Below are 288,358 nucleotides of genomic sequence, written 5' to 3'. Positions count from 1 at the left end.
AGAATAGCTGCCAGTTAATTTTTGTTGCTTAAGTAATCGAATAATGCACTTCCAGCTCTAGCTCTCAAGAAATGATGAAAGAGTTATAGAAGATACAGATGGAGGAAAGGAAGGAAGACAGAGTGAGGCAGGAAGGAAGGGAGAAGGAAAAAGAAATAAAACAAGAACACCAAGAAAGAAAGAGAGAAAGTGATGCTGGCACATGTCAGGATGAGAAGTGAATCTAGTCAATGGTATAGTAGACACAGAGAAAGAGAGAGAGGATGACAGAAGGTGTCCCTCTCCCCAGCGTCCAGCCCCCAACTTTGACGTCAGAGGCTGAGAGATACAAAACAAGCCGCTCTCAGCTGAGCTCCTCACACGATTTTCACTCTCACACTCTCGCACACACACCCTCCAATGCACGCTTGCTACCTGCTCAGTTCTCAGCCGCCGTGCGTGGGCGTGTAGTCCTCTCCGTACCAAATCACCGGCACTCTGGCAACAAGAAAACCAGTTGGTCTCTCACCCCTCAGGACTGAAATGTGCTTCGTCTCCTGTGATTGATGCCTAATTCTGTGTGAAGCTGCCGACGGGAGCACGCGGGGGGAAAAAGGAGTGCTCTGACTCCCAACCCCGACCCAGACCCCCCGTCCCAAAAAGCAGCAGATGTGAAAGGAGAGGAGAGGCGGAGAAAGAGAAACAAAATCTCCCCAGCCCCTCCTTCCCTCATCTGGGAGAACAATACCCAGCCTCCAGTTGGAGAGGGTCAGCTTTTGTCCCTCTCCCCACGCTCCCGCTCAAGAGCAGGAGCAGACAGACGCGCTGACACATTGACCTGCTGCTGTGAGAGGAGACGGTGTACAACAGACGCTGCACACTGCATGGTTTGATTCAGTACTTGGACAGCTCCTGAGTAACAACCAGTGGGACCCGTGTATTTCCATGAGTGAGTAGAGACTGCTGCCTATTTTGGTTTGGAGACCAAGAGCTACACATGCAGCCCCCGTGTTCGCTCCAGCTCGGCCCCTGTGGCCCCTCTCCCTCCCTGGGATCGCAGGGAAACACAGGCAGCCTCCAGCAGCTGGAAGAAAAGCAGCTCTTTGAGAAGTTTTGGAAGGGCACTTTCAAGGCTGTGGCCACCCCAAGACCAGAGAGCGTCATTGTGGCCAGCATCACCGCCCGCAGGAGGGTGACTGAGTGAGTCTCTACTTTACAATCACAATCAAAGAACAACCACTTATTGTTCTTATTCTTGTCCCTGATCTGAAACATATTTGCTATCTAGCTTCCTCAGTGAGTGTTGTCAAGGATTGTCAAGTTTTTGTTTTTGAGTAAGAAACAGCTGACACAAAGCATCAGCAAGTGGTTGCAAAGTGATTGCTGAGAATGATAGCTGTTTTTCTAGAAGCTGGAACCAGTAAAATTATCCCGTCCATCAGATATTGTTGTCGGTCCTCATGCTAAGACATTAGCATACAGGACATTCAATCCCCAAATATTCTAGCATTTAATCTAACACTTTGACAAAAACCTGATTTGGTCTTGGATTTCTATGCCAATCTTCTCATCACCATAAGAGCAAACTGAAAAAAATCATCAACATTCTAGTCCCAATGAACCTGCTTTTGGTAATTTGCTGGTCAAAATAAATTGTGTGTTGAAAACTGCGATAAGTTTGACTGAATAATATATGTAAATATTAAATTTAAAGGAAGCCATTGCTTCAGCACCTCAGTGACCTGTATTTCAGTGTGTAGTTAGGACCTGTCTTTTAAAAATATAGACAGTGAAATGCTGTAAATACAGATGCCTAGACATTTGTATGATCATGTGACATACAGCCAAACACAGCCGGCACGAAGATTGTGACGTTGTTAATTGTTCCTTTTAAAGGTCATACCTCTAATGTCAGACTTGTCCCCTCTTCTCCCTGTGACATGGCTTTGTGCCAGTGTCTCTGTTGAAGGAGCAACATGTCACGTGTTTGTTCCCCCCTACTTTTCATCCACCCGACCAAAGGTTAGCTGTAGCACTTACAGCCTCAAAGAGGAGGAGAGAGAAGGATGAGCGTTTGTTGCCCTTTACCTTCCTCATCCCTCTTCGCTTCTTCTCATCCCATCTTTGCTCCTGGCTTCATGATCAGCTGTTGTTCGTTGGCTTTGACAACTTTATCTGTCTGCTGTGTGTGATGTCAAACGCTACACATCAGCAACAGTGACTCTGCTTTGTCTCTGAGAAAGGCTCAGAGTATGTGTAACAGCAGATAACTAATGCTGAAACAGGTTGAAGACTTACACAACCTCACTTAGAGGCATACGCACTTGCGCAGGCATACTTACATATCAAATGATGTGACTTGCTTGGGTGACCTTTGAATGGTTTTGACACTCACTATCAACTTTCTCATGTGAAATTAGCTATGCTAATGAGGATTAGAATGGCCCATTTCATCCTACATTGGCACAGGCAGCGGAAAGACACACTGAACCAGATAATGTGTCTTTAATGGCTTCTATTACAGCAGAACCATAATGCTGCACATGGCCTGGTTATAAAGGATTTTATTAGCTTGTAGGGTATGATTTAAAAAAAACATTTTATTGCAAGAATATGACCAAATATGTCTTTATTTTATAGTGTCCCAGCTCAGTGATCTAACCAAATAACTACAGCCCTAATTTCTCCGTCAGTCGACCATTCCAATCAGTTTGGAGAAACTGGCACCAAAAAAAAAAAAAAAAAATTAGAAGCAAAGCAAATGGACCCACGAAAAAATGAAATGTAATGTGGCCTGCTGCCATGAACTGAGCAGCCTTTTTCAAATAGCCGGAGACTCTGGAGCAGGGCCCAGCTGTCTCTTCAGCTTTAGCTTCTCTGGGAGGGAGGCTCTCCTCAAGTGGCTTTGCCCCTCCATGGGCTCTGTCCGGGTGACAGTGACGATGATGACGGCAGCGTGGCAGGGCCAGGCGAGAACGAACGTCCCCAGAAAGCAGATGTAATGTTGCTAATTCGCCCGAGTCTGTTTGTGAGAGACGACAGCAGCCCCCCCCCCAGCTGTCCACGATTCCTCTCTCGTCCCGCCTCTGTGTATATTTGCACAAGGGAGAAATGCAGAGAGACTTTTGGGTGATAAAGATTGTAAATAATGAGTAAAACACAACAAACAAACATAACACCCAGAGAATATGGATGCAGGAGAGGACTCCGGCGTCCTCCCTCCCTCCTCGCTCCGCTGTTGATTTTTTCCTGAGCAGAATGTGACTGGGGAATGCTTAGAACATCAGAATGCATGGCCTTAGGCTTGCTCCTTTGCCTCTTTCTCTCCAAGAGGAAACATCGTTATTCACTGTGGATAACTGAGGGGTGATGAACAATTGCAATGAAAGTGAGGGGGGCATTATGTCCAACAAGAAGAGAGGGAGAGAAGAGAGGAGACAGAGGGAGAGCCACAGGGAGATGTTTCATGTTCAATCAGCATGGGTCTTTTTTCTGTTTGCACCGTCCTGGCCTTTCCTTTCCGTTCTCCTCCCTCCGTCTCTCTCCTCTGCTCCTGAAATAAAAATGCTGGAGGGGCCCGAGAGCCACAGAGGAGTAATTAGAGTTTGTTGTTCTCCCTCTGTCCTCCCCTCTCTGTCCTCCCTGTCTCCTCCTCTTCAGGCCAGTCACACAGAGGAGGGGAGGAGTTCACTGGCTCTGTGCAGCGTGGTGGGGCTTCATTTGGAACCATTATAACCCTGCAAGCTGTTTTGTTCATGGGGGGCTCCTCATTAAAAATGCGGCTTTGGGTTGTGTGTGTGAGTGAGTGTGTGTGTGTATTTGTGTGCATTCATGTGCATCTGTATGGGAGATGTTTTCCAGCAATTGCAAGGGTTTTGAAATGAGGGTGTGTGTGTGTGTGTGTGTGTGTGTGTGTGTTGCTGCCGTGTTAGTGGGGTCTTGTCCAACTCTGTGGCAGATGGCAGGCTCCAGAGAGTGCAATACAAGGGAGGGGTGTGTGTGTGTGTGTGTGTGTGTGTGTGTGTGTATGGGGGGGAGGGGGTTTCAGGCCTCTTACCTCAGCAGATGCTGGTTTAAGGAGGAAGGAAGGAGGAGAGGGAAAGAGTTTGGAGGGGCTTCTGCCGTGACAGCACCAGTGGGAATATACAGCAGGGTGGACAAAATAACAGAAACACTTTAGAGTAGAATTTCATAAAATCCAACTACATCCTCAGTACTGACTATAAAGTCTAATAGAGCGGATATGATTATTCGATTAGTGGATCGACCACAAAAATAAGCAGCAGCTGTTTTAATATTTGATTAATTGTTGCAGTCACTTTCAAGCATAAATAGTTAAAAAATGCTGCATATTCTCAGGCTCCAGCCTCAACTGAATCGATTTCAGCTTTTCCTCTCTTTTTAATGTCCTTTTTTTCTTAGTTGGACTAAACAAGACATTTGAAGGCACCAAGTTGTGATTTGCATTTTCACTATGTTTTGACATTTAATCAGCAGATTAATCAATACTAAAAAAAGGCTAAAGTTTTGGTTCTATTATAAAAAAAAATTAGAGGTACAAACACAATATCAGAAGTTAACCATGAATCCCACAGTGCATTTCTGTAATAAACATCCAACTGTGAAGCTTAAACTTCTGTGACCTGCACTGCCAGCGGTGGATGGAAGTTTACAATGCTGAGAAAACTGACAGAGAACGGTCTGCAGCTTAAATTTATTTACTTTTGGATTCTGGTTCAACTTTGGATAAATTCACCAAATATGGTGCTGTATTTGTTCACAACAACAAAAGCATTTTGAATTTGCTGCCACTGTGATTTGTGCCTTTGACTGGCTTGTTCTCCTCATGGGTATTTTAGCATTTACCCTTTCACACCTCCATGGTCTCCCGCTACGCAGGAAAACATGACTCATCAGGAAAGGTTTTAGTGATATCGCCAAGTGTTTCCAAGTAATAAGCAGGAATTATCCTTTTTGTTTTTCTATCCACCCTTTGAGGCTGGGAATAAATGAATACAGGATATAGAGTCTCAAAAACATAGCAGTAGCAGTCAGAGCTCCCCCTGGGACAATGCATCCCGCTCTCTTTCTCTCTCCCTGCTAGAATGACAAACATCATTTAGTGATGGACGAGGGGTTTGTCTGCCATTGTACATCTCTCTGTCTGTGCCTCTGCTCTCTTCGTCGCTGAGTATCTTTGTCTGACTTCTCTCCCTCTGCTAACATCGGTATCTCTCTCCTTCCCTCTCTCAGTATCTTTTCAGTGTGTGTTAACTTGCCTCCTCTGTGTCTGTGTCATATTACTGAGAGCGTGCAGGATGCAGCTGCTGAGGCACGCTGACAAGAGAGTAGGAGATGATGCCAACTCCCCAGGCAGGAATCGGACTTATTACCGAAATGGATTCACTTTTGATATTGATTTGCACACAACCAATCCATTTGAATCAAACCAGCAACTGAGGCTTAACACTTGATGCATTATTCCAGTGTGTTTTACAGCAGGATGCATTTTGTATGTCACAGGAATTGGAGCTGTAGCAGAGATGTTAATTGGTGGACTGGATTTGTATTTGATATTGTTTTCTGCACAGTTAATCCATTTGAATCAAACCAGTGTCTCATGATTAACATCTGATACACTGACACAGCATGTCAAAGTCAAACACATCGTACAAACTGGTCGCTCATATAAATACATTAAAGACGGGTTATGAGGTTCACTTTTGCTTGGTTTTGTGTGTTGGCTAGTTGCTGCATTCTGTACAATTTGTGAACTGTTTTCTAATTTATGCCTATTAGGAGACCATTACAATAATAATAACTGTGAGAAAATAATAGTTGATGAAATGAGTGAGTCTGAAGTATTGAGCAGGTTGGCAATATTGCTTAAATGCTAAAAACAAGGTTGGACGACCTTGCTAATATGCAATTCAAAATTAAGTTGGAATCAAACAACACACATAGACTTTTGGCAGAAGGGCTTAGTGTTGTTGGAAACGGGACAGTGTCAGTTTCAGTCGTAAAGTACAATAATGTTTTAGGGAGCAGCAATGATAAGGGTCTCTTTGGGTCTGATACATTTAGACCTTTTTGCAATGCATTTGCTATTGCTGGACTAGTGGGGGATTTTTGCAGAGTAGTTGGCTTTTTATGAGACCTAATAAACTTTGAAACTTTTGCTTAACAGCATTCACTGCACGCGCAAATGACAATTATCTAATGATACTAAATGCAAAATCCTGTGCTGAAAGTAGAAAAGATTCATAAAGCCAGAGAACTGATTATACAGCAGCATTTACCTAATATTTGTTAACATAAACTAACATTAGCCACCAAGCTCAGACACTACTGGTCATACTAGTCAGGCTGTAGCAGCAAGACTACTGAGTGTCACTCACATGGTTTAATGAATACAAGGGGAAAAAAATCTCTCCATCACCATCTTTAACTCACAACTCAGGCTGTCATCAGTGCTTTGAGCTGTTTTCAGTGGAAATTATGTGATGCCGTCACATAGTCTATGAAGGCAACCTGCAGTCTAGACCAGTCACTCAGACTCTTCCACTTAGCAACACTGAATGTCCATATTTCTGTTTACCTGCAGGGTACTATTGCACCAGGTTTAATCCCATCAAGGTCCTGCTGCAGTATAGACTGGAGTTAAATTGTAAATTTCTCCATGCTGTGATAAATGTGGAAGATTTAGTAGAAGATTCAGTGAAAAGATTTATTCACTTTATCAACTGGCTCAAAAAACTGACAGCCAGAAAGGCAGCACATTAAAGGTAGAATAAGAAAGACATTCACTGGGCCGTAGCACAAAACGACCGTAATATATCAGCGAATGGGGGTGGTTAAGGTGTTATTGATAAATGCCAATGACTCAACAATTACTTCAAAAGGTGATATTTCTTGCTTTTAAAACTCACTTTGACATTTCCAAGTTTCACTCTCATCTCTGTGACACAAAGGCACAAGCTGGCACTGTGAGAAATGGGTATAGCTTTAATGACACAACGTATTGATTCTAGGGGACGATATGCTGCACTTGAGTGCTAACTTGTGATAGATGTTTAATAGAGCCCTAAGCTTGATGGGTAACAGTGGCTGCGCCTGAAAACAGCAAGTCCCTGTGAATGGAGAGCTCAAAAGAGTCCTTGATATTTGAATCCAGCTGGCCTCTCTTTCTTATTCTTATGCACACGCTGGTGAAAAGATGTGAAATTGTGTGTTCGTTTGGGGTTATAAATCAGAGGATGGAACTGCCCTGAATCCCTCTGTGTACACCCACATACACACACACATATATACATTATAGAAGTACTGTGTTCAGTGGTTGAGTGCATCAGAACCCCTAAAGGCATCAACATGCTAACAAATAGAAATATGCCTAAATAGAATCACATCATACAAAGCTATGTGCAGTCATTGCAGTTTCATACTGCTTATTGTTTTACTCTTTATGCCAGGCAGCCTGCATGAAGACAACATAAAGAAGTGACTGTAACACATAAATAGAAATGACATAAACAACAGGCTGTGGAGAAAGAGTGACAAAGATAGCTTAGGTAAATGTGACAGATTAAAAGCTGTTTGAGTCCATCATCAAGACAAAGACAACATTTACTACAATTTGTTCAGAAAGACATTTTGAAGAGTTGATAATGAAATGTTAGCACAGCAGAAAAAACCAGGGGACTAAAAAGTAAATAGAGATGCTGTGTCACAAGAAAACATTTCGTATTTATGCTGAAAAGACTTTGGAGTCATTGCAGCAAATATGCCCCTTAGTCTGTATAAGTCTGCCAATATTTATTTATCTTGGTTTTGGCAGCAAGTATACTGTCACCTTAACCCGAACCTGAACCCACATCCTAATATATTCTAATATAGTAAGCATAATAATAACAAACTTTGAGAGTGTGAGGAGGATTTTCCTCTATATTTGGTCCTTTATAGAAACAAATAGGAGGAATACATGTGCAGAAACTGCTTGCATATGCAGGTGTCCACCTATATTCACATGAAGGCAAACACATGGCCGTATATGGGCATGCACACACAGTACATATGGAGACTGACACACATTACACCACAGGGGGGTTCAACATGATAATTCCTCCAGAGCTGAACAGCAGCAGCAGCATTTTCAAAGATGAAAGCAAAGAGCTGAGAGTTAACCCTTTCCTCCAAACCCCAGCTCAAAGCTGCTGTGAAATTCCCCTTCAGGGATCACAGCTTCCAGCCTGTGGTCCACCTCTGTGAGGAAAATGCTGCACACTGGCTTCTTCCTGCAGCTGCCGGCCACTGTGAAGTCTCATATCCTGAGTAGCACATTTTTCACGTGCATGATTTTATCTAGTCCAGAAATTTTGTCATGTTGGTGGGGGAGCTTGGTTGCGAATTTGAAGGTCAAGTGTGATGGCAGTCTGACAGGGGCAGGACCATTTTGTAACCCCAGGCCAGACATCCGCTGCTGACCCAGTGATCTTTTTCTAGCAAAAGAACTTGTGATATTTTATTTGAACTTTATTAAACTTTACTCACAGCAGCATTCCTGTTACTGATGTTATCTTGGTTCATATTTAGGATATGATGTTGCCATGGAACATAGTATCTGATCATCTGTAGCTTTGAGTCCTTCACATCCACATAATATCAATTTACCATTGCTGTTGTTCATTTCCTTCTTAATAACAGAGCTCAGAGTGCACACTTATTTAATATTTGACACTGTACAGCTCTGCATTAAATAATAAAATGTAAAATAGAATATAAAAAATAACTTGCTTTACAATTCCCTTTTAATAGTTCCATGCTATATAATATTTATTAGTTGTGTCTTGATGTATTTTATGTAATATAATTTACAGCTCTACATCAAATCTACAAAGTCTACATTAATCTTCTAAAGTTCTGTGTTCAGAATTTTACTAAAGCAAACACCAAAGTATTAAAAGTATATTAGTATTCACTGAGAAGAACAGTTCTTCACAGTGTAATATAATGTAATATGGACGTATTTCAAAGAGAAAAATAAAGCGATTGAAACAAGCACTCCAGATCAAGCACAGAAATAGACTTTGATTTTAGATATTGTATGAAAGATTGTTTTAGTGAGAAAATATCTTATTCTGATTTATACTAATGACTACATATTGACCTTATGTGGCTGAGAGACTGAAATTTGAAGAAAAAGATGCCTAACATTTCTGTCACCAATTTAAACCTTTAACTATGCATTATATTTTATGAGCTTGTCAAACATTATGCATATAAGACACCAAATGTGAAAAATAAACACTCAGAGGATCAGTAGGTCTAAATTGTACCAACGTAATCTCCAGCTCTTGAGCACTGAAAATGACACTAAGACAGAGAAAATCATATATTTTATTAAAGCTATGTGCAAAGCAAACATGTAGATGTTCAATCAGTATCAGTAAAACATGAGGCAAGAATGTAATCTGTCATGCTGTAAAGAGAAATTTTCTGCTCCAATGGCAGAGAAGGGGGGAAAATAATTTTGTTTGAGCCTGAGTTTTTACGCCTGAATTAACCTAATTCCATTGTCACAACAGAGTTAAGTTACTGTCTTGCTCATTGGAATTTGAAGTGTTCATGTGCACAGATCTAGACTGAACTAGAGTACTGGTCTATCCTGCACCTGGTTGCACTTACTCTGTGTTAAAAATCGAGTGCACTGACATTTAAAAAGACTCATGGCATTTAAGTCCATTAACATAGTAAATTGTGTTGCTTGTTCACAAGATGTGTGTGTGTGTGTGTGTGTGTGTATGTGTGCCTGTCATTTTCTCAGTTTTCCGGCTGCACAGTCTCCAAGGATGAATATAACAGATGGAGACACAAATCATTATCAATGCATAAACATCTCTGAAATGTAAAGACTTTGATTTCTCCTCTAAAAAGTGAAGTATTTTCTCAGTGCCTTGGTGGATTCGGACTCTGAGGCTCTGTGTTGTTTTTGCAGAAACTGTCAAGAGCCACTAGCTTTAATCTTTCAAATAGCATTAGGGGTTTCTTATCTCCATGAGCTTTGGCCCTATCACGCTCTGGCTGCTCAACTTTATTTGGAGTTGTGAGGAAAACATACACACAGATGTTGCCTCAAATACTTCAATGAACTGTTGTTTCTTGTGCCTGCTGCATTGTTTAACCTTGTTCAAAGACTTTAAAAGAAGATATTGCTAACTTTTTTTTTGACACTGAAGAACCAGTACACAACAAGGTTAAAGCTGACTCAACTGAATAGGCTCAAAAAAGACAAAGAACAAAAACTTGCTTTAGTTCCTTGCATTTTGTCTGATGCTTGCGTACAAGGTTGTGTGAGGAACACTTAGTGTGGATTGACGGGAATGCGTCCAGCAAGCAGCAAGCAGCTTTATGTAATTGGCGCGAGTGTTTTGTGAGAGAGGGAAAGGAAAATGAGAAATGAAAAGTAGAAATAGCTATTATTTTCAATAAAGAGGTAGGATGGAAATCAATATAACAGCAGCACAAAGCATGACTGTAATATCTGTCTGGAAAAGAAGAGACGAAAAGAAAGAACAAAGGAAGAGGAAAAAATGAAATAAGAAGGGAAATAAAGACATAGGAAGGGAGACTCTTGAGAGTGACATTTCAGGACAGTGGTGCAGCCAAGGTTATTACATTTTACTGAATATCATATTCCAGCCTGTGAATAGAAATCTTTTCTTGAGTCTTGACCAAAGGGAATTGAATTATATGTTGGCACATAATGTACAGTATTGAATAAACTCATAATAGATGATGAGAGGGAAGGTGAAACTCCTTTGTCCTCTACTGGCTCTACATGAAATGGACGGTAGTAAATCTTGCAGACAGTAAGAGATGACCTATTCCTTTGAGCGATTCATTACCAGCAAGTGTGGTGGCTGAGAGAGGGACGGCTCGCTCATTACGAGCTATTAGATCTTTACAAACCAGGGGTGTCTCTGGACATGAAAAAGATATCAGACAACTCTCAACTTTAACTGCTAATCGTGTGGCCTGCAGCAAAAAAGTACCACCCTGCAGGAGAAACAAAAACAGATGTTAATTGGAAGCAATCCAAAGCAGATAGACTTTGCTTTCTAATTGAAAATATGATGATATAGGTTTGTATCATTCTTTAAATCCTAATTTATAAAGTCTATTCTCATAAATGTTACAATTGAGTTTGACTTGACAGAAAAAAACAATCTCCATCTTGTGTGTTTGTGTTCTTCATAATTGGAAATGCAGGGTTGATCTCTTTGCAGTAATCACCAATTTAAACAACCCTTTAGACAACATTAAAAATGTATTCAGTGCTCTGGTCCTGCCAGAGAGCTTCTGCAAAAGGTGGTGCTAGAAGCTTGATGACCTCTCGCCAGTTGATAAGCGCTGGTAACTCCCTGGCTAACCCTTAGCACACTGTCCAGCCAGGAACATTACAATAGCTGTCCAGGCTAGCTGGCCTGCTACTGTCATTTGGCAAGCTAACTATCTATTTCTATCTAACTATTGGCCAATAAGCCTGCACAGTTTATTCAAGTATTTGTACCATCGACACCAAACTATCTGCAAACTGTGCCTGTTCTGTGGAGCACTTACTGTGGCAGAGCAGATTTATATCCAACACAGCTAATAATCTTGTTTTGAACTTTCCAACTCTCTGTTTCCTCAAAGGTCACAGACAAGATGTAAATGACACAAATATTGCACTGAAGTTGACACAACAGATGAGCACATATTACTCTGCTCACAGGAGTGAATCTACTGAAAGGAGTGTTTCCATTGAACTGAACTGACTTGCTGTGAAAGTTTGCTGTTGTAAATCCTCACTACAGTCAAAGGCTGTGACAATAGAGGCATCCTCCTGCATCTGGTCTCATACCAATAGGCAGCATTGGTTTCTTTAAACTGTAACAACAGGCTTCCCTACCCTTGACTGAAATAGTTTCAGGTGCTGGATGGATGATGAGTTTTTGAGACAGCCTTTTGTGTGGTTCTGGGAGGCACTCACAGTTACCTATTGTATCATTTTTGTACAAGAATGTTTTGGTCAGTTTTTGTGTGTTTGACTACATATATGTAGCTCTGACTTCCAGCTGTCCAAAAACCTAGTCGTTCAAGCTGTTATTTAAATTGCCTTTTCAAGTACATACAACACAAAATAACCATATACTCTTGTGTGATGAAGTTTTGTAAGCACCTCAGCATAACTGATCTAATGTGACAGGTTTTGAATATATAGTGGCTGAAAAAGTCATAATCATAATAAGATCAGTGGTGCTTTGGGGGATAGACAGATAGTTATTGCCACATCCAACTGGAATGTGCCATGAGGTACTACAATCACTCATAATGACAGGACGCTGAAATCCCTCTCAGTCTCAAATCGCACTGAGGCAAAGGCCTCATTAAATATGCATACACACCCTAGAGTTGGCATATTGGAAAATCTGAAAAATCCTACATAATAGACTGAAGCCCTTTTTCCCCTGGCAGCAAAATTAACTCTGGCATCAAGAAACTCCCAGAAGCATCTTATTTACTGTAGGTCTACACAAACACACACTCATACACATATTTTAGACAATAAACTTCAGCCTCAGTTTTGTCTCACAGTGACTGACTGTCAGCCTTGTTGGCATCAGGTTGTTTTTTTTTTTTTTTTGCAAAATATGCTACTTCTTTGTAACTGGACCCCTGAAGCGGTCATAGCATTCATTATTAAAATGCAAACTTATCAAAGTCAACTCCTCATCACTTAAATTAAATCATTTCAAGGCTGACTGGCTTCCACATCTCAGCCTCCTCCTCCATTTTTCATTTTCGCTTCTTGCCCATCCTCATCTCAGGAAGACGACCTGCCATTCATGTGAAATTGCCACCATTTGCATAACTGATGCAGGGGTAAGGGTGCAAACTGTGGCGGTGTTGATGTCACGAATGCAATCGAAGATGGGAGCGGAGAAATTAATTGGCCCGCCACATTACTTCCTTCCCTCCTTTCGCCTTGCTCTCACCTCTACTGTCGATTCTTGACACAAAATGTCACACAATGACAAGCAGTTCCAAACTATGACACCTTAAAGGTTCACTCTAGGGAAGGATGGGTTTACTTTGCATTTGGTACTTACCAAAGTTTCTGGTGAAGTTGCATCAGAGAACTGTCTGAAATGTTTGTTTTTAGCTGCTTCTGCACTTCTCAATCAATGGGAACATTTCAAACAGCCACAAAATGTCTGCATTAAGAATTTATGCCACTAAACCTCTTACAATTCCAGTTAAGTAGTCCTAACATTTGGGCTCATTAAGTTATTATTCCTGTTTTCAATATTCAGTTGTAAATAATGAATCCATTCTGTTGCCTTGTGCTTCACTGTTCTCATAAGAGCATAAAAATGGACCCACCAGCCCAGATTCATTTCTGCTGCATGCTTTTTTAAAGCTATAATATAATTTTTACTGCCTTTTAGTAGTAAAATGACTGTATTATATCAGAGGGGTTGACAGGGTTGTTGATCAATACTAGTGTCTCCCAATTTTAAGACACTCCCAGCGTATAACAGCCAGTCATTAGTGCAGTTACAGCTGCTCGAGGGAAGATTTTAATGTAACAAGGACACACAGTGTCACAGACAGTGAGGTACTTTTCACAGTTTAGCACTATCACAGAGGGAAGGTATGTGAATTATTCTGGTTCAGTGTTGTTTTCTGTCACTTCAGAAAATCAGTTACAGTAAATATAAGCCTGTTTTCTCAAATTAAAGCCAATTAGTTCAGGTAAGTGTAAATGTTGGCCAAGTGATGAAGGTGTGTGTGTGAGTTTTGTTTCAGTCATACATTTGAAATGGTGACTTGTGGCAAAATCAGTGAATTTCAATGCACTTGTCATTATTAGTGGATGTGCTCACAGGGGCAAAGTAAATGTGTACTTTTGTCTTTTGTACCAAGTTCAACTTTAGTGAACTTTAACACATGTATTTGTGCAGTTAACCATTAGGAAGCGGTGTTGACAGTGCTGACCTAGAGAGCCGGAGGGTCCAGAAAAGAGAAAGCTATCGTAGCTTATTAGCTGTGTTACACCATCCACTTTGACTTAACCTCCTCTGACGGACTACAAACTTTTGTTCCACAAAAGAGAAATGGTTTTCAGACAGTAATGAGACAGGAGTTGAGCTAATACGCTTGCTAAATGACAGCAAGCTAACTGAAACGGGAGCTTTCCCTCCCTCTTCAATGACTCTTAATGAAATCATGCACAGTCCTGACAATAAGGAGATATTAGACACTGCAGTACAGAGAAAAGCCAAAAGATGTCTGAGATCTATTGGACCTGACTAACACTAGCATGTTCCCAACTTGCTAAGGTGTCAGCCAGCTACAGTAGTTTACCAGCTTGCCACCGACCAAACTTCAAGCACTGGGTGTTTTGTGAGGGTGTGCCTCCCTCTGGTCTGACGGACCTTAAAATGAGTGCTTTTGTTTATGTCTAAATAATAAAATTGTGCTGTGATGAAGTAAACTAACCAAATTTTGGTGTTTATTCTGGTGAATACTTGTGCCACATATTTCTGGCTCAGTATAAGCCCAGCTCCTTGGTCCATGTGTGGTTCACATAAAGCATGACTGTCACATGCTACTTCCACATCAGGACCAATTCTTCAGCAAACAGAGAAAATGTTCGTAACATTGGGGGATAACAGCCAGAATCATCCCAGACATGGTAGAAGTATATAGGCCAGACTTGAGCTGAGGATTCAGGCATATGTTGGGCCAGAAGTTTTGTTTTGCTATCTGAGCAATTGCTAGCTGCTAAAAAAAGATCACAGATGCAGTTCGTTTACGACACATGATATGATTTTCTGATGTTAAAATACACATTTCAGCTTTTAGCACTCAACTGCAATTAGACTCCCCATTGTATAGAGCTAGAAGTCAAATGTAAGAGGCAAACACTATGTAACCCCACATCAGACAAACAGATAGATCAGGTATGTCAAGCAACGAGCTGATTCTGAGCAGAGGAAGATGGTCAGAAGTTGAAGGTCAATATCAAGGTCAAAGAGCGGCAGTGTAGCCGGGTAGAGAGCTGTGCAGAGGGTGCAGACTTGTTGTTCAAAGCCTCATCTTCCCAGTGTGCTACTTCCCAGTGTGAGTGTTATTCCCACTGACATTCCAGTAGCCGACACATCCCACTGAGAACTGATTAGGACAAATGGAGCTGACAGGTTTGTCGTTGTTCCCAGAGCTGAGAGGGAAGTAGAGTAGAAATCTCCTGTTCTGTCAGGCCAAATCACACAGAGAAGAGATAGGAGTTATGATCCTTTTAGCACACTCAGATCACTTCTTCTAGACTGTTTGAGAGCACTTTTTTTAGTTGTTAGAAAAACTAGCTATTGCTCAGCTATTGCTATTTTGTAACAGCCCAAAATGACAAACAATAGAACTCTTTGTCATCGATAAATGGATGATCTCCCAAGTTATAACGACTTCAGCAAATTATGCAATTTTATATTTGCAGACTAAAGAAAATCATTAAAGAAAGTTATCTCATTTTTATGTGACATCAGCATACTGGCCAAAAACAAGACTTGGTGCTGTTGCTCTGGTTTCTGGAAATGGCTCATTTCTTTCCTTAATTAAGTTTAGCAGCAGCCTTGTGAACTGCTCAGTCATTAGACATATGTTAAATGTGGTCAGTGCAAGCGATTTGGTTGCTGTGGATGTCGTGAGTGCAGAAATGACTTTGCAGATGCAGTTTTTGGCATTTCTGATTCATTCACTCAGTGACCTTTTATTGGATAGGTTTAAGAGTTTGTAGTAGTCAGCCAGGAGTATTAATGAAAGGAAGGTTATTGGAATTACTTTGTTTTCCATATAATTTATGATATTGTTGTATTCAATATTGTTAAAGTTAGTTAGTAGTAAGACGAATTGAACCTTTGTTGACTTGATATGAGAGTTTTTAAGCCATTCTAGCAGCATGACGCTGAGGATGACAAAGCCAGTTGGTGGTCCACTACTATTGTCCAGACTGAAATGTCTCTACAACTAAGGAGTGAATTGCTTGGAGATTTATGCTCTTCCTCTGGCACCACCAAAGGAAAAATGGCACCATCATGTTGTGTTTTGAGTGAAATGTCTTGACAGCTTACTAAAAGGATTGCCATGAAATTTGGTTACTGACATTCATGCCCACCTCATGAATGAAGTAAATTGTATGAATGAATTATAGTAACTTGGTAAGGTGATCAATTATCTGGTCCTCCAATATGTCATCAGGTCACAATTTTAGTTCATCCAGTGTTTAGTGTTGATCAGCATATGTAACCATGCAGCATTATCCCTGTTTAGCATTGGCGTGTTAGCTTTGTCATTGTAAACACATTAGCATGCTGATATTAGCATTTAGCTAAAAGCACAGCTGTAGTAGTTTTAGCAGACTTTTTCTTATGTAATTCTGTATTCTGTGTTACTGTGCGTGCATTTCAACAGCTTGAGACCATGTTTGTGAAGTAGCCCCCAATTTACTGTAATATGTTGTCTTGTTTGTCTTGTAAAACCATGAATAATCAGTGAATCAGTTAAGTTTTGTGTCATTAGCCAGGTAAGTCCCCCACAGTCCAACTTTAATTAACTTCAAAGTCAGCCCTATTTCTCATCCTGGAGAGGTAATCTGTTATATATTCAGTGCCAGTAATTCATTAGCTATAGGCAGCCTTCATGAAATGAATCACAAGCTCATTCAGTCGATGACAGATTTGCTCTGACAGGCACAGTTCAAGTAGAAGTCACCGGGTGTGTTGGACTGTTGTGAATATTTTGAAATGAAAACATTTTAAAAATGTGTTAGTAATCACATGCAATCATATACATATACATATACTGATATTGATGCATCTTTAATCAGGGTGGAACCCCTCAGTTTCAGTGGTCTTTCAGAAAGAAGCAGTGTGGTGAAATCTGCAATACAATGCAGCTTTATTGTGTGCTGTGGTGGAGATTTGTCTTTGACCACACCTTGACATCAAAACATTAAAAACTAAGACATCTTCCAGCCTCAGAAGGAAAAGCGTTATAAAGATACGGACACTGCATGTGCAGTTGAATTTGTCCACTAATTAAATTTATCTGTCAGGGATCTGGGTGATCTGGGGATATTCTACCTAATTATAAGAAATATAATTAATGTCTCTGGCATATGAGCTAATTTCAGGGGCTTCCTATCATTTTTGATAGAGGGTGGGAGATTTTTTTTTTTTTTTTCTGTTTTGCATCGATGAAAGAATTGGTTATCGCACTCAGCCTGATTCATTTGGAAAACATGAAAGCCTCTCTGATAGCCACGTAATTAAACGGGTATTTTGGGGCATTCAATTTAAACTTGGGCTCAGCAGTGCCCTTGTAGGAGAAATAGAATTGCTTTGTCTCAGCACTCTCTTTGACTCTGAAGACAGTTTAAGGAAATCTAGTTGCAATAAAACACCAGATCTGACTACAACGGGAGGCTCAAAATTAATGATTTGCCTTTGATCCGACCAGGGCGATGCACGAGTGCCTTTTGTCCTCATCTAAATGAGTTCCTAGTTCTGTGGAAGACTGCTAAATTATTAAGGCTGTGCTAGAAGTTTGACTTTTTGATTTTTCTTTTCTTGCAGTGCACCGAGGAAACCTTTGGCAAGGAGTTCAGAGGTTTAAAATAGAAAGAATCTGAACCATATTTGCAATAATCATGATGCCTCATAGACTGGCGTTCCAGAACATCTGCCTAATCTAATCAGCTTCCACATTAACCTACATTGTCTATATCTGGATATTATTTCAAATTTCATGCGGTAGAATACAGCATAGTGTATTATGTTGTGATGGACATCGAGCTGCCAGCTACAATTTGACCACAGGACACCCTCATCCTGTTTGATGTACTCAGCCGAGGTGGGGAGGGGGGTTGGCATATCAAGTGATGATTTGCGTAAACAAATAGATCCTGACTGGTGGCATAATCCTTCTCATGATGGCCGAAGGGCAAACTTAATGCACTGAGATATCAACGTCAAAGTCAAAGAGTGAGATAGAGTCTATTTTTAATCCACTTGAATTTCTGCACATTTGTCTCATTATTCAACCTGATGAAAAATGCTTTTGAAATGCAGTGCTTTTGAGACACAGGTGGGTGAACATGATTCAAAACCACTGTGTGCCTGTTTGTGTGTTGATAAGAAAACATTTTTACGTAAACTCATTTTGCAGAACAACTGTACATCAGACGTGTGCTCTAGTGTAGTAATACGTCTGAATGCTTTGGGTGTAGAGACACTGGAGAGGAAGAGAGGCGGTTGGCTTGTTGACTGTCCTCTCCTCCTCTTCAAGAAAACCTCTCAGCTCTCCGAGTGATTGACATATTTACTCCTTCTCCAGCAAAGTCCTCCACCATCCCTCTCTCCATCTGTCGCTGCCCTTAACAACACCTCATCCTGTTGAGAATGGGCCGAGAGAGGCAGGAGATTAGGGGCTAATATGGTATTGGAAAGGACGAATAATCTCACCAACACCCTATCTTTTCTCATAAACTCTGAGGCGAGAGGACAGTCCTCCAGCCTGGCTGCCAGACAGGCGCGCTGATTGACTGACAGCCGCCAAGGTTGGGGTTCGTCAGATTCGAGGAGTCAAGTTTAAAAACCAGTTTGCAACGTATCGTCTTAACCCTCAGGTCATCACTGTGGATGACCGCCTGTGCTATCAGCGCTAATCCTGGCCTAAAGCTCTGTTTCTCATTTCCACAGGACCAGTATTGCTTGGAGACGTGACATGGTTTTGTAGAAATTTTGTAGAAAGATTAGTGGTGATTTTAATTCAGTGCAAATCTTTAAGTTTAAGTGTCAGGAAAAGTAAATCATATTTCTCCTTTTTAAAATAGATGATTACTGTGTTCCAGCCAACTAATTTGCAACCTGCAGATAAGTTTCTGGAGACACAAAATGCAACCCATATAAACTTTTTTTAAATCAACATAATGAGGAGAAGATTTTAATGAATGGGAATCTGCCATGTTGCAAAATGTTCATACTGGTCCTGGTTAAACATTTACAAGTCAGCAGTGGTGTGAAGCACAAAACAGAGAGTGTTTACTTTAATAGCATTTAACCAAAACCAAGTCCTGCACTTTATACACTCACTACCTCCCTTCAACATCCAGATGCAGGCATTACTTTTTCCAGTAACATGACTATTTAAAGGCCATGTAAATGAGAAACCCAGGTTCTCCAATCAGGGTAAGGGTAAGATTCCTAACTGGATGTGATGCAGATGACTGTTTCAGTGTTTCCCAGTGAAGATGTCCTAACCTTATCCATGTGCTGCGTTCACCCTTTCTGTGAATGTGGTTTTGTGTGGTTGCTCCACCTCCAGCAAGATTTAAATCTGTGAATTTAAACCTGACCAGTAGCAAGGTGCTAGCCAGCTAGATTATAAGATAACTTTGCTATTCTGACAGTAGCCTAACTTAGTAGCTGACAACAACTGAGAGTTAATCAATATCATTGTATTACAGCCTAAATAATGAGCCTATATAAAATATAACAGTGTACAAATCAAAAAAAATAATCATTCTAGCTGAGGAAACTCAGTAATTTTTAGAGGGAGAAATCACGAGCAGCACAACCTCCCCCCACCCCCCACCCCACCCCATCTCATCCCCTCTTTTCACATCCTCTTCATTGTGCTACATTACTCATAGTATATCTGGAGAATTTTTCACACTCCACCCGCTAGAGTTTTTTTTTTTCGGTCTACACAACCAGGTTTCTTCTAACAGTGTTTTTCACAAGAGCATGAGTGTGAGGCAAAGACTTCAAGCAGGGAAAGTATCAAAGTGGCAGAATGAAACCTCATTAGTCACGGTGCATCCTGCTATCCAAAGTCTTGTTAAAACTGAAACTCGCTAAAATAAAAACAGTCGGAGTGAGTCATTTTCCACGTTCAGTCAACAGTCAACTGTATTTGGCACATTTGTGCAGACTTTACGCTCTCTCACTACCTCTCTTATCACTGTGCCATCAGAGTAAATGTTATACCAACTACAAACAATCTGAAAGCATTGTCTTTTATCGCTAATACGTTTAAAATATGGCTGCCTTAATTCAAAACATGGCTGTAGGTAAGGAGAAGGCTGTTTTTACAGTAACAAGGTTACAGCTATGTGGAAACACATTTGCCAAATTTCTGCTGTAACCAGATTTTAAATAACATGCTTACTTATGTACATGTGGTTATTATAGGTAATATAAAGTTTTAAATCAATTATTTTGTAGCCTGGGGTGACAGGGTTTTTTATTAATTGCATGAAGTTCACAACATACTGTAATGCAGTGGCCCCATGTGAATACAGCTTAAGTCATCCTCTTCTGTTTTTCATAATCTGCTTCTGCTCAGAGCGCTTCAGGATCAAACTCACCTTCTTTTAAGCTCGTTCTCTGCCAGTTCCCCTGAGAACACAAAGTGGACTCCCCACTCCTGAGTCCCTTTTACTGCACCCTTCCCTCTATTATTTCCCCTCTGGAAAATGTGCTTATAGGATTTCTGCGACAAAAGGGAGAGATTAAAGTTTACATCTAGACACACTTCTGAGGCACCGCTGCTCTTCAGTTCACTCAGAGAAAGGCTGCGTTCGCCAGCAAGGTGACAAAAAACATGCTGTCAAGACACTGACGACGTTTGAAGCAGCTGACAGGCTTTGCACCAGATGCCTCACACATGCCTCAAGGGATTATTTTTGAACATGTCTTACTTCCCAAAATGTCCTGCACGTTGGAGACCCATATGAAGTATGAAATTTATAATATTATGCCTGTTTACCGACGTTATGAAGAAGTGATGTTTTCAGAGAGCTCTCAAAATAGATCAGGATTCAATATACTGTTGTACATCCTGTTGCATTGATTGAATCTTTATCAGCCTTGAAAGCTACTGCATTACTCAGCTGACAGGTTTTGTAATAATTTGGTCATGATAAAGGAAAATACAAACAATGTATATCTTATATACATTGAATATGAAGAGTATAGAGAGTTTGTTTGAAGGGTGGAGAGGCTTTTTGATCCCTTAACATTTGATTTTGTATCTACAGTTTATCAGCTGTGTAAATTTTGATCTTCTTGCTGTGTTTTATTGCAGAGGTGAGCACCCCTCTTTAAACAAAGCAGAAATTTCCACTAACACAATAAAAGTGAATAGATTTTTATGAAATAAAGCATTAAACATTAGGAGGAAAGAACAGAGGTTCTGTCTCACACTGGGAATGCCACCTTTTAAATGAGTGTAGCTATTGTTTCAGCCAAAACCTGATAACTAAATTGATCACAAGGCAAGATGTGTTTAACACTTGGTGGCTTACCACCTTGCAGAAACAAATCTTGGGTGAAACCTCAAAGGGAAAGAAACACACACCAACATAAAAAGAGTGTACAGAAATAGTTGATGTAACAGTATTGTAGTGTTCAAGGACAGAAAAAAATACTATCTTTAATCATAAAACCTTCCCACAGTGGGTGACGTTAGCTCTGTAACCACCTCATGTAATGGCCAGACAGCTGTGAACACTATAGATTACATTAATTTGGGTTCTATACAAACTACAATGAAGAAGCAACATTACAAGACCATATGTGCATGTCACTTTAAAGTTTATGCCACTCATTAATACAGTACAGTACATGCAGCCTGACTACGCTGCATGGTGAATCCTTTTAAACACCACCTTTGACTTGGAGGGGGATTATCCTTTAATAAGGTTTAAGCCAAATATAAGAAGACTCTTTAATTAAGCCAGTCATTTCAAGCCATGTGGCTGTGATGCTTTTCAATTAAATGTCATTACAGTTTTCTGTTCATCTTCAACCTGGAATTAAAAGAATATCAGGGCAGAACTGTGATGCTGTTTGCATGACTGGGCAAAAATGATGACACTAGAAGTGCAAGTGTTATTTTTTTATTTTCAGCACAAGCAGGCAGAAGGAATAATTTGTACCAAAGTAGCATCAATAACAACTATAAAATAACTTATGCTAATTTGGTTGACAGCATGCAAAATAACTTAAATATTGATCAGAATTATGTGCATTAAAAAAACTACAATTAAACATATTTAAAGAGGAGTGCATTCTTAAAATCAATTAAAACAGCTATGAATAAGCATGAAGGAGCCTATTTGTCATTTTTTTATTTACTCTTATTGTTTCCTCCTGAAGAACAGAGGTTACATAGCTAAATAAATCCCCCCAGGACCTTGACAGCTTTTGCCTTCCCACACATTAAAGATAATGGAATAATTCACTTGCCCTTGAGCCTCCTCGCCATGCATTCATACAGAACTTCTTATTGGGTCACCAGCAAATTGAATGAACCTCCTTTCCATAAAAAGGTAATGGACTCCCTCGGATAGCCCTCTAAATAACACAGGCGGTAGGGGAGGTGAGATGAACCAATTTATTATCCGACTTTGAAGAAGGTGTGTACGGAGGGGAAGGTCACTCTCTCATTGATCACCAGTTCCCCCCGTAGGGAAATGATAATTATGTGTACCAACATGGACCGAGGTCACCTCCAGCCATCGCCAGGAGCAGGTTAGAAACCCTCTAGGGAGGAAGTAATGTCGAGCTGTGGTGTGGAACATTGCTGTTTTAGCATAGATTAAAACTGGCGTGTGTCATTGCATTTGTTTGGTTTTATGGTGACATGAAGACCTATTTTTGACCTAAAATATTCAGTTGTAAAAATGTAAAAAAGTCAATTGTAGAACATTCAAGATGTAGTGGCAGTATTTATTCACACTCTTTTACAAAAAAGAGTTTTATTCCTTAAGACCTCTTCCATGCAGTGCCAGAAAAACGATGAGGTTTGAGAACTCCAAGTAGAATCTTTTAATTTAAAATCTTTTAATTAAACTTTTTTCTACAGTCTAATTTTTCAGAGCTAATGGCTTCACATTTGGTCAATGTACTGTGCAATAATCATGTTTCTGTTTTTGCTCTGTGGCCTCCTATTGCACATATTTCAAATGTATTATATGTCATGGACAGCCTGCACTAAACATGCTTGTTATGCAAAGCCACTCTCACCATGATTTTGTACTCTGACACAAATCTCCCAATTAATTGAGAGGCCAGATAGGTAGTAAAAATTTCCATCTGGCATCTACCCCTGCTGGTTCAGCTCTAAAGGGGAAAAAGAAACTAAACCAGTTGTTAAAAGTGTGTGATTTGGCCTACAGCGCTTCAAATAGTGATAAATATTTTCAGAATGAATTAATCTCCAGTTCATTTCTCAATTAATCAATGGATCATTTGGTCCATAAATTGTCAGAAAATGGTAAAAAGGGTGATGCTGAGAAGTGCTGAAAAGAGATTCATCTTACTGTCACATAAGATGAAGAAAAACAGCAGATCAAATTCATTTTTGCTTAAAACATTATTTGTGTATTGATGTATTGACTAACTTAACAAAGCTATAATTAAATTAAGTTCAGTTTTAGTTCAGAATATCTGGACTTGCGTGATCTACAGCCAGACTTATTATACTATATCTTGCAGGCAAGCAGTTAAACAATCCAAAGAGGACAACCCAGCCTTCCTCTAAGAAAAGGCCAAAGGTCAGCGCCCCTGTAGCTCACAGGGAGGGTTTTTTCTCTTTTTCATAGACTGTGAAGATGAGCAGACAATCAGATAACAATATAGATGCTCTTAGATCACGTAACTGCTGTGCCTCCTCTGATTGTAGTATATTGTGTAGGCTGCTCTGCTCATCTCTGACAGGCTAACGGCATTTCTGTCTCAAAATCAGATCAAGTCTACCAGACAGCTAGCAGCACCCACTCTGATTAGCATCGAGGGGAGAGGTGGGTGGAGGAAGGGGAAGTCAGCGGGTGTCTTGATTGCTCTCTGTAGTTGTCAGATTCTTCATGCCCTGCTCTGTTTTTAAGATGGTTATTCTAGATGTGAATGCCAGGTTGCATAGCTAATATAAGCCTTCTCAAGAGCCAAAATTGATATGTAACAGACACCGGCACATACATGCAGTTATGTAGAGTGGGTAGCATGGTAATACCTGTTCAACAAATCCCTGTCAGCAGTGGAAGCGAGGATCATTCCCTGTGTGTTGAGGAATGGGAGACTGTGAGATTAAAGTTGAGATTACTGCTGCAGACGATGTCTACAATTGCGTCTCCAAGGACACTGAAGAGAGGTATGAGTGGAGATATACTACAGAGATACCATGTGAGGGACAAAGAATGTAACCCAGTGATCAGAAAAGAAAAACAGGAAAAACATCAAAGAGAGAGATGGAGAAATAGAGTTTACACAGAGGATAAGACACCCATGGCCCATATAACAGCCTGCAGGGTGTAGCAGTGGGCGTAGGAGGAGGTCCTGACTTTGATACACCACAGACGGGTGTTGTGTTGTGGGACTATGGAGCTCTACTCGCAAAATCGAGACCGAGATCTTGGACGAGATTCAAATCGACAGAGACAGAAGGTTAAAGCAGCACAGAAATGAAGACGAGCTAGCCTGGAGGTCTGATGCAAGCATATGAGGAAAGTGGGAAGTTAGTTAGTTAGTCGGCTGGAGGCCGCAAATGATGCCATCCATTGAGGCACATTTATAGAATCAAAATGGTGACAGAGCTGCTGGATATGTTCGACGCTGCGCCTCCATCTGCCTGCGCGCCACACCTGGTAGGTGGCAGAGACGGAGCGGTGACGAGAACAGGAGGAGGGATCATGAGGATAGGTTACATATTCATGTCTCCACGCCAAAACCAGCACGATAAGACAGAGTGCACAGTGTGAAAACTGTACTGAGCACAGGTGAGGGGAAAAGGGACAGATGTCAGGTATTAATTCAAGGTTTGTGATGCTATTTATGTCTACTGTCATGCGGCCTCAGTGCTAATCTCTGTGATGGTGCTGTATGTTTAACTTTCTATAGTTTGAGCTAGTTTCTTGGTTTAGAAAAGTTGTCTTCTCTGTGGCAAGCAAGCAGCTCAATTTAGGTATACTTTAGAATAAATTGAATTCCATGAATCCAATCATCAGCCTCACCATTAGAGGTAATTTATGATACACATGCCATAGAGAGAAGACACAGATAATGAAAACACACCATTATCTGGGAGTCCAGATGTGACATAATTTTTAAGCCTCATCCCACCCTGTGTTTTTACAGCATAGCACATCAATCAGAATGGATCATATTTTTGATTTTGGATCAAAAAATTCTGATCCACTTTCTGTTCTCTTGACATCGATTATCTGTTGGGGGAACAAGATCTTGTGAGACATGGTCATAAGCAGGGCTTTGTGAATAATTCACACAGCTATTTTGCATGGGAAGGGGGCGTTACAGCAAACGATGTGGTTGAGGAAAAAGGAGAGATAGGAAGTCGAAAGTAATTGAACATGTTGGTCCATCCTGAACCTGTTCTCTAATTACCAGTGTATATCTAGATCTTGTCAGGAGTTCCCTCGCTCCCTCTCCCACACCAAAATGTCGATTGGCCTGTTGAGTTTCATTCTGCCTGTCATGGCCGGCTGCAAACCTGATATGTTTACTGACACAAATTAGTGTGGAACTCTAGCAGCTCATTAAGGCAGAGGGGGGAGATTGAAATAGCAAAGTGTAGGGTCCCAGTCTGTTTGCCCATCCAGACAGGTGTGTGGAGAAACCCTCGAGTTAATGCTGGGAATTATTCCCAAAGAGCAACTACAAGGGAACGTGATGGTGGATAATTGGAGGCAGGGGTGGGAAAAGGCAGCCCAGAAAGTCCTTAATGCACAGAGCAATGGCTGCTGGTCTGTCAAAGCAGATTTTAAATTAGCTTCAGTGTCACAGAAAAAGTTATTTACAATTTTCTTTGCAGTCGCCGGTAAATATTACTTGTTTAATTGGCTGATTAAGTTTCAGCCAGATGGCTGTTGTATTTTCTGTCTGTTCTCTCTATTAATTGGGAGAGGTGTGCTGCAAAAGTTGTTTGTTTAGTTACTCACAAAAAATACAGTTCCTTCACAAAGGAAAATGGAAAAATGGAAAATGGAATAACTGAAATGTCCAATCTTGAACCCATCTGTCAGCTGCCTGTTTGAGTGAGCAAATTAGACCTCACTGGGGAAAATAAATCCCCTTTCACAGCATAGACTTGTAGGCCCATTTCCCTGATCCAACTTTTCTTGAAAGACTCGACTCTTTGTCTTCTCCTTTGGTCAAGCTCTGCAGGAACACCCTCTGCCAATCATCCAGAGGCTTTTTCCTCGGCAGCTTCCTCCTGGCGAGTTGTTCATCTCTGGTGTCATAGTTGTGCTAATTAAACACAGGGTGCACAATGATTACTGCTCGCTGCACTCCACATACATTAGCATCTGCAGAAGGCTCTTTAGTAATCTCCTTCACACAGGAAGAAGTTCAATGAGGAAGTGCGCCTCACAAGCTGCTAATTAAACCCAACTATGCCTGCGTCCCTCCCTCCGCCATCACACAAAAAACCCTCTAATCACTTCTAACTCAATTTGGAAGCAAGTAATTGATGCACACGTAAGGTTTATGATGCGTGAAAGGAGAAAACACTACGAGTTTAGATGTTAACAGGCTGGTCTAAGACAATCACATGATGCCAGAGTTTTTCTAAATGCTTCTGAAATAGCATCGTCGATTTTGACCACAGAGAGCATAACGATGATGATGACAGTAATGATGATGGCAGTGTGATGATGATGATGACAGTACCACAGTGCTGGGATTCAGATTGGGTTTCGGGCTAATCATGAGTCAGGCGAGCTTTGTCGTGCATATAGCTGTTTGCTGGGGGTGCAGATTTTATGCCCATGTGAAAATCCCTTTGTTCAGCTATTGGAACTGAACTGCTGCTGATTTCTCGGTTGGCCTTGGCTCCGTGCTCCACGCTGAAATAAACTTTGCCTAACATTATGCTTCTCAGGCCAAAGCAGCTTGTTACAGGAATGAAATGTAAAGAAGGAGCTATAGGGAATAGTGCCGCCTTTTTCAGAGCCATGGGCTTCAGTTACTCCAGTTCACAGGGAAGACCTGTTGCCTGAACTCTGACATGAACTGAGTCTGGCAAAATATTACCACGCAGACAGCAGTGACTCATACATGTGACTGGGTTTGACATGTCACCATCCAAATAAGACGTTTTCTACACAAATCCCACACACAGCAGCAGCATGTTATGCAGGCATGAAGGTGTTATTCAAATGTTAACATTCCTTCCTACAAGTCCTTGCCTCCTCTCAGGGTGTAGTGGCTCCTATAATGAACCACAACGCATACAGCTCTCCTGAATATTAGCTCTAGCACTGTGATTTGATTTTAGCTCTACAGAGAGACGACAAATAGAAAGAGCTGCCAATGAAATCCAGCAGGTTTACCCAAGTCAAATGAAGCCTTTAGGCTATGATTCACTGGCTAAAAAATGAATTTATTTTCCAAAAGGGTTCATCCTCCACTTGATATTACAGTTCTCATTTACATAACTCTGGAGAGGAACATCTAGAGATATTTTAATTTTAATGAAATGTTCCGACTTCAGTACTTGGACTCAGAGACCAGCGTTGGGGATAGAGCCCTTTGGTTTTACTGATGTGCTGATATTTTTTGTGGCAACAGTTAGTTTTTCCAATGTGAACTTGTTTCTCAAACCAGTGAAAATCTGACTACTTGTCAGTCTACCTGTTTTTATAGAGTTGGTAGTGAGGAAGTTCTGTCTATGCTAATGCTGTAGGATTTTGTTTTTAAAAACAAACTTCTAACAATGCTTTCATGTTTACTGTATTGTATGTCTACTTTTTGCTGTGTTTTTTTGTCTAGTTTTAAAGGTGCTATATGTAAGTTTTTGTTATTGCTACATAGCCATGCAAATGTTAGCATTCAGTAAACCGCTGTTTACTTACCAAGAGCTTCAGCCATCATTTTGCATTTACAAGACAAGAGGTTAGAATGTGTCCATTAGGAATCACTTCTTCATCCTTTAATGTTGGACTGTACAAGATGGGACAGGCCAGGGCTAGCTGGTTAGCATGCTGACTTCAGAAGAAGACAGGTGGTAGAAATAGAGGCAAAACAAAAATAAAATTTGCGGTTGCTTTCCGCTGCTGGAGACAGCTCTTGGCGAGTTTTATATATATATATATATATATATATATATATATAAAGTCTGATCTTCACTTACTCTGCTAACCAATGCAGCCTAATTACAACAACTTCCATTCAGGCTCTTTACACATTATAAAAGTCCTGCACTCGTGACGTGACATCAATTCAATTTCATGTAACAGTCGCTCTCAGTTATTCAGCATTGTGAGTACATCTTTGTGTGGATGTGATTGGAGGTCATGGAGTTGCTCTTATATTATTATGCATTGACATTTAATGGCAGCCTCACATTCACACAATTTTCCTGCTGGTTTGAAGTAGTTGTCAAAATTTTTGTGAGCTTTAATGACCGCTTTAGGCAAATAACTTCACCCAGGTCCTGCACAGGCTCCACTCACACTGAGGTTATAATTGTTCATACACAATTTCCATTAAGATTTCTGACATGTTCAGAGCTTTCTAATCACCCTGAGTAACCTTTGCTTGGAGTTACAGTTCTTAGGTAAACACTTTCCTGGCCGGAGGCGGAGGTCTGAGCCAATCGACTCATTTGTTCTGTTTGAAAGTGATTGCTGCCGAGTGGAGACTGCTTTAATTTGATTGATGTGTGGTTCACCAAGCGGCTGGATTTGGTTGTAATTACTCTTTGTGCTCACCGTGATAAGGAAATTAATCAAGCCATTATGTTGCTCCTATTTTATCATCAGGACACAATAATTGAATAAACCAACCTCACTTGTCTTCAAAGTCAGTCTGGCTCGCAGCGTACTCACCCGTTGGAAGGGTAAAGGGCTCGCTGTTGCTGATTGGCTGATAGTGAGGTAGGATGTTTGGCTTATTTCATATTCAAAGATAATGCACTTGTTCTGATTGGAATAATCAGGGCCAGTTGTTCTCCAAATTTAATCACAAAGCCACATTATCAACTATACATATGGTGTACACCCAAGTAATCACTTTTCTTTCAGTAAATAACATTTACCTCATGGACAGTGGACAAAGAAGTTTTTAATAATATGAAAATACTCTATTACACTTCAAAAGTTTTTCATTCAAAATCTGACTCAAGTTAAAGCATCATCTGCAAAATGGGCCTAAAGTGCCAATGACATTATTACATTGTTAATACTGATAGCATTTTAACTACTTTTTATACAGTTTGGTACTTTTAGCCCAGTGGTTCCCAACCTCTGTCTACACACTGTACTTTTGGATATCTGTCTTTATTTTTGTTTTGTTTTTTGTGAAATAGTGAATAATTTCACCTCATTTGGCCTCAAACAAGTCAGGGAGACTATCTGAGAAGTGGCAGAGGCCCACTTTGCTTTTTTCTAAGGGTTTACAAGCCGAAAATATTTGGAGGAGGTGGTTAAATGAGGGAGTAATATATTATTTAAGCTTTTTTTCTTGTTTTTATGGTGAATCCTAATAACTATAGCAATTAAATAAATGATTGCACTAAAGACAAAAACCAAATACTTTTACTTAAGTATGGAAATACTCAAGTAAAGTACCATTACCTCACAACTGTGCTTAGTTATAGTACTTAAGTAAATTTACTTCCAATAGTTACTTTCCATTATCTTATGTTAATATAATCCATCAAGCTCAACTGCTAAAAGCTGTTGTTGAATTCATCATAGATAAATCATGAACCTTGAAATTGAAATAGTAAAACAGAAAACTTTCTCCCATCATTTCATAATTACAGCCTAATGTACCATCAAAGCTTTATGCTGAAGTTGGATGTCAGATTTGGAGCAAACTAGCAATGACGGAAAATTGCCTGAAGCCACTGATACCTCCTAACTGGGGCTGAACATCCATTAAATCTTTGATGTTCACTTCTATCATTCTGCCTTCCCGTCATACATTGTGAGACAGAAGAGGCGGCCAATTTGGGGCTGATCTCAGCCGCCCGAAAGGATTTGCATCCATCCTTGCAATTTATTCTGGCAGGAGGAATGTCACCAAAAATCTATTACCCATCTGCGCACATTGGGGAGAAAAATCATCTTGGATGTGAAGTGAATACACAAGGGGATTTTCTTACCCATAATAAAAGAAACAGTACTTTAACATGAACTTGTACCAGGAGACAAGACAACCCCCCAGATCGCTCTCCACAAGAGCAGCGATGCAAACTGGATTAATCTCATGGCAACATCATCTTCCATAGTCTAATATCGTATACTATACTTGAGTATAACATGCCAGCTCAGTTAACTCTAAATACTTCCTAAATTTCCAAATGTCATTTCATGAATCTTAAGCTTTTAGCACAGAGACTTAATGACATTTTCCTCACATTTTGAAGACATCTTTGGTGATCAAGTGGTTGGATCTTATGCTCATGTGCCTAATTGACTGATACTGCTTGATTGTACGCCTGTGTTGGTGTGGGTTTGAATGATTGCCTCAAAATCAAAATCTCTTAACATTTAATCAGTAACACTTCACTTAAAAGTATCCTCTTTGCTTTGAAAAGTTTGAACAGGTTTGGAGAGTCTCTAGGAGTCGGTCTTGTGAGGAATGTGTTTGATTCACTTTGTGTGGGTTTAATTGCCCACTTGTGTCCTTTGGGTGGTGATAAAGTTGTTCTTGACTTGAGTCTGAAACTTGGATAAACACTTTCAGTGTAAATTAAAGCAAAGTGCCTTGGGACCACCTTGTTTGGGTTTTAATTGTGGTAGTAGATCATCTCTTTCCCTGGTAATTATCTCAACTATCATCACTCCTATAATAACGACAATCAATTGTTCCTGGTCGCTCTGACAGGGATAATGAAAAGTTTATTAGCCTCCCTGAACCTCATGAGAGGCAGGGGAACTCTTAAATCATCTGCAGAAATGGCACAGAAAAAAATAAAAGCGTCCCAGCTCTGCACACTTTACTGTCACTTACACAAATTTCTCCTGATTCCTGAGAGGAATGAAGGTCATGCAAGTCCTTCCTCAGTCTCCATTATCACCTCCAATAGGCTTGACGTGTTTACAAGCTTGTATCTTAGAACAGAGCTCCTTAAGTGCTAATTTGGACAATTTGGCAAACCTCCACTTTGAATAATCAGGATGTTTGGATTGTTGGACTGAGGGCCACTCCACTGTAGAGAGTAATGACACTCTGGGAAATCTTTTTCCCAGTATACTTTATGTAGAAGTAAAGTTTCTTTTGCGAGTTCTGCAGTTAATGTCAGCCATTATTAAAAGATTACTAGCATGAAAGTAGCCAAACACTGATCTGTATTTTCAACATGACTATCTATTTGAAATCATATGTGCTTTACAAATCTATCAAGAAAATATTGAATAGTAATTTTTCTTTGGCTTTAAATTCTCCATCCCCCTGTTAGGACTCCTCAGAGTGACGTACCATCCATCGATCCCCCCGTTGTTGCTGTACGGTTAGCTGTATTGATCCTTCCATGTATATCCTCTAGCTCGTTTGCCACAGTTTGTTATTCACTTGCTCTATTAGCCATGAGTCTTCTTGGCACTCAGCAGGACGCAGCACCTGTGAGGATGGCATAGCAACCAAAATGAGGAAGGGTCGACCAGTATGGATTTTGGAGGCATTTTAAAGTGAAGTTGCAGAAAATACACATATTTTGTATTGATATTTAGTGTCTTTATGTTTGAAGGATTTCACACTAGACATCAAAACTTGGTTCTGAGCACAGTCAATAAGCATCTAAAATACTGCATATCATGATTAAAACCAATCATGATATGCAGTTATTGTCTTTATTGCCGAGAACTCGATGAGATGATCAAAACCAAACATGTAAAATTAAACTAAATAAACTAAATGGACCTTGGAAGCAAAAGTTACAAGGATATATTTTACGCTGTGACGGCAAAACACAGCCAAGAGGGAGTGCATTTGTCTGTTTGTGCTTTCAGGAGTAGATGAGATCACAGAATAGTAAATGCACAAACGCCCCTCCAGTGTCTCTTAACTCTGTCTCGTACGATCTCATTCTGTCATAGTGGGGCATCTATAGACACAAGGGTTAGATGGAAAAGGTTGCATTTGAGTGCTGTGTATTTATGTTGCATCCCCACAGATCTTCTAGACTCATCCGGCTCGGCACACACTTAAACACCCCAGAAGGCCTGCCGAAGCAAACTGTCAGACAGTTTTCCTCACGCACTTCAAGTAAACACTTGATTTGAAAAAGCGGTGCGCAGATGAAAACATATCTAGCAGAAAGTAATTGGGGCAGCTGAGAATGCAATCTGCGTTAATCGCTGGTGTGATTTTGACACATTTTTAATGCAAACACCAGAGCTGTGCAGCACTGTTTTTCGCTGGTTAGTTTAATGGCTGCCTGCATGCTTCTTGCACACCTGTACAGTGTCAGCTGATGCTGTGAGTCTGAGCCCTCTGACAGTGAGCCGGTGTTCTGTAAAGCAGCTGGCAGATTACTGAGCAGCTCCTGGCAGATATTGTAGCAGTTTATCTCAATTTTACATCGTAAATGGGGTGTGGACAATGAAACTGTACACAAACTATGATGATCCTCCTGTGGCTCAGGCTGTCAATGATGTTTTATGAATATCTCAGCACAGAGCTGGAGGTCCAACAGACAGGCAGCTGGTTAGATATAAAAACATGACAAGGTTTGACATGTTCTGCCTTTTCTTTCTCTTTTATCTTCTGTTTTTTAGGATCAAATAGAGCTGTTATAATATGACACATTTGTAGTCCTGCATAAAGCCAACCCTGTCTCCTAAAAATTCTGCTCACTTACAACAAATCTAGGGCTGTAACTAGCAATTACTTTTGTTATTGATTAATTTGGCAATTATTTTTTAATTGATTAATCATCTGGTCAATAAACAGAAAATGGCAGAAAAATGCCTATCACCATTTTCTGCCCAATCAACAGACCAAAATCCAACAATTTTCAGTTCACTATGACATATGAGAAAGAAAAGCATCAAATTGTCACAATGTTTTACTTGATAAATCCCTTAAATCGATTGATCCAAGTAGACACTGATTAATGTTATGACTGCCAACCAATCATTTCATTTACTAATAGTTTCAGCTCTAAACATGGAGGAATGTTTGGCTGCATTATAATGTTTAAAAGTTGAGGAAAGATTGTGTCATGGCTAAATACAACACATTACTCATCCCTAAACCTATCTATTTGAATATTTAATCTAAACCACTTCTTAACTTTAAAGAATTAGTTGTAGTTTCTGTCAACAATTTATCAGTCCATCTCTCAATACTTTCCCACTTCCCCATTGCCTGTCTGTGGCTCCTCATGGTACCCCAGACCCATTTGTTCCTACCAAATATGTGAACAATTAAAAACAGGTCACTATACTTTTATTAGCAAAAATGTATGTGGCAAAATATCAGATGGGCACTGTAGTTTTTAGGGGTCATATGCAAACAGAAGAGCAGTAAATAGTGTATTTGTGGGGACTATTTTTAGCTGTGGATTTGGGCACCTAGATAATATATTTGGGACTGACTCAAAATAAACTATAGTGACGTTCTTACAGTAATGAAGGGAAATGTCATCCGGTGCAACAGCGTGACTCATGGCTGTGTTTTTATTAGACAGCTAGTGGAGCTTTTTGGCACAGAGGAATAAGCTATATCACAGAAAACACTCAGACATTACTTGTTAAATGGGTCACTTCATTGTTGGTTTTTGTGGTTTGCAAGTGTTTTAATAGTTTGAGATCGGAAAAGAAAAACATTGATTTGATTAATCTAAGCAGCGATGTGATTTCCTCCTATTTGTATTTGGCAAAGCAAAGTATTAGCAGGTAGACACACACACCCTGCAGAGTATCCATCTCATGTCTCCTCATTAAAAAAAAAAAAAAAAGCATTTCTTGCTCTTTGCAGTGTGTTTTTTTTTCTGTCAGTGAATGTCACCCATCCACGTGACTGTGAACAGCGGTGTATGACGGTTGAGAGGAGTGAGACGATCCCTCTGTGATAAAGACAGAAACAAGAGCTTGTCACAGCATGGTCACTTCTCTCAGCTCCCAGTGACAGTATTACTCATCACTGAGGGAGCTGCGCTGATGCATACATAGATTATGGCACATATGATGAGAGAGAGGTCAGAAATGTCTAGAGGGATGCTACTTGTATTTGCAGTGTTGCTGTACACAGACAATGATTTCAATCAGTGGCTTTGCCATCAGGACATATTTCAGTAGGGATTTTAATGCAGCTGATCCCAGCCTATGTCTTCATTTTACCTGTTTTATGGTAAACAAATCCAGTCAGGATTTTGTAGGATTAGTGTCCACGTAATTCTTCATCATCAAGTACTCTCACTTAATCCGCTCAGTATTTGCATTCATTTAAACCTTTTTGCCGGTTTGATGCTTTGAATTGTCCCTTTAAATACTTGCAACCGCTGCCTGGTTATGAATTACAACTACAAATGGATTGTCCATGCTTGAGAGTGGGAGTGCACATATGTGTACGTGTGTGTGTATGTTACTGTGTGTGTGTGTGTGTGTGTGTGTGTAAGAGAGAGTGAGCGAGGAGTGTTATTTGACATTTTACAAACAACCCACGATAAATCCAGGTGCTTATAGCTTGGAAAGTTTCGGCCAGAAATTGCAGGGCCGGATCAAGGGAATGTGCATCCGTGATAGCAAAATCGATTTCATTTAGAACTCATCAACCGCAGCTCGTAGAGTGACAGCAAATAACAAAAAGCAGAGAGGGGGCCAGTAAAAGGAGCTGTGGGCCACTTTCCACTCCAGTCCTTTTTCAGGCACACAGAGCGGAGCGTCCAACAGTGCAAATGTTTCAGCCTTTTGTTCTCCTGCATCAAATAAATTGTGTATATTGTTCCGATCTTCACAGGAAGTAAGGCACCACAGACTGGAGCATCAATATCTTTTGTTGCACTGAACATGTTCAGCAATCAAAGACTTCTGTGTACAATTAAGGTTAGATAAATTACCATTAGAGCAGGGAGGCTCAATGGCAAACTGGAAAAAGGCTATACTGTAGCCCTCTAGTTTCTTACTGTACAGGGTCTTTCATATAATGAGCTGAAAAATCTGTTTTATGACTATGAATCAACTGTGATTTTGCTAAATCATTGTGTTCTGATGATACACCACATCAGCAAAAAGTGGAATGGAAATACAAGAGTTTGTTGTGTTATTGGCTATCTACTTATAAACGTCAAATCAAATCACATCTGGTCTTCCAGGATGTCGACAGAGTGAACGACATAAATTACCTGTTCATGGCAGAATACTGTACATAGTGGACCCCATCTAATCATCTGTATTGACTTTTCATGATGTATAACAGCACTTTGTGCTTTGATTGGTCAAAGTCAGAGAACGTGTCACAGAAGCTATTGAACTAGAACAGGCACACAATCCTGTCCCACATGGGTCACTGAGACATGCTACATGAGATAAGACAGCAGTTGTTGCACCTGATGCTCATTTTGGTTCCCACCACCCGAGGTCTGTGGGGTGGGCCCATTATTGGGCTGATATTGTGTAGTCTTCTTTTTTTTTTTTTTTTTCAATTTATGTCAATTCATTTTTGTAAATCTTTTATTATTTTATTAAAATGTCCAAAACATGACTTGTTGTAGTGCTTGTCTTGTTCAACCAACAGGTCAAAACCCAAAGAGATTCATCTGAGAATACAATCTCACCATAAAGTCCATTCATTCAAATTGAATGATCTTAATTGAAGTTGGTCTAGCTTTTTAAGGGCCTTTTATCCATGTTGGCCTGATAACTTAAACTGCTGTTCTGCAGCTTTTGATCAAATCACTTAATTTTCATCAAAACAAAGAACAAATTAAAACAGCAAAGCATCACAATTAAGAGGCTCAAAGGAGGTTCAATAATTAAAATTGTTGTTGGCTAATTTTCTGTTGATTAACTAATTGTTTAACTGGATAATTATTTCACCTCTAACACCAACAGTCTTGAAATAAGATGAAATCAGACGATACAAAATATGTTCCATCAGTTTCAGAATTCAGTTTTATTGATCAAATTCAGTGATCAATGTAATCAGATAGTAAAATATCTTAGGTTGTCATCTCAAACGCTCTCCAAAACAATTCAGAAGACAGTATGAGAATTGGATCTCCAACAACACTAGAACCTCAAACAAATCACCAGGATATTCAAAGGTTCATCTCATCAGCCTCCTTGATCAGACTAATTATCCTTCCGGTGGCTGTCTTTATCTCCCCTATCACCTTTCAAACACTTGGTCATGTTGGAGCACCGAGTCTACCGTTTTACATTATTAGTTCCCTGCCGGGGGCACTCCCTCTTATGCAGAGAAGCAGAGGAAAGCGAAGGTGAGGAAGATAGAAAGCGACGGCTCCTGCCTGCTCATCGCTGGGGGAGGAGGTGGAGGAGGAAGAGGCGGCCTAATCTCTGGCTCTGATTATCTTCTCATTACAATCAGACAGGAGCCACTCGAAGAAGAGGAGAATGTGTAATTATGCTCAAATCTCCCATGACTAAAACAGAGGATAATAAGCAGAGCTAGAACTGTGTGCTCACATCCAATCATTCAGTTTATTTAGTCATTCGTTCTGCAGCCACATTTGACTATAGATGGAGATTTTTGGGAGGTTCAGGTGGAGGCAGTTGAATTAATAAACACCTGATTTACAGCAGCATTATTTGGAAGCCCCATATAATTTGCCTCAGATTTAAACTGCAGAAAATATGTTTAAACAAGAGACTGAGTACTAGCCATCTATGATTTTGCTCTTATGCCTGTGTATTAACAGACAGGTGATAAATTAAAGGAAAAACCAAGTGTCTTAAGTGTCTTAGTAAGGTGTTGGGTCAACAAATGCCACCAGAAGAGCTTCAGTGCACCTTGGCCTTTAATTCTAGTCTCTGGAGCTCTACTGGAGGGAATGGCATTGTTTTGATGGTGGTGGTGGAGAGTGCTGTCTAACACACCAGTCCACAGTCTCTCATCAAGTGACTGTGAAGGCCATAGCATGTGATTCCCATAGTTTTTCTTCTCATCAAACCACTCCGTGACCCCTTATGCCCTATGGATGGAGGCATTGTCATCCTGAAATGCATCCATCCATCCAGAAATGTTTCATCATCAGGTGAAGGTGATCACTCAGGACAACTTAGTATTGATTTGCGGTGCCCCTTTCCTCTAAGGAGAGAAGTGGACCCAAACCATGCCTGCAAGATGCCCCCAACAACATAAGAGAGCCACAATTTCTGACCCTATTTACAGATCTTATATCTAAATGGAGATGACACTTTAGTCTCTCTTCCTATTGAAACAGTAGGGCACCTAAATCTTTTTCTCTCGCCATCTTGACACAAAATCTGAATCAACTGGGCCTGCTCTGCATTTTTAAATGCGCCACAGAGTATGATCAGATGTTAACTGCTTAATTGTAACATGTAGTGCACCTACATGGAAGCATTTACTTAGGTGTTTCCTTTAATTTGTCACCCCTCTGTCTGTTGATAATGGAAAATGTATAAGCTCTGGTTTATCAGGAATAGGAAAAACTTCAGTTATTCTTATGACCATGCATCTCTTGCGGCTACATCTGCCCAACACGAGATAGAGAACACTATTTCCCAAAATGTCAGGGCAACTGAAGCATGTAAATAACTACATTTCAATTGACACCTCGATTTGAATGGTAAATGGCTGACCTCCAATTTTCCTGGAGAATGGCTGGCAGGGAGAAATGGAGGGGAATAAAACACGTACCCAGTAGACCAGAGGGAATAAGGCTAACCAAGCATGTAAGCCCCCCCAACTATAGTATGATAGAAGCGTTAACTGTGTGGCCAACTAGAAAAATCACTTGGGAAAGTTCTCTTGAGAAGGCTCAACAGCAAAACCTAAATCATTTTCTTTTCTTTCTTTTTTTTCCCTCACAGCTCAGAAACAACAGCCTGCCAGCTGCTCAAGACTGATGAGAGGAAAGTGGCAGACACCAGGGTGGACACTGCCGACAGAAATGGCTGCATCAAAGGAAAAGGACGCAAACACCACAGTCATCGCAGGGTCAGGAGGTGAGTTAGTCTTTACACTTTCACAAATGTGAAAGCAGCAACACTTGAACCATCAAGAAGGTTTTCTGAGCTCAAACATTAAGTGCTTGTAAAGAAAGTCAAGAAATCAATATCCTTTAAAGTTGCAACGTTGTAGATCAGAGTGGAAAATCTCTGATGATGAATGGTTTAGGTTTTTCTTTGTTTTTGGAGGTGCTTTTGCAGATTACATTGCTGATGATAAAGTCTTTTTAACAGTACGCTAAGACTCCTTTGGGGCTAACTCTCAGTAAGAAAACAGAGCTAATCTCTGTATTCTGGTGTGGATGTAAACAAGTCTTATCAGGTCGGGCCCAGTGGAGAAATACAAAAATGTTGTGAGGAATTCCACACTGTGTCATTCAGATCTTCTCTTTCTCCAACACCTTCAAACAGAAGTCTCTTTCTCACACCAAGAATAGTATTTTTATTCTGAGGTGAGAGAGAGAGGCAGATTTTTTTTTTTCTAAGGAAACTTTTTAATTAATCTGACACCTTCAAAGCCTTTACAGTTATACAGCAAGAAGGCAGCCAGCGATATGTAAAACACGACTGAAGCTGCGTCTGAAGTCTTAGAGAGGATCATACACATGAATCATGTCTTTTTGGATGAACTTTACCCAGCAGCAGTTTCTCTTTGTTTTTGAATTTAAAGGCGAGCTCTGAGAACACACAAGCATGCCAGCTTCTGATTATCATTTTTCTGGTTTGTACGAGCAAGAGAAGACATCAGATAGAAAAAAGGCACGGTGAGAAAGATTTATAGTGTTTGTTATCTTTGAAACTGAAAGCTTTTCTTGTGACTTGAATCTACACCAGAGGACTTTTCTGTTCAACAGCTCCAAATGGCAGCCAGATATACAAAGTCATTTTGAAACTTGGCTCTGAAGAATTACAGAAGATGTTGTCAGTAAAGTGGACACAGTGTGCCCATGTTTATTAGCTTTTATTCCAAAGGAAGGATACCACAATGGGATGACATATCTATTTGTGAAATTAGTTAGTAGTTTAGTTATCGCCATACTCATCAAATATGCTTTCTCTGCTGTCTTATCTTGCAACTCTGCTTCTTTTCTTTGAAGCTTAACATTATACCACAGGCATTCTTTACTTTAGGTGAGGTACTGAAACCTCTCTTTATTCTATCGCAGCACTTCTCTAAGGGTGTTTTCACACCGTACATCTGATTTGGTTAGTTTTGGTTTTTGTCATTGGACAAAATTAAATTCAATATTTATTTAATTGGTTATTTTTCTTTTTTTTATTAATGGGTGAGGAGCCTGCCTCAATTTCCTGTAATTTGTCCAATAGTCTGAACCATCCAAAAAATTGTTTTCACACCACAAACCAACTGAACCGTGGTCCAGTTTGATCCTGACCGAGATCAAAAGGATTTTACTAAAGGTTGATCAACTATATGTTCAATTTAGTTCCTGTAGTATCCACTCATAGAAAAAACAGCACAGTTAAGTAAAATTCAAACTTTTGGTTTACTAAACAGCAAGAGAAGCAAGAGATATGACTTTACTTTATCTATAATATTACTTTACTAGCAATGAACAAAGAACACAGTCTGTCCCTCATTTTAACCAAAATGCTTTTGTTCTCTAAATATAACTATACACCGTATTCAGAATCCACTGAAGTAGTAGGTCTCACCTGTACCTGTGAGATTGTTCACATGCAACAGACACCACCGGGCACTGGCTGATCAACACCTTTTACCACAAGGTCAGCAGAGAAGGGGCATAAGCCTGAGGAGACAGAACAGCCACATCCAACCTTGATAGAGCCACTGAGCTACCCAGCTCTACCCAGCCACTGGGTTTCACAGTTTTTTAAAAAAACAAATTCATAAAAGACAAGCAAGTAATAGAGGAAATGTGTGGGGAAAAAAATATGTTCCTGTTCATTTTCATTTAGTGGCTAATCATGTAGATTCATTTCCAAATTCTTTGTCTCTGTTACAAAGTGCTGCAAGTTGCTGCCTGAGAGAAAGCTCTGTTGAGAAAGACATTTGTTCTTCAGATTTTTATCTTGCTAATTGGCCAGCAGCCTAATTTAGCAGACCAACCAATGTTAATTATAACATGAAACTGAAACACACTGACACTGGCTTCCCTCCAGAAACAGTATATTAGCTGCGGTGAGTGACTTGTAGAAAATAGATGTTAGCAAACCTATTTAATTACCTGAATACCCGGCCTGAACCCTTCTAAATACAATAGAAATTCACCTTTTCATGACTGTTTTAAACACAATACAGCAACTACAAACACAAACCAGCACCTAACACAAAGCAAGTGATACATTTTTTATATGATGACATGTCTAGGATGTAGTTACATGCATATATTTATGGTTTTCATGCGTGATTGCGGCAGGGGAAAAGAAGCAACATGCTCTTCAGTAAAGTAGGCTGCATTCAGCATCGAGCATATTCTCATCAGATGTCCCCAAATCCCTTTTTCATACACGATTGTTCCGCACAATCACCATTCCCAGTGTAGCTGGCAATTGACTGCTCTCTTGTTCTCCTTTTCATTCTCTCCACCTCATCAAAAGAAACAGTTTCTGCTGGCAAGAAAAAATGCAAATGCTTGCCTTGTGCTCTTTTTCTACAAGGCCAGAATGGTAGAGGTGTTAATGAGTGACAAAGCGTTCTCATTACCAGGAGAGGGTACTTGGGCTTGGTCTGTCTAATCAGCCCTAATGCATTTCAGTTCCTAATGCTCCCAAACTGCCGACTACACCAAGCAGGGCCATTTATTATAGCAAGACAGTCTTCTGCATCCAAAGAAACAGGCACATAGTCTCCAGAGCTCTGTGGTCGCATATATCAAGGAGGAGTGCAGTTTGTCACTGTCCGGATCAGTTCTGATCAGTTCTGATCACACTCACCTGTGTGCATGACCTGCTGTTTGTGGAACCAGGAGGTACATTTCCTAGAATTTGACGTATAAACAGCAAATGATTACCCTCCAGTGAGCACGAAAGTGCTTAAAAATGTGTCTTATATATCTGCTATTTATTCTGTCCACAGCTCAGCTGCACCTAATTCTGTGCTGTGAAAATATTATCTGGATATTGATAATGTTATTCAGAAAATGAGCTCATCTTATATGCGTAGTTTTATTCTCGGTGAAACTGTGTAGCGTAACAAAATCTGTTATCTCTCATTCCAGTTTTAGTTTTTTTTTTTTTTTTTGTATTTTTCCAAATTTCTGCTTACTATTTTATCTCTACAGAGGCTGCTGATTTACCCATTTTTGTCACTAATGTGGAGAAAATTGAATTTTTAGATGTAAAGGACTGCATTTCAAAGCACATTTGTTGTAGCCTCACGCCTTGTTGACATACACAGATTCAGAACGGCTCTCTCATGCCTCGCATGAGCTTGCGGTTATGATTGCGTTGAGTGCGTAATTTAGTTTCCCTGCATGCTTTTTCTCAGTAACTGGTTAAGTAAATTGCATTGTAGAGAATTGGGAACTCACTGATTATAACAACGTGTTTGTTTGAAGGTCTTTTATATTGTTTGAGGGTGGAGTAGAAATTTTATGTGCTTTCGTTTCATGAGGGAATTTAAAACGAGCAAAACTGGTCGCGGTTCTGACACATTGGAAGGAATTTGCATAAACCTTTCTCAAATTCTCCACGTTTTTTGAGTCACAGTGGGGGGCACCAGATGTTTTTGGAGATTTTATAAACAGTTTTATCTAAAGTGCAGAATCACAATGCAGCATGGTCCCAATACACTTGAAAGGGAATACATACAGCAATAAAGAGTAAAACAATCACATTAAAAACATGACCAGGAAACCAGTACTGACCAGCATCGTCTCCAAAGTCTGAGTTCATGAGTCTGAGCGGAATATTAAATGGCTTTATTGCAAATTCTGTCCAGCAATTCATAAGTCTAGTAATGCTCTTGGAAGTAGCTGTTTTCCTTTCTGAAGAAATGACTGAGCCAATCAGAGCCTTTATACATGCAGGTCTGTGGTTGGGCAGATCGTCTGACTGTACCAGAGCCAGAACTGTGGATAAATCACCTAAATGATAAATCAGATATCAAAGTAGTGTCTGATTAATTTTCTGTACATCAGCTAATTGTTTCAGCTCTGTACTGAATGGGAAAAAAATCAGGACAGCACGCAGCACTGAAGTCATTTCTTCCACAGAAAGCTGCCAGAAATAAAGGATGTTTTTGCCATTTTTTCCCACTGGGTTTTGTATAAACTTTGATATGTCTGCTATGATTCACAGCTCAGTTGTTTCTCTGTTGATCGCCTTTATGGTGGATCTAGTAAAAGAAAGAGAGGTTTGGTTTGACAGCAGATTAGAGTACACAACAATAAAATAATAATACGTTAAATGAACTTTGTTTGACATTTTACAAATGACACACTGCTTTCATTGTGATAAACTCCAAGATAGCTGCCTGTCACTGTAAAGGAGGTTTCTGTGATGACTGTAAATGACATTGAGTGGATGGGTTCATCATTCACGTCATCAGCTTGCACCCATACATTCCTGTCTGTATCTGAGTACATGAGCTTGTCAGTGCGTCATGTGTCCTGCCTTCTTTACAACCCTGCCATTAATGATGTGAACACTTCATCACTCCTACATGATATTCACATCAATTCCAATTTAACCTACACCAGACAGCCTTTCCAGCTTTCACAATAAAGCGAACCTCATTACTGCAGCCAAGATGAGGCTGCTCAAGTGAATTGCCATTAAAACCATCTTCATGCACATCTCCACTTAACTCTGACTCACCCTACATACTTGCTTGCTCCTTCCTGCCTACTTCTTAAGAATTTCAGTCAGCCTGTACTTGAAAGGCCCATTCAATGAGCCTGTGGCGCATCAAAGGCCTTCATTTCCTTTTCCACATCAGTCATTTTCACAGAGCAAATGAAGTGGACCTCCGGACAGCAATCAAGCTGGTCAACAGATGGAATCTGACATGTTTCTTTTCTCTGTACTGATAAATTCCCTCTGTCAGAGAAGAATGGGTGAAAGACAAGAATATCTCAGGCCAGCATGAGCATGTGTGTCTGTGGATGTGAAAATGTGTGGAGGCACGTAGTGTCCGTGAAGTACAAGTTCTGCTAACATGTAGATCTATTTTAGAGCTGAGAGAGCCCAAGTTACACCAGTTTTTCCAGCAACAAACAACATTCTCCAAAATGATCATATAGTTGTTTCAATATCTGTCTACAACAATGTCAGCAACCTTCATGAAGGTAGGATTTATTACCAGGCTGTTGTATTAGTTTTAGTGTACCTTATAAACTGGCTGTTCAGTGTATATTTCAAACCTATTTAACATTAAAGGGATATACAGTTTTTTCACATCAAAGTCAGTTACTAGACACAAGGAGCACGACTCAGCCCACAAAATTTGCTGTGTAATGTCCTCTTTGGCTCAGAAGGAGCCTTGTCAGGTCTGATAAAATTTCCTAAGTGACATTACTTGATTGATCTTGGCTTAGACTTGGACACGTCAGTTTTTTAACAGAAAGCTTGCAATAGAAACTTGAAGCATGGAGTTTGAAAGACAGAGACATTTCCCAGCTAGGCATGGTCTAAAAAAAAAAAAAGAGGAAAAAAGGCTTGTTAGTGAATTGTTTTTTGTACTTCACCCATATTAGGGACAGAATCAGTGAGCTTTTCGTGAGCGCTTAACAAAAAGTGTCTCTTCCAAGTCTTATAAATGAATATAATACTCACATCAAGCACACGGCAGGGCAGGACTCCAAATGCAGAACTCAAACACAATCAAAGTTCAGGTTCTTTATTACAAGCAAAAGTCCAGTACACGAGTAGGCAGTCCGATAAGGCAACAGTGTCCAAAGGGAATAGGCGAAAATCCAAAATCAGGTAAACAGGCAACGGTCAGGAACACAAGAAGTCAAAAACAGGAAACAACGCTGGAAAGCTGACACGAGGGACAAGACAATCTGGCAACTGCCAAGAGGAAGAGACGCTGACTAAATACACCTAGACAAGGAGATAACGAGACACAGGTGAAACACATAAGGGCGGGGACAGTAATCAAGACAAGGAAGTAAAGAGAACTGGAGTAACCAAGGGACAGGAAACAGGAAGACAAGACAAAAATACCAAAATAAAACAGGAAACATTCAAACCCTGACAGTACCCCCCCCTCTACGGCCGGCACCTGACGGCCCAGGATCCTGAGGGTGCTGGCGGAGAAAGTCTCTAATAAGAGTGGGGTCCAGGATGTCCTTGGCTGCAACCCACGACCTCTCCTCCGGACCATAACCCTCCCAGTCCACCAAGTATTGAAGCTGGCGTCCACGGCGACGGGATGCGAGGAGTCTCCTCACAGAATATACAGGGCCACCGTCGATGAGCCGGGGGGGTGGAGGGGGTCTGGTGGCAGGGACCAGCCCACTCACCTTAACAGGTTTCACACGACTAACATGGAAGGTTGGGTGTACCCTCATGGTCCTGGGGAGCTTTAGTCTCACAGCAAGAGGATTAATAACTTTAGACACTGGGAAAGGACCCACAAAGCGAGGAGCCAACTTACGGCACTCAACTCGGAGAGGAAGATCCCTTGTGGAGAGCCAGACCCTTTGCCCAGTTCTGTAAGTGGGAGCAGGAATTCTGCGCCGATCTGCTGCCTTCTTATAGGTCAGGGAACTTTTCAACAAGGCCCGACGAGCTCGAACCCATGCAGCCCGGCAACGGCGGACCAAAGTGTGGGCGGATGGAACAGAGACTTCCTGCTCAAGGGACGGAAAGACAGGAGGCTGGTAACCATACACGCAAAAAAATGGAGACATACCAGTAGAGGAGCAGGGCAAAGAGTTGTGGGCGTACTCCACCCAGGGAAGGAACCGGCACCAGGAAGATGGGCTCTGGGAGGTCACACAACGGAGGACTGTCTCCAACTCCTGGTTTAACCTCTCTGTCTGGCCGTTGGACTCAGGGTGGTACCCAGAGGATAGGCTGGCAGAGGCCCCCACCAATTTGCAGAAGTCCCTCCAGAATCGGGCAACGAACTGTGGCCCTCGATCCGACACAATGTCCTTAGGAAAACCGTGGAGACGGACAACATTGTATAGAACGGCCTCGGCTGTCTCCTTAGCTGAGGGAAGCTTGGACATGGGCACAAAATGAACCATCTTTGAGAACCTGTCCACAATGGTTAAGATGGTGGTATTACCTTCAGAGGGGGGCAGGCCTGTGACAAAATCCATGGAGATGTCTGACCAGGGACGCTTGGGCACTGGCAAGGGGTGAAGGAGACCGTGTGGAGGTTGCCGTGAAGTCTTGTTGCTGGAACAAACAGGGCATGCTGCAACAAACTCCACAATATCGCCCTTCATACCTGGCCACCAAAAGCGTTGGGCGATAAAAAACTGAGTGCGACGAGCCCCAGGGTGGCAGGTGAGAAGCGAAGCATGTCCCCATTGGAGAACGTTGGAGCGTAGGTCTGGAGGAACAAACAGGCGATTGGGTGGCAAACCTCTGGGAGGAGCACCACCCTGGTTGGCTGCCAGCACCTTCCTTTCAATGTCCCAAGTTATGGCTCCCACCACACAGGAACGGGGCAGAACTGGCACCTCCGACTTGGGTTCTAAAGAACAGGGAAAGGCTCTCGAAAGGGCATCAGGCTTAACATTCTTGGAGCCCGGACGATATGAAACAGTGAAGTTGAAACGGGAAAAGAAGAGAGCCCACCTAGCTTGTCGGGAGTTGAGTCTTTTGGCAGCTCGAAGGTACTCCAAGTTCTTATGATCCGTCCAGACGAGGAATGGTTGTTCAGCACCCTCCAACCAGTGCCTCCATTCCTCCAGTGCAGCTTTAATGGCCAGGAGCTCTCTATCACCCACACTGTAGTTGTGTTCAGCTGAAGACAGTTTTCTAGAAAGATAGGCACAGGGATGCAACTTGTTGTCTGTTACTGACCTCTGGGAGAGAATGGCTCCTATACCCACATCGGAGGCATCCACTTCAACCACAAACTGCCGCTGGGCGTCTGGCTGGGTGAGGACTGGAGCAGTGGCAAACCTTTGCTTAAGCATCTGGAAGGCTTGCTCAGCCTGAAGGGACCAGGAGAACTTGTTCTTGGAAGAGGTCAGTTGGTGCAAAGGAGCGGCCAGGGAGCTGAAGTTCCTAATGAATTTCCTGTAGAAATTGGCGAAACCCAGGAATCTTTGAACCTCTCTCCGTGAGGTAGGTGTGACCCAGTTGACCACTGCCTTCACCTTCTCAGGATCCATCTGCATCACACCCTCAGAAATAACAAACCCCAAAAATGACACAGTAGGCACATGAAATTCACATTTTCCAGCTTTCACAAAAAGGTTGTTGTCTAGGAGTCTCTGAAGAACCTGCCTAACATGTTGGACATGGGTCTCCTCATCAGGAGAGAAGATGAGGATATCATCCAAGTACACAAACACAAAAACATTTAGCATATCTCGAAGGACATCGTTCACAAGAGCCTGGAACACGGCAGGGGCATTGGTTAAACCAAAAGGCATCACAAGGTATTCATAGTGTCCTGTAGGAGTGTTAAATGCTGTTTTCCACTCATCCCCTTCCCTGATTCTAACCAGGTGATATGCATTACGCAAGTCCAGTTTAGTGAAAACTTTTGAGCCCTGCAGCAACTCAAAAGCAGTGGAAATCAAGGGAAGGGGATACCTGTTCTTAACAGTGATTTCATTCAACCCCCGATAGTCTATGCAAGGCCGAAGAGACTTATCCTTCTTCTCCACAAAGAAGAATCCAGCCCCTGCTGGTGAAGAGGAAGGTTTAATGATTCCGGCTGCCAGTGCGGAATCGATGTACTCTTTCATAGCCTTCATTTCAGGTGTGGAGAGGGAGAAAAGACGTCCTCTAGGTGGCATGGTACCAGGTAGCAGATCAATGGCGCAGTCATAGGGGCGATGTGGTGGTAATGAAGCCGCCTTGGTCTTGCTGAAAACCTCTTGTAGATCCGCGTAACAGGAGGGAACACCAGCCAGGTCCACAGGAAGACTACCAGTTTCCTCAGTAACTGTGACAGGAACGGGCAAAGCCTGTTTCTCAGAAAGACAGTAATGTTGACAGGCATCACCCCAGGAGAGGATCTGACCAGAGGACCAGTCAATATGGGGGTTGTGAGTCTTGAGCCAAGGAAGTCCTAAAAGAAGTGGATGGTGGGGTGCATTAACCAGGTGGAAGGAGAGCTTCTCCGAGTGTACATTGCCGAAGGAGAGCGAGATCTCAGGAGTGTGGTGAGTTACTTGGAAAAGATGGCGTCCATCTAGGGCACTTGCCTCGAGGGGTTCATCTAGAGACACAGGAGATATCCTCAGTCTCTTAGCCAGTTCATAGTCCATAAAATTAGCATCAGCCCCAGAATCAATTAATACAGGTTGCAAAAGGGAAACAGAGGCAGTCTGTAGAGTGGCTGTGGGGAACAGCCGCATTGTCTTAGTAGAAGTGAGTGTGCTACTCACCAGGCTCTCACGACTTCTAGAGGCCCCACCACGACGGATGGGACAATTGGCGAGGAAGTGACCCATCTGTGCACAGTAGATGCAACAACCCTCATCCATACGACGCTGACGTTCCTCCAAGGAAAGTCGGGTGCGACCCACCTGCATGGGCTCTGCCGGGGGAACAATAGGTGCCTCTGTCGACCCAGGTGGTGTCCTGGAGGACTCAAAGTTCATCTGAGGACGACTAGGAACTTGAGGGAAGTGAGGAAATGAATGGGAAGAGAGGCGAGATCTCTGCCGTTCCCTCAGTCGTTTGTCCATCTTGGAGGCCAAGGCAATGAGAGCCTCGAGTTCTGAGGGCAAATCCAGTGGTGTGAGATAGTCCTTGAGTGTTTCAGACAGTCCATTAAAAAAGGCATCACACAGAGCAGCTTGGTTCCACCCACTGTCAGACGCTAGAGTGCGGAACTCAACGGCATAATCTAAAACTGTGCGCCTCCCTTGCCGTAATGCAGCTAAGGACCTGGCAGCCTCACGGCCCGGAGAAACAGTCTGAAAAACTTGTGTAAGAGTCCGGATGAACAAGGGAAGAGACTCACAGATTGCTGAGCGACGACTCCACTCAGCAGTAGCCCAAGCCTCGGCTCGCCCTGACATGTGGGAGATCATATAGGCAACCTTGGCTCTGTCTGTAGAAAAGGAGGCCGCCTGAAACTCAAAGTGAAGTTCACATTGAGCAAGAAACAAGCGACAATCTCCCGAATCCCCAGAGAATTTCTCCGGGCTGGAGAGATGAACGTGGGGATTCAATCCCAACCCTGGAGGCGGTGAAGATGGCTGGGGTTCTGCATCCTGAGTAGCTGGGGGCGAAGCAGAACCAGGAGAATCAGATGACTGAGGCCCACGCTGAACATGGTCGACCAGGAAATTTAGCTGAGACCCCAAGGCCGAGAGCATCTGCCCCTGGTGCTCTGTCATCTCCCTCATCTCTTGACGGAGAACATTAAGTTGTTCCTCATGATGGAGGATCCGCTGCCCCTGGGCTCTGAGGGCAGACCGGAGGTGATCTGAGTCTGCGGAGTCCATAATGTGGCCAGATTGTACTATCAAGCACACGGCAGGGCAGGACTCCAAATGCAGAACTCAAACACAATCAAAGTTCAGGTTCTTTATTACAAGCAAAAGTCCAGTACACGAGTAGGCAGTCCGATAAGGCAACAGTGTCCAAAGGGAATAGGCGAAAATCCAAAATCAGGTAAACAGGCAACGGTCAGGAACACAAGAAGTCAAAAACAGGAAACAACGCTGGAAAGCTGACACGAGGGACAAGACAATCTGGCAACTGCCAAGAGGAAGAGACGCTGACTAAATACACCTAGACAAGGAGATAACGAGACACAGGTGAAACACATAAGGGCGGGGACAGTAATCAAGACAAGGAAGTAAAGAGAACTGGAGTAACCAAGGGACAGGAAACAGGAAGACAAGACAAAAATACCAAAATAAAACAGGAAACATTCAAACCCTGACAACATTAAACTGCTGCAGTTCTCTTGGATTTGGATTAATAACTCTTATCTTCAGTGCTTTGCTGAACATACCTGGTGAGTCAAACAAAATTAACCAAATCACACATTTACGTATGAGGGCAATCAGCTGCTCACAAGCACTGCTGCTGAGGTGAGGGTTTGAGGCTTAAGGGAGAGGACTCCCTAACATGACTGCTGTAAAGTTAGCTAAGGCCATATCTGGCACTGGATGGGATGTAACACACACATCCCCCACTCTGAGTAAAGCTGTGTTGTCACCAGTCTTGACTTCCGTGAATCTGGCTGGCGTGTGATCTTGTTTTGTGCTTTATACCAGTCTGGATGGGATTTCATCATTCTGTTGTGATGGGATCATCTCATATGGGACATTTGGCTCACAGATAATCTTGCTTATGATTGCTGGGAGAGGGAATCAGGATGCATTTATGTGCAGTTATGTGCTGCCAGTGATGAGTCATGTGGATTATTTTACCCCACCCGTTCTGATAGGGTTATTTGTTTGGAAAGAATTAAGTGAAAATATATTACAGCAAACTCCAAAAGAATATTTTTGGTAGTACTTTCCAAACAAGTAGTAGTCTATCTCCAACCTAAATAAGTCCCATTTTGGACTTGTAAACATTTAAACTTCTGGATCCAAGTCCACCAGTATTTGATGTTCATTTTCAGACCCTGTCGACTTTTATAGAGGGAGTTTCACACTTGGCATGCAATGCACAGAGAAAACTGTGAGCAACACTTCTATATCAAATAAATGGAAGGAGGTGACGAAAGTGTTCCTGTGTGAGTTCTTACACTGTGGAATCACATATTAATGTAGCTATTAATACAAGCTGTGGGAGCTTTTTGAACTGCTTGATGGGTGTGCTCATTCACCTGTTAGTGCTTCAAAACTGTTAGCATGAGCAATTTATCTCATGGTAAAGGGCTGCTTTACCCAAATTACAGAAGAAAAAACATATTTTCTCACTTGAATGGAATTTTGTCAGTTGTGTTCATAACATTGGACACTGGCATTTAACCCTGTATCAGCTGTTTCCATTAGGACTGTTTCCTCAGTAGAAAGTAGTTCCATTTTTCCACCGCCAATAGGAACGCTGAACTGATATGAAAAATCATGTTATGTGTCCCCAGTGGCATATACATCAGTCCATTTGTTCATGTGTCGTTCCAGTTTTTACAAGTTACAAGCCATTACAAACTGTTGTTTACACAAATAAAGTTTTATAGGGATTTTTAAAAATGGTGGTTGTTGGTGCTGCACACTTACATCACTCCAAGTTCCTCTTGTGCTGGGAGGTAAAAAGTCTCTCAAAAGGACATGCTAAGAACTGCAACTTGATCTTGCTTCTTGCATTGAGGACATGATTAAAAAAGGCTATGGTCCTCCATAGTTGTTCATGGAGATGAACAAACACAGCTGTGGAGCCTTACATTGTTCCATGGCTCACGGTTTAGCTGTCTCCCCACAACTTTTTACCTTTTTAATTTGTTCTCGCCGCTCTGATTACGTCGTTTTTGCCCTCAGCAGGCAGCAGTTTTCAGCAAAAAAGGATCAAAGAGCGTGATTATCAGGCTCGCATTTATCAGGTGGACGGTGTATAAATCAAATTCCAATTCGTCCAGATATTGAGATTCAGAAGCTGTAATTCATAGTCATTTTTCCCTCACCCTGCTGAATTCTTGCAGCTGAAATTTCACATCTCATATCCCCTCACTAGAATTCATATAAAAGTGTCCCCTGTGCTCTGTCTCCGCTCGCAGCCCCTCCTTTGATGAGCAGCTCTCCCCTCGGCCCAAGGGGAAGAAGAAGAAGAGGAAATCCGATCGGAAGAGGAAAAGGAAAAGGTCAGTTCCCAAATTGTGATGACTCTGCAGTGAGGTGTATTGTTGAACACCTTTGTCATGTTTCCTGAAATAAATAAACTGAGAGGTGCACAGGAGAATTCTTGTTTCTCTCTAGAGTTCATGTCTATCTGTTCTCCTGCTTTAGGTCTCATTCCCACAGCCTGTCACCACTGAGGAAGAAGAAAAAGAAGAAGAAGAAGAGCTCCAAGAAAAGCAAGCGGCATAGGTAGTTCTTGTTTACTATAACGATATTCGAAAAATGGCATGACATTTATTTTTAGGTGACCCAAATTATCTTTTTTCACTATTCCAGGTATACCTCCAAGAAGTCAAAACACAGGTATGTGTATGATTATTGCGAGATTTTGTGCCCTTTAAATGTTTTGTTAAAAGAGTAAATTTAAAAACAAACAGTTCTCATCTGGAAATATCTCTGTCTTAAGTGTGGTGTAACATTTAGCTTCTGCCTTGTGTAAGATTTCTGGATCAGGCTTTGTCAGTCTTAATACTCCTCACTCACGGTTCTTTTCTCTTTCATTTCACCAGCTCCTCAAGTTTAAAACATAAGAGGAAGGATGAGCGCAAGCACAAGAAAAGGTCAGTCTGTGATTGTTGCATCAGAATCATGTACACCCTCCACCTCCTGCCTCCCCTTCCTCCCCAATGGTAAGCCCATCCACCCTTTTCAGAACACCCATTGTTGAGGAAGACAGAGAGAGGATCCTCCAGAATGCCTTCATGTACGGGGCACGATGGGTGAATTCAGACACGTGCAGCTTTTATTTTTTGGAGCAAAGCGTGAAAAAAACTCTTGCAAAGAGGAAAACAGATTGAAAGCTTGAGCCACAAAAAGAGGAAAAAGGGGGTGAAAGAGGGTAAGAGAAACCAATTTCATGCTGTGATCTTGCGACATTTTATAATTCGACTTTGGATGAGTGGGCCGTTGTTTGTAAGCACAGAGCCAAGTTCAGTCGCTGCTTACTTCAACAGAAACCGCTGCTTTCCAGCTCACTACAAGTCTCTCCTCTCTCGTCTTTTGTTCTCTTCATGCCTTTGTTGTTCCTTTATACTTTCACCTTCTCTATTTGCTTTCCTTTTTCTCCAAACATGGTTCATATATTTCAGGACCCTGTCACTTATAGTAAGAAGCTGATCGAGAAAATAGGTTTTCAGGGACTTTAACAAGAGGTGAAGATGAAGCCTTTTGGAATTATACATCCTTAAAGCAACGTTACGTAACTATGCTACCCTTACAATAACAGCCTCAGAATCATTCTGATGGTACACTGACTTGTAATAGGGAGTATAGAGCCTCTGTCATTCCCACTCCAATTCCTGAACACCTGCTCTTGCTCCATGTAACTTTTGTGACCAGTAAAATCTCCCACTAACTGAGTGATAGTCAGCGGCAGAGCAATGCCGTAGTAGATCAGACTTGGAGATCATTAAAAACCAGCGCTAATCTCTGATATCTAATGAGGAAACTTTGAAAATATAGAGATTTATAAACAGAGTTTGGCAGGTGATGTTTGTTATAGGGATAACACTTCCTGCTCTGGAAGTCAGGGATAATGAAAAATACACACCTCGACCGTGTCTCAGTTCAGTGACTGGGACTCTGACAGTTCACAGGATAATTTTGTAGTTCAACTTTGACCTACAATACTTTCTGTAGTTGTGTACGCACAGAGTTTCTAAAGGATTATTACAGACATTTTGGGCGACTGAAACCCATAGAAAATAAGAGTCAAGTTCTGATAAGCCTGTATTATTTTTTGATACAAATGGTGAAAAACCATTAGCTGCAAATGCAGTCAGTTTACAGTGGTATAAACTGATAGAAGCATGAGTCATTTGAGAAACTAGAATATGTGCTTGGACATAATGACATAAACAATTAACTGAGCACTTCATTTCTGTCAGTCGACCCATCAGAGAACTCATATCTCCTTATCCACTTGTGCTTTTTCTCCTCTGCTCTCCTCATCACCTCCTCCAGTTCCCGGACTCACTCGCGGCGGAGACGACGCTATCGGAGGTCAGAGTCGGACAGTTCTTCCTGCCAATCTTCCACAGAGGACAGGTAAGGGACCCGTCCCTCCCCCTCCTCACCCCCCATCCCTTGGTTTATCTTATCAGCCCGAGGTGTCTGCCGAGTTCTTGGTCACACCACGGCGATGACTGATAAGGCAGAGGTGACTTCCCGATCTCAGGCACGACCGGCCCTTATCTGTGCTTCACAGGAAATGGCCCTAAACTCACTCCACAGATCGATGCACTCAATTATAATGACATATAGCAAAAATTTTGGACGTGTGATAAAATGAAAGAAAGTTTTTATGGATTATACTGAACAGGGTTGATACTGTGATGATCTCAAGTAGTTACAATGACAGGATACTTCCTCTGGTGATACTTAATCCCTGAGTAATCATTTACCACAGTATTGCGTTCAGAGTCAGAATGGCAGGAACAGCTCAATTAGTGAATTTTGACACACGAGAACAGGTAAAATTGAGGTCCAATTGCCAAACTGAAATAATCTGAAAAATATTCTGAAATTATCTCTTTGAAATCTGTCAGGAGTTCTTTGTTGCTTACTAATTACATTGAATTTCATTGGGATTTTAATGACAGGAAATCACAATTAAATTCAAGTAATGATTTTAAATCATGCTTTCCCAACTGCTTTGTACAGTTAAAATCCAGTCAGCTGACCTTCACAGCTACAATACCACTAAAGAAAGTATTTCTGTACAATTTTTCAGTGGTTATACAATAGATTTTTTTTTTCAAAGATGTCAGAACACTACAGTAAGGTGGAAAATGTTGCTGATGTAAATTCAAATGCTTCACTGACATTAAAGTGCTACTCTACTCTGAAGAGCAGTAGAAAATACTGAAAGACTTTATGTCATGATGCAGTGTCAGAAAACTAAATGCAGCTTTTTCCCCACAGAAACCATCTGCAAAAATCTGTGGTACATCAGGCATTAGGAGACCTGGCAGCTGTAGGGGAGGAGACCGACGGAGTGCTCCAACACACGGACATGAAGTGGAGACCCGCAACCAAATCAGTGTGTAAAACGGCTCCAAAATATCGCTCCATCCTCTCAACCGGCACCGTAAGTACTCTTCAGGATTCTAACGATGCTGCCAGCAGTTCAGTTTGATTTCTCAGTTACGGCCATGTAAAATAGCTCATAGTCAGTTAAAATAAAATGCCTTTGGTGAGGCGGTTGGCTTTGGAAAAACACTCTCAGTAAAGAAAAAAAAAAACTTGAATTCCACATTCTGGTGTTTTGATTAAAAAAAAAAACTCTTGCCATTAATATTCACACAAAATACATAATTTTTCAGAAAATGTATGTATGTCTAAACCCGGCTAGCTATCTGCTAGGGGATGAATATTTACAAAATCAAAAAACTGTACATGGCCTGACTCTGACCTCATTTAAGAAATTCTTTATTTTGTCGATTATTTTTCTGTTTTTAAAACTAACAGCATCCAGTACTCAGTAGAGAAGATTCCCCACAATAATAATAATCATACTATAGAAATTACAGCACATTTCAGCAACATGAACAAGAAATACTTTATTTTTAAGATATAGTTTTCCTTGTTAAAGATATTAATGAAATGTTATCAATACTTCTTTCATTGCCAATGTTTTTAATCAACTGTCGTAACAAACTCTTAACAAAAAATGTGTTAATGTTCACTGGATTTGTAATTGATTCCCACAGGATGTAACAAAGCCTGTAGTTTAGTTTAGGACCGCTCTGACTTGCCTGTTTTTATCTGAGGTGTACTGGACAGTGCACAGGTGTAAAACTGTGCTGCTGCACAGGAAGTGATTCAGTTTTTGGTTTTAATGAACAGAAATGAAGAAAACAATGTTGTTACAATTCTGCATTTGTTTGTCAAACCCTGATCCGCGGGCAGCAGGCAGCAAGCGCTTGTTTATCGTCTGTCATCAAAAGTGGTTCAGGCTGCAGTTGTGCAGTCTTTTAGGTTAGGGACAGTTAGAGATGGAACATAAACCATTAGTTCAGCCACACTATATAGATGGCAAACTGTTTCCTTTATTGGCTCCCAACATTCAGTGGATACAAATCGCATACTTTTCTAACATCAGTGTAATCATTAAGTAGACTGGGTTGAACTAGGAGATAAAGATGAACAATATGAATAACTATTAGTGCTGACTTGCTCTCTTGGACCAAAACAACAATAGTAAAGCATGCCTGAAGCTTTGGGTTGTTTTTACTTACTTACTTTACTTTACTTATGGACTGACCTGATGAGACCCTCATGTTTAAAGGGGTGAATAAGACCCAGGTACATCTTGTTCTCTGCACAAAGATGATTTTTTCACCTTATTTTGTCTATGACCTCTAAATACTCACATACAAGCATTTAACCAGGACGCTGCTTTGACATGATGCAGAAGCAGGATAAAAAGAAAAAACTTCCTTTTCAATTTGGTCCTTCTCAGTCCCCTTCGGTCACTGCATCTGTTTTATGTTACACTTTCAACAAACAGACCTGAGTTGCAGACCTGAGTTGAAGCTGAAACTAAGAGAAAACAAACATCTTTAAAGTTTGATTGACACTTCTAGACGACAGACTGGATTTTAAAATTGAGCTCATTGCAGGTTGATTTTCTGTTTTCTTTTTTTAAGTGATGTTCTCCCAGAGAGCCTCATAAATACAACTATGGCCTTAAACTCATTGTCTCATGCTTATTGGAGCATAAAATATATTTAATTCTCTCCAGCAATCATTAAATTATGCTAATTGCACAGACAGATGTTTTTAATTACACACCGCAGGGTTTTAATAGAAATTCAATAAATTAATCCATATTTTGAATCATGCCTGGCATTCAATATCCCAAAGTTTTTCAAGAGGACTTCATAGTTGGTTACTGAGGGGTCAGCTTTACTCTATCAGCTGTGTTGGCATTTCTTTATGGGTTGTGATATGGTGAATAAAAGTACATAATTTAAAAAGCAATGCAGAATGATCTTTGCTTAATATTTCTTTCCTAAAAAAGCTAACCATAAAGGGAAAGGTAGGTATGACTGGACAGAAAAAACAAACAAAACATGAATAATCAACATAAATGTGGTTGATTATAAAATATGTCAACTTCTCTCAAAATAAAAACTGGTGAGCTGGTGAAAAGAAAGTAAAAAAAAAAAAAATTTGCAAAAAATACCAAGGCAGAGATGAAATGTTTATTTTAATGGCAGTCAAAATCTCTCGAGGTGACATTGAAGAATGTCTCTATTCAGAAATTTGTCTTCCTGTAGGTGAAATCTTTTACCCCTGAGTACACAGATTGTGTGTAGATGCGACTGGTAAAGAGGATGGTAGAAGTACAAAGATTTTCTTAATTTCCCTCAGGGTTGGTCTGTTGTGTTGACTGTAGACTAGATAATGGAAAATCTTCAGGAGGACAGACTCAGTGTCTCGTAATCATTAAGTAAAGAGAGATCATGATTTTATGAGATTAGCCAACTATGATCCTTAGAGAGTCACTATCTTTTTTTCCATCTGTGGACGTTTGCAGTTAAAAAAAAACTGTCCAAATTCAGTGTGCAGAAGTTGTACTCACATACGAGCACACATTTAAAGTACTCTCGCTCCCAAAAAACTCCAAAACAATTCACCATCAAGGAAAGAAAAAGGAACATGCCAATATAAGTCTAACTGGCTCTGGGTTTGAAGAGAGGGTTATTGTCTTTTTCTTGCAATTTACGACTCTAATGATGCACTTATGTTGCCCGCTCTTCCCTTTTTCTTACACCTTACCTACTTAAGGAGGAAATCTTGATTGGTAAGTCGATGCTATCCGCAGATTTAGGGATTTACTTGTAGGTCGGTGCAGGCTAATTATTTACTTTTCACAGGAGAAAGAGCACAGTCATCTGTCCTATTCTGAGGGCTTTCTTAGTTAGACTGCTGGGATCTCTCTTTGTCTGCAATCCTTTTCATTTCTACATAATACCCATTTTTGTGATGTTTGTTCAATGTTCTTTAAATGAGGCTTTTTTCAATGGGGATATTGTTTACTCTTTTTCTCTTCACTCGAGTTAGAGCCGGTAGATTTTTCCACACATAGTTTTTCTTTCTTCTCTGCTCTTTAGTTGTTCCTTTCATATGATTATTTTAGTTTAGACTTACTTTATCTAAATTTGTTTCTTGTTGATTTCTTTGACTTTAGTTGAGTTCCGACTTTCTTTTGAGGTTAATCGCATGCTTCAAATTTGCATGATGTCTTTCTCTTTCAAAGTTTTCTGTCCCAAGAAAAAAAAAAAAAAAGAAATCTCTTCTCTGTGTTTTCAAGGGAATATATGCCTTTGTACTAGAGTATTCACAGTGCATCAAAACAGGTAGCAGGTTCCATTTATTGGCACACGCTTGGTTTTAAGCTGCAGCCTGTTTGTCTGTTTGCAGATTTTGTCGTCAAAACCTGGAAGCGAGCTCTTGCACGGAAATGGGTCTCAGCATTTATCGGGCCAGACCGAAGGTCCGCACGATTACGATTCTGGGAATGACACGTCTTCACCGCCATCGAGCAAAACTGGTGTTTCTCGGGCGAGTGTCACTGACAACAAGAGGAACCACTGTCAACGTCTGGCCTCTCCTGAGAAGCTGAAGTTCACTGACAGAGACAATGCCTCAGATTCAGGAAATTCTGTCACCAGCTACGCTTCCTTATGCAAACCTTATGGGGAGGACAGCTTGTCTGCAACCCTTTTCAGTGGAAACAGCAAGAGGTAATGTTGTGTTCATTCTAAATAATCCATCTGAATGAATGCTTCCTAAGAAAATTGCTGGCTGTTTATCTTGTATTTCCACGCTCTGCTTCCTTTTTTGAAATATTCAACTTATGAGGGAGAATAAGGAAGAGCAGTTTCCTTAAAAACAACCCCAGATACAGTTTGGGCTTTATCACTCAAAGCAGTGAAGCGTCTTAATGTGTTTTCTTTGCAGAGAGCAGATAACTTTGGGGTGTCGAGTAGAGGTTGTGAAACCTCCAAAGACGTCCAGCTGTTCACAGAGGATGAGCGAGTCATCTCGAAGGCGACAGAGAACCCGTTCGTTTAGCAGCAGGAGCAGGAGCAGATCCTCAGGGAGCTCCAGATACTCCGGACGCTACTCTCGAAGCCCGTCGCTGTCGTCTTGCAGGTGGGTTAACGACTTAAAACATAACTTTATTCATGTGGCACTTTTCTCTGCATCACTAAAATCCACTTATATCTCTTGTAACACCAAATTTAGTACAGTTATTCACGGTTCCTGGATGATGAATCCTAATGACTTTGGTTGGCTTCCTCTTGCACCAGTCAGGTTCATGTTAGTGATTCTGAGTGAAATGTCTGAACTTTTGAATGGATCGTCATAAAATCCCTCAGGATAAATTAAAACAAGTTTGGTGATCCCCTTACTTTCATTTCACTGTGGTTTATCCACAAAACACGTTTCCATCAGCCTCACTAGTACTTTGTGTTTAGTGCTAATTAACAAATGTTAGCTTGTCAATACACTAAACCAAGATGCTGAACATGGTGAACTTTACACTTGCTAAACATCAGCTGTTAGTATTTTCACTGAGAGCATGTTGCCATGCTAGCATTAGCATAGCCACATCACATGGATTGCACAAACCATGAGGTATAGCAAACAATGCAACTGAAGGCTAAGCTGTGTTGAATATACCCTGTGCAATGGTGGTAATATAATATACTATAATGTACCTTAGTGCAAGTTGGGTGATTATACAGCATAGAGAGCCTTGAAAGATCTGAATAATCTGATATATAATAGATGCAATACATTAAATATAGAACAAGTCCAGGTGAGCAGTCTGTCCTGTTAAAAGGAAAAACTGTTCTGTCAGCGTAGTCTCCTCTCCTGACACAGAGCGGAATCACTGTACAGAGTGATGGCAGGAATGACTTCCTGTAGCGTTCCTTGTCACAGCAGAGCTTAAGAAGTCTCATACTAAAGGTGCTCCGCTGTTTGACCGGCAGGTTGGAGGTGGAGAGAATGCAAAATGTTCTCTTCTTCAACACACTGGTAAAAGATCTGCAGTGTCTCTCTGCACATATTAAAGGACCTAAGCTAAGTAGAGTCTGTTTTGTCCCTTCCTGTAGACAGCCTCTTTGTGTGCATTTCCAGTCCAGTCTGTTGCCTAGGTGAGAATTTGCATAAAAATTCCACAACTTTGTGGAATCATAAGTGCTGCTGCTTTGCTCACTTCCATGTCAGTAAATGTCATTTCTCTTGTTGCCAGCTCGTACTCGCGCTCTCCGAGTTATTCAGCTGACCTGAGGCGACGAGGCAGCGTGGCAAGCCTGAGCTCCAGAGGAAGCTACTCCAGATACAGTGCTGACAGGTGAACTTTAGGAAACGTTCCATCTGCTAAGACCTCCTCCTTAGCAATGCACAAGAACATATATATATATATATATTACATTGCTGGTGAGTACGTTTTCACACTGTTATGTCAACTTCCCAGACTACGAGACAGAAAGAGAGCACCTAGCTACAAAGAGACAGATGTGAAGCATGCACATAAGGTTAGTGGGAAGAGACGAAGACGCAAATCCTACTCTCCTATGAAGAAAAGGAGAAGAGACTCGCCAAGCCATCTGGAAGCACGCCGAATCACAAGGTACAGCTCTCCCAGCCTGGTTATTTATATCTCTGATATACATTTTTATACCTAAAGGCGGGGAAAAAAATGCATCACTGGTCCCACCCGCCACCCCCTCATTTGGACAGGTCCCCAACCTGAAATCTCTCCCTAGCGTTGAAGAGCTGCGTACCTTGCAATGGCATTTAGCCCGAGGATGAGATAATCATCAGCTTTAAAGCCACCACAGGTGCTGAAGAAACAGATGGCGAGTGCAGGCAATCTGAAATGTAAAAAAATAACAAGAACAGATCTTGTCTGCCACATAGTCAGCTTTACTCTTTTTTTCATTTCACACTGAAAATGAAAGAAAAAGACAAATGATATACACCAAGAAAGATGCACAAAAGGACACAGAGAGATTATAATAACAGTTTTTTTTTAAAGATATTGTTCCACTAATCTCTATTCTTTTAAAGTTGCACCATTCAATACTTGTACATTATTTGTGACTGTGGTACTCATAGTGACAAACCCACAATGAACTGATGAGTGAAACTGTGTGGAGCACTTTAGTGTCTTTCAGACATTTGTTTTGGTTTTACTACCCTCAACTGTCAGTGAGGCCTTTTCCTGGATGAAGCTCTGTACACTGCAGACAGACAGAGTGAACAGAGTGGAGCATTTAGCAGCTAAAAAGCAAGATATTTCTCTTAGGAGTCGATGGAGACCAAAAAAGAGGTTGAAGGAGAGCAAATACTGGATAAATTCACCAGGTGTCCAAATCAATCAATGGCTCCAAGTAAACACTAATGTTGCTCTGTGCCTGCTGGAAATACACATTTGTTTTGTTGGCTGTGACATCTTTGTGTAGCAGAGCTTTTTCACTGGAAACCGCTGCCTGATGATGATGACTGGTGAAAGTGAACAAAAGCAGTGAAATTGCAGCTGAAATACGTGATAATTCATTGTGATAATTACTTGTGTGTTCATCACAATGAGTGACCTCTTTCAGATCACACACAGTCTGACACACTGTCCATATAAAAATATTTATTACTGTAGCTTAAAGATTCAGTAAAATTTACACATTGTAGCTTTAACTCCCTCATACTGTTTGTCAGTTTCACACCACTCACCGTTTTGGTTCTCTGCAGTGCCAGGAAGCGACCCATCCCTTACTTCCGACCTAGTCCTTCCTCTACCAGTCGGTCCACCAGCGTGTCATCCTGGAGCAGCCTCTTCACCCGCAGCCGCAGTCGCAGCCCGATCCACAGCATCAGCCGGAGCAGGAGCCGGAGCTGGAGCCGCAGCCGCAGCCGGAGCCGGAGCCACAGTTACTCCTCCTACAGGAGCTACAGTCGCAGTTCGTCCTGGAACTCAATCTTTGGGACGCGTAGTCGCAGCAGGAGTCGCGGTTCGTTGAACAAACGCAACAAAACCAGGCATTAGGTTTCCTAGAGAACATTAAGGGACTGAAGCGCCAGTCTTGTTTTCCCACTTGAGAACGAGGACAGTGGATGTTGGAGCAATCGACTGTGTGCGTCTCCGTGCTCCACTTTGACGCTTGAGTGGAAATGTCCCAGCAGGGGTCCGACCATGAGGCAGTCCTGTTCGCTCTGCCCACAGAGACAACTGGAGACTGAATGTCCTTTTGTTTGTTTGTTTTGTTCTTGTACTGCATCCTCTTGCATCAGCACTCACTATGGCCTGCGACTGTTCATCTCTTAGATACTTACAGTAGAAACTGCACATAACAAAGACTTTTTTTAGCCTGTGCACATCCCATTAAATTATTCTTTTAAATTACTGCTTTGAAATGATAAACTTTCTATTTATTTTAATATTGATGGTTCTCTAAAATGGTACATAACAAGGTGTAATGATAATGAGACACCCCAACAAGGGTGGAAATGACTTAAATCTGACATTTAACAGGACATCAGACCTTTACTGTCTCATGTCAGGTATGTATGTCCTAGGTTTTGCACCAAGAAGTGAGGTATTGAAGTGACATTTGAGCCACTTCATCCAACTGTTTACAAATGGCTTCAGAGGGATCGTTATCAGGAATAAGAAAAAAGGTTTATTGTTCTGATGTCGCCACTTCACAAGGTGGAGAACAAACGTGTTTCCACTGAAAAATGAATCAGAGAGGTTGGCCTGACGGCGAGCAAACTGCCTGTCAGCTCAAATGTCAAATTAATTTATCCTCTGATCAAGTGGAAAACAATTGAAATGTCAGTCCATGTAATACAACAGAGAGCAATCATAACATTGTGCAGGGACAGAGGAGGTGTTTTTCACTCGACAACTTGTGGCAAACAAAACATGTAATGAATTTGTTTTGGGAAAAGGATATTTAAAGGTAAAGATAATGTACATTTTATCTATTTCAAAGCTTAAATTAACATCTTGTATCAGGTACAAGTATCAGTCTGATTTTTGTTTATTTGATTTTTGTAAAGCACAGGAAGAAAAAGCTGTACCTCATTTGGTTGCAACATGTTGAAAATAAGCTTATGAACAGCATTAATTCTCAATTTACTTGAATAATGTTTTCTTGCTACCAACTCATATATCAACTGTGTTTTTGCTCTTGATCACAATGGAAGGTCAAGTTCTGAATTGTGCAGCACCATACATATTTATTACTTATTTAATATTTATTGGTTTGTTGTCCCTCTCGGTAGTGGTCAGTCTTTCTATGCAACACTGTCAGTTTATAGTTGTTATGACACTGCTGTCGTTTATTTTTGGTTTGTTGTAAATTATTCCTTTTGGTTTTGGCTCCTAACTCACACATAAACCTCAAAGCAGATGTTCAAAAGACTGGAGTGGCAGAACAGATCCTTCCTGTCTGACTGGTGTTTTAAATGCTTTTGTGAAAAGCAAAACTTCAGTGGTTTTGGGAAATATCTTCATTTTCTTTCTTGCTGAGAGATTTAGATGAGAAGATTAATTCCACTCATGTCTGTTTTCTAAATATGAAGCTACAGAGAGCAGCCAGTTAGCTTTAAAGCTTAACACCACTGAAATCTGCTGTTACACTTAGTTTGAATCAACAAGTTGTGGTTTTGCAGGTTTTCTGTCAGACACACAAAACAACAGCTTGACATCTTTACTCCTCAGTTTTGGTTTTTCAGCAAACAACATATAATGTGTTGATTAGTGAGATGTTGCTAGGTGGATTTTGTTACTTTGTGGCAGAGCCAGGTTGCCTCTTTACCCCGTCTCCATTCTTTTTGTTAAGTCAACCAGCTGCTGATCATAACTTCACATTTATCTCACAGGCACGAGAGTGGCATCGATCTTTTCATTTAATTCTGCGAAGGAGCAAATAAGCATATTTCCCAAAATGTCAAACCACTTCTTTAAATTTAATTTCGAGGCTGCTTTGACTCCAGAGTTTTAATCTGCCAAAAGTTTGAAACTGCCTCTCCATATAATTAAGAGAGTTATATTTCTCAATCATTTCAAATCCATCATCCTGTCTGTATTAACTGCTCCAGGCCTGACAGACTGCTCTCTATGCACTCAATACTCTCAGCTTATTTCCCTGAATGTCAACTAAATTGGACGAATGAGGGAAATATGATGCCGGAAGAGGAAGAAACTTGGCACAAAAGTCCTCCATAAACTACAAACTGACGACGACTCGTGTCAAGCGGCAGTGACGAGGTGCCAGCGGATGATTTGTGCAGTCATGTTGATAATCTCCCTAGATGGGCACCCAGGCCAACCCCTCCTTTCACAATGTAAAGTTTGCATCAGTTCTTGTGCAAAGTAATTTTAAATATGTAATTACTGTGGTGTAAATATGCATCTGCATTGTATAAATCATACAAAAGGTGGTATTATATGATTTACAGAATGTGATTTGGCCTTTGTTGGATGTTAAAATGTTGGTATGGATATGATGCATTGACCAGTGAAGTAGGAAAATAAGACAAAATGCCAGGTAGGCATCAATCAGTGGACTCTAGATGTCTTTGTGTGTAAGATCCCTCTGATCGTGTCTTTTGTTATTTTTGAAAAACTCCAATAAGAAGGTCATATAGCAATAGTGATCCAGTGTTTCAGTGTTAAATTATGCCTACTCTGCCCTTTTCCCATGTGAAGGCGCATATTGCAAAAGCATATGTTTTTCATACTGTCACATTTTATCTTGTGTCAGTGTGAACTCCACATCGTAATAATGTGTCACCTGGAAATTGAATCGTCCCCGCCATAACCCCATGAAATCAACTTCCCCTTTCACTGCGTGTTCAGAATAAGCTATATAAAATCATGTTCTGAATAAAACGCCTCCGCAGTCTTTCTTTTATGTTCCGGAAACAGATGAAAAACACACTTATTTACCACAGTAAACAGAGGTCGTCTTCACAAAGCTGACTTCTTAGCTGTTTTGTTTTATCCGTACTGTGACATCAGCGTGTTTGACACGAAGCTCTGCGTTATTTTCTATTAAAAAGCCGGTGAGTCACCCAGAGGAGGGGGCCCCAACTGTGTTATGAGTGACATGTGGACAGTAACTTAATTTGGTAAAAAGGGAGGCCGGTCTTTGGTCAGCTGTTGCACCTACACTGTAAATAATATCCACATCAGCAAGTCATTTAACTGTCATTTAAACCTTATGATGTGTTTTGACCTGAATACAAAGCAGAAATGTTTCATTTAAAGTGGAGCAAGTCAGTCTACTATCACATTCCTTCCACTGTGAAGATTTGAAGGTTTACTATTGCCTCTGACGTGGGTCATTTTTTGCAGTGTGATCGTTCTCCAGATCCTCCCAGCACTTTCCCGACACTTGCTCTGTGCGACTCACCGTCTGGAAGCCGAGCGCAGTATAAAACCCACAGCCAGGAGGAATTAGACCAGTTCACTTGAGGGTCTAAGAAGCTTGATGTCCGCTCCGGAGTTTGTTGTTGGATCAACAGGTGACTGATTGCGTAACGGTGATGCGCGTAATCCAAAAGAGATAAAGTTTTACCACGCAGGCGCAGGAAACTTCTGACTTAAAAAGAAAAAAAAAAAAAACTTTTGTTTGAGGGTTGTTTTGGTACCAAAAGCTGAACTCTTTCTGGCGTTGAACTCAGCTGGATATGGCAGAGGGAGACTTCTACACCATGGGAAACCGGCAGAGGTTTCCCAGGGATCCGTTTGGTGAATCGCCGTTCAGGGATCAGTCTCCGTTCAGGGATCAGCTCGCGTCTCGGTTTATGGAAGACGAGTTTGGGATGCCGCCTTTCCCCGACGATCTGGCGATGGACTGGCCGGGCTGGGCTCGGCCTGGCCGCCTAAGCACGCGCCTCAGCCCCTCGCCTTTCGGCAGCAGTTTACGCTCAGCGGGTTTCGCCCCGCGCCAGTCCACAGGAGGCCCCGCGCTCTACACTAGCAGGTACGGGGAGCCCTCCTCCCGGAGCTCCCCGATCACCACCGGGGGGGAGCCCTGGAAAGTTTGCGTGAACGTCCACAGCTTCAAACCAGAGGAATTACACGTCAAAACGAGAGACGGATTTGTAGAAGTGTCAGGTGAGTTTGAGAAAATGTTGGAGAAGTCTGAACTAAATGTGAGCACTTTGTCAGGAGGATACAGGACTGTATAATCCAGGATTAAAGCCTCAGGGGAACGGAAACTTTACTTCTGATATTTGTGACGGCTGTGATGTCTTATGATCAATGACCGGAGGTCAAAGTGAGCGGTACCACTGACACCCATCATCAGTTCACATTGATATGAGAAATAGTCAAGTCAGTTTTATTTATAGAGCACATTAAAAACAACACCTGCTGTCCAAAGTGTATTTAAACCGCACAACTGGAGACACTGAGGTCATGTCCTTAGTATTGTTTATGAGAATTTGAAGGTTTGATTACATAGAAGTGGCACTTGGTCTCCCATATTAGAGGTGGATTCTGACATTATTTTGCTATAGTTTATTTTAAAAAAGGTAGGTATATTGTTTTCTCTATAAGAAATGGCTGTGTGTAAACAGTTTTGAATCAGCACTTAGACCTAAATTTAGTCATATAAAAGGTCACAGAAAATATAACTGAGCAGTTCTAGCACATTTTAACAAAATAAATAAATAACTGGAGAGTTTTCCATACTTTTTGGTGGCTATAGTCCAATTTATTTCTCCGCAGGGTGGGATTTCACTGAGGGAATTTGAACTCCTGACCTCAATATTTCTAAAACGTCTCTTATCCCTTCAATATCTTTTGCATTTTTATTGAACTGTTCAGCAAAAAGTCACATTAAGACAAAAATTAAACAGGCACAACAGGAGGAAAAAAAAGCAGCTTTCATCCCAAGTAAAATACATTTAGAACGTCACAGTGTTAATTATACAACAAAAAACATCTTAGCAGGTAACTATCTGGCCAAGAAATATCATCTCTCTCACTTTGGCAGCAGGTTTGAAGCAGTATAATGGAAGTCTCTGTGGTGTAACATGGTCTCAGCAATAATGATTCTTGATATGGAAGAGCTGGACAGATTTTGGGGACTGGGACTCGCACGTTGGCAGGCAGATCCTCAAGCTTAGACACCTGTTTCAGAATCATTCCCTCAGTCACCCACGAGCTCAATTTAGATTTAAGGCAAGGCCCGTGACAACAGTCTCTGTTTACAATAAGACAAGCTGCTTGCTGGAGAGAATGTTCTGGAAATAGGACCCCACTTTGACCGGGCAGCTTTTGTCTCTGCCGGTGTCACGTTCTAGCTCAGTCACTTATTGCTGGAGTAAGTTGTCTAAGAATCGTTTCCCCAAGTCGATGCTGCAAAAGAAGCAGATGAATACCAGGGATACCCAGGACTAAGGAGGGCACGGAGGACAGCAGCCCCCCCGTACTCTGAGTTTTTTATAAACACATTTTTGGTATGCCAGTTGGGTCATTCAGTCAGCGCCATGTTGGGCCAGCCTGCCACAGTGACTCGACCCTTGTTCTAAAAGTGTGACAGGGAGTGTGATACAAGCATGTTTGAGGTGTTCAGTACATGAATTCACGACTCTTTAACAAAGAAGCGCTCAACACAGCCGTGATGTACGCTGTGTTTCTATCAGGTTAAAAGCTTACTGACAGATGGATAAATCAGCCACAGTGTGACAAGAGGTATGGCTGGATTAACCCTGTGAACGACAGATCTACCTGTGGGCCCCTACTGGTCAAACACAAAGTCATTTAAAATGAAGTAGATGTACATTTTGAGAATGAACTCTGTGTTTGATTGTGGTTTCTTTTTTTTGACATCTGAGCTAAAATGGGTGTTAACTTGCTCTTCCAGGTCTAAATCACTTCAGTTAACACTCTGCTTTAGTGGTGAATATCTCAACGCAAATTTGCGGTTGGTCAAATTTACACTAACCAGCTGGCACACAATGAATATGGAGCTTTTTCCCATGTTTTTGGTGTAAATGATTGATAGACACGTCAGAGTACATCCACTAAAGTGCTTGTTTCTGTTTGTCAACATTATGAATAGGATTCCTGCAGAGACAGACCTTTTTATTAAAGAGTAAGATCCTTCTTTTTAAACTATAATCATATATCGCTACCAGACTCCACTGACAAAAACTGTAATTTTGCTGAGCCTAACATGCGAGTTGCTGCCTCGATCTGTCAGTTTGTTTGTCCTTATAAATGATTTACACCCAAAAACATGAGAAAATAAGATTAAAAAAGAATCACAGACCTGTTAGCAAGCAAGTCAGGGTTTAAAGTTGGTTCAGCAATGCATCTAATAAAGAGTCAGTGCTGTTTCCTGTTAACATAAGCAGAATCTTTCTCTACAAATCTTTGAATTTAACTGAACCCAACTCTGAATCTGATAGAGGGAAGCACAGTACATGCCTCCCCCATGTCACATTAATAAGTGTGTATCAAAAAGCTCCTCCATCTGCAAATATGAAAGCTACAGGTCTGTCCTTGACACTTGTACAGGCAGAAAATCTCATCCATAACAATAAGGCACCATCTGCCATCTCTCCTCCCAGAACATCACAGTATTACACAGAGCATCTGGAATTTTGCATCTCCGTCGTAACCGATCTGAAAACAGGGAGAGGCAGCGCACTTGTTGGACTAGTCTCTAACCAAACCTCTGTTATTCATGAAATATCACTGGGATACAGTCAAGGGACCAGTTTTACGTCTGAAGTCATGACAAGGTTTTCATAATAGTCTCATGACTTCACTGGTGGTCTTAGCTCAGTTCTCTCAGGAGTTTTAATTCCAGCTCGAACTCTGGTGGAGTCCAGCACTTTCGGAGGGCGGAGACTCACTCACTGTGGGGGTATAAGGTAGCGCATAGTCGAGTCTGGGGGTTGAAGGGTGGGGCAAGCCACGCTGCTGGCAGTGGCGTTGACATTTAGCAGCCCCCCATAGCAGCTGCTAGCAAGCCTGAGAGATAGAACGGCCATAAACAGAGCTCTGAGGAGAAGGTGAGGGAGGGGAGGGCAGGGGGGGCTTTCCAGGCCCTAGCTGTTCTCCCCAACTTCAGAACAACATGTGTGAGTGTCTTTCTCCAGAAGACCCATTCTTGGAAGCAACCAAAGGGAATGAATAAGTGTCTCATCATTTCAGCATGTTCTTTGCAACCCACCCTAGAGATCTTGATGCAAAAACACTGCTGGGATTGAGCAATGGAGAACTGTGTGTACCAAATGAAACTTTCGATCTCAGTTACATCAACACCTTTTTCATATAAGCTGTTGGATAGGTTGAGAGAGTTATAAGTGGAGGTATATGTGATCAGTGTCCTATTCAAGTGCCGATAAGGACATGCAGTTATGATCCATGACCTCGCTAATCTATCGCACAGTTACTCGCTTCTCTCACTTACTGTCTGATGTTTTTTTGTTTTTTTTCAAACAGGGAAACATGAAGAGAAGCAGGAAGAAGGAGGCATAGTGACAAAGAATTTCACAAAGAAGATACAGTGAGTATAATTTCAGTGAACACTTTCTTTTCTTTCTTGTTTTCCCCACTGGATTTCAGCAAATTGTGGACACAGAGGGTTTCACTTTTCATTTCAGTCAGAATAATGTTTACTGTTCATTGAGCTAATGTGACTCCCATGTGATTAGCTGTGGACTATTGAATTAAACTGACCGTTTTACTGTGCACCACTGTAAATAAATTGCATATCAGTCATCTTATCCTTAATCTTTATCAGCTTAAGCCATTGTATATATTATACATGAGAAAGCTATAGGGCAGTGGTTCCCAACCAGGGAGTCAAGTTAACTACATGATGTGAGTACCAGGGATAGAAAATAATTTTAAAAAAATCAGTCTCTTCTACACAAAATGACATTTCTTTTTCCTGATTGCAAATGTGACCTTGTTAGACCTCTGAAAAATATTTCAATTAAAATAGTCTTTGAGGGGACAATACTATTTTATTGAACTGCTCACGACAAGCAGACATGGCTTAAATATTAATAAGTGTAAAGTCAAAAAAAGGGAACTACTGCCATAGAAATCAAAGTCCTGTTGTCTTTTCAAGCCAGCCTCTATCGCAGTAACTTTAGCCAAACAGTGTTTTTTCCCCCAAAGGTTTTCTTTACTTAATCTCTCTGATGTGCTGGAACATTATTCCTGCTTTTTCTGTCCATATTATTTAAATGAGAGTATTTGTTAGTGTACCAGACAGGAAAACTTTAGCACCACGTCATTCTAAAGCCATTTGAAAAACTGTCCTTCCTTCCCCTACAAATCTGACACCTACTGAAAGAAACAGATTCTTTTCTTCTACAAACACTACAAAACTGTATGTTCTCTTCTTTAATAGAAGAGTACATACAGATACAACAACATACTGCACCTAACACTGATGTTTATTTATCTCTCAAGAACATAAAAGTCAGTACTACTGTATGTCCACATCTCTTACTTAAAATAGTTTTGAACAGCTGCTTCATATCAGCTCTGAGTGGACAAACAACCCTCCAAGTCAAAACCTGTCAGCTACAGACAGTTGCCACTGACAAAAACAACACTTACTAACACCAGAATACTGAAGCAGGCGCTTCATGGATAAGTACTGGTGTATGGAGCAGTATTCATGTTGTAAGTCATCCGAGCCAAACAGGCCACAGAAGTTTCCACGGCCCGCCTCCGCAAGTTTAATTGGACAGTGGGAAGACTTCAAACAGCAGCGCTAATCGCTGGTGCGAATCGCCGTCTCACTGGCGCGTCACTCCAGTTCTGCTAATTTCCTGTTGGCTAATTAGCAAGCAGTTGCGCTAGCCCCACACTGTTCATATCACAATCCCTTTAATTGGAAAGCCTTCAAATCAGGCCTGTGCTCCTCAGCAAAGCAAAACCTTAAGCCAATGACTGACTGAATATATAGAGGGAGTGGTGGTGATGGAGGGAGGGGTCATATATAAATAACTGCCCCCAATACACATATCCCCTGGCTATAAGAGAGGGAAGACGGAGAGATAGAGAGTGTGGAGTAGACGCTCTTTCGCAGGGTTACTGTGGCTGAGCTTTTAATTAAAGTGCTTCTACTTTTTTATTCATTTAAAAGGAATAAATTCACTTTTAATGTAAAAACTTAAGTTTGTCTTGATAAACCACCGGCCTTTCTACAGTTAATTTTATCATTGTTAACCTCTGTGCTCTGCATGTGTACAGATTCTGTAACAAGGTAAAGGTGGCAACAACACAATCTAAAAATATTCAGTTACAAGTAAAAGCCCTTTATTCAAAACTTCACTCCAATGAAATAGTTAGGAATAATTAGGCAATTAATTGTTTAGTTAATCAACAAAAATAATTTGGCAATTATTTTGATAATTGCTTGGTCTTCTATTTAACTTTTTAAACAAAAATATTGTCTACTTTCAACTTTTTAAAAATCATTTTTGAGGATTTGTGGCATTTCTTCTTCTTATGTGAAAACAATCCATTTGAAGATGTCACCTAGTGATTTAGGAGAATGTGATGGACATTTTTCACTATTTTCAGGTGTTTTATATTATTAGTTAAATCAGAAAATAACTGACATTATACATATTTTTAGTTATAAAAATAATCATCAGGTGCTGCCCTAAAGGGAAAATACAGAAGTAATATCAGCAATATGTACTTAAAGAATCAAAACTGAAAGTACTCAGTATGCAGACTTTCACTGTGTAATATTGTTATGTCATAGAATGTTAATTAATCATTCAACATTATTGGATTATTATCACTGATACATTAACAAGTGTGCAGCATTTTAATGCCAAAGCTGGTTAAAGTTTAACTTAAACCACCTTACATACTGTTATGGGTATTTAAATTCATAATAATTTATAATAATATACGTAGTGGCATAAAAAGGAAAAATATTTCACTCACTGTAGTAGAGAGCAAGCATAAAAGTACCTCCAATACTTTCTTAAGTACAGTTAATAATTCCTACCATAGCAACAACAGGTGAAACAGATGCTCTGCAACAAGTAGTATGTAGATGCTCCTGAAAAGTAAATGCCAACAGTCAATAACAGTAATTAAGAGATTGACAGAACATCGTCACAGATCATAGTAGACAGAGGCTGTACAGTAAGCGGTGCAACAATTTTTCTGTTGAACTCTCTGATCCAAACAAGTGAGAAATATGTAATTTATTAACCAAAGATGATAAATCAGTTCTGAGGGCAAAGGTAACTCAGCAGCAACACAACATGTCCTATCAGTTTGTATGCCTAAACATATATGTGCCCTGTATGTTCTGTGTCTGTTTCTACTCAGACTGACTCAGTCCATGTGTATACTGTGTCTGGGTGTGTGTGGGAAAGAGCATATGGGTTGTATGTTTTACACACTCCACACTCTCCATGAACACACACGCGCACACACACACACCCCCAGTCAGGCCTCACTGTCCCGTCTCTCTCTGCCTCACCATCTCTGCAGGGGAAAAGCATATTGGACAAAGCTTTGGCAGCTGTACAAAATCAATGTCTGCGATAAAATGTGCGCTTGCTAGAGGTAAATAAACTCCCCAAGCTGGACAGATAAGGTTTCTGCCAGAGTATCACATAATGGGGCAGCTGAGTGATTTGACTTTGTCAGAAGGACCAACTTTGCTTTGCGGCAGTTGGCTCCTTGAAGGAACGTGGGTACCGATACCGACAGATACCGAAACATGCAGGCGTGTTTGGCTAGACCTGGGAATTGATAGAATAAATATTAGAAAAAAAATAAAATGCTAGCTTTAAAGTGTATATTGCACTAGTATGGTCCATACTACATATACATATACTCTCATATATATGCTAAGCATCAGCATGTTAGCATTAAGACTATGAGTCTCTTCTACATCTACAGTATTCTATATACATGTTTAAACACGTCACCACCTCTCCCCCCACCTCTGAGCTGCCCCGTCCACTTACCCTCCCACCCACCCTCCACCCTCCAGTCTGCCCATGGCCTCGAAATGAAACATTTTCAGGGACATGCCTCTTGCAACTTATCACTTTGGACGTATTGTATTGGTCTTCTTCTATCTAAATTGGATTTGCTATAATCCTACTGTTGGACTGCATTTCTATTATTGTTACAATTTTTGTAATTGTCTTTTCCCCATGCCTTCTATAGCATGCCTAGCTGATAAAGGAGGGGGGGATCCCTGTTTGTTTTATCCAATTGTTGTCTTTTTTGGGGGGGGGGGGTCCCTGTCTTTGGTTGTTGTTGAAGTAGACCTTTAAAGCTCAGTGAGACTTTGTATGTGATATGTCTCCACACAAATAGACCTGACTTGACCTCTCTGTCTGTCTGCTTCTGTGAGGTGAGGTCTTTAGTCCCTTCTGACTTGTATTTCTCAGTGGAGTGGGAAGCCAGTGGAGAGTCCTCTCTAATTAAATGGAAGGTAGACCCACAGTCTCCTTCTCTGAGCAGGACAGCCTGGTGTTTATATTAACTTCCAAAGACACTTGGCTGCTCACACAGAAAATCCACAATACCCATATTTGGTCACGCTGTCTGACAAAGAACAAAGTTTGCCTGGATGTGTGTGTGTGTCTGTGTGTGTGTGTGTGTGTGTGTGTGTGTGCACCTCTACAGCAGGTTCTTTCGTTCCAAAATGTCGAATAATGTCGAAAATAAGCTTGAAATGAACTCACTAATTAAATACTAATCCGTTTTATAATATATCATTATTATCATTGTTCCTAATGCAGTATATACAGTTTAATGAAATGCAGCGCTCACACACTGCAGCTCTGGCTGATTTTCCATCAACACTTTGTATTTTCCTGCAAGTTTTTGGGATCCAATTATCCCACTCTGCTCTGTAAAATGTAACATTTTCAGCATGAGAAATGTCAAAAACAAAGTGAAGAAGCAAAAAATAAAAAATGCCTGACACAAAATTAGCTGCTGCCTGTATGACAGATGAGAACAGCAGATTAGGAGAGTGTACATCGATGGACATTTACAGGTGTTAAACTTATGCAGACAGACACTCTAATTAATTTGAATGTGTGAGGCTTCATTTTTGTAAACCTCACACCTGGATCGACTGTGTGTTCTCTCTCCCTCCTCTTTGTCACAGAGATGGAGGATTTTTTAAATGAAAACTCCTGATGGTTTTCAGTTCATCTCCTGGGTGTGACATAGTTTTTGTCTAGAGTAAGTGCTAGCCAAGAAGGACAGGGTTTTTAATAGTATACAGTCTAAATCCTGAGCCAAGACTTTTTTTTTCTCCCCCTTGACATACAGTGCTAAACTCATCTGACTGGAGGCTGTTTATGGGTATCGACAAAGTGTCAATAAAAAAAAAATCTCTGCATTTAACAGTGTTTGCACAGCAGCTCCTTTAGAGTGTAATGTCACTGGGTTTTTGCGTGACCTCCAAGAAGGAATTTAACAGTTTCTCCAGGCTGTTTCTCCTCATCGCTTTCCTTATTTTGTTCCTCCCACTCGTGCTTTTAAACATGCTGAACGCACACAGCAGTTTACAGATTTTCCACCAAGTAAACTTCTGACAGTCAGCTTCCATCCTTGCATAAAAGACACTTGAGCCACGTACTGTTTCTCACCTTCCTTCCCCTTTGTTTGATCAGGATCCCGATAGACGTGGACCCTCTGACGGTCTTTGCCTCTTTGTCCCCTGAGGGAGTCCTCATCATCGAAGCTCGGCAGACGCCTCCATATTACCTCTTCAGCAACGAGGACTCCCAGGGCGGAGAGATGCAGGAGGTGGAGGTCCCTAAGCCCCAGGAGGCACCCATGGTCTAAACCCCAACCTTCTGACTAACATTACAGATCACCCTGCACAATCAGTTACAAGTTTGATACAAAATGTGTGGCCTTCAGCTTCTTGTTGTTACAAACCTGGAATTAAAATGTGCAAAATACACCAGGAGATCAAGGTCCTAGTGTTTATGTTAAAGCTGCACCAGGCAAGACTTTTAGATAGAAGTTTCACAAAAAAGAAAATGGAACCAATCGATGTTCGGCATTTTTTCTTAAGAAAATGACTTAAACAATTAATCAACAGTTGCCAGTTAATTTTCTGTCTATTTCAATTCTATGTGTATTTCCCCCCTATTATCACAATGATTGCCTTTATTACAAAATGATATAACATCAAACAGCATTTCACTCATGTTATATTTCATGTTTTCTGGGCACTGAAGATCAAAATATTTCAAACAGCTATGGAGCCCTCAGTGTGTTAGCTTGTCTTGTACAGCTTTAATATTATATCCAGGTGTATTCTGAGGTTATGCAAGAGCTTAGTAACTTACAGGAACAGTAACTTAATATACAGTATGTGAACTCCTAAAGAATCAAATTTATATTTGTATTTATATTAACATGAAATTCATTTAGTGGAACAATCTTTGCATCAAACATATTGTATGTGATTTCTTTGGTTCAAAAAAATGACAAATGTGCCTTATTTACTTGGGTGCCTTGACTTTAGTTAATGAATGTCACTTAAACTGACAAGAAACACAAGTTTTGTAGCTTCAGTAGAGGGTGAATTGTGTGCATTAATACTGTATTCTACCAAAGTGTATTGTAAATATACTTTAATATGTACCAATTCATTATAAATATTAAACTGAAGTGTTCCAGGTTTTGCAATATGGTTTGAATTTGTCTTTTCTATTTGAGCATTCAGGAAGATGGCTGCATGATTGTTGGAGCGGACAGACTGAGTCATATGCCAAAGACGTTTGTTTCCTGCCTTCTTTTCTGTCTATGTCTTTGTATTGGCTGATGCAATAAAAATGTCCAGCCAATCTCTCAGTGTGTCTTAACATCTGTGTCTTTTATTGAGAACCGTGCCACTCAACGGGACCGGTTCCAGGGATCCAGGGAGCCTGTGGTGTTATTGTTGGATAACAGAAGGAATTGGGCAGCAGATTAGCGGAGAGCTTAGTGCTGGGTGAGAGTGGCACTGCTGCGTTCTGCAGAATGGGCCGAACACACGGAGACAGCACTGCCAGAGCTTTTGAATGCGAGCGCAAAAAATTGGGGTAGTTCCATTGCATGTTGTGTGATGCAAAATAATGTAATCTTCTCTGTGTATTGGAATCAAGAGGGATGATCAGTTTGAATTTAAAAAGTTTCCAAACTGGAACCGCACTGTGGCATCAACAAAGGGCCTTCACAGTTTTGGCTGTGCAAAGGCGCTGCTTTGTCCGATGTGCCAGCTCACATAAACTGTTGTATTTGTTGGTATTAGATGATATGTGTGGACTTGTGCTACCATGGCAACAGCATAATTGGAATCGCCAGTTTCTCCTTTAGCAAGTTACTCATGTAGAAGTGACTAATGCACAGCTGCGCAAATGTATAGTATCAGATTAATGTCAAAACCTCTTACTTGGAACATCATGATAATTAATCACTTTTTAAATTTTGCACTCACACATTTTCAGCTGTAACTATGAACATGATGCTGGTGAACGTGACCACTTATTTATAGACAGTTGCAAAGTCACATGTAGATGTAGCCTACAATTCATGTCCAAATGGAGAGAGTGTAAAAGCATGTAGATGTAATAATGACACCAACACAATATATACCATTTTCACATGCTATTGCTTTATTGGAGCTCCAAAGACAGCATAGTTAGGTGGCTGTTATATCTGTTGGCTAAAATGCATCCATAGACCTGATGCAGGGCAAGCTATGAGGGCAGTTTCAGTATTTTGTCAATATGCGGTGTGTGTAGCGTTTTGGCGATACTGTGTGTCTACTCGGTGTGTTCTTGTTTTATGTCGGGAGCCTCCAGCTCCTGGCTCGGGACCTCACTCAGTGGACTCTTGCCCAGCTCCGGCTGCTCGGGCTGGGTGATCTCTTCAGCAGCCTCCCCTGAGCCTTCCATTACCTGGACCTCTCCAGCCTCGGCCGGTTCTTTGTGTTCCGGCTGTTTAGACGTGTCTGTATCTGGGCTTTCTTGGCTTTCCAGGGCTTCATGGTGCTCAGAAGAATCTTGACTCTCTGCGCCTTTGCCATCTTCAGACGCTGAGGGGTGGGACTCTCCAGCTGGCTTTTCATGGGTCTCCTCCCCCTCTTCCCTCCTCTCTTCATGCTGCTGAAGCCCAGCTGCTGCACTGCCAGGGTGGGCCTGGTCACCATGGACCTCTGGCGGAGGCTCCTCCCCATCATTCTCTGCAGACGGAGACTCTGGGGCCTCTGGTGCTCTGCTGCTGTCTGGGTCTGTTTCAGAGGTTTCTTCTTTCTCATGTTTTTCTTCCTCTTCTCCACCAGCCTCTGTTTCCAACTACATTTGTACATAAATATGTATAAAATTACAGCAATATATTGAAATGAGTGGTTACGATTAAAGGTGAGCTAACTCTGCTTTATACTGAATCTGAATGTCAGGTTATGTCATAAGTGGAAACTCAAGAGGAACATGGAACTGGATGCAATCAGGGGATATTGTGTACAGCTTCTCTTGACAATATCCAGTTTAAAGGAATGGCTTGACATTTTTTTTAGCTTCTTGCTGAAAAAGCAGGGGTAAACAGCTAGCAAGGCTTTGTCCAAAGATACCAAAAATTTTGCTACCAGCATCTCTAAAGCTGACTGATTTACACATTATATCTCCTATGTTTAATCCTTAAAAAACACCAACGAATAAAAATGAGGAGTTGTATATATAACTGTGTATATATATATATATATATAAAAAAAAAATATATATATATATATACACAGTGTATATATATATATATATATATATATATATATATATATATATACACAGTTGTAATCACCTTTATGGGAATGATCATGGCAGCAGGAACAGAAGTTTCAGGAACTGGAGCTTCCACAGTCAGGATACCATCGACAGAAAGTGTGGACGTGATTTTGGTAGCATCAATCTCAGCTGGGATCCTGAAAGTAACAGGGTCATGTTTACAGTGCCGCTACAAACAATGAACAAATGCTGAATCTGATGTACGCTAATATCTCATTTTTCAGCTCAGTGAGCATTTTAGAAATCAGATACTGTTGAGAACAGACCCTCGGTGCTGCATTCTTGGCTGCCAACTGCTGTTTAAAATAGCTCAAACTGTGCATATTTCATCATCTGCAGGTTAATATCAGTGTTTACTTTGCATACCTGTATTTCCTTGTAAAACATCTGGCAATAAATCCATGCTCGTCTGGCCTCTCCTCATGTTTCCCTGGGGATGGATTACCGTTTATGGGGGAAGAATGTGAGGACACGCAGAGGAATCAAGCAACACAGAGAAACTACTCAACACAGAAATTAATTTCTGCCACAGAGCTGTGATTTTAATTTCCCCGGGCACATTATTTAAGCAGCTTTCTAATTTTGTTACATTCAGCTTCCTTTCCATCAGGGTTAAGTTTTAAGGGGTTTATTCTATGAACTGTGAGAGAACTCTATCTAGATAACTCTGTTACTCTTTCAGATAATAATATTAGATAGATAAGATTATTAATATTTATTAAGAGTAGAAACTGTCCTGTGTGTAAAAGTAATTAGCAATGTTAACAAAGTGAACTTTTAGAGCTGTTTAATTAGCAGAGCTGTAAGCCAATGTTCTGTACCTCCGACCTCCAGGAATCCATCTTTGACGCCGAGAGAAATCTCTGAGGGGGAGAAATGAGCCAGGTCCAGACTGACCCTCCACTTGTACTGCTCTTTACTAATCTTCTGGCTGGGATGATGCATCGACCCAGAGATGTAGGGCACAAACAGAGGAGTGGGTATGTACCCTGGCCAAGCAGAGGCTGCCAAACTCCTCTGGAGCCAGTCCACATTCATCCACCAAGGGTCCCCTGGCTCCAGGAAAGGCGGCAGGCCAACATCCTGATTGAAAAGCCGGCTGGACTGCCACCATTTTCTCAGAGGGTACCAGGGGCCACCCCTGCCATACTCCCCGCATGACAGCTCTGTTTTGGCCTGTTCGCTCATTTTTCAAGGAATAAAACCACAGAGAAAAAAATAAGTAAAGAAGAGAAGAAGATGAAAAATGGCAGCCCACCCCTTTTTTTTGATGACAGTCAGCAAGTAACTTCTGGACTCTCGGGGTTAACTCACAGAAATTTCAGCAATTAAAATCGACTTAATGAGTGAGGAAATGATAAAAGAAAGATTCGCCAAAGCTAAGTGTGGTGAGACAGAGAAACCTCTGAGGGGCTTTATATAATGCTCCTGTCTGTTTTAGCGCTTATTAAGCACTCATGCCGATCCCATGAGAAGGGTGTGTGGGCATGGGGTGATGGGTGTGGAGGGAAGGCTGCTACCTCTCGTTGGCCTGAAGAAGGCGGCAGACTAATTAGTTGTATTTATAACTTTTAAGGGCACGATGGCAAATAGCGAGCAGTTGGCCGAGGCTGGTTTGTGTTTGAACTGTTGCATCTGTTGCCTGAAGACTGTTCTTCTCACATCCCAGTGAACTCTATTCTGTCAGTGGTGACTGGGCTCCTCAGTCTTGTCATGAGCCAGTGCTAGTGTCTCCTCCTCCTGTGTTTCATCCCTCAAAGGACACAGAGTGGCAACAGTTTGTATGGAGCATGTAATACCTCTGCTAGAGGCCGAGAAGGACAGAAAATGTGTTATCTGAAACATTTCAGTGGCATGCGTGTGTATTGAGTGTACAAAGCTCCCTTCCACTCCATTTTTCTTTCACTCGGCAGTTTCAACAGGATTATTATTGTTCCCTCTTTTATCAAGTGTGACAGACTTGTCAGTGTTTCATTTTTAGGGCCGTGTGCCCTGAGATCTTGGCATACTGTCCATTGGAGCTCAAAACAGATTGAACAGATGTTTCTGACACTTTGTGTGATGCCTCACCCACAGTTTCTGTCTGTAGGATACGCTGTGAGAGGTTAAATTAGGATTCTGTGCTGCTGCTGGAGTCGCCTGAAAAATTGGTTCCCCTGTTTCAACCATCATTAGAGACTTCCATCCTGTTCACGTTAGAGACACGTATGCTCACGGTGCAGTAAGGTTTTCATGATGTTGCTTAAAACTAGTTTGAGAGGCTAAAATGAAATTTGGCAAAATTGAGAGCAGGGATGACATTTGGGAGCTACACATTCCCCAGCTTGAAGTCATTATTATAATTTTGGTCATTATTTTGAGCTTATATTTAATACTTCACAGTTTTTGATGATTCTTCACCAAAACATTCAGGCATTTTTTTTGCTGAATATTCTCTTAAGTAAATAAGAACCACAGTAAATGGTTAACCTAGCAAATTGAATTTTAAAGTCTGATTTTCACCCCCTTTGTGTAATTTCATGCTCTCTAATCCCAGCTTTTCTTCATGCTCAGTGAGGTGAAATGTGTGTGTGCAGGTTTTCCAGCTGTAAGTAACAACATTTAAACACTTGCTAGCGAATTTCCAGGCAAACACCAGCAGCTGATTTCACTGATCGGTTCTTCTTGTCTGGTTGTTAATTAGTGGCAGAGGGTCGAGTCAATCCAGCTCAAGTCAGTGTAAACTCTGGTATCTGTCTTCCTTGTTTCCCAACACTTTTCTTTGTCCACATTACAAAATAGATAATTGGTCACAAGGTGATTACAGTGTAATTTTTACAATTAGTGGGTTGAGAGCTTTCCAGGTTGCTCTCACAGCTGCGTGGACTGAAGAGATGAAGCATGAAAAGGTAGATTAATGGAGTGAGGGAAAATTGTTATTGATTCTGCAACATTATCTGGATTTATTCATTTGGATTGAGTGCATGCAGTGATTTTGACAAAGCTGAATATCACATAAGCTTTGGCTTACTCCAGTCAATACCAGTATATTCACAGTATTTTAGGCAGGATTGCTGGTTTCATGACATCTGTAATTTAAGAAGTAAGTGCTATAATCTCCGGAGGAGATAAGTTAATGTAGCCAAGCAGCAGCATTCACTGTCCATGTCACTCAGTACTCAAGCATGTTTGAGAGTGAGACAACAATTAGATGACAACAGGCAGTATCCACAACATTTTGGCATGTCAGAATATGAAAAATGGCTGAATCCAGTTTAGCTGCTTCACTTTCAGGCTCCTGGTATTATGCATGCTGGTTCACTGTCACACTGTCATGGTGGGATACTTAAATAGAAACTGTGTGTGTCATTAGTAACACCTGAGCTTGCTTTATTTTGACTTAGTCACAGTCGAAAAACAAAGGTGTAACTAAGTTATGTCACATTGTCTGCAATCTCAGTGGTGAGGTTTACTGAGGCACTTAATGGAACAGAGCCATCATAAACGTTATCCATTGCACTTGTGCTTGTTAAACAAACAAACAAAAAACAAACAAACAAAAAACCCTTACAAATCTCAACTAGAATGGATACCTCCCTTACTTCTTCATCTCCAAACAGGGGCCTCAAACATTCAGAGCAGCAAAATGGCTGACTTTTATTTATTTATTTATTTTACTGTACATAAAAGGTAGGCGACATTACATTGACAGGATTGTCCACATACTTCTGGCCACAGTGACACTTTTACTTCCTTGTGGGCTGAGCTTCATTTACGTTGCCATGGGAAACGGAGGTCGCAGGGCAAAAACGCGTGACGCCGAAGTTTGGCGACTTTGAGAAAATGTAATTTGTAACTTTAACTTTATACCGCTGTTAATTCTCTCAAAGGAAATGTCCTCTGTTCCTGCACGACCTCAGTGTGCTCGGTAGCTTACAGACTCATCATGGACTCACAGACTCATTCGGGCACAGTGAAACCTGTCTCGGTTTGTGGCCAGACTCCTCGTGCGTGGAACAGTGCAAGATGTCGGAGGAGGCGGGAGGAGGAGGCGGACTCTCGGGAGAATCATGACCGCAGAAAGTTGCACCTGCTCCGGCAGAGCAGCCGAGAAGCTCCCTGGAGATCGAGGGAAGCGCCCAGACAGGCCTCACATCTGGAAACCAAACCAGTGATCCCGAACATGGGACAACAACACGCGGGGAAGGTATCTCAGCGGCTGACTTTTGTCAAGTTCAGTGCACTTTGTTTGTTTGTGTAGGATATGTGTGTGTGTGAGAGTATAGAGAAGAGTGAGAGACTTTAGAATAGACTCTCTGATGAGTTTCCCCACCCCCTGTAAACACATCATCACCAAATCATGTTGATGTCTTGAATCAGGATTAACTTCAAAGATCGCTGACAGTTTATTCATCTCTTCCAAAAATAAAAAATGTCTCATCTGAAGGAACCCAAACTCTCTCTTTCTCTCTCTGTTATCTTCTTTTTTCGATTTCTGATTCATCCCATCCCATCTGGCAGCTGCTAAAGATCAGAAAGTCTTCATGGTCCCTCCTGCTTTTCCTCCCTTGAACTACTAATGCCCTTCTCAAATGATATTTTCATATCTTTCTGTATATGTACGTGTGATCTCTTTCATTTCATGGCAGGGTTTCTATCTTTCATTCATCAGTCACCCCAGACACCCGCCTCCCCATGGCTACACAGAGAAGTCCCTTCCAAGACTAGTCCCGTCATCTGCTTTTAATGGACACTGATCCTTCTTTGCTCTCAAGCACATCAAGTCTGTCGCAAATCAGATTTTCTAGCCCAGATGAAAACACATTTCGGACCCACATTCGAAGGATGGGAAACACACCCGTGACCCAGTTCACTTTAATAGGCCTCAGAGTGATTTGACTTGGAGAGGATCTCAGAGATAGTTTTGAAGACCCAGTGGGCTCTGCAGAGTCAGTTTTCCTAATCAGCAACACAGGTGCTGCGTCTGATCCCCCAAAGCCTGCTCCCCCTAACAAATGCATTTGAAGTAAGACATTGCCATTTGTAAGATGATTACAGTCACCTGTGCTCAGGGGAGGGCCTGCAGGGGCCAGTCACAGCAAATAACAAGGCTTCAAACAGCCCGCCATGGATCTACGGGATATTAGCAGCTAATGCATCAAGGGGGATGAAGTGTCAAATGGCTGGTTTGTTCCTGTGGACACTGCATTCATCATAGTTATTGTGAGGCTGGCTCAGTCGCTGAGGCAGGCCGGCTGGCCGGCGAATAGAGAGACGTGGTCCGTATCAAAACTGACACATCAGAATGGACTGCTTTATCTATGGAAATATATTTTTGGAGAGCCGTTTTACAAGTTATTGCAGCCAGCAATGAGTCAGAAATAATACGGAGCGACACTTGAACTTCAATCAAACATAAAACTATGCTATTGCTTGAAGAAATTCATTTGCTGAATTGGTTTAGCCATGCCTGTTGCCAGTCCATTGTCTCTATGACTACAGTGAACAAGAATAGCCCGGTATACACTGTAAATCACCAAGGAGGGAAAACAAGGCAATCTCATCTTCTTCTTCGCAGTTTCCTGCTCTATGTTATTGCATTTACAATGCTTTTGATTCAGCTCTCTGTGGTGCTGTCAAGACAAATGCAATACTAACAACATTGTTTGGTGTTTCTGCGTTACTCCTGGGAGTTGCTGGAAATACAAGAGACCTTCTAAAATAATCTTTTTTTTTTTTTTTTTTTCGATTTCATGTATGAGTGGAGCATGCATTTTCTATGTGCGTTCATATGGGCACATACAGTATTCATATGGTGAGCTCTCTATTCTCTGTGTCCACTGAAGTAGCAGAAAGGCAACAACAGTGTCCCGGTTTGACTCGAAAGAGATTTGCAGCAAATGAGCTCATCCATCAGCAGAAGCGTGTGGGGACAAGGGGATGATGAGGAGAAGGAGGGTGTGGAGGAAGATGAAGAGAGACGGCAGGGTGGAGCAGGGGCCGAGCAGAGGCAGGACTGCTCAGAGAAGCCTCACAGTAAAATATGAGGGCCGTGGCATTTTCTACGCTCTCCGACACCGTCTATTGTCCTTTGGATGATGCAGCTTGCAGACTGGAGCGCAGCTTGGCCCTTGTCCAGTCCATCTGTAGCTTTGCCATATGTCAAAAAAGCCATGACATTTAGGGGAGCAACATGTCATCTGTATTAAGCACCAATGATTCAGTATTTACTTTCTCAAACTCAATTTTCTGTTGGTGTGATGGGGTTAAACGCCCTTATCATACAGTTGTCCCCTAGCTTTAATGTCTGCATCACTTTATTCCATCTACAAGACATATCATATACTGACTGGAATATTCAAACCCAGGATTCCATGTTTTTATGGCTGCAGCACTCAATTTTATGGAAATATTCTGGTGAATCATTTTACACATATTGCCCCCAGAATTCAGCTTGGCATATTTGGTACTTTTGAAAACTTTGGGATTTCCATTCAAATTTGAAATAAATGTATGTGGATTTGAGTAGTAATCCTGTTCCTGATCCACCAGCGAGTGAGTGCAGTTTTAAGGGGTTCATTTCGCATGGCCACAAAGGCATTTGAACCAGTAATCAAAACTGTGAATGCTATTACTCAGCAACAAAGTTTGGTTTCTGAAGCTAAAAGCAAATCTGTTGAATAAAATGAAGTAGACACAAGACTGATTGGGAACAATAGATGATCTTTGGCTCACTTTTTAGTCATTGATCCATGGTCAGAGTTTGAGCTGTGGCTCAATTAAAAGTTGTGCCAGTGACGTGAGGGAAGAAAGCCTCCCCTGGGTAGACGAAACAGCGCTCTCCTTGATGATGCAGTAAATGCTGCCAAGACAGGAAGCATTTTATCTAACTTGCCGATACTTTAGATACCCTAGTAGAGCTACACAACTGTATAATTTTACTTTTATTGCAAATTAAGGTACAGTTGCCTGAGGAATTTCTGTTTGAATTGGAACCGCTGGATGTAAGGTCTAGGCCTGAAATTCTTGGTGATTTTTGAAACAGTTCTTCACTTGGAACAGAGCGTTTTCTTTCTATTCAGTTGATTTTGTCGGCGGTACTGACAAGTGTCATTCAGCTTTAGCTAGGTAGCTAATTCGGCTAACGTTAGCTTCATAAGCTGGTTGAAAACGCTGCCTCTGGCTGACTTTTTAATGTTTCTAGCTGACTCAAGGACTGACTACTAACAGATGTATTAGAAACATTTTGCTATTTCAGATAGCATTAGTTGGAGTTGCCGGATTATGAGTTTCCCCAAAATTCATTATATAATCCTTTATATGGTGTTTCATTGTTTTGAAAAAACAGTGAGAATAAAGATCTATTCTAAATGGAAAAAAAAAAAAACTGGACAGAGCTGCTAACATTAGCCTAAAGCCCAACAGCACGCAGGGCTAGCCTTACATGGTAAGGACACGTGCGCTCCTCTCAAACTGAGCTTTTCTTTAATGTAAACTGTATCCCAAAAAAATAATTTCACCTACTAAGTTAATCATTTGCTACATTTATTTTTAGCATTTAATTTTATGTTATATGTTTTTGTTTCTGTTGTTAACAGCTTGAACTCTTTAACATTGTATCTGTTGGATTGGATTTAATGTGTTTTTTTTAAGATGCCTACATGCATAAAATGAAAAATCTCAAGATGAGAAAATTCTTTAGAATGTCCAGCTAATGCCTCAGCTTTCTCTCTAATGATCTCTTCATAGGTGACTGCAGATGACCCAGCAAAGGCAGGCCACCAGTCCATTTACAGCAATCTTCCAGATTCCACAGGAGGAAGCAAGGTGTGACTGTTAATCATTAAGCCCACATTTATACTCCTCTCACACCCTGTTATCTAATTTACACTGTAGAAAACATCAGTTTATCTTGCATAAGGAGTTTTTTTTACTCATTGCAGTTAATTATGTAGAGATTAATTGCCTGATTATCTGTCATTTCCATAAGCAATGTCATATTAGAGACAATTTTTACTCTTGGCCTCCTGCCCAATTTGCCTCTGCAGAGGTCACATGGGGATGCGGCAGAGTCTTTCATGGGTGAAGAGGTGCTCTGAGCTCCAGAGCAACTTAGAAGACAAAAGGATAATAGCTGCTTGTCCTTTTGTTTTTATGCACTTTCTTTTCAGAGTTTGCCAGTTTGTCATATTCAGGCTGGAAAAAGAGAAGATATTGTTTCCTTGAGGAAGCATCTGGGCCACGCCAGGTGAGACTTACATCTGTGGGTGTTTAACAAATATGGGGGAAAAAATGAATCCCTCCTGTTTTCTTTTTGCAGGAGACAGTGTTAATATAACTATGTGGTGTCTGGCTGCTATTTCCCCTGAAACAGATAAGGACTGCAGTAGCGCCTATTTATGGAAAAAGTCACATTTAACAACAACATAGTTCATGGAAAAAAAGAGAAGACTGCAACAATTTGCTCACTGCAGGTATGCTCAGGTTTTGAGTCCTGCAGGCAGTGGAGTCCTGGCACTGAAAAAGTGGTGGCATTTGGTCTAGTGTGTGTGTGTGTGTGGTGAGTGTCTGCGTGCAACCCCCTAACCCCACCACAGGGTGTAGAGACAACATCCTCTGGGGGCAGCCAAGGGTACTTCTAACCGTCTGACATTTCTGACAGCCTCTGATAGAGCCCAGAGTGCTGAATTATTCATACAGGTGTTATGGGGAAAGGTTGCCATTTTCATAGGAGAAACTAACCCCCAGATGAATTGTGGCTGTTTATTCCTGCAAGTGAATACAGTAGTAATGATGTTGGGCTGTGATGGCTTTTAAGGCCAAATGGCAGCCCATTCTCTGTCAGTTCACATGTTGAAAGCTCATATATCTCACTGCTTCTTTGGCCAGAGCAAACCTCTTAAACTTAATCAGCCTGATTTTGTTTTTCTGCTCGGCCAGTGAGGTGGAAACATTTGACATGTAGTGGTTTGTTTTTCAGCAATACTATATTTCATAATGGATGTCTAAGTGGGAATATGAACCACCAGATTATCATCATTATCTCCTCTTACCAAAGTAATTACACCAAAGAGTCAGTTCACCAAAATCATAAACGACATATTTTGTGTAGTGTTGTCTAACCAAGCTGATGTATAGCAAACTCCATTCACTTCCATTGCATTGGGTTGGTGACACTCTCACACTCAAAAGTGAAAGTCTCTCTTCAACATCTGACTGTGTATGTGAGATCATTTTTTTTGTGTGTGATTCTGTGATACACCTCATATAGAACATATGTAAATTATCCACTGCAATACCAGCTTTCAAACCCAGAACCATCGTACTTTGATATATCTCCTGATATATAGAAAAGATTTTCACTTCTCGAGATCTTCATAAGGAGGAAGAGTGGTGCCACATGGAAATCAATTATTTGACTAAAGTTGGAATTCACAAAAAAGATAAAAACACAAAAATATCTGAAAACGGGATAATAAAATTACATAATGTCAAATAAGGTATTTGAAATGGCTCTAATCCTCCTCTGTAGGATGGGGATTTGTCACATAATTTAGGAAATCCCAAACAGCCCGACACAGCTGTAGTAATTGGCTCTTATTCTTCCATTTAAAGATGAGGTGGAAATTAGGACACAAATTTAAAGATGCTCATTTGAATTTGATCACTTCCTGCGCTGCAGTCCTCACGTTATTCACATCATGTGTACAGAACATTTTTTCTGTTACAGTTTGCATCACTTTGTAATGCTCTGTGGATTTATCTGGTGTGCAGCTACTGTGAGAGTCCACTTTGGTTTTGTATTTATTGCTGTTTCCTTCCTGTTTTGTCTCAGTAGATACTGCAAAACCTAATGAGAGTGTTTTGGCTCTTACACTTGCTTCTGGTACTCTGTCATTTATGACTGCACCAGCTTGTGTTGTTGCAGTCTGCCATTTGTCTCTGGCGATGTTGACATGAAACATCCCACGCTGTCTTGTCAACACTACTGTGAGTCCTGTTTCTCATCGCATTGTAGCCGAGAGATAACACTTCCCAAGTTACGTTCTTCTTGTAGACTTATAATTAGGATTTGATTATGAAATGTTTTTGAAGTCACTCACACAACATTGTAGTAGCTTGTGCATTCTACGCCCTGCAAAACTGACGATGCTAATGCCTTTTATTGTAACTTGGGTTTTCAAAATTCACACATGGGAATTTATGATCACATGAGAGAAGTAGCAATGAGTAGATTCAGAGCGGAGCCATAGTATCCATAGTACTTGGTCTAATCACTGTAAAGATCCTTCACCTACCACAAACCCTATCTCTTGTGTTGCCTGGCAACAAGCTGCCACCCAAGTGCTCCCATGATCTGATCTGTTAAAAACTGTCCCCCTCCACCACCAGCCTTCCCCTACGCAAAAATGTCTAAATTTTTTACACTGCAATCAATTTTTAACCACCCATCAAATCCTCCTTCCAAGCATTGTCATCTTTAATGAGCTTTTCAAGCCAGCCTCTAATTCATGGTCATGATTCACTCTCACAGAGAAGAATAACTTGTTATTGACTGGAAGGACAGACGGTGGTGATGAGGAAAGGCATAATGGGGTTTCAGTTCAGAGCTTCTTGGCTTTCGAACACAAAAGTTTCATTGTGTGTTTACGTATTGATGATACATTGCTTCTGCTCATTGCCTTTTATTTTCTTGTCACACCAAATACTGCAGCCTGTCATTGACGCAGCAGCTTTCCCCTGCCTGCCCGCCCCCCCCCCCCTCCAACTTTCACTTCAGCGTATTATTGTTCAGCTTTCATGTTACACGAAACCAGTGCTGTTGTCACATCACAAACATTTGTGCATGTGGTGCACCAAACACAAGCAGAAATACACCCACTTGCCTGCCAGTTAGAAGATATTAACCAATTAAAAAAAAAAAAGCATTAGCTTAACTAAAGCAAAAGAGTCACTTTAGCACAAAGAACTAACAAAATTAGTCATGTCTGAGGCAAGGTCACTGAGCCACCTCCCACGCTTTTGGCAGCCGGCAGCTACTCCAGGGAAAAACTTTTTGCACATTTGAAGCTACGAGTCATTAATGATGCTGATAGAAACACACTTTAATTAAGACTGCTGCATTTTGGACTTAGATGTCACATCTGAAGATTAATAAGTGATATCAGGGGTGTGGTGGTATGCAAATAGAACAGACATGCCTCCTAGCTAAACTGGTGCACTCGGTGTATCACTGAACGGAGCCAAATTAGCATGCTGGAACACAAGTGCTCGGTGCCCCCCTCCTAGGCTGAAGTGCTTGGCTCCACTTGTGGGCGAAATATTACCAGCCAGCTGCTCACTAGATAACAAATAAGAACTGGAGCAGCAGAGGGTTGGAACATATGCAGGCGTTTGTGTCTTTGCTTGTCTGTTTTCACCCTGGCAGAAAATCTAGTTTGCCTGGGAGGGAAAGGTCATGAGAATATTTGTAAGGTCACTGCAGCTCTGACCCTCACTCTTCTCATTCTTGTCTTGTAATGTTTATAATCAGGAAATTGAAGCTTCTTCTTTTTACATTCACACGTCGTTCTGGACAACCGGGGTAGCGAGATCTAATAAACCTAATGGATGCATTTCTCTCCATATAAAGCATTTGCAAAGCTGATATTTAGAAAATGTTGGAACTTGCATCACTTACATCACGATTTTATTAAGAAAACTGTATATTCTGTTACAAGATAACACCCCATTCATTCCATTCACCCCAGTTTCTCACTGAGCACATGCTCTGAGAAAGTTTGTGAGGCCTGTTTGGGTGCCTGTAGTTTTGGACTCATAGAACGTGTGCACGCATGAATGGTGTGAAATAATTTACTGGTGCTGCTCTTCTTCAAGACTCTATTCTAATAATATTAAGAATTACTGTGTGGTGTTCATGATACTCAAAGAATATATTCATCAGTTTATATTAGTTACTTTCGTAACGATTATGTTAGTAATCTGTTACAGGGGTTTCTGGGGAGTTTTACTTTAAGGAATCTAGAATCTAACGAATCTAACAAATCTAAGGAGGCAAATTTGTGATTTGCAATCTTGATAAATAAAATCTATTTGACTTGAAAATCTCAAAGCATCAAATATGAATGCTGTTGTCTGTGGCTTGGCTTCTTGTCCATTTTGCTAGCTTGATTTTGTTTCTTTTCCCCTTGCCTTTTGCTGGCGCATCACGACATTACTTGACTCATTACTGTCACCAGCTGTCGAGTCAGTGGGATAACACTGCACTGATAAAATGCCAGCAGGAATGTGTATCTCATTGCTTGCTTGAAATATACACTTACCTGGCCTCTCAATTATGTATATCAGTACAATCTAATGCAATCCAGCGCAACTGCCCAGCCACATACTCTACCTTTAAGAAGCATAAAAAGGCCAGGTTTGCCAAAAGTTTCCTGGAGGTGTTAACTCAGCTGTGTTTATTACTGAGGTCGTACTCAGTGGTGGTGTTTGCACTGGAATGCAGTTATATTGAAATATGTTTCTAATATTCATCCCCACTCGTGTCTGTAAATGGGGTGGGCAAAAAACATTAGAAACACTTCTCAGTGTAATGCAATTCAGTTCAACAACACTGAACTGCAGCCATAATAGTAAACATATGGTTAAATTAATATCTCCCTGACAGTGTCAGCCAAAACTGAACATTGTCTGCTTTTTGTAGAATTAATAGCACTGAATAAGTTTTACAGGTGTTCCTAATAATGTGAGCACTGAGTGTGTCCTTGTGTTCTCATGACTGGAGCATGATTTAGAAACAGAAAAGGGGCACAAACTTTACTCTGCACCTTTAAATGACTCATTGTTATTTTTATATTTACACTTATCTTAATTACGTCCATTTGGACGTCGGAATATTGGAAAAGATAACACACTTTTCATCTCATCTCGATACAGCTTCACTGGAAGTATATAAGCAATAATATTAAATTATTTCCCAACCGTATATACATTATTCCCGGGATATTGTCTTTGTGATTTGACGTCTGCTTATCTTAGAGCCACAGTCATATTGAAATTGCTGTTGGTTGCTAAGCTTCCTCCACCATCAACATCCGTATAAGCTGAGTGCATTCAGGGCTGTGTGTGCTTTAAAATGAAATGAAAGTTGTGATTCAGCTCTTATGGATGTTGTTGGTGGTGAAATACTCTAATATTCTTTTTTGAATCCCAGTTGATTCCAACAACAAAGGATGACACGGCCGGCGCGGTGTGCGCCGCCTTGACTCTCCACTCCAGCTCACTATAACAAGCTTCACAGCAGCCTGCACTTTGACCTTCATTTCTCTGCTTCCTCCACTCATAAGAAGGAAAACCACTCACATGAAATGATTAGGAAACACAGAGGTCTCCGGTCTGCTGACAAAGTCACCTCAATAGTTGCCTCTGTGCGTGTATCTTTTAATTTTCCAGTGCAGCATTAATGCAAAGGTAATTACGCGTGAGAAAAACAAGCAAACAGTATTTGAGGAAAGGTTATGGTTGGAAACTAAACCGCCATAATTAAGTCATTAATCTGGCCCGACGTAACACGTTTCTCCCATAATGCTCTGGTTAGGTGTTATTTGTGCTCGCCTGCTGCTTTGGTAAGCTCTGATTTGGATGATGTACAGTGCTCTTTGTGTGTGTGTGTGTGTGTGTGTGTGTGCATCATTGTGAGGGATTATTCTAATGGCACACGAGTACTTTTGACCATAACTCATCAGCTTTGATGGTATTTTTATGTCTCTGACAAAGACAGGAGATTAATGGGTAGGCTTGACATTTGTGGTTTATGTGCATTTTGTTTTTTTTCATTTCTATCATTTGGGTTGTTGGAAAGTGAACATACATCATTATTAAAACACTCTGGTGACGGCCTGTATTTATGACTCTCGCTTGTATGTCCCTGCTTTGCAGGCGTTTGGCATCAGCAATTAAGCGGGGCCAGAGCTACTTCCACCTCCTGCAGAAAGAGGAACAGGAGGAGCAGGAAGAGGAGGCGAGGCGGCAGATGAGGAGGGAGGAGCAGCTAAGAACAGAGCCACGACCTCCTAGTTTCTCCTCTGACTCAGACAGTGATGCAGAAGGGTGAGGCAACAACTCACATCTGCTCACTTTCATTTCATCTCGCAGTGTCTCCTTCAGCTTGGTTACAAAATGTGTGTCTTATATGATGTATACTGTAACTAGGATCCTCACTGCAAACACTGTTGCACTTCGCTAGTAACTCTTTTTAAACTTTTCACACTTTATGTACTTTACTTAATACTTTTTTCCTTGATATTGCTAAAGAAAGTTTAGATTCTTGCACTCTGTCAGCACTAAGCAACCTCGTGGCCTAGATGTGAAGGTGCTGACTATGAACTGTAATGTCCCTGGCTTGTGTCTAGTCATTTCCTGTCATCTCTCTGCTGTTAGCTAGTAACAACATTAAATACCCTGGAAAGATTTAAAAAGCTGTTTTAGTCATAGATCTACGTCAGTAAACTTAGTGCTGACAGTTGTACAGTGGAAAATCAAACTTTGTGCTACTGCTTCGTTAGTTCACTCTGTATTGTACCTACTGCATGTCTGTCCTGAGAGAGGGATTCTTCTTCTAGGTATAGATAGTGTTATATGTTGTACAGATTATTGTTAAGATTATATACACTCTTAAACTTTTGTTTGTTTGTTGTTTTTTTTTATTTTACATGTTAATACATTCCAGAAATCTCTCTAATATTTAATCACAGTAGCCTACAATGTATAAATGAAAATGGTGAAGATTAGATGGTAAAAATATGGACAACTATTTCAAGCTTTGTATATCAGCATTCATAAAAAGAGTATTTTGAACCTTAGTCAAACCTGCATGTAGTCTAATATAGTTATGCCCACTAATGCCTATAAATCACTACTAATGGCGACAGTCACACCATCCTTATCTTTATATGCATTCAGGTGGCCTCTGCCAGCAGGAACCAGCTGGTCAGGTGGGATTGAAGCAAGACCACGCAGGAGGAAGAGCCAGTCAGCACGACCTTTCACCCCTATCCATCACTCTCTGACCTCTTCTCTGCTGAATGAAGCACCGAGGTAAGGGTACAGTGTAGCAGAACATGGGGGCTTTTGAATGAGCCTTCATGTTGAAGTGTTATAAGGTACTGAAGGTGAGAGGCTTTCTAAGAGCTGAGCTCTGTTTGTGGTTGATCGCACTGTTAAAAAATGTTATGCCGTATACTTTAGGTTGCACAGACCCCAGAGAGGCCGAACCTGCTCTTGGACATGCATTCACATACCACAGCACATCTCAGTGATTTGTCTTGCTGTGCTGGCCTAAGATGGTGCGTGCATTCCATATTTCGCTCAGCAATTCTCCTCCATACAAAAACATTGTTCTACCAAATGATATTCCGTGTCAACAGATGGAGATGGAGTCGTGCAAAACCCACTCCGCGCTCTCCACCCGAGCAGCTAGGAAGCACAGGCGTGCTTGTTACTTTCAGTAACAAAGACGTGAGAAACACAGCTGCCTTGCTTTGTCCTTCAGCCTGTCAGATTTAGCTTATAACCTTCAAACACAGTGCTTATACAATGTTGTGTTGCTCTTCACCATATGCAATGTATCAGTAGAGTTGTTGTACTGTAGATGCAGCTGTACGCTGTGTTCCCTCTGCAAAAAGTTTTATGCAGGAAGGTCTTCAAGGTAGCCAGATAGGAAAGCTCAAGACCTTGACCTCCAGAATGAATAGCTTGTAGAGTCAGAATATAAAATGAAGACAAAGTTAGACATCAGAGCTAAGAGGGTAGTACCTCTTGTTTTAATCATTTAGTGTAGCTGGGTGTAACATCTGAATATTTGCTCCTGTTATCCTGATCAAACTATTCACTCCTTGTTTAAATGATGGCATATGTATTTTAGATTTGATTTTTAAAGAATCCCCACACCGTGTATCACAGTAACAGAAAGAGGTGATATGTTTGAAAAGCATTTGATTTTAAGGAATCACTGCACTTATTCCACCCTTTCCTGTCAGTCAGTGTTCATCTGTTTGATTCATGTCAAACAGATGTGTTACTACACCTCAGCAAACATCAAACAAAACAAACAAACAAACAAACAAACTGGCAGATTGCTGAATATTTAATGTGAAACATCTGAGAGTGACAGATACTCCTGATGCTTTCATTTTGTATTTCTTTCATACATAGGCTCCTTTGATGCTGCGTGAACTGGAGCTAACCTTTCTGAAAAATGAGTCAGAAAAAGTTTTCTCTGACAAATCTGCCTTGTTAGAAACTCAGGTGGTGGCTGACAATAAACACACTCAAAACCGAGGTTCACAAAAGCAACATTTAGGGTTTTTCTGCTCTGTGAGTGTTATGCAGTGCTTTGATCTTGTATAGAGCATTAGATTGCAGTGCTGCCTACAATCCACATGACTAGCTTTTCAACAAAAGTGCATATCACACATTATGTCGATGACGAGTGTAAAAATGATTAAATAGCAGGAGCAGGAACAATTTTTTTTTTTTTTTCACACTTCGCGGCCTCACACTTCTCTCACTCTATGAGATGCCTGTTGTATAGTCTGTCGTCCGCCCGTGCCCTGTACCTAAGCTTGTACATGTATATGTATGAAGAGTAAATGCAGAGGTTCACAGCAGGTGCTCTCAACTTCTTGGCAGCAATAGTTTAGAAAACAGTCTCACCACAAAGTCCATTTAGTAGCTTTTTTGCAAAAAAAGTGCAATACACAAACGTCTTATACCATGTACGGATAATATAAAGAAACAAATAACTATAAACAATAAAATTCTAGTAAAATTCACTCATAAGAATATCTTTCCTTTAGATATTCATGTCTAGAAACAATTCCAACCCTTAATGAGAACATTGTTATGTTTGTAAAGGTAGAATGAATGGTTGAGCTGTCCTTTCAGATTGCATTAGAGTTTACAGGTGTACCATAATAATGTGAGTACTACGTGTGTGTCCTCATGAATGTGCTAGTAGAGCATGATATACAAGCAAAATAGGGGCCTATTCTTCACATAAATGGTCAAATTTCAAGTCAACAAAAAGGAAGAAAGAAGCAAAGCCCAAGCATGAGTCTGTACTATATGATCCAACAAGCACTTAAATTGAATGTATTAATAATTTATATACTATTTACAAATGCTAAATAGGAAAGTGGGGACTCTGGTTTTCCCTCATCCTCACAGACACAGGAATCCTCCATGCGTTACATTTGTCTGGTCACTGTTCCCTAGCGACAAATTCTCACTCTACAGCCTGTGTTTATTATACATCAACTCCAACTCAACATGCATTTCCTCTGACACTATGTTATTGCCACTAGTACTAGAGCACAGCCTTGTTTTCTGGCAAGACCTATGGAAAATAACAACCCTGTTGGAAGGCTGTTACCTGACATCTGACAGATCCTAATCTTGCAGACTATCCGCCTGGCAGACAAATGGCCTCGTCGATAATGAAAAGAGCTTGGAGCGACCTGGGGCAGCAACATTTGTGCGCAGGAGGGAGCAGGGCAGGAAAAGGAGGCGGAATTCATATTGTGTTTGAGGTGTTAGGAGAGATCATGGGAATGGATGTGGTCATAAAGCCTCGAAGCGTGAAAGTGCCGGGGTGACGGACGGCATCGCTTGACTGCAGGTGACAGTCTTACAAAGCTTTTAGAGAGACGGCTGGTTTTGCATTTGTTCCTGCCATGACATCTCTTGTGTTGGAGAGTTGGGCCTCTTGCGTCATTGTTTTCATTCATTAATTTTACCAGTCAGTAGGGGTCTTTACTGGAAATGGAGGACGTTGGGTATAATGGTTTTGCAGTGGATATCTTCTGCTTCTGTCACTTTTCTTCTACTGAAGTTAGCATGCTAATCAGCTAGCCCTAGCCCATCCTGTCTAGTAATACCACTTTGTGATAGTAAGTCACCGTAGCATCCAGTCTGCCCTCAGTCCATCATAAGAGGATGAAGAAGGAGTGCTGCCCAGAGAACATATTCTAACCTCTTGTCTTGTAAACACAATGATTGCTGAAGGTCTTGGCTATGTAGTATATCGAAGTCTAACATCCAACAGTAAAACAACTCAAAGACCTGATTAAAACCACAAGTAATAAAGAAGAATCAAGTCATTGTTATAGTCTGTAATTTTAACAAAAATATTAGTTTCATATAGAACAATAATATAAGTAATAAGCCACTAAGAGCCCAGGACTTTGACCATCATCTCTGTCAACAGTCATTCAGGAAAGAATTACATTTACATAGATCCAATCTTTCACCACTTATTATGGAAGAACTAATTGCTGTATCCCACTATCAACAGATCAGTAGTCCTGTTCCTTATGAGCTTAGCTTTCATGCTTGGTTTTATCCCCTCATTGTGCGTTCATATGAGGTTCGTGTTTGCAGTAAATTTGGAAGTACACCGCTCTCCTGAAGTGATCAAATAAGCTGTGACTAAACTAAATGGTTTCTTATGTTATTTCTTGGTTATGATTATTTTGTAAATAATTCATATTCTCCCATTTTTAAGTGAACTTTTCCAGCAACCTAAATTCTTCTTTATTTTCACATAGTCCCATTTATTCTGAAAAATATTCAACATATTTGATGTTAAGAAAGGATTTTTTGAGAGGTCGGAATTTAAATGTAACGATAAAAATGTGCTTTTTGTTGTGGAAATTACCACTAGGATGGCCTTTTTTTTGGCTCGGTTTATTTTATGAAGCCATAATTATCAATATAAAAGAATATCAGTGGACTCTTACAGGCAAACAAATGTCAAATAAATGTTAAAGTTCATGTCTTTGTGTGCTGTTGCAGGGAGGTCATCTACCGCCAGCTCTGCTGTCTGAATTGGCTGCTGGAGGCCTTGACCCTGGATTGCTCTGGCAGAGTCGGGCCCCTCACTGCTTGCTGGGACCCCAAGTAAGTTATTCTGGTGTAAAAGGTTATTACCTCCCACACACACAAGTAACCAGTGTTCAGTTAGGGCAAATACATGAATAAGATGTTGAATTTTAAAGCAGCTTAGATTTCTGTATAGAAATACACCTAATGAGTTGCTTGGAATTTAACTCGAGTCGATGCAGATAGAAAATGTTCTCAGTCTCTGTTTTTGAATATTCTATGGGTTTGTGTTAAAACCTGACCTGTTTATGAATGACAGGAAAATTGAGCATTCACAGTGAGCAATGAGGGTCAAAAGCACATGGAGCGTTATGACAGTGACTGTCTTCATACTCTTCTCATACAAAGCACCACAGATAATACATGAACTGTCATTTACCATTAAAGAGTGATTCCACAGCTCGGAGTCACAGTCAGTCCAGAGGTTAAAACACAGCAGAATGAGTGACATATCCATCAGCGACCGGTTCATTACGGTCCTGACCTCTGCACGCTGACCGATGGAGAACTTCTGTCAAATCCACACAGTTTTTAAGCGAGCCACCTGAGGAGACACTGTATCTGTGCTGTAGAGGCCCGGTGATGAAGGGCCGGTAGTGATGAGGAGCTGCAGGCGCCAGCTGACAGTGCTGGATGAAATATAAAGTCCAAAGCTCCAGAGGGGGTCCAGGCTTAGCGAGGAGATTGCATTCTTCCATCTTTGCCCCCCCACCCTCAGGTTCCAGCTCCCGTGATATTGACCCACCACAGGGAGTCGAGAGAGAGGAAATGGAGAGAAAGTGCACAAGTAGCAGCTGTGTGGTGTCTATACAGATATGTTGAACCCAGAGAACTGCTGTTAGATTGCATCTGTAGTCTACTTTAATTCCTCAAAGGGCAGTTCTTTCCAAGGTTCCCTCTTTACATCTCTTTATTTTTTTCTTGCCTTAATATTAATCTATGATGACTTCATGATCTCTCTCACACACTCATTCTGTCAAGTTCCTTTGTCTGTTGCTTTTAATGGTAAAAAGACTGACACGGACTATAATGATTTTAATGCTGCAGCTTCTTCAAATGTCAGAGGAGACCTGGACTGGGAGAACAGATGAATTCATAAAGTTTAAAGGCAACTGTGCCACATTCAGTCACAATGGCTCCTTATAGAATGTAGTACAGGCATATTATTGCACACCACTGTAAGCCTTGAATAATTGATAGAAAAATGAAAAAGAAAAGAACGGAAGGAAAGGGAAGAAAAGAGCTACAAAAAGATTTTTTTTGTGCCCAAACGTCATCATGTTACAGCCTCCAGGGCCTTCACTCAGCTTCAAATCCAATTTCCCAGAAAGTCTTAAGCTTTATGGGCCAAATGATCCAGCTGAGGTATTACTGTACAGGAAGACAAGGAGAGGATGAAATGAAACATTATCACAAGGTTACGCCACTGCTGGGGCTGTCCGCCGGGCGGGCAGCTCTGATGTTGGGCATCAATCTAAAACACTGTACAGTTTTTTACGATAAGATGAATTATGATTTTGATAATGGCCGGAGCGACTCACGAGCTGCCTCCGCCAGGAAGGCCGGTTCTCGACTAGCGGCGAGTCGCAGAAGGTCACCGGAGGGAGTGATCAGTGTATCACAACGGCGGCTATTATTTTCCATTCGCAGAGACCCTGGCCGAGGCAGGACCGCAATAAAGACGCTGAAAAAAGAGAGAGCCATTGAGAACAAATGGGAGCAGTTTGTTTCCGCCAAGGTATTCTATACTCTTATTTACTCTGTTTATTTATTATTTATTTTTATTTTTTTGTGCTGTTGTTTTTCATATTTTGGGCTTAGACCTTTAGTTCCAATTAAAGGATAATTCATTTTTTCCCTTATTGTCTAAAAATACCATGAGAATTCCAAAACCAGTAATGAATTGGTCCTATTAACACATAATATCTGTCTATCCAAAGCCTGACACATCTTCCTCTTCTTTGCCATAGAACTCCATTGTTGTCCACAAACTATTAAAACACATCACTGAGCCACACTGTTCTACTGGGTGGCGTATTCCCTCACTGCCATTAACGCAGGCACTGTAGTTTATTTTAGTCAATCCCATGCAGACTGTCCTGCTGTTGTAAATACTCACCAGAGCACCAAATGTGTGCTAATCTGCCGCTGAAAATAGTCCCCAGCAAGTGGGCTATTTACTCAGTTTGGGGAAGGCCCTTTCCTGTTTCAGTGTGCCAATTCCCACTGCTTGACTGACCTGCACAGAGCCCTGACATCAGCCCCATCCAGCTGATGGGTATGAACCGGAACGCCGACTGTGAGCCAAGCCTTATCGTCCAGCATCAGTGCTGGACCTCACTAATGCTCTAGTGGCTGAATGGCCGCAAAAAATGTGTTCCAAAATTGTGTGGAACACCTACCCAGAAAAGTGGAGGCTGTTATCGCGGCAGATTAATACCCATGGTTATGGAATGAAATATTCAACAATCACCTATGGGTGTAAGGTTCAGGTGTCCTCATATTTTTTAATTATCTCTGACTTCCCCTGAGTCGCCTGACTTCTGGGCAAACTCAGACCTCCTGCTGAGATCAGAGAACTTATCTTTCAAAGTCCCCTCCATGCCACACTCTGCAGAGAGAGAGAAATCCTGAGCCGTGACAGCGACACGCACAGGTGCACACACACAAACACACGTGATAAAAAAAAAAAGGGAAAAGTCAGGTTCATTTGCTCACTCATGCTTGAGCACTTAATAATCTCTAAACCTTAGATCTTGATGCTCAGGCACAGACAAAAACAGACAAACATGCATGCTTACACCCACAGACTGACTCAATAAGCAAATAATAAGTATCTTCATACACACACACACACACACACACCACCAACATTTATTCCTTAGGGGATGGCAGTGTGTGGCAGTAGAGGACATTTGGAGAGCTGTTGCCACTGTTGCTGAAGTGTTGTGCTTCCTTCCACCCTGATAATTAGGCTGATGGGAACATCACACACACTTAAGGCTTGGGTCTTTTCTGACAGACAGGCGGGAGAGAGGGAAGGGCATAGGGGAGAGAGGGGGAGGGAAGGGAGGGAGAGACGTGTCTGGCTCCTCTCTGTTGCTCATATGTCGTCCTCAGCTGAGAGACAGGGCTACCTATCGCTGTGTGCCAAGCTGCTGTGTGTCAGCTTGTCTGTGTGTGTGTATGTTTGCATATTTCTGCAGTTATGAGGATCAAATGATCAAAAGACTTTACTCGGGTTTTAAGGAAAATTGATTCTTATTTAAAAATGGCTGTTACAGCAACATTTCACCGCTTCTGGGCTTTAGGTTGAATGTTTCTTGCCTTCTCTTATGAATAACTGGACAAACACAGATGGTTAGACATCACACTCAGATATTTTTAGCACTGTGACAATGGAACTTGATACAAGAACAAAAGTTTTTGGTTTAATCTGAACCATTGCTAGTGAATGCCAGATTTTGGTCCCTCAGAACTAACACAAAGAGCAGTTACACATGAAGAAGACACGATTATAGATGATGACATTCTCTGTTCACAGCAGCCTCAATGTGCAGAAATATGATACAGTTATTATGAGATGTCTTGTTTTGAAGAAGGGGGTGTGGTAGCAATCATTGACACGTCTGAGGAGCCAGCTATGCTGTGATTATCTTGGACTGAAAGCAGCAAGTTTATAATGATTCTCAGTTGGGGAGGTTGGGGGGGGGGTCGATGGGCAACCTGGGCAACGTAGGAAATGACTTACCTAAGTAGAGGATGCATTTTGAGGTGAAGTGGAACACTTCAAATAGATCAAAGAATACATTTCACACCACAAACTGATGATTGTGTAACATAATAAGAGTTCTTAAGGATGGATTTCCCTTTGAAGGCTAATTTGAAGATTGAAATTAAGATCAGGGTAGGATTTAAGAAGTAACTCCCGAATAGCAACTGCATAGTAAATCTTTAATGGAAGAAAAGCTTTGTTGTACTGACCTCTATGGGTTGAAAGTCTGTTGTGACCAAACAATGATTTGTCACTCCTATGTATTTGTGTGTGTGTGTGTGGATATGTGTGCACCTCTGTGTTCTGGTCGTTTACTAAACACATACCTCACTTCTATGAAAATTGACACATACGTACGTGTTTACCATGTTTCAAGCCAAAGTGTTTTTCCCCCCATCCTTGTCCTTTCCAAAAGCCTCGTCGAACTCATCCAAGACGCCCTCGCAGCTCTTCTGCTCGGCTCCACGTCCGTAGGAAGTCTTCTGTCATGACTGTGGCCTCCCTTTCTGCCCTCACCTTCACCACTGTGGGCAGCAGTCTGTCCTCTCTGGTCCCAGGCCCTGAGGAGGACACAGAGTACCCAGGAGCAGCAGAGGAGACAGACCGGCCTCCCTCAGAATGTAAGTTGTCAGATTTGGATGTTTTAGCTGGTCAAGCACTTTTTGCATGCAGACATACTGGGAAATAACTCAATTGTTAAACATTTATGGGTGGAGTCAAAAGCCCCATAAGAGGTGAATATTTTGGCCCCCAGCCTTTTCCCTTCTGACTGACTCAGCTCACCATCCAAGCTCATAGCAACAGTACAAGCAGGCTAAAATAGTAACATAATTGTGAATATTAGTCTCTGAGCCAAGGGCAAGAAAAATGTAATTTCAGGTTGCGATACTGCTGACGAATGTTAGCAGTATTAGTCTGTCTGTGAGACACATTTAAATACTTAAATAGGTCCAAATGGGGTCTTTTAGTCTGTATGGAATTCAGAGCTTTTTCCTGTGGTGTTTGCGACTTTAATGAAAGTTCTGAATCCACAGTTTGTGACCTTTTAAAATGCTTCAATGCTTTGGCCTTGGTAGTTGTGTTTTGGTCCAAACCAGATTCAATCTACACCCAATCTTGACAAGATAAGATAAGATAAGATAATCCTTAGTCCCATAGTGGGGACAAAAAAGCACTCTGCCCCGTGTGAGGCTCGAACTCACGACCTTCAGATTATGAGACTGACGCGCTGCCTACTGCGCCAACGAGGCCTGTTACACATTGTTTGAAAGCTCTATGTCAGTGCTTTAGGATAATATCACTGCAAATAGCTGGTTCAGGTTCAGGCTTGTGGCTATGGCCCCAACGTGTTTTCCACACAAATGACAGAGCTACAAAATTGCCAAGGCAAAAAACCTACATTTTTACCATGTTTGTGCATCTGTAACTTTTATTCAATATCTTGTCGTCACTTTGATGTTTTGGATGTGACATATAAAGAGGTTAGGAACAGTAACCTTCTTATTTTGGGTACATTATTTCTGGGCTTCTGCACAAAAGGTCAAGGGGTGTGTTGAGCAGGTAAAAGTACTATAACCTAAGCAGTTACTTCAATTTTTGTTACTTTTGTAATCTACCTTTTCCATGTTCTTAGCCTGACATTGAAATGCAGAAAACACAAAACCATAAACTGCTGTTATGGTCACTCAGCGACGGTGTTTTCAGACTCAACCCTAAACCCGATTTAAAACCTAAACTGGAACCTAAAAGAAAAAAAGAATCAGCCGAAGCAATTTCTCCTCACAAAAAACACTCGCTGTGAGGGTGCAGTCTCTCAACATTGTTTCACAGAAAACTCAGCTCTGTTGTCATAGAAACAGCTTTCTGACATGAACTAATAATCACAAAGTGTTAAAAAGTCACTTTATTCTCGTGGGTAGAGATAGACACAGCTTCATAGAAAAAAGAAAAACAAAAACATGATTGTATCTGAATTCCCTGCTCAACCTCGCGAGCACACACAAACACACACTTACCCACCACCTGCTGAGTCAGAGATGAAAACCAAATTAAGAGTTGGGTCTGTTTGATGCACCGCTCAGCTGGGTGGTCAGAGCCTCTCTGCCAGGGTTCAGCCCTCCTGTGCCCTGCGCTGGTTCCCAGAGTGCACTGCTTCAGGCTTCAGAGCGGAGTATAATTAGTCATCTGATCTCCCCACCTCCCCCACCTCCTGTAGATTACAGGTTTCATATCATTACCTCCTGATGAAAGACTGTTCAGCTAGCAGTCACTGCCTGAGTCATTGTTAGGTTGTTGTTTGGTATTTTTCCTCTCCATTACTCTCTCTTTTTCACATGTTTTTCCCTCTTTCGCTCGCCCCCTCCCTTCCTTCTTCCTGTGCTCCCGCTCTAATCATAATCATAAAAGGAGTCCAGAAATCAAAGGATTAATTCAGCGTCATTGGTTTAAAGCAATTAACTGCTCTTGCAGCTAATCCCCAGAGTTACGTCTCAAATCCAGAAATTGGCCACTGGAGATGTGCAGCTCTGCCCACACTACATTGTTTTGCTTGGTAAATGAAGTTGAAAGAGGAGTTCTTTACTTTGAGAAAAAAATAAGTCGTTTTTCCAACTCTTTGATGAAAAAAGGAATTGTAAAACTTTGAATAATTAGGAGGTTTATCTTTTCATTTCAATGTCTCCCCAAGTAGTTTTTTTAGCAGATAGTTAATCCGCCGCATTCATTTGGGATAATTAAAATAAGAACTCTATTTATTCAATCTAAAGCCAGCCAATTTGCAAAAGTTATTGGCTATTACAGTTTTGGCTGCAGGTTTTTATAGCTAGTCCTCGTGAGAAATCATGCTATACATTTTAATAAGCGCCTCATCTCCCACGATTTGCCACACTGTGATTAATTTTGTCACAGCTCATAGAGAAGTTGAATCATTTAGGCTGGTATTTAACATTTTAATGAATGCTTTATACTCTGGGGAAGCTTCATGAAGATTTATTGTGTCATCACTGTGTGACATCTATGTATAAACTGCTAGCTGCTGCTTCAGTGGGAGTACATGCTAGGATCAACTTTCCTCTATTTTTCATGGAGTAGTAACAACATGTGAGCACTAGGGGGAGCTACGAGATTACATATGGAAACAGCACAGACAGTGAGAGATTTTGACCTCATATTGTACCTTTCTTACTATGTGGAAGTACATGTATCTCTGCAATACTTGCTAATTTATCTTCTTTGTACAATTGGGCCTACTTATATTTCTATTCCTTTTACTTCTACAAATCCTACACATTCTCCTCTTCCATAACTTCTTCTAAGTCAGAAGAAAATCAACATAATTTTGTGTGACTTCCTTAATCATCTTGTCAGCCCTCAGATTTATCTCCAGACCCCCATGCACATGAAACAGATCATGATATCTATCAGGCAGTCTTTTTGAGATATACAGGGGCATACTCAATGTGCTTAAGATGAAAATGAAAAGAAAGAAAAAGAGAAAATGATAATAACAGTTCACAACCAGCACACGGGAAGGTGCATAAATTATTCAGTTACAAAAGATGTAATACTCATTATTGAGATGTAACAGAAAAAGTTTGAAGAATATTTTAAGGCTGTTTGTAAAAGGCGTGAGGATTTGAGCAGAACTGAAATTGTCAGCGAACCAAATAAGAACATAAAAATCTATGAGCTGAACTGTTACACACTGACAAATACATCATATTGATTTTCATAAGGAAGCAGGGCGGACTAGTTTTCAGAGTGTGGGAATGATTGCCTTTCAACTACAGTATGAAGGGTGTGTGTGGAATACGTTCAAAAGGATTATTCGTGAATGATAATGTATAATTTTATAAGTTTGACTTGATGTCACTCCTGCTCCAGTTACCCTGCCTTCCTTCAACTCCACATCCCATGATAAATAATATCCTGAGACTCTGCAAACCACTCATGACAAAAAGGCAAAAAAAAATTATAGCTAGAGAAAGAGGTGAAAGAGAACAGATAAAAGGAATGAAGTGTTGTTGTTTTTTTTTTTATTTCTAGGTCTTCGAACACTGCCACACGTTCACCAGAGATTCAAGAAAGAGTGCCAAAGTCCCCAGAGCTGCAGTGTGGCAGGCAGGTAAGTTCTGCTCAACATTTTACTGTCCCTTTAACTCATGACTTGTGTTTCAGCAGGCTGAGCCTGAGCAGTAACACTGTAAAAACATAAAGATTACAGCACAGTGTCATTACCAGCTTACTGCAATAAATCCTTAAATTCTACCCCTGACTGCTGTTGTCCCTCAGGGCCTGTGCTCCCATCATGATTGCAGTAACTGGAACAGTAGCAAAAGCTTTATTTCCTAGATCAACAGCAAATAATCATAAAGAGGACAAAGGTCCATGTCATGGCCAGGACAACATTGTGTGTCCCTGGTCAATGATTGTGTTAAAGGAGCAGGGAGGGGAAAGCTGCAGTGGCAGCTCAACCTGTACTCTTCTCACTCGCTCTGTGGTGACAACCTTTCAATTTGTGTTTCTATTTTTAGTCCCCTCCATCTTCACTCCTCCTCTGGCCTATTCACGGCTTTAACGTCAGTGATTTGAGAAGACTATGACAAGAATTTGTTGTAAAGCGTCAGTGGAATTGTGTTGTGGATGAGGGGTAAAGGGGCATGTTGTAAAATAAGATGAGATAGACTTTATTTATCCCACTTGTGGGAAATTCACTCATTAGAGCAGCGAGGACAGAAACAAGAGTGAAGAATTTCATTGGTGCTGTCTATTACCTGATATTTACCTTGGCTGTAAAAGGTGTGATCACATGATAACCACCAGTCAATGACTGATTACATGTATCAGATTACTGTTTTTTCTTAACCAGTTGTGCTTTCAGTCATTATGAGTTTGTGTCACGAGGGTCTACATTTGATTTCAAATAACTTTGAATAGTTACATAAATTACACCTGTATTTTTCCATTTCCGTTATATTTCACTCCATTTTCTTCATGCAGCCAAATGCATGTAAACACAGCAAACAAATACACAAATGTACATGAAATGTAACAACAAATCTAACAAATAGCTCTCACTAATTGATCCACAGATGTATATTCTGGGGCACACATTCACAAAAGACATTTCAAAAGAAAAGTTAGATCTTTAGAGCACACGTGAAAGTGTTTTGCCTGATAACTGCTACATTTTCAAACAGAAAACCAGTAACTAATTGCACCATTAGGACTGGTCTTACTTAATCCTACCCCTGAAGAGCAACAGACATGGGCCCTGTTTCACAGAACCATCTGACTATAGCCCATTGACTTACAAGATCTCAGTTTTAATAGGCATGACACCTTTACCCTGTTTGACCTATCCCTGTTTTAACAGTCTCTTCAATAAACAAGTCTTACTTGTTATAAGCACCCTCTGTTCCAGTTTGACAGCTTGAGTCTAAAACACATCCTTCCGTCCTCAGAGGACAGACGACAAACCTTGCTCCAAGTCCAAGAGAAGTTTTCAACCCCAAAGGTGCATGTTAAAATAACGTACCTGTATTATATTCTGTTGATATCAGTTTTTGAATGTGTGCAGGTTACAAAGCCATACATTCAAAAGTACTTCAAGTATTATAAATAGGTTTACATGATTTGACATGATTTACACTTACATTCCTCATAATATAAGTACTTGTTTTGGCTCTGTACACTAGCACACAGGATTGTCTATCAGGTTAAAGGTTAATTTGCTGACTCTTACCCATTTCAGTGCTCATATCTATACTGGATGAACAGTGTTGGATCAAGTTATCCTAAACATGCAGACAAAGCAACCGAGGAGATTTGGGGCCAACAGTTGAATGTAACTGAGCAGTTCATTAGAATGAACTTTTTTATGTGACTTTTGTGACTGTGAACTTTAGCAAGTTTTTGAACTTTTCAAAAGCAGAGAGAAAGACATGCTTGATATAATCACAACAACAGATCTAACAGTAAATATGGTTTGTCATTGTGTCAGCTGTCCTGCGAAGCCCCCATCAACCATCAGCCATCTAATCAACACTAAGGCCTCCATGCTGCAGGAGCTGAGAGTTGCCTTCGATGAGAGGGCTGAGGACATGGCTCAGAGCTACATTGATGTCCTGGAGCAAAAAGCCAGGTCTGACCACCATCCAGTCCCAAAAAGACTATTTTTACTGGGGTTTTTTTTTCTTCCAGAATTTCTAATTTCATCATTCGTTCATTCATTATCACAGCTGATTGTGCTTAAATTCACACTGAGTCATTCAAAAGTCTGTTGCATGTTTTAAATAGAGAGGGTTAACATCCTGAACATCCATCAGACTGAACTGCTAATTATCTAACAACCCTGTTTGCTCTGTTGTATCAGTCTGTGTGCTTAATACTCTTTTGAATACTAGTTAAATACAGGCAGTGTACCAATACAATGTAAACATGTGCTGACTATGATCCCTTACACGTTCTTCTACTTCCTTCTTTTCATTCACTTTTCTTCTCCCATCCAGGGAGAGGTTAAACAGCGGTCTCCAGAGGTATCGCACTCTGTGTCACATGACCAAATCCCACCACCCTCCTCATCATGTGACCTACAAGTCCCAAGAGACAGAGGCTCCATACAGCAACAATAAGTGGTATGCAGCCTGGTGAAGACATTATCTTGTGTGGAATGTGGAGTCAGGGAGGTTGAGAGGGTTTATTGGGGCAGCGCTGAGGTCAGATTTGTGTTTGCACACATCTGTGAATGTGTACGTACATGTGGTGAGCATATGTATCTTTCATATATACCATATTCTCATGTGTTGTAGCATGATGTTGTCAATAGAAGTGATCCCTTTTCTGGTTTGTTCTGTCATCCCTATGAGGCTGTCCACTCTGCTGAGCAGCCTGCCTGTGGAGGTGTGTAAGGAGCGAGCGGTGAGCCGGGTGCTGCAGAAACTGAGTGGTTTTGCAGAGCAGCAGACAATCAGGGTTCGACCTCAGCTCTTCCTGAAGGTCCTGGGGGGTCTCGAGCCGTGGGAGCTCTGTCTGCCTGAGCTGTGTGTGGCCGTCCAGGTATGCAAAAAAAATCCTCACACCACATCTCACAAAGTTACTGGAAGCTAGCACACGTCATCAAGGAATGAGAAATGTATAGAAATAAATAGCATCAAAATAAGAAATAAAAACACAGATACATTACAGTCTGGAATCACAAAATCAACCAACAGTTTGACCATCATCATGTGTTTGGGGACAGATCACATTGCGCAGTTTACTGCATTACTGATTTGTTAATGAGGTTGATTTCCGAGATTGTTGTTAAAGTAGGCTTTTGCATTTGGCACAAGTTCAACACTCTGAGATGAGGCAACTGTACAAAATGTGTGATGCCAAATTCTCTAATTCAGTTTTATAACTGATTAAAGATTTATGTTTGTTCCCATCATAAATATGTTGTTATCATGCATTTCCACATGGTCCATATACAAATAAAAGATTAGACTGTGGGATTTTCTGGAACTCCTCTGTTCTTTCCCCAAACTTAACCCAGACAATAAACTCCTGGTCACTCCTTCTAAACCTTCAATTAGGGATGAGTCTCGCTCCAAAACTAACAGACTCCGGAACCTTTTGAACACGCCCCTACCGGTCAGAAACAAGGGGCAATACATTCTTCCCAGACTCGAAAGCAGATAACTGGAGGGGTAATGACAGAGAGCCAACTGATAAATAACACTTGGGGACAGTAAAGATGGCTCTGTGATTTAAGGGGTCAGTGGGGAGTGATGGCCAGTGGCAGTTCTCTCTCTGTGTTCCTTATCAAGACAGTATGTGGCAGGGACTCTCTCTGAAGCTCAGCACTGAATCAGACCACAGACGACTTGTTTTGGTTTCCATTTCTGGATCAGCAGGAGGACTCTAAGGCGGACTGGGGTGGGGGATGTCTAGAATTGTTGTCTAGAAAGTGTGTGAGTGTGTTTAGGAGAAAGTTCAGTCAGGGTTTGTGGCTCCAAAGTTAATTCACAAACAAACATAGAGATGTTCCTCAATTTCATTTACAATACAAATTTTATCTAGTATCTCTTACATCAGTGGCTCTGTGATCATCAGTTGTCAGGTTTCTGGAGTATATTTGTGTTTCATTTCTCACTTTTGACCGTATAAACTATCAGTATACATCTCAGTCTGTGTCTCTCTCCATCTCTATTTAAATTATCCCTCCTCCCTCTCTCTTCTCCTGTTAGATTGCCATGGAGCATGTGGTCCAGATGCCCAGGGAGCAGTACAATGTTTGGCTGTGTTCAAGGGTCACTCTGCCCCCACAGTACCACAGTACCACAGTACCAGGTGAAACACACTCAGAAAGTCCTGAAAGGAAGGCCACAGGCTGGGACAAATAGATATACACACACACACACACACACACACACACCACACACACACACACAGACATGCACAAAGGTTTTAAATTAATTTGAGCTTGAAATAGCCTGTAAAGTAACTTGACAAAAATGATGGGTGTGGAAGAAATTATGGTTTTTATTCCAATTTCAAAGGTCCAAGACTTTTCATCCTTATAATCACATGGTTGACACACGTGTACAAGTAGGGACAAACACAGAGATAGAGACAAAACAATAAGCAGGAAATAGGAAGTAAGACCAGTGCATACCTTTCACTTCTTCCTTTTATCAAGAGAACCTGCAAAGAGCTACCAAATGCCTTCCTGGTTGCCAGCTTATCTTTTTCTAGCACATTTTCCTGTAAGTCTCCAGTGTTAACTCACAATCTTACATGTTAAAATTTGATATTTCTGCTGTGCTATTTGTTATTATTTTATTAGTCTGGTCTGTTATGGCAGCCTTTGCTAATCTTTGTATTCTAAAGGAAAAAATCACAGTACATGTTGCCAAATGTGAGAGTTCACTGTAGGCTCACCCCTTCCTGTTTTCAAGGAAAGACCTACTTGACTCAGTGTTTAGACCAGCAAATTCAATGGAAAAGCTCTCCTTTTTTTTTTTTTTTTTTTTACAAAAGTACAGGCCTTGATAATGCACAGAGATGATATAAACAGTGGGATGATGGATAAACACTCAGGGACACGGACACTCAGTTGTGCCGTTGAACCCAGCTAAACACTCACAGTGACCTTTAACCCCGCTCCGCCTTCTGATGGGGTTGTGAATAAAAGCGGCTTACCCATGATTCCCTGCCTGCCAGATAAGAATAATGAACTCCAGTTCACTATTTATTGCCTCCGTCAGCATTTCAGAGGAACTGAAAGTGAATGTGTCTAAAATCACATCTTGTGACTGCAAATGTATGAGACGAAATGCTTGATATAGTAAAACAGTAAAGGAGTTTGTCAAATATAATACACAACATTCCTAACTAAAAGAAATGCACCTTTTGTTGTTTTAACTCCTGTTTTTGAAAAATACTTCGAGACCTACTTATCCATTCATGATAAGATATACTTTACTTTTACTTTACTTTTTTTTCCATGCGAGACAGGGCAGGGCAAATCTGCTTTAGCCTGTGTGTGAGCTTGTGTGTGCAGTGGTGGTGGGGTGGGACTGAGGGGGTGGGGGGCAGAGAGCTAGCACACATTTCAGGAATGCCACACAGTCTGGGAGCTGAGCTCAACCCACCCACACACCCCTCTTCACTTTAGCCCTGGGCAGGGGGATGGTGGGGTGCAGGGCGGCAGAGGCAAACATGAGGGGGGGACAAGCATTCTTTCATTTGAACTTCTCACTCAGGTTTTAAAGCTCATGCCTCAGGGCACAAAGTCTAGACCAAATAAAGCATAAGATAACAAATACAAGTGCTAATAATGAATATAGCTGCAAGTCAGTGGATTTAAACTGTGTGATTATGCACATAAGTAAAATATAAAATAGGATTTGAGGCTGGAAAAGAGTCTTAGTTGCAGTGAGCATGAACAAGCTGCCTTAAGTAGAAACACAGACTAAAATGAAAATGTTTCTTTTCCAAAAGACAGATGTTTAATGAACGCAGCTGATTCATGTCTAAATTACAAAGGAGTTGTAATTACAAGTTACTGGCCAAAAAGTTAAGGTTGCATATTATAGTCTCACAGTTTGACTAGCTGGGATGTTTTTTGCCTCAAAATATAGATTTAAAACTTAATCTAATACAGCTGATTGCTTGAACATTAAAGGAGCTCTCCTACCAATTTTAGGTAGGATAATCAGGTCATTCACATGATTGTTTAACCAGGCTTTATACTCCAATCAACAGTTGGAAAAACAGTGAATGCCTAATGAAAGATACCATAAAGTTTCATTATGGGAGATACAGGACATAACTCATACTCACAACTTAAGTTTAAGATATACTGAATTCTGCTGCTTTGATTTTGACCACTCTTATATTGTTTATTTGTTTCCCACAAGCCTCAAACTTTATCTAAGTACAACATTAAGTCACTAAATGTTCCTTTTAAGTAATAAAAAATGATTCCTCTGTTTCTGCATGAGCGTCTTTGTCTTCAACAATATGCTGATTTCATGTGGTGAGGTCCAAACCGCTGTGACTGATGAAAGATGTAAGCAATAACTGGGGAGACACTGAGAGTCAACTGTGTGGACATAAAAAAAAACAAAAAACAGCTGCTATTGCAGGGCTGGTCTGCTGGTGGCAGAGTAGAGTGTGGTCCTGACCACGCTGTGGTCCATCCCAGATATACTGTATATCTGAAGTGTAGTTGCTGTTGAGTCTAGAATCTGAAAACTATTCACTGAATGTGACTGTATTTGAATTTAGTGTCTTAAAAGTACACATGATTTTAAAGAAAAAAGAGAAGAGCACAGGAGAAACAGTCAAACTCCAATGGTTCTTGAATCTGAAAATACAGTGCATTAAAGAGGAACTAAAACATAAATGCTGTAGAGGAAGTAATGGAAAAAAAAACAAGATGAGACAGAATGGGATTAGAAATTAACAAGAGGATTTTAGGCACCTATGATTTATGTATCATTTTGGTGAAAGCTTTTGTTGTGAGTGTAAGAGTGGAACAAGCTGATAGCATCATCTGTAGAAATCTGTTATAAAGCACCAGTAAATATATTTAAATAGTTGAATAGAATAGTTGAAAGTCCTATTCTTCCTGATCTTAAAACCTTGTGTTCTTTCCGTCACACCATATCAGGGCACAACAACCTGAGCCACCTACAGGAAAATTCAATATTTACTCTTCAGTTTACTGGCAGCAGCAGCTCTGACATGCTCGTGCAGTTACGAAAGTGAATTTGGCTGCATGAAAAGGAGCAGAGACAAGGTGTTTGCTTAATGGTGAAAAGTTATGCAACCAAAAGCTGGATCCTGAACTTATAACAAAAAAGCAGATTTGTAGTGAAATCAACGATAAACTAAGACATTAGGTGTTGTGAAATATAGGCCGTTATGGTGCTTTTGCAGTTGTACTTCTCTAATTTCACAGTCAGACCACTTATATATAACAATTGGATCTTTATAATCTGTGTTGCTTGCTGGCAATGTTAAAAAATAAGACTTTAATCTTTATTTTAGTTCAGACTCACTGTGAGGTGATAATAATCTGCCTGAAATTTCAAATGTAAAAGCTGTCATGGCTACATGACAGTTCCTTTAGCAGTTCCTTTTTTGTGTCTTCCTGCTCCTGCATGTTCTCTCGGTCAGCCCTTTGTCCTACTGATAAATTCCCTGCAGCTGGCGCTTTGCACATGTAGACACTCTCTTATCACTGCTCAAACAGCTAAGGGCACCTACGCTGTTCTCAAAGTCATGCACACATTCGAAATGTCTACCTAGTTACTTTTTCCCAGAGATCTATCAGGGAAAAAACTAGAGACTGACTGGACTTTTATGTCGCTGTGACAAATTTCATTCAGGCCAAGTTCAAAGTGACTTGTCACATACACACACAAGATAGACTGAAGGCTGTTCTCACCACTGACCGAAATAGCTGTGTAGTGTTAGCTTGAAGTGCGCACAACACTTTTACAGCTGAGGCCGCTGAGGGAAACCACCTGTTGTGGGTACAGTGGTGAAAGCGTACTGCTCTGCTGTCTCTGGCAGTTATTTTACATCTGTGCAGTATGTCAGCTAGGTGGTCTTTGTGTTGATCTGATAAGCTTTCTTGGAATATGAAGTAAAGTTAGTAATTTCCTGTATTTTATATCAATGTCCTGTTAGAGGCAGGAATGTAGAAAGACTTTATGACTTTTTAGATTTTATATCTCAAGTAAATGTCTTTCCAAAGAAGACACTTTGCAGTTGTTCAGTTTTTGTTTGAATTGGACTGTGGCCTGAAAACATTCTCTGACCAAACCTCCAAACAAATCTTTATCCATGCCAGTGGTGTGGCTCTAGTGAATGCCTGTCTGTCAGTCCATCATTTTTGTCCAGACTAAAATATCTCAGCAACTACAGCTGAAATGTTTATGAAATTTTGTACCAGCTGTCATGGCTCCCATAGGATGAATCCTCTTGACTTTGGTGATCCCCTGACTTTTTATTCACTGCCAACATGGCCAACCAAAGTGCCTAAATACAGCCTTGTTGAGCAGCTAGCATTGCTGCAGACCCTTAGTCCTGTTTAAAAATGTATATCAGTAACAGTTGTGTCTCTTAAGTTTCCAAAGAGCTGACATACAGTACATAGTTTACTATTGATCTATGACTCCTCCACCTGGTCACTGCCGGAGTGTTCGATATTACCACAGACCCAGTACACGCTGTGACAGCAAAGGGATGTTTATTGTCCCAGACAGCAGTAGGTGGTCCTGATGAAAACACATGAAAGATGAAATTCCACAGAGGAATTACTGCACTTAGGTTGCGTATGTGTGTGCGCATGCCTGTCGGTCTGTGCTCTGTGATCATGTTCAAGCAGACTCTGTAACTGCTGGCAAACACAGGCTGATGCATGAGCCTTTCAACCTCAGGGGCCTCATTGGAACAAGCACTGAAAAGCCAAAAGTTCTGGTTTGTGCTGAAGCTCTACTCGTTTAAGAGAAACTGTCTTAGGAAGTTAGGACCTCAGAATTTGAATTAGATTGCAGATGGAGTAAAATGCAAAGCTGTGTCAAGGTTATTTGGATGATATCAAAAGATATTCATGATGTGCAGTTTAAATCCTCTTGATCTGCTCTGAATCTTTGTTACGTGGGTTTGCTGCCTTTGAGGGAGCTTCAAAGGGAGAATCTGCCACGCTGTGTAGGAGGAATCCAACTGATTAATGTTTTCTTCCAGCAGACAGGCTGCCTCTTGCCGATCTGCCACATGTACAGGAAGTGAAACCATGGCAATGGAACCTTGTGTAATGTGTGACGCCAGTTCTCCCGCAGCTTGCATTAGCTTGTGCCTATTAAATATCACACCGGGAAGCCTCGGCTAGCCTGCTGTCACTCATTGTACGAAATGTTTCCTTGGCCTCATTTTTTCCTCATTGCTGACCTCAGACCTTTGTTCCAGTGAATATGTTGTTGTTGATGTTACTTTGTAAAGCAAAAGATGGTCATGTGGCCTCTCTTTAAGCTGAAAGTTTATTTCTGAATTGATTTGTAGTGTGTATAGTCATGACTTAGTTTTGTGCTTTGTGTTGCCATTCTTCAGAAAACATACTTTGGATATATGACATATAATAATAGGTGGCAAAATTGTTTATAAAAATATTTGCATATTCAGAGACAAAACCACATCAGATTCAAATTATTCTTCATCGCATTTTTATGTCTTCAAACATATCCGGAAGCATCTTTAAACACAGTCCTACATTAACATCACCTTTTGACTGCATGTTCTTGACTTTCAGGAGTACGTCTGACTCCCATAAGTAGCCTTACTGTTCTCAGTGGGCTTTGGCTCAGTGCCGTGGATCAGACATGCATTAACACACCCCACTGACTGTCCTTTGTTGCCAGTGGTAACCAAGGATAACGATCTCTCTCAGCTCGAGAGAAAGCCACCTTGACTGTGAAGTGCGCGTCTGTGTTTGAGCACATGCCGGTGTGTGTGCGTCATTGATCACATATGTCTGCAGATTCTTGTTTGCACACACGTTTGAGTTGTGATGCAGCTAAAGAAATGGTTGACTTGATCCTGGAAAGACAGGAGATTTGGAAATGTCAGTATTGTTTTTCTTTTGGTTGTTTTTCATGCAAGTGAAAAGAATGACTCGAGCAGGATGATACAGATGGAGACTGTTGATTGACAGCTGTTTTTTGTATAATGATTTACTGCATGTTAAAAGATCAGTTGGAATGTTGGACCTGACTAAGATCTGGAAAAACAAGCCTGACATAAAGAAATAATGAGAGTGGAAACACACCTTTTGAAGCGGGAAGACAAGATTAACAAGCCTTATTTTGCGGAATATAAACATGCTGGTGAATCGTGTTCTTCCATGTCCACAGAGATGGACAGATGTTGTTTGCTGACAGTCACTGGGATGATGACTCACTTTTCCCCAGCTGAATCATTCATAAAGTGCCCTAAATACAAAGGCCAACCCCCCCCCCCCAGCTTCTGATCAGCCTAATTAATTAGCCTTTTAATAAAGAAGGCCGAAAGGGGGTCGTTCGAGCGATTTTCATTCCTCTCGTGGGTCAGGTGACTGAACTTGCTCAAGCCCTCGAGGCTCAGCAACTGCAAAGACTGTGACCCCAGCTCACCCCCACCCAGCAACACCATTACCATCACCCCTCACATGAGAAATCTGTCACATGAGCCACGTTAAGCGCTTCTCGCTGCCTTGACCTCTTGTTTGCTTTACACCTGACTCACTTTGACTGTAAATTCTGTTTGATCAGCTGGTACATTTCTTTTTCCTTGCTCACTTTTTTTTTCCTCAAAATCCCAGTAGTAAAGCTAAGTTAAGGTAATTCTGTTGTTGTGTCAGAGCAAATTGACCCTTTTGCTCTTGGTTTAAATGTATATTTTGAGCAAACTTTGTTTAGATTTTAGTCTGAAGAGCTTGAAAGTTCCAACTGTAAAACCTGGATTTACATTGAAGGGACAGCTGCCAGTGTAGGTTTAGCAATCCTCTTTATAATACTGCTGAGTGTAGTAACTCGAGACCTGCAGTAAGGTTTATCCAAATCCATGCATAGGTGACGAGTGTCATATTAGCATGATAGATCTGGCTCTAATTTAAGCATGAACTTTGGCATCCAGTACCAGGTTGATTTCATACTGGTTTAGAGTAACACTCTGATCCGGTGGCTGTCTTTATCAGGTCCTAGGCAACAATTTTTAGGTCACAAAACATCTCACATGTCAGTTTTGACAATAGCAGGAAAATGGCCCATAGATGTCGGATGATTTAGGCCCTGTTGACGCAGATAAAATGTCCTGATAAAATGTCAGGACCAAAGGTTCCTCAGCAGAACAACATGTTATAACGAGATGATCAATGTTATTCACTTCATCCACCAGTAGTCATAATGTTATGGCTGATCGGTGTATATCCTCTCACCTAATGTCAACTGAAGTTAGCTCCACCCACCTTTACCCTCAAAACATAAGCAGTATAACTGATGGATAGATGTATGTCACTCATTGTTTGACTGTTGAAATTTGACACATTAGACACGTTATTGTGCTGTGTTAAAGTTACGCCAAGTCTCTGTGCCAAAAAATGCATTGATATCATATCACTTCCTTACCACTCCTGAGCACCAGAAGCAGCATCCTTTTATTACAAGATACGTAGTTCATCAGCAGCATCATATGGAACCTCCTCATACTCCGGTTTTAGACCATTGGCAATCTACATTTTAATTTGGTGCATAAATGAAAGTACATATTAAAGGTACACTCTGTGATTTTGTTACAGCGCCCAACTGTGCCTTCAAATCCCAGACTGTTCTTCAGTTTACTGTTAATGATTTGAATATCAGTTCTGAACTGCGTTGAGTTTCAAGACTGCTGAGAGAAAAATCTTTTGGGTGCTTTAAGGAGAGTGTGCCTCTAAAATCTCCTGTGATGATTTAAAAAATGTGCTTAAGACAAGAAATTTGGCAGGAATCTTGGATTAGCAGTTATTACTTTGAGTGGAAGTTAGTGGAAAGCAAAAAGTGAAAGAAGTAACCAAAACATCTGCGCCCTTATTTCACCTAGCCAACAGGAGACAAAATCAAAACCAGACTGGCCAACAGCAGAAACAGAAGTGAATCAGTCATCCCTAAATAAAACAGAATCTACAACCTGAAATCGAAAGACCAGCTCCAGCAGATACTTTTCAGTTTCAGTGCACCAGCTGTCAGGCTGATTTTCTTTGCTGTGGTTCGTAGCTACGAGACAGGAAATTTCTCACCACAGTTTTTCACGGTAACTGAGGCAGAGCTACGTCAAAGGCTGGTGCGGTTTCCTTCAACCCACCACAAGGACACAAAATGGAGGTCATATTACAATTTAAATAGCTGAGTGGACTTTTTTAGTCGCTCCCTTTTCAGCCTCTTCTAGGTAAGTTGCTGTCGTGTACACCTACCCAAAAACTAGGGCAGCTATAGTGAAGCATGATGTAGGACATAGCTAATACAAAGCTTTGTAACCTGTGACCAGGAGCTAAAGCCAGCAGAGACAGACAGACAGGCCCTGCAGAGTTAAGACATCAGTGTTGCATCTGAAAACCTGATCTAATCTGCTCATGCGACGACAAGGACTCCAGGGGCTTTTGTTCAATGGGTGGGTCATATCAATCACAGCCTCGGGAACTTAAAAGGAGCAACTGTCTCCTCTAACAGGCAGAATAACACCTCATTGTGATTAGAGTAAAGGCCTCAGGGGCGAGGTGTATTCCCCCCTCTTCTGCTTATTCTCTTCACACCAGGTCAAACACCAACAATACTTAAACTGCCCTATTTTTCTGTTGGGAAGCAAAGGCTAAAAAAGTCTCAGGTTAGACTCCCAGGAAACTCCCAGTTACATTAGAAGTGTTATGTAATACAAGCAGGCCTCCTTCTCAGAAAAGCAAGGTTGTGCTGGCACAAGAGAGATAGGGAATATAAACACTGTGTCTGCACATGTATGAGATTAGTTCACAAGTGAGGAGAGGAATGTTGGCCAGGTATGTGTGGGGGAAACAATGTATTATGGTGATGGAGCTGTGAAATGAAATTTGACTGTGAGATTCAAGAGTTGCACGTTTATTTATCTCATATTAGACAGTTTGAGATAACATATAACAACATGTGCTAACTAGATAAACCTGTTTCTAATGCCCTAACCTTTGCCCCTTCATACTGAACTTAACCTCCGTCCTGATGTCTTTATCGTGTCTGGGCGATTAACAGATTCCACTAGTGATGTGATTTAAATTGTAAGATACTACATGCTGATTAGAAAGATAGGAAATACTCCGACAATATTTAGGTGGCGTTGTTCATTGTTTAATTTTTCATTTTTAGTGGTTAGAACTTGTTTCCATTAGGTCTGCAACTAGCATTTCCTGTGTTGATTTATCTGTTGATTACCTTTATAAATAACCACTTAGTCCAGTCATTTCTAACCTTGCGACTACTCTAAATAAAATAATTTTGACAAGCAACCCCTTCTCAAAGTTTATGGCCTTAGTGTGGAGTTGTTAGCCAATGAACATCTAAGTGGTTTTTGGTTCTCCAATAATTTTCTAAAGAAATTCCTGAAGAAGTATACCACAGGGAGACTGCAACTATCAAAAGCCATGCAAGATAAATATTTTTTCAAGCAAATATTTTCTTTCCTCTGACATCTCAAGATTTATCTTAGGAACTCTTAGAAAGCCCTGACACTCAAGTCTGGACTCAGTAGGACATTGTCAAACAATCCAAAGATATTCATAAGATAAGTCATTTTACCACAATGAAGTAGAAAAAGCAGCAAATCCAGCAATTATTTGACAATTTTGCTTGATGCATGAAGTTTTGTGGGTGAAGCAAACCTCAACATTGTTTCATTTTCTGTCAGCTAACTGATTATCAGCTACAGATATTTCAGCAGAAGTTTCCACTCAACAGTTGAAGATACCTTTAAATGCAAAGTGTACCATCTTATTGTTAAATGTTAGCATGTACTGAATTTTTTGTAATATCCTATAATATCCTTTCATGTGCATATTCACTGGATATGATCAGAAGTGTCCATTTCTCCATCATCAAGCATCATTCAGTGACTGAAACGAGGAGACAAGATGCAATGCAAAAAAAATTTTTTAATGCATAATTAAGACTACAAGGAGAGCGGCAAACAAATTAGAGGATAGCGTTTTTACATGCGAACATACAATGACTCCGAAGCTGAGTATACAAATAAATAAAAGGTCATATTTAAATGATCGGTCCCCATCCCCCTCACAAATTTACAGAAATACTGGATTCCACCCGCTTTTCAACTTTAACAGCGAGTGAAAGATTTGTGATCAATCTTAGAGCCTCTGCAGTAATTAAATGAAGCTAAAAATAAGCCGTCATGAACTCCATCTACCACAAGTCAATGCAGTATCACCAGTAATACAGACCTGCTGTAATAAAAAGGAGATTATGTGCTTAACTTCAGCCTATATACGAGCGGTGTTCTGTGCTGTTCTATGTTACTTTGAAGCTGTTAACTGTAGTTATTGAGTACTACACATTAGCTGGATATATTTTAATTTATTGGGCTGAGGGGTTGGATTCAGACACTGATAAGTTGGGGGAAGAGTTCATTGGCGAACATGTCTTCCCAGGAACTCTCAGAGCACAAGGGAGAGGACATGTCGCTGAAAGGGGAAGGGGACCCTTCGTATCCGGAGTCGCTGTAGGTGTCCGCCAGGCAGGCTTCCTTATCCAGGCCGCTGAGGGCAGGGGAGGAGGCTGCAGAGAAAAAGTCATCCACCTGACTGGTACAGCTGGGGATGACCACTTCCTCTGGCTCATCTTTTATGCAGACGGTCTCCTCCTCGACCACCACCTCGCTAATGGGGAAAGAAGCCTCGTCTATCTTCTCCTCTGCGTCGCTCTCTGAGTCGTTGCACTGCCCACCGCTCACTTCCTCCACGGGCTTCGTGTAGATGTGGTCAAAGTGGATCAGTTCATTAAGGGCCTCCAGCTTAACTGATGGGGCCCCCAGAGGCGCAGGTGTGGTGGCAGGTACTGGGTTCCCCCCTCCGACCAGCAGCACCTGCGGCTCCTCGCACTCCTGCTCACAAGACTTGAGGAACAGCTCTGGGTCAAGGATGTCCAGAATGCCCAGGAGCAAATCAGACTAAAGAGAGAAAGCAGGAGATTAGCCTAGTAACCCATGACCTGACTCTGGTGTTATTATGGAGCTTTGTTGGGAACCGGGTTTTAAATCTCAAGGCACAGATCTTTGTCAGGGACTCACCTCATTGTCTGTAGTGTCAGGACCATCTGTATCCATTGAGAAGTCTTCAGATTTAGGGACTGCTGGGCCTGCACCTGCTGCGGAGGCACACGTAGCCTGAGTGCTGCGGACTCAGAAGACCCGATCCCCAAACCTGTATCGTTCCCAGTGGACAACAGAACCTGAACCTGTGAGGAAACAGATTGGAAAGAGGGTGAATTAAAGTCACTCCATTCAAAAAACAGAAGAAAAAAAAAAAAAACACAAGCACTGCAAGCCATTCCACCCCACTTCCCCTCTGAACTCAGTCTTACCTTCTCTTTTGTGTCAAGGGTGTCCAACCCAAGTCTCTGTCTCAGTTCCTCGTTTTCTGTCAGCAGGCCGCTCGTCTTTTCCCGAAGCAGCCTGTTTTCAATGTGAAGTTTCTGATTCTGCAGGAGGAGAAACGAACAGATGTTTGCACTTGAAACTCACAACTGTTTATCAGGAAGTGATGCATGAAGTTTTGTGGGTGAAGCAAACCAAAACTAGAGAAAACTGCACCAAGCAGGTCTTTCCTGTCACGACTGAGGCAGCTGTTGCTCTAATTTTACCATGACATCATGTCCAGTGATTCAGAAGACAGATTGATGATGGTGGAACAGGAGGAAAATGAGTGTATGTCAGGTGGGAGTGAAATATAGTCCCTTCTTCACTCCAGGTAGTAGATGACAAATTAATTACCTCCAGCTCCAACTCCAGGACTTGCTGTTCCAGCTCCCCCATTTTGGCCTTTTTCCTGTCTCTGGCTGTTTGAGCTGCGACTCTGTTCTTGAGTTTCCTGGAGGAAAAAAAAGATGGAGGGTTAAAAAAAAAAAAAAACAGGAATTTAACACATTCTTTCCGTGATGCTGACTAAGAGCCCTGACATGACTTGGCTTCCCAGTACTGCGCAATCACCGGCCATGTTCCTGCCACGCAGGCATATCAGGATATCAGTGTCCTGCTCTGTAACAGGCAGCAGAGCCGGGTGGGTCCGGCCACAGTCAAATCACTCAGATAGCGGTTTGACAAGCTGGTTCAAAGTCCAAAGGTGATACAATAACAACGTTTAAGTAATTTAAATGCCTCCTAAGCCAATTTTAGATAGCTTATATAACCTACTTATAATATTAGCTGATGCAATATTGTAACAATTCTTTTGTTCTTTGAATTTAAATGTTAAATTGGATTACTATTGTTCGGCTAAGGGATCAATATCTTAGGGCGTGTCCCTGTAGTAATTCCCAGAACAATGGCCGGGTATACGCTGTAAAAATAGACTCGTTACTCCCAGATATGGTGGTAAAGAATGGATATTTTTTGTAAAACTAACCTGCGAAGTGCTTTCTCTTCCGGACTCAAGTGTGTGAGCCTCTGTCTTTTTCGTATCGGCGGCCCCGCAGAGCTGTTGGAGTCTGAATCTGACGACACTTGGTTGGCCGTTGACGGTAAGACGACAGATATGGGCCGGCTGAAGCTTGCCTGTGAGCCGTTAGAGGAGCCGGTCTGCTTCCCGGATATCAGGAGCACTTTGTGGGCTCCCCCGGTCCCTGGTGCTACCACCACCATGTTGGAATATCCTACTGGCGCTGTCGAAAATCAGAAATAACCGGGTATCCTTATTAAACTCAGTAGAAACCCAACGGTTTCTCTGCTTATCCAACCCCGGTAATTCTCAACTGTTGAGCAAGATGGGTTGCGTCTGCGATCTTTTTCTACTATCGTGGTGACACCTGATAGGCTCCCGGCGGCTCTGACGCAACAGAGATTTGCGTCTTGTGATTGGTCGCCCTGCTGATGTAATTTGCATTTTTAAATTTCACTGTTTGTAAAGTAAAATTACCCCAAGTTCCTTGTATATGTAATTTCCCCACAAGATTTGGTGTCAGTTTCTGAGTTAAATCAATAATATTTTCTCTTCTCTTCTCAGGATTGAAAACAGGGGATTTCACTGTATACTCACATACCTGTTTCCAGGAGTTACATCAGATTTTACCCTCATAGACTCCACATGTTTACATCCAATAAACAATGAGCTGTACTTCATTGTATGATAGTGGAGCCAAGTGGAGACACTGATTTGGAGTTCCCAGGATTCAACATTGTTCCTACCATCTATGTATGGTATTTACAGCCTATCTATCCAGTAAAGACAAACAGCAGTGATTACTTTATGTTTGTTTTGAAAGCCAAAGGTCACATTGTGTATTTAGAGTTTTTATCAACTGGACTAAAGGATATAGCCACTAAGTGTTGTTTTTGTGTTGCTGTGTTGTTTTTCAGAGATACTCTTGATTTTTATTATTTCATTTTCATGGATCAAGGTCACTGTTAGCTGGCCTCTTTGGGGTATGTTATGCTCCCTGCTCTGTTTCTTATACAGTACAGTTTCTGCATTCTTACCTTTCAAGCAACACAATCAAACAAGCTTTACCACTCTGATGGCTTTCCCTGAAATGCTCATTTCCTATTTCCTGCTAAGATGTGTTGATGCAGTGTGTGACAGTTTCTTGTCAGGCATATGATTCCTTTCTTTTTTAAAATTCATCTATAAATGAGGTCAGCATTAGGTTAGTATCAGCATGATTTGGTCTGCAGAATGAAAAAATCAATGAAACCTTGATGTAAAACAACAGAAATGATATTACAGCATCATAGTTTACTGTGGATGATTCACACATGATCAAAAATGACAAATTATGATCTCTAGAAGTACAATTTGCTCAATTTTTGATACAGCAAAAATAAAGATTGCTGAAAACTTTTTTGTTACATCACAGTTCAGATTTTTATACCATTGAACTTAATAGAATAGAATAGTACTTTATTGATTCTCTATTCTGTTTCTAATGTGAATATACCCTAAAAAGGTTTTTAATGTAACAATATTGATCCATAAAGAATAATACATAACAGAAAATAAAAGTAGCTCTTTACAATACTATAAACAGCCGGATGTGGTGACACCAACAAGAGATAGCAGACAGCAACCACACTCTTGCACAACTTTGAACAAAACAAGCTCACCACATGTATTGAATGGAGAGCCTCGCAGTGAAATATAAGAACTGATATAATTAAGTGTAGTTTACAACCTTGATCATAAGTCTGTGTACTGCAAGACTGTGTGTAGAAAGTTGTCATCCCAAAAACCTCCTCAGATGGCTTTGAGCATTTTGTCAATAAACAATCACTCATTGTTTCAGATAAAGGTGCCCCCCCACCGCCTCCCAGAGTAAACAGGCCCCGGTCAGAAACTGTCAGGAAGAAACGCATCAAGCAAGTTCACAAGTACGCTCTCTGCGTAAAACTCCCATTGGTCCTCAAACAGGAATTCACATTTTTGGCAGTGTCTTGCCACCGTTATTGTTTAAAGCTTATCAGCCCTTTGCCCCTGTAGTCTGTCACCTCAGGAGGAGTAACTGCTGTAGCCAGAACAAACACTGGCCTGTTTGCGTAGCTTTACCAGCACTGCAGAATCAACATCTGAGAAAGTGAGAGCAGGGGTTTATGATGGTGTGTGTTTGTGTCTGTGTGAATCATAGTGTAGTATTGAAGAATGAAAACTGGATTTCAAAACAGGATGTCCTTTATTTTCAGCAATATACCACTTGGGTCAAACTCCTGTGACCTCTTGACTCATGATTGAAAGTTGACAGAAGCCTTAAATTTATCTGTTCATTAAGTGATTATGTGATAGGGACAAACACAGCATATATAGAACATTATGTAACATAAATAGGGAAATAAGTATGCCTTTGAACTTCCTTGTGACCATTTCCTGTTTTCAAGTTTCTTGATGTCATTAGGGAGAGCAAACAGGCGAAGGTAAAAAATATTATACACATACCCCTTTGCCATAGGATGACACACAGTTAGTTATTTTTGACTTTGAAGGTTAGAAGGGGATGCCCCGTCATAGTGAGACAAGTGTCACATTTGCCATCAGTGAAGTGACCACCTATATTTGTGTAGCTCTCAAGTCATGTTAAACTGAGAGTGGGATAAAGGTGAAAACAACTCTAAAGAATTCAAAACTTTTTGCAGAATAGCCAGGGGGATTTTTTGTATGTGTATCATACTTCAGTCTTACTTCATTCTATCCTGTGTATATAGCCAATGGGTAGGCCATCAGCTGTCAGTGTGAAAATACACAGTTAACAGTGAAGTAGTTGCTTTTGTCTGGAAAATTCTGTACATTTAAAATGCAAATCATGTCTTCAGTCCACTGTGTTTTCCAACAGTCCATAGTAAAATGTCTTACAAGGCTCATACCACTGTGTTAACCTAAAGAACAGTGTTGTGACGACAAAGTAAAGCTCTGTGAGTGCTTAAGGAAAATCCTCTTAATACATGATGTGCTTATATGGGTGTAACAACACAATGTGAGAGCAAACAAGTAACGCTCTTTAAAAACAAGGAGATTCAAGATACTCTTAAACTTTAAAGGTCTTTGCTGCCTGACTGGTTCAAAAGACTTTAGAGTGCATTTGGAGAATACTTGAGCTAGACCTTGAACAACACAGTGAAAAGGTTTTGCCTTGAAGAGAGACCTGGAGCTTCTTGAGACTTCTTATTCATTAAACACAACTGTTCCAAAGAAGAAATACCTCCAACAAATGACTGCACATGAAAAAACCCAGTAGAATCTGTTTTGTTGTTTGTTCCTTAAGCAAACTACAGCCACCAGGCAGTTAGCATAGCTTAGTACAAAGGTAGCTCTCTATCCAGAGGTAACAAAATCCACCGACCAGAATGTGGGGCATGTAACCCCTATATAAGGGCATATTTTTGTTTTCACATGTTGTAACTGAGTGGATTAAACAATAGCACTAAGCTAGCTGTTTCCCCCTGTTTCCAGTTTTTATGCTAAGCTTAGCTAGGTCTAGCTAAGGCTAGTTAAGCTTAGCTGCTAGTTGTAGCTTTATATTTAATAGATATGAAAGTGGTATCTTCTCATCTCTCCACTGGAATATGTGCCTTAGAAGCAAATCTGTATTCTCTCTCACACAGGCTGAAGTTTGAGTAGTTTAGGACTGATTCAACAGTTTTAACCATGTGATTCTTAGGATCGTAAAGTTTCAGTACAACTAATTAGCTAAATGAAAGCCCCACTGGCATGAATAAAAAAGTTGAGCATTTACATTTGGCTTCAAAGTGAACTCCACTTGGTCTATTATTGTTAGTTTGGGGAAGGTAGAGTGACTTCCATCACTGGAGTCAGCAGATCAAAGCATGATTTAAAGGTAAATCTCTTGTCTATACTGCTGCTATTGTTGTATTGTGTTTTGGCATTTACTATTGTCCTCTCAACTGTTGTTGCCAAATTGGCCATCGGTGTATTAAGTAAGGAAGTAAAGTTTCCATCCAAATGTAGCACAAACAGAATTTCCATAAAATCAGCAACAGAAAATGTGAATTAATTAGCTTTTTTTTTTCATTTTGTCAAATTTCCACCATTTCTTTTCAGGTTTTTTTTAATATGCAAATTGAAAGTATGCATAAAAACAGATGAATGGAAGCACACTTATTGTGACACTTGGTATGTATGTGTATTTCTTGATTCATATCACTGATCTGCCTGTTTCTGTAACACATTTCTCAGTGAAATTCCTGTATTGGAAAAATGCAGAAATTGGCAGAAGTGTTGAGATATATATATATATATTTAGGTGTTAACTTAAGACTGATTAATACACTGTATTTGCAGTGTCAGCCTTAAATCATTGGTTACACATCCTGCATTGAGATAATCTTCCTTGGAGGCTCTGAGAGAGACTGTGTGCACAGCTAAACCTATGTATAGTATACCCTGGCTGCTAGACTCGACTCACCCAGTACTTAGACACACATACACACGCACACATACAGACAGGCAAATACAGATATATTCACAAATGCAGAAGTGGGGATCCTCCCTGGAGCTCAAAGTTGGAGCCTGTGATTAAAGTGGGTGGATCCTTGAAACCACTATTCAAAATGGACCAATCCCTAAAGCATAAAAAAAATAAAAATCTCAGGGCGTGTAAATTGCACTTATTTCTTCCAGATGGTGACATAGCTGTGATGTAAGATTTAACCAGGCGTTCCAGATTAAAACTGCACCCTGTGGTATTCAAACTGCTGTGCTGAATGAGGGCGTACTTACTATTCTGTCTAAGTACATTGTGGTATGTCATTTGTCTGCAGCTTTTATGTTGGTCTCAGTGCTCTTTTCTTGGCCAAGTCTCAGTTGAAGCAGACATCTTAATGGGACAAGCTTGGTTTAAATTAACATCATTGAATTAATACAATTCAATAACTTTCTGGCTTTTAACCCAGTGAGATTCAAGACAAAGGGCGATGAATAAGCTACGCCAGCTGCAAAAATAATACATTCAGTGAAGGAGCGCAACTTTGATAAAAGCTTAATGAACAGCTTACTGTGAGTATGATGCTTACCTGCCGAAACAACCTTCTAATAATGACACTTGATATAGTTGATGATGACTTGCTGATATTAAATACTTCCCTAATATTTCCCTGTATTTCTACTTATATTATTTACCCATTCAGTTTCAGAATTTATGTGGCTTGAGTCCTGACAGTCAGTGTTTAATGACTTGAAAACAGATTAAAGATATTTGCATATTGGCATGAATACTGGCTATTGGCATCCTTACTCATGGCGTAAATATCATCAGTTACATCCTACGCTGAAGTCCATAGCATTCTCCCTTAATTACAACCTTGATTTAAAACAATATCATTAGATTACAGCTTGTCTCAGCTCCAGCACTCATGATTTAATTAAGAACAAAGTACGAGTGCATGTTTAATTAGAGGCTGTTGTCAACCTACCATAACTTGTTTTCTCTCTAAGAGGCTTGGTTTCTACAGTGAAGGTATAGCATGCAGGGTAAACAGTAACGCCCGTGTGTGCTCACCGGGTCGGGCGGTTGGTGTTAACGGTCGCGTTATAGGGCAAAGCCGGGCTGGACAATAGAGGTGAGTGGGGTCACACCCTGGGACAGCAGCCAGCTGCAGGGGGCGGTGGGTCGATGTGTTTGCCTATACCTCCTCCCCATCGCACATCCTGCTCCCTACCCACGATCCACTGGGGTGTTTGTTTGGCCTGGAGCCTTCCCACACCCTCCATCTCTATCTCCTGCACTGTCTCTTGTTTTTTCCCCTGTGCCATTTCTCAATTGCTGTGTCTTATATCTTGTCTTTTTCCTCCACCTGTTACTACTCCTCAATCACAAATGTTAGAAAATACTTTTCTGTCATGTCATTTCACATGCCAAGTTGTCGTTTATACTTTATCATTTCCACTTTGTATCTCAGTGCTGTGAAGGAGTGAGAGCTTTTTCAGCTCTGCAAAAGCAGAACTATCAAGTTGCTGCTGTGTCATTCCATCTCTTTATCTGAGTGTGTGTGTGTGCATATGTGCATATATGTGTGTGCCAGCCAACCTGGAGATAATATATACACCACTTTGCATAAGCATTTTTTGTGTAAGCGAGAAGTAAAGCAGATTAGAGAGACACCAACGGTTCTCAGTAGCACAGAGATGCCCCTGCTCTTGGATTAAAGAAATCCTCTTTGTCTTTGATGCTTCACAAATTTTTAATTAATCCATCCATTACACAGTTTCTGCAGCAAATGACACATCTACCGTTAATTAAGAGACATCACAGGAAACAAAACAAGCAAGCCAAATAAATCCTCCAGTATAAATTGACCTAAATCCAACCAGTGGAACAGTGCTTGTTGTCTATCCCCTCCATAATTGTCTTAGGGTCTCTGCAAGCACTTTGTCCGCCCAGATAAGCCATGCTTTGTTAGTACAGAGAGCTGACATAGCGCTCTTTTTGTTTGATGGGCCACATTTACTCCGCTCTCACTGTACCAGCAGACTAACAACAACAACACAATTTGCCAGCAACAACACTGTAATGTTCAGACATGGAAGGGAAAGATGATGCAGGAGTCCAGTAACTCTGTTGATGCTGTTGTGTGTTACAGTCACTTTGACTGTAGGGTCTTAATATATGTTGGTGAAGTGTGTCATTGCAGTTGCTGCATAGTTTGTCTTGACATTTTATCTGCAGAGCATATGTGTATTTGAAATTTCGCTGAATATAGAGCAAGTGATGCACTGGCCCGTTCTATATCCGTGTAAACATACAGGACTGACTGATATTATTTTATAAAGTGATAACATACAGAAAAAATATGATGTGCCAGAGGAAATAGATTACAGATCAGCAAAAATACAGGAAGTCATTGTATGTGTGCACCGTGGCTCCACTCTGATGCAACGCTGATCTGATGCAACACAGAGGCAAGGAGGAAGATGTGAAACCCACAATAATCTTCTTCTCATCATACCCTGCTTCTGTCTTCATGACTGTCACTTCCTCCTTCTTTAGTCAGTGTCAAACTCAGTCATTGTCAAAACTATTTGTGTTGTGCGCACATCCCACATCAAGACTGTTGCGGGGCATGATATTAACCTTTACTGACTTGTCCCACTGCCTGGTTCAAGTCTGGCATGAACTGTCCATGCAGAAGTCATGTGTCTTACTGCCCTCTGGTGTTTGGAGCAGCACATTACACACCAAAAAACAAAGTCGTCTTTAGTTGAACAGTTTTTTAATGAATAGAAAAAAGGTTTTCACTGAGAACAGTGATGTCGCTCTGCTGTAATCTACTCTCTTGTTTGTCAAGGGTTTTCATAAAACAACTTCTGCCAAGTTGAGATAATAGCACAGCTTCAAAACCTGTATTTTCAGATAGTTTATACCAGTAAGGAGATTTTTCTATTCACAAAAGTACAAAACCCACTTCATATACTGGAAAATTGCATGACAAAAAAACTTAACGGCTGATTTCTCATTCAAGCTGGTGAAACTGAGAAATCATTGCACGACCAACAGCTCATTTCTGCCTCATGGTGGAGAGCTGAAGAATATCTTCTCATCTTAGTTAGCTTGCTTTTTTTGCGTTTGACATAGAAACAATGTTATTGAATTCACTAACGATATGATTCCGAGTTAACAGGATCAATATCTCCTTAAAGAATGATGATTCCACAGATATTTCACTGATGAGTTCAGTGGAAAGCTCTATACTCATCACCCATTTGTATTATATGTAAAGGTCGCCTTTTGCAGTAAATTCCCCTCCTCTCTTGATGGCTTGAAGCTGACACACAGCTGACTGCGCTATTTTAAATGATACAGCTGACTTTTATTCATAAATGCCAACACATAATTAGTTTCTATTTCTGAAAATATAAGGGAGAGGTGTACTGCCTATGTTCATCCTTGTGTTTTCTTTGAAATGTACCCATGAACTGAGTAAGAAAATTGGAACGACTGGTTCAGGAAGTGAGCAAGTCATTGCAAACTTTATTTTTACAACTTAGTTTTGGCAAATATTCTCACATCAAACTACTGGGGAATAAGTGGAGCAGAGAGAAATGACTGAGAAATGCTTAAAACCCCAGTATGATCAGAGTTAAACCAGCAATAACTAGTTGTTGTTGTTTTTTTTGGCCACATGAGGGCAGCAGAAACAAATTATGAACACAACATTGATGGTAACATCTCTCCACTGTGCTCTGCTTGTTTGACGTTTTCCTTCATTTGGAGTCATGTATGTCCTGTATTCAGTCTCTTTTTACCTCTGTTATTCTTCTCCACGGTGGTTTCCACCATCTTCTCAGGGAAATACCTGACCTGGCTCTTTAGCTGCAAAATGCTCCACTGTGTTCATCAGCTAGTTGCTAGTTGCTAACTGTATCTGTCTGCCATTTGGTGCTGGGCAGGTAGTGCACAGTACATCTTTTTTTTTTTTCTTACAACAACTGCCTTCTGCAGCTGAAAATGACATTTTTAGTAAAGATTATATTATGCCATGACCAAAGCAAGAAAAAATACATTCTTGGTTAGCAACTCTGAACAGATTCTCACTTAAAAGTTGCTAAATCCTGAATAGTGCACGGCAACGTCACCTTTTTCCAACTGATCCCAGCTGTCCTCATCTAGGACCCTATCACTCATATCATAGAACAGTGAAATATGTTTTCAGGGCCTTTAGATTATTCTGAATACTGCCCAAACTGTCTAGTGTAAAGTAACTTCCTTTTTTGTGCTGCACAAAATTGTTCTTAATGATACAACATCATCAACTTCTGCTGTTGACAAAATAATCTCACCATCAGAAACTGAACTCCAGCTGTTGAGGAAGATTGTGTAATATGCTCGAAAGCTGCATGACTCCAGGACAGCTACTGAGTGGATTTCGTTTCATTATTTTGTCAACTGCTGTTTCCAAGATTAAGGATGAACTTTAAGTCATAACTATTCATGTTAAAAGACAGAAGAACAAAAAAGGGGGCTTGTCTTACAGTACTTCAGAGGTTTGGCTGATGCTGGGATGAAAATCTAGTTAAGTTCTAATGATTTCAATACTGTAAAGTCATGATTCAATGAGCTGCTGCAAAGACCTTATTCTCCAGGGAAACTGAATTTATGTCTAGTGGCTACTAGTTTGAACTGAAGTCTCTTTGATGTCTCCTCTTCCTACGCTGTCGTGTGTGTATGTGTGTGTGAGTCTATGAGCATGTGTGCGTGTGCACCCACTACCACAAAATCAGCAGAAAACAAAATAAGTCTCACAGACATCAAAGAGACCCAGGAGGGAAGATGATCTGTTTTCAGTCATGGTGAACCACATTTCTCTCCCTGACCAGTTCTCCAGTCATGCCTCACTCCAACCCCCATCCTTTACATCTCTACTGCCACCCAACCGCTGGGTGGCACATGTGGCAAAGTGTTGCACTGTGTCAGCATGTCCTCTCACGCAAACCAAACATCCCCAGCCTGAGTGATGTGCAGACTGGCTTTTCATTTGGGGATTTAGATGTTTGGGATTTGGAGCTGTGACGCATTGTTTTCCTCCTCAGAGTGATGATCTGTGCCTGCAGTCAGAAGCAATAAAGGAGCAATCAAATAGGAGGTTTAGGAATATGTTGAACCGTCAGAGAGAGTGACGGGGAGTTAGTGAGGGAGAGGAGTGAGAGAAGAGCTGACAGAGGAGATGAATGAAAGTGAGACAGAGTGACAGAGTGAAAGTCTTCAAATTTTCAAGAGTCAGTAAAAGATAAAACCTACTTTACTTCCTTAACATTGAACTATACGGGGATGTCAGTAAATTGTGAAATTCTTGGATGTTATTTAGGTTGAGAAGCAACATTTTTGCTTGGTGATTTCAGCAATTGTTGGTCAGTCCTGCTCTCTGAGAAATGTATTGATTTAATAACAAGAACAGGACAAATTTGCAGAAATACAAGTGATATGTAATTTAGCTTTTAACTCATCTAACTCTTGGCAAGAAAATGAGTGAGCACATTTTCCAAAATGTCAACCTATTCCTTCAACTTAAGATTGCAGTATAAAACTACTGTTACCATAGAAACAGCCCCCTGTGATTTATGTTCTTGATACAAGTGGATATTTAGTCGATATTTAGTTGAGATTTGTAAAGTGGATGAAGTTTCCATACATGAAAGCAGACATGCTATTGTGCCTATACACACACACACACTCTCACACACACACTGTCCTGAGGGGTCGTCATCTATCTCCTGTTTCCAGTCTTGTTTCCTCATCCACTTTCCCATCATGTCGCCAAAAGGCAAAACCTACTCACTCGTTTTACTCTTTGATCATTGATGAAGACATTGGCCAGTAACCTTTTCTCTCTCTCTCTATTGTATTTCCATATTTCTGAGTAAAGCTGACCTAAATACTTTCTCTGCTCTGTTTAGTAGAATAGAAGATTTGAGCTTCTGTTAAGAGATTTCTTTTTTCACCAATGGAAACAAAGTGAGCCACTGCATTTTTTTAAATCACCACTCTTGTTTTCTTTTTTGTCTTGTTACTTTGTGTGTGTGTGTGTGTGTGAGAGAGAGAGAGAGAGAGAGAGAGAGTTGTGAGCACAGATTCCATCCATCCATCCATCCAGTCTTTTGAGAACATGTTCACGCCTGTGTGAGTGTATCAACATCATATCCCCCCTGTCCTCCTCACTTCTCAGAACAGATTATGAGCATTGGAGCTGACTGAAATGACTTTGAATTCTCCAAAGCCCCCTAACCTCTGGGAACATACCTGTTCTTGCAAGTCTCAAACGTACAGGTGCCTAATTTCAAAAGACTCCAAGCCCTCCTCTCTCTCTCTCTCTCTCTCTCTCTCTCTCTCTCTCTCTCCCTCACTCCCTTTCCTCTCTCACTCCCCCCCACGGCTGCAACTTTACCCCTTGACTGAACTAGGGGCCTATTGAAATACCTCCCCCTGGTTTAGTCTGCATTTCAAAGTCGACTTTCACCCTCGAGCCAGATCCGAGGGGAGGGAGGGGGAGGGGAAGGAGGGCAGGGGGGTCCGACCAGGAAAGGGCCCATCCCCTGAATAGTTGGGTCTTCAAAGCCTCTAACATTTAGTTATGAGCTGTTTGAAAATTGGAGAACACTTTTTTTTTAAGTAGGTGATTGATGCTATCGTTTGTCCACTGTAAAGTTGATACTGTAATTATAATTGTGTGACCAGAACTTCAGTCAGATAAAATTACTGTTATGAAGCACTGCTTAATTAACTTTTACGATATCGAGCAGAGAAAGCCACGTTTGTGTTTACTGCATGTTAGGTTCAGACTGTTTAGCCTGATGAAAGTGAGGTAAAAATTGGAGGAGTATACTTGTTTCATGATATTGATACAAATGCTAGGAGAAACAAAATGATTCAAGGTCCCTTTATTGTTTTTTCAGAGCATTCAACTCCATGTTATGGTCTGCATCAGCTTAGCCCCATCCTGCTTTTCAACTTAGATAAGGTATCTTATGCATCATAAACAACTTCTCTAATGTACGACAGCCCGAGTATAATGATCATTTCTTACCTATTTATTCACAGTCATTTAGAACAGTAAAGTTATGAGCCGGACAAACGAGCTGACACTGGTTATAAAGCTCTGTAAAGCTGAGGAGAGCTGATGATTGATGTTAACTGGTGATAATTCTCTATGACTGACCCCTGTCACATTATCATGTGGTTTTCTTGCTGTCATTTCATACATTGTTATTACAAATCTAAATCCATTATAGCCACTCACATTTTCACAAGAGTTCATTTGTTTGGGAGGGCACTCCATAAAAATATTATTATTAACAAAGGACGCTCCACCATCCCTCCCTCAGTGCTGGTATTTTTCCCCTCTGTCCTCTGAACTTATAATTCATTGCAGAGCATTTCATGAGAGTTTCCCACTGGGGTTTGTGCAGTGACATCATCGCAAACATGCAACATACTCTGAGCCGGCTGGAGTCAATAGTCATGGGGAAAGCATCTCCATAATCTAGGGGCTGCGGGGCCCCCTAATTGCTTTATGTAATAATATGCTGCAGTGATGCGCTCTTCTGGGAGCCCTGAATGTAAATGCTCCCCCTCCTCATCATCTCCTTCCTTCATTAAAACATAACGTCAGCACCATGCCAACAAAGGGACAATTCACAGGGGCTGGGAGCCCGGTTGGTACACATAGTGCTGCACTGAAGGACAGATCAAACACATTCAGATGTTCCCTTTGGGTATTATTAGTAACCCGTGATCTGGTGTTTATTTCTTATTTATTATCCAGGCAAGTCAGTTAAGGACAAATCCTTATTAACAATGACAGGCTGGAACAGGAGTTTACAGAAACAATAAGTATCACTGCAGTTATATGATAATGATGTATGTAAATCTGTAAAAGAGTGAAGTAGTTCGGGGACAAGCTGGACAAACACGTGAGGGCTTGGACACAATAAACAGATAAGTTTGCAGATACGAGGACACCATTAAAGCAACTACACTTTGATCTCTCTAAGCAACATCCACCACCATAAATAAAAGTTTGATTTTTGATTGTATTCTCTTTGATACTGTAAACATCCATGTTGGGTTAAACTGGGGGAAATGGGGAGCATCTTACTAACTTAAATTTGCAAGGTTCATTGTCAAATGACAATGTCAAATTGCCTGTTTTGTCCAACTGGCACTCCAAAACAATCACAATGGAAATCAGCAAATCCTCATAATTAAACAGCCGGGACAAGGTAATATTTTGCATCTTGATGTAAAACATTTAACTGATTATCAAAATCTTGCAGAATATTTATTTTTCTGTTGATTAATTTCTTCCTTAATTGCCCATTGTTTCTGCTGTAGCTAGGTTTATCCTGCAGGGTCAGAGAAGAAGAAAGAAAAGAGAATAAAGAGCTGTTCAGCTTTGTAATATCACATGAAACGTCTTAAATAAGCTAATGAGTCCCACTCAAGTTCAACCAGGAAAAGAAAAACCCTCACTGGACAGCCTATTGGAAGAGATGGCACATTAATGCACAGAGCCAGGCCCAGCCATCATCCCTCAAAGTCATTCTCATCCTCAGCACTCTCTCAGCCTAAACAAGCAGACAGCTGATTCTTCTCAGGGTGGCCTGAGTTTAAACACTGGTGTAGAGGGAGACCGGAGCGTCAGGAGAGGATCCACAGCTGCTGTCGAATGAAAACCACGTAGGGGGGGGGTGAAAAGTTTGTCTGGAGAAAAGTGAGAAAGTAAAGGATAGTCTCATCACAATACGTTGTCTTCTTTTTTAAAAACTTTAAAGGGCCAAATGGTCACTAAAAAGTCCCCATGCTCTCTTCAAATAAGCTGGGAAGTAAACCTTGTAAACATTTATTTGAGGGAACTAACAAAAGTGGAGTTGCAGCTTTAAAAATCTCTCATGGGCTGAAAACTTGCAGCAACCAGCAGAGGGCAGGCTTGCAATAAAAGAAGAGCAAATTTTCTGTGAGTAATTGGATCACTGTAACTTGTTGCCCTAATGCATTTTGTGGTCCATTAGTAAACTGATAAAGTAAATCTAATTTAATTCCATCATTAAGCTTGCAGGCATTGTGCCTTTAAAGTCCCATCATTTATGGATTTATTCATTCATGTGAGAGAGAGAGAGCGAGAGAGAAACAGAAACAGAGTGTCACAAGACAGATATGGGACATGTGGTGTGGATCAGGATTCATAAAACAGAGTGACGTCCAATGTGATCTGTAAATTATTGTCATGCTGGAGGCGCTGAAGAACTTCTAAAGTTTCGGCTTTGAATTGTTTTCCACCCTGCTTTTTTTCCCTTTCTTTTTTTTTTTTTTTTTTTTTTGAGTCCGAACACATGTTGACCATCACGCTTTCTTCCAGAGGCGGCTGCATTCTTGACCTAAAAAGTCCTCACAGTTGGTTTTCATAATCACACTGCCACACAGCTGACAGCAAGATGAGACCTTGTTTTCTGGGCTTTTTTGGACGTCTATCACTGTGCAGAGCTCACCCTTCACTTGGGAGCTTAAAAACACCCGAGTGTTTTCTTTGCAGGAGGCCAATTTGGTAGAGTTATCGGAAACAGGCCTTCTCAGTGTGGTATTATTCAATGTCATACATTACTGTTTTGTAATATTTTGAAAGACGAGATTGTCGTCAACACCACCACCTTTAAGTCTTGTAACCTACACTAGAGCTGTAACAATGCATGGTACAGTACCATGAGCTCTTTCTGTGAATTGTTCAGTCGCACAAAGATTCAAATCATCTTCTTTTGTAGGAATACAAAGATTGTGTGTGTTTATCTGTTCTCTCAGTGTCCTTTCAGGACACAGTGTGCTCATTTACAGACACATAATGAACGGTCTCACACTCTAAAAGAAAAGGCAGAAGATGTTCTCCAGGAACCGGTCGGTCTTTTTATTCTGAACAGAGAATGACTGAGAAAATAATTGTCTTCTTCTGCAGTAAAATAACAGCAACAGTCAAGATACTTCTGCATATTCTGAAGAGGAGATAATGAAGCTGATGTTTAGCAATACATGCCTGATGAATCACAAGTTCGCTCACCATTATAACTTTTCAATCCAGCCACTAATTTCACTTTCTGTAAATAGAAATTATGTCAAATTACACTTAAACATTTTGAGGTTTGTAAAACGCCTGAAATGATCTATGATTAGCTTGTCAGGGCCAGGTCTCGATGACAACAGCTACTTTGAAGATGAGAGGCAACAGTTAATTGGAGATGCATCTGTCTAAAGATTGGTGCACAATTATATATGTACAAGTGAAATGAAGGGAATTCATATGCAACTGCAACAATTCATGACTGAAGAGCGTCTGGGAAGAGAGATGAATGACTCCTCAAGTACTGAAAGATATATAGGAGTTTTACTCCAATCACTAGATAGATACCACAGAAATATTGTAATAAGTTGATTTTCATATTGGAAATCTTTAATTTTTCAAAACACAATGCAAGAATAAAAATGAGAAAAGAAACTCTATATAGTTGATTCAAAGTGAGATGTTACTACATTGTAAACTGTAGGTGAGCAAATCGGAATCTGATTGAAAAATTAGCCCCGTTAAATCCTGAAGCGTCCTGAGGAGGGTAGTGTTTATTTTAAGGTGGTACGGCAGCGAAAAACGTGTCAAACTCCGGAAAAAACAGCCACCGAGCAGCCCTGGATATCAACGGTGGCTGAAAACATGACCCCCGGTTCATATTCAACATAATAAAAAGTGAACAGTCTCAAACTTAAACGAGTAACTTGAAGGTTTTTCAAACAATAAGTCCCCCCCCCGCCGCTGCTCAGCGAAGTCCGCGGTGCCTCCTTAACTGAGTGCTGGCACTTCAGAATGGGGAGTGCAAGGGAGAGGGTCAGAAAGATTGGTGGGTGGGGATATAACCCTTTTGAGAGAGAGAGAGAAAAAAAACCTAAAAAAAATCACGTGTTTGGAGATCAAAGGAGATCCGCTTTGTAGAGGAGGAGGAGGAGGGGGGTGAGAAAGAAAGAGGGAGAGAGGGAGGGAGGGAGAGAGAGAGAGAGAGAGAGAGAGAGGGAGCGTTTGCAGGCAATGTAATTGACAAGGCTCGCAGTGGTGAAATAAACACGCTTCAGCCCAGGCTCAGCTTTTATTGCCCAATTCTGACTCTTTTGACGCATCGCCCGTAGCGCGCGCAGACCTGATTTCAATTACCTTCACCCGATTTAATTAATCCGTGTGAAATTATGTCCCGATCGGCGCAGATCCAGCCGGCAAGATGATGATTTTACCAAGGAGAGGCTCGGATCGTGTGCCCGACTCGGTGGTCCTGGTGATCTTGGTGGTCGCCGCTTCTCTTGGTACCGTTTTCGCCAAGGACACTGCCTTTGTGGAAGTGGTTCTGTTCGAGTCCAGTCCCAATGGAGATTATACTACTTACACGACTGGCTTGCAAGGACGGTTCTCCAAAGCAGGAGCCACTATCAGCGCGGAGGGGGAGATCGTTCAAGTACGTGTAAAGTGTCTGTTTTCTCACACGAGGAGGGGGGGAAATGACCAGCAGCAGTCCCGAGTAACACTACCGGGACCCGGGGTGTATTTTTACCAAGCTGCCCTTCCTAAAACTTTTTCCACCGGGGGGCTGGGGGGTTGACAGGAGTTGTATATGGTGTGTATGTGTGTGTGAGTGAGTGTGTATGCAGGCAGTGTGAGGATGGTACTAAGCTTGCAAGCATATGCGGTCACAAGATGGCTCCTATCTTGTGGAATTCATTCACAGGGAAAACATGCTCTTGCAGGTTATTTTGTTGATGTCTGGAGCTCAGTTGAGCGCTCCTTCCATGGTAACGGCTCTCATCCCGAAACGCACGTTTTTTGGGGGGGGTAGGGTTGGCGAGGAACGGGTTTCCCTTAAAAAGTTACAAATCCTCCGCCGCTTCCGAAAGAAAAGTTAGTAAACTTTTTTTTTTTTTTTTTTAAACCGAGCCAGGCTTTACAGCAGCGTTTTACAAGAGCCACCGAGGCTGCGAGGTTACTATTTGGGCTCAGACAGTTTATCCGTTTCAGCGGCGAGTTTTGGGTCAAATATCCACTTTTAAATCCGAAAAGTTAGTTTTAATAGCGGAATATGTTTGTTTTTATTGACCGTAGCAGCGTGTAAACCAAGCCACACGTCCCGCCGCCTGTAGCCTGTTACTATGTAGCCGTCATCAACACTGCCTTTGAAGCTGCATGTTTTTGGTTTAGGCTTACTTGTAACTATCTAAAGGCTTTAAAAATAAATATAAAGAAGAATTGAGTGGTCAACATGGAAGCAGCAGCCCCCCCCACTGCCACTACTACCACCCCTCCTCCTCCACCACCCCCACCCCCCATGTCCCATCTTTTATTTCCTGGCCCCAAACATGACAAGTGCACTTGGCTGGAGCTGGTTATGCTTGGACCAGCCATCCAACTTTGATTGAGTGGAAATCACTAAAATATGAAGCTTTTCTTCGCTGCCAAGTGTTTATTTGAAGTTTTATAATTCTTGCTTAATCTTCTTGGCCACTGTTTGTAAAGCGGCAAATAGTTTGGGGGTCTAGTCATGTGCCAGAGATTTGATGTTTAAAGTTTTATCCACTGACCTTTAACATATTCTGAGATTGAAGTTCGTGGTGGAGGGACGACTGGAAGCCACTGGTTTTTGTATTGACTGTATCCACTGTTTCACATCCCGTTATTTGGATCTGTTTGTATTTTGAACGTTGGGATGAGTTTTGTGATGAAAGTTGAGATGTCACCGCTTGAACAAATGCTTGGGTTTTTGTTTTCATCTTCTCTGTGAACACCAGTAGCTGCTGGAGTGTGGCCCCACGCTGAAGAAACCACTGAGCTCCATGAGATCATTGGTTTTGTGGTGGGAGGACAGGTTTCAGTGCAGCCTGTGGGGGTGGGGGGTGTTTATGTGCTGCAATTACTTATTTTTGAGTTTAATCGAGTTCAGCATGTTGCGTCAAGTGCGCATTGGTGGGCTGCATCTCAGAAAGCCTCAGCTGTGTTCATATTTTAACAGCACTCTACAGTGAGGCGTCACATGCAGCGAGTTAAGACAGCCAGTCATTTGCACATCTCTGTTTGTCCTAATATGCACTGATACTGACTTTAACGCAGCCAGCAGCATCCCACATCTGTGCCTCGCCACTCTGCAACAATGGCTGCAACCGGCCACACAGCAGCATCTTTTCAGCGCACGTCTGCATTTTTGTTTTCCTGAAAACGCTTTACTTTGAAAGAAAGATGATATGTGGGGATCAAAAGAGGGGATACTCAGCACAAAAATGGCCCCTGTTTATACACAGTGATGGCCATTTGGCGCCACTTGGTAACCACACAGAAATGTCGGACCTCAGCTTTACATCGAAAACCACATCTATTTAGGTTTGCTTTCTTTGCTAACATAGCTTCTGACCACTTAGAGGCAGCTTATATTTTGTCAGGCTATAATGAGGGGCAGTTTGTCCAGCGCAGCGTACTGTCTTGAATTTCTTACAACATATATTCTCCCAAAGATTTATGAAAGCTGAAACTGACAATGAATGACAACCATACAACCTGAAGAGTATAATTTTAAACTGGTATCAAATTCCCCACTTGCAAATTCTATACTTGTGAAATAACAATGCAGTAATGTGTTGGGAAATTGCTGTGGTGTTGTAACGGATATAGTTTTACACTGGAACTGGGTTGAATGTTTAGGTTCTTAGGTACATTCAGTTGTCCGCAGTGACCTCTGCAGCCGCTGCACTTGTCTACTTTCTGCTTTAAAGGGTTGAACTTTCCCATGTCCAGTGAATAGGGTGCTTGATTTGGTCTGCCTGAGGTTTATGGGGCCTTCCAGTCCTCTCCTCTGCTGTTTGGACAGAGCCCTGAGGGGTTTGCGTTACCTTGTGTGTACAGTAGTGACCAGACCTCAGCAGGTACAGGTTCAAATACAGGGGGAATTGGGGAGGGGGGGGGGGTCTTGGCAGTGCTCCTGAGCAAAGACCTAACCACGATCTCTGCTCATACATTCCCAACTCGCCTTTGCTAATTCCCTAAAGCTAACACCAGCTCAGCTCTGCCTGAGGAGTGCGAAAAGTGGCACACGCTGCCGGGGCCAAAAATAATAAATTAAGTTAATTTGCTTCTCCCTCTGCTATGGGGGGTGGGGGGTGGGGGGTGCATGACGACGCAGATCTGTCCACAGTGCCAAACCCCCAGGCTTCCCAAGCCAGTTCTCTGATTGCTCCAGTTTGACTCCGTAATAGCAAAGTAATCAATGTCTTCTTAAATCACTCTGTCAAGGGTGTATCAACACACATTTCCTTAAGACGACTTTAAGACTGTATTTACAGCCACAGCTGTTAACTCCCATTCTTGGCTGCAGAGTGCTCCGGCCTGTCCATCCTGCCAGGTGGTTAATTGTATTCACCTCTTGTCCCATATTTAAATACTTCCTGATTAGACCACAATAATGAAAATGTCCTGGTAAAATGAATTGGCAGCAGCACTTTGGGCCCAGAGAAACTATTTGAATTAGAGCACCTGCAGTGAACAAGAAATGATGATAGTCTTGCAATACCTTAAGCAGCAGTTTTGAGTTGAGTTAAGCCTGGTAAGCAAGGCAGAGATGAGTCACACAGGTGTGAACATGGACACTGACATTGGCATGGGTTGACAAACCAGCTAATACTTTACAGACTGAAAGCTCTCTGCTTCCAGATGGACTGATTTCAGGGATAGCCTCGCTGCGCAGTGAGCTCAGTCAGATTGCTCATCGCTGTATTTTTCACATTCAAGATTGTTCTTGACTGCGTTCGCACAGCTCTCCTTATCAGAACGCGCATGATGCGAAAGGGAAACGCCATCTGCTGTTCATCATTCTCTGTTATCTCTCGGACGCCAAATCGTCTTTCCTGTAGCGAAATGAGCCGCGATGCGCTGCGTGAGCGCACATCTGCCTCTGATTTCCAGCGGGCCCATGCTGTCAGCATGTGAGTGAGGAGCTGAGCCCGGGACGTGGCAGGGGCACCGAGAGGACCAGATGGAACTCATAGTGTCGTCGGCCAGAACCAGAGGGAATAATGTGGCTTTTGCCTGCTTCCTCTCTGAAGGGACACAGAGCATCCCCCGAATCCAGCGTCAGGAAGAAGAGGCTATAGTTTCCCAACACCCACGAGCTTCTTCACCTTTGAACTTCATCTCCATGTGCATGAAGTGCCAGTAACTATAGCTGGGAGACGTCAATGATGTGGTTCTTTGAAAGTGGCAGTTTTTTTTTCTGACTGGATGTGCAGGGGGAAAGTGGTGGTTTTGAGCTAAGACAACGATGAGCTTAAATACTGGAGCTCCTACCTTGGAGCTGGCAGGAGTTGTGTCGCTCTGCATTTAGACTATAATGAGAGCTTTAGTGGTTTAAGGCATCCAGCGCGCTTTCTCACCACAGGCTGGAAACCCCAAGAGGCCATAATGGGCCGGTCCCAGACGGGAGGTGCCAGGGATCGGGCCACTCCCAGCGCCAAAGCAACAGTAGCAGTACACAAACGCTGGTTTAAAAGGTTAAAAGTGCTGCTCCCTACTTTTTTCCATTTATTGGCTTGGCGGTTGCAGCTGTATTTTAAGTGCTATCGTCTCTTAACCGCCACCCTGTTTCACTTTCATGTCCCAGCCAAAGTAATTTGAGGCTGCGTTTCTCCCCTTTTCGGAATAGAACAGACTAAACTGTTTTTCTCTTTCTCTTGCTTAACACCCCCCCTCCCACACACACGCTCTCACCCCCCACCACCAGTCTGCTCCTTTTGATGCAGCCAAAATTTGTCATGCGCTCTGTATCGCATGAGAATTGACTTCAAATGATGATTACAACCACCTCTTAACCAGCGTGCACTGATGAATTGTCACTTCAGTTGTATCAGTGTTCCCTGGCAACCTTTGTCACATATTGTTTCCCACCTCTCCCTCTCCCTTTATTTCTTGTCATTTGTCTGCCAATCTGCTACTAAAGGCATAAAATGTCCCAAAAATTCTTGAAACTTGAGCTTGAACAAGGCTGTATAACAAATAAAAAAATTGTTCAGCCTATAAATAATTAAAAAAAACAACAAATGCAAATATCACGTCGGAAGAGACTAAAGTGGCAGCTTCAAATTGTTCATTTTATCCATACAACAATGACAAAACCCCAAATGTATTGAATTTACAGTGATGTCAATCAAGAAAATAGCTCCAGATCTTCAGTTTTGAGAAACAGAAGCCAGCTAATATCTGAGATTCTTACTTGCTAAATGAATTGAAACGATGACAGCTTTCTGTTGATGCACTAATCGATTAATTAAGGGGCTAGTTGTAGGCAGTTCTGCAGCAGACATGTAAAATCCTGAAAATGTAAATGTGTAACAGTGATTTGGATTCTATTTTTAGCCGACACTGATTGCTCTTAGTGAACATTCATGTGTATGTCAGTCTTAAATCGCCTAACTTACTTTTGGATTTCTTAGTACTTGTCCAGACTTCTTTTAATTGGCCAACGCTGTCTCCCAAACCAGCAGCCCCTGTTTCCTCTCCTGCCCCTGGCTCTTTCACTCTGTCTTCTCCTGTGTCTTTCTCTCTGAGCCTCTCATTCCTGCTCACTGCACTGCTCCACCTGGAACAAGTGCATGTTGGTACTGGTGGCCCCAGTAGCTATGTTAGTTTCCACTGGGCTGAGTGGCTGAGCCGATCTTTGATGTTCCACTCCAAGAGAGATTAGCAGTCAGAGCTGGTGCTCTCTGCTGCTCTCTCTCCAGTATCCAGGCTCTCTCCCAGGGGAACCCTATTCCCCCATGTCGCTCGCCTCCTGATCTGATATTGATTATGTGTCCGAGCTCATTTGTATGAATGTCTTTTGTTTGTCCTCTGCTTTACACTCCAATGATGAGGAAATGTTAATTCAGCTTTGCCCCGAGGCTGTGATTTTTCTATGATTAGTACTGGGAAATGTGCTATAACAGAATGTCACACCTTGACAGGTGAAAAAGTGTTTTTTTTTTTTTCCCTCACACCGCCTGTCTTCACCAGGTTATTTTTGAAGCATATTTGTAAAGAGTCAAAGATGAAGAAGGGTCTGTAGTGGATATTCTCACTCTCTGAATAGCCTTTGGTGTGTCTGTCTGCGTTTGATGAAACGGCGCTGAAAGACGGAGTCCATCCCGTCAGCCCACATTTTTATCCACTGACACAGAGGGTCTGCAAAACAAACGCTAAGGGGTCGAGGGTTATGAAATGACAATGCTCACAGTGGCTCATCCAGGCAGAGGCATGCTTTGTTGTTTGCCAGGAATGTGCTGACTAACCATGGAAGGCCACAACGCCAGCCTCCCCTTTTGTTGTACTTTTTTTGCCAATAGACTGGGAAGGTAGCTGTGCAGGGAGTCCATTTCACTCTGAGCACTGCACTCCCATCTGCCTCCTTCTCCTCCTACCTCTCAATATACTCCTGTCCTCGTGCTCTGAGTCCTCTTACTACTCGCATTTGTTTTCATGCAAGGAGAAGTCTTATCGCCGATCTGTCCCACTCACCCAAGTTCAAGAACACAGGGTTCAAAGTTCTTCCTTTTGTGTACATCATTACATAATTATCGGCCTCATATGACTAAACAACATAATGCTGCTGTTAATGAGGATGTTGCCCTCTTGTCATTTTGATTCATAGTAGTGTTTCAGCCCTAGTTTCAGTTTCTCTGGTTATTCTTCAAGGAAGCCATTACTGGTTTTGTGCACATGATCTCCCTCAACCTAATGCGTCATATTAATGTTGTGAGGGTTCTCCTCACAGGCCCTCAGTCAGAAACCCTGCCATTTTTCTTTCTCCCCCTTTTGTTTCCTTTAATGGATTGCTACACAACTGTGGCAGAGGTCATTTGCAGGGGTGCCAGATGGGGACTTATCAGTTTCAGGTGGAAGCTCCGACCCCGTCATGTTCATCTCTGCTCTTACCCTCACATCCGAGACCAGTTTCTAGAGGCTCCTTGTGTGTGTGTGTGTGTGTGTGTGTGAGTGTGTGCAGGTAGTTGTTCCAGTAATGAGGAAAAGCCAGGCTGTAACACAATGGGGCCAGAGGTATGATGGATTAGGCTTGCTTGGTCAGACGAGAACAAGCTGGGTTATCTCGGCATCCTTTGTTTCTAGCATGTCTCCTAAGCTCCATAGTGAAGATATATCACTGCATCTTCCCACCTCCTGCTCTTCCTGCTGCTAAAGATGCGCCCTAGATTTTTAAAATGAAAAATTGGGTTTCCTTTTTATGTCGTCCCAGCATCATGGGTATACTGAAGATATCGGGGACACAGGGTTTTCTATTTTCTGTTCACTGTCTTTGCTAAAAGACTATTCTGGCAAAGCTGAATATTTATTTTTGAAGGAGAGCTCATTTTGTGCTGTGTAGTTGCAACCAAGGATAAGTTGTGTCACTATTTTTGTAGTGATAAGAGTAAAACCTTCACCGGCGCATTCTGATTCTTAAGACAACTCCTCAAATCCCAAAAGTTCAGGTGTAACTTTTCCTTTTATGAATCTACAAATATAGTACATTCACTTATATACCATGCCAGTGGAAGTTCTATAGTACAGCCGAGGGCTTTGATAAAGCCTCCACAATTCCTCCTGTCCTTCCCCTGGACCCCCGTCGGCAGCTCAGGTCATGCTGCCTCCCTGCTCAGGCCCTGGACCCTGGACAGGGAGGGGCCTGCAGGGCTGGGTGAATAGCTGCTGGGAGTCGTGCTGCGGGTGTAAACCACATGAATGTGCCGCCTGAGCAGATAGGATCAGGCGAGGCGGGGAGGCCTAGGAGGCCGCAACGCTCGGCGCAGCTCCACGCGCTAACATCAAAGGCAGTGCCGAAGGGGGTGGTGGAGGGGAGGAGGGAGGAGAGAGAGTGAGGGCTGGACCAAACTCTTCAAAGGCCTCTCTGACTAATGCCGGCCCTGATATGCGGCGCTGCAGAACTCGCTGATGATGTAATTGTAGACCTTCGAGCTAAATCCGCTCCCATACAAATAAAGGTGGAGGTGTTCCCTTGCACAAGCACGGTGAGAAAAATACTAAGCCAGAGAGTGAAGAACGCCTCGCAGGCGAAGGTGTTAGGTCACCTCCTGACGCTATGCTAATGTAAGGATCCTGTTGAAAAAGAGTTCTATTTAGGTTTTTGATGAAGGACTTGGAACAGGAAACAATTTTTATCTGATTTCAGCAGATATCTTAATCCACTGGGCGTTTCTAAAGTACACAACAGGTGGAGCAGAGTTGACTCTGTTCTTTGTAAAGTTTATACAGGACCTGTGTGTGTGTGTGCATATGTATGCAAGGCAAAGAGTGTGTACATGTACTTCCCTTGTAATGTGTGTTAAACCAAGCATGACCATGAATCCTTTCAAAATGTGCCTGCGATCATCAGGCTGATAACTCATTGACAGCTCCCATGACAGCTGAGAGGCTCAAACCACAGGAAAGTATCTCTCTTCCTCAAGCGCATGCAGCAATAATTCACTGTTGTTGATTCAGTTTGTCAAAGGTTATTTGCATGCCTCTGGTTGAGGCTCTCCTCTCCTCGCCCTTGTTTTGTGATTGTGATTGTATGTCCCTTTGATGTTAAATTAGCAGTAAACAGCTGCACTTTTATTTATTTGAAGTTCATGCGGAGGTCGGTCTTTTACCTCCTGCATCCCGGGTCGGACTCTCGGAAGTCAGGGCTGCGGCACAAAGCCTTTGTTGCTGCTTGTAAAGAAGAGACCTCCTTGTTTCCAGCATGTAGACTGTAGCAATTCATGACTATCACAGGACCATCCAGCTAATAGCTGTACTTGAATGGATAGAGACAAAACACAATTCATACCGAAGCTTCCCTGTAGGGCTGCGAATAACAATTCCTTTCTTTATCAGGTCACCCTTTGACCCTCTTTTAATGAATCTTTTAAGGCTGTGGAATGTCAGTAAATAATGAAAAATACCCCAAAATCTCCCTGAGCCCAAAGAATTGTCTTTTAATAGCTTGTGTTATCCTGACCAAGAGTCGCAGAACCAAAGATATTCAATTTACGGTGATGTACAGCAGATAAAAGTAGCTCGCTGTGTTCACTTCTGCTTGATGAATGACTTAACGATTAAGCAGTTATCGGGGTAGTTGTTCAGTAACTTTACCTCTCAACGCTGACTAATTATCTACACGTTCTGCTATTGGCAACTACTTTTAATTGCTTCAGTTATTATTTATTGATTAGTAATTAATTGGTTGAAATAAGCTAGTAAAGTCTCATTTTGTTCTCGCTTATGAGCTCCACTGCTCCTGATGCAGTCTCATCAGCTGAATGAGCTGCAAAGCATCCTGAACAAAAAAAAATATCTTAGCTTCCATATAATTGTATCCACACTGATATTTTGTATCAGTGAAAGAAGCAGGCAGGTCCACTGTGACTTAACGATCGTGCTGCCTCTACTCAGGCAGTTTGCAGGTGCACTGTGCCTCTGAAGTGCTGCTGTTAGGTGAAAGCTGTATGCTGCTTGGATGTCATGCTGTGGATGCTGTGCTTTCCAAACCTTCCAGCCGCAGATATTCTACAAAACACTGTGGGATACTGTACAAAACACAGAAAACCACTGAAGGAAAGCTGTGATGCAGGCTGTTTTGTCTCAATCTAGAACTCTTCAGAGTACTTATATAGGAGTGTCTACTTTTAGTGTAGACCTTATTTACCATAAGTTCCCACTGTGCAGTTGTAATATAGGAAAATATACATATTGGATTGGGACTATACTCATCATATAAATGAGTCAAACCTGCACTGGGGGTTAAAAAAAACTTATTCTGTAGAAAGAACAAACCACAGTGTTTTAATTTAGATGAGTCAGATAGAAAACTGAGACTGCAGTAGAGATGTCTAGACAGTGTCTATAAAGACCGTGGTCAGTTAGGCTAATGGATATGACATTTTCCGTCATGCAAATTGTATATGCACTCTTGGAGTTTTGCTACCCCACCCTCCAAACCCCCCTGGCTCAATGTGAACCTGAGTGTATATGAAAAGGTCAGGACAATTACTCCTGGCCAGCTGTGTGCCTTTCTGTCCCCATGCAGTCCATCTGTTCACCTCTCGTTGTCCCTGCATGTTGCTGTTAGTAAAAAAAAAAAGTCAAAGTATTTTGAGGTCATTAATAAAAGGCAAAATGGGGAGATTGTGTGAGATCATTATTTGAGTCACTACACTTTCTCCATCTGACCTCTTCTCCTCTGTTTGCCCAGATTGCTCCATCTGTCATATGTCGCTGTAAAAGTGGCACTTTTAATTAAAATTTTTTTTTTAAAGGCACCAAAGAGATCTTGACTATTCTTTGCTTGGCCGTGTAGGTTCAGTTTGTCCAGACACACTTGGCACGCTAATGATAACTTGTCCTTGGACATGTCAAGGAGTCTTGTTTCTCAGAATGCTGTTTTGAGAGAAATGAGAGATGGAGTGGGAGAGGATGGGAATGAAAGAAAAAGAGGGGCCAATACAGCCTTTTGCTATTCCGTCTGTATCCCACAGGCATGTGACAAAGTCAAATTGTCACCCCCGGGGTGACATGCATCCCGCAGGCATTTTTTCGAAGTAAACATATCCTAGGGAATGTGGCTCTGAGATTTGGATAGTGGCCTCACCAGTCGGTTTGAGCCACATATAACAGATGCAGGTGGATTATTTGTGTATTGTAGATTTGTAGCTCAGATACATTCTTGAGCTGAGCATCATTAAAGGAATAGTTAGACATTTTTGGAAATTATTTTCCTTCTTGCCCAGAGTTAGATGAGAAAATCATTCATATCTGTTCATTAAATATGAAGCCACAGCCATCAGTTGGTTAGCTTAGCATAAATGTCAAACACAGTGGGACCATATAAACAAATACCTGATTAATAATTAATTTGCTCATGCAAGCTTTTTGTATTTGCTAAACCTGCACTGCTTGATATGTATTTCTTGCAGTTTAATCTTTTGGCAGAGTGGATGTGATGTGTTCTACATTTTCAACCCCAGAAACATCAGTTGGTTCAGAATCAGGTGAAATGTGTGTTAAGCATCCATAGTAACCACGGCTGAGCAGGTAGAGGCTGTCGCACAGAAGCTCCATCCACAGACACTTCAGGAAAAGAACAACCCACACATGATGTAGGTATGAGCTGAAGTGATATACTGCAGCTCTGTAGTGCTCACACGTGGAGCTCATATGGCTCCAAGCACCACACATTCTGTGAAGGTACAACAGTCTGCTAATCTCACATCAATAAGTCAGTATGATCTGAGACATGATGATCTTATCAAGTATCAGAGGAGAGGAGTAAAATTTCAAAAATCTGAATCCACCATCACTAATCAGAACCCATCTGAGGCGTCTGAAAATATACTTCCCAACAGATGAGTCAGTCCACTTGCTCTAATGGCTTCCAGTAAAAATCTGCAATAGATCTGCTCAGAAAGGCTTTTATCTGGATTTTACGGTAACAGCTTAACACTCCACTGAAGTTTTCTATAGCACCACTACCTAAATGTTAACACGTGGCTAGTAGCAATGTTACAGTAACTCATCTCGCCTGTTGCGACCGTTTCTAAATTTTTGTGATTTGATTTTACACCAGACCATCCGTTTGCCTAACTTTAAACCATTTCCTATTGGCAACCACATGTAGCATATTTGGGTTAGCTTTTCTGCAGCACGGCCCCAAGCTAAACTCATGGACAGAGGATTTGGTAAGCTACTGATGCATACATTCGTCATAATTATTGTTTTGCAAAAGCTGGAGTTAGAATTGCCCAGGCAACGGGAAAGCTTCAGAATTCAAATTAGAGTGTGGGATTGAGCTTTAAAGCTGTGGAGAAGGGCTGTTTTCTGTTTTTGGTTATTGCATCCCAGAGAACTCCATCGTTTGGTAATCTACCCCCTGTTGGTTGGTTGTGGTTGCTCATGTATTAAAAGCTTTAGTTGGCATGGTGCGTTTGTTCTCTCCTGAGCTGAGGCGGCATGGGACGAAGGTGAGGGGAAATCCCCTGAGTATACACCATGTTCTCTTCACAGACATGAAAACAAGACAACAAGCAAAGTGTTTCAGTACATCTTAAAGCAATTTCACTTATAATTGCACCACACTGAAGCACAAAACAGTGAATGTAAGTACTTTTCTTTCTCTCATCACTCCTTCCCTCCCTTTCATAAGTTCTTTCTGGCTGTTTTCTGCTCTCTTTCTCTTTCCCTGTGTCCTCTCTCACTCTGTTAAGCAAGGGGGGTGGGGTGGCGGGTGGGTGGGGGGATGGGGGGGTAAAATGTGAGACCACACATGCTGTGTCAATGTTTGCTGGAATAATTAGAGACAATGTGGGCCAATAACGGGAGGAGTGCAGTAACCTGAACTCACTTTGTTCTGCCCCGGCAGCAACACAAAAGCCATTCACAGATGCACAGATCCGCGGGCTCAGAGCAGGAGCAACTGCACTTTTAGCCGGCACAGTGCACAGCTCTGAGGACCCACAGGAAAATGGACGGGTTTCTATGGAACCTGAACGGTCCACTCTCACGTTGCCGTTTTGTCTCAGCTCAAAGTGATGCTGATGTCACTCTAAAGGCTTTTTAAGCACTGGCTGCACATCTCTGCCACCGCCCCAAAAAAAACACCCCTACCATTCGTCACCCTCCCCAGTCGACCAACACATGGCCCTGGCTTTGAGGGCTCTCTTTAACTAGAGGATATCCGGCCGCTCGGTATGCAAAGAGCCTGTGGATTCCTGACACGAGTGCTAGAGCTGGACTCAGAGGTGACTTTCAGCGTAGACAGACAACTGTTGGATTAGCAGGACACTTTGCGTTGAGTCTGAGCCAATAGGAGGAAGCCTGGCCAGCGGCAGGGCGTACTTGGTCAAATGCAGGCTAATAGATTCTTTTGAGCTATATATATTAGATTACATTACAAGTATTCTGTTGCTGCTCTCGTCCAGCATGACTTAAAGCAGGCACAGCTGAGTAGAAGGCTTCAATTTTTTCAAAAGAGAGTAGATTTCTCCAAAATGATAAGGAAAAGGGAAACAAAGGAAGAAAAATAAGACAGAACTGGAAGTCATTTTTACACCTCACCGTGAGACTGGAATATTGTGATTATTGTTTCTAGCATGGAAAGGACAAAAATGCCTAAAGATCCCCAAACAATGCACGTTAAGTGTTCCCCCCCCCCGGCTGTAGCAGAGTGACCCGCTGCTCTGCTCGCACACCCCTGGGTGGACCAACTGGTTTGTCCCCCTCCGGTGTCCATCTTGAAAGGGGACACTGCTATGGGATGCATACATCCCCTGGAGGTCGCTGGAGTCATTGTGGCACCTGTCCCTTCCACTCTCAGCCCATGTCAACAGCTCAGATTTATTTACATTCACTCTTGTTTTCCAGAGAACTGAACTGGAAACAGCGGTGGGTTGGTTTGTGTTTTCTGGGATTTCTGCGCCACTATGTCAGTTGAAGGAGTTTGTGATTGCTTGGCAGTCTGTGCTGCAGGATTACTGCAAAAAACAGGAGTGACTATTTTCATAATTTCAGAAATAATGTTACTACACTCGACTGTTTTTCCACTATAAAGTCTTTCAACCTCATTCAAGCTCTTGCAGAAGAAATACTGCAGTAGTACTTGCTAAAGACAACAACAGTGTTCTATAGAGTAGTACTCTTGTTTGGACACAGTACCATGTATTTATGCTAGTTTTCATGTTGTATTTATGGGTACTTGTCTGTGAACTTGATTGCAGTTACTTTTTGTTTGTTTTTCAACAAAACCACATGCATCCCTTTCTCACAATGAGCTGGTCTGGTTCAGAAATATACGGTATAGACTTAATGCAGTCTGAGGGTATTTCCCTCCAGGAATAACCCATCCTGAAACTCTTGGGCTGTTTATATTTATTATTGTTCAGTTTTGTTTGACAAGGCCTCCTCTTCTCTCCTTTTTTTAGCCTGGGGACACACAGCAGCTTTCTTTTTTTCCCTTCTAACCAGTGTTCTTTCTTTAATCACTTTCAGATTCTCTCTCTCTGCCTCCCTCTCGTTCTCTTCTCTCACCCTTCCCTCTCTTGTCTCCTTGCCTTTTTCTCTCCCCTCCTCCTCTCCTTCTCCTTCTCCTCCGCCTCTATCTCTCTCTCCTTCTCGTTCCTTTCCACTGGGCTGATGTTCTGTTCTGTACTCCTGGTTGGTTGGCAATGTGTTCCTCATCACAGCTTGTGTTTCCTCTTATCTGCAGTTCTTTTATCAGTGGCCGCCACACATGCCCAAGAGAAGGGGAGGAGGTGGTGGGGGCAGCTGATGCTATCAGCAGGTGGAGATTTCACCACCAAGTTCAGGGGCCCAGTGTGGCCAGAGGAGGGCCAGACCGGAAGGGTCTGACATGGGAGCGTGCTATGTGAACTCTGAACAATGCTGAACCCCACTGTCATTCTAAACACCTGCCTTTTTAGTTTCTCTCTGAAGTCACAAAAGTGACATAAGTGGTTTTGCACTGCACTTCAAAGTGTTTTCTTGTCAGACAGTGAAGGCAGTAATGTGTTTTCCTTTGAATTTGTTGTTGAAGACGTAGCACTGCTCATGCTGTTCGCCTCCAGCCATATTCAACAGTAAAATGTTGTGCTGAATGTTGTATTTCAGTGTTCTGGTATGCAGCTCTCTCTGTCCTGTTTCAGTAATTACATTAGTGCAAAATGAGTTCCATGATTTGTTAATAGCTGTTTGAACACTCACTTGTATACATGTCAGCACTCTGTTGGATTGTCACTATGGATGTATTGGTCTTCACCCCAGACACACCCAACTGAAGGGAGTAATATATTTCAGAGGAAATATATTGTTGAAAAAAGTGTTTTCACGTTCTTCTAGTTATTGCAAAGAAACAGCTGTTATCACTGCTACACCAGATGTTCAGCAAACTTACAGCCTTTTGTAATACTAATTATGATGTCACTAATTAGCAACCAATCCTGATGTGTGGTACTAAGGACATTGTAGTGTCACACGAGGCCCCTGCACCACGAAACGAACAGATCCTTGACACGGAGGGAACGAAGGGCAGGGATGTGTGCGGAGAGAACGGCGGGTAAACCAAAGCACGGACTCACAAAAGCCTAAAATGATATCGCTGGTGGATATCTGGATGCTTGGGATGCCTTGGATGGCTGCTGTACACTTTTGGCTTTGTCTTTGCAGGGATGAATAGAGGCCTCTGTGGTAGTGATGACAGGCTTCTCCGGGCTGGGCCCTGGCTGGCTGGCAGACTAGGTGCTGGAGGTCGGGAGACTTCAGCTCTCTCATAGGGGCAGAAGCCCGACAGGGGATGCTGGTCGTCCTGGTTCTCCCTACAAAAGACACTCTGTTCTCTGCCTCTATGATCAGCCCTTGTTATTGTGACATGCCAGGTACAGTTATACACACAGGTTTAGGCAGGAGCCAAGGGTCCACAGCGCCAACTATATCCCCCACCTGTGTTTGGATGTTTTGACATGATTATAGGATTAGATGGATAATTGGTTTGCAGATGTTGGATTTTCTAAAAAAATCTAAAAAAATAAAATAAAATCTATTCCAGTCATCTTGGGAACAACACTTTAGGATAGTAACTGTTTACTGATCAGTGCCTTTGAAGGCACATAAAATTGTGATTTAATGTGAGTGCATTTAACTTTGCAGCTTTCTGAGGTTTTGGTTCCCATTTGTCAGAGAGTTTTCAGCTTTTATTCAGCACAGATGTTAGAAATGGACTGGTAAAGAGATTATAAACAGTGACAAAAAGGCTCTGACTCCTGACTGTAAGCCACTGTTTGCTGGTTTGGAGCTGACATGTAGTGTGCCCATGCTGCTCTCATTTGTCATGCTCACCTGGTGAAGCACATGAGGGCATTTCAGAAGGGAAGGGGCCGTCATGGCTGTCCCCAAGAGCTTTCATCATTGGTCATTCTGCTCTAACACAGCACCACACAGCTGGCCAAGACAAACGTGAGGTAAACACACTGCTCACTGGACTGTGTGACTCACGCTGTAGCATGCTCGCAGCACGCCCTGGGGACTCTAAAGGCAGAGGCTAGCTGTGGTCTTTTCATGTTTTTTGAATTATTAACGAAACAGGGAGAAGCTGTAAACGGTCCAAGGACGAGATGGGGGCTTCCACACGCGATGCATGAAGAGCAGGAGCTCTCCCAGACCCTTCACATGCCCTCCAAGTTTATCCCGATCGCCCCTCTTGAAGATTCACAGAGCCTCTTTGATCCATATGCTGTCCTCCCAGCTGGGAGGCCAGGGGATGCGAACAGCCCTTTTTGGTCTCCCATTTCAAGTCACACATTCTTTCCTTAAGGACCCAGAGGTCCTGACCCTTACTTGCAATGGAATTTCATATGCAAAAATAGGCCAGACTTGCCAGGCTATTTGAATATGCACTTGTCCTCTTTTAGCATTCATCATCCTTGGATCCTTAGAATTAGGTATTCATCTTCAAGGTGTCATGGTGAGGCACATGTTAATTTTGGCTGAAGCAGCGACAGACAGTCCTTCCCTGACCCTTCGTCTTCCTCTGTCCTTTTAATATTTTCATCACGCTGATTATGAGTTTCAAAAGGCTCTGTGTAGCCTACCAAAGAGACAAAGTTTAGCCTCACAAATGCCTCGCTGTTCAATACAAACGTGGTGGTGGAGGCCCAGGGTGACTGCCCCTGCCGACTGGGTTTTAAAAATAAATCACATAATCACACTGCAGTATAAATCAGCTCAAAGCCACATTTTTTAATATGGGGCTTTCAAAGAGATAGTGAATTATGCTACATCGCATGACTCATATTTATTGTCATACAATTTGCTAAATCTGCAAATTCCTGTGTACCCGACGTTCTGGAGAAAGCTGTAGTTGGCATTTTTGTGACATCCTGTCTCAATTACAGTAACTTTGCATCGTTTTCCCAGCTTCTCTTTTTTTTTGTCTCCAGAGGCAGTATTTACCATGGCTGTCCCTTTTCAGTGGAGGGCTTGCAACCTGCAATCCTCTTAGATGTGGAGCCAAATGCCCCAGAGGTTAGAGCCAGCTAAGTGGTTCCTTGTTTCTAATAAAAAACAAATCAAATAACATGGATCCCTAGGGGTTTATAACACTAAAGTCATGAACTCTTGGGCAGATAAATCTTTTCCAAATATCCCCATACAAAGGCATGGATGTGGGAGGAACATGTTGGCTTTGATTGTATAATTTATAAGCCACAACGTGCTGAAGAGAGTGGGGGAGTGGGGGGTGGGGGGGGCTCTGACCACTCAGCGATGGAACAGCCCTCTCAACTGTGAAATGACCTGATCTTTAGAAGTTGGCCATTACCTTTTCAAAGCGGCCCAGTAGCGCTGATGGCAGGAAGTGCTTGTGTGTGTAAAGTGGGTTTGATGTTTAACTCCTTCAGGGGCGGTTATCCCCAGGGTCTGTTTATTCCCGAGCCCTCGGCCTTCCACCTCGCAACTCCCTACCCTTTTCACTCTCCGGCCCCGTCAGCTCCTACCTCTGGCAGTGTGACCAGCGAGGAACCGGAGGAACAATACTGCGTTTGTGCACCGCTCTGCGCTCGGCCTGCTGATAAACAAATGTTCGGAGGAATTCTGGTGGCTGGCCTTGCCCCTGGGCCCAGGCTGATCCCACAGTGACTTCATAAACACTCTCTGGGGTGATCAAAAGAACAAATCAGCCTTTATAGGGAGCTATATGGTAATGGAATTATTTCCACACCAATTAAAGTTTACTTTTCTCTCCCCTTGCCCTCATGTAGACTATTTATTTAGCTCCTGTGGCAGGAGGGGAAATGTTCTGTCACCTGGGGCACAAACATGCATTTTTGGGGTAGTGTAGGCTTTGCAAGGGGTGGAGTGGTGAAGGCTTGACAGTCTAGTTTAAGCCACTTTGTCTGTAATTGCCACTGATGTTGTGGTAATATTTACATGGTGGTTTACACGCCCCCTGCCCTAAATAACTTGTTTTCATGGTTGTTGGAGGGTATGTTATTGCACGTCTTTTTTTAAATTCAGTTTTCTCAGAGGCAACTTTGTAAAATCTTATGGAATCCTGAAAATCAAAACCAGTTAAGTGGGAAAATCTAAAGTGTATCCCCTCCCACAGTGGAATGTATGAAATCCACCAACCCTGTCCTCAGGCAGTGGTGTGGCTTGACGGGCTGGGAGATGAGGGGGATTGAATGGCTGGGTGACATGGATCCACACCCAGACCTTCGGCCCATGTGGCCCTGAGGTGACTAGTAAAAGGATACATGCATGCAAGATAAGTCTGGGCATTATGGTCCTGTTTTTAAGAAATAGAGGAGTTCACAGTTAAAGGGTTGGTCCACCCAAATTCAAAAGTATGTGTGAACAGTTAAACACATAAAAAGTTGTTACCTTTTTTTAGGGGACTCAACTTCTGTAGAAAGTAGTTTTGGTCATTTAAGGACTTTTTGCTACATTTTACCCTGTTCCCTTAGGCTTTGGGGATCAATAGCATTTTATCAAATCTGCTTATACCTGAATCCTTTTAAATCCTGTAACAAATCTATTCAGGTTTAGCTTTTAATATGACAGAAAAAAATCATTCATAAGTTCATATTCTTAAACTTTCTGTACATTACTCTTAATATAGATAAAATATAAGGAGAAGATAAAAGGTGTTAGACTGATCAAATCTAGGTATTTTACCACCTTGGAACTGGAACTAGAAAAGTCTTATCTGGACCCAAACTTACACAGAACTCACACACGTCTTTTCTCTGACCCCGCCTCACCTGCTAACACCTGCCACCGCGAGTCCATCATTTTCCCCCAAATCGGCCGGGCCTCAACTTGGCCCAGCACCTTTCTGTCTTTTATCTCCACCCACTGATGGAGCCAGCCATTGAAGCAACCTCAACGCCACCCCCACCCCTCCCTAACCTTTCTCTCTGTCTCTTTACCGCGCGCCTGCACAATGGCCTCGCTCGGCAGAGTTCCAAGAACAGTGTTTGTCCGATCACCACTGCAGCCCCACCCCCCTTTTGTTGGTGGACAGTGAGTGAGTGAGTGTGTGTAGGTTTATGTGTGTGTGCACGCACTGTTTTTCAAACAGCCAGAAGGAGGTGTGGCTGGATCGTTATGGTAACTTAAATAGCAAAAAAAAAAAAAAAAAAAAAAAAAAAAAAAAGAGGGGTTCCTGAGCTGGATATCTGCTTTACAACTGCAAAATGGGAGGAGTTATGTGGAGCATCCAACATTGTGGAAGTACACTCTGCATAGACAGTGTTAGATGACTTGCAGTTGGACCACTCCCAAGCCTGTGATGGAAAATAAACTCTTATGGTTGAATCATCAGCACAAAAGATGAGTAACTGTGTTGGACAATATGTTGGCCTTCAATTAAACAGGCAAAGCTTTGTGTATAAAATGGACAGAAAAAGTAATCTACAACTCCCAAGGTGCACTTCTGTAAACATCCATCACTGAGCCTAAAATCCTGTCATGTAAGAGGTGATGAGAACAGTCAGCAGTTTACTGAGGCTTATGGATCAATTCTGGATGAATTCACCAACTGTGGTGTTTTATGCAGCAGTGAGGTGTTCTGGAAATGTGCAACAGCTTTGATTCGTGCCTGTGACTACCTTCCTTCTCCATAGCAACCGTGGCTGAAGCTCATGGGTTGGGTACTGTTTAGAGCCATCTGCCTTACCAAACTGAAAAAAACAAGATTTTTCAGTTTTCTCAGGTTGTAGTCAGCAAAAACTGATGCACATAACATAAACCGACAGTATCTTTTAAACATCCAGAAGACTCCAGTGTTTCTTTGTTGTGGAACATTGAGAGTTTCATTAAAAGAAAACTTAAATGAATTACAGTGGGAAATTTGAGCTGCTGACTCCATTTTCACTCTGATAATTCAGAGAACTGAGTTTGGATGTGTGAGATTGAAGTGGCTTCATCCTGTGCTTGCTTTCTCTCATTTACCCCCTTCATCGTCCCCACAACACACACACACACATGAACACATTCACTTGTACACACACCTCCTCTCAAGTCCTAAGCTTCTATACCCTGAGCCCAGCTGCTCTGCCAGAGCAGGGCCGTTCCATTCCCTTTTGTCCATGCCACTGACCCCCGAGCGCACTGGGAGCGCACCTCTGCGGGGCCTGGCCCATAGCCGGACGCTTGATGTGGACATTGTTGGAGCAGCGGGTCCCCCTCACCCGGGCAACCAGGCCCCTTTGAGCCCTTACCCCTCACTGTTTGCCCAGCCACTCTTTCCTCCTCGGCCCACTCTTCTTCTTTTTTCCCCCTCGCCGTGGGACTGGAAGAAAGCTTGAGAGACAGCATGGTGTTTTGTGCTCACTGCTTGGTTGTGCTGCTGGTGGCCAGGCTTCCTATGGTGCACCAAAGCGGATGTGCCACTTTGACAGCCTCTTTGTGGTGATCAGATCTGAGGTAGCTCAATATTTTTGGTCACTCAAAAAGCAGAGATGCAAGTACTGGACAGTTGGTGGGAAGTGTAGAAGTTGCTTCTAAAGCTGAATCACAGCGTGGGTGTTGAGCAATTACACCACTTTTCTTATCACTTCAGAATCATGCTGATAGCAGCCCCCTGTCCTTTTGATCTGCAGGGTTTGAGCACACTTGAGAAAGCTGACGTGGGTTTTGGGTATGGGTATACTTTACATTCATTGGAGGCCATGCTTACAAAGAAGCAGAATTTGCAAAAGGCTTAAAAAGGAAGGCTTCTGGAATCTTGTTTTATTTATGCCAAAAATGCCTGGCCACAATTAACCAACCACAACCACTCTGAATGTCAATTTAGGTCATTTTCTACCCTCACAAAAGCCCCGGACTTGGAGCCCATGAAGCAGAAAAAAGCTGATGTAATGGGTTTAAGAAAATCTCCAAGGGGAGTCAAACCTCACCCACACACCCCCAGCTACCTCCCTCCCTCCCCTCCCTCTCTGTCCAAAATCCCACCCCTTATCAACCCTTCAGACTCCTCTGAAGTGGTCACCATCCAAATATGGTCACTTTGCACCCCAGGAGCAGCAGGTTTGAAACTCTGAAACTGCAGGAAGAGTTTGGGCTTTTAGATAACAGTTTGTGATGGTAACCAAAAAAAAAAAAAAAAAAAGGGAGAAAAGGTTTATGAATCACTGATTTAGTGTTTGGGGTGGGGGAAGGGGAGGAGGAGATGAAGGCAAAGGGACGAGGGAGAGAAAGAAAGAGGGAGGGGGGGTTAAAGAAAAGAAATCCCAGCCTTGGCACACACACACACAGACTCTCTGTGCAGTGCGAAGCACAAAAGAAACCTGTAACGCCTCCAGATTCCTTCTAGTCGAGTATCAAAGACATGCTTTGCTTTAGAACAAGAGACTAGTGGGTAAGATAGGACTGAGTGAGCCAGTGAACCCAGCACTGGCTCGGTTGGGTGCTGCGAGTTAATCTCTCAGATAGGATTTTTCCCCCCTTCTTCTTCTACCACCTCCTCCCTCTCTTTGGGGATATTGGTATTACTGTGAAGCCCTGAATAGAGGGACTTGTCTAACCTGATCACTGGTCAGAATAAGCACAGGGAGACACTCCAAAAACACATGCAGAGATGACTGCTGCTTTCAAGTTCAGAGGTTGGGATAAACCTGCCCACTGGTCCATTCCGATGCCTTTAGCGTAGCTCGTGTCTCAGACCTCCCAGTTTTTCTTTAAGAATTCCTTGAAGAGGTGCTTTAAATTGAAGCTTCAGATGAGCAGTAGTTCATAAAATATATCACATTTTGTTGATGATGTTCAAGTTTTTATTTCAGGTTTCTGTCGACTCCAAAGTTTAACTGACTTTGCAGGTGACTTAAAGCCTTGAAAGTTTGCTCTGTGCTTTTTTTTTTGGCAATTATTCAGCATTGTCTTTGTGTGAGGGCAGCAACTATTGATCTATTTCTCAGCTATTCATGTAGTTGTTCCAGAAGCCCAGTGTGATATCTTCAAAGCACTTGACCTTGTTTCGATTAACAGCGACCAATAACAGAAAAATCAATTCCTCACATTTGAGAGGGTGACACAGAATGGGACTTAAACAATAATCCGCTAATCAAATAATCATTTCATAAATAGTGTATATCTATAGTAGAAGCTTACTTGATATTTGAGAGTTCAAAAAACTTCATAACATTACACTCACTGATACTCAATTTTAACATGAGCACATAACATAAAGAACCATTCAATTTGGTTCATGGTCAACGGTAACCAAGATATGTACTGAACTGTAAGCACATTACTGTGTATGCATTGTGTTGGTGTGAAAAACTTTGTGTCATATCCTTTAAGATACAACAAAGAGAAAGCAATTGGCGGCTTGGAGAGCATCCAAATAGTTTCCGGTGCTCCTCTTCTTGCCATCCAAGGTCTTCCCGTAGGGAATATAAGTCGGAAGCTGAATCATGACTCCCCTGTCTCCATCTAACCACCCCAAATTCCAGTCCAATCCACGTTTCTCCATTGCATTATTCCTGGAAATGGCCCTGGCTTTGTTTATTCACATTCTCATTTCCTCTGGAATATCATTAGCTCCTCGGAGGGCCTTGAGCTCCTGCACTGAGCCTTCCTCCTGTTTCCCCCCTCCAGGTTGTCATGAAAGGTGATCACGCAGCCATTCACAGAAACAAGAGAGCAAGTGAAAGAAAGAGAGGGGCAGGGAGAAAAGCAGACACAAGCGAGCCAAGAAGAGACTTGGGAAAGTGTCAAAGGCTGAATCTACGTGCGCCAGTTTTCACAAGGAAAATCAATCTCTCAAATCCCCCCTCACCACTTAATGCCTCCATGTTTTCTTTAAAGGTCGGTACATTTGAGGCAAAATCATGAGGTTAATTGCTGGTGACACTAAACGCATTCCACATGTGGTTTAATCGGTGCCCCCAGTCTTCATCTCCTTCCCCCGAGTGCAGCAGTGACCTTAGCCTTCTGACCCGGAAGTGATGTAGGTGAGCACTTCCCCTGGCGTAGCTAGAGTACCAGTAAGTGTTTCCTAAAGAAAACAAGTCAGAGGCGGCCGAAATCTGAAACCATCACTAATGCTGGCTGCCTCTCCACCTTGCCTCCCTCCCTAAACCCTGTGGTCACAGGGGAAAGTAGAGGTAAGGAGGGAGGGGAGGGAGCGGCTCTTCTAGTACGAAGCCCACCGTCTGTGCACACATTCATTTAAGTGTGTGAACATGTGCATGTACTGTAAGTCCTGCTCACATTCCTCTCAACTCTCACTGGCGGGGAGCTCCAATCCTCAGCAAACACACTGTGCAGCATAAGCCAACGCTCTGGTTAGCCTTGTCTAGTCTGGCCAAGCCCTGACAGACACCAGCATGCACGGCCAAAATGGCTTGTTTGTGCAGTTGTTGTGTGGAAGGTCATTCACTACATTAAGTGTGTGTGAGGACAAAATGAACCTGACCTTTGCAGAAAGCCCGGTCTCTCTCTCCTCTGAGGAGCGGCTGGATTACAACACTCATCTCCCACTGGAACGGTCACACATATACATATATCTGTGTGAGAGTGCACAGCAGGAGAGTCCACAGTCACTCTCATGTTGCGGCCCTCTGCTTTGATATGCCAGAGCTACTGTGGATATTTGGCAAGTGGCTTTGGTCATCTGAAGTGTTTGCCATTCCCTTAATCTAATATCACAGAGCATCAGGGTTTAGGTGGTGCGGCTTTTGATTACAGGCCAGCTGCTCGCCTCGAACATGTTTGATCTCCACAGGCCGCCCTCCCACACACTGTAAATCCAAATTCTAAAATTTCACACAGAGACTGGTCTTATTGAAATGATTCCTTGATCCAGGTGAAAAGTCATTGTCCTGAAGAAAGAGCTGGACAATTATTCACAATTGTCATTTGCTGACTTTTAGCAGAATCATATCGTGATCATGATCTTTTTTCCTTCCTTTTTACATATGTGAAGACTCTTGTCTGCTGTCAGTGCACTGAATTCTTCAGTTCACTGCAGTGTATTGGTTGACAGAAAGTTAATCTGCCTGTTAGCTGATTGATCATTTGAGCTACTTTTTTGTCTCATGTCATGGTAAAGTCAGTATCTTTGGCTTATGGTCAGTTGGTTGGACAAAATGAGACATTTGAAGACCTCACCTTAGGAAACTGTGAGGGACATTTTAGACACGATTAAGTGATTAATCATTAGTTGTGCCCTCAAAATTCTTAGTAAAGAAACACCCCAATCTTTGGGGTCTGGACAAGGTTGCTGCCATGTTGTCCACTCCAGGGCAGGGTGGGGGCGAGATGAGGGAGGGGAGGAAGGGCAGTATGGGCCTACGCTCTAATCCCATTCCAGCGGGCCGAGCAGCAGCAGCAGCAGCAGCTTGTGCTGCATTCCACAACTCCGGGGGCTTTTTAGGCGGGGAGGGAGGGCGAGCAGCATTCCTCCATGGCCGGGGCCATCAAAGACGCCGCGCAACATCAAAGGCCACTCAGAGCCTAGGTGTTGATGACTGCAATCCTCCCCTCAGTCCACTTTTAGCAACCTCAACCCCTCAGCCCTCTAACACGCACACATACACAGCGAGCTGACTGCGCCAGGTATGTGCACCCTCCAGCCTCCCTCCTTCCTCCCTTGGCTCACCAGCCGTTCTGCACCAGCATTAATCATAGCTCATTAAGTAGTGACATTGACTTTTGTTTTATGGTGAGAGTTGAGGAGGAGCGGGGCGAGGCAGAGCGAGGGATGCCACTGATATTTGGGGCGGTGCTGGCACTGGTTGTAATCTAGCTGCACAAACACTGATTGTGGTGTTGAACGGCAGCAGAAAATTGTTGTTTGATAAATTGTGTAGTGCTGAAATTCTTAGTCAATTAAGACATTAGTCAGTGGACAGAGAACAGCAGTTTTGAAGTACACTTCTTTTTTTTTTTTTTACTGCGTTTTAGACAAAACAAGAATCTTGAAGACGTCCTCGTGGGCTCTGTGAACTTGTCTTCTCGTTGTTTTCTGACGTTTTAATTAAGTAAACAGTTACTTCATTAATATTTGAAAGAAGACCTCATGGCTGTGTTTTGTAGAGAGTGAAGTTGAGTTGTCTCTTTCTAGTTGAGAAAGGTGTTGGGGAGAAACAACACGTGTACTTACTCTGCAGTTGTGTGCTATATGGAATTGTTTATTAATGAGCGACATTTCCCTTTGCTTGTTACATTGTTAGTCATGTTAATTAATTCACAGTGGCACCTTGATGGCAAATAATTTATGCGTATGTTCACCTACTTTTGTATTTGTCCTCATAAGGACAGCAGCCTCCTGCACACGGAGACAATATGTTTTCTCGCTGTTGCTACTTTATCTTTGTTCATAGATGCAGTGATCTCTTCAGGGAAATGGGGGCGTTGCCCCCCTCCCCTCCTTTCCAAAATGGTGGCACCCAGCCCAATGTTGACCCCTGAACTTTGTCGGCCTGTCCTTTGTTCGTGTCACTCTGGGTTTTAAAGACTGAAGAGCTGAAAGTGACACCAGGGAGACTTTTGAGTGTGCGTACACACACACACGCCATTGACAGTTTCGGGATGCACTTGCACAGAGTTAATAGAGTCACAAGCTCGGCGTCCTGCTTAGTGTTAAAGCTGTCAACCCCAGAGCCTTGTGCTACATATCAGGACATTTACATGATATTAGGTGTCTTCTGCCAGCGTCCCCTGCACACAGTGAAACCATGACACTTGTTTGCTTTGCCCGTTGCTATGAAGGTGGCGTGGAGGTGATTTTCAGGGGAGGTTAAGGAGGGGACAATGAGTAGTGGGGGGTGGGGGTGAGGCAGACAGACAGATGATGACTGTACTGAGACTCAAATCACAAAGCAGGCTTGCTCAGGGTGCGCCCTTGACTGAAAAGTTTTCTTACTAACATTAAGACTAAAATTGACTCCTTGAGCTTTTCCTCTGTTGCATGGTACACTTCAAGCTCACTTGCCTCAGAGGCGTGGAGTGCAGTCAGATTGTTCTCATCATAAAAATGTAATTGAGGTTCTAGCATTGACAAATCTGTTTTTGTTTTTTATTCCATTTTTATCATACTCTTCCTTTACATTGGTTTAGACCACTAAAATAAAAGATGGATGCTGGGCTAGCCTGGCTAATTGTTCCTTTAGTCCCAGTGGGGAAGACAAAAGAGAGGAAGTCTTCATTATTTGAGAGGAGAAGCAGAGGGATCCCTTTACGGTGATAATGTTACAGGAGGAGGAGTGTCGGCCCCACCTGTAGGGCCCTCCCAGCTGCTCCACTGTAACTGGATCCTGTTCCCTCTCTCCTCAAGGCTACCAGCCCTCTTTGAAGTTATTTCTAGTGCTGGGAAAGAGGGGCAGAGAGCGACCAAGAGGGGCAAAGAGTGACTGAGAGAGTGAGGGGGGAGGCGTGTGTGTGTGTGTATATAGTGTGTTAGTGTGTGCATTTAAGTTTGTGAGTGTTTGTGCATGCTATACATAGAAGAGTGCAATTCAAAACTCTTGCTCATTTCTTGTGCTCATTTCCCCCCACGCAGACACTGAACCAGACAATTCATAGTTTTGTTTAGACATTGCTTGACATATAATGAATCAACCTCACAATAAACCCTGAGGATATATTGTTTATTGGCTAAAAAAACACCCACACTAGGTGTATTCTGTAGTTTAATGTGAGAACATGTTCAGTATTTGGACGATAGTTTTGCCTGTAGACACTTTAAAATCTACTTGGTCTCATTTTTGTCAAGAAAATAAAAGCCTTGAGCAGACTTGTCACGTCAAACCCTGACCTATCTTTGGCCAAGGACACTCACTGTAAATCCTCCCGGTGTGCTCTGTGTGTGTTAAACATGCACGTCCCGATCTGCACCCAAAGCTTAACCTCACAGAGCCTGAATTAAAATGACTTCCCCGTCCTCACCTGCTTCACTCAGGGTTTTCTGGGGCCATCTTTTGGATTAAGGCTGATCGTCAGACTTTGATTTCCTTCCCCTGTCCTTCTAATGTGGCGCCTGAGCTCTGCTGGGTTCAGACAGGTTGTCTGTGGGCCAGTGGGGAAGGTGTGATAATGAAAAAGAAGAGATGTTGAGGGATGAAAGCTAGAGGAGGAATTCCACATGAACAGATGGTGGCAAGACTTTGGGAAAATTTGACCTTTGACTTGACCGTCAATCAATTGTGACTTACCACATATGTCTTACAAAACCACAAAAATCACAATAGCAAACTGTAGTTATTAATGGAAATTACACCTCATAGACATTGTGTGTTTTAGTTCCTTGTTTTTGCAGTGTGTAAATCTGATGATACAGCCATGATATTATTGGGAGCAGTTGCCAGATCTTTAGATGAGATATCAATGTATGTATGTGTCAGCTGGTGAGATGTGTGCATCTGTGTGAAAGTGCTTTTCTCACATACTTTAAAATAGGATGCCACTTTTCACCCACAAGAACTGCAGCTCATTCAAGCACCCAGCAAACACTCTCACCTCATCTGTTTGACCTTCTATATGTTTACTGGAGGTCTGAAGAGCGTGTGCTGGTAGAGGGAGGTCATTTGTGTCCTTATTACCAAGAACTGTTGTTGTGTTTGTATGTGCACACATTTGCAGAAGTGCGGGTTGGGGGGGGGGGTTAAGCACCAGCAGGGTTGTAATTGGTTAAAGCATGCTCTCATGTCTGCCCTGCAGGGCACGGGGAGGAGGGGGGTAGAAGTCGACTGCGTCCTGACCGCGCCACAGTTTGTTGTCAAGGAGGGTGCAGCGGGGTTGGCTGGTGGAGGAGCTAGTGCTAACATGTTGTTGACATTTTGCTAGTTTGTGTGTTTTGGCCAACAGTTTTATGCTTGTTTGCTGGATGTTACACAATGGAGCATCCATGTTATGTGCTGGTTTGCGTAAAATGCTCTGCAGTAATTACAGGCAGTGTTTTCGGCTTAGTCGTCTTGTGGTTTTATTGTTTTGGTGAACTCTTTGGTGCTAATGATGTTTGCAGAAGTGGTTTTGGGCATCACTTTTCTGGGCAGTATATTGTTTTCCTAGAAAGACCGACCAGCCACCACTGACAAATGTAGATGTGAAATGACAGTTTGATAATAGATCAAATTGTTTCAGTCATTTATGAAACAATCACCAACCTTTTTCAGCTTTCTGTTTTATTATCATCACTTTAAATTGAGTATTCAAAATGTTGTTTGGACAAAAGAAGGGTTTTTGGACCTCGTACTTTTCATTAGGTTTGAAGTTTTACAGACTGAACAATTGAAAGATGAATCATAAAACTTAAGGTCTCTAGTGTGAGAATCACAAATGATTCAACTACAGGTTCAGTCACTATTGTGTAACATCAAGCAGTGACAATTTGTTCCTTTACCTACATGAATATGACCGATTAATACTTCGACTGCACTTGTATATGTGACAGTTGCAGTCATGTAATTAACTGTATTACCTCTGGGAAGGAGCTAGTGTTGACTGAAAGGAAACATTAAGATGTCAAACACTCACAATAGGCTGTTGGACTTCTTAGCATATACCGATGTAGTAATGAAGAATTCTTGGGATTTTTTTCAGCTACTGTGTGTGTTTTAATACATGTACTGTCAGATGGTGTGAATGACTGCAAGTGTACTATGATGCTCAAGGTTGTTTGAGTCCGTGGAGATGTGGGTATCCTGTGTGAACATCCTGTTACATACCACTTGGGGAGACATGGTCCGTGGGCTGTGATCAGACATTACCACCTTACCATCCCATCCCCAACAGCCCTGGACACAGCTGCCCGCCACCTCTGTTGGCAAGACTGGTGTGTTATTCCAGGAAGTCGACAATACTCCCCCCATAGCGAGGGAGGTTGAAGCACAGTGCTGGGGAGAGGAAAGTGTTGGTGGAGGAAGGGGAAGGGGGGAGCACTGGAGGAGGTCGGAGGGGTCGGTTGAATTAAAGGCCCCAGGGGTAGGTGGGCGGGATGCTTCTTCAACTCAGGGTGAATGAGTTCACGGTGAGCGGACAGTCAGTGAGAGATGCCACCGAGTTACCCCTCGGTCACCCATGATGCGTTTCAGACTACAGACTTACCCCTCCACACACACGCCTTTGCTCAAACAGCGAGATATCGTAAACACACGCACGCCGCTGGGGAAGCAGATGGGTGCGAAGGACTGGCACCATGCCCAGGTTTTTCTTCTTCTAGATTTTTGTGTGCGTGTGAAATAGGTGCCAAACCTTCTTCCAAAATTCATAAAAGAAACCCAATGAACAACAGATCTGTCCGGTTAATCATTTATGCTGCTTCACAAAGAACAGCTTGTAAAAATTGTCTTTGGCTGGCACTTGCTTCAGACAACAAGGCAGCTTTGATTGTTATGACAGAAACTTGTCCTCCGTGTGACCTAAATGCCATCATAAGACGTGTTGGAACTCTGTTCTGGGTAAAGTATCGGTGCTTGAGATTTCTAAAAGGTTTTTTTTTTTTAAGTTGATGTTTCAAGGATATATATATACACGTCTGTATCTGCTGCTGGTATGGATCAGTTTAGCTCAGGGATCATTCTCCTTTCCAGTCCGCCTACTTTCCTTTGATGTTTTTAGCTCCTGGTGTGTTGTAGCAAGGATGTCTTATTGCAGTGCACAGCACAGTAAGAGCCATATTTCATGCTAGTGCATAACTTTAAATAGACGTGCAATTCAGCAACTTCTCTTAAAATTTTAGTTTTTTTTTACCCATTGAGCATCATTATCTCTCAAGTTCACAAGGCTTTCCTGGCCGTTTGTGCTAAAAGCAAGAGAGGAGCATCGTCTTTTTAAAATTTCTGCTTTGTCACAAAGAAAGCTTTTCTTTTTTTAACCTTGGGGATGTTTCATGTGCAAATACAGACCTTTGGAGTAGTTATAAAGATTTCAAAGGCGATCTGCAGAATTTTAAAAAAGTTATTTAAAGTAAGAAAGCAAACTTGCTGATTATTACTTTTTGTGGCACCCGTTACTACTTTTAATGTTGAAGTGGAAGTGAGGAGAGAACCTGTAAATTGCATATACATACAGCTGTGTGGGGAAAAAAAAAGAGACAAGCTCTTTCATGCAAGGGCGGTATAGCATGGTGAGGGCAGGGGAGGGCGACTGTTTTGGAGGGCTGAGGGGCAATTGGGGGCTGTAACCAGGCCCACCAATAATTTAGAGGGAGAGAGGAAAAGGGGGTGTGCGGCAAAGGGGGGGGGAGGGGCAGAAGAAGTGGTTGTTGTATGATCAAAGGCTCAGCGAATTGTGTCACAGACAGACGGAGAAGAATGGCGTTGGATGGTGTGACTTGCATTTTGATTTCCTTTGAGAGCCCAGAGTGGAATGGGGTGGGGGGTGGTGGGAGTTTTTAGAAGTAGGGCCCTGTTTTCATCCCATTACCAACTGTTATCAGGTCACTTGTTTGTAGAGGAGACAGCCATGAGGGAATGGGAGAGTTTTGAAAGTTTTGTAATTTATTTGCAGTTTTTCCAAAACTTAATTTCAGTAAGTAATTTCATTAAGTTTGTATTTATAGGAAAGTTTATCAAATATATTGACAAGAATATGAATCAAGTGCCATACCAATCTGACTTTGGAGTTTCAATGAAACAGAAGAAGTCACTATTTCATGGTTAAAAACAAACACCATAGTATGAATCAGTCTTTATATTTTAATGGATATCAGAGTGCTAGGAAGATGGTATCAAATTAAAAAGCATCCCATGTGAGCAAGTGCCTCCTCTACAGGTGGTTTTGCAGAGAGGGTTGGGGGGTTGGCAGGGGGGTGTGCCCAGCTTGAGTGACAGGTGGAGTTCAAATCCCTGCCAGGATTTCATTGAGAGTGTGGCCTGTGTAACGGGATATTCATGTGAAAGGCTGCCTCCCCCAGGGGCACGACAGGCAGGGCAGAACGAGAGCCGCCCCCTTGTGGCACTTCGGGAGCGCCGGATGCCCTTCACCCAAAACCCTGGGTACGGAGGAGCGGAGCTAAGTGGAGCAAAGTGGAGCAACCGGGGTGTTTCCAGTGGGCTGAGCTTGTGTGATTTGGGGCCTAGCGGGGAAATTTGCAGTTAGGAACACAAGAGGGGACAGTCTCTGTCATTTTGTGTGTGTGTGTAGGCACGTTTGCATATGTGCTCATTACTATTTTGTGTGTGCGGCCAGTAGCTGTGACCCACTTCACTGGATCACCATCTCTGCTCCATACCAAACTCCTTTTCCTTTTGCTCCCCATCCCCACATCCATCAACGCCTACGTCAACATCTGACAAAAAAGAAAAATCCCTGTGGTGGAGATAATGGTGCTATTGCCAGCCTCTAAAATAACAACATGGTCCACAACAACAACACTGCCCCATTTGCAGTGCAAGAGCCCCCGCACAATGGCCCAGTGTTCAGAACCCGGGGCGCAGGCGGGGCTCCCCACTGCCATCCAGGCTGTTAGACAAGCAGCAGAGAGAGGTCATAATCACACAGCGAGCGGCGCTCCACTTCCTGGTCCTCCTTTAGATTGACTGAGACACAGGGACAGATTCAGCCTGTCTTTAGATCCTCCTACACTGACTCTCTCTGCTCTCTCCCCTCAGCACGCTCATAGAATATCTCACATGAAATGCCAAATGTCACCTCAGTTGACTGGGATGTTCTGGTATGCACTGGAAAGTTGTTACAGTTTATAGAATGATGATATGTGGGAGGACCAGGTCAAGATATGAAGGTTGAGTGGAAACCTGACTGGGTTATGCTCTTTTATCTTTGTCTTTCTCTTCAATTTTGGCTGAGAGAGCGCGCTCTGAAATTATCATACCAAATGTGTATGTAATGTATACCTGTGCTGCCTCCCTGTTCCTGTCAGCCCTAGGCTAATATCTATCTTCCAAATAGTCATCCCAGAGTCTCTGCTCACCTACGTTTACAGGGAAAAAAGTCATGCACAGTGGATGTGTGAAATGCAGGCAGACAAGGTGACTGCATTCTGCAGTCTTGTGAAAAGGTGTTTTGAGTTGGAACAGCCTTGCTTCCTGATGACCTCCTCATTGGTTTTCCCTATTCTGTTGTGAGAATGATCCATTTTGTTTTGAAGGACGAGGGTTGTGATTGAAAATCAGAGCTTAATCTCTCCTGTTGTCAAACTCACTTTTATCTGTGTGTGTGTGTGGGAGGCCTGAGGAGGAGGGGGATTCAAGGATGAGCTTCCTTTTCTCTAAAAGCGCAATTCAGAATCGAAGAGAAAATGTATGTAGAAGTGTATCCTGCAAGTGTGTGTGTGTGTGTGTGTGTGTGTGTGTGTGTACGTGTGTGCTCGTCTTCAATCTTAAACGTTCTTCCATCTTAGATCCCTTAAAGGCATATGATTTCTCCAATTCAGCATCTACTGTTCATGCCTGCGTCTCCACTATTAACACTGGTGCCAGCCTCGTCATCAGATTTCAGCCTCCAGGCGGAAAGCAAAGTTGCAGAACAGCACACAATCACCACATCCCTTCCCTATGATTCTTCCATAGTCCACCCGATTTGCATTTGACCCCCTTACTCTTAACTAAGTCCTCCCCAAAAACCCCTTCAGGTTGTGGGCTTGACCCCTCGGCCTTGTGGCACTGCAGTGACCAGGCGCCTTCTAAATATCCCTTCAATTGGCCTGCTGCACGACTAACCTGCTCCCAGTGTGATGAAGTGGGGTTCAAAGGTCAGGGGTCACCAGAGGGAGAAGGGTATCTCGGGTCATCAGCGGCAGCCCAGGGGCCAGAGTGGCCAAGGGCTCGGCGCCACAGTTCTGGCTGATTGGGGTGTTGTGGTCATTGGGTTAATAGGATAAGTGGCCTGCAGGTCAGTTTGGCCCAGTTCTAATGCTAATACAGGAGCTTGTCTTTGCACTGTTGCCAGGGTGGGGTGTGGATCCAGGATTTTGGAACTCCACTTGGTTACAGTTTTAATCCAGCCTTGTTTGAGCAGGTCATTATTTCATCCCAGTGAATGGCTGACAGCTGCAGCTCTCTTCCACCTTTTGCTTTCATTTTGTTTTGGGTTTGTGTTTGTACGCTTCACGTCTTTGCAGTGTTCAGTTCAAGCGATTGTCTGCTGCGATTAGCGTTATCTGTTCACTTCCCTCATGATACAGACCCTGCTTTGGAGTGCATGCTAGCACATACGCAAGCTTGATTATTAGATAACAGTCTGTAGCAGTCTCTTGATGTCAAAATGTGGAATACAGATTTGAGTTTTTTAAATTCTTGCTCTGTGACAACCTGTCTTACACTTAGCTGTTCTCTAGACTTCTTCACCATCTCCCCACAGTCAAGGCAGCTAAAGTAAAGGAAATGCTTTGAGATAAATGTTTGTGTTAGTTTGCAAATAAGGAGACTGCCGTCGCTTTCTTTTCTGAGCCCAGTAAAGTGAGTCACTGTTTGTGATGTCTGCCATCCTTTAGCTTTAATCTTCTCTAAAGGCATCGTCTAGCTGCTGGCTCTGCAGAGCTTTTTGGCACAGAGAACTGGGCCAATTTAGAAGCCTTAAGTGTAATGAGAGGACAACTCAAGTTAATCTGATAGACCCTAATCAGACTGTGTGTGCACTGGTGTGAAACATCAGCATCCACTTGTTAATTTAAGAAGTGAAGATAAAATGTAACCAGGCCTGGCATATATCTGAACAAACACAACCGAAACGGCAGCGAAATTAATCATTCTCAGCTGAAATAATGGAGTTAGACCCAGTGCTCCTTTATTTAAGCAGAAATTCAGTAAAAATCTGCCTCATCTGCAGATCCATGAAAGTACACGTGTCCCAGTTTTGCTTATCTGCTGCTGTTCTGTGAGAAGTCAGGTGGGATGCTGCACTGTGTGTTTAGATCCTGCACGATTTTGCCACACACAGCGAATACCTCAGAGACGTCTAATGCTCTTAAGCTCTTATGTTTCATTATGAAAAATGGGTGACAAGTGGATTATAAATTGTCTTACTCCCTTGAAGGTGGGGGCGTGGTGGTGGTGGTGGTGGTGGTGGTATCCAGATAAATTCAATTCAAAGCTAGTAGTCTGCATCACACCTGGAGCAAATCTGTAAGCCAATGAGGCCAGGACCCTCAGACTTGATGCATCGTGTGGGGCGGCTTTTCAGATTTTCTTGAAACACTGCACTGTTTGGAGTTGAAAAGGTTATCCACAGTCACCACTGAGATAAATAATAACTCAGTATCTTTGACATTAAAACTGATCATTTCTTTCTTCTTTTCAGATGCATCCTTTGGGACTATGCAATAATAATGATGAGGAGGACCTGTACGAGTATGGCTGGGTTGGAGTGGTGAAGCTGGAGCAACCAGAGCTGGACCCCAGTTGTCTGACTGTGCTGGGAAAGGTAAAAAAAAAAAAAAAAAACACTAGTTGTTTACTCTTTGAATTTCACTGTGTGGTGCTATTTGATCAATAATAATGTTTTCTCATGTAACTTGCATGGGTCATTTTATTTACCACTGCTGTACATGAGTTCATCTTGAGAAAACAAATACACTGCAGCTCTGTACAGATTAAACAACAGCTTAAAGTCTTCACGAGAGGTCAGTGAAAAACATGCATCATGCTCTACACTATCACTTTGAGTTATAAATAAAAAACTACTCCATGTGCGTGCAGCATGACATGCATTAGGGTGCCACTGTAGGTGAGTCGTGTCATGCAGTGAAATATAAAACCATCTCTCAACATATCAACATACTGCATTTTGACATCTTAATTTGATGAATTTCTAAAGTTGAGCACATATTTGTGATATTAAAACTCATAGATGTACAGTTCTGCTTCAGTAATTGCTCATTAGAAGAAATTCCAACCACATTCAGTTTTCAAGAGCCAGAACACACAGGGTTTTAATTTTTACATCTGCTGTCTACAGCCAAATTTCACATCTTGGGACATGAATACACTCAAAAAGAAAAGTAATAGGATTACTGTTTACCTGTAAACACAATCTTTTAAAGTCTTAAGGGTACAGATCAAAATAGACAACAACACTATCACGTGTATTGAATGTTGGGGCGTGATATTTTTGGCACTGTGAGCGACAAGCAGAAATGTGCAGATGGCACGGTGTTGTGTATATAGACAGTCCCCCTCTGCTACACTCAAGTAAAGAAAAAAATCTTTCCCTTTTACTTAATTAAACCCTTTTTTTAAAAATGTATCTTTGATCTTTTGTAGTCGCAGAGACAATTCACGGAAGGATGATTTTGTTTTATTTTCTTCCTTTCTTCCCATTGCTGGGTGAACTGAAGCCCTCCCTTGTCTCTCACCACCCCCTTGTCTCCATCCTTCCTCCCTCCTCCAGTGCCCAGACCCCTTTGGAGTCTCCGAGTGGTATTTTATCATGCTTTAATTAAGTGTTCCTCTTAATGGAATGTACCAACATTCCCCGGAGGATGGGGGAGGGAGGGGGGTCCTGGCTATAGTCTCATTTATCCTGTGCACGCCTGCTGACAGAAAGAGAGCAGCCATTCATAATTTAAGGAGCCCTTGTGTCGTATAGACATGCTAATGGTGCACTTTCTGTGGTGACGGTTGCTGCTACCTAGCTGATGCATACTTACACTGAGACCTGAAAACCGGCCTAATGTCCAGCACTCAAACTCCTCTTCTACTGTAGCTAAGAATATATCACAGTCATGGGTGGCTTCACTCATTAAGTAGATGGTCTTCACTGAGGTGACGCGTCCACAGTCCCAGAGGGAAGAAGAAGAATTGCATGAGTTTTAATGGTAGATAATGAACACTTAAAGGAGGACTCCACCAATTTTACACATCAAAGTTTGAGTACAGGTCTGGCGGAGTACAACTGCATATGAGGAAAAAGTTGTGTAAAGCCTTTTGTAGCTCTAGAGGGAGCTGTATGAAATTCCTGCACGTGATGGCACATCATTGCTTGGAGCCAAAGTGCTACAAGTTTGACAATGAAAACAATCTGAGGATGTGGGGTTAGGAAGACGTGAGGTTTCTAGACCTCTGGAGCCCGCTCCTCAACTCTGCTTGTGGATGAGGCCTCAAAGCAACTGAGTGAGTTGGACAGTGTTGTGGCAGTGCCATGCTAAATCTGTGGAGTGCTCTTTAAGAACCAGTGTGACCCGCGAACCTGTCAGGCATCTAACATCAGCTTATACCTTTGTTAGGATGCCAGGTCAGTTGTTGTTATGACATTACTGAGACAGATGGGATAGTTGTGGCTCCATGACATGTGCCTTAGCCAACTGAGCCACGAGGACACCCCTCCGAGTACCAGAAACCCACACCTTCCGCTCAGTGGAACTAGTCAAAGCAGAGCGCTAATGAGCCGGCCATTTTTTATTCATTCTGGGTTTGGTGTTTTGCTAAGGGACACTGTAGTGAGGATGGCAGGAACCTTGGCCTGTAACCTTTTGGCCTCCAGCCAGCCTCCCTAACCTCTACACCACTGTGCTTCCTCTGTGTTTATACAGCCAGGACTATAATTAGAGGAGGGAAAGCCCATTGTTGCATCTTGACAGATCCTCGCCCGGGGCCCGAAACACAGCTGGGTGCTTTTGCGTTGGCACTGGTGCTTTTTGCCAGGCCAGACAGTGCAGTGTTTACCCCCTGCTAGTCTGCTTACTCTGCCCAGCCAGCCAGGTCACCATGCCCAGCCCTTGTCCGGATACTATGCCCACTCTTACACACTCACCCCGCCTGGTCTGGCTTCATGCTCGGCAAACCCCCGCCCCTGCCCTCCCCCCTCTCCCGCCCTACCCGACTGGCCCCTGACTGAACCCAAGAGCCCACTCCACTTTGCTGCCACTTTGCCACCAACGGTGTTGGGGTCTTGTCTGGTCAATTTAGATTCCATTCAATTACAGAATCCCAGTGAACGCACAAAACGGAATTGTAGGAGGAAAAAATGCTGTTTACTCTAATCCACGTCTAAATATAAAGTGTCTGGGAACACAAGGCCCCCAGCTGTGCTTAGGAGCTGATCAACACGTAGCAATGGGCATTCCTTCCTCTATCTAGAGTTGGCTGAAGACTGGGAAGAGGCTTGCCTTTATTAAGTGTCCAATCGAAATTGGCTGATGCATAATGGTCATGCAGATAGATTTTAAAGTAAAAAATGATTAAAAAAGCATTTCTGGTTGAAAAGAGATGAGCTGTCATCTCACAAGAGGTTTACTCTCCACAGTTGGGAGATGGTGTAGATTCTCTGTCCTGGTTTCTGCATCTTGTACCATAATTTCACCCACTGATCATTCTCAAGCTACACTGAGCTCCCAGCTGCTAATACAGACTCTTCTGGTTTTCATGTTTCTTGTTTGAATATTTCTTTACTTGATTTAAAGCTTTTTTTGACCTTTGAGGAAACTCTACTCGGGTCGTTGTGCCTTTGTGCTGTTTTTGTCATTGGTGTGTTTTTTAATTTGTGCTAAAATTAATTACAGCTGAGCGACTCAAGCATATCAGGCTGCTCTCACTGTCACAGAAAGATGCTCTGACATCAGCAAATATTAGCAGTAGAGGAAGAGGAGGAAAAGAGGTCGGTCACGCCGGCCTCTGAAGTCCACGTGCAAACCTCACCAAAGTGCTGGCGTGTCATATATATGTACACAGTTTTTTCCTGCACTTCCTGTCCGGTTCCTGTGAGAGCTGCAGGACTGTTAAGCCTCCGACCTTTGTGTGCCATGGCAGTAGCCCCCCATCCCCCCACCCCAGCAACAGGAAAACCCAGAGCAAATCGTTCCTACTGTAGCCAACTGTGTTTGAGACATTCTTTGAAGTGGCTTGGTCGTCTGAGTTGTGGTGTCATATGAGGATGACTCTGCAAGGTGCTCTGTTGCTAGCAGAACACATTTGCAAGTAGTTGCTTCTCTTTAGTTACAGCTTATCAAGTCTCTGCTTCCTCTGAGGTGTTTGTAAATGTTGTAAATCATGCTCGCACCTCTGTGCGCATTTATCTGTTCCCAAATTAAACTATTTATTGCAGTCAATAACATATTCTTGGTTGTCACTTCCTCCCTGCCGTGTGACTTTCTCAGAACAGGCCTCCCCCTCTCCTCTTCTCCACACTGTCTTTCACATACATACGCTGCGATTTTTGGCAGCTTCTCTGGAACATGAAATCATGCCACTGGCTCTCAGGCTGGTCAGGGTCTTTGTCGCCGTGCCAGTGAGATATCGCTTCTTTCAAGTACCGCAGTGTCAGTCCAATGGTCGCACGGGGCCTTAGCGCGCCGGCTTTTCCCCTTTCATCCTGCCCTGGCTCTCATGACATCAGCCCCCAGCCCGGGCAACCAAGAGGAGGAACGGCGGGGGAGCGGAGTGGTGGTGGGGGAAAGCAAGAAGAGTGGAAGTTGAAGGGAAGGGAGAGAGGTTGGGGGGCTTGGCTTTTCAAGGAGATGACGAAGGCGAATATGTCTGGTTTGGTAAGTGGGTGGCTGGGATTTGTCTCACTTGGTAAAACTTTTTTTTTTTTTTTTTTTTTTGTACGCACATAAGCAGAAAAATGCGACCCATCCTCCCACACAGCCCTGCAGCTTGTGTAAAGCAAGCTTCTTGGCTGGCATAGCATGTAAAACTCCCTGGTATGTGCTTGTTGTGTGTGGCCTGGCGCTGCCCTTGACCAGCTCGTCTCTGAACCACGATCAGTTCCACCTTAGACACCAGCCAAAGACAACATTTCATCGCAGCGGAGCGCAACTGGCCCGAGACCGGCTGCTACAAAGCACTTAAAAATAACTAGAGCAACAAGAAAAGTTTCAAGATCGTTATTGACATATCCTCCCAGAAATAAAGCTAGCTGCTTTAAAGTTTTTGCCAGAGGCACACAACCATAAAAAGTGTATCCTGTGTGGGAAGCTCTGTCTTTGACACACATACAAACACAATCCTAAAACCACAGTTGCCATGGAACAATGTGAGCGGGCAGAGGAGTGTGCCTCTGTGTCTTTTTCTACTGTGGCCCTCAAGTTGGCACTATGGGACGGCAGGCCAGAGCAAACAGCTGCTCCGTCTTAGTGCTAAGTGGCTTTTGGACTCTAACCGTGTCTGGCATCTCAGCCAGAGCTCCAGAGAGGGAGGAGTGTGTGTGTGTGTGTGTGTGTGTGTGTGTGTGTGTGAGGAATGATGGGGATATATGAAATACACAAAGGCTACAGGGATGCTGTGTGTGAGCACGTCTGAAGAAGAGAAGCTTTAAAAGAAAGAAATGGCAACAGACAGATGAGTGTGATACTGCGGGCGACTGGCTCCGAGCCTGCGGCCAGGTTAGCTGTCCTACACACTCAGGTGTGTGCTAGAGTTCGTCCTGAGGCCACGGCAGTGCCAGTAAGGTGTCATGTGGCAGAGCCTGTTGTAAAGAAGCTTCAGTGCTGGATTGAACTGGCTGCGTTTTCAGACCACTTCTAAGACAGCATGTTGGCCTTCATGGATAGGAACACTGTCTGATCAGTGGGTGTATTTGTTGATGCGCGTACATTAGCTCATCCACTGTTTATCAGTCTGGATAAGAAGAACTAGAAGGCTGGCAGATGAACTTGTGTTTTTATGCAGACAGCTGAATGACTCACTGTGTCGCTCTCATCACTCTCTTCTCACGCCTTTTCCTTTTCTGTGCTTTTTCCTTCTCTTTATGCACAGACGTCAGTGAAGCACAGAGCCCTGATAACAGAAAGAAAGAAAATTGCTGTAGTTTTACACTCTGCAGTCTCCAGATTGTTTTGTTAAATTGCAGTGAAGCCACAATGGTGATTGATTCACAACAGCGGCTTTTGTTCATTACAGATGAAGCTTGTTTTTTTTTACCTCAAAGTTTTTAAAAGAAATCTTTTCATAGCGGAGCTATAAAGATGTAGGGTATTGATAAGACAATTTTCTCCTATGGTTGTACTAAAAATGATAGGGCTTACATCCTTTTGAGTCGAATGCGGTAAGTTGAAAGTCACTTAATGGTAGGTTAAATCAAGGCAGCTAACACTGGCAGCTGTAGCAGAAGTATAACGGAGGCTAATGCTGTGGCAGCTTCATAAACTTCTCTGCTTTGTCAGATAGAGCAAGGTGAGGAAGATTTCAAGTTCCACTTCCACTTGAGGGAAGGTTTTGTCAAAATTAAGGGTTCTAGAAAAGACTGTATTTTAAGGGCTTGTAAAATGAAATATGTCACACATTTTTTTTTTTTTTTTAACCACACTGAAAAAGTTGAAAAAAGGTCTCAGTTCTGACTGAGATTTTCTATCAGAAAACACCCATTAATTACTGAATATCAACTGCATCTGGTGCCGTATTAACCTTCGGAATCAAATTAAGAAGTCAACAACTGAAAAAAAAAAGTTACAGGACTCAAACAAACTTGGCAAAGAGCGGTCTAGCTAGCATTGCACTGTGAGTGACAGGGTGAAATGCACAAGCTTTAGCTTCCTTTCCACCTGCCCCTTGCCCTAAACACTCTGCACAAACACTTTCAAACACCTCAGCGTGGAGGGAGGGATAGAAAGAGAAATTGGAAAAAGAGAGGAGGAGGAGCAGCAAGGAGAGAAGAAAAAAGGGAGAGAAAAGCTTGTGAAGTGCGGGCCACTCAGGGGCCTGCCTTTTGGGCTCTCCTTTCATGTTTGTGTACGCCTCAACTTGCTGATATTATCTTGGCCGCTCTTCCTGGCGGGGTGTCGGGAGAGGTTTCCACTCTGACCAGGCAGGGGCCTCTCTCTCACTCTGTTTCTGTATGTCTCTCTCCCTCTCTCTTCCCCCCTCTCTGAGGCTGTGTTGGAACCCTCAACCACCTTCCTACCCCCCCCCCCCACAAAAAGTCCCTCTCCTAAATCACCGCTTCACCACGTTTCACGGCGCTTGGAGGCGCCCAGAATCCCACTGCGCTGGTTTCCATGGTCACTGGGAAGCTCCTTGTGTCATGTGGCTCAAAGTGAGCCGTCCCTGGGCCGAATTACCCAGCTTTCAATGGGGGGCCAAATGACCATTATTAGACTTCACAGCTCAGACCCCTATTTAAAGAGAGAAGAAAGGAGCTCTGGGGAACTAAGATGAGGGAGAGAGTGAAGGCGAGGGGAGCGAGGGAGAGGAAGAAAGGAGGGGAAATGAGAGGAAAGAGAAGAAAGTGCAGCTAGCACCACTGAGGAGTTGTTTCTTTTTATTTTTCCCCACCCTTACATTGATTTTTGTTCCTAATCACAATTGTTATTTGAAAGTCAGACACCAGCCGCAGCTAAAGCTCTCCTGTCTGTCAAACAGCATCCAGAAAAGATGGGGCGGCGCTGGATCAAAAGATGAGCCGTGGAAAAAGTAAATCTTAGAAAAGATAGGAGCAGACATCCACCCACGTCAACCAAAGCCCTGTCTTTTCTCTCTTCATCTCCATCTAAGCCTGTTGCTTTGTAGGGGAATGTGCTTGTGTGCGTGAGAATCCTTGTGTCCTGCGCCCCGCTGTGTATGTCAGGGCCGTGTTGTCTTAAAGGCTTGGGCCCACGGCCTGGCACGGAAGCTGGAAACTGAAGCCCCCTGGTCCCCACACGGCTAATCTGATGCCTCTCCCTGCTGCAGATGATTCCTCTGCTGGAGGGTTAGCGGGGGTGAAAATGGCATCCTGCTCTTGTGGTTCAAACTTTCTTTTATGCTCCGCCAGGGAAGCAAGGTTAGGCCCAGCACGAGGAGATGGAGAAGAAGCTGTGTGTGTGTGTGTGTGTGTGTGTGTGTGTGTGTGTGTGTGTGTGTGTGTGAGAGAGAGAGAGAGAGACACTGGAGCTGCCCATGCTCTGTGACAATGAGGTAATGGAAGAAGAGAAACATGGAGATAGGAAGGGGGTGAAGAATGGGAATGCACCTGGCAGACACTGGCAGACACATTAGCATTGTTTATGGAGACCAATATAACAATAAAATTTAGATGAGACATCTGGAAGGCAGTTGTCCTCTACCCTAAATGGTACTTAAAAAGATGTTTTTATCATTTTTTCATCCTTTAGATACTGCCAGATATTTATGGGGGTATAAGTACTCCTATATGTATTAAAGTGCCTCAAAAGCATATTACTTTGTTACCCCTGGGTATGATGTGGTGGTAGACACAGAGATACTGAACACAGATGACTTGCTGCGATAAGACAACAGTGAGGTGTTATATTGGAGTTGAAGCTGAATGAGTAAACATACCTGGATATTGCACCATCTTGCTGCCATGCTTTGTTCAAATCCTATTTACAGCCACAGACATTTCCTGCTTTGATGTTATCTTTATTGGGACGCAACAAAAGGAAAAGGTGTGTGTTATGTTTGGTGAAGAGCAGTTCACCATTTCGTAATTCAGCAGTTTCTTTGCCTTTCTCTACCTTTTAGGCCAGTTTTGCTTTTTTTTGTGACGTGTGAAGTTCAGCCCAAAAAAATGATTCCTTTCTCCGACTGTTTTATGTGAATGCTTTCTTGAGACCTGCAGAGGTAAAGTTTAGTCATGAGAAAAGAGCAAAGATTAGAACGAATTCAGAAAAAAAATGCAGTATGTTTTTTTTTTCTGCTTGCCTGTCCTGTCAGCCATCTACTAACGTACCACTACAAATGTGAACATGTTATTCTATAAAGCTTTTTGTGGCTCCAGAGTGAGGGGTGTGAAGTCTGATGACCTCAAGTAATATCACTTGAGGCACCATCGATTGACAGAAATCTGGGGGTGTTAAGTGAGAGAGGAGTGAGCTTCACAGAGCTCTGTAGCCTGCTCCTCACCTCTACTTGAGGCTAGCAGCTCCAGGATGCATCAACTACTACTAATATAGAATACCTCCAGACAGAGCTCAACAGAACTGTTTGTCAGAACTGAGCTGCATTTTGACGAAGACGAGGAATGTGTGGAATGAAAAAGCAAATATCTCTCGTTCTGCTGCATCAGTTTTGATCCTTCTGTCCATTATGAATCCAATAATATCATGAGAGTGAAATGCTAAATCAGTACTTTTTAATGCAGTGCATGTCAGACGTCTGCTTTTGCTCCACTTTCATTCTCTCATTGGAAGGCAGAGCATTCGCTGCCTGTCTTTCAACTTTGACCTTATTGGATATCAACTAAGGAGTGACAGTGAGTCTGATAAAAGTTCCTCCTCCTTTCAAAGACATTACAGACACGGTCAGTTTCCTCTCCTGCACTTTTCTTCTATAGGTTTATCTACTGAAATGAAGTAAACAACCAAAGGTTAGGCTAGGAAGGTTGCACAGCGGGAGACGAGAGGTACGCTAAGAAAAGAGGCATTATGGGGGTTATAGGGCCGAGTCCTGACCTGCTCTGCCGTGTTTGCCCAGGGAAAGAAGACAGCAGGCAGCAGCAACACCCCTCCACCAGCAGAAGGATAGAGTATTACGAGAGAGCGAGAGAGAGAGAGAGAGAGAGAGAGGCAACAACAGCAACTTCTCTTTCATGCAAGCAGGGACATGGTCTGCTAAAGCAGCTTCAAGGCAGAGAGAGATTAGAGAAAAACCGTATGACTACAGACGAATTAAGGGAAGGAGAGAAGTGGCCGTTTAGTGAGACGCCTCAGCTTAACTCGAGTCACTACATCTGGATTATAGCGCTGGAACATCCTGGGTTAAGGGAAGCACACATGCTGCTGTGTTGCTGTTTTGTTTTGGAGCAGTTATTGTCAGATTTGTCATGTCAGCTGTTAATGGCAGGTGCAGCAGTATGTTTGAGTCTTGTGGTTGGTGGTGGAACTAGTTTTTTCTTTGTTTTGGGCTGAAAAGACTCAACAGGTTTCTACACAGGAGATATTTAAGCTCAATCCAGCTGTCTACAAAGGTTGCATTTCATTCATGCTATACGCACATAATTGCAACTTGAAGCATACTTTATACTGTACCTGAATGCATCCCACGTAGATATGGACAAAGACTGAAGCTGCTGCTGCTTCTCCAATGTGTTGCTTTCACTACACATGCCTGTGTAGACGTTGGGTGGCTCTACCAAGTTGGAGACGAAAGCCTGTGTGCCAGTGGAATCTCTGAATTTTGCAAAGCTGGATTGGAGTAAATCAGTCAACTGCAGAAGTTTGACAAGTTTCTTCCAAATATTTGTGCCAAAAAATGCTGGTAAATACACTTACTTACATTACTGACACATTAAAATAGTACCTGACATTAAAGCCACAGAGGGAAAAATAGAAACTCCCAGTGAAGTATTAAAAATAAAGCACACTGCAGGATTCAAAACAAGACAGGCTTTCAAATCCAAGACTGTTAGCAGGAGCGGTATATATGCTCAAAAGTCGAAGAAAAACATTTAACATTTGATCTATTATGTGCCAAGAGACTTGCAGTGAGCAAACGCAAATCTAGTGTTTCACTTGTCTTAACTTGCTCCCAACTTTATCGTCTTCCCTCCTGTCGTCTGACAGCTCTTATCTTGTGAAAAATATGGAAAAATTCAGAAATTTCAGTACCAAGAAAAGTTTCTCCTCTGAGAGCCTAGAAGCAAAAAAAATCAAATATCAAAATTTCAGATTTTAAGTTATTTCTTACCTCCTGTATCAAAAAGTAATGAGACATGCATGCATTAGTATTTCTTAACTTTCTGCTTTTCTCTGAAGCTGATTTAAATCTTAAATATTCACAGAGAAAACATCAAGGGCTTTTTCACTGGCAGTAAGTCTAATCACTACAGATAATCTGATTAATTAATATTAGTATTTTGCTCCTTCAGAGTTTTCCACAGATATTTTAAAAAAACAACAGTTTTATCACTAATCATATCTAACCAAGACTTCCCGTCACTTTCATCCAAACAACTCCTGTTTAGACATTAGATGGAGAAGAAGCACTTAAAAAGTAGTATTCTTGTCCCTAGCCAGAAAGCTTGTTTATTTTCCTGTGAATCAAAAAGGGCCTGAGCCCAAAACCGGTAAGAAAACAACATGGGAGGGACAGAGAGGAAAAGTGGAGGAAATTTAATTAGCGGTTGTCCATTCCTCCGGCCCCAGCGTTTGGTCTCGGCAGGGCAGAGCAGTGGGCAGCAGGAGGAGAGGAGACTAAAAAGGCTTCTTGATTAGCAGCGGTCTGAGTCAATACATTTGCATCTGTGTTCGATGTTTGTGTAAACGCGCACGCCTGACGCCACAAGACATCAAACCGTGGAAAGGGACAGGAAATGCTGCCTGTGGTGCACGACAAGTAAGACAAACATGTATGTTTGAGAAGAAAGAAGTTAAAATGCTCAGTATTTCACAAAAACTCTTGAGTCCAGTGAGTGAGCCTAATCCATCATATATCACTTATCATATCTTCACAGCACACATGCGAAAAACCAATGTCATGCCGCTTCACTATTCCCACCAAAATCCATGCACTGATAGGAAGGGAAAGAAGGTTAAAAATGAAGAACGTTCAACTCGGCGCTTGATCAAAGTTTTTAAACGGTCTTAGTTCATAAAGTGTGTCACAGCATTTCCTCAGAAATCGCTCTCCGTGGCCACATGATGACATGCATTCAAATGTTTCAGAACAATTATTTCTTTGTTGTGTTACCTGATCAAGGCTTTCTACCAAAACATGTTGTTTTTTTTAACCATAATTTTTTTTATATCTGTTCATTATTCCCCAAGAGTAGGTGATTTGGCCTCACATTTGTATAAGTATGAGTCTTTTTGTCAGTTCCTAGTCAACTTTTTGAAAACAGGCTCAAGTAATATATCATTTATTGTACCTATAAGATATTAAGATTGAAATGGATTGATTTATTTGACTTGTCATATCAGTACGTTTCACTTATTGTGTCTCTAGCGATTGAAGTGTTTGACTGCTTCATATAAATTGATCTCAACTTTTTTGTACTTTAAATATTGTCAGTAATTTGTTGTGTCCATGTAGATTTACTTGGTTGTAGGGCTGTTAATCACAGGCTGAGTACTGCCCGATGAAGAGCTGATGTCGAAACATTGTAGCTGTACTCAGTAAATCTGTTTTGAGAAAATCAGTTCAGTGTGCAGGGCCTTTTCTTTGATACTATAACAAAAGGAGCCAAAGTTCTCCCAAGGTCTTGTGCAGGACTTACTCTGCAGTTTGATTCTTATTGCTGAAGAAGTGGTACTAAAAATATTTGATGTTTGATACCCACGGTTATATGTGAACACTGATAGATGATGTGTATGCCTTGAGTTTGCAGTTTAAACAAAGTAGATATTGTATATTTAAGTAAATATTAGAGTCAGGATTTAGTACAGTAGAGATGTGGGTAAATGTGTGTGTGAGAAGGAGACTCTATGTATGGTTCTTACAATGGAGGGAGAGAGCGAGCACTCCCCAGTACACCTCACTCTCTGTTTCTCTCGACTCTTTAATGGGGCCGGCTCTTTGCCAAGTTCCACTGGCAGGCCTCCTTAGAGGAGCCCCTCACACACACACACACACACACACCTCACACACACACACACACACACACACACACACACACACACACACACACACACACACACACACACACACACACACACATGCACACACACACATTTTGATAGCACAATTCACTTGTATAATTCTGGTTATGCAATGGTGGGTGAATGGCCACCCCACAATGTGCACTGAGGCAGAGACAGAAATGGAGGGGGTTGGGGGTTACTGGTTGGGAAAGATGAGGTGAAGAGGAGGAAAAGAACAATCAGTGAGGGGAAATGAAGGAGGCACATTTGTCAGAAACACTGGAACAGATGGAGAGATTTTAGCTTTGAAGAGAAGTTGACTCACAGAACTTAATGGTAGGAGCAGTATTGTGGAAAACCTCAGGCCTCTGCTCTGATGTGTAGTTCTTGTCCCCTGGAGGGCTCTGGTTTTTCTCTACAGCTGACATTACCACCTTTTAAAAAGAGGCTTTTCACACCAATCCAGAAGATGGCCTCTTGGCGAAACACATCTCCTAACTAAAGGAAACAGATTCAAAGGGGATCGACACAGGCACTTCTTGTCTGTTGCGTCAGGTTTGCTTCACCACTCTGTCTCCATTTGGGGATTTAAACCAGTGGAAAGGAAAGAAGAGACTTCACCCATGGGAACTGATATTCCCTCAGGGGTGGCGACACAGAGGGACAGATAGTCATTACATACTGTGTCAGTGTGTGTTTATGTGTGTATGTGCGTGCTGGCTGGTCATGTACATGATGTACAGCACAGAGGCAGGGTCAGGGATCGGTGTACCTGGGGCGGATCTTGTCTTTGTCTGATAATGAGTTCATTACATCCACCCCAAATCTGACACTGTGCCATAACCTAACCTGTAGGCCTGTCTGTGAACACACCACTAATTCTGCACTTTTTCAATACAATAATCACAACGATACCTGAGTTTTGAGAAAGATTTTCAGAAGACTTCAACAAAAGGAGTCCTGACTTGTCAAATGTTGACTGTTTGTCTGAAACAAGCAGCAATGCAAGAAGTAAATTAAAAGAAAAAAAGGCAAAACTTTGAAGTCAGGAACTGTCTGATCAGATAATAAGTAAACAAGATTAAGAATCTATCTAGACATTCAACTTCTGCCAAGTCAACAGTGCCTGACAGTTTGTGGTTTAAAAAAAATACATAAAAAATTGCAGTTTGAGACCCGAGCCATAAAGATGTTTATTTGTATACCTGCACACATACATATGTGTTTCTTCTTCTCTAAAGATTCACACTTTCATGCACCATTTTCATCTACAACATGTTGTAAGGACAGTTTTTGTTGCTTGAGGGACAAAGAACTTGATATTCATTCATGCTGTTATATTTCTTTGCAGTTGGAAAATGGAAAGAAAAAGTGAATAGTGAATTGAAATGCATGATTGTCACAGTAATAATGGAGTATTGTTAGAATATTCGTGTAGAAAAATTAGTTTTGACAGGAGCAGCAGCAAACTGAATTGGGAATTGTTTTTGTGTCCTGCATCATGGATCCAGAGGTTGTTACCAGAAAAGAGAAAAGAAATCAAATCTTTTTAGCCTTATTTACATTCATTGTTTTTGGTCTCACAGCCCACACACTGACTGTACGGTTCAGTCTCAGCTGTTCTTACTGTATCAACCTTTATACGCTGATCTTATAAACCCACGGTACACTACCTGTCGGGATGTAAAGGCAGACAGACTAAACGTTTACAGTGGCTGCTTAACATCTAGATATTTTTCTCAGATTTTGGTAGAAACCAAAACAGAGTTAAAAGAAAGTTGAAATTGAACTCCAGATCTTCCTAAGAAGATGACCATCTCAAGTGACCAATTATATCTCTTAAACTGATCTGAGATCAGCACAGACACTTGAAGAGACTCAATAAACAGGTCTGTGTTCACTTCCTGACCTTACCTCTTATCTGCAGTCTGATATTAATGGCAGTCACTGAGCTCACTGAGTGCTTCAAGTGACTCTTTCCCCTGTGTGTTTACGTTGATTAAACTGCACGTTTATACCAAGGCGGTCAAATGAAGAGGAGCTCGATGAGGGTTGTCCTCCGCCGGTGTGACACACAAGTGGATTTTTATGTGTTTCGTAAACATTTTTTTTTATGCAGCTCGAGAAATGGTGCCTCAGACATCCCGGGACTTAACAGCATTCAAATTGATATTAAACAGGAATATGGGAAAGTTCAAAAGTTTGTGAAGGTGGAGGGGAGAGATTGAACAATGACTTGTTTAAAACTCCAAGGAACACACAGTCACTGGAGAATGTTTTACTTGTTTTTACCTCTCTTTAATCTGTAATTTAGGAGTGAAATTTAATGGCCACGAGTCAAAACCTTAAATATGAGTGGAAGGGGATTCATGAAAAGAAGTTATTGGCATGAGTAAGCTCAACAAGGTTATTTGAGTTCACATTGTGCCCTTGTAAATGGCTTCAGGATAGTATTTATGTGCCTGTGGGAACAGGAAAGTTGGTATTCTGCAGTTGTCGTGACACAGCAGATAGCAAATCCAGCATGACGAGAGTGTCAAACCAGTTGATTACATGTCAAACAGCCAATATGATTATGTCAGGTATCTGTAAACAGAATAACATGTTATGACAGATTAATAGTCTGTCAGCGAAGTGTTGACATCAAACAGTAGGAGATCAGGAAGATGGTGAGTAATCTGCTTGATGAACAGGGGAAATGACTAAATCCTGTCGTAATGAAAACGCCAAGATAACACAGATGACTGCATGTGCAAAAGAACATTATGTACAGTAGAGTAAATGAGAAAGAGGTGCCGCAGACATAGTTTTAATTTCTTTCTCCGGGCTTCCAATCAGGTGACGTATAGCCACGTTGAAGACTTTGATTTTATTTTAGCTGAATGTAAATAATGTTTTGGAACACATGCCTCCACTGAGAGAGCGCGAGGAGGGAGAGAAGAGAAAAGAAGGGGCGACCACATATAAGAAAATCAATGGGAGAAAACTATGCCTTTATCTTTTAATAAACCGTAAAGCCAGGAGGCAACATGAAATTACAGCATAATAGCAGAGGAGAGTCTTCTGAAGACTTAATCGCCTTAATTATAGCAGTGCGGAGAAAGAGAGGGAAAGGAAAGCATGAAGAGGAGGAGGAGGAAGGAGAAAGGAGGGAGTCAGAGGAGAAGAAAGTAGGAGAGAAAGAGGGAATGATGTGATAGAGGAACCAGTGCATGAGCCAGATGTTGCAGGTGTAATTCAGGTGTGTGTCTGGTTGCATGTGAGCTCATAGTCTTCTGTTTTACATATGTATTCATAAATCTCTGCACGTGTTTACACTCACATTGTTGTGTAACTGTGTGTGCTGGTGTGATAATATGAGAATCCTCAGTGTACAGTATGTGAATGATGGAGCGAGCGCTTCGCTGAGAAAAGTCTCTTTCCAGACGAGTGAAAATTTCTCTCCCTCAGATCTTACAAGCTGGCAGGCTTACTTAGGGATGCTAAACATAGCTTTCATTTTCCTCTGTGTCTAGACTTGGTTCTCAGTACTTTCTGCTGCGGTTTTCGTTCACTTGGGGAAGATTGTACCCTAATTCTCATGCCTCCAAGCCAGCGGGAAGTTTGTTTAGCCAGCAGTTATTGTGAAGTACCTGTGAAACTCCCCCCCGCACTGCAGCTCAGGTCGAGAGTTTAGCTGCTTTTGGAGCATGGATGACTGATCAAGCACTCATGTCGGGGACTGGAGATCATGTTTCAGCTTTGAGAAAAATATTAGCAGAGCTCTTTTGGTGGGATTTTAAGGGGAAACAGTTCTTGGTTACTTGCCCTCTTCCAATTTGTCTCTTACGTTTACTTTTCCTCAAAGACTGAACCTTGATTTATTGTCAGGTAAATGTTGTTTAAAGTTCAGATCTTACAAAGTGCTGCTTGCCAAACCTTTTGTCTTTGACTTTGTCTGTTTTTTATTACAGTGTTCAGAGTTCTGATTTACTGCTATCTTTTATTGATTATATCAGTTGTTTTTTTCATGTTCTTTTATCAGTCATGTTTTTTTCAAATGTATATTATTAAGATTAATCATAGTATTTTTTTTACTTTACTTTATCTCATTTTTTCATGACTGTGCTTTATTTAATCATTTTTATGTGAGCTCATTTATAACTCACTTCTCAATTGTCTTGCACTCTGATCTAACAGTTTCTCTGAGTTGCTGCCTTATCGCAGCACACAGCATTGGTCCTTGAAGTATTGGATTCTTAGAACGATAACATCTGCGCGTCTTGATCTCATCTGTAATCATGAGCGAGAAGATCAAAATGTCATCTTGCATCGACTTCACCCTGATAAGCATAATGAACAGACCTTGAAATTCCCGGTGAGTCTCAATGAAACGTGTTTGAATGAAAGCTTACATTTTTCTGAAAAGTTTGCAGCAGAGGACGGAATGCTGTCTCAAATTTCTCTCACAGTATCTCCTTACACAGGAGCTCTGCCACTTGAAATTCTCTAACCAGTTTGACTCAGTGAAGTATTTCCTCACTGGAGTGTTTAGTTTTTAGCAACATGACAAAGTCCTGAGAAGGAAAAAATTGTCATAAAGCGAGAAATATTTATCCTTCCTTTGGTGTCCGAGGTTGTAGGTTTTTTTTTTATAGGGTTGGGAAGGAGATGTGTCATGTTTTTTAAGAGAGCCTGTTTGCCTGTGGGTGCATTTTTGTTGTCGTCAGGCAAGTCCCTGCACTGCAGCGCAGGCCTGCCCGAGTGGAGATTCTTTAGGAGGAAGATCTCTTTCTTCTCAAAGCGTCTTACCAAGAGCTATTAATTATTAACTGGGAGAGCTAACATCAAAGGAGCAGACTTGTGCTGAATTAAATGGGGGCAGCGTAGAGCTGAGAGAAAACTGGGTGAGAGGGAAAAGCCGAGCGAGATTTCACTCTGCTCGCTTTTGAACTTTCCAAGTACAAAAGTGAAAAAAGAAAGAAAAGAGCGATGTTAGTTTATGTAAAAGAGGCAGGACGAAAGAGAAAGTTGGAAGAGCTTGTATTTATGGCGGCGGTGCTGCTTTTAACGTTCGGGTGTTTGATGGGGGCTTTTCGTTCACTGCTGGGAAAGATCGAATCAGTTTGCAGGGTTAATTAGTCTTTAATGAGCTATGAAAGGCAGATTCATAAACATCTTGTCTGTGGATTAAACCGAGGGGAAATCTAATTGAGATGTAGCTCGTAGACATCAGAGTCATGATGTGTTTACATTTTCCAGAAGCTGATTTACACTCGTAGTTGTATGTAGTACATATGCCACCTCTTATATCAAAGGCCTTTTGTCACTTTAGTTCTATTTTCCTCCTGCTGTAACTCGTCTGTGCTGCAGTAGTCCCACCATAGGTACCTGCAGTGAAGAAGACCCAGCCCGGCTCGCTGCATGTGTGTTGTTTGTTCTAAAAATCAAGTATATTCTATATTTAGGGCCATTATTGATTCTGTTATTGACAGTTATTGACTCTGGAGAATGCAGATCCCTCTGACCCGCTCTCTTGCTTTGGAAGAGAAAGAGGTGGACGTCTCTCAACAACTGAGGGCTGTCATGTTTATTGAGTAGAAATGTTGCTTTACCAGCACATGCTGCTTCTTCAACAGCAATATTTAATCATTAACCTCTTTCTAAGACTCAAAGCACACACAGGAAATAATGCAAGCACCCACATGGGGAAAGAAATCTCAGCTAATATCACAACTGCAGTTACAAAACTGGATCATATTGCAGTGGATGTCACTTCAGCATTCATCAGCCACACACAAGTTTAGGAAATCAACACTTTGACATGAGGTGTAAAGCAACAGGAAAGCAAATTAACAAAGCTGCAAAGTGTTAGAATTTTTTTTTGTAAATCATCATTAAAAAAATTCAAAATAAAACTCGCACAACAAATCACACAAAATGAGGAGGAATAATGGTCTGAAATGATTATACAACAGAAAAGTAACTGACAAGTTTACATCATTATAAATTGAACAGGTTTGGGTTTTGTGTTTTGTGAGTGTTGGTCAGTCAAAACAACATGAAGACGTCACTTTGGGCTCACAGATGGAACTGGTGGTGGCCATTTTTCACCTCATAGCCTCCTCTTTATGGCAGACACAGACAGGTGACAAATCTTGGATAAGAAGTAGAGAAACAGCAGTGATGCAGATTCTTCCGTACAGAGCTCAAGGAGTCAGTGAAGGGTTTGAAAATAATGAAAGATGACGTGATGTGTTGGAGCTTTTTCAGTCACCAGATCCCAGCCCATCTAAACCTGTATGTGATATTTTTGAACAATATGTCAGACATCCCTCTGCACTACCATCATCAAAACACCAAGCGAAGGAATGTCTTTTCAAAGAATAGTTTTCAATCTTTTCAGTAGAGTTACAAGGAGCACTGAGGCTGTCTTTACTGAGGCTGTCTTTACTGAGGCTGTCTTTAAGGCTCATTGTGGCCCAGCAGTTCCTCACCTGGTGTGTATGTGCCGTACTACACAGTGTGTTAACAAGTGTTTGCACTTAAAAATTCCTTCATCTTCAGACAAAAGAAGCAGAAACTTGCTCAACATCCCATTGTTTGAGTGTCGTTACCTCAGATATCAACATGATGTGTTGTGAAAAGAGCAATCGCGCCTCCCCCTCGCATTCCACTTCTCCCCCATCTCCTCTCTCCGTCCTCTGGAAGTGCCTGCAGACTGGAGCGGTGACACTCTCCAGCCACTCGGCAGCAGAGTCACAGCACTGTACACTGTCACTTTGATCTTCACCCCTCCCCATCCCTTCCCTCCAGTAATGAAGAGCGCTGGCAAGAACCCAAGGGCACTTGATAATACCAGGATATGATCCCAGCCGCGCTCTTTTAGATCATGTAGTGCAGACATCAAAACGTTGTCTAAATAGGGCACCGTGAATCAAGTGGGGTGAGAGCGGGTTGTAGGGGAAGGCAGGAGTTAAGATAAAGGAACTTTTCTTCTTTTTTTTTTTTTGATGAGGGAAGCCAATTTGGATTCTGCGAAGAGATACTTGGGGTTCTGCAGATCCAAGCGTTTCCTTTATCTTTTGCCTTTAGCAGAAGTCTTCAAAAGACCTCTGTGCTATGACTTTCTCCACTCTCAGATGAAAGAAGCTCACATTTTTAGCAGTTGGAAATCCTTGATAACTTTATTCAACTTTCCCGAGCGTACACGGCAGAATTCAATTCAGATTGGGTTCTGTGTCAGGCACAGTTGCATCACATGGAGCTGTGCATGCGTTCGTTTCAGATAACAGGACTGTTAGTGTCTGTCAGACTATATTAGCTTAATGTGGAGCAGATTTACTCAGAATGACATCATGAAGTCTTCAGAGAAATGGAGAGACAGACCACATGTGCATCCAAACAAATGTTATCAATGACTTGTTCACTTCTCGCCTGTTGTCTGTTTTCTTTCTCATTTGCACTTTCCATATGATCTGCGCGGGGTTACACTCAGGCAGAGAACTCCCTCTAGTGGCCTGAATTTGAATGTGAAAACACGAGAGTGCAGTTGACAGTGCAATCATACTTTCTCTGTGGGCTCTTCGTTTTCTCTGTTGTTGGAACATATCTGACGATTTCTTTTGCTCTGTGTTTGCAGGCAAAGAGAGCAGTGCAGCGGGGAGCCACGGCCGTCATCTTTGATGTGTCGGAGAATCCAGATGCCATCGACCAGGTTTGTACACACCTAAAATTACCCAGGCATTCACGCGCTCAACAACACTGAGATGGTCTAATCTGTCTCGCCTGGTCTGTGAAAGACACTTTGCTTTTCACTTCTGAATAAAGCTCAGCGGCATGCCCTGCCCTTCTGACTGGCAGTGTGTGTGCTGTTTGTACAGACAATGATCTTTCTATCTTTAGTTCTGTTCAAAAGCATGTGGATCAGCCTCGCTCATTCAGCCATTCTGGGCCTTTAAGCTCTCTAACTTGTGTTTGGAGGAGTGCATTGCTCTCTGAGAGGACTGTAAATGGATATCCAGGTTCAGCTTTCACTAGACCATGACCAAACTCTGTTGAGCTCATAATTGCACAGGTAGCACACATTACCTCATCCCCTGAGACTATGGATCTGCCTTTGAGTGCACATTTGAGGGAGCACACATAGGCTACAGTAAGAACAAAGTGTATTCCTCATCATGTACACACACACACACACCCCAGACACTCGCATTCCTCCTCCTTCCAGTCTTTCTGACTCCTGCGTCTTCGCTGTTAAAAGGTATAATACACGAGTTGCTCCTCTGAGCGCCTTTGTCGCAAGAATTCTCCTGTGGTATTCATCCTCGCCACACCAGGCCTGGACTTGCAGGTTTTTTTTGTTTTTTTTTTTCCCTCCCTCTTCGCCTCTTCTTTTCTGCCGCTGGGTCGTAAAGCGCGTAGCTGAGAGATAAAAGGGATTGCGCGCAGACCACATGAAAGGCAGCGCTGGGCGGCTGTGTTAAATTCCCCGGAGAGGCTTTTCCAGTCAGAGCGGCCCGATCAGCAGAGACAGGACCCACAAGGCCGAGGGGCAGGGAGGAGGAGCTTAGGGAGAATTAAGGTCCCAGAGCCAAAATTAGGAGAGAAGCTTTATAAAGTTAATGTACTTGACCTTCCTTTAATGTGGGGCCAAGTGCAGAAAGTGGCTCGGACATTTTGGGGGTTTTGTTTAGGAAAAAGTTAAGTTTGTGATTGATTTTGTTTAAATTCTGATAGTCATCAGTTTTTTTCTCTTTCCAGTTTATGCTTGCATATTTAGGTAAACTTTTTATTGGTGTATTGTTTGTCAAAGGCCAAGCTAGAGTCTCTGTGGAGTCATTTCTCAAAGCAGGAGCAGCACACCAGAGAATCAAGCAGGAGATCAAAGGTTTCAGCGTCTATACTTTTAAACCAGAACATACAGTATTTCACTGGGGAACATGACGACAGCAGAAGAAATAGAAATGCGAATATCCTCGGTATTTCCCTTGGGCTTTTCAAATTACAGATTCCAACCAGCAGACGAGAGGGGAGAACAGAGAGGGAGAGGAGGAGTAAAGGAGTATGTCAACTGAGTCGAAAGCCAGAACATACTATTCATTGACTATTTCCTCCTGCTCCCTCTGGCAAACTGTGACCACAGTTTCCATGTCTTGAGCCTATAGGTCATTTTCCTCAGTTGGTAAAAGAAGAGTTTATGCTTTTGGCTTTTTTACATTCAGACAGTTCACATCCATTAGGTCAGTAGTTCCTAAACTTTCTGCCTTATGTCCCCTAAACGTTAAGCAGCGTCTACATGTGATCCCTCACCACACACTCAGTCCTATGTATAATAAAAACCCTGTAATGTTGCATGACTGACACAAATGCATTTCAGCTAAAGGCCTTTGTCGGTCTTTGACACCCTGATGACGGCTTGAAACGTGTTTGTGTCGACCATGCAATATTACATTTTTTATAATTACAGCCAGATGTAGGAGTGCTTTGGATTTTTCATTCTAGTTTGCATTTGTTGTGGCCCTCGACTCCAAAGAGAACATTTATTCTGAGTGTGACTGAAAAAAACATTTTTTTTTACCTTTTGTTTATAGATGGAATATTCAAATGCTATACTTATAAATACTTTTGTGTTGCAGAACTCTGTTTTCTCCTTGTGTCTTATCCTTCCAATCATCTCTGGGTGCTCAGATTTATTTTGTGAGGTTGGGTGCCACTGCACCGAGGTGCAGTTTTGACCATAACATATTTGGATTCAACATGTACAAATTTTTTACAGTACAGAGACAAACGACACACACACACACACACACCTGTTGAAATGTAAAAACCTTGCAATTCATCACCACATTAAATAAAGAATTGTGCAACATTTATTATAAACGTAATAAAAAGTAAATGGTCTTTACAGATCATATGGCTTCGTCTAAACTCCAGTGATTTGGTACATTTCCCATAATACCACAGACAGCATTATACAACTGCTTTTACAGGCTGACTCCTCATAACAAGTAAATTGAACTTAATGTGTAAAATCTGTGGAGTGATCCTTTACAAAAAATTACTGCCCAGGTGAATGAGTTTACTTCTGTCATCTTTCTGTTCATCTGTGTTTGATGTACATTTCTCTCATCTCTCCTCAGCTCAACCAGGTCGCTGAGGATCCTCTGAAGCGGCCGGTGGTTTACGTGAAGGGCAACGATGCTGTTAAGTTGATGAACATCGTCAACAAGCAGAAAGTGGCTCGTGCTCGGATACAACATAGACCACCGAGGGTAAGAGTTCACACCAAAACCCAAAACCACTCAGAGTACATGACGTGCATGTGTGTGTGAGTTGATGGTACATGCAAGGAACACGAGGAAGAGGTGAACACGTTTGTGAAGCCCATGCACCAAACAGCGCTGAGGAGTTTTAGATGTGAAGACAAAACGAAAATTCCAGCTGTGAAATCTGACCCTTTTCCTTTCTTCTCTGCTCTCCACTGCCCCGAGGCCGAGGACTTTTTCGCAGCGCTGTGAGAGATTAATATCAGCCATTCAAAGAGCTGTTTGTTTGCTTGGAATATTTGATAAGAGACAAACACACTTTGAGGTCAAATAACTTGACATAATGAAAGCCCGAGAGAAAGGACCGACTGATAAGAGAAAAGTTTCTGACAGCGAATTAAACAACCTGACCTTTCACTGTGTGTTTTCAGCAGTTTGAGACACAAGCGCTGGATTTGATTGAAAATAAGTTGAATTCTTATTCTGCAGCCTACTGCTCGTTAAAAAGAGATGTTAAAATCTTGAAAATCTTGTGCTGTATGGCTGCAGCCAATGATTATTTTCTTTATCAATTAATTATTTAGCATGTGAAAAGTCAAAATCACAGTTTCCCAGAACCCAAAGTGATTTATTTAAGTCCAAAACCCAAAGGTATTGAAATCACAGCAACGTAAAACTGAGAAAAACAGTAGCTCCTCATATCTGAGAAACCAGATCCACACATTTGCTTGAAAAGTGAATAAAACAATCAAAATTGCATCTCTTGATTTGTTGATAGACAAATTTCTTTCAGCTCTACTCACAGAATTTTCATTTTTCGTTACATATGTAGCACTTACCTGAATAAATGACTGACAGTCATTAAATTGACACAGTAAAAGGAAAATGATTCTGAAATGGAAATGAATTGACTTGCGTGAATAATGAGCCGTGTATCTATTCTAGGAACCCCCATCAAATTATGTGTGAAGGTCATATTTCCTGCATAATGCAGAGGAAATGAGTAACACCAGTGAGGGTGAAGGTCTGCAGAGCAAAATTCTAATCTAATATCCTGAACATGGAAAAATGCACCAGTTTTTCATGCAGAAATAACCCTTTTAATGACCCTTTTAACCACATGCATGTGAAGATTATTTGACAAATTTGTGTTTCTTTTTCCCTCCTTTTCCCACAGCAGCCCACAGAATATTTTGACATGGGCATCTTCCTGGCTTTCTTTGTGGTTGTGTCGCTGGTTTGCCTCATTCTGCTCATCAAGATCAAACTCAAGCAGAGGAGAAGCCAGGTCAGTGTCTAAATACACACTTTCATTTACTGTATAGACAGAAGAGCGGAGAACCAGCAACCTGAGAAACTTTATTTATTACCCCAGTGTCAGAGAGTCACATAGGACCAAAGTTGTGCGTGCCACTTACAGAAAACACACCCAAATACACGCCGTGCCTTGTTTTTCCAGTCAACACGACTTCACTGGGAGTTGCAGGCGTTGAGTCAGGCGACAGTAGCTCTGCTGCTGATTGATTCCTTTCGTGTGTTGACAAAAAGCTCTCAGTGGAGGCTTACGTCGGGCGCCTGAATCAGGATTAGCATTTAATTAATGCTGATGAGAGGTTGGCTGCTGGAGCCAAAACGCACAGAGATGTCATGACAGAGCAGAAAACCTGGAGTGGCATCCGTTAAGACAGGTGTAATCCTGCCAGTAAATATATGTGTGTGTGTGTGTGCTTTACTGTACACATTTTGTGCAGTTCATGTGGGTGTATAATGGGTGTGTGTGTGTGTGTGTCACAGCAGAGGATGACTTGGTCGTGACTTCCTTTGGCGGTTAATTAAGAGCACAGCTCACACCAGGGACAACCTTTTCCTTCCTGAAATGTGGAAAAATTCATGAACTGCTTGTGGAGTAAATATTGTTTATACAGTATTAACATTTTTTATCCAATTTAAGTGAAAACAGTGGACAAAAGTTCCCAACATCATCTCAGAGAAGTTGATCGTACTACTTTTGAGTTTAGCTGAAGAGTTCCTCAAGCGTCTGCCCACACAAGACTACAGTTAATTACATACTGAAAATACTGGTTTTAAAGTCCTCGTGTTTCATGTTTGTCAACCCTGTGATGAGAATGACTTTCATGCCAAAGTTCATTGCTCTCTTGCTGACCAGGATATCCACATGTCCTTAAAAAGTCTACAATTATCTAGTCGTGAGGCAACATAAAGAGGAAGAAACACCCTGAAGACCCTGGTTTAGTTAAGCCTGAGCATAAATAACTCTGCCTTGTACATGGATGACTACCATAAATCACAAAGGCTGCTACACATGTGCGTCATTAAGTTTAATCCCAATAAGCAGTTCTGTGTGTGTTAACTTATCAGTCAACATTTTTTAATAAGTACGGTTTTTAAGGACACACGAAGCAAATTAAACATGAAAAGAGGTCAGAGAATCAGAGCCAGAGAGGGTTGCTCATGCATCAGTCAAACATTGCAAAATGATGTTCTGTGTCAAAGGGAAAAGTCTCAAATCATGACAACATCAACCCTGTCACGTTAACATCAGCAAAGAGGAACACAGTTCAAAAGTTAACACTTGCCAACACTGACGTGCAGACTCTTAATGGGATGTTTGCTTTAAAACATCAGTTGATTTAAGCCTCCTGACAGTCAGTTTTGTTTTTAATGACTTATTTTGGCTCTAATGTTTGTTGGCTCGCATGTCATATTCTGCAGAGATTTTACAAGAGTCTTTTTAAAAGTTAAATGTTGCTCATCAAACATGCAGATATTCCCTCTGACCCTGTCCCACCTCCCTCCCTGTCACAGAGCTCAATGAACAGAATGGCCATCCAGGCTCTGGAAAAGATGGAGACTCGCAAGTTCAAGGCCAAAGGAAAGGGCCAGCGTGAGAGCAGCTGTGGAGCCTCTGATTCACTGAGCAGCAGCTCCACCTCTGACTGCGCCATCTGTCTGGAGAAGTACATTGATGGGGAGGTAAGAAAAGACACCTATGTCCGATTGAATTTCTCACTTCTCCTTCCTTGGTTGGAAATGTGTTTTTATACAACTTTTTAAATATGTATACTAGTTTGAAATCAACTTATGTCAGTGCATATGTATTGTAACTAATGCAAAAAGAAAGTGGATTTAGCACAGTTTTTGGATGTATGTAAACATAAGATCCAATCAGAATGGTTTAAATGGAGCTGTTCCTTTTAAATTCTGTATTTAATGAAAATGTGTAAAAACCCAGTCAAAAAATGATGCATACGTGTAACAATTCACACACACATGTAACATAAACCAGCAGCATCTGATCAAACAGTATTGCATACATGCATGCATACGTTGACCATGTGGGAGCCAAACCTCTTAACTCTGGCAGTGTTAGTGTAGTCATCTACCCACTGAGCTTGTTTTTTCATTCCATATTCTGCAGACATGAAACATAATGCAGTTGCATGAACAATAGAATGGAAGTTCCCCTGATGTGCTCGGGGACCGCAGCTCTGCGATCTTTGGTGACGTTCTTTCCGGCGCCTTTTAGATGTTTAGTTCAGTCTTTCAGAGCACCTGGAGAGATAACGGTACCCAGAGTGCACTGGGCCGTGATTATGCTTCCTGTTTTCCCAGTGTGGCCTTCTTTAATTTTTGAAGGAGTCATTGTCAAAATATGTATTGGACTTAGAGGATTTACTGTAACAGCGTTGCTCATCCTCGTTCATGGACGCTGCAGGGACAAACCCTGGTGCCCAGGGGGACGTAGTCGGTGTGTGTGTGTTTTTTTGTGGTTATGTGTCTCTTCGGTAAGGAGGAGAAGAAAACACAACAAAGCATGGCGCCAGGATTGCACAGAGGAAGTGGTGATATAAAAGGCTGAATGGCATCAAAGCGGTTTTTGAGCAGTGAACCAAGCAACAAAAGCTTGGGTGGAAAAGAGCCCAAAGATGAGTCACATTAAGCCACAGAGTAAAGTATTTATTGCAGAGAAAGAGCTCTCACTGGAAAAGAATATTATAATTCATATTCATAGTGCTCCTGCTTTTGTGTCTTGGAATTCCTCCATGCCAGTTTCTCCATCTGAATGCAAAGTGTTGCATTCTTTTCATATCAATCCTCGAGTGTACGCCTGTTGTTTGTTTTGTTCCAGAAAGCAGTGACATTGAGCATCAGAGTTGTATTTGTACTGTGGTGTGGCATCTAGTGAAGAGTTTTGTTTGTGGCATGATGTAAAGTTGGCTCCTCAGAGTTTGAAACTTTATTAGACATACAACCCTCACCACAATTGACAGTTCTGTATTACTTTGCTGCCACCTTCTGGATGTTCACTTCCTCTCAAACACACATTTATTCACCTTCTGTTGCAGTTTGTCATACACATCATTTAAGCAGGGTCTTTGTGATTTTGGGAGTTGTCTTTTGTTGCCTTTCATCGTGGGCTTTTTTAAATGTTATTTAGCACACAAATTACAAATATTGATTGGAAATATTTTAATATTTGATATTAAAAATGTATAATATGACAATAAGTGTAATGAAAAGATAAGGCACAATAATTTGATTTGTAGCCCTAATCATCTTATTCTGTTTGTCGTTGCTGTGTTTACCACACAACATTACAGGTAAAATCTGAATCATAAATCTTGTTGTGTTTTCCCTACAGGAGCTGCGGGTTATCCCCTGTGCTCACAGATTTCATAAGAAGTGTGTCGACCCCTGGCTGCTCCAGCATCACACGTGTCCCCACTGCAGACACAACATCATCGGTGAGTTGGTCGACAACCTCTGGACTCATTCCATGTCAAAAACCAGACAGAATCCAGAAAAACACTGCAACACTGTCTCAGATTTTGGCTCCCAAAAACTAAGGCCTGTAAAATATTTTTGTTTAATTCTAATGTTTTAATATCTTTTGTGCCCTTGATGTTTTTTAATTTTTATGCTCTCAAAAACATGTTTTTCTTCCATCTTACAATGTTTGATGAGGATAGAAATAAAGCTTTAGATATTAGTGGCCAAACACTGACACAGAACCCTCTGACTGAAGGAAAGAAATGCTCCCTGGTTTTATACTGTTCCATTATTTCTTTTCACAGAGCAAAAGAAGGGAAATCCAGGAGCAGCATGCATGGACCCCGGCAACCCAGTCCATGGCCGGCAGCGGGTGGTGTTGCCAGTCCATTACCCCGGCAGGGTGCACCGAGCTGGCCAGGTGACCGCCTACCCAACCAGAACCAGCATGGACCCCCACGGCAACCCCATCACTGTGCTCACTGTGGACCAGCACCCAGATCCTCAAGGTCTGTACCCACCCCAGTCAACATCTGCCTTTCTCCGGAGCTACCACCCCACACTCCATCTGGACCACTCGCTCAACCCCCACCACTGTGGATTAGAGCACCGCGGACCCCCCACCTACCCAGCACAGCCGCATCATGCTGCTTTTAAACGACCCAAGTTCCATGGTCGCAACTTTTCCCGCGCAGCCTGCTTCTCACAGTACGAGACCATGTACCAGCACTACTATTTTCAGGGGTTGACTTTCCCTCAGCAGCCCGAGGGTAAGCCAGGGGCCTGCGGTGGCAGGGCAGCTCGGTGGAGGAGGGGCCCACAAGGGCCACCACAGCAGGGCCTTTCAGCAGGGACTGTTATACCCCACAGTGGTACACATGGCACCTGCCTCTTCTTCAAGGATAGGCGATACCGGCAGCACTTCTGGCCTGAGCTGTTACCATGGCCACCGCTCGGTGTGCAGTGGTTACCTTGCTGACTGCCCTGGTAGTGACAGTAGCAGCAGCAGCTCAGGTCAGTGCCACTGTTCCTCCAGCGACTCCATGTTGGACTGTACTGAGGTCAGCAACCAGGGGGTGTACGGTAGCTGCTCTACCTTTCGCAGCTCGCTGAGCAGTGACTACGATCCTTATGTGTACCGGAGTAAGAGTCCGTGTAGAGGCTCTGCAGGGGAAGCGGGGGCTGCGGCTTGCACCACAGTTCCTGCTGAGGACTCATCATCCCCTGCACCCTTGGGACATGACTGCCTCCAGCTCCCTCCTGGAGCTTCGGGATATAACTCGGGGGACCACCTCTCCAACTGCAGTTTGGAGCCCAACTACAGCAGTCGCTCATCACTGGAACCCAGGGAGAACAGCAACACTAGCACTACCTCAGCCGGAGCTCCAGAGGCTACCGGAGCAGACAGGGGAAAAGGGGCGCAGGAGGAGTCAGGGGAGCTTGGGGCTGCAGCCTGTAGCTGCTGCTTTGAGGTGCTTCCTCCCAGTGTGGAGTGCAAAGGGCAGGACTCGGACCAAGTTGGGCCTCTGGCCTCAGGACGATGTCACAGGGGGGTGGAGTTTCAGAGCTCCACGTCCAAGAACTACTTTACTCCTGAGCACATGTGCCCTTCCTCAGAGCAGGTGAGCTACGAAGGGCTACCTTGCTGCTTCTACAAAGAGATGAAGGTCCACAGGGCTGCAGCAGGGCGCTACACCGAGGACTACGCTGTTAATGTGCAGTATGCACATGCGGACTCGGAGGCCTGCACTGGACAGGGCTGCTGTGAACTCAACCAGAGAATACCCATAATTCCTGAGGACACAGATTGTGAATTAGGCACAGGGGCAGAGACCCAGAGCAGTTTACTGCCCATCAGTGTCACAATGGAGGCAGAGGTGCGGACAGGGGAGCAACACGAGCCCAGGGAAGGGTACTTCACCTCAGGACAGTTTAGAGGTCAGCCATACCCTCAGGAGGAGGAGACCAGGGTTTTGTTCCACCCTCAGCTCTCTGCGAGCCCCACTGGATTGGGAAGCAGTTCTTCAACAAATGAGGGAGGTCTGGGTATATGAACTTGAGCCCAGAGAAGGGACTCAGTCTAAAGTATGTATTTGGTACCGTATCAGTCAGTCAATCATTGAAACCCTCAGTTGCCTTGTTCTAACCTGCTCTCTGAGCACTGAATGTTATCATCTTAGATTGTGTGGATTTCTACTGAAATGGCCTGTAATTTCTAGATATACAGTGCATCAAGTTCATTCCTGTGGCCACAAACGTCTCAGCACAAAATTCTGCTACCAATAGCACTGAGACAAAGTGATACTACAAATGAGGATGGAGGTTGTTAACTGAAACTAGAAGTAGGTTGGCGTTGGCATCTATTTGGAGACTGTCTGCTGCCATCAAGGGTTAGGCCCCTTCAGTACTAAGTAATTTGGGCCCATTTCTTGTGAGATTTCTTCAGATTTTGTCAAGAACAAGCTATCTAGACTCCATGTTTTGCGCAAGATCTAAGAATCTGAGATTTTTCTCTACAAAAAAAGTACACTCTTAATTCACAAACATCTGCTTCTACATGTATACATCTCGTATATGTGCGCACATGAACACTGACTGCCTATAAAGCTTCAACCACCAACTCAAATAGGTTGTATGGACATAGCTATACCAAAACAGAAAGACATGATTGTTGTTGTTGTTTTTTTGTTTTTGTTTTTGTTTTTTTTGTTTTTTTTTTTTAAAACTTTTTTCAAGAGCAGGGAAATGGGTCTTTCTAAGTGTCTGTGACCCACACATTTCTCTGAGGAGAAGAAGCTATATATTACAGAAAAATGCATAGAAATGTGAATGCAAGGCTGACACTGGTCTCTATTCAATATAATACAGAATTTGTTTTATGCATTGCATTTCTGTCCAGTAGTGGCCTACCTGTTTGAGATGTGCCGGAGCAACATGAAAGCCTTACGCTGGTAAGCTATTTGTAGCAATATCTAAAGACACTGCATTGCTATTGGTCGAACTCCAGACCAAAGCGACAGTGTCTCGGGGTAAGCAGATTTCTTCAGAAGTAGAGTGCAGCACTCTACCTCTTGTTTGGAAGCCCTTAAAAGTTTATTTTTTGCTGTCACTTACCCAATTTCCTCAATGAGGCTAATAAATATCTATAAATGGTTCTAGCATGTATCAAAAGGCCAAAGGAAAGTAGCTGGAAAAGACTCATATTTCATAAGGGTTCCTTATTGTACTGTGACTTTTTTTTTTTTTAATAACAATGCAGTTATACATACCACAATGTATCCGTTTGAATCATATCGTGCTGTGCATAATACATACTTGCGATATCAATGCTTGTCATTCATGCCTTTCTGTTTGTCCTGCAGACTGTTTTTATACTGTTTCTATGAAATATACACATTCTCTACACAGAGGAAAACCTTCTGAAATAACCCTATTTATAAGTTAACCCAGTGCTGTAATCAAGTGAGAATCTAATCTTGCCTTTTGCATAGAGATATGTACCTACTGCAAATATAACATTTTGGGGTACTTGAGTCACTATTTAATTTTTTTTTTATTTGTTTGTTATTGTTTCTAGCACTTAAGAAGATTAAAATGTGTACAAAAATTAATATTTTTTAATTTTTTAAGAATATAATTATTTTCTGTCATTACCATTACAAATGTTTAAAAAAGGCTAGAAATCAATCTGTGTATATTTCTGTACCTGTATAGCAAACACATTTCATAAATGGAAATATGTTCTCTGAATATTTATTTACTAATATATTTATCTTTAAGCCATGTCTTATGTTCAGAGTGTATGAACGTTTGAGTTATTTGGTTGCTTTTTATTTTGAGAAAAATCACTAACATGAGACTTTGTATATACATGGTAATTGCACACAAGACGATTAAATCTTCTCTGACCAAAAAACTGATTTTAAAACTTTAGTACCATACAGTTTTGTAATTAAAGTGTACAAAGATCTGTAAAATATACAGTTTTATTCAAGTAACTCATGTTGTGATGTCCTACTTTCCATTATTTACATTTCAAAATGAGGTGTTCACTTATTTTTTTCTAAAGGTTTGTAGTTATTACTAGTTGTAGTTAGTCCTGTCACAATTATTACGTAATCGCCTGATCACAATTATTTGACTGCAATCATTTTGTGTAATTGTTAAAATGGTTTTAATTCATCTGTATCATGAAACTTACAGAACTGTCATATTTCCATCACAGCTGTTTTCCACTGTTTGAGGTTTGACTTGCGCTCTTAATGACATTTCGTTGCGTCATCACTCCTTCGGTTCAGTGGAACATGTGTGGAGAATTAGCACCACCAACTGTTAACTACCTGAAGGTGCTTAACTTCTAATACTCATATTCATACAGTGAATGTGTATTATTAAACTGTGATCAGGCTCATATTGTAATTGTGGCATAAAATTAATCGTCAACTGTAATGATTGTGACAGCCCTGGTAATAATTAGTTTGCCTTTTCACAGCTTTGGGAATAATTCATGTGAATACTGAGATCAACATTTGCAGTTTTTATTATCCATCACCAAAATGTAGATGTTACAAAAAATATTCAAAATGAACTGTACTCAAACTCACCAGTTGTCTTAACACTGAAACTGCAGATACAGAGAAAACCTAGTTTTTACTCTGCCAGAACCAATAGCAGCATTAAAGTGCAGATTTCACAAACAGAAAAGAAGTACTGAAAGAAATACGTCCACTGACCTCTGATTTTCTGTCACTGTGCAGTGGCTTTTGCAGAGAGGATCTCTGGGGCCTCATGCCCTGTACTTTATGTCTGAGAAGTCTGCAGGCAGTGTGTCACACAGGCAGAAAAAGCCTGAAACACAGAACCAGGACTTCCTTTTTGTTTATTTGTAAGTTATAGTTGGTGCTCGGAGTGCATCTCACAGCTTGAACCCGGAGTGAATAGCCACAACTCCACCAGTGAAGCTGTAGTACTGCACACAGTAGAATCCTGCATCCTCAATCATATGCTTGAACGCCTCCTGCAGGAGAAAAACAGTGTATGAAATGACACTGCTGCACACAAACTACTATTTGACATCAAATAATTAAGACAGAAATGGGGAGCACATTTTTCTCACCTGGTCAGGGAACTTGCGAATACTCTCCACCAGATACTGGTAGGACTTCCAGTCTCCAGCAATCACCTCTCCAAGAACTGGGATCATCTGGAAACTGTATGCGTCATAGAGTCTGAAAAATGGAACAAGACTAAATTTACCAACACAGCCAAATGGTTGTTAACCCCCTTTTTTTTTACAGTTCCAAGCAGCAAGGTCACATACTACAGGCAATCTACTGATTTACTACATGGTGTAAAACTAGAAGAGGGCAATGGTCATCCAAACCACAATAGCAAAGTACTAAATAGCAAATAAGCAAAAGGTTGTTGAGTTTCACACATTTGCAGGTTGTAGGAGAAAAGTATATAAAAAGTATATAAAAACATACTCAGGTGCCAGTTTATTAGGTACACATAGCTGGAAACATCTCAATATGTAGGAACTCTACGCAGGAAAATTAAGTAACCACATCAGGACGTAAATCAACTTATAAAAATATTAAACATGTATCAAAGTATCAAAACAAAATAATAATTAGTGCTTTCAGAGCATCAATGAAACTTATGATGAAACTCTAATTTGTTCTTGTATGTATTGATTCTCCCACAGATTTCTACAACAATTTGTCTCCAAGTACACAACATCCAGGAGCAAAAACAAGTTGCAACTGTCATGATGAGTTTCTGGATTCAGGTGATGGCAGCAATGAATCTCATGAATTTTTCTTCTTTTCTCTTTTCTTTTCAGAGTTACGGTGTTGATAGATATTTAAACTCAGACACCCACCCCTCCTCACCTTGCCAATACAGGATTTGTCACTTTGCTGAACTCTAAACACAGGAACCTGCCACCAGGCTTCAGGACTCGCAGAGCCTCTTGGAGTGCCTGAAAAAAGAATTTATACTTAAATAACTAACAATATAGACATCAGCTTAGACTTGCAAAACTTCACTGTAAACTCTAAAAGCTAACTCGCTAGTCTTTAAGAAGTTACAGAAAATAATGAAGTAGCAACAAACAATGCAATGACGTTACTACACCGGTGGGAGGCAGCAGTGCACTAAACTGTGCCTAGTCTGTCGGAAGGGAAAGAAGCTTGGGTCTGAGCATGCGCAGTATCCAGCTCAGTGTGCTCAGGTGTTATTGTTCAGGAAAATTGGCGCCGAGTCACTGTAGGAAGCTGCGGGAAGGGGACATAGCTTGGATTTTGACCATTGCGTGAAGTCTCGTGTTGTCTTTTGACTAATACGGTAAGTTATCAAGCAAGTGATTAAGAATTTATTACTGCTAGTTGCAGAGTTTCTTACTGCTCCAGTTAGCAAGCGTTAGCTAACTTTTACGAAATGCTAACGTTTACTAAACATTAGCTAGCTAACGTTAGCTGACTTAGCTAACAGGCATTTCATAATATTCTGCATGCAGAACCAGAACTAGTTTAGGCATATTTTGGCAGCAAAGACTAGCTTTTAATTTCCACCACCTCCATGATAAAACTGGGAAGTCCCAAGTTGACGTGAGCGTATTTTGATGCAGGTTGGAAATGTACACGGAAATCCCGAGTCTCTAGTGAAGGCAGTGAAGTGTGTTTGCTGCAGAAGCGTTTCTAAATAAAGCTTGTTGTAATCCACTGCTTTCAGTCACAGTTAAGAGATATATCTATATACTATATTTGGTATTTGCTAAACTTGACTCCAAATATTGATCAGCTCTTCACTTCTCCACATTCATCTTGCGCTTTTGTGTAACACTGTGAAAAACCATGGCTATCCAGAAGTTCTCAATCATAAATGAAAAAGACAAATATATATCAAAGTATACACAAGATAAATGATGTTGCAAGACCTCTTTGTGAGACACATGGGGAAAGGAAATTAAAGGTGCTGACTTTCCACTGTAGATTCAGTGGTGTCAAGGATGATGTGGTTCTGTTGCTTGAAGTCCAGAATCAGCTTCTTTGTTTTGCTGACTTGTCACTGTGTCTGCATGTGCTTGACTTCTCTCTGAGGGTTGTCTTGTCATTGTAATACTCAACTTCACCTGGAATCATCTGGAATAATTGTTTCTCGGTATTTTAAAGTAGTGCTGGGAACTTGTAGTTCTCAGTCAAAAGAGTAGTAGTCCATTGCTGTTTATGACACTAAAGTTGTGGATTGTATCTTAAAAATCACTTCTCCGGTCAGTAACTGTGATGACACTTGTTTCATATACACTTAGACAAACATGTTTGTATTGTAACTTATGAATGTCACATAATCTTCCTTATCTATTTGTAGAAACTGGATGTGACACCTCCCAGCTCTACTTGGTGATGACCCCGGTAACCTCTACAACACCTGCTCTGTAAGTTAAAGGAGCATTAAGTGCAGATTTCACAAACAGAAAAGAAGTACTGAAATAAATACAGGGATTTTTTTGTGTTTGCTGATATCTTACTGAGAGTCAGATAAAAAGCCAATTCCAATGCCAATTATGTCCCTGTGAGATAAGTACAAAGATGGGCATGAGCTGCTGTGACCATTCAGTGTATACCAGCAGGATATATAGCCCAGCTCCCCTGACGTGATCTCCAAAACTGAGTTATTTAAGTACTAGACTGTACATGTTAACTAAATTAAGGTACTTCTTTCAAATTGTAAGCGCAAAGGTTCATCAGCGAGTTACATTGAGAAGCTGCTGGTGTATGTTCATTCCTACATGTGTGAAATCCATTGCCAGGGTCACTGGTCTTTCATATTGTTCTGCTTACTGAATGAAGCCTCTTTGTACTTGTCAGCCAGTTGCTTTTAGTTTCAGATTGCTATTCTGAAGAAAAGTAGACACACTAGATGTTACAGATATTGAATCCTTTTGCACTCATAGGCTGATATCAAACACAGTATCATTGCAGTATCATCCTGACACTATTGGATCACTGGTGCATAACGATCTGGTCAGTTACCTGATCTATATGAGTGACATTGCGAATGCCAAAGGCGATGGTGTAAATATCGAACTGGTCGTCATCAAAGGGCAGTTCCTCTGCATCCCCCACCACCCACGACAGACCTGATACACACAAGCACAGATACTCAAGTCAAAAACACCTGCTGGTATCTTCATTTCAACCTTTGCTTTGTACTCGATCCCTGTTTCCAGACTCCTGTGACCATAAGATCCTCACATGCACAGTAATGTCAAGTGGAGTTCAGCAAAAATCAGATCTGTGCACAAACAATCCTCCAGTTTAGGGAAAAGAACCTGCCATGAGATGCATTCCTGGAGGGTTCCTGTAGATGGACTTACCAGCACTGATCCCCATGCTGTCTCCTTTCTGTTTCCCCACTTTCAGCATTTCCTTGTTTATATCACAGACCACAGCCTTGGATTCCTGGGGCCTTTCCTCTTCCTCTGTGGAGTAGTTGTTGGAAATGTCCTTCCAGGACGGCGTCTGCATGGACCGTGCCGACCGACGCCTCTGTCTCTCCTGCTGAGAACGAACATACTCCAGGAAACGGAAGGCGATGTCACCTGCAAGGGAAAATGGAAGTGTGACACTGGAGGCAGGTTTCAGTCTGATGTGTTTCAGAGGTGCACAGAAACTGCTTTAACCTGTTCCACCCGCCACATCCAGGAGCTGTGCACCAGGCTGTGGGTTCATGACGTGCAGCAGCGAGTCCTTCCACAGTCGGTGAATCCCAAGACTCATCGCATCATTCATGATGTCATACTTCTGGGCCACATTCTCAAACACCTTGTACACTGAAAAAGCAGAGGAAGAGCATGTCTCTCGATGGAAGTGGTTGAGGGTGTGTTTTTTCTTTTTACGTCTGTTTTATATATGTAATGCAAGTTTTTTTTTTTCTTCTTTCAGTAACTACACCCCTCACAAGTCTTTGCAGAGTCCTAACTGGAGTCAAGCACATCTTCTGTTCACCCTTATCAGAGACCGTCCCTGTTCAGCTGACCAAAGAAAACCTCCTGTTCGGTTAACGTTTATGTTTTTAATGCATGATTTCCAGAAGTTAAATCTTGCTGGACAAGTAAAATAAAACTTTAACTGGTACATGGTTTACAGAGGGATTATGTATTTCTTATATAGAAAATTATTTTAGCACATTCAGTAATTAGTCATATCCATTTCACGTAAGTAGACTATTCAGAATTACAGAAAGCATTAGTCTGTTAAGCATACACAGAATATGCATATTTTTTTTTGTCCAGAGACGCCCAGTTTTCTGTTCTTATAGAAATTCTCCCCTCCTTATTACCTACCACTTTTACATTCGGCATACATAGAACGCACCAAACACCACTAATTTTGGTACAATTTTCAGTTTAAATGGACACCACGCCGCTAAAGTAACTGCCTTTCTAACGTTTATGGGTCTCCTTGAACAGAAGTGTCACTTCACGGATCAACTGTATGCCGAATTGTCCAGCAAATCTCCACAACCCCCAAATCCCGTCTCTCAAGGTGCGTACATTTACCGAGAAGCATAGATATCTTAAATAGCAGGACTTGTGAATGGAGTTTTGTTATCCCACAACAGGACTCGCTCGCAAGTGTATTGACTGTTACTCACCCCTCTTCGCCTTCTCTGCCTCTGGCACCGTTTCGAAGCCAAAATGCGTACTTCTGTCATCGCTAAAGCAACGACAAGACGCCGTTCCCCAGCAGCAACCTGATCGACCCGAAACTCCAGCGGCGGTAGCGTTAAAATTTCTATGAGAAAGACGGATCACCCTTTTCACCAGAAGTCTCATGGACGCGGCCATGTTGGCTGATTATACAATTCTGCGTCAGTCTGTCGTCATTCACAGGCGACGTTGTAGTTTTTCATCGATTGGAAAAAAACGACAGACGCTGCCTGGGCATAAAGACTATTACAGCGAAGAGTCTGCTGAATCACACCGAAAACCAGTCAAGGGTTGTGAAAACAGCCCGTGAGTTCATCACCGCATCCGGATTACAGCAATGTTAATTGTCACTCCGAATTGCAATCTGATCCCAACCTGTGAGAGGCAGTAATGTGCCGCGAGGCATCCAGTTTGCCGGAAACTCCGAAGAAGAGGAAGCTTCGCCATCTTTCCTCCGCTCGCTTCAGATGAGTTATGTGGAGAAAAGTTTGCTGCTTGTTAACAACTTACTCGTATTTTTGAAATAATAGCAGGAAAGGAGATACTTTTCCCGTCTGAAGTTGGCCGTGGGATTGCACGTGAAGACGTGAAGTGAAAGACGATGTGGCACGTGGCAGTGTGGCTTTATCAGCGAACTTTCTCCACTGTGCTAACCGCTAACCTAGTGAGTTATCTGTTTATTTAGCACCGGGTTTCACTGTAGTGTTACATTATTTTCTGCATAACGCGTGTCCGTGTGCCTTGGCAGTTGATATATTTTATACACCTGAAAAGTGAATGTACGAATGTAAGTGAATGTAAATACGTTTGTCTCACTAAATGCAAAAATTGAGGTTAGTTGATGCTAGTGTTAAATGCTAGTCACATGACCAAACACCCAGTCCCTTGCTACGCTTTGTCACATGACCAAACAATCAGTGAGTCTGTCATTGTCGAAACAGAAGAGACTCTGGTATTTCTTAACCTGGGCCTTATTTTTATGGGCGTAAATCATTGATGGGGACAAACATGTTTGGAATCGGAAATGTATTTAGCAAGAAAGGTGTACCTGGCTGCTGAAATGTAAACAACTTGGGTATTTGTCCAGTGAAAGTAAGTCCTTGTTTTTACCACTGACAGGTTCACGAAAGAGCAAAGTGTCGTCCATGTCAGACGTGCTGCTGTCCTCCATGCTATCCCTGCCTACCTGCAGTTTTTTTTTGAAGACGCTGGGATGTAAGTAAGCCTGGTATTCATGAGTTATGTGCCAGTTAATGGATTACAATTAATCTACTGATCATATTCACATTCAACAAGTGTCTAGTTCAGTAGGTCCATGTAGCTGAAACTCATACAGTCTGATCTGCAAGAGTCCTGTCTGATTGTTGTTGAAGTTGTTAGTCTGTCTTTACAGCCTTATTGTGTTTATACCTGTGCTCTTGCAAATTATTACTGACTTCCAAAGAGGAAAGAGTTGTAGAAGAGGTCAGTGCTTTAAATCAAATCACAAGTTGGAAGCTTAGTGGTGGCAACATTATAGTAATGTGACTGGTGTAGTTTGTTTATATCTTTACATTGACTTTTTTTCTGGTGATTGTATTCAGGTATCAAATATCATAAAAATGTTACTCACTTGTGAAGATCGTCTTAAAGTTTATAATCCAATAATTTGTAAGATAACTGAAAAATCCCTTCAATTTTTTTGTCAAGGTAGCTATACGTCATCCCTGCAGCACTGTATTGTTGATACTGTTTTAGAGAGTTAATGTTCATCTTTATGCAGGGTTTTACGTACCATTGTAAGGTTTGGGTGCAGAACTCAAGCCAGTGACCGTAAACTGCCTTAGTGTTTTTCACATTAAAATGTGGAAAAGGCTTCTCAGTGTGACATAACACACTCCAAGATTTGCAGGAATGAAACAAATGATAAATAAGTGGACAGTATGATCAGTGATTGTTTAGAAGTGTGATTTTATGATTTGAAAACAAAGGATACATGCACAGGACTAACTTTCCCTTCTCTTTATTATAGTGAGTTATAAAGGTAGAAACATCATCATTTATGTTAATTTAGACTTTTTACAACCAAAGGTAGCTCAAATTTAACTGATTTTCAAAAAGAAATGCAAATAAATGCACGTTTCCATCCACTGCTGCTCTGTGAATATGAGGATCTGGTGGAGTCTCTAGTCAGATCTTTGTGTACAAATCAAATTGAATTCTTGAACTAGCTCAGTCCCAGTCCTGTCTGATTAGTCCAGTACCAATTAGTCTTCGCACTGCTTTCTTTGTGGGTGTAGTGTCTTTTACTCCTCTACCTTTTGATGGTTTGAACTTCAATACCCAGAAAGCCTGTGTGCTTTTATTTTGAGGTGTTAAACAGTTGTAGCCTTATATTAATGCTTGTTTGTGATTTTTCTCCACAGTACTCCAACTTCAACCAGCAAATCATGAGAGAGAGAGGAGGCAGACATAAAGATTTACAGAAGGTCAGTGTTAGTTTATTTCTTCTCAGTCTGCCTCTGTCATTATCTCAGCTGCGGTTTGATGGTTTAAAGCCTATTGTCTGGGGAAAAGTCACTGTGTTGAAACTACAGATCAGGACTGTAACTTATCAGTAACAACCAGGTGATATAGAAAAAATATTATATTATTATATTTGTGGTTAATATGATGATTTGTATGATATAGAACTTATTCTGTTAGTTTTTTCAAATTATACTTGTGAATGTGAAAATAGAGGAATTGAATTATTCCTCGTGGAAAAGTCAAGAATATATGATTTGTTTCAGACACCTAAGGTACACCTCATCTGTAGTACAGTGTAATGTAGTGGTCCCTTTGTGCTTACAAGTAATTGTGTTAACTTGGCTTGTTCAGATGCAAAGGACTGGGGCTCTAATTGACTGTTTAAAGATCTTACAGATTCACATCTTCAGTCACCAAAGTCCTCACAAAGATAGAGGTGCATGGTTTTTACCTCAAGATATAATTCTTGAATGCAAGTTAGTGTCTGTTTTGAGTTTGCTGATGGCCAAAAATACAGTTTTTTCTTTCCAGGATGTCAGGATGTTTGCTTTGGTTGAGTTGCACAGGTCAAGTTGCAGGTCTTTACTCTCGTCAGTCTCCACTTGCAGTTAACGCAGGCTGACGCTAAAGGGAAGCCTCTGCTTTTATCAGGAACTTGATTGATTGCATTCAGACAAGTAGGCCCAATGAAATGGCAGCACCAAGGGATTTGTGGCACGACTGGCCAACACTTGCAGCAATAGTGCAGACAGGAATATCTGTGAATGACATGAAGAAGCAGCACTTTTAGTAGCATGCAATTAGCCTGTAATATAACATTTGAGACAGTAAATGGTTTCATCTATCTCAAGACAGAATGTTTTCATTTAATTACTTAACGTATTTACTCAAATGTTGCTTGTCCCTCTCAGTCCTGCCTCTAGTCCCAGATAACACAAATCCAGACCAGTCAGCACTGATCGTGCTCAGAGAAGAGTCTTCAGCTAAAGATCTCAGAGCTGCTCCCTGTGCAGGACCACTGTCACCCAACAGGAGGTGGAAGAGGAGGCAGTCTGCAACACATACAACACAGCAACATCATGTCCTCTGCTATTTCAGTTAATGTTGAATTTGACGACTTGATGACCACAGTCAAGGTAACCATAAACAACCATAACAGTGTTTTTGCATGTTTACTTACACCTTATTATACAATGACATTTTTGACCATTTTTGATGCCTTACTATACTATGACATGCAGCTTAAGACAACAAAACTGTTGTAGAGCAGCCATCTTATCTTTGTTTTCCACAGACATAATGACACACTGAGACCTACATACCTCACCTCACTCCTCTTGTGGGTTAGGTTAGATTTTGTTTGTCATTTCATTTTGGTGTTTAGCTATTTCTAACAGTGCAATATCAGTACTCAAGTCCAGTGTATTACTGTGTACATAGTTCTGTTTATACTGTTCATATTGTTTATAATTTTTTACATATTGTACTTATTTTGTATCTTAACTTGTCAATGTCTTGCCATTTTCTATTTTTGTTGCAACACTGTATTTCCCTGCTATGTGACTAAAATGGATTATCTTACTCAAATAAATTTCTTAATACTGAATATTTTGCCTGTCTGTTTAATATTGTATGAATGTCAGTATTTGTACCCAGAGACCACTTGCAGCCAGAGGCAGAGGCTAGGGTTAGGGTTACGGCTTTTTTGCCAGAGGCTAGGGTTAGGGTTTATGTCCTGAAATTTTATTACAAATATAATTAAAGAAGACAAGGAACCTTTAATTATCCCTCAAATGCATCAACTGTTGCTTGAAATATTACAAATTACCTCTTACATTTGAGAGACAGTATGACATTTTCTAACATTGACCACACAGTATACTATGGTATATTTGGCCATTTTTGACACCTTACGGTATTATAACATTTTTTGATATTTTTTGGCCATTTTTGATGCCACAGTTAACTATGATTTTTTTGGTTTTTGACACCACTAACTATGACATTTTTTGACCATTTTTGACATCTTACTACACTGTGATATGACATTTTTGATATTTTTGACACCTGCTATACTATGACATTTTTTGATATTTTTGACACCTTACTGTATTATAACATTTTTTGATATTTTTTGTCCATTTTTGAAGCCTTATGACATTTTTTGGCCATATGCCATTTTTTATGACACCTTACTATACTATGACATTTTTTGGCCATTTTTGACATCTTACTACACTGTGATATTTTTGACATTTTTTGATATTTTTGACCCCCTACTATACTATGACATTTTTTGATATTTTTTGACACCTTACTGTATTATAAAATTTTTTGATATTTTTTGTCCATTTTTGAAGCCTTAGTATACTATGGCATTTTTGGCCATTTTTGATGCCATAGTTAACTATGACATTTTTTGATATTTTTTGACACCTTGCTATATTATGACATTTTTTGACATGACATCTTACTTTGATGACATTTTTGACACCTTACTGTATTATGATATTTTTTGACCATTTTTGACACTATATTATGACATTTTTTGATATTTTTGGGCATTTTTGAAGCCTTACTATACTATGATATTTTTTGATGGTTTTTGACACCATACTATTCCATAACATTTTTTATTTCTTACTACATTATGACTTTTGACAGTTTTTGATGTCTTATTACTGTGATTTTTTTCGTACTACTTCTGAGATTACAAATTACTTTTACATTATTTCTATTAATGTAGATTACCTATGCATTGTTTTTATATTGCAAATTACTTCTATTTATAACACTTTTCAGATATACTGAATACCGAACATAAACAGTTAAATGTCAGTGCTCTGTGTTGGACAGTTGATATAAAGCGGTTTGTGAATTACCTGGAGGCCTCTGTCCTGGTCTCAAACAACTTCCTTGCTGTACGATGGCTCTCTGCGATCGTGGACTACGTCTTTGTGATCGTGGACAATGTCTCTGAGATTATGGACAAAGTCTCTGTAATCATGGACAATGTCTTTATGATCGTGGGCGATGTCGTGGACGAAGTGGTGACACCTGGAGGAAATCAAAGAGAAACATACAAAGGAAAATGATCAATACACTACTACTTATTCCTCATCAACAGTTTAACCATGAAAACACACAGAAATATTCAACATTACAGCTGAACCAGAGAAGTTAACAAAACATTTTATGCCATATTATACTAAGACATTGTCATGCCTTACTATAGTAATATTTTCACAACATTTTTGATATTTCACTATACTAACCAACATGCTGAGGCAGATGGGCCACCCACCCGAGTCTGCTTCTGTTCAAGGTTTCTAGCTCTTAAAGGAAGTTTTTTCTTGCCACTGTCACCTAGTGCTGCTCATGGTGGGATTTGTTGGGTCTCTTTCTGTCAAATTACATAAAAGAGTACGGTCTAGACACCATACTATACCATGACATTTTTTATGTCTTATTACATTATGACTTTTTTTTGACAGTTTTTGATGTCTTACTGCTGTGATTTTTTTTGTACTACTTCTGAGATTACACATTACTTTTACATTACTTCTATTAATGTAGATTAACTATGCATTGTTTTTATATAGCAAATTACTTCTACTTATAACACTTTTCAGATATACTGAATACCGAACATAAACAGTTAAATGTCAGTGCTCTGTGTTGGACAGTTGATATAAAGCGGTTTGTGAATTACCTGGAGGCCTCTGTCCTGGTCTCAAACAACTTCCTCGCTGTACGATGGCTCTCTGCGATCGTGGACTACGTCTTTGTGATCGCGGACAATGTCTCTGAGATTATGGACAAAGTCTCTGTAATCATGGACAGTGTCTTTATGATCGTGGGCAATGTCTCTGAGATCATAGACGGTGTCTCTGTGACCATCAACAATGTCTCCATGATCGCGGTCATGCCGTCGAATCGAGGAACCACAGTGTCTCTACCGATTCTTGCGCAGAGCTCTACGAAGCATGGGACAATGTCTCTGATCATGGACAACGTCTCTCTCATCTTTGACAAGGTCTCTTCGATCGTGGACAATGTTTCTGATCGTAGATGATGTCTCCCTCATCCTCAACAGTGTCTCTCCGATCGTGGACGACATCTCAGCAATCGTAGACGATGTCGTGGACGAAGTGGTGACACCTGGAGGAAATCAAAGAGAAACATACAAAGGAAAATGATCAATACACTACTACCTATTCCTCATCAACAGTTTAACCATGAAAACACACAGAAATATTCAACATTACAGCTAAACAACAACATTTGATGGTTTTACATGACATTCTATACTAAGACATTTTTTGTCCATTTTTGACTCACTACTATGAAATATTTTGATGGTTTTTGATGCCTTTTTATACAGTGACTTTTTTTTCTATACCATTTTTGTCCCCTTACTATACTATGTCATATTTTGACAGTTTGGTGCCTTAATTTACTATGACACTGTATTTAAATTTACTCATAAAAAAGGCTCTTGACTAAAACACTGCTTTGCCTGACATTCATGCAAACTCTTGAAAGACAGTGGGCTATTTGCACTCCAAAGGTGCACTGCGAAGGTGAGTTTCTTTATTTCATTATAATATTTAAATGATGCTGTTTTGTTTAAGTTGCTGCTGCAGTGGCACTTGAATTAATCACTTTTTGTTGGCTAATTTTATAGGAGAGGCTGGCACAGGTGCAAGAGCAAATGGGCCGGCCAGCACTGAAGCTAATTTAAGAGGTGGATACACGCTGGAACAGCATCTGAACGTGCTGCTGTTATACAAAACAGTGTGTCTTCCTCCTCCTCCTCCTCCTAGTCATCATCATCGTCATTATCACAACCGCATATGTCAGTAGCTTCTCAGCCTGTGACTCAAGGTGATGGATACATTCTAATTGTATTATTGTATTAAGTCACTTACAGCCTGTTTTTCTGTCTAGGTAGTTAACTGTGGCATTGTTTGGACACCAAAATTTGGACTTCTACAGACGAGGACCCAAAATGTCACTGTGGGCAACAGTGGTGGTAAAAACGTACCTGGGTGAACCGAACATTGGAAGATTGGAGAACCTTCTAGAGTACTGGGAAGGACAGATAAATGTATATCCTAACTTGTATAAAGTAGCTGTTGCTTTCTTGAGGCAGACAAAATAATCTAAAATTAAAAAAAAAAAAAAAAAAGTTGTAAAGTTGTTATTCTTAAATAAAAAAAAAATGAATAAAATGTTGCCCCTATTCTATGTGTTATATGTTGTCCCTGGGAACATAAGCTCAAATCAAGTAACACAGGCACATTAACATCAAAATCATCTCCCCAATTTGTTTCCATTTGTCCCATGGTGTCATTATAAACACTCTACCTGTTTTACATTTATTCTTCAAGCACCATGAAGCTTCGGCCTATGAATGAACCAATTAGATGGAAAGTTTCAATGCTTCATGAAGCTTCATCTCGCCATCACTACCAAAGGCATCACTTAAAGAAGAAGCTAATGCTAACGCCGACATTCAGGTGTAAAGCAGCCAGGTACAGAGGCAATATACAAAATGACCACAAATAAACACAAAACGCCGACGTCGACGTGATAGATCGCTATAAATTGAGTTTAAATGGCCAGGATGAAACACAAAGTTACAACGAGGTGCAAAATGCCGTAAAGTGACTACAAACAATTACAAAAGGGATTTAAACACACTATCACGAGCTCCTTGTGTTTTCACCTGTTCGCATTAAGGGTCCATAATACATGTCAGGGACGCCTCCGTCATGGAAACACAATCACAGTTCTACCCACGCGATAAAAACGACTGAAGATTGAAATAAAAGGCTTAAAAAGAGAATGCTAATGCTAAACTCACCGCTAAGGCAAATGCTAACGCTAACCGCTAGCTAGTTCGCTCTTTAGCCTTACCTTCTGTGCTTCAGGTTTATGCAGCGTCCAGCCTCACGCGTGTTCGACAAAAAAGCAACTCCAAAACTTGTTTCAGCATCCAGGCCTCGTCGGTAAACACGTTTTCTCCCAGCACTGACAAACCGTAGCAAAGGTTCAGACGTTGGTTTTAATCTGTGTCCCCCGACTTCGTTTCTCCGCCTCTCGCCTCTCGGCGCTCCGCCCAGGTAGTCATGGCCAATGGCAACACAGGCAAGCCAACAACGGCAGAAAAATCGCCAATTGGCCTTCTGGATCATGGACGTATTATTAGAATATTATTTCTTATAATACATCCATGGACAGCAGTCACAGGAAACAGCTACAGTCCCAGTACCCAGACGACTACCCTGAAATTGACACGTATTGCCGATTTAGTCGGACATGAATTTTCTTGTTTACCAATAATTCCATGTTATCACAGCAACTTCAGCAATCGTCTGTCATTCTGACACAGAGTGGTGTCAGAGGGGCGTCAAAAGCAGGTAACTGAGGGTTGTGATCTGCTAGTCTCTACTTATTAAGTGTATAAAATAATAAATAATAATGACGAGTTTGAAAATGAGGCAGAAAACCATGTGACCTATGACAAAGGAGGCACGGATGTATGGTGGAGACTCACTTCCTGTCCTACAGCTGCATTTCGCTGATGTCAGACGCAAACAAGCTTGGGTTGACTTGTATTCTATCCAGTCACAGACGAGAAGTGTTGTCCCACCCCTGAGAAGTTTTCAACACTCAAAGCGATAACATCAAGTGGTTGATTGTCTGCTTAACAGTCCCAAACCCAAAGACTTCATACAATTACATTCATCTGGCAGACGATTTATTATTGAAAAATACAGTAATTTGGGGTTTAGTGTGTTGCTCAATGATACTTTGGCATGTGGACAGTAGGAGCTGGGGGCTGAACCCCCTGAACTGTACAATTAATACCAACCAGCTGTCCAATCTGAGCTTCAGCCACGCCTGTGCTTAATTTACAACAACATAAAACAGAGAAAAGCAGAATACTCACATTTAAAAAGCTGGAAACTGTAACATTTTTACATTGTTGATGACTTAAATAATGCAATCATCTAAATGGCTCTTGACTATTTTCAGCACTAATCGACTCCCCTGAAGGCAGAGGTGAAAAAGTAGTGTAAATAAACAGCTTTCAGCATCATACAGCTACAATAATAGAGAGAAAGTCTTAAGCATTAAACAGGCCAATGCATGTACTCAAAACCACTGAAGGGCATAAGACTGCCTTAATTGCACCAGGGTCATAGACGATATCACAGAGCAAGGCAGATCCAAACAGACAAGTTCCTGCATGGTTAGTAAACCTCTTTCACACAGTTCTTTTTCATGTCCATTATGGAAGACCGTTTTTAAATCTAACATTACTCTCTCCTAATCTAATTGACTTCAGTACCCTGAGTGCAGAAAGTGGCAGGTATTGTCTTCCATTCTTCTCACTTTCTCGTTCTTACAGTAACCAGATACTGCCATGTATTGTCCCATTGTTACCTTAATTACTGGTCGACTTGGGTTCAGAGGGATCTGCTTACATCGCTTTCTTTTCCTGGGCTATGGGAAGGTTGACAGCGGGGGGGTTCTGCAGAACTAAGGCTTTTTCACAGGGACCCAGAGGAGTGGTGATAAGTCTCCAAGTCTAGTTAAGGATTAGTGTTACAGCTGAACAATTGCTATTGAGAGAAAAACATTTTGGGGTCAATGGGAGGGTGTGTGGAAAGCCTCAAAGATTTGATATCTTACTGAATTTATACTGGAGAGTTTGTAATACCTCAGCTTAGAAATCAGAGAATTTATAATCAACAGTATTTTAAGCATTTTGACCTCAATTTAATTAACATTTTAAGTAACATTTGTGGTTGTTTGTGGTTAATAAAGATTATTTTATTACCATATCAATCATTAACTATATTGGGCTTCTTTGGAGAAAATGTATTTGAACATCATATCACCAGTAGAGGGAGTAAAAGGATCATTTACAAGTATTGGAATGTCTGTGCTTCAGATAAGAAATGAACCAAAATGATCCTTGAATGACCTATAGCTTTGTGTTTCCACTGATTTCTGTGTGACTGGATGAGCATCAGTAGAATTACTATATTATCAAACAACTGCATTAAAGTTTTGTTTTAAAACGTTGTTCAGTCAGAAAGCATCTGAGGTTCACAGGTAACTTGATCTGGGATTTGTGGAAGCCTAACAGTCGAGACATTTTTCAGGAAACCTAAACAGTTTCAGGTTAGTGTTTCTGGGTCTTCATTATATATATATATATATATATATATGAATGCATTTCCATAGGAGGCCTGTTTGGAAACATTTTAATGGGTTATTTTTGCTTCTCCATGGAGATGCAGCTGTCTTGCCAACAAATAGTGAGCACAGGCTGCAGCCGAAAAACAAAACCAGCCCTTAAAGAGTTTCAGAGCGAGAACTTGATGAAAGAAACACCTTTCATGAATTAAGAAATCATCACTGCAAAGATCCCGAGCGTTCCAGCTTATTACACGTCCTTCCATGTTTGTTTTTTTCATGGTGTTCCAGTTGTAAAGCTGGACTCCTGCTGTTCCCTCTAAAATGTGCAGGTTGCATGCTTGACCTCATACCGGAGGGGAGCCAATGGGTTACACATGGCACTCCAAATCCTCCCTCCGTGTGTGTGCATCTCCAAACAGTCTGGGAGTCATTTCACATATCTGATAAGTATTTCGCCTCCAAAAAAAAAAAAAAAAAAAAAAAAAAAAATGGAGGGTGCAGATGTCCCACCGTGCAAACACTGAAGCCTGAATCTCTTTAAGCCAAACAGATTTTAGAAAATCACATTGCACCTTTTGATTTTCACACACAAAGCACAAAAGGGTTTCAAATGGAAAGAGTGAACGGGATTAGCTTGATCTGGTATTTGTGGCCCATATGCCTCTCAGCAACTCGGGTATTTAATATTTTGTTTGATGCACAATTAAGTAGTGTTTTACTAAAAGGACGGAGCAAAACAAAAGTACAAGCACAACATAGGCTTAAGAAACATGCATACAGTGTTTATTTTGCAACCAGGACACATTAAATAAAACTACAAAGGTACTTCACTTATACAAAAGATAGATTATATCCCATTCACATACAAAATAACAATAATTTACTGTATAAATTAAAAATTTCACTATTTTGCTATTTACAATTTCATGAAAACAATGTTTTGGCCCTTCCTGATCATTTCCCACAGGGCTTCTTGTGAATGTTTTCACGTCATCGAGCACTACAGGACATTCACGTCGACTACAGTTTGGGAAAAGACCATTTCCACCACTCAGAAGATAGCGTGGAATTTTCCAATTGACTGGAGGATGGGACAGAAAATGTGAGTTTGCATAATTCACCAGGCTATCTAAACAAATATGCCCTTGTTAGATTTTAACTGTCAGATTTCGTTAGCTTGTGTTTGATTTGAACGCACATTAATTTCCCATCGCTCTCACATCTATGCTCTCTTTTCTCGCTCTCTCTACGCATGGTCTGCTCTGAACATCACAGACCCAGGGGCATGTGCTCTTGCCTTGCAATAATTAACATGAGTTACAGTTGAGCAGACAGGCAGAATATAGCATGGTCCCATTTCTACAAACTTCTGACTGGGAAAGAAAGGTTCTTCATCTTTTTATGGGGTTTCAAATCCTGTCTGATTCTCGACTGTTATAAATCTTTTGACTTGAATGTCACTATGATGCTGTACTGTGTGTGAAATATAACCTTTTCTCTCAAGTGCTCAGGTTGCTGCTCAAACCAAATGCAAAAGTGAATAAGTATTGTTTCCTCTAGTAAGCAGAAGCAAATTTAAGTGCATTGACGTTTTGTGTTTATCCTGACTGCAATTAGAAGATTTTTGGGGTGACCATCTGCAGAAGCCAACGCTAACATCCAGTCCCACAGCAGGAAAGGTCAATTGCTATGCCAGTGGCAGACTAGTAGACTTTGACCTTTCACAAGTAGTTTAAATGTCACAATGCACAGAAACCGTCACAGCTGCAAACCTGCTGCCAGTTTGTGCAAAGTACCAACGAGTGCTTTTGGTTATATTTCTGTCTGCGTGTATTATTTGCGCTCAACCTTTTGGCCTGAAATCAAGGTGACACATAAAAGCTTTGGGATCTACCGTGTCTTGTGATTTTAGCAATTTACTGTCGTCTAAGGAGAGAAGAAATGCATTCCACTTTTGAGCTAAGTTGCTGAGCGAGTACAAAAAGTACTTTGACGGGTCTCTCAAATGCTTTGCCTAGACACAAAATGAAAGAGCGGACATAAATATCATCATTCCCACACTGAATTACATAATGTAATGTACAACAATATTCACCCCCCCCGTAATCAAAAGACAACTTAATGTGAACAATATGTTCAGTAAATGTCCACGACTACACGTAAGAGCATAGACAGAAATTAGAAACAAACACTTTCTTTTAAAGCCTTGTCTGTTACTACATGAAGAGTTCTATTCCAAAAGACTCTATGTTCATTTTGGAAAAACAAAACCAACAACAAAAAAACAAATCGTCATCAATCATCAAAAACATAAAAGATCCAGTCTGGAGAGGTGTTCAGTTGAGTGTACTATGGTCAAAAAGACTAAGATTTAACGCTTTCAATCACTGTACAAGATGTGGCATCATTTTTTTACTTTACATTTAAGTGGTGAAGATCCTATTTTGGAATGAAACTCTTCACATCCGCGCTGATTTTGAAGAAGTGCAGACTCTTGTGAAGGACCCCAGTCTGCTTTGTGAAAGAAACAGATGTGAGGAATCTGAGACAAGGGAAGAGGAGATCCTTAAGGCACTTGAACACCATCAAACCGGAAAGACTCCCACCCACAACCGAGCAGAAAAAGCCCTCAGATCTTCCCAAGCCTCCCTAAATGGCAGTTTGTCTGCAAGCTGCCTCACCACCCTGCTCCCCCCACCCCACTTCTCCTCTCCACCCAAATCCACACGAGCGCCGAGAGAATGAGTGGGCGAGCATGCTCTCTTTCTCTCTGATCTTTCCATTTTACGGTGAGTGATTCATCCCCAAAGTGGTGTGATATCTATCTTCCGTGTGACATCTCCATGTCCCGATTCCCTTTCCTCAGAAAGCTAGTTTTCACGTACAACACATCAAAAAGAAACATTAGCACTTTGCATACAGAATCAAGAAGACAAATAAATACACAACTTTTTGTATGGGTGGATTCTGGTTTTTGGCTGCAAGTGTTCATCGTCTGTATGAGGCAGTTAGAAGAGTTATATAAAACAGTTAAGCTGTTAAGTGTTACAGCATGTGTGTATGTGTACCAAAGACTCCATTTCTTCATCCTCTCCTTGATACTGATGACGATTCGATTGCCACTGTGACTCTGAAGCAGCAGGAAGAAGTAAACCTTCCTGTTTCCTACACTGAACACAGACAGTGAAGTTAGCCGTTGTTCTGCACCAGCTGTGCTGTGTTTTTACTGGTGAGCCTGCAGTCGGGAAGGGTTTTTGGAGGTATGTTGATTGTTAGGGACATCCGTGGGTGATTGAAATGGAGCCTCTCTGAACCGGAGAAGCCTCCCGCATGTTAAATGCGTCCTTGTATCTTTGTCAGAGCTGCAGATTTTCTTCCATCCAGTCCTCTGCCCTCCTCTCCCACACTGCGGTCACTGACAGCCCTGCCTGTCCCCCTCCTCTTTGGTGCTAAGCAGGATGGGAGGGCCCAACCACTTCAGCCCACGGGCCATTTAGTAGCAGTCACTCAGTCAGTTGTCATTAGCCACTCAGTTGTTGGCTTGTTAGCGTAGCGCCTCATAGAGTTTCATTGTCTGAGGGCCTGGCATCTGATGGCCTTTGTACAGAATAGTTGTGAGTGGCGGTAGCGTTTGGTTAACGGTTGGAGCGTAGCAGTGGAACTAGTTGCCCACCAGGGGGCTGAGGTCGCCGTGGTGGTTCTTTAGCTTCTTCTTGAAGAGTGAGATGGTGGAGGGCCGGTACAGGATGATCCAGGGCTCGGAGGACGCTGTGCTCTGGCTGCAGCTGTCTGAACCGCTGACTGTCGGGAGGTTAGGGGACCTGTGAGGGAAAATTAAGAGGTGGGGAGAAGAAACAGAGAAGAGATAGAGGGAGGGATAAGATAAAGAATAACGGCAAGGGGTTAAAGAAAGAAGGTAATTTAGAAGGGGTGTCACATTCCTCTCTAAATGTGTATTCCTAATGTTCCACTCATACCATGCCTGGCTTATTATAAACACAAACTAATGGCAGTAGATGTATATAACGCTTTTACAGGCTTTATTATCTTGTGTTTCATTTGATATTGCACCATTTGGCAAAAAGGTAAAAAGTGCCTACAGAATGTTTAGGAATCAAATATAGAGAAAAAAACAAAAAACAAAAACTTGGCTTTGGACCAACTTATAACTTCTTTAATACAACATTTTGTGCAAGTGGAAGCTTACCATTTCCACTTGCAGAAAAGAAAGAAATGGTCTGTTTGCAATCTTTAAAATGTTTAAACAAATTGACAAAGTTTGGTGTGTGGCAAGCCCTTTCTTTTATTGTGATTCTCTCACTTTGCCTAACCAGCACCCAAATCAATTATACTGCTGTGCGGGGATGTCTGAATTTCCCATCTGTGCAGAATTGGAAAATATCTGGCTTCACAATTTAATTAAATTCAGTTGTATCAAAACAGAAACTGTGGCTGACAGGAGTACACGCCAATTATTAAGGAGGAACTCCTGATTACATTTTGTAAAGATGAAAAACAAAGCAATGGAGCATGTTGTGACCACTAGTTGGCAATACAAACAGGACTATCAGAATGGGTGCAGTTAATCTTTAAAGAGCTGAAAGCACATAGACCGCACTAACTTGCACTGCCAATGTCTCCTTTTTCCATAAACAAAAAGCTCTGGCGTCAGAGGAATTTCTAAGATGCAACAATGACGTAAAAATTCGTCACAGAGGGACTTTAAACAGAATGTGAATGTCATGTTGTTCTTTCATCTTTTTCCAGTCACGACATAAACAAAACATAACACTGCAGACGAACGACTCAACATTTGACGCTTGGTTGATCATGCACACCTCGAACATTCTCATACTTACTTGACTGTGATATGCAGCAGCAGCTTCGCTACCATGGCTATGACAGTCAGTATGAGGAGAGCAGCCAGAGCGTAGATGGTCCACACTGCAGAGAGGGAGCACAGTAACAAGACATCAGACATTGTATTGCGGTAATGAAAACAAACTGAAGCAGACTGAAAGGATTAGTAAGCAAAGAATTATTCAAGCACTGCTGGCACACCTGTTAACTGTGTTCAGCCAGCAAATTGTCAAGAAATGGTGATGCATTATCAATGCACATCTGTTCTCTTCTGGTTGGGAAATACATCAGATAGCCCTTTGAGACAGAGCGCTCAGAGTTTGGAAAGAATAATGTTTGAAGGAAGTAAAAAAGAACACAACACGTCAGTCAACCCTGCATAGCTTTGACAAGAGGCCTGATTGTGATCAGCAGGGAGACCCAAAGTAACTTCACTTATGAGTCACCGACAGGAAAAAACAAGAGCGTCACATAGCATTACTTCAATGTACGATCATAGGAAGTCACTGCGAGCCAGAGCTTCCAGAAGCATCTCAACAGACTAAGATGATTTTAATACTTTCAGAGAAACCAGGTCATGCTAAGTGGGAGCTTTAGTCAAAAAACATCACACAACGTCCCAGCAGAGGTAGAGAGAGGTGCAGTAGGTGCAGTGTATCACGGGTGTTGACATACTAGCGCTGTGGCCGGTGGTCTCGCCGCGTCCAGCCCACTGACCTGGCATGTTGTGCTCCGGTTTACCGGGGCTGGACGTGATCACGTAAAGGATCTGGGAGGAACGTCCATTAGGAGGTGCTGTTGGCTCTCTCAGTGACGCCGCCAGCCAGCTGAGGCCCCGCCGTGCTGGAGACTTCCTCTCCTTCATCCTCATCATCTCGTTCAGCATCTGTCGTTCTGGTGTCTTGGCTTCTTAGTGCTGCAGAAACAAGAATAAATCATTTACACAGGTTCATAGGCAGATGAATCTTCTTTTTCATGCTATCAATATGCCAACATTAGATTAGATCAGAATCTACTGAACTTTAAAACCAATAGGTTCACTGCCCTACAGCAGAAACAGACCTTTGTTGCTGATCAGTGCTGGTGACCCAAACATTACTTTGTCAGGTACAGAGATTTCTGGTTCTGTTTTGAAGCTAAATTATCTCGAGCCACTGGCATTTCCAAAAACCCCAACCCTTCCAAAACGCTCACACGTGCACACACATACGGTATGCTGGCATTTTCATCTGCTCAGCGATAGATGATGATACTGTGCTTGAGCAACTTCAACAGCAAAAAGTGTGTTCTCAAGCCAAAAAGATCGATATCAAGTACAATAATATTACAACAGTAATAGAGTTGTAGGATTAATGTTGGGTGGGGCAATATCTCCATATTATTGGCTATTGATTACCAAAACAATTTCATCATGATGATAATCCTGTTGTTTAAATTCATGATTCAAAGTAATTTTTAATCAAAAATGAACAAAATTAGTTGTTAAACTACTCTCAACAACTGAATGACTTTCCATATTTGGCACATACTTTTTCACGACCCTTAGGTTGAGTTATAATCACTTTGGTGACCCCCCTGACTTTCCATCTGGTGTCATCATCAGGTCAGGTACTTTTATTTATGACCAAACACCTGTGAAGCATGCTGTTAGCAAACACAGCCTCACGCTGCCAGCATTGCTGGAAACTCCTAGTCATGTTTAAGACACTGAGTTCTCTCTGATACAACGCATACAGGGAGGTCACATGTGACTTTGATTGTGTTACATATACTGATATTTGAAAATTGTTATTTTTCTACTTAAATTAAATACTTCATTTTTCAGTAACAACAAAACAAACAACACTGTTGCCAGGCACCATCACATCCCCCTACAGCAGCAAGACTTGTGTGTAACTCTGCACCATTTGCATATGATTATCCTTGAGCAGTGCAGCAACAAATATATCATTCATTTTGTCCAGTCCTGCAACATATAATTTCTCAGTCTAAGAAATAAAGTCAGACTTTCCATTTTATTAACATTACTAATGTTACTTTGCTCCAGCCATACTGAACAGCCCTAGTTAGAACACCACTGCAGTTCTCTGCGATGTGATATATCACCTCTTTAAAATGTGACTTTTTCTATGTATAAGCTTTCATAGCACTCAGGCAGGGGAGTGCTGAGGGGTGCATCCTGTGCCAGAGAGACGGAGGAGGAAAAGCTGTGCCATGTTGTTGCAATTTCTACGAGTTGAGGACATATGTCATTTAACACCCCTTTAATCATTCCTGTGGGTAAACAGGGCTGTTGCAGCAAGCACACAGTCATAGGACACGTCATGTTGATCATGTTGTTGAAAGTATATACAGAAGAGTCACGAGTGACTATTAAATATTTTCTACGTTCATCAAGAAACAGATCGACTCTGCAAAAACACTCAAGCGTGCTGTAAACTTGTGGTGCTGAGAGCTTCTCCGTCCGCTCCAGACATGATTCAAAAAGTGTTTGCAATAAATTCTGTTTGTTTTAACCTGCTTACAGCACCAGATGGGCAGAGTTTGCTTCATAAAACAACAGTGCCAGAGAGCATGGACTATTTCAACTCATTTATGTGTTCCCAGAGGAAAGCAATATCCTAAATAAGATCTCCTCTGCCTTTCATTTACTTCTCCTAAACATAGATGTGATTTATTTAAAATCACTGTGTGATTTTGAAATTTTTTTTCTTCCTCTACTTCTGAAATGCTGCATCTGAGAAACAAAGTGTGGAAGGTCTCATGCTGATATTTATGTGTCTCACTTGAATCTTTCATTGTTATTCTTATGTCTTAATTTGCACTAAGGTTTAGTGAAGAAAAACATCTGAGAAATGTATCAGCAATCTGTGACTGTACTCATCATGTTTTTATTATTTTCCTTCAAAGAATAGAGATGTTTAAATTCATGTCTCCTTCAGATGCTCCTAAGTGGGTAGGAAGAAGAGATAATTAAGATATCAGTGATCCCAGATCAATACAATAAAATTCTAAGCTTGAGGCTGTATTCACAAAACACCCTGAGGCTAAAAGTTGCTCCTAATTGGCCAGAATTAGTTGAGACTCCTAAAAATAAGGTGGATGTCAGTCCAATACAATACTTTTGTCTAAAAAAATACAATACTTTTGTCTAAGAATAATTGTTCTCTTGGAGCCTTTTCGTGCTAAAATCTGAGAGGAGTTAGAAACAGATGAAAGGACTTCTACTTCACAAGGACCTGCTCACAATCCCTCATGTTTTGGGAAAATACAAGGATAACAAACTCCTGTAAGCATATTTTGATGGCAGATCCATTCACCAACAAACCAAAACTGTCCAACAACTCAGCTGATGATAGTTTACACAACTGTCCATTACAGTTTTCAGCACTGAGGAACTTAGTCATAACTATTCTAAGATGAACTAAGATGAAGATTTGTCCAAAAAATGTTACCATGCTGTGGTGTTTGTAACTCGCTTTGTCCATCTGTCCATATATGTATAAGAAGATCTCTTGCTTTTTTACTAGAGGTTGTTCTCAGCAGCTTTGTGAACAGGTCTTCAGAGGAAATGTTCTGAATGACTGACATGCTGCGCTCCAATCTAAAAGGTAAGCCACAGCCATCTTGAGTCCCCCCGCAGTTTAAATCAAACACCCAGAACTACTTCCAAATACTATTTGATCCAGGCCTGTTCCACTCTTCCATGAATGGTGGTTGGATGTTTCTTTTCACATAATAGCTCAACCTGACTATGATGTTCCCAGAACTTCCCACATGTTCCCCATTTGCAAACAAAATACCATGCTTCAAACCCGGGCTCAGCTGCCTGAAACACTCTGCCACCGTCATCTGAAAGTGCTTATTCTGAAATTACTGTTTCGACCACGCAGCCTGCCACACAGGAGATATTAGCTGTATTTAGCAGTTCTGGTGTGCAGCCTAAATGTTGCTTCTCTTCCAGTGTCTGTCTTACTCTTTGTACCTCTCTGTTTTTCTCTGTATCTCTCTGTATAAAAACCTGTTACTTCAGGAGGTGACCTTTTCAACACAGATTCTTTCTTGCTGGAACGATGCCTCACGGAAAAAAACAACAGCCGAGACGTGAGCAGAAAGGATCGAGCCTGTCCAGAGGTCAGAGGATTTGGACCTTTCTGATATTGTTTTTACTGTAACACCACCGGGCGAGAAAAATGACGCAGGATTAGAGATGGAGGCAGAGAGGGAGGAGCAGGAACAGATTGCCTCTCACTCTGGCTGGCTGTGAGCTTGAATGTCACCTACGCTGAATTATAACAGGGTGTGCTTCACTCATGTCACCAGAAATTAATCTATTAAATCACTTTCAGTGCATTCAGAACATTCATGCAGAGACTTGTCGTGAGAGGAGAGACTATGAAAGCAACAGAGGAGAGTTTTTCTTTCTCCACAGTGGGCTTTACACATTATCCACATTAGTCTTGAGAAATTAAATAATTTTCTGTGAGGTCTTCAACTTTCCGTGCACTACAGTTTCACGGCTGTACATCTGCTCTACAGTGAAATCGTGGCATCAGAAGGCACAATGCATAGTATCACAGTATTTTGTATGTAGGTGGCATAAAAACTCGCTGTGCAATTCACCAAGGAACACACTCCAGAGAAGCAAAGCAGCCTGCTGCAGTTTGATAAGAGAGTGAGTTCCTAGAAAAACAAAACATTATTTAAATATGCAGTATCACCCGGGGCTGTGAGACATTGACTACCAAATGAAAAGGGAAAGGGGGCCTGCCAATGGCGTGACAACTGCCTCGCAGAGCTAACAGGCGTTAGTCTACTAAAGCAGGGCTGCCATGCAAATCTCCATCATGGAGACAGCAACCCAGCACACACCTGATGATGCAAATGTGGTGGGTTTGAGGGGGGTCCTGTGGTTCAGACAAGTTCAGGCTAGTTGCTAGAACTGAGACGTGACACTGAGTGAGTGAGTTCTTTCAGTGCACAAGAAATGTCACAAAAGCCAGTGAATTCCTACCTTGGTAAAGCAGTGCGAATCCCTGGGCCTGGTTGGTACGGTCTGAGTAGAAGTAGAGTATGACAAAGTCGCCTGTGATGTTCACCAGCTCCCGTGGCGGGCTGCGCCAGTCAAAGCGTGCCACCACCTGGTTGGTGTAGCCGTCCAGAAGCTCCACCATGTCTGTCTGATCGGAAATGTCAAAGAAGGTGAAGTTGAAGAGGATGGCGGAGGATCCAGGGACCTGGATGGTCCAGTAGCACACGCGGCCAGCCCCGTACTTGTCAGGGAAGTCAGGGGAGTAGATTACTCCTGATGGATCGGTGTAGTTCCCACCGCAGGCCCCTACCCGGGCTGGAGGAACAAGCACAAAAAAAGAGGAGAAAACTGTAAATATTGTTCATTCCATTAATATGTTATGGTTTATTTTTGGTCTTGTGAGCACTTTGATAGCAGACATCATATCAAATGCTTTCATGCTAGTGAATGGGGACGTCCCGATCTGACACAGCAACTGGTATCAGCCTTGATGCTGACTTCATTAAGTGAATCAGCTATGAGCCATTACGTGACTGATCCACATTAAAAACTGTTTCTTTGTCGGCGTTGTCACAGAATTCAGTGTTTCCATTATCTGTTACATTGCTTTGGTCACAGCTGGCCGCAGACAGTTTTCATTGCCACACCAATGACTGACCTAATACTAACTTACATAAAAATGAATGCAATGAGTTCCATGCGGTCAAGTATACAGACTTTCAATATGGGAAAAGCAGAAGTATCAGACCAGTAGTTGGTATCAATGATGTAAGGTATCAGAATTGGTCCTGGGAGAGAGAGGGTTGGATATTTGCATAATTTATTTCAAAGTTCTTTCAAAACTTCAAGTAGCGAATCACAAATTGAAATGTTTTGGTTAAGTGCAGCTTTACGACCAACAGGTATTTAATATGTAAAAGATTCTAAACTGTAAATCTAACTATAAATATTCAATAGTGTGGGATGCTGTAAGTCTGTAAGGGCTGTGGCCAACCCTGTGTGTTTAACTCTTTCTTGTAGTTTTGTGTATGATAATTGGGATGTGCACAATTGGCTCCAGCTGGGAGCCGCTTCCTGCCTGTGGCTCCAAGTCCAGGTCCATCAATCCTTCAATGCAATTTGATAACATGAACCTACGTAACCTGGCAGTCTGTGCAGCTGTAACTGAACGTGTCTGTTGTTAGTGTTGATAGTAGCTGATCATTGTATAATGTTAATCATTGTATTAACTCCCAGGAACTAGTATTATTCAAGGCACTCGTGAATCACTAGGTGCAGGGCTGCTGTCACGTTGTGCTTTGGTTTTCATAAGTAAATTCAGACAGTGAGGTTTTTATTTCCACTTTTGGTTTTAATTAGGAGATAACAGCATTAAGTATTGCCTCACCTTTTTGTGTTTGTTGACTAATTCTGAGCTCTGTTAATATCTAACTCACTCTTACCACTAACAACTGGTTTTATGTTACCTCCCTTTTCACACCATGAGCTTGTGGGGTCGTAACAAGGTCTGATAGCAGTTCCTTGTGAGGAAAGGAGGAGTCTTAGTGACGTTAGTGAAGTTTAAATTTGTTCTTGGATGTATCTGATGGGAGGTGTTAACAAAAGCGGTGACAGACCGGTTCTCGTCTCAGGCTTAAGTAAACTACAGGGACTAATAGTAAGAGCAGGAAGGATTATGACCACACATACAGATGTAGAAAAGATCACAGAAAGCGACACCAGACCACACTCACTGTCGAAGATGATGACCCAGCCGTCTCCGCCGCAGGGCTGGGTGTGGTCGCCGAAGCAAACGTGGTTACACTCCATACTGGGCGATTCGCCGTGGTCATGCAGGTCCACTTCGTTGCCACAGAAACAGGCATATCCTGACTCCATACCGGCAAGCTGCGAGACACAAAAGGAGTTATGCAAATCACTGCATCAGCAATTCAAAACAAACTTTGGGTAACGCTTCCCATAATGCTATTCATTATAAATCCATTTGGCATGGGTGTCGGTGAGGAAAACGCTGTGGGACTCACTCTGATGACTGAGACAACATGTTTTGTGGAAGAAACATGAAAATTTTGCCTATTCTCTCTTCCTTAAAAATATTCAACTATTATATTCTACTTTTCTCTTAAAATTATACATGAACAACTTTGCATGAAAATAAAATACGTTTGCAAATGCATAATACATTCAAATAAAACAGCTTTATAGGTTGTGTTTCTCATATGAGCTTTATGTGAAGTTGTGTAAACACTCAGTAAACAGTTCACTACATTCAGCTCCTTCTCTCTTTGAAATTAAAGTGACTTGAGTCTAAAGTGCCCTAATTGCTCTTTCTCTCATGATTACAAGATGCTGTAATCTGAGTCTGGATAACCACAACCTCTCAGCTGATTAGAGGCCTCCTTTCAAACACACAGCTGCACTCAGGGTGTAGAGAATAAACCTTACAGAAATAGCACCTATCTATCTTTCAAATCAAAACTGTTAGTAAACTGTTCCTGAAAGCGTCGAAGCAGGAATGTGGAACGTCAAAAAACCTTGACACATTTTGACCTCGCCACCATTGGCTTCTTGTTCTCAAAAGAACTATTGTCCTTCGCTCAAAGGGACACCATTGTCCAATTTTCAGGCCCTAAATGAATTCACACAACTGAAGGTACTGCATCATTTCCCACTCTGCGTCTTTTCTCATGGAATAGGAATTTATAGAGCTTCTTCTCCCGCCAAGATGTATCAAGCTACGTCCTTGTTGCATTATTCTATCTGATGAAGTAACGTTTGAGAACACCAATGTGAATACTTCTGGTGGAGCAAACAAGCGATGGATTGCTGTCTCACTCATCAGGCATGCTCTTTGTCAAGAAGTCACATGGGACCCGTACTTCCAAGTGCTGACGCTTCACATGCGCATTAAGGACAGTGACAGTCCAAGGGTAGGCAGATGATGCCAATCTGCCACAACCATCCTGTAACATCTGCTCTATTGAGAGGGGAGGGAGGAGCTGTCAGTACCTGTCAATGCAGACGGAGCTGAACCGGATCTGCTGAGACAGAAAATGAACACCTGGCACTGTTTATAGCTGGGACAATGGGCATGCCAGATACAGAGATGAGAAAAAACACATTGAAGAGGAAGTGCCCACAAATCTAATAACCGTTCATTTCCAGCTATCAGCCTTGATTGCTGTGATGATTAGTCATCCACTGGTTGGTTTGAAACAAGACGTTTGATGGCTGAATAAAGAGGGTATAGACTACTCTTGGCATGATGGTGATAATTGTCAGGAAACTGCCCGTAAATGGCAGATGATTTATATAAAAGCTCGACTATTGCAAGAGCCTGCTCATGTCCATTTTTTAAAAGGCACAGCCAACTGACTGGACAGTTTTTCATCAAATGAGAGGAGACATCAGAACATTTGAGGACGCACAACCTACATTTCAGTCTTTCTTCCTCATTTTGTTTTTAATGTTTTGGAATGTTTTCTCCCACAGAAACTGCCAGCTTTAATCCCAGTTCAAATATAATGCTGAACATCTCCTGGGTTCCAAGTTTTCTTCTTACATTTCTACTTTACTTTCAAACCTTACCTTGTATCTCTGCTTCCTACAGAAGCTGATGCAGTTTTGGATGGTGAGTTTGTTGGACGTCTCACTGGTGCCCGACAGCGTGGGTGGGTCACCGCTGTCTTTGAAGCAGCCCAGGTTCCCAGGCACTGCAGAGAGACAAGAGGAGGGTGAAAAAAAAAGTCAGTTACAGAACTCAGATGCAATCTGCATCACATGCTGGCTATTAGCATTTCCTAATACAACAAGCGACTTTTTTTCATTTCGATCGTTGCATCCATCTTTCCCGCTGGATCCACTGCAGGGATCAGTCCCAGTGGGCGTTGGAGTTTGAGCATTTCTTTGTGTCATGGCTTCCACAGAGTTGTTCAAGCTTTATAATCATGTTTGTGATTAAGATTTTGCCTCATAGACCTGCCCCCAAAGACCAATCTTTGGTGACACACTCCACAAATATTCTGTTCTGTGTTTGAACGCTTTGGTGTGAATTTCCAATGGGCAAGCCAACAATTTGGCATCTGAAGAAACAGAGAGGAGGAGGAGAAGGGAGGGGAAAAGGGGTGAAGGGGACGGGGACGTTTGAGTCATTGTGAGAGAGAGCTGGAATCTAGAAAATGTACCCCGTCAGATATGAGCACAAGTTGAACCAGATTAGGGATATATTGTTTTCTACATGTGTGACTCTGTGTGTGAGTGTGAGGTGAGAGATCAAATTTTCTAATTCTGATGTGCCAGGAAATATATATATATATATATATTTTTTTTTAAAAACTGGTATGAGGTGACATTCCAGACAGTCCAACACCTTAGGTCCACATAAAAGACACGGTCAACACTAACCTATAAAAGCACAAAGTGATATTAGAACATGAGTAAAAAGTCTGTGAGTGTCAGAGACTTTGGTTGAGCTCTCATTAAAGGATACAAGCAGCAACTATACATCTCAATTTTCATTTTACTTTTTTATACGCTCTTGGTTTTGACCGTTGTTGCAGCCTATTGTATCACGAACCACTGAACATTAAAATGTCAGGATTTGGGGATGCATGACACAAATAGGCCAACGATCACAGATGGATCACAGACCAGACAGATAGATGGAAGATGGATGTTGACACCTTTCCAGATCAAATTTAAGTCAGACATATCAGCTCACCTCCCTCAATCCACTGTGTATTCATCAAATACTACACAGTCTTTCAAAACTCAGTGCACTGAATTAAACAGTAAAACATTAAACACTGTAAAACCTTTAAATTCAACCTAATAGCTCAGGAAGTGCCAACAAAGCCTCCAGCAGTCTATATCCCACTTGTGATTTGTTTTTCATTGCAATTCCAACAGACTTACTCTTGTTTTCACTTCCATGTTCTGGAGTGAAACGAATTTGACAAACAGAAGTAAAGGCGCAATCTGAAAGTAATTTCAACTGCAAGTATGAAAAATCTCCCCCCAAAGCTCTTCACTCTAATTGGAATTGGTGTTTTCCAACCATAGGGTACAAAGGAGCTCATTAAGAAGAGACAAGAGCAAAGACTGTGTCCAAAATAGCAGTCAGTGCTGCTTTGAGACACGACAAGGATGCAAAAATCAAAAGCATGTGACATTACAAAACGTTCTTGTTCTTTATCAAGAATCTACTATTTCCAAGTTGAACTGCAAATGAAATGAGGTACAAACCATCTTTGAGAAAAACAAATCAAAGTGTGATCGATGCTTCCTGTTTTAAATTTCATTTCTTGCAGTCTTGTAAACTGAAAATGACTTAAATGTTTGGAACTGGAAATCAAATCACTAGAGACAGAGGTCACATCTGATATCTTAATACTAGAATTACGGTGAATAAAGGGGTAACAGCTGTTTAATTTAGGACGTACAGTAATAAATGATGGTGAATTTCTTTGGGGAGGCCCACAGCAGGAGAGTTACGGGCAACTTTGCAGATTTTAAACCAGCTTTGTATCATTATAGTGTTAGAAGTATATCAAAATGAACAGTGTTTTCTTTCCCTCCATGTTGCCTGACCTACTCATTTCCTAGGAAAAGTCTGCCAGATGAAGTGTTTTGCCAGGTGACGTGCTTTTGTTCAATGCTTGAAATGAACACACATTGTTCATTTACATATACTACAGACACTCTAATATACAAAGCTTGTTGAAAATCAGCAAAGTCACCCTTTAATGTGCTTGTGCTGAGTTATTTTGCTAAATACAAATATGAATGCAAATGCAATTTAGCAAAGAACTCAGTAATGCAGATTCCGGACGCACTGATAACAGAGAGCAGACATTTATAAGTTATTTACATAAGTTCGATATCACACAGGAGCATTTCATGTCTATTTGTGTGCAACAACCGTGTCTTGCTTTGTGGTTGCTGCAAAATTTGACAACAAGCTTAGGGACAGAGGAGCAGTATGTCCCCTGACTCTATGTAACAACACTGTCCTAGAACTGAATATCTCTGGAGCTTTTCCTTTGTAGTGTGACTTTTCTTCTGCTCAAACATTTCAATGTTGAAAGCCGCCAGCTCGTCTGATGACAGCAAGTTCCACTAGTGAACAACTGGCACCCAGGTGTTGGCAGCAAGACACAGAAAAACACTTTTACTGGCCTGTCATGATTCAATTTTGGAAAATATTGGTGTTCTGCAAATGAAAAAAAAGAGGTATGAATTAACATACAATTCTATTTGATTATCTATAACATCAGTGTAGAGGGGCATCACTCAAAACTGCCATCATGAACTGGAGTAACCTTGATAAGGACCACACACATGCATCGTCATTGAGATGCCAGCTGTTGCCAATGTTAACTTTCTGGCTGGCACGAAAGCTCCTTTACATGCACAACAGATGCTACAGATTCTTTCTGTTTATGCAAAAGTGAGGCACAAAGGCTTTAAAGGGGAAAAGTGTGACATGTTTCAGATTCCACACGAATTGTTGTACACAAGAAGGCAGGGCAGATGGGGGAAATGAAGTGAAACAGACTGGCAGAGAGAGGGCCGCTCCCTGCGTTTCACCCACGTTTGCTGACCGCAAAGTGACCGGCGAGTTTTTGGCCTCAGCTGTGATCGCCGCCGTGCGAAACTATGTTTGACAGATGACTCAACACTTGAAGACAAAGTCCTCAGACTCTCTCAGACCAGTAATAAATCATGTGCAATATTTCCCCCCTTTTTTGCCACAATCGTGCCTAAGCTCTGTAAGTAGATTAATATGGTTGTTTGAATCATTCCATGATGAAGACTCCATCGATGCACACCGACAGAATGAAGGGCTGGATTATATGACAGGTTAAAGGTAAACATGACAGTAATGAGACTGTTCATATTTTCAGGGCGAGACAGGATGGTGCAAGTGTGCAAGAGGGGAGCGGAGAGGAGAGATAAACACCTGAACCGGCAACCTCCCTCCGAGCAAGGCAGGCAGGTACCACTTTAATGGAGCTTTTGAAAAGCGGAGGAGAAAATGCTACTGCGGGGCTTAGCAGCCAGATTAAAGGCAGCTTTGCTCTTTTTTCACTTTGCTTTGACAAGAAGATTGCAGACTACAGTAAATTTATCTGTCTTTGTCCTCTTTTCGTCACCCAGGGGCCGTGGAGCTCTGGATGAAGAGCAGCAGGTGGTGGGATCGTATCGCACCAGATCACTGGAGGTTTGTAACTGGAACTGGAGACAGAGAAGGCGGCTCTGATAACGCACCTTCCCTACATGCACAGAATTTATAAGGAAAGAAAAGAAAACGCATGAAATTGTCCTTGCATGAAAACGCCTGAGCAAAACATTGTTCCTTAAGAAACATCTGCTTTGCAGGCGCAACAAGTGCAAATATCTCCATGTACAATAAAAGAAAAAACACACAAACACATTCAACACACTTCAAAGCTGTCGGTGGAATTTAGACTTTAACGAGCCAGAGGGGAGAAATGGAGGAAACACAAGGTGCATAAATGCTCCAGTCAGCCCAGACCAGACCTCTGAAAACCTCAGGAGATCACAGCGGGAGGGGGGGACTCCCACAAAGTTTTCAAAAAAGTGAAAAAAAAAAGAAAACAGACAGAGAGAGCTAAACAAGGCTTGACTGTAGCCACACTCATCACAACCTGGCAGCCTGCTGTCTTTACTCGGAAAAGAGCAGTTAGTTAGCCTTCCCACAATGCAACGCTGTGCGATGCAGACAGGAGGCGGCAGGCAAAACAAAGTAAAGTACATGGGTGTCTGTCTCGCTGGGAACAGGAGACACCTCTGTTGACGCAGCAGACACAACAAACGCCGACCCAAAACACATCAGCAAGAAGGAAAAAAGAACAATACACAGGGATATAACAAACATCATCAAACATGCAGGCTTTGGCAAGTGCACTTGGCAAGTAGGTTGATTATCTGAGGGGGGTGGGAGGGGGGACAAACATGTTATTAAGGAAACATAATTACAGTTATAAATTCCTATGATATCTGGAGGCTAAGGACAGACACAGAGAGCAAGAGTTAAAGAAGTGTTGTTTTTAATGGGACTCTGGGTGTCTCTTTTCAAAATAGATTTACTCTTAACAGCCTGACTCTGTTTGCTTGCTTGCATCCACCCACCTCAGTGTGCCAGATATTTTCACTTGAAAGATGAGGTAAGGCAGAGAGACAGAGAGAGAGAATATGAAGCCTGAAGGAGCAATGAACCTTTAACATGTCTGCTGTATAATCATTGTTAAAACACTGGAGGATTTCAGTGGAGAAACTGCTCTTCTCACAGTCTATTCTAATCCTATAATTTACAGAAAGCAGCTATGATGACACTGAAAATGTAGATACCAAGAGCCTGTAATAAAACTGAAAATATATTTAATAAAACATCAAAATTAGAGATGCAAATCAAAGCTCAATATTTCAGTCTGTAGCAAGAGCTGGAATCGAATGTCTGGGCAGATTTGTAACCTTGTCGACTAATATTCTGTGATTTATAATATTCTTTTTGTTTTAGAAATTTAATATCTGAGAACTGTTGCTTCCTTTGTTCAGTGAAAATGATGGTTTTGTAGGAAAACATGCTTATATTCTGCAAAATAAGGTGTCAAAAAACATCACTTTGCTACTGCAACCAAAATCCAGGTCTCATATTCAGACTAGTATAAGATAAAATTACCAAAATAAAGATTTTATTGTTTTACTGTACAAAAACCAAAGCACGTTACAGATTGGCTGCAGTGAATAAAGTGTCCACTGTCCATTGTCATTATTTGTGCCAGTAAAAATGATTCCTGTGAGGTGATGTTGTTTGCTGTGACAATGAGAAAACACTGAATGGCCTCGCAATTACTTCCTGAAGAATTCTGGACGTGGGAATATGAAATGTCAGTTGAAAGGGGCCGACTGATAGCGCCCACACAGATCATACACGATATGTGTAGGTGATGGCGTGGGGTTTCTATAATGAATGACTGCAGTCATGGTGAAATTCATGCCCGTGTATGCCCAGGGGGTCTGCAGGCTTAGGGTTATTATTCAGCTTGAGCCAATTAAACTTTTACCACAGGCATGATCATCATGTGACACACACAGTTGGAAGACAATAAAATAGGTGTAATGTGTCATATTTGCAGACCATCCTAACTTTAAACACAATAATGATTTTGTGATTTACATGTGTTACAGTGTTAATTGTGAAATAAAAAATGAGTTTTGTTACATTAGCAATGTATTTAGAGCTCATCAGGCTGCACCTAGCAGCAGGTTGTGAGGGTTTGTAGACATTTGTCTCGTGGTTTTTCAACACGCCTAATTCCTGTTGATTGACGGAAAAATATACATTTGATCGTAGATTAATCGCTTTAGCAAAATGTCAAGCAAAACCCCAAAACTGCTGGATCTGGCTTCTCAAATGTCAGCATTTAAAGGTTTTTATCATTATGTATGACAGTACATTGAATATCTTCAAAGTGGGCTGTGGCAATATAAAACAGCTATTTTCCCCAGATTTTCAGACATCTTATAAACAAAACCAGCTAATTAATCAAAAGTGAAAGTAATAGCTGCTCATAGTTGCAGCCCTAGTTACATATGAATTACATTGGGACAGCTGAGAGGCTCGATATGAGTCTGACTGTAACACCTGGAGATGTTTGCAGTGTTTGAGATGTTCTGTTAAAGGTGTCAACTTCAAGTAATGTAAGCACAGACCAACTGCACCAGACACAACACTACGTCTCAAACTGACAAGGCACAGCAGCATCAGTGAGGAAAACATGCTCTCCTTCCTCATCCCTCTGCAGAGAATCACACATCAGTTCCAAAGTGCTGCTGTTCAGCCACAGTGTTTCAGTGTTTCCTCCTCTTTCCGTGTTTACATTTTTGTCTAATATCACATGCTTTGTCCCCTGACAGTGTTGTGAATGCGTAAATATTTAAATGTTTTTCTTTTCATGCCTCATTTACCTTGAAACATTTTTGCAGACACTCATTTTTTTCATTGATTATTTTCTTACATCGAGTTTGACATGATAGAGATTTGTTTTTGACATCACTTAAGATGAAAAAGAAAGTAAATTGCATCTAGAGACAAGAAAATCTCTGATGAGCATCACTGATAAAAGCATGTAAAAATCCACAGGGGAGCACTGGAATAAATAAACCTTAACAGCCACCGTGGCCAAAATGATCCTTTAAGCGGCACCACTGCTTCATTAACATCCAATTACAGTGTAACCAGAGACAAAAAAGTCATTAGTGCTTCCACATTAGAGAGAGGACGTTAAAGCTGTGAGGTTAAAAGAGGAGAAGCTGGATTTTAAAAGCACATTCCTCAAGTGCTAAAAGGCTCGATGCAAGTAATTTAAAACACAGGTATGTTGAAGGCTTGGAAACACTCCCACTAACGCATTAATGCACCGCAGGCAGATTAACAATTCAAATCTTATGCACACACTCACAAGCACACACCTCCCTGGAACATGCACTGCCTTCCCAGGAATTCAAAGTGCAACAAAGCAAGGAAACAACACTTATCACAGTTGGTGTTTATGTGGGTTTTTTTTCCCCTCCATCCCATTCTGTCTCTCTGCCTTTATTCCTCGCTCTGTCTCCCTTTCATTGTGTCTCGGCCCCATTTATTACCCCTTTTGTAGTACAGTATACTCAATACATAAACAAATACAGCTGCTGCGTTTCATCAAGCCTGTGATTAGTCTTGTCGACTGCACCACAGCTTGTGAGAGAAACAGAGGAGAAACACAGAACTATGTCACAAACTCTCCCTCACGAGCATTTCTGGAAACTCTGTATTGTTTGTGAGGAGGTGGGAGTTGCTATTATGCGTTTCTGTTGGGTTTATGCTTTGCTTTTTTGTGGAGATCGTAAATTTTCCAGCCTGTAAATGGGAACAGTTTACAGTTAGACAATAAGGGACTTATTATCGGACAGAATGAGAGAAGTATTTGTATCTAGCAGACTGACTTTGCAAGTGGGATGTTCGCTACACACCACTTCTTTCTGTGTGTGTGTGTCTGGTGGAGGCAGTGTTACAACAAGAGATTGAGATGGAGGAGATCAATGCCCCAGCCCAGGGCCCTGGGAGAGTGACTAACCATCTAATTAGAGGGAAGAAGGAAGAGCCGGAGCTTTAAATGAATAATTAGTGCCTTCTCAGAGGCCGGGCCAAACAATGCAGGGAAGAGATGAAAAATGGCCGCCACACCGCATCACTCTGTCTCCCCTGACAAAACCAAATAGCCTGTGTCCTGAGGAGTCCCAGAGGACCTAATATCAGGGAGAGGGGGCCGACTGAGAGATGAAAAGATGAGCAGATGCTTTGTGACCACCTCAGGCATTAGATAAGCACGGTGGTGCACTTCCATTTATCATCATTCACTTTCAAAGAGACCGACTTCTTGTTCTGTGGCGGGTTGTCCTGGTTATCGGGATGTCAATAACACTGGCGAAGTATGGAGGAATGTGCAGAAAGAAAGTTTAACACTTCTAGAGAATGCATTACAAGTAACACTGCAACTTTAACTGCTGAAATTCTGTCACTCCTCCCTCATCTAATATTGATGTGATGTTTTCCAATCAGTAAGCAAAAAAAAGCCCATTATGAGATGTATATAATTCATTTCAAGGCATGACACAAACTACTTTGACTCGATTGTTCAAATGCAAGTTGCATGTATACAAACTGCAAAGTAATTTTCTTCATTCTTACATCATTCAGCTGGGACAACTGGCACAAAACAGTTTTACTGATGCACTTTTACGACAAGACACAACAATGGAAAGTGACAGAAGAAGCTCTGCTTCAAACAAGAAGAACCTTTAATGGCCCCTTAAAGCCGCCGCCGCCATTTCTACCTCGACAATATAAAAGTGAAGAACGCTGTGAAGATTACTCTGATTATTTTACAGAGCCTAATCAGTCCTGGAGCAAAACATGTCACATTTTGTTCTGATGTTAGAGCAAGAGAAAAAGACCTGGTTGTTAATTAATGAGACTTAAGGAGCAGTAGTAATGTGCTCTGTAAATTTGTTCATTAGTTAATGGAGTTCTCAAATCAGAAATCAGAATGTTTTATCCTATGGGGAGCATGAATGAGCAGAGTAAATTTCATAGTGTCTTGTGTGGTGATTTTGGCCTGCATGTGGCACACGTAAGGTGGTGACTAAAACCAGTTATCCTCTTTACAGCATGATTATCCAAAGCACATCTCATAGAACTCCACCAGTACTTCTTAAAATACATCATTGTCATCAATCATAATACTGGTAAAAGGAAAAAATGCAAAAATTAGTAGGAAAAATGAGTAGGAGTCAAACCCTGAGGATCCTAGGTGGACTGAAATATCACTGTTTTGAACATTGGATGGTTTCATGTGACATTTTGGAGAGAAATATTCATGGTCCCCACGGGATTCTCTGCTTCTTCATCTCACTCAGCTGCTCTTTGTCTTTAGTGCTAATCATCAAATGTCTGCATTCCAATGTTTGCAGTGCACTAAGATGGTGAAAATGGTTAATATTGTAACAGAATTATTATTGTGATGCTATTGTTGAGATTTTGGCTCAAAGACTGCTGTGACTAAGTACAGCCTCACAGAGCCTGTAGCATGGCTGCAGGCTCTGAGTCTCGTTTTATCACTGTCTTACTTTACAGAGTTAAAAGTAATATCGACTATGCTAATACATTTTTGATCAAATTTAGCAAGAAATAAGCAAAACAGCAAAACACACAAACAACAAACACACGCACTGTCAGCTGGAACTACCCTACCTAAACAATATGTGACAGTAAAATGACATTTATTGCACCTGAGCGAGGCCATGCAGCTCTACATTTGGCTGTGAGCCCTCATTCCTGAGCGCCAAATTGGTTGACCTGCTATTCATCTTCTCCTCTTTCCCGAGACAACCACTAAACAATGGCCATCTACTTGTTCTCATTAGCAAACATTCTACACAACCAGCTCGTCTTGTAATCAATACCTTTAATTCCCTAATGGCCCTGGCTGATTTTACCTCAGCCATGTTGAGAGAGGGAAGGAGCCAGGGAGAGAGAGGCGGAGAGATTAAATCTACCTGATGTCCCCTGGCTTGCTTTTGTGAGAGTCTCTACTCTCTAGTTTCTGTCTGAGAGTTTCCTCACAGCACTGCAGGCAGGTATTTCCCCTGAGGGCAGGTGTGGGTGGAGCCATAAGGAGGTCAGAGGTTGGGGTAAGATAACAATGAGAGCGCTCAAAGCTCCCCCACCCTCTTCGCCACGTAAGGACAGGTCTAATGTAGGTAAAAGGGGACATGTCAGACAGATGTCAGGGCCACAAACCGCCCACAATCAACTCCAAATACTGGTAAACATGTCTCAGCTCAGTTGTGTATGATCTCCTGATTTGCTGCTCTAAAGCAGTAGTACCTACATATCTTCAAAAGTTTCCTTATGTTCAGTTTGTAGATGGTTAACAAGTTCAGAAAGTTAACTTCTTCCCCAATGAGGAGGCCAGTGGCGACAAAAAAGAAAAAAAAAATTAGGACAAAAACTTATATTGTAGGAGTGTGCAGGTTTTAAATGAAATCTCTAAATCTACTCACACTGCACCTGTGGTAATTCTATACATAAAAAAGGAGGAGGTTGCTATAGTCCTATGAAAATTTTATAATATTTAATTTGGTTGGTAGAGAATAACCTTGGCACGTAATTTTTTAATTTACAAGCCTGGGGCAATGGGGCAGGGGGAATGTAGTTCTTTTAAGGGGAGCCAAATGATAAGCCTTTGCTTTTTAACCTTTTCTGTATAATCTGATCTAAATCTTTCTCTGTGTTTAAAGAAATTTGCTGCTTTTTTACTTGCTTGTTATTTTTGGAATAAACAACAACCAAACAAGTAGATCTACAAGACAAAAAACTTGAGAAGTAGCAAAACATGACAAACCTCAACCCGGCCTTAAAGAAGTAAGGAACGACCAAAATGAGCTCACTTCACGAACATGTCCTCTTTCTGAATCTGTAAATTGGTAAACATTTTTTTTTTTACACTGTTAAAAGTATGGGAACAAACACACACACAAAGACACAAAAACACACACCCTACTCCACTCAGGGATGCCTGAACCTGCCTCAGTATGCTGGTTGGGAGGGATGGTTGTGGTGAAAGCTGGTACAAGACCACCTAGGGGAAATATTCTGCCTCTGAAAACAATGACGGAGAGTGAGATAAATACTGCAATAACAGAACCTGAAAGCATCCCTGGTTCAGGCAACCACAACAGCCACGAGGCAGGGCTGTGGTGCTTCAGTCTGGGCTGGGTTTCCAGACCACATGTCCAACATGTTCGACTTGTCTCGGGCCTCTTATTTTGACTCACACTTGTTCTTGTCTCAGACATTCACTCAGCCGTTTGACTTTTCCTCATCATCATAAAATCTTCAGAGGTGCTTTTCTTTATCAACTTGATCCAATTCTTTATTTTATTCATAGCACTATAATTTAAGGAATAACATGTGTGTGTATTATATAATATTGAGTATATTAATTGGTTGGATGCACATTGCTTTCACCTTTAAGAGGCTCATAAATCAATAGTCTAACACATCACTGCCAATTTTAGACTGATTTTGCTCCAGGTACAGTCTGATCTTAATTTGCTTGGACACCTCTTGGCCCTAATCTTGTAGCTCCACTTTGCCTGGTCCTGGAACTGATTTGGACTTAGCTAACACTGACTTGTCTTAATGAGGAAACACTCAATGAATTTGTTGATCAAAGGAAAATTAATGAACAACTGTTTTCATAACTGATTAATCATTCATTCAAGTTAATTTAAGTCCATTTACTGAGCATAAATGACAATGGGAACTTATGGGAACTTTTGCTTTAGCATTTTTACATGTTTGTTTGTTTGGCATTTTGTAGACTAAATAACAGTGCTTAAAACAAAATGCAGCTGAGGACGATGGACATATTTGGACAAATTCAAATTCTGACCTGATGTTGGCATCAGGGGAAGACCAATTCATGCCAAGGGGGGTCATGACTGTCTGTACAAAATTTCATGGTAATTTATCCAATAAGTTGTTGAATCATCTCACTCAACCACAGATTTCAACCTCTTTGTCTAAAGAAAAAGTCATTAGGATTCATCCTCTGACATGAACTAACATGAATGAGATTTCATGGCAGTCCATCCAATCCACCCAAGAGTTCTGAAAACATTTCAACAAAAATGTCAACCTCATAGTGAGAATAGAGGAAAAGACAGGGGATCAGTGAAGTCAGAACCAATTGTTTGACATTGCCATCCAGAGAAATAATCTGCACATTAACTGATAAAGAAAAATAATTATTAGATACAGCCCTACTACCTGGCGTGCCTCAGGTAGTCACCCTTTCATTTCCACATTATAAGATAGTGGAGGTCCTGTTTTTACATTTCACACAACAGTAAATTTAACAGCTTGTATTTGAGTAAAGAAGATGGACATTTACTGTGTGAAACCTTGTAAAGCTGTGGCCCACGGACAGCTCAGTTTTATCCCAAAATGTACGAACAAAGGAAGCATGGATAGACATACATATCTGATCACATTCATTCATGAATATTTGCAGTTTGGCCGCAAACTTCAAAGCACCATTTAGCAGGTCCATAAATCACACTTAATGAAGGTAATATCTCATCACTGCATATTTTCTTTAATGCTCAGCAATAAAACCTTGGACGAAACACACAACTACTTTGTTTTAATGTCTTAAAGGTGTGGCTGGTTAGCTTGCCAGATGGATGTGGTGCCTCTGTTATTCAGACTAGTGTGTCACAGTGACAGACAAGGTTAATCAGACATTCCCTCAATTGTTTGAATAGATCAAAGCGTAACCTACCATAAGCGAAGCGCTCGAGTCATACATCAAGTCGCTTAAATATTTGAGTATAAACACACTGACAGCTATATAACAAAGGAACATCTCAAAATATCACAAAGTAGCTTACAGGGATTCTGGTGAAGAGATAATGAGCCTAATTATCCAACACAGTAAGTACTGTCAGCTACAATAACAATGTGTGACATAAAAAGATAAAATTATATACATATGCTTTGAGGAAAATGTTTGTGTTTTCCATTGTGTTAACAGTTCCAATTATTGTCTTGTCTAAATAGGGAGTTTTGAAAGTGAGAAATCTCAAACCCCCTGACACTGTCGCTCTGTAATCTCACTGGGTGCACATTTAATAACTTGATTCATGCAAGATAAAAGGTGGGGAATGTAAGATTTTAAGTGGGTTTATGGCCCACTATCATTCCAGGGTTTTACATGAAATGTGCTCCAGATTAGCATTTTTCTAAAAGGTGCAGTCGCATTAGGGCTGCACTGTGACAGGTGAAAACTTCACAGCTGCTGCAAGGCTCTTCACAGCAGGAAAACACAGTGGCACAACAAGTTTTTCTTGGTTATATGCTGTTGAGAGATGAGCTCCCGACACGCAGATCAAAGCGTCTTTGTCTTGGCAAAGGTTCGCAGACTTCACCCTGACAGTTTCACTCTGTGTCAATCAAATTCAGCCAGGGCATATCGTCAAACAAATCCATGACAACTTTGAGGAGCCACACTAAAACAAAATGTTCTTCCAGTGACAGGAAGCTTTGAGAACTAGGAGAAACGCTCAACAGGAACCATCACACTGTCGATGCTCAAGCATTTTATTGTCTGCAGATGCCACAATATCAGATCAATGAGACATAAAGGAGAGCTGTGCTGAAATTTCTAGTTTTATTAACACTAACTCAATCATTTTAACTGGATTTCCATTCAAATGGACATTGGTATCATAAGTGAGTAAACTGTACTTTCCAACTGAGCTTATCTGAGATGAAACTGGCCTCACAAATAACCAAAAACTAGTTTTCAAGACCTTCTGGGAAGAGTCTGACTGTTCTATCAAGCGTAAAGCTAAAAAAGTCTCTTGATAATGGATTTAACTGTCAGCTCTAGTTTGTATCTGGTGAACACAGGAAATGGACTTAGATAAATAACAACACTCGTGACAAGGCTATGCTTAGCTGAACATTTAGTGGCCTGGGAATGAGAAGGGACTCAAAACCAGCGTCACCGTAGCAGGACAACACACACACCATGGAAATGTCAATTTGTACGGTAGACGATGTCCCTTGACAGCGCGCCTTTTTGAAAATGTTTAGATAATTCCACCGCATGATAACTGCTGCCATGAGGGATTACTAGGATCAACAAATGTCGGGACCTACACTATAATCCACACTGTCAGACTATGTGTTTCTGGCCTCATGTGACCTGCCAGGCAGTGTGCGCTCCACCAGGGTGTGTCACGCTCACCAGGGTGGCATGACCCTAGATGACAGGGAAACCAGCTGGATAACAGACAGACCGTTGGCAGACTCCAGGTACCTCAGCCAGCGGCCACCAACTACCAACCACTTGACATCAAACGTAAGCAAAAAAGTAGACAAAATGAAGGCACAGACAAAACAAAAGCCAGACAAATGAAAACAAAGACCACTGTTGCCCTTTCCCTGGCACACCGCAGTGTTTTGCAGCCTTTTGTTGCCAGCTACAGACTGAGAACACTGACACTGAGAGAGCATCAGCATTTTCCCACTTGGCAGATGAAGCTTTCAAACACAGCAGATTGAGAACAGGCACCGCCAGAAGGTAAGGCACCACGTGGCGATTGTGGTTTCACAATAGATGAGACAGAGCATTCGCGTCTGAAAGTTCCCTGGTATCCCTGCAGGGAGAAACCGTCTCCACTGAACAGGCATGTTTTCATGACACTGGATGCCTGGCTCACAGCAAGCCTCATCTCCTTTTCTTACACTTCAGGGCTCTGTGTAACTTTTAATGCCTGAACAGAAAGAGGAACGTTCATGTAAGACAGTATTTGATACGGGCGAAGCTCTCGGCCGTTAGAAATGGGCCACATGTCACAAGGATGGGTTACACGCTGCGCAGTACTGGATCCTAGACAAAAACAAGGCTGAACCAGCACATGGCAAACCCATCTGGAACAAAAGCTGGCCTAATTTCACCAAAGATAAGGGACGAGCCCTGCTCCAAACAGAGACAGTGTGGGCTGCTCTCCTCTTTCCTCCCAAACCACAAAGGTTTGGGATATCGGCCTAGACACACTGAGCTAAATGGACGGTTGTCTGAAATAGGTCAGTCAAAAGTCTAATGGCATACACACAAGCTCCTATACACATGAAATCATTCATATACACATACACACAAATACCATGGATACACACACGCCATCCAGCCAACAGGCATTATTAGATGGGTTAATGGGTAGCGAGCCATTCAAACAGCAGGCTTTGGTCAAGCGTGCTACTCAGACAGGATAATGGTGGGATAGCTAGAGGGGCTGGGAGGTTCTTGAGACCTGGTGGTACCTACTACACTGAAAAAATTACAACATCTTTAAGTCACTACTTTGCCTCCACCCCCCCACCCCCACTGCCTGATTACTGTCCACCAGCTTCCGTCAAGCACACGCTGCACTTTAGCTTTCAGGCTTTTAGGTGGGGCTTTTACCTGTTGTGGAAGGGATTTCAAGGCTAGAGAATCACAGCTAAATCCCTATAACAAATGCAAATATTAAGGAATGCAAAGGTCACACACAGTGATAACAGAGGTAAAATGATAGATAAGTGTTTGCAAAAGAAATAGTTTAGAAAGCTAGATAAAGAAGAGAAGGAATTTGTAACCTTAGAGAAAAAGGATTGAGGAGGTATGTGGAATATTTATTTTAGTTAAACAGAATATTTTAGTTCTGCTGATTAAATTGCAGCAGCTGCCTTTATTTTTCAGTTACCACATTCTTTTAGTTACTAAAAGTATGCAATAACATTTCTGACCTAACCTGACTTCTACAGTGCAGCACACATGGAAAAAGTTGAAATAACATTAACAAAATGGTTATAAATATCTTATTACCTCTGGAGTATAAGCATGTGTGACAGATGCTTAAAAAAATGCTTGCAGCAAATTATTATATCTGAACCTCCTCTGCAGGAATTTAGATCTTTGGCATCAAAAACAGAGTAGGTTGATCCACCTTTAGTCTGTTTTCAACAGCAGTGATTAAAAAGGTGGAGGGAATGAAAGTAATGGGATTAAAGACAAGGAGCTCTTTGTAAATGTGTGCCAAACCAGTAGAGACGACACGCAGAAGCACAAAATCTCCCAAACCAAACAGTCCATCACACACATTCATCGAGGAATTACCGGACAGGGACACTCTCACACCCATATGTGAACAAAACATCCACAAACAGGTAGATGCATATAATCACTTGCATCGAAATGCATGTCAAAACAAGCTACAAAGCCAAAGGGGAAACTTATGAATGCACATACAAACACACATACACGTACATATACACACACACACATACACACACGCACAGAGGCAGTGACTGACAGCTTGCATTAAAGTAAGGGCAGGCCCGGGCATGGCAGGAGGAGGGGTGACGGGAGGCAATTAGAGGCATTTTTTAGATGGTAATAGCTGTGTACAAGCCATACAGCTATTCATAGCAGGCGAGGAGATGAGCATAGCAATGAAAATGGTTGGTCCGTGTGCCCATGATATGGCCCGGAGGGCACGGGAGGGCAGAGCAGAGATAGAGAGAGAGAGAGAGAGACTGAAAGAATGATAAAGGAGTGGCGATGATTCCTTACTCTGGCATGACGGGATGTCACAGTATCTCCAGTAGATGCCGTCTTCATGATCAGCAATGTAGCACCACGGCTGAACGTCCCCATCGGGATTCCTGCAGACACAGAGGGGGAAAAGGTTAAGACCGCTAAGCTGGTTACATCTGATAATGTAAATAATCTTATATTTTAGTGCAGATGGGGGCTTTCTATCACCTCTCACCCACTCTGTGATCGATAATTTTCACTTTCAATATAACTAAACACAGATGTTGACCTGTAGTTATGTTGATTTGACAACTTCGTGATTACAAAATTGGGACCTGGGTGTCTCGGTGCAGCTGTACAGGAGCTGCTGTTCATCTGTCTTATCGTGAATTGGCGAGTTGATGAAGCTTAGGAGAAAAGAGGGTAGAGAAAGCCTGAGGGGAAAAGGAAGGGAAGAAGGGGTGACGGCAGGGATATGAGGACAAAAAAGCAACATAAAGACAGGCTATCAACTGAAAACTCTGCCGCACAGGGCTGAATACTCAGTAATGTTTCAGAGGGAGATTATCTTGGCTGTGTCAATCATCTCCTGAACTCATTGGTGCTTGAGGGTTTAGCCTCTTCCTCTGTGCTCTGAAGGCTTGACCATGCATGTCAGTCAAGGGCCAGACCAATAGGTCTTTGATGGGTGGAGGTGCTGGGAGGTTGGGGGAAAGGCTCTTTGTTCCAGGCCAGACGGAAAAAGGGATGTGTGATGGGCCAAAGCTTTTGTCTGAGGCTGCAGCCTCTTTTGAACCTCATCAAGGCACTTTTAACCCATCATAATAAGGCTGACAGGCCCCTTGGTGCTTTTGCTTTTCAGTTTCACTTACAAAAGCGAGGAAGAGTGGGACTGAAGATACCTTAAAGCTTTGTGCAGGCTCCATGTCCCCAGGGTAATCACGTGACTTTGTAAATCATGATCATTGTGACAACGTTTTAACAGCTGATAAATTAAATCAAAGCAGCAAGTGTTCAGTAGGAGCTCATCGTGGTGCAGTTTAAGTTCTTTAAGCTCTATTTCAAGATACTGTGGACTGTAAAAATACTCCCTGCTGGCTCTAAAAGCCATCTAAGATGACATTGTTATTGACGGTAATTGCCAGAGACCTTTTCTCTTCTTTTTTGACACACCTCATTGTAGCATCTTGAAATAGCCCTGCGGCACTGCACTATCCCGTTTCACCTTTTGTGAGCAAAGTTGTGAAGGGCGTTTCCATTTCTTTTCTTCTCCTATCAAAAACACTATCCTGAGTTTCCTCTTCTCTTTTCACACTCAGAATGAGGTATTGACAAAGATGTCGTTGTATAGACTTTTTCTGGGTTGAACTCAAGTTTAAGTGCCTTAAAGCTTTTCACTCTAAATATCTGGCAAGCAGTTACCACTCTCTTTCTTGCAGCCTGTCGGCGACGGGAAAGTGTGAAGAAAGAGCTTTTCAAGTCACATTTTTATTTATTCTTTTTTTTTTTTTTTTTTAACCACCCGCCATCGGAAAAGCCAAAAACTTCTCTCAACCTGAATTTTTCCCATGCTCACAGGACACCAGCCTTGTTTTTCACTAAATTTCAACATCGTATCATGAGCCCAGATCTGTTTGTTGCTCCACCCAGATTGGAGGCAGACACCTGTTTGTTTAGCCCGGGGCTACTGCTGAAATGATTGAAAAGAGCAAAACCTGGGTCCAACCACCAAAACACTGGGATTATATACCCTTTCTCTATTTCTCTCTCCCCTTCTCTTTTTCATGCCCGTCAACGTGTAATAGCCCCATTTGAAATAAGACTCCCAAGAACTCATCTATAGCCACTTATGTAATTTACTGCACTTTCTTAATCACCCCCTAAGGAGGTAGACATGAATTACAACCACCAGCATTAAAGGAGTAGACCACCCATCCCATGTCTGACCCACCGGCATCTTTGATCAGTAAATGATGTGGTATGCCCCTCTGAGCTTTCTCCCAAACCCCAGTCCCCAAATACTGTTTCACACCCCCCACACACTCTCTCACACACCCACACCTGCACACACCCTTTTAGCAGAAGCATGGGAACATCATCCACAAAGCTAAGGTGAACAGGCAAGCCCACATGGCAGAAAAACATCAATCCTGCCCCAGGTGGCAGTATGTTTGTGCGTGTTTGGTGTGGTGGGGTGGGGGTTGTAACAGAAGTTGGAAAGCAGACGGTCTCAGATTAGCCGAGGTGCCACAGTGCAGATAAGAGCAGACCCTGATGAACGGAAATCCATTCGTTTAACCCGGCAGCACAGGGAAAGACTTCGTGGAGACATTCTGATAAACATTGCTGTCCGTGTGTGTGTGTGTGTGTGTGTGTGTGTGCAAGTGTATACATTTGTGTGTGTGTGTTTAGGAGTTGTTGGGGGGGTTGCATTCACGTCTATGTGCGTCAGAGATGGCCCGCTTGGCTCTGAGTAGAGGAGCTTGTTGAAACACTCCCATACCCAGAGGTAGATCACAGTAGATGTTTGGACACTTAATTGGCACAATTACACTGATTGACTCATTTTGCTCGGAGTGAGCCACACACTTCGGTACAGAGCCAATTATAGCCACATTGAGTTTTGCCTCATAGGCTCTCCAGTTCTGCATTTGAAGGCAAGAGTGGCTCACATCTGAACACTGAGAAAAACAGCTGTTCCTGGCTGGCTGCTGTTCAAAAGGTTTCCCTTAATAACCATTTTCCACGTACCTTAATCAGAAAATTTATGATCATCTTTAAAATGCTTGGCACTGTGAAACTCTATATAAAAGTCTAAAAAATCCTTTACATCAAACTATGTGAGCAAATGCTGGGAATAACGTGCGTCCAGTTGTTTTTCATGAGTTAAACTTTGATGGAGACTGTAGACTGACTTTTGTTTAGTGTTACTGGTTAAAAAAAGATGAAAGCTAAACTTTCCTCATTTAACAGAACTAGAGGAGAAATGCTGATTGGAGAGTGGCGGTGAGAGGCTTGTCTGGATTGGGATTTGAGGTCAACAGCAGATCAGAGTCTGGCAATTTACTGCCTGGGAGAAGACTCTCTAATTGACTTGGATGATTTAGCATGCAAACTGCTGTCTGCTGCTGTGCTGCATGAATGCATGTATTGAAGAAGAGGGCTTGTTGGTTGTGGGCCGATATGTATAGTCTACTGTCTATTGTTGTTCTCTCACGGTCCACTTGTGCTAAGTACGAGGTCATGGTGTTCCTGCGTCATATGTGGTGAACACGCCACTGTGTTCACTGGCTAATGTCTTAAAGCACTGATTCACCTAAATTACAAATGAACTTATTTCTCACCTACATCTATCAGTATTTTGACTGTGTGTATAGTTAATATATAAATGTAATTTTATGTGTAGTACTCACAGCATGGACAAATCATTCGACTGCATGCAAACGTATCTTTCCAGAAAAACAATCCCTGTTACTGTTACTTTGGGTGATCTACAGAGCTCAGAGTCAACAGAAACTATTTCTTCAGCAGAAAGTAGTTCCAATGAAAACGTTGACATTGAGGCCTGAGGATTATCCACAGTTACCAGGACGCTGTTTATGGAAAGAGAAGACGATCTTGACTTTGTCGAGCACCACAAAACAAAATGGGAGGAGCTATTTCAAGTGCCTTTGCTTCCCACAGGCAACATTTCGTGACTCACAGTTGGAGCGCTTCTACGGCTTGGATTGGCATGAAACTCTCCCAGTTAAAGCAGAGATCTAGGGAAGGCAAAAAGCGTGTATGCACGCGCTTCGTACATGCACGCAACACAAGCAACATAACTGCAGCCATTAGCCTTTGGCTGCAGTTAGCAAAAAGCTAAACTATTAGCAACATTCAGCACTGACACTCATTGCCTGCTTTTATGGTAAATCTTCCAACACATCCAAACCACCACATATCCATCTGCACACGCATCTGCATTTGAAGAACAGTCAATAGGAACGCTTGATCTCTCTGTGATTGGAATCAAAGCATTTTGAATTCATTAACGCTCTGATTAATGCCTCTGACTGGCCTCTTTTCCACATCAACAGTGGCTAAGGCTCATGGGTATTGTAGTATTTTGACCCATGAGTCATAAAAAACAAAACTTCTCAGAAATAAAGCTGAATTAAAAGTGGTGGTTGGAACATGAACGGGAAATTTATCCAAGACAGTTTAAAGAAAAATCTGAACTGAAAATACAAAATGGGAAAAAAAAAACAGATCCTGAACCAGCTGCTCTCTGACTTCGCAACTCAGAAAGAAGTGGTATCTCAAAACCTGGCCAAACAAAACCAAAACTATCTGCATGGCTGAAAACCAAGTTTGAAAACATGTTTGTTTGTAATTTTGGTGAACTGACACTTCAAAGACAAATGTCTAAATATATAAAGGGTGCATTTTATTGCATGAAACTGGTTCCTACTTTAGTCCTGATGGCTGTTGTTGATGGCTGATGCTTTAGTGCCACACAGTACATCTTCTCACGGGACACTTCTATTAACTTCTTCAATTTAACAAAGCAGCGCACAGGGATCGTAATGCAGTCATACAAATGGGGGGTGGGGGGCAACTTGGCTGCAGTTTGCAAGACCTCAGATTTGCACCTGACATCATGGTGATTCAATTACAATCAACTTGGGGAACACTATTCACTCTGGCATTTCCATTATCTCATCTATGTTAGGGAAAAGTATTAGAAGTCATAGTGGACACTCATAAATTCTACAGTACACACACACACACACACACATACACCTGCATATAAATAGCCAGGAAATGGCCGGCAAAGCTATTCAACCACCCACTGAACTGTCGTGCACATCACACATTAATACTAATGCACTGGGGAGAGAGTCCACTATGAGGAACAGTAGATTAGAAGGAACAATAAACAAAATGATAAATCAGAACTTCAATTAGTGTGATGCTGTTCTTATGAAAGTCAAGAAGTATTCAGAAAAGTACTTAAGAACTGAAAAAAAGCATCTTGTTTAAATGTAAAAGTGCAGAGTGACTGCAAAGAATTCTGAATCGAACGACGCAGATGATCAGTAGTGTGACATCCACTGTTGAAATGAGTCTCACTAAGTCTCAGCTTAGACACGAGAGCTCTTGTCCTTTTCCTGAGGCTTTTGTGCTCCTTCTTCTGCAGGGGAATAATGTGACATTTCCCCTCTGCCGAGTTTCTCCCTGTTTTCACTGGAGTATTTTATAGCAGGCTATAAAGATGAAATGTGGGGGCTGTTAGGGCTCTTTCTCCAACACCACTGTGGTGCCCTCTCGACTAAATCATCACAGAGAAAAAGCCAGCAATGGGACGAGAAGTGAGTTTGTAATCCTCTCCTTCTCAACATCTGATACGTGCTCGGAGCCTTGTGTTAAAGTTAAGAATGTAGTGAGTCCTGGCTTCGAATTATCCACCTGTGCCCCGGCCTCAGCTCTCATCTCATTAAACCACAATTGGCCTCAGGGTCAGAAACGCCAAAACTATCCTGGCTCTCCTTTTTCTTGTACCCCTCCTCCTCGCTTTCACTCTGCTATCACCCCATTCTCTCTCAAATTTACCGCTAGAAGTTACCACATAAAAATTCTAGACAGAAATGTCTGCAAAACTTTCAGAGTTAGGGTCAGGAGATGAGAGAGAGTTTGAGGGTTTAAGGGGGTTAAAGCAATACTGGAAACAGAATTTGAATTGCGAGATGCACTCCATGTAAATAAGGGGATTTGCAATCCAAATTGAGCAACAACGTCCAAAATGGTTCCCCACGTGGCTGGAAAAAAAAACCCATCACACAAGCAAGCTTTCTGTGATCATACAAATCAAACATTACACGTTTTTCTCTGCGGTGGGACAGACCTCTCCTCTGCGGACACGAATATGTTAACAACGTGTGCACACAGCAACACACACACGTGATGGACGCATGCACAAATACTTGACCTTGTGCAGACATGCCATAAATGCCATCCGTCATCTTTTCACAATGGAGTAGCCACTTTGGTCCTCATAGCACTGCTGATGGGTGAACTATTCACAAGGAGGTTGTCTGAGAGAGACTGAGAATAGTTGTAGCTACAGCCCTGTGTGACAGAAATCCCTCTGTCAGGAAAGAAACAAAGCTATGAGCTGTCAGTGACTTGGAAAAACTGCTAACTACATCTGTGGCCAAAAAAACAGCCAAATCCAAACAATGAAGATGTGCATTTTGAATCGCTTGTTGGACATAATACACTCCTAATGTGCAGGGAAAGCCTTCTTCAATCCCCTGCATGTATCCTACTCATAAATCTTCTGAATTCCCATCCAGTTCAAGTAAAAACAAATCTGTCCTGTGCCACTTCAAAGCATTGCTGTGTTATGAGTTTACAACCATGACTTAGAGAAATGTTTCAGAGGCTTTGGGCCGAGGAGGAGGGGGGTGTTCTGTTTCTTATGGCTTGGCGATCCGGGCCAAGCCACTGTTCTGGACGTCTCTGTGAATTTGAACTGACTCACGAAACAGTGTGGCTCCCTGCAGATACACGAGTTTGACAGTCGCGCATACAACACCGACAGTCGTACTTGGAGTGTGACTGACGGATAGAAAGGGTTTTCTAGTCACCCAAAGCCACCGTGTCCCTTCACATTCCAGGGATGAGGGATGGAGATTTGCTTACACAAACTCTTCAACCGTGTTTGCGTCCTTGTGATGACAAGGCTAAATGTTCTGTTTGGGTACCACCAATAAAATATTCAGAGGCAGATATCTGAGCAGATCCCCTGTGCTCAAACCCTTTGCAAAACGACAACGACTTGGTTCTAAATTATTCAGAGTGTCAAATGCTTTCACTCCATCAAACATCAGTATCTTAGAAAGATGGATTTTAAAGGTTCTAACCAAAGCATTTTTAAATTAATAACATAAATTACCATTATATTAGAAGATCAGTGCTAAAGCGATTGGCAGCCTTACACTGAGGGCCACTGCTTAGGACTTTGTGGTAAATCTGCTGAATCTCCAGCAGAAAAGGAGGTTACTTTACAATAAAAAAACAAGAGGGAGCAGTTGTTATTCTTCCAGGCAGCCAGAGCTAAAGCTTACTTGAAATGCTGAGTGGCAAAACGAATGAAAAGCTTACAGTAAAAAATCAGAATTTAACTCTTACCCTTAGCTCTATATGCAGCCCCTGTAAAACAAGTAGAATTGGATAGGGACTAGCAGAAGAGCCTTATTTGCTTACACATCACAGTAGTGTGCTGCAGGTCAGTTGTCTTATGTGGCGTAGGATATTCACAGGCTTTCCAGATATGACACACCGTATTGCCGGTTCTGTTGAAACTACTGCTGAACCAAAGTTCCTGGCAACTAGTTGCGACTCCAGGAAGTTACTCAACCCAAACACTTTAGTCTTTGTACAGATTAAACAAACAAGCTAAATCATGTCAGATAGTGAGCTTTATACAGTAAGTGCTGGTAAGTGGATTTTATTACCGTTGGACAAAGTCCAGCTACCTCTTGCCCCATGCTTCCAGTCTTTGTGCTAAGCTAAGTTAGCCAATGGCTGACACCATATTTAGTGAACAGACATAAAAATGGTATCAATGCTCTTATCTAGTTCTCAGCAAGTAAGCAGATAAGTGTGGAAATGGAAAATGGAAAAAGTGGACATTTGTTTTAAGGGGTCACAAGATGAATCTCTTATGAGCTGAAAGGATTTTATCTAATCTGTGATTCTTTTCTTGTGCGATACTAAATTAATTACTAAGTTAAATGTTTTTTGAGGCCTTGATTTAACCCATCACATGTGGAGAATGTATTCATGCTACAACACACTGTGGGTCATGACCATATTATCTAACATTAAAACTCAGGGAACAGATGATTTATTAACCTCTTGTGTCATCACTTTAATAAGTAAACCCCTAACATGGGTCAAACTGTCAGTAAATTTCAGGATCAAGAAAGTGGGACTCACCTGCAGTAGTTGTGGCTGCCCAAACCGCCCTCTCCGTTGGGGTATTTGAGGGTGTTGTAAGGGTGCTGGAAGGTCTCATTCCAGAAGAGGCAGGGTTTACCACCATGCAGACTGGTCTGGTTCTGGAAGCCCCTGTAATCCTCTCCGTTGGCAGTGTAACACTCTGAAAACAGAGAAATTAAATGGAGAATGTAAGAAAAATGAAAGTAAATCAAAATCTGTTGTTTGCTGTAAAGGATTAGTCGTCTGTTCAGATGGAAATCAAAAGCTTGGCAAGAGCTTTTACACAGGCATGTAAAAGGCAGCCACATATGTGACCTGCTTTATTGAGAGTCTGGATTGTGTGAAATACTCTTGTGCTATTAAAATGTTTTAATGTGTTTGGAATGATCATAGACGATAAGTTAGGAATTACTGTATATATTCATTTTAAACTTTGGCCAAAAGTGTTATGTGTTAAAGCAAGATCAATCACAGTATTGTTTCAATTAATGTCAACATGTGAGCACAGGGAAAAAATGCCCCACAGATATACAACAAAAGCAAACATGGCTTGAATTTCCAGGAAGTGTATGACAACCATATGGCCAAGACAGAGAGAGAGAGAGTGAGAATGAGAGAGAGCTGGGTTCCCAAGGCGAAACAATGGCTGGTGGAAGGCTTTTCTTCCCTGAAAGAGAGAATTCAAATAAACAATGGCTGATGGGAGTGTGATGAGCCATCACCGCTCATTGCACTGAGCCTCAGGGGGGCTCCTGTCAACTGAATTCTTCTTTTGATTGCATTACGATGGAAAATATTAATTTATTATGTGACTGTTATGATTATGCATCACTCATAATTGCTATGACTGTTGACAGAGCAGGATAGCCCTTCGGTGTTACCAGCAAGGATAAAAACAGGCTTTTCGCTCCTGACATTTGGCATCAAATTTCAAAAGGTAAATACAAAAGATGCCACGAGGCCACAGCTTGAAGTTATGATAGATAAATATATATTTTAAAAACACGTACGTACACATAACACATTCTCGTGTTAACTTATCTGAGGTTAAAAATGTCAATCCAGACTAGGCTACATGGACAACAGTTTCACATCATGCCTGTCAATCAAACACTGACAAGAAAAAAAACAATTCTCGCTTGTTTGGCTCGTCTCCATGGGGTCTTGTTGCTATGTACGCGGTTAGCCAATGACCGGCCCCTTTCATCAAGTCAAGCTGTCTAGGCTGAGTATGAGCTAATGCATTGCAATATGACATTCATTATACCCCTTGGTGAGCCAGCTGTGCTCCAAGCCTCTTTCTCATTTTCTTTTGCCTTCATGGTTTCCCAGCTTCCTCTCCCTCTTGTCTTATCATCTCTCTCACCTTCCTTGACTCTTTTCTCCTCTGCTGCTTCTTGTCTCTTCTGTCACGCCCCTTTCAACTCATATACAAACAAACATTTCTTTGGGGATCGCTTAGCCTCTCAGGCTTCTAATGCAACTTCTGTAGTCTGTTGCCAGGTTTGGATGGCAACCTCTAGAGGTCATTTCACAGGTTTAGTGGGCAACGTCAATGATTCAAACACTTAAAAAGGAGTTATTTCCTTATTTGTGGGAGATCAATAACCTCCCAAATCAATGTTACTGTGTACTGATTATATTAGAGATTGTTTAGAAAGTGAGTAAATGTAGAACTGTAGGGCATGAACAAAAAATAAATGTTGTGAAAGTTTCATGTGTTTAGTAATTAGCTTCTCATACTTTATACCATGCTTTGCAATATTTACAGCAGTCAGTCTGCACGCAAAAACACGCATTCCAGCCTCCTCTATCCACCACACAAGTACTGCTAACACTTAATTTTGGTGTAAATCAGAGGCCCTGCCTGTTCTCAGTCTGTCAGCCAAAGTTGCTTTTAATTAAAGTTGTTTCGGCTATGTTGTTCATTCAAGCTTATCAACCATCCATCGTCTGGCAGACAGGAGTTCAACTGCAGCAAAGAGCTGCAGGGTGTCAGGTTCCTGCAATTATGATGCCACCCTATTGTCTGTAAATGGCTCCCCTCTCTCTTAACAAATTAATACAGCCTCGGCATGCAAGGATATCAACCACCGGGTCGTAAATCCACCTGAGAGCGGCTGAGGCAGAACACGACTCCATAAAATTAGAAAAACAGCTTAATGGTGTTACAACAAAGGTCATGCTCTTACCACCCTTACACAAGGGAGCAATGAGAAGGGTGGAAGACAGAGGACAGGTAAGGCTTCTTAAACAACGCACATTTGGAAGATTTGAACTGCTGCTTGTGCAAAGGATGAAGGTGATCCATGGAGCAGTGTTTACCCTGTAGAAAACTCTGCAGATAAGGGCGTGTACTGCTACCAACATTAGAGCTAGCCACCCTGGTAAAGTTGAAGGATGATGGTGGATACACACTGTATCCTATGATATACACTAATTTGGGAAGACTTAGAATTAGATGATGAATTTTCATTGCATTTACATTTTTCTGGATGCCGGCAGCCACGGCAACAGAGAGAAAGAGAAGGAAACACTGCTATTGAGAGTTTGGCAGCGGCACAAGCACAATCATGAGTCACTGCTCCCCAAAAGCAATCAGGACTGTTACTGCCCCAGTCAGAGAGGATAACATCAGGCAGGGACAGGGCAACCGACTGCATCCCAAATGAGCTCACGTCCTTCAAATATCTTCTCCTCAAAAAGAGCGGGTATTAAAATGACTGAACTTGGCTGCATGCAGCGCTGCTCAAAGCACTGTATCAAAAAGAAAGAGCCAAATGACTTTGTAAATGTCTCCTCTCCTCCTTCAGGAAACTTTACTCTGGAGTTTCAGGATAAAGCAGAGCTTGCCTGCACATGGTCCGCTTGGAATGAGCTGCTGCTGGCAGTCATCCCGCCCTGCTGCGGCCAAGTTAGCTTTCCAGGATGAGATGGTAAATATGGCAGTGTTTTGCCACCGGGAGGGAGATGGGGGGGGGGTGTTCCATGTGGTTTCTAGGCACCATTTGCTTGTGGTGGGAATGGGAAGTAGCAGATCTGCAAGGACTCAGAGATAAGTGAGGCCATCGTAAAGATGAATGGACCATTTAAGAGCCCTGCGGACGGCCACACATCTATTAAGCTGAAGAGAAAAGGCCAATTTTACGTTGGAACTTGTGAATATGGGCATTTTATCCTTGTCCTGGGAGAAATGAAGAGCTCATCTGATGATTGGACCGTCACCACTTCAGACCCACTCCCCTCTGAACACGCCCAGACCCCTACCCCCTACCTCACACCCCTTTTCCTTGTCACCAAGCAACTGTTGCACTCTCGTCACATGGGCCTGGGCTTTCGTGTGGTTTCATCATAGGCCGTGATGGGAAACAGAACCACCACCGCATGAAAGACTAAGAGAAGGGGGGGGGGGGGGGGGGAGCCTCTTATAAAATACATGCAGATCTACAAATAGAAAAAGTCCGGGAAAGGGAAGAGGAGGACTCGCCCTTGACCAAGCCCTGCGCTCACAGAATACAGCACCACCCCGGCAATGAGAAGGAAAAAAAAAGAAAGAGAAAGAAAAAACAGCAGAGGATCGCTGAGAGAGAGCTAATCGCCCTGTTATTATATTTGTTGGGATTTGCGGCTAATGACTTCCACATTGCAACTTCAAATGCACTTGATGCTCTGAGAAAACGGGGTGAGGGGATGTGGGGGTTGGGGTGGGGCTACGGGTACGGGGCTTTGGTCATGTGATCACAAGAACACAAACAAACAAGCTTACAAACAAATGGCTTTTCTGGAACACTTTGCCAGGTCACACAAGAGCACTTATTTGTTGTGTTTGCTACGAGGGATGAAAAGCAGCGATAATTACAGACGACTGCTTCCTCACAGAGGGCTGACATAAAGAGCTTCCTTCCATCTTTATTATATGCTTCAAACTCTGGGGACAGCAAAACAGGCTTAGTGCATGAGCAATACTTCCACTATTACAAAATTACACAGAATGAGTTTATGATAGAAACATGTACAGTATAATGAAAAGAAAACTAATTTGTACATGCACTAACACCACCAAAAAGCTGACGTGTATTCAGGGTTGCAGAAACTTTCCAATGTCCACAAACAAAAATGAGAGACACTGCAGATTATTAATACACAACCTGCCACAATATGTTTCCCTTCCACAATGTCCTGGTAGCCATTACTGTTGTGGTACTCATTAATGTCAGTGTAGTAAGAACAGAGGCCAGGGCCAGGCCAAACCAGGCCAGATGTAGCGGGTTACAGAGTTCTTTTTCTGGGGGGACACAGCTGGCTGCAACACAAGTCTGGTTCCCCTTTTCCCCCAACAACATCCATTTCCACATCAAAACCACATCAGACTTCAGAGGAGCACAGGAAGACTGCTTCACATTTATTATCCAGGTTTTACAGATAGTCACAGATCCAGCGAGGCTCTTTTAATGAAGTTGGATGTTGCTAAGGAGAAGTCAGTGATTTCTCAGAGGGGGGGCACCAGGCAGTTAATGGACCACACCTTGCCTCTCTGCTCCTCTGATCACTCCTCTCCTTTAAGAGTTTTTTTTAAAGCACCCTCATGTTAGAGGGTCAGTGAGAGCAAAAAAAGGCAACGTTGCTTCCTAAGTGATGAGAACAGTTGCCTCTAACTAGTTAAATCTGCAGACAATGACTTCTCAATGGGATTTCACACCCCCTTCTTTTTATTTAATGCTTTTGTCATAGGTTGTAGCCTCAGATAACCAGGCCATAAACCAAGACCTCATTCACTCCCAAAATAGCCTCAATCACCACCATTCTTCCTGCAAAAACCCTCCGATGCACCACCTCCTGACTTCACTACCACAGTAGCCACAGAGCCACAAGACTCCCTGCCAAAGTTGCTGGGTAGCACCTATAAAACATGGCCCCATCTCATTCTACTGTGGCCCCTATTATTTAGTTCTGTAATGGAAAGAGTCTAATCTTCTGGAGCCAGTGGTGGGCTTAACACGCTGCCAAGAACCCCTCTGTTTGAAGTTGCTTGTCACAAAAATGGAAAACATAAAAGTTTTTTTTTTTTTACCCTCTGGCTCTAAATTTAAGTGTTATGTTTGGGGTGATTTTAAAGAATCAATCAGCAAACATAGCGAAACAGATAAAACAACCACTTTTGTAGGTTTTCCCACAGTGGCCGGGATGATATCTGACAAAACACAGCAGAGACAGAACAGGGGCAGTTCTGGCTCAGCGCGTGTCCGAGGATGGAGCGAGGTGGGACGAATCTGAGCTTTGCTTGGCAGACGTTCAGGGAGTGACTGATGGGCTGCAGACTCTTAACAATGACGTAAAGGACACTCAGGGACTCGCTGAAAACGCTTTGGGGGAAAAAAAGCCACTGACAACATGTCGACATCAGGGACCTGCCAGCCAACCTGACATGAGGGTGGACGGGGTGTTGTGTTCAATTACCTCCCCTCTGGAACCTCCTGACGGTTTCAAGTCATACTCAACATCTGCCAAAATAGAGGCAACATTTCCAAACAAGATTAAAAGCTTCTTCACTTCTAACGCTGTCCTTGTTTCTCATAGTTTCCCACACACTCACACGTCCACACGTCACACACCTCTCTTAACAATAAGAGGACAGAGGTTACAGGGTTAAACAAATAGAAGGGGAAATCTGCTGCATACTCAACACATGCCACTGAACCTGCTCTAAACCAATTCTGACACCAGAGTAAACCGGACTTTTGCAGCCAGGAGAAAGCAGGGACTGTAAGTGATGGAGAAAGGGAGGAAGCGGAGATTGAGAGGGTGAGATGAGCTGAGGGTGTTCGGTTCAGAGCTTTCCAAGGTGCACAATTAGCGCGTCTGGGATTGATCCATCTTAAATTAAACCAAACTGCAAATTAGAGGAGAGCACTGAGACTGAGGGAAGGATTGTGAAAGACAGAGCGATGGCAGGAGGGAGGCAAAATTAAGCAGGAAAAAGAAAGAGGAGAGGAAAACAGAGAGGCAAACACTGAGTGAGTCAGGGTGGGACAAAGACCGTTTTTATGATCCCGCAGATTGTTAACCCAGGCTCTAATTTTCTCCTTCTTGTGCAGAGCAGCAGTGAAGTGAACACTTGGCTTATTTCACATGTCCTTGCGTTATAGACACGGCCTACAAAGCCCAGGTTTGTAAAACTAAAAGCAAGCACAGACTCAGAGTCTCTAAAGGCAGGGATCTGAGTTTGAAGGTACAAATCTCATTCCAGAGGAGCTCTGTGGCGCAGCTGTGTGCTGGGGCCCTTTACCAGCAAACAAACAACCGATGCAGGGTTTCAGAGACAGAAAATATGTCCTGCTAATGCGTGTCTTCTGTGAAGAAAATATCACATACCCATATGGGTTCCTCAGAGCATTCAGCCTTTGATAACCAGAGGATCTACGGCTTGTGATACAAGACATGATGGCTCACTGTAGCTAATGGCCGTGTGTGCCTCGCATGGGGGTGTTTAAAGTTTGCTCTCCGCTTCCTTTTTGTTTTGCCTGTAAATGGATGGTAAAATGATCTCCCAGTCAACTTGCACTGTCAGATGCCCCGATAAACATAAGCAGTGACAAGACATGCATTAATCTGCGCTCCTACCCACATCATTCCAGCTTTTCTTTTCTCTCCCTCTCCCCTCTCATACCCTCGCTTCCCTCCTCAGACGCACTTACAGTAAGAATGAAAGGGAGCAATTTTCATCAGCAGAGCAGCCGCAGTGTTTTAAGATGAATCCGATGTGGAGGGAAGGGAGGACACACACACACACACACACACACTCTTTCTCTAACACACACATAAACATGCACACAGGCTCCTTTGTTCCTTCAGTGGTAAGGCCAGTGTCATTGTGGTGATGCCATTCTCACCCACTCTTCACTGCACTGTAGCTATCGCTGAATGTGTGAGCTTACATGTGTGTGTGTGTTTAAGTGCACATGTCTGTCAATTTCCCTAACTCCTCTCCTCACAATGGGCCAGCCTCTCAAAGGCAGTAATCAATTTGCGGTAATGTTATGTAAGCTGTGCGGCCGGCTCTGCCCGCTCTCTCTCTCTCTCGTAGGATGATTTCCACGTTTCATGCTGCTCCTGTGATAACATTTAAGATTAACGCAGTGATGGGCCTCAGATCCATACATGGGCCCTTTGCCCCTGTACATTCAGCCACCTTAAGCTTACATGAAAGCCAGATAGCACCTCAAAGGAAGGTGAACCATGAAAAAAAGAGGAGAAGGGCCGTCACTTAACACACCTGTTTTCGATCGTCCTGTTTGTGCTCAGGTTAGCTGGTATCTGAGGAATGTAAATTATATGTGGTTTGGTTTGGGCTGAAGCTCTGTCAGAGCTGTTGCAGGGGATTGTGTGCAGCCATTACAGACCCCCACACCCCCCAACACACACACACACACACACACACACCACCTCCTCTCTCTCTTCTTTCTCTCCCAGAGGTCCTGTGTGATTACAGGATCCAGGGAAGATGAGGTCTGACTTAGATAAATAAAGGTCTCGGGTCGAGGGGAGGGAACGATGTGACCTGCCCTGCTAATGCAAGCAAAAAAAAAAAAAAACACACACACACACACACACACACACACATACACGCACTGCTGCATCAGATCAAAAGCTCAGCTCCTTTTCCTGTTTATTCTTAACAGACATCATTATTTCAACAAAATGATGCCTCATCTTTTTTTTTAGAGTGAATCATAACAAGACTCGAGGCAGGAGAAGCTGAAGCCTTTTGTGTGAAGCAGCAGAAAAGCTTTAGAGGATGCAACTGTCAAAGTAGGTTTGTGCACATGATAGTTTTCGTTATGTCCTTTAACTGTACACCTCTGTTGCCTTCAATTCTTTCTCCTTGCAGTCAGCGAGGGCACAGGTGTTGCTGAAAATATTTTCTTTCGCAGGGTTTCTGATCATTATCCAACTTTCCTCTGACAGATCATTCGTTTGCTGCTGTTTGGAAGAGAGTTTTCGATTTTGTTCTCCAGTTTCGATGAGTTATTTCCTATTGTGGATTTCCTGCCAGCACACAAATGAGACACTAAAATTTAATTTGGGGAATGAGTAAATCAGTGGCATTTCATCAAGGGAGGAGGGGGTGATGAGCAACTCCTCTCCGTTTCAGCCTCCACTGATGGTTCAGAGAGGACACACAGGCCATTTTGTCTTTGTTAAAGTCTTTTTGCTGTAGTTTATGCACCAACTACATCATGTTGATATTTATATAATTAAACAGGGGAGTATGTAGCTGAAGGGAAACAGGTTGTTTGACTTGGTCTCTTTGCGTCCTTTGAGTTCTGAGATTTTATAAGCCCTTTAAAGTTTTATCTCAGCTGCACAGTGTTTGTGTAAATGTCTGTTATTTTCACTATTAATTTACTCTGTTGATTATTTCCTCAATTAATCAATTCTTCAGTAAAGTAGTGAAAAATGTCAATCATAAATCTGGTGATGTCTTCAAATGATTGACATAACACAAAGATATGTAGTTTATAATGACATAAAACAGAGAAGAATTGTTATATTAGAGACGCCCAACCAGAGAATATCTGCTATCTTTTGCTTCTAAAAAATGACCTAGTTGTTAGTTGTTGATCAATTTTCTGTTCAACTGATCAACTGACAGCTGTTTCAGGTTTACTGTGGTTTGTGCCCCTTACAGTCTGTTTTTCTGCTGTGATGACAGACAAATCTAGAAAAACAAAAGAACAAAAACACCTAAATAAGACGTTATTGTCAATCTGTCTGGATATTGTCTACAATTCGACCACCAAGGCCAAGTGTCATGCCTGCCTGGGAATCCTAAGCTTTATAGGCAGCTTTGAGGCCCCTTTTGGTAATTGTTCCCTTCAGAAATGGAACAACATGGTTACTGGAAATTGGGCTTAAGTTGATCAGATGTCTGAGTGAGGCTTAGTGCCATGTGTTGTGATTAAATGTAACTAAAGGAGACTGGTGGTGGATTGTGTCCACCCTCCGAGCAGTGCAGAGAATTAGATGGACATAGAGGGGATCACCGCAGAAAGAACAGTAACTGATGTAAAGTCTATAATGAGGTTTAAGCAACTTTTACTTCTTGCTTGCTCGCAGTGGTGGATTAACACACCCCATGTGTGGAGCACAAACATGCACCCATCTGCATCCAATGAATCCCCAGCTCATTTGGAGAGAGTGGCAAACACATCAGAAAAAAAGGCCCCAGCGTGTTTGTTTTGTCTATCTTTGTAAACTACAGATGGAGGCACTGCTCTGTTCCCTCAGCATTCCTTGGCATGTTTAGATTTTTTTTTTTTTTTTTTTACACTTTAAATCCATGTACATCGTGGAGAAAATCTTCTTTGCGTCAAGACATTCTCCCTTGATCTCCCGCCACACTGAATCGCTTTATGGTTTTAGAACAACCCGTGATCATTATCACAAAACTGCACACTCATCTCAATTTGTGTATTTACTAACATGTTTAAATCTTTTTTTTAATTATGTGACCTGGTCAGAGCACTAACAGAGCACACATTTGCACTGTATCAAATCATAAAAGGTTGTCAGATAAACCGCAACCGAGCCAACTTCCACGGACACAATAGGCTGCTACAGAGGGGATCACAGCGTTCAACATTCAGACCCCTTTTAACCAGCTCCGTCTCCAGTTCCTGATCTTGACAGTGAAAGCGATCCTTTTTCACTGTGGTTTGTGCGGCTGTGGGAAGAGCAGCAGTACTGGGAACCAGATGGCTCTGGTAAAAGACAGGGGGCATCCCGCTGGCCTCCCCGAGAAGGGGATCCATTACGAGGGATCTATTGAGGGCCGGCAGATTCTGTTTCATGGCATCGGCCGAGTGTGACCACCCCTCCGCTGGTGTTGGTCAAGGGCTGGTGCCACATAGGCTGCTGCAGACCCAGCCCGTTTTGTGTTCACCTTAGGGAGCTGTATTCACCTTCGATGCAAGACAGACAACTGAATCAGGGCCTCTTGGCGACTTGGGTTTCATCCCTTCAGTTCAAGCCTCTTTCAAAGGGCCTTGAATTGCAACGGGATATCACTGGCTCCACGGCTTGAGGGACAAAGGTTTTTTGTGAGATGTTCCCGTGCACTTGTAAAGTATGGTCTATGAACTCTTTAAGCTCAGTTAACTGTCCCCGAGGTATCGCAGCTCTAGTTAATGGTCGTTTATTTCCATATTCTTTCAAAAACAACCACATGGAAACGTGTTGTCCAACCTCTGTTCTGCGCTCTCGGATCCACTGCACATTTCACTGTCACGGCATCTTAGCTCTGCCCGCTGGCTTTGTTCCTTTGTTTGCTGTCCACTTAGCTACGTCTGCTCCCTTCACTTGTCCAAATGTTTGCTCTGTCCACTTAGCCATGTCCACTTTCTTGTCCTTGTCAAATCAGTCCTGTCTGTAGGCGTTTCCTGCAAGGAGGAAAGGCGACAATTTGCCTCTTCGGCCACAAACTGCTGCAGCTGGACACAAACCAGACCCCGGGGCTCAGCAGCAAAATTACTCTCCATTTATTTAAAGTGGTTGCCATTACTCTACCGCAGTGGAGCACAGACCTCAGTGGCCCCGGCCCAACCATAACTGCAGTATAAAAAGAACTAAAGTTCGCCGGACAGGTCATGTCTCACACAGTAGCAATTCAATATCCTCCCGTTATGTTGTTGGTTACGCTTCTCAAAACTCGGAATTGCATGTGACACCACAAAAATACATGGTTGCTTTGAAACTCAGCCTGTGGAGATTTTTGCAAAAACACCCAACCAATCACTGGCGAGATGTTTGGAACATGTTACATGTTTGAATCAAAGAAAGAATAACAGCTAATTTACCTTAATCATACTATGTCAAAGGCTTTATTAATAGCATGTTCAAAAAGAGAAGTACAGAGGCAGGAAGCTGGAATGGTTTTGGGCTCGCACCAAAGCAAATCAGGCCGAAGTCTAATTGTTTTTTCCCGTTCTCCTTGAAATGCAGAATCAATACGCGAGTCAGTGAGTGTTGTTAGAGAGTAGCAAAGCGGCACCTCCTTTTATCAACACGCCCAGAGCTGATAACACTATTTTGATTTCACGTCGTTATATAAATCCAGCGTTGAGGCAGAAAGTTATATTTTGTGTAACGTTTTCATGCGTCAGCCGCCTACTCCCTGGGGCCTTAAAACCTCCTTTAAAATTCCATTCTCTATGAATTAAATTGAGTTGTGATAATGAAAACAATTGTTTGCTTGAGAGTTAATAGAATTCATAGAGGAACATGAGGCTATATGGTATTTCATTACTGTATTTGATTTACCCCCCGTGCCCTGGAGTGTGTTCCAGCTGATGGGCTCTGACTGCTGCAGAGAGCACCAGAATGTCATTGTCATCGACTGGAGTGGGTCTCCTCATGCATACGCAAATGTCAAGGTACACGATGAGGCCACGGAACACAACTCATGCATAATAGTATTAAAATGTGTAAAGGAAGGGAAAAGAAGAAGAAGGGAGGGAGAACAATCCGGATAGTTTGAGGTGAAAAAAAGTTGTGAAAGAATTCGTAAAGATATTACACTGCTCCACAGAGCTCCATCCAAAACCAACATGTCACAGCTCATTCAGACTGCTCGTGACTGACCTTTGAGCAACAAAACCTCACAAACCACTATTCTGGCCACATGAGCGCACTCTCCTACCTAAACATTGTTTATCTCTTTCAAGCCTGACAGTTGTGTACAGCCAGCAGTGGCTTGACAGCTTAATTCCATGTTGTCTTATGGGGACCGCCTCCGTGGATCAGGGACAAGAGTGACACACTCAACCTCGCACCACTTTGTTTGGGGACGCCCCCTCTCCCTCGCCTCTCCGTGCTTTACATGACTATCGCGTCCGTCATGCCTCGCCACCTCTGACGGGGGCTACCCATGCACCACCATCACCATCGTAGATCCCGAAAGCTGAAACTGGCCTGGCTGCTTTGCATGCTGGGTCGGCCCCGACTGAGTAGGTGGTGATTTGCACAAGGTGAGAGAAAAATGAAAGAGTTGCACTCAGCGGAAGTTTAAAAAAAGAGAAAAGGGGGAAGAGCGAAGAACGACACAGAGAGACGTACTTTGATCAAACAAATGTAAGCCTTTGAACACGACAGGACGAGAATCACAGTGGCATGATAATAAGCATGATTGTGTTTATAATAACTAGGTCTGTTTCTCCGTCTTAGTGGTTGGTGGTTTTATGGGCGGTCCAACCCCTTGGCATGGAAGAACAAGGGCGTTGCCTGCAAATTGACCTTCGCAGGGCACCACCCAGAGGTCAACAGGAAGTAAATGGGCAGCATGCTGACGCAGAGGCACACAATTCTGACCTAGAGCTTTTTTTTCCCTCTTCTCCTGTTACCGACTTCGAGCCAGATTCAACTCATATTCAGTAAATGAGGGAATTCTTTAAAACTTTGGCCTGTCTTTCACAAGTCAAGACATGCTGAGTATCATGAGTGTTGGTATATGAAAAAAGGATAATGCTCTGCTCTATTTTCTTCCATTTCAGACTTTCTACTTTAGTAACTCCCTCTTCTCTACTACTGCTAGCAGTGGCTATTAGCTACTAGCTGCTGTCACTGTCACTGGATATGGAGGTTTGCATAATCAGCTATGGCTTAGTTTTGTCAATAAAGTACCATACAAATGCACAGCAATACTGGGTGATGCTCAGAGGAAAAGCCTCTTCCCAGCCTGTAATTACTCTCAGATTTTCCATGTGTGGAGGGAGCATTTTATGTGATATCTGAAGGGAGGCTGCAACTAACTTTTTATCATTATTATGGAATATCCTGTTGATAATTTTGCAGATTTCACTTGAAAATTTGTTCATTACTTTAAATGTTGGGGAAAAAAGTGAAATATGCGTTAGAATTTGCTTGTTTTGTCCAACCAACAGTCCTAAACCCAAAGCTAATGAACTTGTAATGATATAAAACAGAGAAGCCAGTGAATGTTTAGCATTTTTTCTGGATAAAATGATTACTTAAGTTATCAAGATCATTTTCTGTCGCCCTTTAAAATAATCTGATCTCAAACTTTTGCCAATTTAATTCAGGAAACTCATCATCTCTCCACCATAACACCACAGCCCGGTCTGTTGTCGGCCCCTTCACACTCTCTGTGTCAGTTAAAGTCGATATGCATCGTTGGGTTTTGTTAGTGTGTTCTGTTGTCCTGCTAAGCTTAACCTCTCCAGGCATTCCATTGAAGATTTATGAGGGCTCCATATGGGCCAGTGTGCACCTGATTATGCATGAACACAACACAAAGAGGAGACACATTCTGTCCGGGAGACAACCAGGAGACAATGACTGAACCTGTGTGCAACCTACAGGACGTTTCAAGAAGTATAGAGTTTTAGGGAGATTAGTCCATTCATCAGTTTACTCATCATTCTGGTGAGTGATGAGAGAACAGACAGTAAAGGCAACCATGTGTCCCAAGAAGATTGTTCTATGTGTGATTGATGCCAACACTTTTGCATGTCCTTGAGTGAAAGGCAGGGGACTCACATTATCTCAGAAGTCAGAAAAAGAGAATGGTGCCTATAAAACTTAGTTAGAGTATAACCTATTCATGAAAAAAAAACACTTAATATTAACTTTTAAGTCACTACAAAAATCAGTTCCTACATTGAACTCTGGCTCATGTAGAACAGAGTCCTGGGCCTAAATTCAACATAAACCTAAACCCAGGAAGAAGTCAGGACCAAAGTTAATCTACTTTGCTAGAGTGTCCTCACTCTAAAAGTCTAAAACTTCTATTGTTTCCTACAGTTACATCCTTAACAGTTACTTAGACATTTCTCTCTCTCTCTCTCTCTCACACACACACACACACACACAGTGCAGTGCAGTGCACCAATCTACCCCAGCGGTTTGTCTGAACTTGTGTCTGCTACACAGAAGCTCACCAAGGGAGGAGAGGTTTCCATCTCCATCTCTGAACCGGAAAAGCAGGGGGGGACCACAGGGCCCACATCTGAGACCCAGACCCTACGCACCCTCTTCCCATAATGCCCTCTGACACTCCCCACAGTCAGCACAGAGGGTTTACCCGCACACCGAAAGCCCTTATGTTAAACTCTTTAAGAACCCGCTGTCTCCCCTCAAACCAACGCTCCATCGCGATCACCTCTGCCAACACAAGCTCGTGTTTCTTCAAACGGCTGAAGATGGTCTGTTATTATCTTCCGAGACAGACGATTCACAGCATCTCTCCCTCACACACACACACTTACACTCACAAAGAACCCTCTGTCTCAGGGGCTACAAAGGCTGATGGAACCCAATCATAAAATGCACTGTACAGACTGCGTTTCCAACTTCAGAGTGGATCAAGTCGAGACAGATATAAAGATAAATATTTGAGTTTTCTACTTCAAAAAATTACACATTTGAACTGTTGTTTGGTGAAAAAAATATCTGGTGGTCATTTTCAATGGTCATCTTTCACTACTTTCGGAAACGTTATGGACGTATTAATAGTTTTATCGTACAATTAATCCACAGAATCAATTCTGGACCTCTGATTTTGGGCCAACATGAACTGGAGGTCCAAGAAAAAAAGCCAGTTTTAACATCTACAATTCCTTCACAATTGGGGCATGATCATTTTTAAAATGGTGCGCACCATTGTGCTACTGTTTCTGGGTTGAACGAAATGTTTCCTTGAAACAATGTGCAACGGTTTTCGAGATAAGTTTTCTCTCTTTTGGTGGGTGTGTCCGAGGTGCTACCCAATCATCACGCATTTTTAAGCCCACCACACTGAAAAGGCAATGTGCATGCGTAACACACCGGGGTGTTTAACACATTAACACACCACCGTTTCCATTTAAATAAATGTTTTGCTATGTTTTGTGGAGGTTGAACGTGCCCCTGGGCAAACTCCATCTGCTGATGAAGATCATGTGATAGCTATGATCAAAAGTGGTGAGGTAGTTTTCTCAGCTGCTGTTTCCAAGAACAAGATCACTTTGAGCATCAACAGACCGATAATGAAAATAATTGTTAGCTGCAGCCCTACACACATGTAGGTGGGCACAGAAGAAGAAAAATTCACACAAAAAACGAACAAGAATCCTGGACTTCCATGGAAATGTTAAAAAGCTTCTGACATCTTTTCCCCTGCTTTTAACAAAGGGGTGAACATATACACACACAGTCAATGCACTCTGACTTGATGTTAAGCCAAACATCTGAAAATAACACAAACCATGTACAATAGACTCCTATCAATCACACTTCAACCTGCTGAGCACAGAAGCTGAATGTCTGTTGCCAGGACCAAAAAATCTAAAAACCCAAACCTCCGTGTGAGCTACTGTTCAGGAGTTTGTGCAGTATTTTGAACCACACTCCGGCCACCTCGCCTTGTCTGCTGTGCCACACAGCATCTCCCAGTTCCGTCTGTGACTGAGCGCGCTGGATCTGACAGAGTCCAGGCCAACATCGTGCCGTGCTGGACAGCGATCAGACAGGGAGCAGGACAAAGGGCGGGCTGCCAGATGAAACAGAGCGTTGCCAGTTTATGCAGCAGCTTAAATGCATGTCAGACTACAAAGACAAATCACAACACTTGCTGTCATTCATCTGCCCATCACTCTATTTGGTGTCTGCACTGCTTCAAGGAAGACAGAAAAGTCCTGGTGTTGAATGAGAGTAAAAAAGCTCAAATATGTCCCGTTCAGCCTGGAAATAATCGAGCTGCTTCACCTGCGGCATGTTAGTTTGATAAAATACTTCACTTGTACAGAAATCAGCTTTTGCAAATCTTCCTAGTGTGGCCTTACAAGTTATTTCATGCACGTCTAGTTAAGTACAGGCTTGGCAAAGACCGCAGATGAAAAGAAAGCCCATAAGGCACCTCTCGCCTCTTCCGATCGGTCCAACTTTCAGTTGGTCGAGCACGGGCTGATATTAACCTGATGTTTTCTTCATCTGGCCTTATTTCTGACAGCTCTGTCTGCTGTGATCACATAATGAGCGTGCATTCCATATTGCCAAAATGTCACAGCCTGCCCTTTTCAAGCCTCAGCTCGACACACACCAAAGCTAACTGCTTTCTTTAAAAGATAAAAGAAAGAAAGTCCAGTGATACGCAGGTTGTGACTCCGCTTGTTTCATATTGCTCTTTTTGGAGATCTTGCAAAAAGTGGATTCAGATAAATTGTTGCCAGCCTCACTGCGATGTGACCCTTAAAAACAAGACAATGCCCTCCAAATGTCTACAGGACTGATGAGGTGCAAGTATCGAGAAAAGTATAAAGATTCACTCCTAAACTATTCATCACACAACCCACACTAAAAGGTAAATTTTAAGTTTTATGCTTTAAATTTTGTGTAAATTAAACAAAGAAGATATAATGTGTTTATTATTAAGCTCCACCTAACAGCTTAAGAGATGCTGTTAGGTGGATGTTGTTACCCCCTAGCCTTTACACTAAGCTAAGCTAACCGACTGCAGGCTAGAGCTTCATATCTAACAGACAGACATGAGAGTGGTATCAATCTCCCCATCTAACTCTCGGCAAGAAAGCAAATAGTTATATTTCCTAAAATGTTGAGCAATTCCTTTAATCATCCCACGACCCCAGGTGGAGAACCACTAAGATAGATTATATGTTATCCCTGCATGTACTGACAGGAACAGGAACAGCTTGCTCACCCTGCCACTGAATTTAAAAAAGGAGCACTTTAAAGGTGAGCCATCTTACTCTAACAGCAAACACTGGCAGCCTCATCAAAAAGCTGCCTCAGCCTCCATTTCGAAATCACGACGCATCATTTAAATAAACAAAAGACATGCATTTAGATGCATGGTGCAGTGTGGGTCTCTCAGCACCACTGGCCCACATCATCAGCCCACCGCTAAAGACTGTTCAGGAGATACCAGGGAACATTAAGAACAAAATAATTCCCTGCTGATTAACCAGCTCAAGCTTGTTTCACGACGCCAACACCATCAGCTACGTTATTAACGGCTTACGGAGCAATTCAATTATGCCTCATCTTGACAGCTCTGACAGCATTCAGCTTCCACTTGTGTGTACATTTGTGTGATGGGGCCTAAGCAGCTGCCAAGTGAGCAAAGGCAGGCCACAGTCAGACACAACAGCATGTGGGAGTCTGGATGAGTTTCTTTATAAAGCCTCCTGAGTTCAGGTGGAAGAGAAACCATATACATTATGGATAAGAGTCTGTGGTTAAGTAACACTCTATACTGGGAGTATGAAGTGTGCTGTATGGAAGAAGAGCCCATCCTCATATTATAGGTTGCATAAAGGCACTTACTGCTACGTCATCTTTAACCTTCAGACACATTTTCACTCTTTTACTCTTCATGCATGTGTGTGTTTATCACTGAGCTCATGATTATCTGTCAGCACCGAATAAAAAAACCCCCACTTTTTTCTGTTAATACACTTCTGTGTGACGCGGTGCTGCAGTCTACCAGGACAGTGAAAGCACTCCAGTATAATTGTTTTCGACGCTCTGTCACAAACGCAACAGTGGCTGGCTTTCTGCAGAGCATTAATAAGCTGCTGCATGACCTAGCTGTTGCAGTTAAAGGGAAAATTCAGCTGTTTAAGAATTCATATTTACACACGCCCAGATTTTCTTTTCTTCTTCAGAACATCACAGAAATGCCCCAGACTCTTCTGGCAGAGAAGCTCACATTTATAAAATTTGTCTCAGTGAAGCTAAACCGCAAGAATAACATAAGACATATTTAAGCAGTGTAGTATCCACACTATCTGAGTGCAGTCCGGGGGTTTGTTATGCAGCTCTGGTTGTTCCCCTCAGCCACATCTACCTCCCCTGGGGTTTCTACACTTCCCAGCATGGGCAAGGACATGTTGCATCAAACTTCATTCTCTCTGAAAGATCCGTCCTGGTCAACATAAGCAGGGAAGCATATGTACGCCCCTCTTCTTTGATTCTGAGGGTTTGACACTGAAGCTCACCTCACATTTAAACATATATGACCACTTTACTGCCATTAAACTCTGCAGTGGTTCCAGACATTTCGCAAACAAACTGTGGTTGGGAGAAAAATACACCACTAAACAATGAAAGCTAAACTAACAGGCGTGTGAGCGCAGAAGGGGTTTTAAGGTGGATTTTTCCTTTAGGTGTTGTTGGGTTTGGCATCAGTTTGACCTTTTAATTGCACAGCCCAAACAGATTAGGGGCATCTGGCCAAAACAGAGCAAAGAGAGCATGAAACAGTTCATCCCCTGCGTTTACAACAAGAGTCTGACTTCATGTAGACGCATGAAATTATTGTTTTACTGTACAGTAAATATGGCACAGCTGACTTAAACTAAACTTGGTCTTTTTTCTCTCCCCTGTGTTATGAGGGGGAATACCATTGCTTTAAATACTTTGTTAATACATAGGTACACATGGGAGTACTTACGCACTAGCCCAGATGGTGGACCCTCTAATTTGAAATCCGAGGGTATAATTAAGATACAAAAAAATTAAAAAGGAAAGCATGAGGATTTGCTGCTTCGACATGAAACGCGGCACAAATTACAGCAAGGAGAAGCTTGGTTTGTGTGGTCATCATTATTAGATATTCACATTAAAACAAAATATTCTCCGGGAACGCAGCTTTTGAAACGGGATCCGGCTGCAACTTTGAAGTTCTGCAGATAGACGCAAGCGTATCCCCGCGTATTAGTCTGAACTTGATGGTAAATTAAATGGATGATAGCAGATGACTGAGCTGAGGGGTTTGGAGTTCATTTCGGGGGGGGGGGGGCATTTAAAGACACGAGAGACAGTAATGCTGTGCAAACAACACTAACGTGACGATAGAGGTTTAAACATTACGAACATTTTCTATCATAACAGTTGAGATAAATCAAACATGTAACAATGCGACTGATAAGATAGAAGCAGCTGATGCAGGACAGGTAAACACACCAGGACCAGCAGCGCAGGATGCGTCGGAGAGTCTAGTGCGTAAAAGCTGCTGGTTTGGGTTAAAGCTCATCATTTTCCTTAATCAGATCGACACGTTACTTTTCGGACAGCATTACAAGAGTTGTCGGTGATCTTTTAAAAGCCCTTTCCAGAGTTACACGGACCCGCATTGGCTGTGATTTCGCCGCGGGACTCCACAAGTCCGGGGACATTTTTGGACACGATTTGGATCAGATGTGTTTACCCTGTAGGTGTGGAGTGAAGCGTCTGATCAGACCAGTCTCCCTGCTCACATTACCTCACTCACTCGTCTTTAAACTAAACAACAACACACCGATTTCCCCCTTTTTTTTCCCTGCTCCGGCTCCTGCACGCTGTCTTTAATTTGTAGGTTTACAGCGTGCAGTTTGGGAAAAAGTGCCGTAGTGGGATTTGGACCAAGGCGATGAACCATGAATGGAGTTACTGCGACTGCAATCTGTGACATGTTCGATACCGAACAAGAAAACACCGCCGTAACATTAAAATAAACGCTCTTTCCGGTGTGTGTCGAACAGTTTCTAGCAGTTAAAGAGCTTGTCCGGCGCGCGAAAGAGCAACTTTGGGGACGCTGCCGAACAACGCACATATTTATGGAGAGGACATCCTCAGAGAAGGCGAGAAGAAAAGTTTAACTCACCGGTGTCGAAATGATTAAAAGCTGCGGAGGAAATAAAGCCAGCGAGAAGAAGAGCAGAGGTCACTGTCCAGGAATCCATGGTGTGGTTAAAGAGTGTGAACTGGCTCTCAGGTGAAGTGCAGGCTGACGGACGGATGCGCAGACCGGCGGGTTGGCGGACTGACTGACTGACTGACTGGCTGACTGGCTGACTGACTGTCCGGGTCTGTGCAGGAGTCGCTCTCTGGCTCGCGTTAAAAGTCCCTGAACTTCAAGGCAGGTCCTATAGCTACTACAACACTGACACCACAAAGACGGGACGAGATAGTAGAAAAGCAGGGATCCTGTTTCCAACCCATGTGACAGGAAATAGGGGCAATAGATTCAACCTGCAGCGCTGGGGAGGCAGCAGAAAGAAAAGAGGAGGAGGGAGGGGAGGGGAGGAGGGAGTGAGGGAGGGTGGCGGTGCTGGGGGTTGGAGGGTGGACTCTGTGGTGCAATGAACAGCAGGTTAGTAAAGGATAAACTGATTTCCCCTCTAGACTGCTCTAAAGCTCATACCCACAGTAATAACTTGATAATAAGTTTAAAATCACAGCAAAGCTAAAAGCAGAAATATCATAAGAAAATGATTCCAGAGGATAAAAAGTACGTTTAAGCAGCAGAAGATCATCATGCATTTACCATTAGGGCCTTATAGTATTATTACAGGCATATCAGTAATGCCACAGGAGAGGAGAGCTATTATAAAGTATGGCAGTTCACTGCACACATACTAAGGAGTACCGGGGACACACAATAAGTCCCTTATGGAATATTCTGGGAGAATTATCTTGGTTTTTATGTTGGGGTCTAAATCTAATTGGGGATCCATTACGTTTGGAAACCCCTGGGCTATGTCACACACAACACTGCAGACAAAAGCAAGTCAAAGAACGTCAGCAATACATCATGTTAATAGCTACAGTATAGAAAGAGGAGAAAGTGAGGGAGGGGGATTTACACATGATCCTAGAGGAGCGGTGCTCACAGTATGTTAGCCCCTGCATCTTAATACTACGTAGATTAATTAAGATTTGGATGAGGCTGGGGAAATTATTTCACTTGTTAAGTATTTCTTCAAGAAGAAATTCCTTCTTTTTTTTTGTTCTTGTTGCCGGAGCCGTGATCAAAGAAACTTGTGATGAGAAAACATTTTATATGTCCGTCTATTTGCCTTTTTGCTAACATTTGATAAACAGAAGAAAAACTTTGGTGGGAATAAGTCCCAAGGCAAAATCTGGGAAATCAAAGACTTTAGTTGTTTATGTCCACAGTTAGTCATGGGATTTTTCTTATCCACAGGAATGAGTGATTTTTTTAAAAAAAGTTGAGTTGCATAAACAAATGAGCTGATAATGTTTAAAATTTAATTTCAGGGATTAATTTTAAGGCTGGTGATATCTCTGCAGAAACATTCTTCCTAAAGGAAACTCAGCAGATTATAAAATGAGGATGTGAGTAAATACAAATTGTTCTCCTTGACTGACTCTCCCTTCACGTGTATCTATTAAAGCTTTTCTTATCTCATTCACTGGTTAGAAACAGGTGCACAGAATGTGAAAGCCCCACTGCCAGTGTCTCTCACCACTTTGCCATTTCAGACAAGCAATCTCATCTTAAGTGTGAAACAGCACCCTCTTGTGTTCCACTACGAGAATCATGCAGCTATGAGAAGAAGGTAGCCAGAAAGCAGCCACTTAAGGCCTAAAAATAGAAAATCCAGTATGATCTCACCACTCTCAAGGAAGTAAGGCCCAACATTTATTTTGCCAAAACCAACGGGGTTGAAATGGGGAGCACTGGGAAAGTCATCTAGCACGACGTGTGCCCTTCTATGAAATGTAACTGTGTGGCCTTCAGATACTGGCTGGTAAAAACTTCACTTATATTGAAGTGAAAGACTGAGACTGTTTGAGTGGGAGAGATTCATTGTAATCAGATTACTATGGCTGTGACTGAGGTGTCTGACCTTTTCCAACACTGCATGGCAACTGGTTTTCATTCATATACATCTAATATCCACTTACTTTAGTACACTTTACACTTCTTCTTTCACAGGGAAATACTGCACTTCTTATTGTATAGTTTAAGATTTTACATGAGAAGTTTAGATAATCTTTTTTTTTTTTTTTTAGATTAAACTACTTCTCAGTATATAAAGTAGTTTAAATGAGCTCAACTCAAACGTGTTTCTCACATGTATGCATCAGTAGCTCTTTTAATAATCTACTTTTACTTTTGATTTTTAAAGTACATTTGGCTGATAATACTTTCTGTCAGTTACTTTAATTATTAATGAGTTAATCTAATAATCATTTTCTCAGTTAAGTTCCCAGAGCTGATAGTGATGGTTCCATGTGTCCTATTATGTTTGAAAAACAGGCTGAAACTCAAACAGATGCAGTTAATTATCACAGAAGACAAAGAAAACCAGAAAATATTCATTTGTGGAGCTGGAACCAGTGAATTTTGGCAATTTTTCCTTAAAAAAATGCTCAGCTGATTGATCAAATGTCAAAATCTTTTCTGATTAATTTTCTGTTGGATGATCATTTAATGAATCGACTAATTGTTGCAGCTCTATACTTTGGTTTTTACTTTTACTTAAACAAGATTTGGGATACAGAACTGCTTGTAATTGAGTACTTTTACATTGAGGTAATGTTACTTTTGCTATCTCTTCCACCACTGCATCCTGCTTACTGTTACTGTGATTTGATATGTGACGATATGAGTATGTGCTCATTCAGTTTTAGTTTAGTTTACCTCTATGCCTGTATGAAAATTAAGCCGAACTGGACTCCTGTCATTACCTCCCATCTCCTCTGCTATCAGTCTGAGATGCTGTGCAGTCGTGGTAGCAAGGTTTCCTTTGTCTTCTTTCTCTCTCTCTCTCTCTGTGTGTGTGTGTGTGTGTGATCACATGTTGGGCTTGTCTGTACACGCTGCCTGGCCACATTCCTTGTGGTCTGCTGGAGTTACTGTAATTCTCCTCTGTCTTTTTGCTCTCTCCAGACAAAACTTGGCCCCTCCACACATGATACTCGCACTTTGTTCTTTTGGCATTTTGCCTTTTAGACAGTCTGACCATTTTTCATCAGGTCGAGAAGATCAGATAACTAGTATCCAAATTTCCTCACAGTACCGTGCATGTACATTTCTGGCATTGGGTGGCTGCAGTGAGAGCTGAGCCCAGCACCCTGCCGGTGTGTCCTGCCTGTTGAGTTATGCAAGACAGAGGCTGGAGGTCACAGCAAGAATAATCCACTGAGATGTATTAGAAAGTACTGTGGCATCCCTGACCTGCCTGCTGATGGGAGGTTATGCATAGCTGAATTAGAAGTTGGCCCAGATGCTTTGAATTCACAAATTCAGGATCCAAGACTGTGCCATGTCCTTGTTCTCTCTTGAGTAAACATGAGTGCCTGGCCCTGAATCTTAATGCCACATTTTTCTCCTTTGTGGTCAAAACTATTTCTCCTCCCCGGCTTTTGTTCTTGGCATGCGAGAGAACCTGTCATTGTATTTTACCTGCGGCTCTCAAGTTTTTTTTAGCATGAAAAATTCTGCTTTTTAATATGCTGTTTCAATTCATCAAAGACAGAGCACGAAATTTAAAGCAACACAATGTAACTTTTACCTGGCAACAGCTGTCTCCACAGCCATGAGTGGTGATTAATTCTGTTAAGCTCCAAGTCTGAGTGGTTAAAGGCTTGACCTGAGCTCCAACTGCATAGTCCCACTCACTGAACTGAGACATGGCTGAACGGTGTGTATTACCCACAAGCCCTGGCTTCTGGAGGAGGAAGTTGTAACAAACACACCAAACTCTCTCTGATATTCTTGACATTTTCAAAGTTTCCTGGCTGGATATCGGAAATGAAAGGTGGTTTTTAATGACTTCTAAGTCTTTTTAACTGATCAACAGTTCTGCATTACTATTAAACTTGCTGGGTCTGATTCCAGCCGTTGAAGCCGCTGACTATCACTCAATTACAGGGAGATCGTACCTGCTCAATAAAGTTACACAGAGTGAGAGTGGGAATGACAGAGGAACCATTCTCCCTACTGGAAGTCAGTGTACTATTAAAATGATTTTCTGGCTGTTTTATTTTTGAATAAAAATAACAACATAATGTTGCTTTAAAGGGTCATTTAACTGAAATTTACACAAAATTTCAAACATATTTCTCCACTTCCCCTTGCTTTAGTGGCATTTAGCCATGCAGATTGTTGTGATTATTATTCCAGGTTTTGAATCACTGACATTTCTGTTACCACTTTGGTACAATAAAGGTGAATTATGGGATTTCATTTTAGATGCTCACAGCATTAAAATTGGCATTTAAAAACCTAACAGCAGCACATCTCTCCAGAATCACTGTCCTGGTTATTCAAGGCAATCCACAGACCTCACTGTGAGCAGTGATCATAGGAAATTAATCTGCAGCTATTTCAATTAACTGTTTATTTCCACCAAATACACCACTTCTGAAATGTAATGATTTGCTGCTTTGCTTTCTCTTATATGATAGCATACTGAACGTCTTTGGCTTGTGGACTGCTGGTTGGATAAAATAATCAGTTTAAATGTGTCACCTTGGACTCGAGGAAAATGTAGCTGACATTTTTCACAACCTTCTGACAAAACAATTACTAGAAAATAACTGGCAGAACAAAAAATGAAAATACTCATAGACAGGGGTTCCAATGAAAACAGTCCACTGTTCTGTGGATTATTCAGAGAAAACTCTGTGTTATTTCTGGAAAGACTGTTGAAAACAAATCAATAACAGGCAGCTGCATTTTTTTCAGTAGCAATGTTGGAAAGGCAGCAGGAGACTCGAGGATGGAAATAGCACATAAAAACCAAAACTATTTGTAAATTAAGAAAATTACTTAATGCCTTGGTGAACAAATCCTTTAAAACTAGCATGTTCCACTGGGTGCACATCTCACTTCTGAGGCAAAATTTAGAGGACTGGGGAAATGCGTCTTGCACCCTAATGAAAAAAAACTTCTCAGGTTTTTTTTTTCCTGGTTTTGGCAGCAATGTGACAAGAGGGATGATGATTGTGTCTCCCTCTTTGACATCACCACTGAGTCACCGTTTGCTGTCGGATTCATTTTCCTCAGCGCCAAAATAATCTCTGCCATCACTTGGCTCATTACGTTAATTAAAAACAAAAGACACTGGCACACACACTGACGCACAACTCCTCGTGTCTGCTCCTATGGGGGACACAGTGAGTCAATGTGATTACTCAACCAAAACATCTGGTTGTTGTCTGAAGTCTGCGAGACCCGGCCAACACCCCTCACGCAGCCACATCAGTGTCTATATGATCCACATCATTAGTGGTTGCACACACAACACAACACACATTACAGTGTCACCCTCTGACCCCAGCAAAGCTCTGTTGAAGTGGGCTCCCCTTGACAAATGATTGCCTCTGGCCCTATCTGTAGCAGTGACAAACCCCCCAACCACCATCTTCTCTCAACTCCCATCATCTCCATATACACACACACACACACACACACACACACACACACCTGTGCAGGCCTCTGAGCTTACCCATGTTCAAAGCCAAGATAAAAGCTAACGTTTCCATCCAGCCACCTGCACGTAACCAGCAGCCGCAGTAGCACCGCAACCCCTCCTCCTCCGCCAACACACACAGCCGTCATCCATCTTGCTCGGCCTCCTGGGTCTCTAATTAGGCTCCGGGTGGGTGACACCCTCAGGAATGTTTATTGTAACATCGTTCTGTTTTTTTTTTCCTAAAAAAAAAAAAAGACACAGAGAAGGAGAAATAATAGAAAACAGACTCCGAGGCAGAGACAGGATGAGAGGTGGATGGAACACGTTTCTGTACACACCAACATATCTATTAGGACAATATTACTTTAAATAGCTGCATTAAAGTTTACTACAACTTTGGTCTTACTGCCATACCTCACCCATAATCACTATCAGTTATGATAACATTGTACATATGAAGTCACTGCAGAGATCTGGGAGTACTGTGACAAAGCTACAATCTTTATTGTAGCTATTTATCCTGATTAACTAAACTGCTTTATCTCAACGTAAAACTGAAAGTGAGTACATCTGTCTACAATAATCGCTCACTGCACATTGTACACACCAGTACTGGTAAAGGTTGAGACAGAGAGTCTGTCTGCAAACTGTGATGGATATTTACAACAAACATTTTGGATGGTAAGTTTACTGTTCGTCTTTGTTTTCTCTTCCTGGCTAACCTGGGGATTTGTTCAAAACATGTCCAAGCATCTCACTGCTCGTGTTCCTTGTCCTTTCAGATTTCTTTTTAGCAGTCACCGTACTCTGAGATCATCATTACTAATGGTAATGATGACCAAATCTATGAAAATAAGATTGAAATAGCAATTAATTTGACTCATCCTTTTATATTGGCACAGAAGAGCCCATGAGAAATACAGAAACATAATAATGTACCCTGGAATGGATGACAGTCTGTGTGGGTTGATGTGATGTGTTTTGTTCGCCCAGTTTGAGAAGAGAGGAAGAGGAGGGCTTAACTGTGAGCACAAAATGAGAACGGTTGGTAGAACATGAACTCAGTCGTCATCTTTTAACCACAGTGGACGGCAACCATTCATGTTTCTTGCGCCTTGTCCATCAGCCTCAAAGGGCAAAAAATACTGATGGCCTCAAAAGTTTCAAAACCAAACCAAAAACCATACGTAAAGCAACCTCCATCCTCGTAAACCACAGCCTGGTCCCTGCATAAGTGATCATTCCATTTTTGGGAAATCCTATAAAAATGACTGATTTATTGGGTGATGCAGTAAAATTTATTTGCAATAGGGTGGCACCAGTAGCAGTGGTGCTGAGAAATTATAGAAAAATAATTATTAAAAATATGATAATTCATATTTATTGGTTGTTGTTTAATCAATTAGATTTCTTGGTGAATATCTTTAAGTTCCAGTGGGAGAATCCATAACTATTTATTACAAATAAAAACTACAGCAGACACAAATTCATATTTAGTAACAGAATTTGACACAAGAATATAACGTGATTTACTGACCAGTTGGTGGCATTGGAACTGGTTAATAAATAACTTCACACTAGTTTCACTGCTTGGACGATGCATGTGCAGTAAAACCAAAACAATAAGCTTAAAGATGCTAAAATCCTCAATAGATCTGAGGGGAACTGCAAAATTACTCTTAGTTGTATCCTTACAAAAACTCCTTTCACATTACATGCAGTCATCTTATCCATGGTAAATACGGAAATACTGACTAGCACAGCTTTAAACTAGCCTTCAAACGAGCAAGTGATCGACTTGTTTTACACATTTAAGTCTACCACTTGATATGTGGTCTATTATAGTTCTGGAAAATGTAGTTTGCATTACTGTGTCTATTCTTCACTGACTGGAAGACTGTATAACTCAGTCTTTCTTTTCCTTATCTATCATTTATTGATAACAAAAACAAGGACATCCTGACTAAGAGCATGGCAAACATCATTCCTCCGCATCAGAAATAGAATAATGAAACATCTTTGCATTAACTTGTCACAGATCAGGAAAAGAGCCAGAAGTCAGAAGGTTATTGGCCGGCGATACAGCACTTCCCGCCATGAAACAATGTCCCCACCCAGTTGTGCTGGTTTGTGGGAATCATCCTGAGATGGATCTCTGTTGTGGGTTGACAATGACGGCACATGTGACTCACGCTCAAAAAGAGCTGCTAATGGTAAAGAAGCATCAGTGCCGTTTTATTTCTACTTGAAGAGCGACGTGGAGCACAAAAGACCTGAATCCATGCTACCAAAGTTTAAATGAGGCCTCTAAACAACAACAAGGTTTTCTCCACCAGACTGGAACTTGATATACATCTTAGATTTCTACTTTGAAATAGTTGGTCCTGGAAAATTCTAGGATTCCTTGTTTTGCTGAAACAGAACAAATAAAATTATCTGAATGTTTTCTTTACATTTGGAAGTGGTGCATTTTCTTTTTGAGGTTTTTCTGAGCCTGGTCTTCAAAGGACTGTAGAAAGTGGTCACCACACTGAATCAACCTCAATCCAAATGCTCCTTCTGAGCACAAACAGCTCCAGGGGGTTTAGCATTGTGGGGTACATTGAGGTCAGACTTGTTTTTACACTGTAGCTCTTTTTTATTCCATGTCAAAATTCGAAAACATTGCAAACATCCTCTGATGGGTGTCTTTTTTTCGTTTCCTCCATTCAAGGAATGCAATGTGAGAACCACAATCCGCCATATGCAAAGTGTAAACTGCTGATGAGAAACACACTTTGAAGATGCAAAATTTGGTACGGCTACATTGTTTACACTAGTTGAAGAAAAAGATGAAAAGCGCCTTGACGTCATTTTTCATTTCAGTAGACAAACATTTTTGTGGCTGGGTGAAAACAGAAACACAGCTCTGTAGTGTCAAATATCTATTGTGACACAATCCATGAAGTGAGCTTCAGGCCACAGATTGCAGGAACAAATATTATGCTTGCAGGTTTATGGTTCCAAGCTATAAACAAGGCGATACCCTGCACAGTCGCTGCTAATACACCATGCTGTGCTGATGTTTGGCAGGTCTCCCACTACATCTCAGTCCCAAATATGAAATGAAACTAGTCAGGGGAAAGTCTGTCCTCCCTGCAGTCTGCTAACACTCAATTCAGAAAGCATGACAAACTCCTGCCTGCAAATCATAGTGAAACTGGAAGAAAAGAAAGTTGGAAGATTTCATTTCGCATTCAGAGAATTACACCGTGCTGCACAGACAAACAATACTACGCAGACTGGCAGCCACAGTAGAGATGACTGCAGGTTATATCTGAATTTGTCACATTTGTTGTGAATCAGTGAATTTAAGAGATGTTTACACTATTTTTTTTACAAATATAAACTAACAAGGTTGCAACTTAAGAAGATTGACTTACCAAGAGCTTCAGTCATCATAACATTTACAATACAAGAGGTTAGAATATCCTCTATGAGCAGCACTACTTCATCAAATAATCAAATAATAGGTAAATTACGAAGAAAAGTGATGTTGTATGTATAGCATTTTGAACAATGTGTGGTAATTCCTGCATAAGCACAGTCAGAACCACTTCTTACACATTTGAGAAGCCAGTCTGAATGTCAGGATGGAAACAAACTGAAATCCCTCCTCCGTTAAATAGATATGAATAACAAGAAATTAACCTGATGATGTTGTGGTTGCTGTGTCTTCTGAATTAGTGCAGGGCTGAGCAGGGACGGGGATATGAATACTTATGAGATCTTTGACCTTGTGGGTTCAGACACCCTGAGGAAGAGAGAACAAACGATGAATCACAGCGGTGAGAATTCATAAGAAGGACTGAGAAAGAAAAATAAAGGACTCTAAATACCCACTGTGATATGAATTGCACAATCACAAACAGGTATATGCATAGACACACACAGAGAAAAACAATCAGGGATACCACAAGCAAGTGTGTCTAGACAGTAAACAACACCCTCCTCTAGAGCCTGAGACTGTGGGCTAATTACATTTAAAACTGACTGCAGAAGTCAGGAAAGTGAGCAAATGTCCTCATAAACAATTGTGAAGTTGTCATCTCTTGCATTCAAATTAAAATTAATAGAATATAAACATAGCAGATGAACAACCTACTTGCACCTGATTAAATGATAGTGAAAGCACATTGCATACTGTAGTCACTGAATATTAAGATGTTCTTAATTAGGGCACTAATGATAGTAAATATAAAAGATGAGACAGGGGCAAGTCTGGGCTGGTATCTACTCAAATGGTTTCATTTGAAAGATGTGTACACTGTATGTGTGTGGGTGTCTGGGTACAACGACTGATGAGGCTTCAGACCATGTGTGCACCCACTCACAGACACACACAACAACACAAATCCTCAGATGAAACTCCACGTACACAGAGCAGAGATTTAATTCCTTCTTTATCATATCTGTGCATCGTACAAGTTCCAAAGTGCATGATAAGGAGAAAAAAGGGGGGAAAACACAAACCAAGCGTGGAGGAATATGTGCCTTTTGAAGTTGTCTTTCTTCTTGGAACTTGCTTTGGCGTAACGCGGCTAGTTAAGCAGATCATTAAGCGTAATGGTTGGGGAGGATTGCAAAGCTTTATCTCTGATGGCAAGAACAAAGTTCTTGATGATCTGGGGGATTCTGGAGCTGGATTTGATGGGAATTCCCATGCCTGCTGGAACAGTTTACTTTGAAACATTTTGATCTGTGCTAACAGACAGGTGCCATCATAAATCTAGAGGCAGGGAAAACCTGACTCAGCTTTACATACTGAGACTTAAGGTAGATGGGGATAAATTTATCCTTTGACAGATTATATCTAGCAATTGATGGCTTTCCCTGGATAGATGCCACTGGCACTAACATGACAATACATTAATGATTTGAGAAATGCATTTAACATTACGGAAAATTAACCTTTTTAAACCTGTTGCTGAAAATGCAGGAGATGTTAAATCGTAAAAGATCTACGGCCTTTGTCAGCGTAGTACTGAGTGAAAAAAAGACCACCCAACAATAAAACATGCTGGCTGTAAATGGGATGTGACTGAAATAGATGGAACCAAGTCTCAGGTTGGCAGGTTGGAGTCATTTTTGGTTAAAAAGAGATATTGAGAGCAGTGAAGCAGGATCACAGGAAAAATGAGTTTGAGTCTGTAAGGACTTAACTTCTTCAAAAGAAAAACAAACAAACAGGACAGAGCACAACTTCATCTTTGCCTGCCATGAAGAAGTGCCACGATGCAAATCTTTATTCATGAGAACAGTTGATCCATGCACAAAAGCTTCATTTTGAAAATGATTTGTATTCCTTTCAGTTGTGAAATCAGAGGGGAATGTTGTTTGAGGATTAACACCACTAAAATGATTTCTCAAGATGAGAATGAGCTTTGCAAATATTTCCCCTCTAGGCGAATAAAAGGCGAACGCTAACAATTCTTTATTCATTTTCTCCTCTCGCTTCTCGCTTTTGTCAGTGCCCTCCACTGTTTTGCATTTGAATCACTCCAAATCGGGAAATCGCTTCCACCCAGTTCTCATGTTTATAAAAACACAAGTTTCCAAGAGCCTGCAATGAATTTATATTTGGTACAAGCTGCGTAGTGCATCTCACTCCCCTGGCAATGTGCCCCTCCACAAGCTTTCCATGGAGGTTTGTCCCCCTGGTTTCCACAGTGCCGACTGATTGATTCGCTCTTTAATGGCTTCCTGTGTTGGGCATGGTCTAGGATGAACATCTGTAAGGGTGGACTGGGCATGTTGGGTCTGTTTTGCTCTGCTTACGCTCATCTGTGGTGTAGTAAAGTGAGGTATCTGCCTTTTCTGTGGCCTGGGAGAATGACGTGCTCCATTATAAAAAGAACTGACTCCAATGAAAAATGAGCCTTGGGTCCTAACGGCTGCTGGTCGCTGAGTGGATTACAGAGCCTCGGGGGATGAAGTTTAGCCTCTGATGTTGATGACTGAGAGGGGGGAACACTAGTAGCTGGCCTGTGAGTGATAAAGTTATACTGAGTGTTAATGTCAAGAGCAGTTTGTGTTTGAATGGCCACTTCTATGAGTCCTCACAGAAGCCGAGGTTCAGCTCTGGGTCGTGCAGTGGACTGAGGATTCTGCCACAAGCTCAGAAAAGACTGGCAACTTTGCTTAAGATCCAAGTAAATTAAGCTTGTGAATATTTATTTAGAATCTTTTGAATTGCAGCACTGAGGCAAATCACAGGAAATTGGAAAAGGATGACACGTCAAGACTAAATTATCTGAAAAATACAATTCAGGAAGTCCAATAATGTAGAAATAAAATGCATGACACTGAGGATATATTAGAAAAAAGGTGGAACTCGAGTGATGCAAATTATCTTATACAGAGATGTTTTAAATTAGTTTATCTTCATACCTAATACACGTTATTTTAAGTCTTTTCATTGTATTAGTGCAATGTCTATATATAAAGTATATGATGTATTTATGTGTGTATTCATCCTGCATACTGATATGAGCAAGAGCTCAAGTATTTCACTGGATTGTGTCATGAGTTAAAGCCCATGCTTATTTGTTTTAGGATTGTTCCACATTTGTAACAAGAGAATATAAAAATAAAGTGCAACAAAAGCATAACAAAAAAATCAAGATTGTGGTTTCATCTGTCTAAGGATTAGCTGACTTTGCTGAAATCTTCTCCCTGACGTTAAGTGTTCACGTTGCCAGTGACAAACTCAAACACAAAACTCTGTGTTTGGGCAAACACCTTAATCCTGAAATCAATCTTTACTTCAACCGACGCCTTAAAATTAGGAGTTAACATCAGAAGACGCTGCTCAACCATGAGGTATTAGGAGGTAAGGGACAAAGCACACCTGCAAAGCTGGAGATGACATGAAACAAACAAAAAAAAAAAAGCACACCCAAAACAAAAGCCTCATCCAAAAGCCACTTCAGAAGCCTTTCTTCATGATCCAGGGATACAGAGCAGATCTGAGAAATGGGAAAAGTCCCACGTGAAAGCAACAGGCTTCCACAGAACACATTAGCATTTACTTGTGTTTGAATTTGATTGAGCTAATTACGCCGGGTTGTTGGGATGATAAGCGAGCGTAAACATTCGGAGTTAGAACAGGCCCCCGCAGAGATGAAAAACCCTCCACTTTCATCCATACGCAATTAATCAGCATCTGACTCTGCAAACAGACGCTGCAGCTTGCTCCATTGCCTCTCTTGTAAGCACAGACTGACACATGAAAGCAGGGAAATTTGCACTCAGTTAGGAGATTATACAGTGAGTGAGTCTGAGCTGATACTGTAGAAAGGCCTCAGACTGCGACACACACACACACACACACACACACACACACACGGGGGAGGCTTACTTGTCCTTTGTGAGGGAATCAGGACTGGTTTCATTACCAGGTAACAACACATGCAAACGGGTGCATGTGTACTTACTCAGGCTCATAAAGAACATTAATGTTTTTTAATGTGAAAAACAATAGGGTCCCAAAAGTCCCTGAGGCATGACAGAGCAGCAACAGTCAGTGTCTGCGGGAGCTGGTAATGGATACAGCATTGCACAACCCGCTAGTTAGGAAACAGTTTTCACATGCGGCAAAAAACTTCAAAGCCTTCCACATCCAGCAGGCCAGGTTATTTCAATTAGTCTCCAACAAGAACCCTTCTTCTTCTCCAGCTGGACCCCCACCTATCA

At 41.8% G+C, this 288,358-nt stretch overlaps 8 protein-coding genes, 3 long non-coding RNA genes and 1 other non-coding gene across 13 annotated transcripts; 6 read left to right on the top strand and 6 right to left on the bottom strand.

Moving 5' to 3' along the window:
• Positions 1–376: 376 nt before the first annotated feature.
• Positions 377–64,832, top strand: srrm4 (serine/arginine repetitive matrix 4). The gene is made up of 13 exons (XM_018703357.2): positions 377–1,179; positions 38,069–38,203; positions 51,012–51,095; positions 51,241–51,321; positions 51,409–51,435; positions 51,642–51,692; positions 53,095–53,178; positions 54,055–54,220; positions 57,562–57,884; positions 58,102–58,296; positions 59,405–59,506; positions 59,630–59,785; positions 60,904–64,832. Exons 1-13 carry the CDS (start codon positions 977–979, stop codon positions 61,196–61,198), a joined length of 1,902 nt encoding a protein of 633 aa, XP_018558873.1. The 5' UTR covers positions 377–976; the 3' UTR covers positions 61,199–64,832.
• LOC127143167 (uncharacterized) lies at positions 60,061–61,021 on the bottom strand. The gene is made up of 2 exons (XR_007814400.1): positions 60,886–61,021; positions 60,061–60,660 (listed from the first exon to the last, which is right to left on the bottom strand). It is a non-coding gene; the product is annotated as an uncharacterized LOC127143167 (long non-coding RNA).
• On the top strand, positions 64,630–75,010 carry hspb8 (heat shock protein b8). The gene is made up of 3 exons (XM_018703469.2): positions 64,630–65,281; positions 68,627–68,690; positions 73,816–75,010. The coding sequence occupies exons 1-3, from the start codon at positions 64,852–64,854 to the stop codon at positions 73,988–73,990; spliced, it is 669 nt and encodes a 222-aa protein (XP_018558985.1). The 5' UTR covers positions 64,630–64,851; the 3' UTR covers positions 73,991–75,010.
• Positions 75,011–75,712: 702 nt separating this feature from the next.
• Positions 75,713–78,165, bottom strand: si:dkey-1k23.3 (heat shock protein beta-1). The gene is made up of 4 exons (XM_018696563.2): positions 77,799–78,165; positions 77,344–77,407; positions 76,994–77,114; positions 75,713–76,494 (listed from the first exon to the last, which is right to left on the bottom strand). Exons 1-4 carry the CDS (start codon positions 78,163–78,165, stop codon positions 75,964–75,966), a joined length of 1,083 nt encoding a protein of 360 aa, XP_018552079.1. The 3' UTR covers positions 75,713–75,963.
• A 2,471-nt stretch (positions 78,166–80,636) lies between these two features.
• On the top strand, positions 80,637–110,248 carry LOC108901589 (coiled-coil domain-containing protein 60). The gene is made up of 13 exons (XM_018703166.2): positions 80,637–81,163; positions 84,706–84,783; positions 85,128–85,204; positions 90,895–91,065; positions 91,918–92,052; positions 95,809–95,913; positions 97,546–97,633; positions 100,086–100,290; positions 103,715–103,793; positions 105,672–105,812; positions 106,180–106,305; positions 106,537–106,726; positions 107,899–110,248. The coding sequence occupies exons 1-13, from the start codon at positions 80,903–80,905 to the stop codon at positions 108,052–108,054; spliced, it is 1,812 nt and encodes a 603-aa protein (XP_018558682.1). The 5' UTR covers positions 80,637–80,902; the 3' UTR covers positions 108,055–110,248.
• On the bottom strand, positions 100,848–100,920 carry trnam-cau (transfer RNA methionine (anticodon CAU)). The gene has a single exon. It is a non-coding gene; the product is annotated as a tRNA-Met (tRNA).
• Positions 110,249–117,831: 7,583 nt separating the features above from the next.
• On the bottom strand, positions 117,832–120,708 carry xbp1 (X-box binding protein 1). The gene is given in 6 exon segments (XM_018703049.2): positions 117,832–118,882; positions 119,003–119,110; positions 119,113–119,169; positions 119,296–119,412; positions 119,705–119,801; positions 120,336–120,708. Coding segments are annotated over 6 exon segments (1,185 nt in total). The 5' UTR covers positions 120,572–120,708; the 3' UTR covers positions 117,832–118,312.
• Positions 120,709–135,916: 15,208 nt separating this feature from the next.
• Positions 135,917–201,363, top strand: znrf3 (zinc and ring finger 3). The gene is given in 9 exon segments (XM_018702630.2): positions 135,917–136,400; positions 170,177–170,299; positions 189,949–190,023; positions 192,449–192,580; positions 193,752–193,862; positions 195,401–195,568; positions 197,238–197,340; positions 197,671–198,137; positions 198,139–201,363. Coding segments are annotated over 9 exon segments (2,691 nt in total). The 5' UTR covers positions 135,917–136,169; the 3' UTR covers positions 199,420–201,363.
• Positions 201,364–201,887: 524 nt separating this feature from the next.
• coq5 (coenzyme Q5, methyltransferase) lies at positions 201,888–207,233 on the bottom strand. The gene is made up of 7 exons (XM_018702740.2): positions 207,026–207,233; positions 206,052–206,201; positions 205,746–205,970; positions 205,402–205,508; positions 203,260–203,348; positions 202,482–202,593; positions 201,888–202,382 (listed from the first exon to the last, which is right to left on the bottom strand). The coding sequence occupies exons 1-7, from the start codon at positions 207,216–207,218 to the stop codon at positions 202,281–202,283; spliced, it is 978 nt and encodes a 325-aa protein (XP_018558256.1). The 5' UTR covers positions 207,219–207,233; the 3' UTR covers positions 201,888–202,280.
• Positions 203,388–205,950, top strand: LOC108901439 (uncharacterized). Of its 2 annotated transcripts, none has more exons than XR_001963918.2 (3): positions 203,388–203,713; positions 204,737–204,803; positions 205,792–205,920. It is a non-coding gene; the product is annotated as an uncharacterized LOC108901439 (long non-coding RNA). The 2 variants fall into 2 exon arrangements; XR_001963913.2 differs by having other exon boundaries at positions 203,391–203,713; positions 205,814–205,950.
• Positions 207,234–208,309: 1,076 nt separating the features above from the next.
• On the top strand, positions 208,310–211,194 carry LOC108901346 (uncharacterized). The gene is made up of 2 exons (XR_001963895.2): positions 208,310–209,548; positions 210,500–211,194. It is a non-coding gene; the product is annotated as an uncharacterized LOC108901346 (long non-coding RNA).
• A 7,367-nt stretch (positions 211,195–218,561) lies between these two features.
• On the bottom strand, positions 218,562–275,465 carry kremen1 (kringle containing transmembrane protein 1). The gene is given in 10 exon segments (XM_018702525.2): positions 218,562–221,626; positions 222,665–222,749; positions 223,341–223,452; positions 223,454–223,581; positions 227,680–228,012; positions 229,431–229,584; positions 231,286–231,410; positions 247,449–247,540; positions 255,399–255,561; positions 275,059–275,465. Coding segments are annotated over 10 exon segments (1,431 nt in total). The 5' UTR covers positions 275,138–275,465; the 3' UTR covers positions 218,562–221,466.
• Positions 275,466–288,358: the final 12,893 nt, after the last annotated feature.

The sequence above is a fragment of the Lates calcarifer genome, linkage group LG13, assembly GCF_001640805.2.
Source record: "Lates calcarifer isolate ASB-BC8 linkage group LG13, TLL_Latcal_v3, whole genome shotgun sequence".
Classification (NCBI taxonomy): Eukaryota; Metazoa; Chordata; class Actinopteri; family Centropomidae; genus Lates; species Lates calcarifer.
The sequence above is the reverse complement of the archived record's forward strand: the minus strand, read 5'-3'. Positions and strand labels throughout refer to the sequence as shown.

Excerpts from the sequence above, each read along its gene's own strand:
- coq5 (XM_018702740.2), bottom strand. The coding sequence starts at position 207,218 with ATGGCCGCGTCCATGAGACTTCTGGTGAAAAGGGTGATCCGTCTTTCT. Across the intron at positions 206,202-207,025 it reads GGCAGAGAAGGCGAAGAGGG|TGTACAAGGTGTTTGAGAAT; the intron begins GTGAGTAACAGT and ends CTGCTTTTTCAG. Across the intron at positions 202,383-202,481 it reads TTCGCAAGTTCCCTGACCAG|GAGGCGTTCAAGCATATGAT; the intron begins GTGAGAAAAATG and ends TTTCTCCTGCAG.
- srrm4 (XM_018703357.2), top strand. The coding sequence starts at position 977 with ATGCAGCCCCCGTGTTCGCTCCAGCTCGGCCCCTGTGGCCCCTCTCCC. Across the intron at positions 54,221-57,561 it reads CCATCCTCTCAACCGGCACC|ATTTTGTCGTCAAAACCTGG; the intron begins GTAAGTACTCTT and ends GTCTGTTTGCAG. Across the intron at positions 59,507-59,629 it reads TCCAGATACAGTGCTGACAG|ACTACGAGACAGAAAGAGAG; the intron begins GTGAACTTTAGG and ends TCAACTTCCCAG.
- LOC108901589 (XM_018703166.2), top strand. The coding sequence starts at position 80,903 with ATGGACTCACAGACTCATTCGGGCACAGTGAAACCTGTCTCGGTTTGT. Across the intron at positions 81,164-84,705 it reads GACAACAACACGCGGGGAAG|GTGACTGCAGATGACCCAGC; the intron begins GTATCTCAGCGG and ends ATCTCTTCATAG. Across the intron at positions 91,066-91,917 it reads TCAGACAGTGATGCAGAAGG|GTGGCCTCTGCCAGCAGGAA; the intron begins GTGAGGCAACAA and ends ATATGCATTCAG.
- si:dkey-1k23.3 (XM_018696563.2), bottom strand. The coding sequence starts at position 78,165 with ATGAGCGAACAGGCCAAAACAGAGCTGTCATGCGGGGAGTATGGCAGG. Across the intron at positions 77,408-77,798 it reads TGGATTCCTGGAGGTCGGAG|GGAAACATGAGGAGAGGCCA; the intron begins GTACAGAACATT and ends ATCCATCCCCAG. Across the intron at positions 77,115-77,343 it reads TGTTTTACAAGGAAATACAG|GATCCCAGCTGAGATTGATG; the intron begins GTATGCAAAGTA and ends TGTTACTTTCAG.
- hspb8 (XM_018703469.2), top strand. The coding sequence starts at position 64,852 with ATGGCAGAGGGAGACTTCTACACCATGGGAAACCGGCAGAGGTTTCCC. Across the intron at positions 65,282-68,626 it reads CGGATTTGTAGAAGTGTCAG|GGAAACATGAAGAGAAGCAG; the intron begins GTGAGTTTGAGA and ends TTTTTCAAACAG. Across the intron at positions 68,691-73,815 it reads AATTTCACAAAGAAGATACA|GATCCCGATAGACGTGGACC; the intron begins GTGAGTATAATT and ends TTGTTTGATCAG.